At 29.8% G+C, this 227,983-nt stretch overlaps 20 protein-coding genes and 2 long non-coding RNA genes across 38 annotated transcripts; 11 read left to right on the forward strand and 11 right to left on the reverse strand.

Moving 5' to 3' along the window:
- Window positions 1-1,299: 1,299 nt before the first annotated feature.
- On the reverse strand, window positions 1,300-2,023 carry LOC130677530 (uncharacterized). The gene is made up of 3 exons (XM_057484320.1): window positions 1,860-2,023; window positions 1,494-1,792; window positions 1,300-1,418 (listed from the first exon to the last, which is right to left on the reverse strand). The coding sequence occupies exons 1-3, from the start codon at window positions 1,864-1,866 to the stop codon at window positions 1,305-1,307; spliced, it is 420 nt and encodes a 139-aa protein (XP_057340303.1). The 5' UTR covers window positions 1,867-2,023; the 3' UTR covers window positions 1,300-1,304.
- Window positions 2,024-2,305: 282 nt separating this feature from the next.
- On the forward strand, window positions 2,306-10,993 carry LOC130677524 (shootin-1). 2 transcript variants are annotated; one of them, XM_057484310.1, is made up of 8 exons: window positions 2,306-2,463; window positions 4,728-5,216; window positions 5,284-5,397; window positions 5,511-5,605; window positions 5,692-5,851; window positions 9,223-10,056; window positions 10,667-10,725; window positions 10,823-10,993. In XM_057484310.1, exons 2-8 carry the CDS (start codon window positions 4,730-4,732, stop codon window positions 10,988-10,990), a joined length of 1,917 nt encoding a protein of 638 aa, XP_057340293.1. In that variant the 5' UTR covers window positions 2,306-2,463; window positions 4,728-4,729; the 3' UTR covers window positions 10,991-10,993. The 2 variants fall into 2 exon arrangements, with proteins under 2 accessions (XP_057340293.1, XP_057340292.1); XM_057484309.1 differs by lacking the exon at window positions 2,306-2,463 and adding an exon at window positions 2,512-2,689.
- LOC130677529 (protein BCCIP homolog) lies at window positions 10,782-14,211 on the reverse strand. 2 transcript variants are annotated; one of them, XM_057484319.1, is made up of 3 exons: window positions 14,057-14,211; window positions 13,675-13,935; window positions 10,782-11,675 (listed from the first exon to the last, which is right to left on the reverse strand). In XM_057484319.1, the coding sequence occupies exons 1-3, from the start codon at window positions 14,168-14,170 to the stop codon at window positions 11,145-11,147; spliced, it is 906 nt and encodes a 301-aa protein (XP_057340302.1). In that variant the 5' UTR covers window positions 14,171-14,211; the 3' UTR covers window positions 10,782-11,144. The 2 variants fall into 2 exon arrangements, with proteins under 2 accessions (XP_057340302.1, XP_057340301.1); XM_057484318.1 differs by having other exon boundaries at window positions 13,657-13,935.
- A 979-nt stretch (window positions 14,212-15,190) lies between these two features.
- Window positions 15,191-107,480, forward strand: LOC130677165 (protein Skeletor, isoforms B/C). 3 transcript variants are annotated; one of them, XM_057483809.1, is made up of 10 exons: window positions 15,191-15,577; window positions 20,922-21,283; window positions 86,130-86,361; window positions 86,762-86,873; window positions 97,167-97,405; window positions 97,513-97,693; window positions 99,772-99,792; window positions 99,873-100,260; window positions 102,852-103,600; window positions 104,651-107,480. In XM_057483809.1, the coding sequence occupies exons 2-10, from the start codon at window positions 21,232-21,234 to the stop codon at window positions 104,795-104,797; spliced, it is 2,121 nt and encodes a 706-aa protein (XP_057339792.1). In that variant the 5' UTR covers window positions 15,191-15,577; window positions 20,922-21,231; the 3' UTR covers window positions 104,798-107,480. The 3 variants fall into 3 exon arrangements, with proteins under 3 accessions (XP_057339792.1, XP_057339791.1, XP_057339793.1); XM_057483808.1 differs by lacking the exon at window positions 15,191-15,577 and adding an exon at window positions 20,545-20,660; XM_057483810.1 differs by lacking the exons at window positions 15,191-15,577; window positions 99,772-99,792 and having other exon boundaries at window positions 20,682-21,283.
- Window positions 24,220-26,885, reverse strand: LOC130677170 (uncharacterized). Its single transcript, XM_057483818.1, has 3 exons — window positions 26,714-26,885; window positions 26,284-26,640; window positions 24,220-24,720 (listed from the first exon to the last, which is right to left on the reverse strand). Exons 1-3 carry the CDS (start codon window positions 26,845-26,847, stop codon window positions 24,399-24,401), a joined length of 813 nt encoding a protein of 270 aa, XP_057339801.1. The 5' UTR covers window positions 26,848-26,885; the 3' UTR covers window positions 24,220-24,398.
- On the forward strand, window positions 33,979-36,370 carry LOC130677171 (uncharacterized). The gene is made up of 6 exons (XM_057483819.1): window positions 33,979-34,132; window positions 34,207-34,581; window positions 34,736-34,911; window positions 35,018-35,214; window positions 35,288-35,644; window positions 35,723-36,370. The coding sequence occupies exons 4-6, from the start codon at window positions 35,207-35,209 to the stop codon at window positions 36,042-36,044; spliced, it is 687 nt and encodes a 228-aa protein (XP_057339802.1). The 5' UTR covers window positions 33,979-34,132; window positions 34,207-34,581; window positions 34,736-34,911; window positions 35,018-35,206; the 3' UTR covers window positions 36,045-36,370.
- LOC130677172 (uncharacterized) lies at window positions 40,733-41,508 on the forward strand. Its single transcript, XM_057483820.1, has 2 exons — window positions 40,733-40,862; window positions 40,954-41,508. The coding sequence occupies exons 1-2, from the start codon at window positions 40,789-40,791 to the stop codon at window positions 41,276-41,278; spliced, it is 399 nt and encodes a 132-aa protein (XP_057339803.1). The 5' UTR covers window positions 40,733-40,788; the 3' UTR covers window positions 41,279-41,508.
- LOC130677167 (uncharacterized) lies at window positions 45,859-51,226 on the forward strand. Of its 4 annotated transcripts, none has more exons than XM_057483812.1 (8): window positions 45,859-46,144; window positions 47,566-48,218; window positions 48,984-49,128; window positions 49,211-49,360; window positions 49,518-49,693; window positions 49,998-50,194; window positions 50,267-50,623; window positions 50,717-51,226. In XM_057483812.1, the coding sequence occupies exons 2-8, from the start codon at window positions 47,610-47,612 to the stop codon at window positions 51,039-51,041; spliced, it is 1,959 nt and encodes a 652-aa protein (XP_057339795.1). In that variant the 5' UTR covers window positions 45,859-46,144; window positions 47,566-47,609; the 3' UTR covers window positions 51,042-51,226. The 4 variants fall into 4 exon arrangements, with proteins under 4 accessions (XP_057339795.1, XP_057339797.1, XP_057339796.1 ...); XM_057483814.1 differs by having other exon boundaries at window positions 47,595-48,218; XM_057483813.1 differs by having other exon boundaries at window positions 45,859-46,140.
- LOC130677166 (uncharacterized) lies at window positions 53,012-56,750 on the forward strand. The gene is made up of 8 exons (XM_057483811.1): window positions 53,012-53,242; window positions 53,316-53,974; window positions 54,133-54,277; window positions 54,356-54,505; window positions 54,658-54,833; window positions 55,447-55,643; window positions 55,719-56,075; window positions 56,180-56,750. The coding sequence occupies exons 2-8, from the start codon at window positions 53,366-53,368 to the stop codon at window positions 56,505-56,507; spliced, it is 1,962 nt and encodes a 653-aa protein (XP_057339794.1). The 5' UTR covers window positions 53,012-53,242; window positions 53,316-53,365; the 3' UTR covers window positions 56,508-56,750.
- On the forward strand, window positions 58,421-64,067 carry LOC130677169 (uncharacterized). Its single transcript, XM_057483816.1, has 7 exons — window positions 58,421-59,483; window positions 60,632-60,776; window positions 60,858-61,007; window positions 61,159-61,334; window positions 61,442-61,638; window positions 61,713-62,069; window positions 62,169-64,067. The coding sequence occupies exons 1-7, from the start codon at window positions 58,890-58,892 to the stop codon at window positions 62,488-62,490; spliced, it is 1,941 nt and encodes a 646-aa protein (XP_057339799.1). The 5' UTR covers window positions 58,421-58,889; the 3' UTR covers window positions 62,491-64,067.
- LOC130677173 (uncharacterized) lies at window positions 80,862-82,326 on the forward strand. The gene is made up of 3 exons (XR_008991548.1): window positions 80,862-80,953; window positions 81,859-81,991; window positions 82,083-82,326. It is a non-coding gene; the product is annotated as an uncharacterized LOC130677173 (long non-coding RNA).
- An 8,000-nt stretch (window positions 107,481-115,480) lies between the features above and the next one.
- Window positions 115,481-119,801, reverse strand: LOC130677331 (nuclear pore complex protein Nup107). The gene is made up of 4 exons (XM_057484048.1): window positions 119,595-119,801; window positions 117,661-119,474; window positions 117,257-117,577; window positions 115,481-115,959 (listed from the first exon to the last, which is right to left on the reverse strand). The coding sequence occupies exons 1-4, from the start codon at window positions 119,635-119,637 to the stop codon at window positions 115,621-115,623; spliced, it is 2,517 nt and encodes an 838-aa protein (XP_057340031.1). The 5' UTR covers window positions 119,638-119,801; the 3' UTR covers window positions 115,481-115,620.
- Window positions 119,802-123,088: 3,287 nt separating this feature from the next.
- Window positions 123,089-126,553, forward strand: LOC130677161 (uncharacterized). Of its 2 annotated transcripts, none has more exons than XM_057483803.1 (9): window positions 123,089-123,287; window positions 123,367-123,462; window positions 123,548-123,665; window positions 123,732-123,935; window positions 124,808-124,954; window positions 125,317-125,425; window positions 125,504-125,662; window positions 125,734-125,943; window positions 126,079-126,245. In XM_057483803.1, exons 1-9 carry the CDS (start codon window positions 123,190-123,192, stop codon window positions 126,111-126,113), a joined length of 1,176 nt encoding a protein of 391 aa, XP_057339786.1. In that variant the 5' UTR covers window positions 123,089-123,189; the 3' UTR covers window positions 126,114-126,245. The 2 variants fall into 2 exon arrangements, with proteins under 2 accessions (XP_057339786.1, XP_057339785.1); XM_057483802.1 differs by having other exon boundaries at window positions 123,093-123,287; window positions 125,734-125,984; window positions 126,079-126,553.
- Window positions 126,554-127,631: 1,078 nt separating this feature from the next.
- LOC130677235 (SET and MYND domain-containing protein 4-like) lies at window positions 127,632-132,690 on the reverse strand. Of its 2 annotated transcripts, none has more exons than XM_057483914.1 (5): window positions 132,289-132,461; window positions 129,513-130,520; window positions 129,173-129,441; window positions 128,783-129,085; window positions 127,632-128,710 (listed from the first exon to the last, which is right to left on the reverse strand). In XM_057483914.1, the coding sequence occupies exons 1-5, from the start codon at window positions 132,338-132,340 to the stop codon at window positions 128,447-128,449; spliced, it is 1,896 nt and encodes a 631-aa protein (XP_057339897.1). In that variant the 5' UTR covers window positions 132,341-132,461; the 3' UTR covers window positions 127,632-128,446. The 2 variants fall into 2 exon arrangements, with proteins under 2 accessions (XP_057339897.1, XP_057339898.1); XM_057483915.1 differs by lacking the exon at window positions 132,289-132,461 and adding an exon at window positions 132,538-132,690 and having other exon boundaries at window positions 127,639-128,710.
- Window positions 132,691-132,811: 121 nt separating this feature from the next.
- Window positions 132,812-140,075, forward strand: LOC130677238 (TIP41-like protein). Its single transcript, XM_057483917.1, has 6 exons — window positions 132,812-132,952; window positions 133,116-133,293; window positions 134,672-134,851; window positions 134,935-135,157; window positions 136,175-136,333; window positions 136,399-140,075. Exons 2-6 carry the CDS (start codon window positions 133,118-133,120, stop codon window positions 136,594-136,596), a joined length of 936 nt encoding a protein of 311 aa, XP_057339900.1. The 5' UTR covers window positions 132,812-132,952; window positions 133,116-133,117; the 3' UTR covers window positions 136,597-140,075.
- LOC130677237 (DALR anticodon-binding domain-containing protein 3) lies at window positions 138,170-140,442 on the reverse strand. The gene is made up of 4 exons (XM_057483916.1): window positions 140,182-140,442; window positions 139,384-140,121; window positions 138,383-138,556; window positions 138,170-138,308 (listed from the first exon to the last, which is right to left on the reverse strand). The coding sequence occupies exons 1-4, from the start codon at window positions 140,440-140,442 to the stop codon at window positions 138,189-138,191; spliced, it is 1,293 nt and encodes a 430-aa protein (XP_057339899.1). The 3' UTR covers window positions 138,170-138,188.
- Window positions 140,400-142,220, forward strand: LOC130677239 (uncharacterized). The gene is made up of 2 exons (XM_057483919.1): window positions 140,400-140,877; window positions 140,995-142,220. The coding sequence occupies exons 1-2, from the start codon at window positions 140,698-140,700 to the stop codon at window positions 141,220-141,222; spliced, it is 408 nt and encodes a 135-aa protein (XP_057339902.1). The 5' UTR covers window positions 140,400-140,697; the 3' UTR covers window positions 141,223-142,220.
- A 225-nt stretch (window positions 142,221-142,445) lies between these two features.
- Window positions 142,446-144,017, reverse strand: LOC130677495 (uncharacterized). The gene is made up of 3 exons (XR_008991623.1): window positions 143,474-144,017; window positions 142,854-143,040; window positions 142,446-142,760 (listed from the first exon to the last, which is right to left on the reverse strand). It is a non-coding gene; the product is annotated as an uncharacterized LOC130677495 (long non-coding RNA).
- A 7,086-nt stretch (window positions 144,018-151,103) lies between these two features.
- Window positions 151,104-155,628, reverse strand: LOC130677154 (FHF complex subunit HOOK interacting protein 2A-like). Its single transcript, XM_057483794.1, has 5 exons — window positions 155,327-155,628; window positions 154,188-155,249; window positions 153,666-154,116; window positions 151,430-152,291; window positions 151,104-151,360 (listed from the first exon to the last, which is right to left on the reverse strand). The coding sequence occupies exons 1-5, from the start codon at window positions 155,369-155,371 to the stop codon at window positions 151,261-151,263; spliced, it is 2,520 nt and encodes an 839-aa protein (XP_057339777.1). The 5' UTR covers window positions 155,372-155,628; the 3' UTR covers window positions 151,104-151,260.
- A 1,269-nt stretch (window positions 155,629-156,897) lies between these two features.
- On the reverse strand, window positions 156,898-162,112 carry LOC130677155 (signal recognition particle subunit SRP54). The gene is made up of 8 exons (XM_057483795.1): window positions 161,867-162,112; window positions 161,397-161,573; window positions 160,303-160,532; window positions 159,843-159,993; window positions 158,873-159,021; window positions 158,524-158,785; window positions 158,069-158,444; window positions 156,898-157,346 (listed from the first exon to the last, which is right to left on the reverse strand). The coding sequence occupies exons 1-8, from the start codon at window positions 161,942-161,944 to the stop codon at window positions 157,249-157,251; spliced, it is 1,521 nt and encodes a 506-aa protein (XP_057339778.1). The 5' UTR covers window positions 161,945-162,112; the 3' UTR covers window positions 156,898-157,248.
- Window positions 162,113-170,691: 8,579 nt separating this feature from the next.
- LOC130677562 (neurogenic protein mastermind-like) lies at window positions 170,692-213,613 on the reverse strand. 7 transcript variants are annotated; one of them, XM_057484362.1, is made up of 9 exons: window positions 213,352-213,613; window positions 212,139-212,247; window positions 211,487-212,059; window positions 184,581-186,224; window positions 175,076-175,450; window positions 174,314-174,491; window positions 172,304-172,636; window positions 171,838-172,095; window positions 170,692-171,735 (listed from the first exon to the last, which is right to left on the reverse strand). In XM_057484362.1, exons 3-9 carry the CDS (start codon window positions 211,991-211,993, stop codon window positions 171,479-171,481), a joined length of 3,552 nt encoding a protein of 1,183 aa, XP_057340345.1. In that variant the 5' UTR covers window positions 211,994-212,059; window positions 212,139-212,247; window positions 213,352-213,613; the 3' UTR covers window positions 170,692-171,478. The 7 variants fall into 7 exon arrangements, with proteins under 7 accessions (XP_057340345.1, XP_057340341.1, XP_057340343.1 ...); XM_057484358.1 differs by having other exon boundaries at window positions 184,581-186,227; window positions 213,352-213,612; XM_057484360.1 differs by having other exon boundaries at window positions 184,581-186,227; window positions 213,294-213,612.
- Window positions 213,614-214,119: 506 nt separating this feature from the next.
- LOC130677561 (attractin-like protein 1) lies at window positions 214,120-226,990 on the reverse strand. 2 transcript variants are annotated; one of them, XM_057484357.1, is made up of 7 exons: window positions 226,671-226,990; window positions 225,047-225,394; window positions 224,762-224,943; window positions 221,550-223,742; window positions 220,318-220,699; window positions 219,897-220,110; window positions 214,120-218,428 (listed from the first exon to the last, which is right to left on the reverse strand). In XM_057484357.1, the coding sequence occupies exons 1-7, from the start codon at window positions 226,979-226,981 to the stop codon at window positions 218,183-218,185; spliced, it is 3,876 nt and encodes a 1,291-aa protein (XP_057340340.1). In that variant the 5' UTR covers window positions 226,982-226,990; the 3' UTR covers window positions 214,120-218,182. The 2 variants fall into 2 exon arrangements, with proteins under 2 accessions (XP_057340340.1, XP_057340339.1); XM_057484356.1 differs by having other exon boundaries at window positions 219,897-220,131.
- Between the last annotated feature and the right edge of the window lie 993 nt (window positions 226,991-227,983).

Genomic DNA, 227,983 nt, shown 5'->3' on the forward strand with positions numbered 1-227,983 from the left:
TTTTTTAATTTATAATTTTGAAAAAATTATAAAAATTATTAGACGTCAACTAACTTCAGTATGATGACAAATAGTAGTTCAAGTAGCACAATTGGCTTTGTGACATCTATAAGATTGCAGTTTTTTGACCTACCGATAAGGCAGTAAAATGTTGATAAAACGATCAGAAATTTGTCACCGAAAAAATAACTGCTTAAAAGACTTGACATAAGTGATGACAAAAGGTAAATTACAAATAATGGTCAAATAAATCATCTAATAGAATTTTTATTGAAATGACTTTTTTAAGATAGAAAAAGAAGACAAATTTTCTATGATTCCTAGGACCAGCATCTGTACGTCTTATTTATATAAACAAACTTGGCTTTGAGATAAAAAAAAAAATAGTCTTGTCCTTTTAAAAGACATATTTATGACATCTTAAAGTTGTTTCTGTGTTTCTTAGGAGTATAAAAAAGAAAAAACCGATAAATTCTTACAAAAATTTTAAAATCAAAATTAAAAAGAAATTGGCATCAAGAATTCGTCATTTTTTTATATATTTTTATATCATATAATTTATAAGATATTTTTTAACACAATTTATTAAAATATTTTTCGTCTAATTATTGGAACTCTGAGAGAAAAAAGTGTGTATTTATTATTTCCAAGTAAAAATTCTTACTTTAAGTACTAGTTTACTTAAATAGTGCCAAGAAAATATATTCCTTATCGTAGTAATAATGCAGTGTCTGTAAAATTTAATGCGTAGATTGAAGCAATTGTTTTAAAAATAAGAATTATCGTACTTCGATGTGTTAAATTTTTTCTTGTTTTCAGTATTATTAGTCAAGTAAACATGTTTACTTAAATTTAATTTTTTCTTCTCTCAGCAAAGTAATCCATTTGTTGATCGAGTTACTCTACACGGAAAAATAAGCTTAAAAAATGACTGTGTAATAATGATAAAAAACCCAGAAATTTACTTAATTTAATTTATTGTGTATTTGTCTGTAATGATTTAAAATTTCCATTAATTTTATGTCAATATTATTTAATGGAATAAATGTTGTAATACCATTAAATTAATTATAAAAATGTCTTACATATATAACAAATCATTACATCGATCATTGCATCGAGACATCGGAAGTAAAATTAAAAAAATTTTTGTCTTATAATCCTACAAAAATTTAATTTATTATTAAAAAAAATATAATTTATTTTTTTATATAAAAATATTTTGCTGATAAAATCTTTACAATTTTTATCGATTGTAAATAAATAGAATTATTTTTGGCAGCTAAAGAAAATTTAAAAAAAAATCAATCACTAAAATCAGAATCACTAAAATCACTGGAGTCGCTGTAATAATTATCAACTTTTTTTTCTACTTTCTTTTTAGGCGGCGGTGGTTTCAAACGACGTCCTGGTCTTTTCTATCCAATAAATAAAAAACAATTTAACTAATTAATTAATCAATTAAAAAAAATATAAAATATAAATAGAATTACTTTGTAATATCTTTCCCAAAATGAAGATAAGTCAGTTTTATAATTATAAGCCTTCTGTCTAAAAGTACCAATACAATAAGTATCAGTTTCAGAGCGCGATAAAATTCCCAACGTGACAGCATGATCTAATTTATCTTTAAGTTCCTTTTTAAGTAAACTTGGGTTTTTTTCAATAGGGTACCGAGTTTTCAAATATTCGCCAATCATTCTTGCACTGACACCTGCTCGTTTCATCATCAATTCCTCGACCGCGCGCCTCACCATTTCTACAGTGATACCAGTAGACCTTACAACTTTTCCTTGATAAAATAATTAATTATTATTCCTTATCACCAAATCAATTATTTCATTTGTATTTAAATTTACCTCTCATTTTTGAATATCTTAATAATTTTCAAACAAAATTTTTTTTTTTGCTAGACATTTTTAAACAACTGACAATCATACAAACATGTTTATATATATCGCATATAAATATATAATAAAATGATGAGTCAGCAGTGTAAAGACGGTATTTAAACCACAAAAAGTGGGGATTAATATCATATAAGTCAATAACGCATTCAACAAAAATGTAGAATGTAGTAATCCATAGTTAGTGTTAGTACACTGATAGAGTTTAATGCATACTGTATATCACAACAAGTCTTTATCTATTACAATTAATGGATTATCAAAGCAGTTTATAAACAAATTTAAAAAATTAAATTTAAACTGATCAAGTTCGCGGCAATTAAATTCGATTCAATTTAATTTAAATTAAACGAAAATTCAAATATAACTTTTAAATTTAAATTTAAAAAATAATATCTGGGCCTTAAGGAATGTGCTAAGCCCAGAAAGTGGACCCCACGCACGTTTGGTCCAGCCAAGCCCGCGCACGTGGGAGAGGCCGCGACAAATCGCCTTCTGCTCTATTCTCTTTACTTGGTTCTGAGATCTCTAAGAGTTGAGTTATCTCCAGTCTTCAGTTAAGTGTATACCCAACTCTGTATTTTTTACTCTAGTATGTGTTAAGTCAGCATCAATGCTACAAACTAAACATACTACTTAAACCCGTGCCCACCACAGTCACGCCGGCGCCGGTTTATTATATATTAATCCCTCATACTCGGATTTTCTTCATAACTTTTTATACTCTCGCGACGACAAGTACTCAGCTTCTTGTGAAAGTATCCATGATATTTAAAAAAAATGTAAGAACTTGCATTTTATTATTTATTGTCTATTACTCCATTAAATTTTACATATATGTAGATTTGTTTTTGTTTAAAAATTAAGTATAGACTTTAAGTTTTTGAAACAAAGAAAATAAATTTAAAAATTACATATAAAGTTGGTGATTAAGAAGTGACTCAAGACTTGTGTGTGCGCAATTAAATAGTGGATTTTATTTTTATTATTTTTATTATTGATAGTGATGTATACACAAGTGTGTACAAACACTTTCATTTTATATCGATGTATTAAATAATACATGAGAATTATAATGTATTTTTATTTAATGCGAAGCTGATTCATTTTAATTTATTCGCGCAATGTCAAACCAGGAAGGCAACTCATTTAAATATATAGATATTTTATTTAGATGAAATTAGATGACGTATTTTTTAAGTATAATCTTATCATTTATTTAAGATTTTATATGTTTATTTTATAATTTATGCAAAGCATGACTTTGAAGAAGAAAGACCTTGATATTTAGTAATGAAATTTTGTATTTTTTTATAACGAGATTGGGAATTGATATAAATACAGAAGGCAAATTAATCGTGATGAAAAATCGTTAAGCAATCAGGGAAAGTCGTTGAGGTCATACATTCACTTGCAAACGCAATTTACTTATACGTGGTGTATTAGTATGTGATGTCTATTACAGAAAGTTAAACATGTAAAGTTGTTTTAGACACAGATGGTAAATAAAACATTAACCATAAGTTTTGTCTCAAGCATCGGGAGGCACGAAATTCATTATTTTTAGATTTAAAGATTCAATGAACCAAGACCTAGGGATTCCCTTTGCTTATGATATTTTAGGTCCTATTTTTATAAATACTTTTTTAGTTTTAGTTTTATTGGAAATCTTGAAGTGCAAGATTAGATAATTTGAGGTTTACTATGGTCGTAAGAGGAAATTTAATTTCCTACAACTTTGGTGATCATTAGAAATTACGTTGACACGATACTTTTTAAGTTACAGTTATTTGAACTATTTGGTAATTGCCTTAATGATATGTAATGGATTTAACTTTAAGTGACTATTTTTTCATCTATTAACTTTAAGATATTTTTTAAAGACTGAAATTTTAGAGAGATTTCCGTTCCAATGATCTTAATAAGTACATAATTTTTTCTTATCTATTGAAATGTTAATTAAAAATTCAATTATTTTATTTTTACTTGATCATTTAAAATTCTACGTCAATATTTTATCGTGGGTGTAAAATAAATATATTTTATACACAAAAAAAAGGATTTCTTGGCACAAGAAAAATTTCGCATCATGAAATGAAAACAAAATTTTTCTTAGGACGAGAGAAAATTTTTAGGCATAAAAAAATTTTTTTCGCACCAAGAAAATTTATGATTCTAAAGTTAACAGACAATGAACAATTTTCAAATATTTTTTTCAACAATTTAATTTAAAAAAAAAACAAAAATAAAAATATGCAGATGTAGAAAATTAAAAAAACTATAGGTGCAATTTTTTAAAATGTTTTGTTTTTTTAAATTCATCATTTTTTGAAAAATCCAAAAATTTTTAGACGTCGGCTAACTTCAGTATCATGAAAAATTTTATTTTCAATTCATAATGCAAAAAGTTCTTAGGACCAGTAAAAATTTTTTTGGTGTGAGTAAAAATTTTTGCGTCAAGAAATCCTTTTTTTTGTGTATAAATTTTGAAAAAAAAATTTGATTTATTACAAAAAGGGTTGAATTATAATTACCATTAAATAAATACTATTAAAAATAATTTATTTTAAATATTTTAAATGTCTATCTTTCAAACGATAAATTTCGCGGTATTTTTTAATGAGACCAAAATTGTAGGAAAGAAAAATTCCTTTGAAATGACTTACAATAACATTTACTTTACTCTAATAATTACTAAGATATTAATCAAAAAAATTTCTTCCAAGAAATCTAATTTTAATTCATGTTATGTATGGAGTGAGTAAGTAGATTATCAATATTAATAATAATAATAATAATAATAAAATTTAATATGTCTAGAAATGATGCATAGGACAGAATTAACATGTAATCTATCATCGCCGGAGATAGGTCGAGTAAAAACACCAGCGATGACTAATTCCCACATTCCGGTCCCAAAACCGTTCGGCGTTCCCAATAAATCAACACTCCACTCGTCAACAAAGCGTGGAAATTTAAATACTGCGGACAACAAAGCCCCGCAGAGTCCAACGCTCCAGAGAATGACCTCGGTTGCCGCTCAAAGGGCCTCTTTCGAACGGTTGGACGCCTCAGCAGCCTCAGCATCACCAAAAATTAATCGATTTCATGATCTGAACTCTCCACTAAGCAATTTTCAAACTAAAGACAACGGACAGCAGTTTCCAATTAAAAAAATTGTCAGCAATTCGCGTTACAATGGCAGCAGTAATAATAATAACAATAATTTGAACCTTGAAGTCAATTGGAAGTTGAAGTACGAGGAGTCTGAAAGGAAACGTAAAGTTTTGTTACAAAAATCTGAGACAGGTAAACTTATATTTAAGTTTAAGTAATTAGTTCAAATAATTAACTATTTGTTTAATTAATTTTTTAGTTAGTCGAGAACACGGCGACCTAGAGAAAAAACACCGACAATTATTACGTGAAAATAGTGCACTGCAGTCACAAAATCGTGATAAGGATGAACAATTACAGAAACTCCGTACCGGTATGACTCTGACTAATTGTCTAATTGTCTAGTTTTTTTATAAATACGTAGCCCTGGATAAAATTAATATGATTTATTTATGATATTAAATGATATTGTAATAATACTTTCAGTGTCAGAGGCTGTATGTAAAGAATACGAACAACTTAAACGTCAATATGACGTTGAGACAGGTGCAATGCACAAAGCAATGCAACAGGCATCGCAAGTAGGCTTTCAATATCATTATTCATTAGTATTTAAGCCAGCAATTGTCACGGATATATACGAATATATTTTTATCTGTATTTGTAGTGGTACAAACAAAACCGTCAATTGAAAAGAAGGTCACAAGTACTTGTTCAGAGGATCCTTGACTCACGCCCTGATGCACTGGCAGATGACTCATATCTTTCTGATGAGGTTGACGCTAACGATGCGGATGATGCTGAAGAACTGCGTCAAACTATTACAGGTCAATATTCATTTAAATTATTTAGAATACCGTTTTTATGTTACAAAAGAATTTAAATATGATATTTATGCACAAGTGAGGCTCCACCTATTTAAAATAAATAACTATCCAGTATTATACATATCGCTATCAGATAAATTCCATCAGCAAGTATGTAACGGCGGATTGATGGCACTTTTTGCATTATTAGATAACAAATCGCGTTGCGTATGAAGCAAACATCATTTTACCTTTGAATTTATGCGTTTTGTTCATATTTTTATATAGATTTTCTCTAATTATTATTCTATTTCAAAGATTTAAATTGTCAACGCGCAATGTGACATAGAACGTTAATTCGGAATTAATTGATTTTCAAGTCAACCATCAAAACATTTGTCATGAGTGTAAAGTGCGATAAATGTCATGAAAGGTGACAGTTTCGTCCTGAGTACGCCAACGGGCTCATCAGTAAGCTGATGTTGACGTGTTTTGTCTTAGACTACTTCTTTACTAGTACGACCGGAGCCAAAACACTGTAGTGAACTTCAATGTCTTAGCCCGGTAGTAACTGAAGGCGGATAGTAATCTATCCCTATGCATCTGCTTACATACTTCGGAGTTATATTATTCTATAGTAATCAAATAACTGAAGTATGTCAATTTCACCTGTTCAAAGTTTGAAATTTATTTTAGCAAACTTTAGAAAGGTCTTTCACACGCCACCACCCATCTTATGACAATAAATAATTATATTATGTTAATTTTAAATTAATTATTATGTAAAATTGACAATACGACAATTTATCAACTCTATTTTTGAATCGATAAGAATGCAAAGTTTGAGCCACTAGTTGTAGTTTTGATTCTATCGCCATGATTTTCTTTAACCTGCCGTAAAAATGAACGGATTGAATGAATTTATTTATATATATTATGATTAATAAAATTTTAAAAATGTGTGGAGCCATAAAACTGCATAATTATCATCACTTACAATAATTCTGTAATTTAAATACTGAAATTGAATACTTATTTATAACATTTTACAGATTTGAATAAAAGTTTTAAATACTTAACAATTTTTGGTTAAGTCAGGTATTTAAATAATTCATAACTCAGTAGTAGCATTTAAATCTCTAAATTTTCGATACTATGGAATAATTTCGTCTCTTGTTTATGCTTATAGTTCATAGATCGAATTTTATAATAATTAAGTAATATAAAATATGAAGTTTATGAAGTTAACGCAGTTGTCTTCAAAGTTTAGAAACCAAAGTTCTGAATGTTCTTTAGCTTCTCAAGTGTTCAAGGTGGTGCTAAGTAATGTTTAATTCAAGTTAACAATTTATTTTGTTACTAAAGTCAACTTAAATCCAACACAGTTACCAAACATTTACCTTGGACGCTTAGTGTTAGGTTGATTGCTTCCCCACCTTAATAATTTTGCACCAATGAAAACTGTTAGGGGTCACACAAACCAATTCCGGAGGAACAAAAAAAAGTTTTGACTTTTGTTAAATATAATTTAACAATTGGTTCGATGATAGCAAATTGTTGACTTAAATTCAACAAAAAAAAAATCACGCGACCTTGACAAGTCCGTTATAAAGCACAACCTCTCCGCTTCGCGTTCGAGGCGTGCAAAATAAAACTGGAAAACGGTTGACCCTGCGGGTAGCCCCAAAGCTTTTCGCTGTTTTCGAGCTCAAACTCATTATTATTATTATCAACATTTTTAAATTCTTCGCGCTTGACACTACCTTTAACTACCTAAGTAGCACACTTGCCTTTTTGACATCTATGAGACATCAGTTTTTAGGCTGTTTTTTGACATACCGATAAGGCACCAATATGTTGACAAAACAATCAGAAATTTATGTCACCGGAAAAATATCTACTTAAAAGACTTGACACAAGTGACGACAAAAAGTAAATTATAAATAGATGTAAAATAAGTCATCTAAACGACTTTTTAATTGACATAAGACAGGAAAAACGTTTCAAATTTTCTCTGTCTCCGGAACCAACATTTGCATGTCTTATTTATATCAAAAAAGGTGACTTTGAGACAAAAAAAAGTTTGTATTGTCCTTTTAAAAGACATCTTAAAGTCGTCTGTGTGTTACTTGAAAACATTAATATTTTCGAGCTCTTTGAACTCGAAACAAGTTACGTTTTATATTAAATTTTGAAAATTTAAGAATTGAAAATAATTAATGAACAAGCGTTTTTGAAATTTTTATTTACGGATATGCTCAATAAAATAAATTTATTCAGGCAGAAATCAATGTAAGTGATTAAAATAAGGATTTAAATGAGTTTTGACTCAGATCGGAGCTTTAATATATAGAATATTTGAGAAAAATCTTAAAAACGGTGTTTTTTTTGTTGATAATATTATTTAAACTAAAGAACGAATTGCATTAAACTATGTGGAGATCAAGAGAGACCATAAAGACGAAGAATTGGTATTATTTTGAACACATTTTATTCATCACATGATGACTTATCCGAGAAACATGACATAAAATGTTAATTTTTAAATTTTCGTTGTCGGTATCTTTTTAACTAATCACTGGGCATCATTCTGAAAATAGTGAGAATAGCTTCTTCGGACCTCAAAACGTCGACATCTGATGAAATCTCAATGTCCAAAAATCGTGGTGAAAACAATAACTTCCCGAATTTTTTAAAAATCTTCTATTTTCTTAGCGGGAAGTCAAAAAACAATTTTTTTTGTACCACTTGGAAATTGATAATTTTCTTGTTTAAAATCAAAGGTCTAATTCAATTTTATAACAACAAATTTTTTATTCTTTTCAATAGAACCTGAATAAGTGTCATTTTGAAATTTAGTGTCATTGTAAGAGTCAGAACTTTGGCGCAGGGCTTAGAAAAAATATTTCTTTTATTGAAGAGTATTAATAAATAATACTAATTAAAGAAGAGATGGTAATTAAATAGCTAAAGTATGAATTAGTTTAGATTTTAGGTTCATTTTGGAATATATTTAGTGCCTATGATAACTTTACTTGTAATTTTAAAAAATTAAAAACTTTTAGAAGTCGAAATTTGTAGAACTATTTTAACCCTGTGTGTGTACACGGTATATGCACTGGATCTTTTAGGGAACAGTCAAGTTTTCAAAGTTTCTAGGCTTCAAAAAATTCTGGATTACTTTTTAAAGTGTCTAATACATGGCCCAAAAGTTGCCAAAGTCAACAGTTTAAAATTGTCGTTAACAAAAATAAAAGAATGATCGAAAAAGCGAAATTTCTTAAAAAATTGACTGTTCCTCCAAAGACCCAATATTTACACACAGAGTTAAATTTCAAGTCTTATTAAATGTTTATATTTTAATTTAAATGAAATAAAATTAACTGATTTAGAATTGAGTGCCGAAGTTGCGAGACTGCAAACTGAATTAAATGCAGCAAGACTCCAAGAATTTGAAGCACAGGAACAAGCGGCGCTGACGAATGCTCGTTTGGAGGATGAAAAAGAAATAAGTGATAAAAACAATGAAGTAATCAAACAGTTGACGATTCACAAAGAGAATATGGAACGCGTATCGCGTATGGTTGCTGAAGAAGTCCAAGCTCTGAAGGCGCAATGCGACCGGGAGAGAGAGAGCGCAAAACTGATGAAAATTGAAGCCGATAGAATACAAAAAGAACGTAATGTTCTGGCGCACCAAAGTGCTCTGCTGATGGCAGAAGTAGGCGACGATCCGAACGGACGATTGCTGACGGTCCTTCAAGAAGTTGAGTCACTTAAGCGGCTACTGGAGGAAGAGAAACAAGAGCACTTGGAGCAGATACAGCTACTGCAGGATAAACTTGATGAAAAGGAATCAAATGTCGAGTTTGAAATTGTTGAAGAGAAGCTTAAATTAGCTGAAGTTGAGCTCAATATGATGCAGGAACGAGCAGAACGGGCTGAAAAAGACGTTTTGAAGCTTCAAGAGATTGTTAGAAAGTTAGAAGACAAGATTAATCAATTAGAAACAATGAGTCTATCGCCACCACCACCACCACCAATGCCGGCTCCGTTACCTCCTCCACCGCCACCACTTCCAAGTACGTCACGTACTTCAACTGTCGTTAAATTGCTAACAAAAGAACGTCTTCAAGAAGAACAGAATAGACATTCAGCTATTGTTGACATGGAAAATATGCTCGGTATTTCTAAGAAATCTGTTACGGCTGTACCTCAACAACCTGGTAACTATTTACGTATATTTTAATCCATTCATTTCAATTGAACTATTCTCTACCCTTGAAAGAGTTTTAAAACTTAACATTTCTATTACTTGAGTTCAAATTATCGTATCGATCTGAAAAAAATTATTTTCGACCTTCAATTTTCTATTTTAAGAAACTTTTAGTAATTTCGATTTCAAAAATTTTTGTAAACTCTTACAAATTTAAAAATGGAGCTAAGAAAATTTATTTCGACTCCAGATAGAGAATTAAAAATTAAATAAATTTATTAAACAATCAATTATAATTTTTTTATCTACACAGAAAAAAATAATTTCTTGATGCAAAAAATTTTGTTGTATCATCGATTGAAAACAAAAATTTTCATAGGACGAGAAAAAATTTCTTGAGCCAAAAAATTCTTATTTTCTGTGTAAAAATGAGTAAAAAACATAATTCTTTAAATAGATTGATATTAAAAATTATAAAAAGTATGGACTCAAAGCTTTGAGAATAGATTTTATACATCAGTATCTGATAATTCAAATCCGAGTTTAATTATTTTAAAAATATTAATTTGCAATCATCACTTATACTTAATAATTAATAATGATAATAAATAAAATTACAGCTATTGACGACATAATAAATCAAATAAAAGGTGGGAGGTTTACTTTGAAGCAAACAGACGTAAGACAATTGTTTTTTTTTATAAAGCATGTAAAAATCGTTTTATATTTATTCACGATTAATTATAAAAATGATTTATTTGTTTTTACATGTGTAGAAACAACGAGAAGAAGAGAGAAAGCGTAAGCGAGAGATGGAAAGCGCTCCGGCAGCAGTCTCTGAGATGTTGAACATCCTCGGTACAATGAGACGACGAGCTAAGCCAGTAAGACAGTCGATTAACTCTTCCGAGCTGGCCAGCTCCCATGACAAAGGCGCACAATAATTATAAACTCAAAAAAATATAATAAATAACATAATTACACCAGCGTTGCACTTATAAATATGTACATTGAAAGTATAAATGAACAAAATATTTCATATATGTTATATAAATATATAAAAGAAGCTGATGTGTAAGCGATTATTTGTAACCGAATTTAATGAGCAATAAATTTTTTAATTTTTTCAATAATTCCCGGTAATTTTGACGCCTCAAATATCATGACGCGCCTGTAAGGGATCAACTCGTCGTCGTCTTCACTCCATGCACCAGATAACCCGGTATCTGTCTCTTTAGCTACGGAAAACTCAAATTTACACATTGATTCCTCGTCAAATACCTCTTCCTCTTGGTTACTCCACAATTCCTCTGGGTCTTCAGTATTTTTTTTCTTGCCCTTACTCTTGCCAGCTGTCTTTGGCTTTGACAACTTTGAAATAATCACGTAGTACTGGAAATCGTACGCCATTTTTTTAGCATTCGCGCGCTTCATGTCCGACATGAGATTCTCCAGAAGTGGCACCGATATATCTGCTGGAATATTAACAAATCTTTCGTTTATTATCAACCCCAGTGCGGATGAGTCATTTTCTAGAATGTTGGTTATCATTCCGTTGACTGAATCCGTTGCGTATTCACTTGACAGTTCTTTCAGTAAACTACGCAGTTGTTGGATGCATTCTTCACTCTGAAATTTATAATTCTAATTAAGAACATATGTTTTTTTTTGCGGTAAGTTTAATATGGTGACCACAGATTTCTGAAACTGAAATTCCCTGACTTTTCCAGGTATTCCAATAAAATAATTAAAAAATTCCCTGACCATACGTAGTAATATTAAATCATTGAAAGTATTCATTTAATTCAAAATAAAATGCTATAAGTCAGTTCAATAAATAATTAATCATTGTCGTTAAATGAAACTTTATTTTATTATTTGTCAATGATCATAGGTTTTTTTTATTTATTAAATGCAAAGTGCGATCGTCAAAAGAGCCAAATTCCTCGAATCAAAGTGAAAAATCATTAAATTTCTAAACTTGCCTTATACTTGTGTCTAAATTTCAAATCTCTTACTGAATGCACAAAATAAAAGCATCAAAGCCCTCTCCTACTTTGCAGTAGGGAAATATGTAACCCTTCTATATGCAAATAAAGAAATTTATTATTATTATTATTTATTAAATGAATAATTTTTTATTTTTCATTTTAAATCTGTTTTTACATAACTTACTCTGTAATGAAATATGAATAAATTTTTCATTTTCACTAGAATAAATTTCATAAATAAGAATGTTTTATAGAATATTAATAAAATATTAATCAAGTACGCGAATAACAAATATAGAGAAACTTATTAGTTCAATACTTATGTGTACTTTTAATGTTTTTGGTTTTTTAACTTCTCAGTATGTATGTTAATAGTTTGAAGATCCTGACGATTGGTTTCTACTAAGACTTTTTTTTTTTCTAACAGCCTTTTTAATTCTAACTGCTTCATTTTTTCGCTATTAGAATCAATTTCTACTAACTTTTTTTGACGGTATTACAATCGCATTCGCGCCACGCCACTTTTTCAACAGTTTTGACAGAAAAAAAAATGTATCGGATTTTTTCGTTCAAAACAGAAGTGAAGTACGTCAGTATTACCTTGTTTAGCCGGGATGTCATGGTGCTAAGTATAACAAGTCATTTCCATGATCCCAGCATGGAAACTTAAAGTTCCAGTGTCTCTACAGCCAGTCGGAACAAGCTAATTTCAAGCCGATGCTGCAAACAACTGCTAGCGAATTCGTAATTCACAAATACTTTCATACAGCGGGCAGAAACATGCGTGTTTCTTCCCTTGGTAAGAAACACAATTGTTTCTGCCCGGTGTTAATGATATTTAATCTTCATTTGCAGCCTTATTATTCTCATTTGTTTGCTTGTCACTTCAGTTTACTCATTTCGTTTTTCAAATGACAGTTTTAAGTAACCAAATAAAATTAATAAAAAATGAGTGAAAATAATATTTTAGTCTTATTTACTATTTAATAAGTTATTTATTTACTATTTAATAAAGGCTGCTGACACTGAATCTTTAAGTTCCGATGCATGTAATCATGAAAAATATGGTGTGTGACTCAGGATGAAACACAATTTCAGACTACGGGTGATGACAGCTAACTTCACCCTTCTGACGTCTGATATCGTCTTGTTTCATCCCTTGTCACACAATATACTATTATTATATCTAAAATAAGAATTTGGAATCAATTGCCTGATTATTGTACTGCAAAGCCTACTTTTGTGGAATTTCGTACCTCCTGTTATGAATATTTCCAAAGCTTGAACCAATGTTATATGGAATGATTATTATTAGAATTTACAATTGTATGATGATTGAGTGTTATATTATAATATATTAATTAATATTGTAATTGCTTCCCTATTGTATACTTTACTATTCTTATGTTATATTGTATTAAGGGATGGCCGCAAAAAGCTTCGACTTCATGGCCAATTAAATAATAAATAATCATAATAATAAAAAAACAAAAGAAAGTAAAAATTTTTCCAGCTTTGTAATGAAATTCCCCGATTTTTCCAGTATATTTATAATTCCCTGACATTTCCAGATTTTCCATAAATGTGGCCACCATGTTTAATTTAAAATAATTATTTACAGTATCTGATGAGCTTACTTGTCCATGAGAGATATTAATGACACTGGTGACACCAAAAACGTCACCAACGTCACTAGTATCATTATCGTCATCATCGTCATCGTCGTCGGCTTCCTGTTTCACTACAGAACCAACATAATTATGCGAAATAATGTAATCAGCAAGAGCACCGACATTTACATGAGCTTTTAAAAATAATTGTTGTAACAAAATTTTAATTCCATGGTAATCTGAGTCGTCTGGTGTCCGACCAACAAAGTCTACCATTATCTGATTGCCCTGAAATTTATTTAAATAATTAATTAGTAATTTTTTAACTTGACCGCATGTTCAATGTTAGGTTAGAAAATTGCTGACGTATTGTTAAAATAAAATATAAATAAGTAAATAATAAAAATACCTTCTCGTCATTATTATCAACATTTTCTTCATCACTACTCACGTCACTGCTTGTAACATCGTCATTTTCTTTAGATTTATTCTCAATATCACGTTTTTTAGCCGACGCAGCCATTTTCACGTTTCTCTTGAAATTTAAAAAAAAAAACTTTCAAGTTCGCGAAGTTTTAATTCTGCGCACGCGCGGCCGATATGCGCGCGCTGAATTTGAAATTAAACCGACAGATGGAGATAAAAAAAATTCTCATTCCTCTTCACTCGGGAAAATTGTGGGGGTGTAATGGATAAAAAAAAATATAAAAACAAAATACAACAAAAAAAAACCGCGAGCTTCCGGTAAAACCGGAAAACGGCTCGTACGCGCGAGTGATTCATTTGTGCTTCTGTAGTATGAAATCACCCGTGCGTTATTATCACCTTCAATATATATTTTTATCAATTATCAATAATCATTTATCAATTACCAATAATCAATAATCGATAATTAATTACTAATTGATAATTAAAAATGATTGATTATTGATAAAAATAAAAATAAATCAAATAATAATAACAATAAATCAATAAATCAGTTCAAAATCAATTATCATTATCGGTACAATATGTAGTAAAATATGCATACAACAATCAATTTTCATGTCATGCGCATTATTATCAATTCAATTGATTCTTTACTACGCAGTCGTTAACTTACGTATTCATATCGCGGAATTTATATAAAAACTTGTTAAAGAAAATGTCTCAGACGAGCTGAGATTTTAAATTTCCCCAAAAAAAATTAAATTATTCAATCTATAATAACAACAATAAGAAAAGTAATAATGAATAATGATAATAAATATGTACTTTAAAAAAAAAAAAAAAAGTTATCCAAGAAACGGAAGAAAAAGTAAAATTCGATTAAATTTTACGCGCATGGTCCAGAAGAGAAGGAAACGATATTTTATAAAATTTCGTCGTCTGTCAGGTGGCACCACTACGAGTGGGGGAGTACGTGATCCCCACTGTTTATACACCTACTTGCAAGCTCCTTTGTATAATATACTCAGTACTATTACTATCCACCTACACCAGCTACGTCTCTACGACCTACACCAGCTACATCTCCACCACCTACACCTACACCCCCAGTTCTAGATACGCTACGACTACGACCTACACAACCACCACTACACCCACAAATTTCATCTCTTCCCGCTTTACTTGTTCTCTCACGTTTATCCAGCTGCGTCGTCGTTGACTAAAAAGCATTTTGTACGCGCGAGGAGATAAAGACCGAGTAGAGTAGAGACGAAAGACCGCGAGGACTTTGTTCCCGGTGTATTTTATTTTTATTTTTTACAAATAAATTTATTATTACATAATTCAGTACAACAACAACAACAACAACAATAATAATATTTAAAAATAATAATAAATAAATAATTTAAATAAAAAGAAAACCAACAATACAAGAATGGTGGGAATAGATAGGAATTAAAAATAAAAGCTAAGGGATTATGTGAGGGAGAAATAATAAATCGTGAGTGAAAGGGGAAATAGATGTCCTGGTGTTTAGATGTTACAGTTAAATTATTTGAATAATTATAAATTTTATTTAATGAATGTTTATTTTAATTGTTAATTACGTTGATGCATGAATTCGTTGTGTTGACGTGCATCAGCGTAGCTTTTGTTGGCTGCTAATCGTACGCATTTTAATTATTTTATTTAAAAGTTATTTTAATTGGCATTTAGACAATGAAAAATGTGGGTCAACCTGTCGCATCGATCGTTATTTCATTTTTATTACTATTTTTTTTATCATTATCATTGTCATTGTTGTTACTGTTACTGTTATTGATATAAAAATTATTATTGTTATTGTTACTGTTACTATGATTAAAAATTCAAAAACTATTATTGATAATTAATTAATAAAAAATACTTCAAGGTCCTCTAACGCAATAGTAGAGAACCCAGCAGGTACTGCACGAGTTCTAGTTTGCTACGCATCGTCCCGATCGATTGAGCACTCAGACGTTTGTCGGCTCCTTATTTTATTGCTCGTCTTAATTCCTACCTCATTACTTGTTAATTAAGTTATCGATCAATCAATTGCTCGATAAATTATTAATTAATAAATTAAATAATAATTTGTAAGATTAAAGTTAGTGAGTAGTTACATTTTATATATGTATTGATAAGAGGTAATGAGTAACGAGTAGTTATCAGGTTCAAATTGATAAGAGACAAATATATGTATATATATATTTTTTATAGCCTAGTTTATGTGTAGAATAGATAAAGTAGAGTGTGTCAAAATAGCTCTTGCTCTTTCTGGCTTACTAAACTCTCGTATGCCACAATGAAATTAAGCCATCTGGCAACACGGTAGGGGCGTGCGCGAAACCGGCTTTCCACCGGGGGCGCAACTGGTTGATTTATCGGTGCTTTTCCCCATCCTGAAAACTATATTGTGCTTTTGCTATAACTGTATTGTATAAAGAGTAGAGCAAAGGGATGAGAAGATATTGAATTAGATTATGTTAACGTTAGAGTTTCAGTTAAACTTTAATTTATACACACAAATAAGCCGGACCACCCAATAAATTTACCGTTACTTTTTTATTTATACATATATCTCACCCTTTTAACTCCTCCCCCATCATAATCTACATTACTTTGTATATTAATAGTGAATAAAAAAAAAGGATATTTATTTTATATGATTGCGTGAGCATTTTTGCCGTAATTGCTGCGATTATCTGATTATTTAATAGCCAGATAATTATTTTAATAATATTGTACATTTAGACTGAGAGAAAAAAAAACTTTAGAATCATTGTATATTTCTACTACGAGAAATTATGCTATTAAAAATTTTTAATCTAATATATTTTTGGCGGAACAATTTGAAGATTTTATTGAAAGTCATTTTCTTAATCGAAGAAACCCCACACCGAAAAAAAGAATTTCTTGGTGCAAAAAATTTTTTAGACGAAAAAAAAATTCTTGAGCCAAGAAAAATTTGTCTTCAATTCATAATGCAAAATATTTCTTGCGCCAAGTAATTCTTTTTTCTGTGCACAGTAAAAAAAAATTACCAAATATTAACACAGAACAGTGTGTTTGAATAAAATTATACACAAATTTTTTTGTTGATTTAACATTTTCATTTGTGTTATTTTTATACTTATAGTAATTTATGTATATATGTAAGCTTATCAAATGATTACGGTAAATTTAACACATTCTTTGTATTCCTTTAATCAATTAACACGCGTTCTATGGGAAAGTTACATTTTAAAAGTTTTAACATTTCTTTGGACATTAACACTGAGTAAATGTCACTTTTGTTTCAATTAAAATTGTTTTGTGTTGAAATGAACTGATCTAACGACACAAAAGCAGTATGTTAAATTAACACACAGAGATATTAAATATTTAACACAGACTTTCTACACAAATACGAAAAATTTTTTACTGTGCAAAGTTTATTTCAAAATATTTTAATCTTCTTTTTTTTGCAATAGTCTAGATAAATTTTGATTTTCTTCTGTCAAGAAAATGATTCTTCGCGCGAAATATGAAATTAATAATGCAATAATTTATATCGATTTATTACTCGAAAAAATAGTGATTTTACAAAAGCTATTTTTTTTTCTCAGTGTAATTTAATAATTTTTATTTTTCTTTATAAATGATAAATATTTTTAAAAATAGTAAATTAATATTTTTTTTTTAGAATTCAAGTTGCCTTTGGAAAGAAAAATATTGAACTTTTTTTTTATCGATAAGTAACACGCGTGTATTTATCTGAACGATCCGCGTACTTTAGAGGGATAAAGTGATGTAGGATATATATATATAGAGAGTAAAGGATAAAGGATAGAGGATAGAGGATGATTTTACTATATGTGATGACGAGCAACGCGTATCGTACGATCATAAGCCGCGTATTCACTTTATATCTATATATATACATATATATGTTATAACTCTCCCTTCTATTACTCTTTACTGATATATAGATAGATAGATAGATAGATATATATTCGCAGTTGAGTGTCGTCTTTTTCCCCTCGGCTCAAACCGATCATCGGCGGATATTAAACTTTTGGGACAAAGCCACTGGCCCTACTGCTCTCTATTTTTTTTTTTTTTAACGTTTTTATTCATTTGTAATGGACATTCGTGGCGACACGTGACTTGTCGGCATTAATTTTATACTAGAGTGATGAGTAATGTACTGGTAATTTTTTTTTTAAAGCTAGTACATGAAAAAAATTACTTTTTTTTTTAATGTAAAATAAATTTAAATATTTACAAAATGTAGGAAAAGTTTAATTTAAATTAAGTAAATGACGAAGTATTCAAATAAAATAGCTTTGATGTAGAAGTTAATTATTATATTGAAATAAAATATTTAAAATATTTTGCAAGGCTAAGAGTAAAAGTACAGAGGGTTGAGTCGAATCACTTGTGAGGAATTTAAGACTGGAATGGGGTAACAAAGTGTCTTGCTTCCGGAATAAAGACAGGTTAGGTGTCGGCAAAGGGGATGGGGGATGGAAATAAAGAGAAAGAAGCTCATTAAGTATTCAGAGCCGTGATCTCGTCTGGCAACGCACGATCAGCTTTTTCCGTATTACCTTCTCTGCTTTATGTGTTTCAAGAAAAATAAAAAATGTTAAATATAAATTCGATATCACGTTCTATTGTGTACGTACCTCTTCAGTTACTTTGTACGCACGAGTTGTCATAACGCTCGGACTGTTATATATTTTTTATTGTATTGCAATTCTATATTTTTTATTAATATTTACATTAATTATTTATTTTTTACATAATTTATTAATGCAAACTTTTTCAGTATTAAATTTAAGCTTAAAAAATATTTAGCACTAAAGTATAAATTTTTTAAAAATAAAATCTCAAATTTTCAGGCGCCTGAATATTTGTTTTTTAAAATATTTACATTAATTATTATTATTATTTTTTTTTTTTACATAATTCATTAATGCGCTGTAAAAAATTGGGAATGAATTCGGAGTGATTATGGATTTTATTTAAATCAGAATTCACACGGAAAAAAATTTACTGTTGCTGCAACAGGAGGCAGTCATGTTGCAGCAATAGGAACAAATCCTGTTGCAACAACAGGATTTTCCTGCAGCTGCAACAGGAAATAGCCATGTTAATACTGTTGTTGCGACTTAATAGTAAAATACAGTTACACAGTAAAAAATTTTGTGTCATTGCGTCAAAAAACTTAGTGTTAAAAATTTTTGTGTCAAATATTTAACACTTTTTTGTGTTGATTTAACAGAATAAATGTTAAATTTAACACAAAAATTTGTAACACTAAGTTTTTTGACGCAATGACACCAATTTTTTTACTGTGTAACTATATTTTACTATTATTCGCAACGGTATTAACATGGCTGTCTCCTGTTGCAGCTGCAGGAAAATCCTACAACAGGAGCTTTTCCTGTTGCTGCAACATGAATGCCTCCTGTTGCAGCAACAGTAAATTTTTTTCCGTGCGCTCCATCGCTCGGAGTTTTAGTATTTAAATGAACTCTTTTTAGGAGTGGATTTCACTCCAATTCGGAGTTTTAGTATTAAAATGATCTCCCCTTCGGAGTAAATTTCACTCCGAAGGGATAAAATATACAAACAGTCATCCGCTCCGCATTCACTCCGGATTTACTCCGGGTTCACTCCGCTTATTTTTTACAGTGTGCAAGCTAATTCAGTGTTAAATTTACACTGCAAAAAATTGGGAGTGAATTCCGAGTGATTACGAATTTCTTTTAAAACCAAAGTCATTCTTTCACTTGGAGTTCCGGAGTTTAAAAAACATTCATTCCGCATACGGAGTAAATAGGGAGTTTGTTTTTTCAGCGGAGTGATTTCGGAGTGATCTGGATTTTATTTAAATTCGCATTCACTCCGATTCGAAGTTTTAGTATTAAAATAAACTCCCCTTCGGATTAAATTTTACTCCGTGAGGATAAGATAAATAGACAGTCATACGCTCCGCATTCACTCCGCAAATTTATTACAGTGTAGCTTAAAAAATATAATTTTTTAAAAAATAAAATTTCAACAAATTTTTCAGAAGCCAGAATATATTTTTTAAAAATATTACAGCATTAAGCTTAAAAATGTCCCATTGATTCATTTTAACATAAAAAAGGAGTAAAAAAAATAATTTAAGTCGGAATTAGAACAAGATTTAACGACAAAAATAGTAACTCGTAAAAAAGTAGTAAAAGGGGTAACGTAAATGTTTGACGCGCAAGCTCAAAGCTCTCATCCTCAATACCTTTGCAAGTATTTATATCTATATACACATATGTATATATCTATTTAACAAATATAGTAAAAGCTCGTCTATGTACCTGTGCATACCTTGAACCCCTGGGTCTGTCGTGGTACTCCTCCTACCAGTAGGTGGAGCTTTCCACGCAGAAGTACACGGTACCAAGTGGCCAATAGATATTACGTCGACGGATATTTTACCCCGTAGTCAGTCCTTGAGTCGGTAACGCGCGCGACGCACCCGCGTGCGTTCCGCGACTAAAAACCCCCCTGTTCTGTGCCCTCCAATGATTTCGGTACGTTGTCAAAAATTTTGTGTCCGTGTTTTTATTTATGAATTTTTGATTTGAATGTAAAATTATTCTTTCATTTTATAAGTTAATGTCTTATTTGTTTATTTGAATCTCCTACTCCCGCATGATCCTTTCACTTGGCCCAAAAGGTGTCGCAAAGGCCAGAGCAGTCGTAGTCCATCTCCGAGCGACGTCGGAATTAAAAATAAGTGACGTTAAATTTATTTATTATTTATTATATAAATAAATAATTTTGTTTTTTAGATCAACATTGAGTGTCAATGGTGTCTTCGCGGTGGTCTACGTGTGTTGCGTCACGTTAAAACAAAGTTAAATAATAATTCAATATATTCAAATATAAATATAAATAATAAAAATAAAGAGATCAAAAGAGAGAGGACGGGGATGTCCTCGCGCGTACGTTAATGCGTGTGTCTGTGGTTCACTGGTGCCTGTGTAATCCAACATACATATACATAACAACGAGATTTAATAAGAGTGTACAGTGCCCGTGAGTGGTTTCCAGAGTTTAAATAATAAGACATCGAGGCTTGGATTCAAACCTACCGAGACAATGGAAATCTTTTGGCTCTGCTCCGTTTTTCTTATTCTTGGGACTAATTTCGGTGAGTAATTATTTTTCATATATATTATTTATACTGTTATTATTCTAGCTTTTGATAAAATAAAATTTTTTTTACTTTATTTTTTATTTCGTTGTCATAATCAATACTCGTGATTTATTATTTCAATGGTTAGAAACTTTTTTTTCCTAAACGATAATCACCCGCGGCAGTAAAGAGTGAAATCGTGTGTGCTTCCCTAAACTTTCACTCGATGTAATAGTCTTCTGCAAACATATCACGACTTTAGATCACCGATTGCTCATTAGAGTAATGTAAATATTGTCACTGGATATGAAAGTTTATATATCTAGGGTACCGTTTAATTTAAAAAAAAAAAAATATAGATATTGACTGAACAAGTCAAAGTATTTTTTAATAAATATAAGTTTCATTAGAAATTTTTAATTATGAAATGAAAATATATTTTCTTTATTGATTATAAAAGTTGATAAATTTAGTGTCTCAGTACATTAGTCGTAATATCTTTCATTACTTGTAAAGAAATGAATAAAAAGAGGGGCACAGTAGAAGAGCCATGGCCTACTTTTAGTAAAGTTACTCTCACTCCCGCGTATTTTTTTTAAACAATAAAATTGCACTCTGGGTCATATAATCCATTTGAAACAATAAAAAAAAATAAAATAAAATGAAATGAAAGATGAAGCTTATGAGTGAAGAAAATAAAAATAATTGAAATAGAGCTGACAAGAATCTAAAACCGATATTCGAGTCATTTTGCCGGCTGTTGAAAGATTACGGGTTGGACATAACAGGGAATAAACTGCTGGGATGCGCTTCGTTTTGGAGCCATTACGTCGATGAGTGTACATGTATATTGTAATTTAGTGGTAGTGGTAAGAAAGAATGGAAGTGAAGAGGACGCGGGCTGAAGTGGGCCCGCAAGTGCGAAACCGAGCGGCCCATAGAGATGGAATAGAAATGAAGATGACGGGGGAGAAGATGAGAGCTTGAATGCCGAGCTTGCGAAAAGGGTGGTTGTTGATGCGTACCGTTGTGGCTGGCTGCTTCACCAAATGCATTAAGACTCACCCCCTTGGCCACATCACGGCCCAACCCCAGCCCCAGCCGTAGTTATATTTTCTCTTGTATTCTACTTGTGTGTCTTTCAATCTCGAGAGATCAATGCAATGAGTTTTAAAAAGGATGGAAAATATAATCCATCGATATGTCTCTCGTTTTTACTCTTCATTGGAATTCACTTCCACTCTTAGTGCCAATCACTGAGGATTGTCATGATGAAATATCTTTTTTTTTTTTTGTCAAATCACTTGAGGTGAAATACTCGAAGATTGTGATTTTTTCTGAGGTAAGGAATATTTTTATTTGAAATTATTTATGTTTTATACACTGCATATATATGTAAATATTTAAGTATATATAAATGAAACAAATAGTTTGTGATGGTTATTGATTATTTTTTTAAGATTTATTTAATGTAAGATAAAAAGTACTTTTTATTTTTATGGATATGAGAGACCGGGGCACAATGGGGTACCCTAAACATTCGGTGAAAAGAAAACTTTTTGTTTTATGAAACATTTTGATTTTTTAAATGTTCCATTCATGCTGAAATACATTAGAAAATTTTTGTTAAATATTGAGAAACTGGGGTACAATTTTTTAGCGGATTATCAATATATTTTGTAGTAACTTTTAATTGATTTCATGAATTGCTTACTTGTCTATAAGTGATAAAAAAAAAAAAAAAAAAAAAACCATAAAAACGTTCGACCCTGCGGAAAACCCCAAAACTTTCCGCTGTTTTCGAGCTTCTTGAGATTTCAAATTTCCGTTAGTTTAAAGTTACCGCGAGATGAGAACATTTTCCCTTTCGTCCCGTCTTATTTTTTGGATTTGTATTATCATCTCAGTTAGGTATCAACTTAACGTCAGCAATCAACGATGTCGAACAAATAATCAAGAACATCGATCACATGATCGCTGATTCGAATTTGAAAACTTTCTTATTTGATGTTAGCTAACAGTTATATTCAAACGAGTTTTAATCTATGGCTATAAAAAGAAATAATAATTTATATGATTGAAATAAGTCATCAAAATAAAGTTTTTGTTATTTCTTACCTAGCCGAACTGGCAATGGAGTCAAGAATTTGTTATCATGAATTCGGTTTCGAAAAACCTCGATTTATGTGCTCAACATTTTATAATGGTAGGATAAATTAATTGTTTTTTGACCAATAAAATATAAGAGCGTGGATGAAATGTAGCCTCAAGCCCGGGTTTTTTTTTCTTTGTTCTAAGTTATGTAATGCAAACGACACAAAGAGACATTAACACAAAGCTAATTTTCGATCATTAGGCTAAATGTATTAGGTGATTTTGATTAGATTGTTCAATTTTATAATAGTTTAGAATGTTTGAATTGATGTATGTATAATTGATCTGGGCCTGTAGGCAACAGTTTGAAGAAAACGTATGATAGAATAATAGTAATAATAATCATGATTACGAAACATTAAAATAAAAGCTGTGGGTTTTTTTGTTATTAAAAGTGATTCTCACGATACTATAAAAATTAAGCTAAAATTAACAAACATACTAATATTTTCAACATAAAATGCTACAATTTAAATATAAATAAATTCACTGTTAAAAAGCGGTGTTTAAATTATAATACTGGTATCAGGTAAAATGAACTTACACTAGCATGCCGGTGTTTTTTTACAGTTGAGCTATGTCGAAATTAATATATCAGACAAGGAAGGACAGGCATTAAAAAAACATAACGACTTTTTTTTTATATATATTGAAAGCATGCTTTTATTATTAACGCATCATTTTAACATAACCATGTAAAAATAGCTATTGTCTATTTTGTGGTAATGTGTACATACAGTAATTTTTTTAGTAAGAATTACACAAACAGTTCGATACCGTAAAAACATCAAAACAGCATTTTAATTTTCACCGTGCGTTCAATATCAGAGATATTAAAAATGTATGTTATTGAATTTTTTAATTCTCAATGTTCTTGGTAAAAACTAATATGTACTATAAGTTACCACAGTACCCAAAATTGTGTAAGTTTTGCTGTAAAATCATCTGCGTGTAGACAATACTGAATATGCAATGTTTAAGCTGGAGATGCGGTAGTCAATTTATAGACATAGTATTCGCTAATGAAATGCATAAATTTTGGAGAGATATGTTTGAAAGCCAAAAACCCGCCATAGCCAGGTTGACTCTTGTAAAATAATCCAAGTCTGCCTAGTGGTACTGGTGGTGATAAATTGACCGGTTGCATATCCAAAAATGGCATTACTGCGTTACCTGTATACTTATCTGACCATTTAGATGTAATTAAATCGATGTAATGATATCCCGATTGACTCATTTCATAAGTTTGTATATTTAGATCCTGAGGCGCAGGGAGTTGATATACATTTATATTCACTCTGTGAAAAAATTAATCAAATTGAAACACTAATTAAAAAAAGAAACAAATTTGACTATATTTACTAGGGTGCTTCAAAAAAAAACTTTATTTTTAACTTCCCGCTAAGAAAATTGTAAATTTTCAAAAATTCGGGAAGTTATTGGTTTCGGTCCGATTTACGAAAATCGAATTTCTATCAGATGTCGACGTTTTGAGGTCCTAGGAAGCTATTCTGACTAATTTCAAGATGATGTCCGAGTGTATGTATGTATGTATGTACGTACGTATGTAAATACCTGTATCTTTTGAACGGATGAACCGATTTTGAACTTTAAGGTGCCATTCGACGCGGATTGTCAATATCTTGAAGCCGAGAGGAAATTGAGCTTGGTCGGTAGGGCTCGTTCAGAGATATTCCAAAAATAAAGTTTTTTCAAAAATGTTTTTTTTGGATAACTTTTAATGTGCTCGAAGGATTAATTCCAAAATGGACTGGGCTCTAGAGCTTTATAAGCCGCGTCGAATGCCACCTCAACCATCAAAATCGGTTCATTCGTTCAAGAGAAACCGTTGTCGAAAGAATTAAAAAAAAAAATTTTTTTTATTTTTCCTGAAATATCTCAAAAACGACTCGATAAATCGGATCCAAAATTTTATCAGCTTTAGAACTTGACAAAACGCATCGATTGCCGCCTCAACCATCAAAATCGGTTAATTCGTTCGCGAGATATCGTGGGAGAAAGAAATGCTAAAAAATGGTTTTTTATAAAACAATGGCATACAAAAGTATTTGCGAGCTCGTAGAGCTCGAAAATGTATTCACAATAGTGTTTTCGAGCTCAACGAGCTCGAAAACAGCGGGAAGTTTTGGGGCTGGCCCGCAGGGTCAACTGACAGACCGATTTTTTTTTTTTGCTCTTACCCCCTAAAACGTTAGTGGTTGCCAAGAAAAAAATCCTCCCAAAAGATGGGCTCTCTAGCTCAATTCTAAGAGGTCGCTATTTTAATTTTAATTTCCCATCTGATTAACATGTAAAAATTCATTTTTCCATTCAAAGTGTAATTACTCATAAGCTGCTCGATATTTTTCAAATTTATACATAGACCTTTAAAGCTGAGTCCTCAAGCTTTCCAAAATCCTATGACAAGTCATAATTATCCCCAATTGAAGCTAGCAAAAAAAAATCGAAAATTAACAATTTCATTTTGAAATACAAAATCGATACTTTTCAGATAGCTTCAATTGATATTTGAATAATGGTAATTATGACTTGTCGTAGGGTTTTGGAAAGCTTGAGGACTCAGCTTTAAAGGTCTATGTATAAATTTGAAAAATATTGAGCAGCGTACGAGTAATTACACTTTGAATGAAAAAATAAATTTTTACATGTTAATCAGATGGGAAATTAAAATTAAAATAGCGACCTCTTAGAGTTGAACTAGAGAGCTCATCTTTTGGGAGGATTTTTTTCTCGGCAACCACTAACGTTTTAGGGGGTAAGAGCGAAAAAAAAAAATTAATGTTTTTTTTTGAAGCACCCTAATATTTACCATGCCTTCAGAATATGCTGTTGTACTTTACCTTGTATATCCGGTACTTTGAGGATAACGCAAAGTAGTTTGGCCACTGATAATTCGATTATTAGAATCATACATTTGGGTTCCCTGTATCGCCAACACCAAATGATTATCAGTAAATCTCTCTAACTTAACACCCGTCACAAATTCTCCATCAGGCAATAAAATATCATCCAGATTAAATGATCTCAATGTTGCAGAAAGCACAACGTGGTTTGGATGATTTCCTCTTGTGTAACGTCTATCATCAGTATTCCATCTAACAGTATTAGGATAAATTTTACCGTTATAAAACGTCCCACATTGAACTTCAATGCTAATTATACCATCTTGAACATGGAATCGAGTATCTGTTACAACTCTGATAACGAAAAACAGTTTGTAATAAAAAAAGAAACTAATTAATTTCTTATTTACAAAAACCAGTATCTTACTCATTAATTGCAGTGTTGCATGTTTGCAATAATAAACTAACTTTACGAACACTTAAGATGGGATCAGAATTATCATCACAATAACAATGATTTTGTAACACTGGGTAGGAACCTAACGAGCAGTGTCTCCCCATAATTCGGGTTGCAAAGTCTGTGAATTCTGAATATGCACAGGTTGCACTTCTGATAAATACCTGCAATTTGTAGTTTTCGCGTAATAATGTGATGAAGATAATAACTACATTTCTATAGAAATAAAAAATTAAAATCTGTGAGATGTTCGCATCAGAAACTTACATCTGGACAATATTTGGTGGCAATAAGTTGTGGGACAGCCCAATCTGAATATTGCGCATAATCTGCACATTCATATTCGACTCCTCTCGAATCAGGATTTGAGCGTACGAAATCGTACGAAGCGCTGCTAGAAGTCCTCACTGATGCATAGTTTTTGATACGAATATAATTTTCTCCTTATAGTAAATGTTAAAGGAAGTATAATATAATTATTTAAAAAAACTTGAAATGCGTCAAAAAATTAGGAATCGGTGCAACAAAAGAGCTGCACAAATAGTAATTTTTGCAACGTCCTTTGTTTATTCCAATTTCATATTTAATATATAGAACCTTCTCTCCATAATTGCGGATCACAAGAAATTGTTGATCTGAAATTTATAGTGTTAATTAAGTTCAAATAATATATTGCGGACTCAGTTATTTCAATGACAGCTTGTTTATAAATGTTGAGATACTCGTGTTGCCTATTCTTGTTGAAAGCTACAACGATAATAAGTAATTTTTAAAATCTGTACTAGTCTTGATATTTGTTCGTTTATTAAAAAATAAGTATAATTACTCGGATCAGACGATTTCAGTTTACGATACTCATAAGCCATTATAATCATAGTGTACCCTTGGGTAACAGTTCCCACAATATATTTATAAAAATTGTATAGTTTATCGTAAGCAGAAATATCATTGCAATCACGATGATAATTTTGCTAAAATAATAAAAATATGTACATTTAAACATAATGATTCTTACTGTGGCAAAATGATAAAGCCTTATTACCTGGTTTCTTGAATAAGCGACAGCTATTTCAAAAATATTTTTGCCTGCGTAAAAAGAATTTCTAGTAGCCAACCTAGTGGCCTTTAAAATATCCGTTAGTTTGTCTTTCAAGTCATCGTTATCAATAATTGAAGAAATGTATGCATCAATGGATTCATGACAATAGTATTTTAATTGATAATAAATTCTTAAAAAATCATTTTTATATCTAGTGTCAATAATATTCATTTTGTTATTTATATCTAACATGTAGTTCATGTCTTCTCTCAAAGAGGTTTCCAAAATAACACGGAGGGCATTCACGTGCGCGACAGAAGTTAAATTTCTAACTTGGTCTTTCACTTCATTAATATTTAAACACGAGTTTTAAATATTTTTAAGCTTATTTGGTAGTTTGTTTTAAAAATATTCATCGCTGTCATTATACCAGGAACTAGTCAAATAATATCGTTAATTAAATCGACTACACCTTCCACTAATGGTATTAATTTGACGTTAGCAATCAACGATGCCGAACACATAATCAGGAACATCAAAATATTGCCTCAAGCCTGGGTTTTTTTTTCTTTGTTCTAACTTTTTTAATATGAACGACACAATGACACATCAACACAAAAAAAAAATTTAATGCATTAGATGATAACACTTGAAATACATCGAGTGGGGTTAATTTAATTGGTAAAAAAATACCCTCAGATTTAAAGCGATATTCCATCCACTTTCTTATATTTGATTGGTGAAAAAATGAATTATTTATCCTACCATCACTAAATTTTAGGTATATAAATCGTGGTTAATCGGAGTTGAATTCACTTTAACATATAATCGACTCCGTTGCCAGTTCGGATAGGTAAGAAATAACCAAAACTATATTCTGATAATTTATTTTGACTCTATATAATTATTATTTTTAATCATAACTGTAGATTAAGACTTGTTTGAATATAATTGTTAGCTCACATCAAATAAGATGGTTCCAAAATTTGGATCATCGATCGTTCGATCGATGTTCTTGATTATTTGTTCGGCATCGTTGATTGCTAACGTTAAATCGATAATAATAGTGGGAGATGTAGTCGATTTAATTAACGATATTACCTCACTAGTAACCGGTATGGATGGTCTGATTGAGCTCATAAAAAATGACGACAGCGATGAAATTTTTCAAAAACAAGTAACAAATAAACTCGACGACATTTATAAGACGTGTTCGAAGATTGATGATGTAAAAGACCAAATTAAAAATTTAACTTCTGTCGTGGATGCAAATGCCATCCGTATTATTACGGAAATCGCTTTGAGAGAAGATATGAACTACATGTTAGGAATAAATGAAATATTGAATATAATTGAAACTAGATATAAACATGATTTTTCAAAGATTCGTGAACAAATAAAAAACTATCAGCATGAATCCATCGATACGTACATTTCCTCGATTATTGATAACGATGACTTGAAAGATAAATTAACGAAAATTTCAAAGGCCACTAGATTAGGTACTAGAAATCGCTTTTATGCAGATAAAAATATTTTTGAAATAGCTGTCGCTTATTCGAAAAATGAGGTAATGTGACTTCATCATTTTGCCACAGTAATGAGAATCATTAAGTTTATATGCATATATTTTTATTTTTTTAGAAAAATTATCATCGGGATTGTAATGATATATCTGCTTACGATAAACTATACAATTTTTATAAATATATTGTGGGAACTGTCACCCAAGGCTACACTATGATTATAATGGCTTTTGAGTATCGTAAACTGAAATCGTCTGATCCGAGTAACTATACCTATTTTTTAATTAACAAACAAACATTAAGACTAGTACAGATTAAAAAAACTACTTATTACTATCGTAGCTTTCAACAAGAATAGGCAACACGAGTATCTCAACATTTATAAACAAGCTGTCATTGAAATAACTGAGTCCGCAATATATTATTTGAACTTAATTAACACTATAAATTTCAGATCAACAATTTCTTGTGATCCGCAATCATGGAAAGAAGGTTCTATATATTAGATATGACGAAATCGGAATAAACAAAGGATGTTGCAAAAATCATTTTTGCTGCTCTTTTGTTACACCGATTCCTTATTTTTCTATGCAATTAAAGTTTCTTATTGATAACTCTGTGATATTTTCTTGAATATGTATTAGGAGAAAATTATATTCGTGTCAAAAACTATGCATCAATTAGAACTTTAAGCACCGCTTCATATGATTTCGCACACTCAGATCCTGATCCGAGAGGAATCGAATATGAATGCGCAGATTATGCTCAATATCCAGATTCCGCTATTCCAGAACTTATTGCCACTAAGCATTGTCCAGGTGTAAGTTTCTGATGCGAACATTTTACCGATTTAAATTTATTATTTCTATACAAATGTAGTTATTGTCTTCATCATGTTGTTATGCAAAAACTACAAATTTCAGGTATTTTTGAGAAGAGCAACGTGTGCATATTCAGAATTCACAGATTATGCAACCCGAATTATGGGGAGACAATGCTCGTTAGGTTCTTATCCAATGTTACAGGAACACTGTTTTTGTGATGATAGTTCTGATCCCGTTTTGAGTGTTCGTAAATTAAGTTTGTTACCGCAAACATGCAGAACTGATAAAAGAGAGTAAGATACTGATTTTTTTGTTGTTTGAAAAGCCATTATTTTTTTTCTATCATAAAACTTTTTTTTTTATCAGAGTAGTGACGAATGTGCGATGGCATCTGCATGATGGCATAATTAGCATCGAAATTCAATGTGCGGTGTTTGTTAACGGTATAGCCGATCCTAATACTGCTAGATGGAATACAGATGATAGACGTTACACAAGAGCAAATCATCCAAATTATGTTGTGCTATCTGGAACATTGAAATCATTTAATCTGGATGATATTTTATTGCCTGACGGAGAATTTGTGACGGGAGTTCAGATTGAAAAATTGAACAATAACCATTTATCGTTAGTACTACGGGGAACTAAAATGTATGATTCTAATAACCGAATTATTACTGGAAAAACTAGTTTGCGTTTTCCTCAAAATACCGGAAATTCAAGGTAAAGTACAGCATATCATGATAACATGGCAAATGTTATTAATTTTTTTTTCTTTTTGTAATTGGTACTTTAATTCGTTTAATTTTTTCACAGAGTGAATATAGATTTATATCAACTTACTACACCTCTGGATATAAATAAACAAACTTATGAAATGAGTCAATCGGGAAGTCATTACGTCGATTTAACAATGTCTAAATTTTCAGATAAGTATCAAAACAACGCGGTAATACCGTTTCTCGATATGCAACCGGTCAATTTATCACCACCAGTACCACTAGGTGGACTTGGATTATTTTACAAGAGTCAACCTGGCTATGCCGGATTTTTGACTTTCAAACTTATTTCCCCAAAATTCATCCATTTCATTCCTGAAAACTATGTCGATAAATTAAATGTCGCATCCCTGTCTCATTAATCATTGAGTATTCAGTATTGTCTACACGCAGATGATTTTATAATAAAACTTACACAACTTTGGGTACTGTGGTAACTTATAATACATATATAAGCTTCTACCAAGAGAACATTGAGAATTATAGAATTTGATAACATGTATTTTGAGTGTCATTAGTATTAAACGTACGGTGAAAATTGAAAAGCTGGCTTGTCTTTACGGTACCTAACTGTTTCGGTAATTTTTACTAAACAAATTATTGCGTGTACACGTTACAATAAAATATACAATGGTTATTTTTACATGGTTATGTTAAAATGATGCGTTGATAATAAAAGCATGCTTTCAAAATACAAAAACAAAATCGTTATATTTTTTTAATGCCTGTCCTTTCTTGTCTTATATATTAATTATGATATAGATTACTGTGATAAAACACCGGTACGATAGTATGAGTTCATTTTAATTATCGACGTCATTGAAACACCGCTTTTTAACAGTGTACTTATTTACGTTTAAATTTAAGTGTAACATGCCGAAAATATCAATTTATTTTCTATTTGCAGTGTAATTATTCCAATATAGGTCGTGAAAAGACAATTTTTATTGTACTAGAAAAATCATTTTTAATAATAAAAAAACGCACAGTTTTTATCTTAATACTTCTCAATCATGATTATTATTACTTTCGTGTCGTATGTCTTCTTTAAACTGAGGCCTACAGCAGTTTATTGCAATAAAGACAATTACAATCATCAGATTTAACTTTTAATAATTTTTGTTTCTCATACCGACGCCAAAAGTTCAATTTGTCTCTTCCGCTGAAGCGGGAAAAAAGTGGCGTTTTGTTCTCTAGGGATTCAAAAGTGCGCGTGCGCAATTATATCTGCGTCGACTCTTGTACATGTATATATATATATATATATATATATATATATATATATATATATATATATATATATATATATATATAATCACACTAAATTGTCTGTAACGAGCCAAGTGACAGAATCCATGCAATATCTTAAATAACCAATTATTTTGATTAAAAAACTCGAATTAATTAATAAAAAATTGGAACAACATATGAGTTCTTCAGAAAGTTCTCCGCTCTGTAGCAAATGGTGGACATAATGATTCTCATTACTAAGGCTAAATGATAAAGTCATATTACCTCATTTTTCGAATAAGCGACAGCTATTTCAAAAATATTTTTATCTGCATAAAAACGATTTCTAGTAGCCAAACTAGTGGCCTTTTCTGTTTAGAAAATCTTATAGAATCCAATAGATTCTTATAAATTCCCATAGAAATGGCATAAGAATGAATGAGTTCTATGAAAACTGCTATAGTTAAGTATAGGGCCTTATCTATGCAGCTATAAGAATCTATGGGATTTTTTAAACAGGGTTTTAAACATCCGGCAGTTTATCTTTCAAGTCATCGTTTTCAATCATCGAGGAAATATATGCATCGATGGATTCATGACGATAGTTTTTTAATTGATGATAAATTCTTGTTAAATCGTTTCTCTATTTAGTCTCAATTATATTTAATTTGTTATTTATATCTAATATGTAGATCTAGCTTCTCTCAAAGAGGTTTACGAAATAACATATTGCATTGGCATCCACGACAGAAGTTCAATTTCTAATTTGGTCTTTTACTTCATCTATCTTCAAACACGCGTTATAAATATTGTCGAGTTTGTTTGTTACTTTGGTTTAAAATTCATGATCGCTGATGTCATTTTTTATGAGCTCAGTCCGACCGTCCAAATTACCAGTAACTAATTCGTGATATCGTAATTAGTTTGACTACACTTCCCACTAATAATATTAGTTTAACGTTAGATAAAGCTTTCTGTGTTCTATCTTTCTTGATATGAACGAAATAAAGGCACATTAACACAAAGCAAAATTCAATGCATTAGATGATAACACTTGAGATATATCAAGTAGATTTTATTGGATGGATAAAAAATACCCCCGAGCTTGAAGAAATTTATCTTCCACGTTCTTATTTTTTACTGGTCAAAAAACAATCAATTCATCGCACCATCACTAAATTTTGGGTATATAAATCGAGGCTAATTTCACTTGAATTCACTGTAACAATTAATCGACTCCGTTGCCAGTTTGGATATTAGGTAAGAAATAACAATAATTTTGTTTTGATGACTTATTTCAACTATATGTACAATTTTTATTCCTTATTATAACTATAGATTAAGAATTGTTTGAATATAATTGTTGGCTAACATCGAATAAGATGGTTTCAAAATTAGGATCATCGATCATTCGATCGATGTTCTTGATTATGTGTTCGGTATCGTTGATTGCTAACGTAAAATCGGCGCCTAACCCAGTGACAGACTTGAGAAAAGTAGTTAATATAATTAACGATATTACTTCACTATTTACCGGTATGGATGGTATTATTAAGCTAGCAAAGAATGACGATAGCGATAAAGAGTTTCAAAAGAAAGTAGAAAATGAACTCGACAATATTTATAAAGCGTGTTCAAAGATAGATAACGTAAAAGAAGAAATCAGAAATTTAACTTCTGTCATAGACGCAAATGCCATCCATCTTATTAAGGAACTCTCTTTGAGAGAAGATATGAACTACATGTTAGAGATAAATAACAAATTGAATATAATTGGAACTAGATATGAAAACGATTTTAAGAAAATTTATCCTCACATCAAAAACTATACTCATGAAGAAATCGATGCATATATTGCCTCGATTATTGATAACGACAACTTAAAGGATAAACTAACGGAAATTTTGAAAGCAACTAAGTTGCCTGATGGTCATGATCCTTATCCAGGAAAAAATGTTTTTGAAATAGCTGTCGCTTATTCGAAAAATGAGGTAATATGACTTCGGCATTTTGTCACGTCAATGTGAATCATTATGTTTATATGTCTATATTTTTATTATTTTAGAAAAATCATCATCGTGAATGTGATAGTATTTCCGCTTACGATAGACTATTTAATTTTTATCAATATGTAATAACCACCGTCACTCAAGGGTACACTATGATTATAATGTCTTATGAGTATCGTAAACTTAAATCGTCTGATCCGAGTAATTATACTTATTTTTTTAATTAACAAACAAATATCAACACTAGTACAGATTTTAAAAATTACTAATTATCGTTGTAGCTTTCAACAAGAATAGGCAATACGAGTATCTTAACATTTATAAACAATCCATCATTAAAATAACTGAGTCAGTTCAGTATTATTTGAACTCGAATAACAACATAAACTTCAAATCGACAATTTCTTGTGATCCGAAATCATGGGGAGAAGGTTCTATATATTAAATATGAAATTGGAATAAACAAAAGACGTTGCAAAAATTATTATTTCTGCAGCTCTTTCGTTACACCGATTCCTAATTTTTCTACGCAATTAAAGTTCTTGTTACTAATTCTGTTATATTTATTCTAACATTTACTATTAGGAGAAAATTATATTCGTATCAAAAACTACGTATCACTTAAATCTTTAACAACCATTCATGAAGGATTTTTTGACTTAAAACCTGATACGAGAGGAATAGGATATGAATGTGAAGATTTTGCGGAATATGCAGATTGGAGTTTTGAAAATCTTATTGTGACTAAACATTGTCCAATTGTAAGTTTCCGATGTGAACATTTCACAGATTTGTATTATATTCATTATTTCTAATGGATTTAGTCATCAGTCGATACATCAATGCGTGGATAATTATAATTTTCAGGCATTCACTTGGACCGGCCCTGATTTATCATATTCAGAATCCCCAGATTTTACAAACCGAGCTTCTGGGAGACGATGTCATGTAGGTTCTCTGTCATTATTAGACGATAGTTGTTATCGTGATCATAATTCAGATCGCATCCTGAGTGTTCGCAAATTAAGTTTATTATGGCAAACGTGCAATTATCGAATGAATGAGTGAGATACTGATTTTTTTTGTTAGAAAAGTAATTAGTTTTGTTTTCTACTATACATTGTTTTTCGTTGGCAGAGTTGCAATCGCTTTTCGATGGCATGTTCAAGATACTATAATTAGCATTGAAATTCAATGTGGAACGATCATTAACGGTACAGTTGATATAAATACTCTTAGATGGAATGAAGATAATAGAGTTTACACAAAAGATAATCATCCAGAATATGTTGTGCTTTCTGGAACATTGAGATCATTCAATATGGATGATATTTTATTGCCTGATGGAGAATTTGTGACGGGAGTTAAGTTTGAAAAATTGACTGATAATCATTTGTCTTTGGTGCTACAGGGAACTAGAATGTATGATTCTGATAATCGAATTATCAATTCCTACAGTACTTCGCGGTTTCCAGAAAATACCGGAAATCCAAGGTAAAAAATAGCATATTATAATGGCATGGCAAATGTAATTGATTTTTTCTTTTTTTAATTTGAACAATTTCTTCACAGAGTGAATATAGATTTAAATCAACTCCCTTCACCTCTGGAAATGAATACACAAACTTATGAAATGAGTCAATCGGGACGTCATTACGTCGATATAGCAATATCTAAATGGTCAAATAAGTATACGGGGAACGCGGAATTACCATTTTTGGATATGCGACCGGTCACTGTATCACCACCAGTACCACTAGGTGGACTTGGATTATTTTACAAGAGTCGACCTGGCTATGGCGGGTTATTGGCTTTCAAACATATTTCCCCAAGATATGTGCATTTCATTCCTGTAAACTATGTCGAAAAATTGACTATCACACCCCCAGCTTAATCATTGAGTATTCAATATTGTCTACACGCAGATGATTTTCCAGTAAAAGTTACACAATGTTGGGTACTGTGGTAACTTGTAGTACATATATAAGTTTTTACCAAGAGAACATTGAGAATTATGAAATTCGATAACATGAATTTTGAGTGTCATTAGTATTAAACGTACGGTGAAAATTGAAAAGCTGGCTTGTCTTTACGGTACCAAACTGTTTTGTTAATTTTTACTAAACAAATTACTGCGTGTACACGTTACAATAAAATATACAATGGTTATTTTTACATGGTTATGTTAAAATGATGCGTTAATAATAATAATAAATAAAAACATGCTTTCAAAACAAAGTCGTATTTTTTTAATACCTGTCTTTTCTTGTCTAATATATTAGCAATGATATCAATTACTGTGATAAAACACCGGCCGGTAGTTTGAGTTCATTTTACCTTATACCAATATTATAAGTGACGTCTTTGAAACACCGTTTTTCAACAGTGTATACAAAATACTTATTTACGTGTAATTTTAATTGTAACATGTCGAAAATATCAATTTATTTTCTAATTTCAGAGTAATTATTTATATATGGGGCATTCCACGCCGAAATCGACCACTTTTGAACCCGACCCCTTTAATTTGGCTGAAAATTTTTCAATCTTTTTCTACCCCATCAAAAACGTTTCTCATAATTTTTTCAAATTTTTTCACTCAACCGAAAAAAAACTTATAAATTTTTGAGAAAAATGGCTTTTTTCATTTTAAATAGCTATAACTTTTTCAAAATTTGACTGACTGGGACGTTTTTTTTTATAAAATTTTTGTTTTTAAATGTACTTTTTGAAAAAAAATACAAAAAAATTATTGCGACCTATCTTCATTGTTTTTTTGTAGATTTTTAGAAAAAATCAAAAATTTTTCGATGTTTACCATTTTTGATTTTTGATTTTTTTTTTTTTTGTATAAAACTTTGACATTTTCTGCAGATCCTCAAATTTTTTCAGAGTGATGTTTTTTCGATTCCGATTTTTTTTTTCCAATTGAAAAAAAAAATTTTTTATAACTAACCTTATTTCTCATAACACCATGCTTAAAATTTTTGAGATTGCTCAGAAAACTTTCAAATTTGGAAAAAAAAATAAAAACAATAAATTTAAATGGTAATCCTCGAAATAATTTGAATTTTGTTCGAAAAATCAAGTTTAAAAATAGAAGAACCTTCTGAATAATTTTTTTGTATTTTTTTTCTCTGACAACTACGTTCAAAAACGAAGAAAATGAAAGAAAAAAAGTTTTCGTTTGGTCCATTTTTGGACAAATGCTAGCAATTCAAAAAAAAAAATTTTTTTAACCATGAAACAATGAGTGTAGAAGGAATTTTGTTGAATTGCCAGCATCTGTCCAAAAATGGACCAAACGAAAACTTTTATTTTATATTTTCTTCGTTTTTGAACGTAGTTTTCAGAAAAAAAATTATTCAGAAGGTTCTTCTATTTTTACACTTGATTTTTCGAACAAAATTCAAATTATTTCGAGGATTACCATTTAAATTTATTGTTTTCAGTTCTTTTTCCAAATTTGAAAGTTTTCTGAGCAATCTCAAAAATTTTAAGCATGGTGTTATGAGAAATAAGGTTAGTTATAAAAAATTTTTTTTTTCAATTGGAAAAAAAAAATCGGAATCGAAAAAACATCACTCTGAAAAAATTTGAGGATCTGCAGAAAATTTCAAAGTTTTATATAAAAAAAAAAAAATCAAAAATCAAAAATGGTAAACATCGAAAAATTTTTGATTTTTTCTAAAAATCTTCAAAAAAACAATAAAGATAGTTCGCAATAATTTTTTTGTATTTTTTTTCAAAAAGTACATTTAAAAACAAAAATTTTAGAAAAAAAACGTCCCAATCAGTCAAATTTTGAAAAAGTTATAGCTATTTAGAATGAAAAAAGCCATTTTTCTCAAAAATTTATAACTTTTTTTCGGTTGGGTGAAAAAATTTGAAAAAATTATGAGAAACGTTTTTGATGGGGTAGAAAAAGATTGAAAAATTTTCAGACAAATTAAAGGGGTCGGGTTCAAAAGTGGTCGATTTGGCGTGGAATGCCCCATATATATTGTAAAAAGAAAATTTTCATTGTACTGGGAACATCATTTCTAATAATAAAAATACCCACAGCTTTTATATTAATGCTTCTCAATCATGATTATTATTATTATCTTGTTATTGTATTTTTTTTTCAAATTGATGCCTTTAGGCAATTATACATATCATCAGTTCAATAATTTTAAACTATTATAAAATTCATTAATCTAATCAAACTCACATAATACATTTCGAGTACTATCTTAATGATTAGAAGTCAGCTATGTGTTATTAAAGTCTCTTTGTGTCGTTTACATTACAAAACTTTAAACAAAGAAAAAAAGTCACGGGCTTAATGCAATATGTAATCCATGCTTTTATATTTTATTGATAAAAAAAACGATTAACTTATCCTGCCGGTACAAAATTTCGGGTATATAAATCAAGGTTTATCAAATCCGAATTCATTATAACAAATTTTCTACTCCGTTGCCAGTTTGATAGGTAAGAAACAACTATAACTTTATTGTAATAACTTATTTCAACTGTATATAATTCTTATTTTTCATTAAACTATAGATTAAGACTTGTTTGAATATAATTGCTGGCTAACATCAAATAAGATGGTTTCAAAATTCGGATCATCGATCGTTCGATCGATGTTCTTGATTATTTGTTCGATATCATTGATTGCTAACGTTAAATCGATACCTAACCCAGTGACAAAAGTGAGAAGTGTAGTTAATATAATTAACGATATTACCTCACTAGTTACCGGTATGGATGGTATGATTGATCTCATACAACATGACGACAGCGATGAAGTATTTCAAAACAAAGTAACAGATAAACTTGACGATATTTATAATGCGTGTTTGAAGATTGATGAAGTAAAAGAGCAAGTCAGAAATTTGACTTCTGTCGTGGACGTAAGTGCCATCCGTGTAATTGAGGAAATCGCTTTAAGAGAAGATATGAATTACATGTTTGATATAAATCATAAATTGAATATAATTGGGACTAGATATAAAAACGATTTTTTGAGTATTTATCCTCAAATCAAAAACTATCGTCATGAATCCATTGATACTTATATTGCCTCGATCATTGATAACGATGACTTGAAGGATAAACTAACGGAAATTTTGAAAGCAACTAAGTTGGTTGATGGTCATGATCCTTATGCAGGAAAAAACATTTTTGAAATAGCTGTCGCTTATTCGAAAAATGAGGTAATATCACTTTGTCATTTTGCCACAGTAGTAAGAATCATTATGTCTATATGCATATATTTTTATTATTTTAGAAAAATCATCATCGTGAATGTAATGGTATTTCTGCTTACGATAAATTATACAATTTTTATAAATATATAGTAGCAACTGTCACTCAAGGGTACACTATGATTTTAATGGCTTATGAGTATCGCAAACTGAAATCGTCTGATCCGAGTAATTATACCTAATTTTTAATTAACAAACAAATATCAAGACTAGTACGGATTTTAAGAATTACTTATTACCATTGTCGCTTTTTATAAGAATAGGCAACACGAGTATCTCAACATTTATAAACAAGCTGTCATTAAAATAACTGAGTCAGTGCAGTATTATTTGAACTCAAACAACAACATAAACTTCAAATCAACAATCTCTTGTGACCCACAGTCATGGAAAGAAGGTTTTATCAATTAAATATGAAGAAATCGAAGTAAACAACGGACGTTGCAAAAATTAGTATTTTTGCTGTTCTTTCGTTTTACCGATTTCCAATTTTTCTACGCATTTAAAGTTTTTGTAAATAATTCTATTATATTTTCTTTAACATCTACTACTAGGAGAAAATTATATTCGTATCAAAAACTATGTGTCAATTAGATCGTTCTCAACCCCTCATTACGAATTCATACACTCAAAACCTGATAGGAGAGGATTAGAATATGAATGCAAAGATTTTGCGGAATATGCAGATTCTGCTATCCCAGAACTTATTGTGACTAAACATTGTCCAACTGTAAGTTTCCGATGTTGACATTTCATAGATTTATATTTAGTATTTCCAATTTATTTAGAGTTTAGCTATCAATCGATATGTGCAAAATTATAATTTTTAGCCATTCTATCCAAGCACCCATGATTCATCATATTCAGAATTCACAGACTATGCCACCCGAATTATGGAGAGAAAATGTCATTTAGGCTATCAGTCGATAGTCGAAGATCGTTGTGATTCTGATGAAAGTTCGGATCCCGTCTTGAGCGTTCGTAAATTGAGTTTAATATTGCAAACATGCAACATTGATAAAAAAGAGTAAGATACTGATTTCTTTTTGTTTGAAGCGTCATGAGTTTTTTTACTATTATAAATCGATTTCCATTGCCAGAATTGTAACAAATACGCGATTCCATGTTCAAGATGGAATAGTTAGCATCGAAATTCAATGTGCAGTGTTTGTTAACGGTGAAGTTGATACCAGAACTCTTAGATGGAATACAGATGATAGACGTTACACAAGAGCAAGTCATCCAAACCATGTCGTGCTTTCTGCAACACTGAAATCATTTAATCTAGATGATATTTTATTGCCTGACGGAGAATTTGTGACAGGAGTTCAATTTGAAAAATTAAACAATAATCATTTTTCGTTGGTACTACGAGGAACTAAGATGTATGATTCTAAGAATCGAATGATCAATGGCCACACTACTTTGCGGTTCCCAGAAAATACCAGAAATTCAAGGTAAATCATAGCACATTATGGTAGGCAGGGTAAATGTAATTGATTTTCCCTTTGTTTAATTGGTATTCGAATTTGTATAATTTCTTCACAGAGTGAATATAGATGTACATAAATTCATTACACCTCTGGAAATAAGTAAACAAACTTTTGAAATGAGTCAATCGGGAAGTCATTATGTCAGTTTGGCAATATCTAAATGGTCAGAAAATTATACAGGCAACGCGGTCATACCATTTTTGGATATGCAACCAGTCAATGTATCTCCAGCAGTACCTCTAGGAGGACTTGGGTTATTTTACAAAAGTCAACCTGGCTATGGCGGGTTTTTGGCTTTCAAACATATCTCTCCAAAATTTATGCATTTTATTAGCGAAGACTATGCCGATAAATTGACTATCGCATCTACTTCTGCTTAATCATTGAATATTCATTAATGTCTACACGCAGATGATGTTACAGTAAAACTTACACAACTTTGGATACTGTGGTAACTTATAGTACATGTATACATGCATATATGCACAGAAAAAAACGGATTTCTTGGCACAAAAAATTTTCACTCGTCTCAAGAAATCTTGTGCAGTATGAATTGAAAACGAAAATTTTCTTGAGGCGAGAAAACATTTTTTTATGGCAAGAAAAAGTTTTTAGGTGTGTGAAAATTTTTATTTTCATTCCATAAGGCAAAATATTTCTACACACAAAAAAAAATTCTCGACTGAAGGTAAATATTCTTGATTCAAGAAAATTTTTTTGGAGACTTAAATTTTCTTAGATAAAGTAGAAATCTTCTCCAACCAAGACGAATTCTCTTGGCTCAAGAAAATCTTGACTTGGTTCCCGAAAACGTTTGTCTTCAAAAATATTTTCTTGACTCAAGATATCTGTTTTTTCTGTGTAGCGCCAAGAAATCCTTGTTTCTTTGTGTAACTTTACACCATGAACATTAAGAATTATGTAACTCGAAAACATGTATTTTGAGTGTCATGGTATTAACTCATGGTGAAAATTGAAATGCTGTCTTGTCTTTACGGTACCCAATTATTTGGGTAATTTTTACTAAACAAATTAGTGCGTGTACACATTATAATGATGTATACAATAGTTATTTTTACATGGTTATTTTGAAATGATGCGTTAATAAATAAAACCATGCTTTTTCCAAATATAAAAACAAAGTCGTTATGTTTTTTTAATACCTGTACTTTCTTGTCTTATATATTGATTATGATATAAATTACTGCAAGAATTACGGCACGGTAGTATGAGTTCACTTTACCTCGTACCAGTATTATAATTGACATCATGTAAATACCGCTTTTCAACAGTGTAATTTGTTACGTTTAAATTGTAACATGTTATGTCAAAAATATTAATTGATTTGCTAATTTCAGCGTAATTATTTCAAAATTTATAGTAAAAAGAAAATTTTCAGAGTACCTACTTTAAAAATAATTTTTAATAATATTTTTTATTCTTATTTTAGAATTCCTTATCGACGTTCTAATTAGCAAATCGTATAATTTAATATTTTCAGTAGGTGATTCTGTGCAGTTTTCAGATAGTAATAGTAAGAAAAAATATTATTTGAGTAACTTAGACAAAAATATTATATATATACTAGATATGGAATTGATTTCTGGTTGAAAAAAAAATTTTTTTTAATTGCTCTTTTTCGCATAAATGGAGGATTTTCTGAAATGGAGTTAGCCAATTTGCTCATTAGAACGTCGTTATGTTTCATAAATTATAATATTAATGTTGACTGTTTACCGAATTGTAAGTATCCCGATGAAAAAAGATTTTGTCTAACCATATATGATCATGCATAATTGTCTATATATGATCAGATCCAAAAATTGGCCAGGTCTAATTATATATAGTCAGATATGTTTATACATGATCATATATGATTATATAAAATCATGCATGAACGAATATAGTCATTTTTAGAATCTCATTTAGAATATCTGTAAATTATTAATTAAGTAAATTAATTAGGATTTATTGTCTTCATCAATATAAATGTCGGTTAAAATTAAATAATAAAAAAAAAAAAATTATTATCCGTTGACTACTATTTTACTATGAGGTCACCCGTCCAATTAATGTCCCACGCCGATGCTGCTTAACTTTGGTTATCGATGGATTGTAGTCTGATTCTCTAGTCTGTTCTACACTTATAATTAAGAAAAGTTTATGGCATTACTTAACTCAAATAATCAAATTGATACTTTATATTTTTAAATTGCTGCCAAAACCTTTGAACATTTTTTAAGTATTGGGGATTCAAGTTTGATTGATGGTTGACAAAATAAAAATTTAATAACTTTGATATTAAAAAATTGTCATATTATTTAATTTATATATATATATTTATTGGAACTATATACATAATTAAATATTTATAGGTTTCATATCAATAAAGTCTGATCAGATTTAATCATACATAGACATATACAACTACATATAAGTTTATATCAGTCATGTCTGATCAGATCTAATCATGTACAGACTTATATATGATTATATATGGGGTTATAACAGCCAGGTATGATTATATCTAATTATATCTAGACTCATATATGATCCGATCTGATCATATATAGACTTATATATGGTTATAAATGGAATAATAACAGCCAAGTATGATCATATCTAATTATATATTGTTATGTCCGCCGCTTAATTTTAATTATTTATCCGGGATTTCTCCCTTTGTTAGCGATAGTAATTTTGGACAAGCGGGTTGGAGGGTGCGGACAACAATAAAGAATACGAGGAAGAATTTATCTTCCTATAATTTATTATTTATAGTGGATCTTTTCGAATATTAAGAACCCAAACGTCTCCGAAGAGACTGGTGCTCTTGTTTAAGCCAAAAATATTTTAAGAATGATAGAATAATAGTTCGTTCACCTACCTTTCGATGTCAATTCTTCTAGTGCGGCAGCTATTATCCCTCCAGAACTAAACAGCTCACTCGGCCTTCCTGTAGGGTTGGTAGAATGGGTGCTGCTGGGTTGGTAGGATGATATCTTATGTACTACTTTCGAATGAAAATCGAACGGCTTGAGTGATGAACTTGATCTTTTATTAAGTATTTCAAATTACAACGTTTTAACTGAACGTCACTTGTTCACTCTAGTTTTTCACAACTTTTATATAATTTATATTATAAGATTATTTATCTTATCAGATATTTTAAACAGATTTTTATTTATAAATTGCGTCCTTTTTCACACCCAAAAGGGGTTTTTATGCGCAGAAACTCGGCACGAAGTGAGATCACAAATTCACGTGATTTGTGTCACAATTCACTCAAACCGGATAGATCTTCGAGATCTTTCAATTGCAATTAAGAACTATACTCTACACGATAGTTGACTATCAGCCGAGTATCTAACTCAATTGGCAATTTAATTTATTAATAATGACCGTAAATGAATAAATTAATATCCTACACGAAATTAATCAGCTGGATACCTAGATCGACTTACGGTTTAATTGATTCGAATTTTTGTAAATGAATAAATTAATATCCTACACGAACTTAATCAGCCGGATACCTAGATCGATTTACAATTTATTTAGAGTAAATTTGGAAAACCGTAACTGATAAATCAATATCCTACACAAAATTAATCAGTCGGATACCTATATCAGCGACGATTACTTATTTCCACGTCAGAAGATTTCTGCAATAAGATTACGCTATCAACGCCGTTTACGCGGACCAGGAAGTCAAAAATAAACTAAAGGCCCTGAGCCATGGTGCTCAGGCTTTTTATAGACTTTGCTTGGCGATTGATGTGGAATTTTTAATTATCGTCATTGGTGGAAGGTGACGACAGTTTATTGTTTATTCGTTAAACTTATTGCAGTTGTCTTCCCACTATTCTTTGCCGCATAAAAAGGTGAAAAAGCTGACGCTGCGCTTTCGCGCACTTTGCAAAGAGGAGCTCAGAAATAATTATTTTTAATAATTATTAAAATAAAAAAAAATTATTTGGACATAACAATATAGACTCATATATGATCAGACCTGATCATATATAGACTTATATATGGTCATATATGGGGTTATGGCAGCCAGGCATGATCAGATCAAATTATGTATAGGATTATATATACTCAGATCTGATCATATATAGACTTGTATATGATTATATATGGGGTAATAACAGCCAGGTATGATCAGATCTAACTATATATAGACTTATATATAAATAGATCCGATCATATATATATAGACTTATGTCTGATTATACATGGGGTTATAACAGCCAGGTATGATCAGATATAATTATGTATGGGGTCATAAATAATTATATATAATTATATATGACCCCATATATAATCATGCATGATTATATATAACTTCATATGATTATATATAATCATATATGATCTTATATATGAACATATAATGATTAGACAAAATCTTTTTTCATCGGGATGGTATTGTTAAAAATCTGCTGGCCTGATTTGAGTTGAGTTCGAGTTATGAGTTGTAAGTTATAAGTTATAAATTATAAATTTAAGCGTTTTTACTGTATGCATATGTATCAATTTGATTATGATCGAAAGAGGTCAAACTTGGCGATTAAAAAACTAAAATAGATAAATAAATAAATAATAATTAAAATACTAACAGCTGTTATCTTAATGTTTCTCAATCATGATTTTTATTATTGTTTTGTTATCGTGTGTCTTCTCTAACCCTTTCTCGGTTGACCTTGAGCCCCTACTCTTAGTTTTGATCTTACATCTTCGTCTTAAAGTGAGAGAGCGATAGCCTGTTTAGTAGAGAAGGGACAGAAAAAATAGTAGAAGGGGGCGCATGCATGCACTACTACGATTGAATCGTTACTCACATTGCTTTATTAAGAGCTGTGATTGGTTTTATCCCCAAATAGCTCACACCGATACTCTTCGAGACGGATTATCGGGATATGGTTAAACTGATGCCTATTGGCAATTGTAAATTCATCAATTCAATCGATCTAAACTATGATAGAATTCAACAATCTAATCAAATCCACTTAATACATTTCGAGGATCACCTAATGATGAAAAGTCAGCTTTGTGTTATTGAAGTCTCTTTGTGTCGTTTGCATTAAAACACTTTGAACAAAGAATATTTCATCCACTTTCTTATATTTCATTGGTCAAAAAACGATTAATTTATCCTGCGGGTACAAAACTTTGAATACATAAACGAGGTTAATCGAAGCTAAATTCATTATAACGAATTTTCGACTCCGTTGCCAGTTTGGTAGGTAAGAAATAACAATAACTTTATTGCATGCCTTGAGTGCGAAGCGCTGAGGCTATAGGCTCTACACTCGCTTGAAAATGAAAAATTTTCGATTTTGTCATATTAAATTGTTTATAAATTTATAAGTACACTTAAATGATATAAAAAAATATATTGTTATAAAGAAAAATGATTAAAGAACAGATTTTATACATTTTTAAGGCAAATAATTACAATTTTTATATAAAATATCTGTTTTTAGTGACTTGAAGCGTTAAATTCTTTAGGAGTCATGGGCTATTAAATCACTAACTTCCGAAAAATACAATTTACCAATTAAATTTTTTTAACTTCCCGCTACAAAAATTGAAAATTATAAAAAAAAGGGAAGTTATTGGTTTCGGTCCGATTTTCGAAGATCGAGTTTTTATCAGATGTCGACGTTTTGAGATCCTAGGAAGCTATTCGGACTATTTCCGGATAGACATCCGCCCACGTGAGTGTGTGTGTGTGTATGTGTAAACTTTTTTTGTCCAACGATATCTTTGGAACGAATCCACCGATTTGAACGTTCTTGGCAGCAAAGGGAAGGGCTTATCAAGACTTGGAATTGATTAGATTTTGGAGTCGATCGGTCGTTAGTTTACACAAGTTATACGAAAAATAAAAATAAAAAAAAAAATTTGTTATAGGTTTTTTTGCACATAACTTATAAACCACTTGTCCGATTTGCCTTAAAATGTAATCGGTTCTAAGCCTTGGTAAGCTCTTTCGATTGCCACCGAGAACGCTTGAATCGGTTGATTCGTTCCAAAGATATCGTCGGACAAAAATTGTTTTTTTTTTTCAGTGAAATGTGTGCTTTATCGGTGTAATAGTTCTCTTCGAACTCAAAAATTCACAAGTAATAATGTTTTCGAAATCCCCGAGCTCGAAAACAGCGGGAAGTTTTGGGGTTGTCCCACAGAGTCAACCGTTTTTCAGATTTGTTTTAATACCTTCGTATGGTTAATGTGAAGGCCCCTTTCGAAAATAGTAGCTAAATAACTTATAGTTTAATTATAATTAATATTACAAGATAAGCACCACACGTCAATTTCTACTATGATTATTTTTCGATATATAGTATCGATAGATGGCATGGAATATACCTATACTACAGTAACATATTAGCAGCTGGCATTTCTTAGGTAAAATGGCAGGCTATTTGAAAATTTATAATCAAATCTTTTTTTAAATTAACAGTTGATATAAAAAAATATGTTAAAATTCAAAATAATATAAAGATTTTCAATGAAAAAATTGTTGTATATATAATAAATTTTTAATTCACTCGAGTATCATTCACGTAAATGCTCAAGGCATGCACTTTTAGATTTTGCCAACTTTTTTTGATACCTTACTCCAACTATATATAATTATTATTTCTTATTATAACTACAGATTAAAACTTCTTTGAATATAATTGTTAGCTCGCATCAAATAAGATGGTTTCAAAATTTGGATCATCGATCATTCGATCGATGTTCTTGATTATTTGTTGGACATCGTTGATTGCCAACATTGAATCGATACCTAACCCAGTGAAAAAAGTGAGAAGTGCAGTTAATATAATTAACGATATTACCTCACTAGTTACCGGTATGGATGGTCTGATTAATCTCTTTAAAAATGACGACAGTGATGAAGAATTTCAAAACAAAGTAACAGATAAACTCGACGATATTTATAAAGCGTGTTTGAAGATTGATGAAGTAAAAGACCAAATTAGAAATTTAACTTCTGTCGTCGATGCAAATGCCATCCGTATTATTTCGGAAATCGCCTTGAGAGAAGATATGAACTACATTTTTAATATCAATAATAAATTAAATATAATTGGGACTCGATATAAAAACGATTTTTTGAGTATTTATCCTCAAATCAAGAACTATCGTCATAAATCCATCGATACGTATATTTCCTCGATTATTGATAACGACGACTTGAAGGATAAACTAACGGAAATTTTGAAAGCAACTAAGTTGCCCGATGGTTATGACCCTTATGCAGGAAAAAATATTTTTGAAATAGCTGTCGCTTTTTCGAAAAATGAGGTAATAAGGCTTCATCATTTTGCCAAACAGCTAGAAATTTTAGCGAATTTGTGTTAAAAAATTTTTTGTGTTGATTTTCAACACATAAGATCTATTAATTCAACACAAACCGTGTGTGTTATTTTACCTTTACAGACTTTTTATGTTAAATGATTAAAAAATCTTGAATGTTACACATTTCTTGTGTTATTCGAAAGTTAACACAAAATTTGTGTTGTTGAGTTAAACACTCCCGCGCGTTTCTTCATTACTATAACCAAACAAAGCATTTTGTAGCAACATTGTCTGCAAGAAAACTTGAATTATAATTGATTTGCAATTTAATATAATCATAAATAACTTTGATATTTTTATGATCAGGTTTAAGAATTTTTGTATTCTCATTTTACGGGAGGATAATTCATAGCTCGTTTTTTTGAAAAATCACAGAAAATCGAAATAATTATTTGCTAAATTGACATGAGTTGTCCTACGGTTAGATCAGTCTACTTGAGTTGATTAAGTTATGTGCTTATATTTATGAGTTCATTTCAACATGCAAAGTCTGTTAAATTGACACAAATTTTTTGTCAGATTTTATGAGTTCAATTATTTGACATAAAATTTGTATTAAAGATCGACACAAATGCCATGGGTTGAATTAAGACAAAAATTTGTGTAGACCGTTGGCAACACACGATTCGTGTTAAATTTAACACAAAATTTCTAGCTGTGCGCAGTAATGAGAATCATTATATTTGTATGTCCATGTTTTTATTATTTTAGAAAAATAATCATCGTGAATGTAATGGTATTTCTGCTTACGATAAACTATACAATTTTTATAAATATATTGTGGGGACTGTCACCCAAGGGTACACTATGATTATAATGGCTTACGAGTATCGTAAACTGAAATCGTCTGATCCGGGTAATTATTCCTATTTTTTTTTCATTAACAAACAAATATCGAAACTAGTACAGATTTAAAAAATTACTTATAATTTTTGTAGCTTTCAATAGGAATAGGCAACTCGAGTATCTCAATATTTATAAACGAACCGTCATTCAAATAACTAAGTCAGTACAGTTTTATTTGAACTCGAATAACAACGTAAACTTCAAATCGACAATTTCTTGTGATCCGCAATCATGGAAAGAAGGTTTTATATATTAAATATAAAGAAATCGGAATAAACAAAAAACGTTGCAAAAATTATTATTTCTGCATCTCTTCTGTTGCACCGATTCCTAATTTTTCTGCGCAATGAAAGTTTTTGTTAGTACTTCTGTTATATTTCCTTTAATATCTATTACTAGGAGAAAATTATATTCGTGTCAAAAACTATGTATCAGTAAGGTCTTACACCACCCCTTATCCCGGATTCACTAACGCAGAACCTGATAGGAGAGGAATAGAATATGAATGTGACGATGCTGCGGAATATGCAGATTCAGCTATCCCAGAACTTATTCTGACTAAACATTGTTTAACTGTAAGTTTCTGATGTGAGCATTTTGCAGATTTATATTTACTACTCCCAATGGATTTACCCTGGCGAATCCGACTTGCGGTATTTTACGGTAAAAGTACGGTATTTTTTCTGTCTGTTTTGAGTCAGAAAACGGTACTTTACCTCAAAATTGTGGCAAGCCTGCGGTATTTAACCGTACAGTGAAGTATAGCATTGTTAAAATTGTAAAAATGAAAAAAAACTAACGGTGCTTACTACCATGATTCGGATCCGCCAGGGTAGTCATCAGTCAATACGTCAATTCGTGTAAAATAATGATTTTTAGCCATTCTTTTCAAACGCCCGAGAGTCATCATATTCAGAATCCCCGGACTTTCCAACCCGAATTATGGAGAGAAAATGTGCGATGGGTTATCAGTCAATGGTAGAGGAGCGTTGCCATGCTGATAAAAATTCGGATCCAACCCTGAGTATTCGTAAATTGAGTTTATTATTGCAAACGTGCAAAACTGATATAAACGAGTAAGATACTGATTTATTTTTTTTGGAAAGTCATTAGTTTTATTTCTATTATAAATCGATTTTCGTTGCCAGAGTTGTGACAAATGCGCGATTCCATGCTCAAGATGGTATAATTAGCATTGAAGTTCAATGTGGAACGTTTGTCAATGGTAAAGTTGATCCTGATACTCTAAGATGGAATACAGATGATCGAAGTTACACAAGAGGAAATCATCCAAACCACGTTGTGCTTTCTGCAACATTGAAATCATTAAATCTGGACGACATTGAATTACCTGACGGAGAATTCGTGACGGGAATGAAATTCGAAAAATTGAATGATAACCGTTTGTCGTTGGTACTTCAGGGAACCGAAATGTATGATTCCAATAATCAAATTATCAGTGGTCAAACTAGTTTGCGTTTTCCACAATATACCGGAAATTCGAGGTGAAGTACAGCATATCATTATGGTGGCATAGTAAATGTGATTGATTTTTTCTCTTTTTAATTGGTATTCTAATTTGTTTAATTACTTCTCAGAGCGAATATAGATATAAATCAACTCACTACACCTCTGGAAATAAATACACAAACTTATGAAATGAGTCAATCGGGAACTCATTATGTCAATTTCGCAATAACTAAATGGTCAGATAAGTATACAGCTAACGCGGTAATACCATTTTTGGATATGCAACCGGTCAACTTCTTACCAGCGCTACCACTAGGCGGACTTGGATTATTTTACAAGAGTCAACCTGGCTATGGCGGGTTTTTGGCTTTCAAACATATTTCCCCAAAGTATGTGCATTTTATTAGCGAAGACTTTGCCGATCAGTTGACTATCACATCCCCAGGTGCTTAGTCATTGAGTATTAAGCACATGGTGAATTTTAAAATGTTGCTTGTCTTTACACCACAAAACTGTTTGAATAATTTTCACTGATAAAATTACTGTGTTGACATATCGTAATGAAGTATACAATGTCTATTTTTTCATAACTACGTTAAAATAATACGCTTATAATAAAAGCATGCTTTCAAGATATAAAAACCAATTCGTTTTATTTTTTTAACGCCTTTCCCTTATTATTAAGTCAATTCATGTTTTATAATAATCATATAATACAATTTTGAGTTATTTGAATAAAAGTTTTCGAATTAGGGGAGGGTGGGGCAGAGCGGCCCCCCTAAGCCAATTATTATTTTTTGTGGCTTTCAACCATAAGATCACTTTACTTTTGTCCTATTTCGAACAAATTTATGGACATTTTGCCAAAATTCTGAAAAATTTTTTTTTTTTTTTGTGGGGCAGAGCGGCCCCCCTTCAAAAAGTGATAAAAAAAATTTTTTTTTTCGTTTTTTTTTTTTTTAAATTGTTTTCATCATTAAGAATGTATTTCTTTCTCTTGACAACTATTTTTGGTTTTATATTACTCGAAAAAAATTTTTTAAAGCGTAAAAAATCGTTCACTCTCGATTACCTTAATTACTAATTGTTATTTAATAAAAAAAAAAATATATTCTATAATTTTACTTTATTTCAAAAATTTATCAACTAAAAAAAAAAAATTAATTTTTATAAATTTTTAGTGACCAAATTTGCCTCTTACATAGAGAAACGGCCGAAAAATATGAAAAAATAATTTTTTCGGAAGTTCCGGCTGGTCCATTTTGCCCCAGGTGTTATGCGTAGGGGTAAAAACGCGCAAACATATCGGATTTATAGTAATTAGTCGAAAAAAAAAAAATTTTTTTTTTGGTCAAAATTTCAGGGGGGCCGCTCTGCCCCATGGGGGCCGCTCTGCCCCACCCTCCCCTATTTATAAATTTTCGATTTATTCAAAGATTTCCGAATTAGTCGTAAAGTTTCGAATAGTTCGAAAACTTACGAATCATTCGAAAAGTTTTGAATTTTTTGAAAACTTACGAATCATTCGGAAAGTTCGGAATTATTCGAAAAATTACAAATAATTCAAATATTTACAAAGAATTAAAAAATTTACGAATAATTCGAATTTTTCGATTCGAGTCGTTACGAATAATTCGTAAGTTCAAACTATTCGCACACCCCGAATTGAAATCAATGTAAATTAGTCAATTGCTTCATGGGATATCGTGAATGTGGGATTTTGAAAATATGATTGTGTGCATTTATCATTGGAGAACTTGCAGTCTTCAACAAAGTAGACTAAAAATCATCTTTTTGCTTTCTTGAGTACATTAATTTTCGGTTTTTAATTACTAAAATATTTAAAAGATATTTGGATTCTCTTCTTTCGTTGAACTCCTCAAAAAATATGATTGTAAATGTTACAGAATTAAAAAAAAACTGAACTTCAGGTCATCGTATCGATCGACACGGAAATGATTTAAAAACTGGTCAATATCTCAATGAGATGCCATCAATAAAAAATTGTAATAAATGATTAATTTTTTCGTTAACTTTGTTGGTTAACGTCTAATAGTTTCTGTAGTACAAAGAAAAAGTTAATCTCAATATGTAATTATAATACTGAGATCGATGCGCGAAAAAATGGTTACATTACTTGAGCGTAACTCAGATTTTAAGCAAATAATTGAAGTGTAGCGGGCAGCATCAATCATTCTCAAAATTATTTTTAGTTGTTTTTTCAAGTATCATATCAAGGTCGAACCTTGGTAAAATGATGTTTTTTTTTCTTTTGTTCGTTTTCTTCACCAACATTCGTATGACTACTAATTAAATAATAATTAACTACCTTTGTTAACTTATCTAGTCGATAATCATTAAGAGCTATTAATTTAATTAACAGCATATGAAGTTCCACAGTTAATAAAAAAAATAATGATTATGATTTCATTTACGTATTATCATTTTTTTGTCGTTAGTATCAAAAACAAAGTTCAAAACAAAATTCCCCAGCTCGGGGGGGAATTGTTAAATTTTTTTGACGTTTTTGCGTTTTATTGGTCGGGAAAGAAACTTTTCACGGTCATTTTGAAGTATATCGACTATATAAATTCTAAATTTTCTGAAATGAATGTATTGTGAAATATAGTTGACTTGGTTTTCAATCTCTATAGGTAAGAAAAATTAACAAATTTTTTAAAATAATTTATATCCACAATACATTTATTATTTAAATGGTAATTATAGATTCAAAATTTTTTACGCATTATTTGACGCACAAGCTAATATCCGTTAAGATGGGTTCAAAATTTAGATCATCGATCGTTCGATCGATGTTTCTGATTGGTTGCTTGTCATTATTATTTGCTAACGTTAAATCGGTACCGAGTCCAATAAAGCAAATAAGAAGTTTAGTAAGTGTAATTAACGATATTACCACACTATTTACCGGTATGGATGGTCTTATTAAGTTGATACAAAATGACGATAGCAATGAAAAATTTCAAAAAAAAGTAACGAATCAGCTTGACGACATTTATAAAGCGTGTTTGACAATCGATGACGTTAAAAAGGAAGTTCAAAGTGTGAACTATGCTGTAAGCTCAAATGCCGCCCAAGTTATTTCGGAAACGAATTTGAAACTTGATATGGGATACACGACAACAATTGAAGGCAAATTGAAAGAAATTGGAAGGCTATATGAAAATGATTTTAATGATATTTATCAAGCAATGGGAGCCTCCAGCAATGAAACGATCGATGAAATTGTTGCCGATATGCTTAAAAACGACTTGAAACGTTTTCTAAAACAGATTTTGGACGCTACTAAGTTATCTGAAGCAGCGGATCGTGCCTATGCAAAAGATAATATTTTTGCAAATGCTGTCGCTTATTCTAAAAATGAGGTAATACGACTGCACTGTAAAAAATTTGCGGAGTAAATTCGGAGTGAAATAAAATCCGTAATTACTCCGAATTCACTCCAGATTTTTTACAGTGTGCATCATTTACTTAGAGTAATAAAGATCATTATGTTTATATGGATATTTGTTTGTTACTTTAGAGAGATCATCACCGAGATTGTAATGTTATTTCGGCATACGATAAACTATACAATTATTATAAATATGTAATAACGACTGTCACCCAAGGCTATACTATGATCATAATGGCTTATCAGTATCGTAAACTACACTCGAATGATCCAAGTAATTATGACTATTTTAATCGAAAAATTTAATCGATATTACTATAGATTAAAATAAACTAATTAAATTTATTTCTAGGCTACAATACAAACAAACAACTTATCTATTTTAATTTGTATAAAGAAGCTATAATTAAAATAACTGAATCTGTACAGTATTATCTGGAGTTAAATAACAACGCAATTTTCAAATCGTCATTTTCTTGTGATCCTCAATCATGGAAAGAAGGTTATATATATTTCATAAAAAGAAATCGTACTAAACAAATTTTGCTGCATAGATAAATATTGTGCTGCCTCTTTGTTGTACCGATTTGTAATTTTTTAATGAAATCGATGTACTTTTTACTAACTCTGTTATATTTTTTGAACATCTATTAGGAGAAAATTATATTCGTATAAAAAATTATGTATCAGTTAGAACACTTGCCACTCCTCATTACGGTTTCATGCACAGCGAACCTGATAGGAGAGGAATAGAATACGAATGTCCAGGTTTTGCGGAATATGGAGATTGGGCGATCCCAGAACTTATTGCGACTCAATATTGTACAAGTGTAAGTTTTTGATGAGTGCACGGAAAACAAAATATTGTTCTGAGAAGTATACTGTATAGTTACAGTAACAATACAAAAAAGTTATCTACTAGATTGTTACTGCAACGATCTACTGTATCGTTCTGACAACAATACGGTTGATAGCTCTGAGACCTATACTGTATCGTTCTGAGCCCTATCTGACGTGACGTGCGTTGCAGATGATATGAGACGTTTAAAAATCTTTATCATTAATAAATAAATAATAAATTAATAATTTTGATTAAATAAAATAATTTATTTATTAAACGTCTGCTAGGAACAATTATACCCGATACACAAAATAGACGCGAAAATGGATGCTCAAATAGGTTAGGTGGTGCCGTGTGAGGTGGCGACTAGGGAAAGTCGTATAGGGCTCACAGCTATCTAATAGATAGTTACAGGAACGATACGGTATTGTTATCATAAGTATACATATTGTTGTGGTAACGATCTACGAGTTGCTATAATTTAGATCGTTTGCGGAGCAATATTTTTTTCTCCGTGTGCAATTCACAGGTTTACATTGATTACTTTCAATGGGAGTAGCTATCACTTATTATATCAATTCGTGTAAAATTAAAAATTTCAGCCATTCACCCCATCCTCCAAGTTTTCTGCATATTCCGAATTCACAGACTATGCGACCCGTGTTATGGAGAGAAAATGTGCGTTAGGTGCTTACACTCCATTACAACGGCGTTGTTATTCTGATGAAAATTCAGATCCTATCCTGAGTGTTCGTAAATTGAGTTTATTATTGCAAACATGCAACATTGCAATTAATGAGTAAGATATTGATTTTTTTTTTTGTTTGAAAAGTCATTGGTTTTTTTTCTATTATAAATTGATTTTCGTTGCCAGAGTTGTGACAAATGCGCGATTCCATGTTCAAGATGGAATAGTTAGCATCGAAATTCAATGTGGGGTGTTTATTAACGGTAAAGTTGATACCAGCACTCTTAGATGGAATACAGATGATAGACGTTACACAAGAGCCAATCATCCAAACTATGTTGTGCTTTCTGCATTATTGAGATCATTCAATTTGGACGATATTGAATTACCTGACGGAGAATTCGTGACGGGAATGAAATTCGAAAAATTGAATGATAACAATTTGTCGTTGGTTCTTCAGGGAACTGAAATGTATGATTCCAATAATCAAATTATCAGTGGTCAAACTAGTTTGCATTCTCCACAAAATACCGGAATTTTAAGGTACAGTAAAGCTCATTCTGAGCCCATGATAAATATAATTCAATTTCTTTTTTTTTTTTTGGAATCGGTGTTTTAATTTTTTTTTAATTTCTTCTCTACTGAAGAGAGAAAATAGATTTATTCCTACTCACTACACCTTTGGAAATAAAAAATCAAACTTGGGAAATGAGTCAATCGGGAAGAACTTACATCGAATTGACAGAATCCAGAGAGTCATATAAATATCAAAGTATTGCAATAGTTCCATTTTTGGACATGCAACCGGCTAGCTTATTGCATGCAGCACCACTAGGCGGACTTGGATTATTTTACAAGGGTCAACCTGGCTATGCCGGATTTTTGGCTTTCAAACTTATTTCTCCAAAATATGTGCATTTTATTAGCAGAAATTATGCTGATAATCTGGCTATTACATCTTCAAATATTTATTAGTTGAGCACTAAGTTCTGTAAGCACTCAGATAATTTTACAATAAAAATTATACAAAAGTTTGACTTTGCAACGACATCCAGCGCACATTTAATTTTTACCATACCCATTGTGAAATATAGCATTTAATAGCAAATATATTTAGTACTACTGGTTTAATACACGAGATGAGAATTGAGATACTCAAGTTGTCGTCGAAACACCAAATTTTTTGATAAGTTTTTTTAAAAAATCTTCTGTATGCAATTAATAAATATATTATGTTATAATTGTTCCAAAATAATGCATATAAATAATAAAAGTATGTTATCAAAATAGAAAAAAATTGTCACATTTCTTTCATTCCTTTTATGTATTAAATGGATTCATTTGCTACGAAAAAACGACACTGATTAACAAGGCCCAGAATTTGGGGCTTATAATGTATTTTCCACGAAATTTTCTCGAGAATTCATTGAAATTGTTGAAACCCCATTTTCGATTTTCTGTAGCGTTATTGGCGTTAAGAAATCGATGATCAAAGACAGTCACGAGTTGACTCTTTACTTAAAGTTGTTATCTCAAGAACAAATCACCGGATACACAATCCGTTGAAAAAGTTAAATTGGAGCTAAACAAAGTATTTGGAAATTTCTGGCACATGACCTATTCGAATAATAACCAAAGAAAAAAACTAAAATTTGTTATTGAGTAACTAATTGAAGTTTCGACGTTCATCGAGTTATCATGCTATTTTTATATACTTGGTTACTTTGAAATTATAACATGTCAAGACCAGGGTAAAACTTTGTCATTTAATAGTGGTCAAAAATCGAGTTTTTATCACCATTTTTAAATTGCGCGTATAAAAGTCAGGGCTTATCAAAATAAAATTCATTGTGAAAAATTTTTTTTTCTGTTGTCGATTCCACAGGTAAACAAAATTCTGATATTTAATTTCGACGAGATATTTATTACAGTTACTACTGTAGATCAATAATTTCAGAAATATAAATATTAAACAAAAATAGTTAAGATGAATTGAAGATTAGGATCATCGATCGTTCGATCGATGTTTTTGATTATTTGTTCGGCATCATTGATTAATAAAGTCACTTACTATTGACAAATTTCCTCAGTAATCAAAATCAATCTATATAGGAAATCAGTTGTTCAAGCAACCTTCTATTTATTTATCAAATTTTAATATCTAGATATCGTCAATGTATGATTAACGAAAAAAAAAAAAAATTATAAGTTTTGTACATTTGTCAGTGAATGTACTTGGAAAATTTTGCATGCCATAAGCTCATAAAAATAATAGTCTTCAAATCGATTAGAAGAACTTAACATTAAAATGAAAATAACTAGAAAACAATGCGGAATTCGTATAAACTTCATTAGAAATAATTTATCGGGAATAAAATTGTCTACAAAAAAGGTCCTATGACATTTTTTGATAAGTCTGATATTTTTGCAAATATTCTATTCTGGGCCTTCTACTAGTGCTGCCCCTAGCGGAAGTTTATACCGCTCATTTTTTTTCTGTCGAGTGCTGACATCCCAATGGCGTGACAGTAGAAAAAAAAAAAAGTAAATAAATTATTACTGAAAGAAAAAATATTCCGAGAAATTGAATATTAGCTTTTTAATTTTCTAAATATCTATTATTATTTTTTTTTTTCCAAATTTAATTGTTGAAAAAAAAATTCGAAAATTGTTACTTCTTTTGGAATTTTAAAACCATAAATAAATTTGTTAATCAAAATATTATCCGAGCGTTTGCGGTTTGCGCTTCAGGAGTTTTTGAATATTTTTAAATTGTACTTATTGATCTTTATATTGTAATGTGTCATGACAAAAATATTTGTTCATTTGTAAATCCCAGTATACTTTTTTTCACTTATTTCATAAAAATTAAATCTTCATAGCGCTGTGAAAATCATTTCTAATATTAGAACAAGCGGCCATACTTTATCTATACACTTCCCATTTGTTGTTATCGTTATTTTTTTTTTTCTCCGAACTGATAGCTATATTGACTAAATCTAGTCAACACACACTTTCTATATTTCGTAACTGCGTATCATCGTATAATGGGGATTTGGTTTTGTGTTGATGTTTTTCTGTATAGTTCTCGTTGAGAAAAAATAAAAAGAAAAAAAAAGTCTGGAGCTTGAGGCACTATTACGAAATTTCTTTCGCACTCTTCTACTTTATTGGTTGAAAAAAGATAAATTTATATCACTATTATTAAATTTTGGGTACAAAAGTCGGGGTTATTTAAAATTGAATTCATTCTAACAAATACTCAACTCCGTTACCAGTTGGCATAGGATTATTATTTCAATTTCAATTATAGATTAAAACCATTTTAAATAAAATTACCATCTAGCATCAGTTAAAATGGATTCAAAATTTGGATCATCGATCATTCGATCGATATACCTAATTATTTGTTCGACATTATTGATTGCTAACGTTAAATCGGTATCAAATCCAGTGACACAAGTGAAAGGTGTTGATATAATTAATGAATTTACCACACTAGTAAACGGTATGCAAGATCTTATTGATTTAATAAAAAATGACGATAGCGATGAAGTATTTAAAAAAAAAGTGACAGATAAACTGGACGATATCTACAATGTGAGTTTGAAAATAGAAAAAGTGGAGTACAAAGTTACAAATAGGACTCGGTTTGTAATGAATGCAAACCCTACTCCTCCGATGGAATTTTCTTTGTTGAAGGATATGAGATACTTGTCAAAAATCGATAACAAATTGAGTGAAATTGAGTTTTTCTATGAACCTCTTTTGGATGATTATGATTACATAAAAAATGATCCTCATGGATCTATCGAAGAATATACTACCTCAATCACTAATACCGACGACATCAAAAAGAGACTAGCGGATATTGTAGCAGTTACTAAGTTGACTTCTACGGTTGCTACAAAAAATATTTTCGAAATAAATCTTGCCTATTTGAAAAACAAGGTAATATGCCTGCATCATTTTACTACTGTAATGAGAGTCATTACGGATATAATAGACTACTGATTCAAAAAATCAGCTATTTTTTTTCTCGGAACCCCCTATTAACTCGTTGCAGGTAAGTGAAATAAGTTTCCTCTTAAAAGATGAGCTCTTAATATCAATATTTAGAGCTCGCTCATCGCAATTCTCTATTCCCCATTTAAATAACGTTAGAAAAAAATTTTAAGTTTGCAATTTTATTATTAAAAATTAAACGCTCTACAACAAACGTCTCTTTTTATTTTGTGATAAATTCATCTGTTCAAAAGTAATTGGAGTCGAAGTTAAATTTGTAGTATATTTCGAGATCTTTAGGTTTCACTATATTTAACAAATTGGTGTATTGCCGTAAGATAGACGGTGTGGCTAAATAAGATATAGATCAAATTGAACGGAATATAGTATAGTACCGGATAGCTCAACTGGTAGAACACTCGGCGCGATACCGACATGGTCTGGGTTCGATTCCCAGTTCGGGATATCTATATTTTTCTCAATTTATCAATAAATTGTCTTATTGAGAAGGTTAATTGTAAGTTTAGGTTTGACTATATTTAAAAATTAGATATATAATCAAAGGAAACCTTACTCAAAAAAAACCTTAGTTACTTTTCTGGTGAAACGATCAGATTTATCACAAAATGTCATAGAATCTTAGTTATCAGAGATAATTTGCAAGAAATAAAATTGTCTACAAAAAAAGTCCTATGACATTTTTTGATAAGTCTGATATTTTCGCTGGGAAAGAAAAAAGATCTCAAAATTTACTATGAATTTGACTTCAGTCTTCAATAACTTCTGAACAGATGAACTTATCAAAAAATGATAAGAGGATTTGTTGTAGAGCGTTAATTCCCTGCACAGTTAAATCCTGAGCATATCTGCACAATGAGCCATCGCCGGGGCATAAAATTCCAAACTCGAAATTTTTTTTCCCATGATATTTAAATAGAAAATTGCGATGAGCGACTTCTAAATATCAATATTAAGAGCTCACATTTTAGCAGGCATTTTATTTCACCTCCCTGCAACTATAAAAACAGGGGGTTTCAAAAAAAAATATTCGATTTTTTTTAATTAGTCCACTATATATATTTTTATTGTTTTAGAAAAATTATCATTATGATTGTAATGATATTTCTGCTTACGATAGACTATACAATTTTTATAAATATGTAGCAGAAACAGTCACCAAAGGTTACACAACGATTATAATGTCTTATCAGTATCGTAAGCTACACTCGGGTGATCCAAGTAATTATGCTCATATATTAATCGAAAAATAATTATCAATACAGCTATAAATTGATATAAAAAAATTAATTCTATTCATAGACTTCCATAGAAATAAACAAATTTTATATCTCAACTCGTGTAAGGAAGCTATAATTGAAATGACTAAATCGGGACAGCATTATTTGAATTTAATTAACGACATAAATTTCAAATCATCGATTTCTTGTGATCCCCAATCCTGGAAAGAAGGTTATATATATTTCATAATAAAAAATCGGAATCAACAAAGTGTGCTGGAAATAATTTAACTGCCTCTTTGTTGTACCGATTCGTAATTTTTAATTGTAATCGATGTTCTTGATAATAATTCTGTTATATTTTTTTGAACATCTACTATTAGGAGAGAATTATATTCGTATCAAAAATTATGTATCGGTTAGAACGTTTACCACTCCTCATTATGGTTTCATAAACTCAGAACCTGATAGTAGAGGAATAGAATACGAGTGTCCAAATTTTGCAGAATATGCAGATTCCGCTGTTCAAGAACTCATCGCGACTAAACATTGTACAAGTGTAAGTTTTTGATGTGAGCATATATATTGCACATACTTACATTAATTACTTCTAATAGGTTAAGTCTTCACTCAATTCGTCAATGTGTGTAAAATTATAAATTTCAGCCTTTCTTTCCAAGCACCCAATATTCATCATTTTCAGAATTCACAGACTATGCAACACGAATTATGGAAAGAAAATGTGCGTTAGGTTTTGACCCGATATTAAATGATCATTGTTTTTATGATCGCAACTCGGATCCTGTCCTGAGTGTTCGTAAATTGAGTTTATTATTGCAAACGTGCAAAACTGATGTAAAAGAGTATGATACTGATTTTTGTTTTGTTTGATGAGTCATTAGTTTTTTTCTGTTTATAAATTGTTTTTCATTGCCAGAGTCGTGACAAATGTGCGATTCCATGTTCAAGAAGGTATAATTAATATTGAAGTTCAATGTGGAACGTTTGTCAATGGTAAAGTTGATCCTGATACTCTAAGATGGAATACAGATGATAGACGTTACACAAGAGAAAATCATCCAAGCTATGTTGTGCTTTCTGCGTTATTGAAATCATTCAATCTGGACGATATTGAATTACCTGACGGAGAATTCGTGACGGGAATGAAATTCGAAAAATTGAATGATACCCGTTTGTCGTTGGTTCTTCAGGGAACTGAAATGTATGATTCCAATAATCAAATTATCAGTGGTCAAACTAGCTTGCATTCTCCACAAAATACCGAAAATTCGAGGTACAGTAAAGCTCATTCCGAGCCCATGATAAATATAATTCAGGTTTTTTTTCTTCTGGAATCGTTATTTAAATTTTTTTAATTTCTTCTCTACTGAAGAGAGAAAATAGATTTATTCCTACTCACAACACCTTTGGAAATAAAAAATCAAACTTACGAAATGAGTCAATCGGGAAGACATTACATCGAATTGACAGAATCCAGAGAATCATATACATATCAAAGTATTGCGATAGTGCCATTTTTGGACATGCAACCGGTTAGATTATGGCGTTCAGCACCACTAGGCGGACTTGGATTATTTTACAAGAGTCAACCTGGTTATGCCGGATTTTTGGCTTTCAAACTCATTTCCCCAAAGTATATGCACTTTATCAGTGAAAATTATGCTGAAAAATTGGCTTACACATCACCGGCTTAATTATAAAATATTAAGATTTTTTCACATGTAGTTGATTTTAATTAAAACTATAACATAATATACATACGTTTATAGGTTACACTATGTTAAATTGACAACTTTTTTTTCGAACATTTAAAATTTTTTTATTAACTTTAGGGTGTGTTGAAAAAAGTCTTAATGTAATTTTTTAGCTCCTTATCTATCTCTTTTCACTCTCAAGTTATCGATTTTCAAAAAATATCGAATGATAAATTCGATAGCATGTATATTAGGGTGTACCAGAAGAATCGGCTATTTTTTTAACTCGCTACAGGGTAAAATTGGTTGTTAGACCCCTCTGGAATACTCTTACTGAAAATGAGCTCTTAATTTGAATAATAAGGTCCTCCGCATTACAGTTTTTGATTTTTTCATCAGTCTATTAGAAAAAAATTCATACTTCACTTATTAATTGATCGTACAGCAAAACATTGTACACCTTTTTGAGGGAAATTGAACGTTTTATAAAAAATGTCTATCGATTGACCTTGCGGGCCAGCTCTGAAACTCCCCGCTAATTTCGAGCTCCTTGAGCTCAAGGAGCTCGAAAACATTGTTGTGAATACATTTACGAGCTCTTAGAGCATTTTATTACGAATTTTTCCGGAATTGATGAATAATTGACTCTAAGCGATAATTTATGAACAATTTTTTTTTTCAATATAGCCAAACATACGTCTGAAAAAGAAACTTGAAATATAGTTTGAAGTATTTCTCTGTTGGTAAATAATTGAAGTGTAGCGGACAAGGTCAATCGTTCTCAAAATTTATTTTTAATTGTTTTTTTAAGTATTATATCAAAGTTAAACCTTGGTATAATAATGTTTTTTTTGTTTTGTTCGTTTTCTTCACCAACGTTCGTATAACTACTAATTAAATAATAATAAACTATCTTTGTTAATTTATCTAATCTATATATGGGGCATTCCATGCCAAATCACCGAGGTTTCGGCCCGACCCCCTTCGATTTCGCTGAAAATTTTTTATCATTTTCTACCCTACCAAAGACATTTTCCTGAATTTTTTCAGATTTTTTTACCCAACCCAAAAAAAGTTACGAATTTTTGAAAAAAAACGCTCTTTTTTTTTCAAATTGCTGTAACTTTGACACAAATTGACATTTTGGCACTTTTTTTTTTTTGAAAAATTTTGTTTTTAATTGTAGTTTTCAGAAAAAAATACAAAAAATTTTTCGGAAGTCACGATATATAAAATATTTCAGTTTTTTCAATAAAACCGTAATTTTTTCGAAGTCGGAAACCTTCGATTCTCAATTTTTTTGTCTCAAAAAAAACTTCAACCAAGACAGTATTGGACCCCGCCATTCCCATTTTGTGCCGACTTTCCTTTACATTTTTTTTTTTCGATTGAAAGTAAAAAAATTTCTAAATTTGGCTTATTTTTTATGACTTTGCGCTGAAGTTTCTTTGGATTGTTTTTAAAAGCTCAGAAGTTGAATAAAATTGGACAATAACAACCGTAAAGTGTATTAGGGGCAAGAATTGATTTTTTCGGAAGAAAATTCCCAATTTTGAAATACAGTGAAACCTAAACCTACAATTAACCTTCTCACTAAGACAATTTATAGATAAACTCAGAAAAATATCGATAGCCCGAACTGAGAATCGAACCTAGACCATGTCGGTATCGCGCCGAGTGCTCTACCAGTTGAGATATCCGGTACTATACTATATTCCGTTCAATTTGATCTAAAATTGTCTATAAGGCTATCGATATTTTTCTGAGTTTATCTATAAATTGTCTTAGTGAGAAGGTTAATTGTAGGTTTAGGTTTCACTGTATTTCAAAATTGGGAATTTTCTTCCGAAAAAATCAATTCTTGCCCCTAATACACTTTACGGTTGTTATTGTCCAATTTTATTCAACTTCTGAGCTTTTAAAAACAATCCAAAGAAACTTCAGCGCAAAGTCATAAAAAATAAGCCAAATTTAGAAATTTTTTTACTTTCAATCGAAAAAAAAAAATGTAAAGGAAAGTCGGCACAAAATGGGAATGGCGGGGTCCAATACTGTCTTGGTTGAAGTTTTTTTTGAGACAAAAAAATTGAGAATCGAAGGTTTCCGACTTCGAAAAAATTACGGTTTTATTGAAAAAACTGAAATATTTTATATATCGTGACTTCCGAAAAATTTTTTGTATTTTTTTCTGAAAACTACAATTAAAAACAAAATTTTTCAAAAAAAAAAAGTGCCAAAATGTCAATTTGTGTCAAAGTTACAGCAATTTGAAAAAAAAAGAGCGTTTTTTTTCAAAAATTCGTAACTTTTTTTGGGTTGGGTAAAAAAATCTGAAAAAATTCAGGAAAATGTCTTTGGTAGGGTAGAAAATGATAAAAAATTTTCAGCGAAATCGAAGGGGGTCGGGCCGAAACCTCGGTGATTTGGCATGGAATGCCCCATATATTAAAAGCTATTAATTCAATTAATAGCATGTAAAGTTCCACAATTAAGTATAAAAGTAACGATTATGATTGTATATACGTATTATCATTTCGACAATACGTTTATTATTTGAATGGTAAGAAAGAATATTTTTACAATAACTGTCGTTAATTCTAAAAATGAGGTAATACGACTATACTGTAAACAATTTGCGGAGCGAATTCGGAGTGGGGGGGGGTGTCGGGCTTAAGGGGGGGTTTTTTGCAGCTCGCGATAATTTTCTCAATTTATCTATAAATTGTTTTATTGAGAAGGTTATTTGCATGTTTATGTTTCCACTATATTTAAATGGTGTATTTTTTACTGTTGTTAATACATTATTGAACTTTTCAAGCTCGAAAATAGTAATTTCGCACTTTCCATTGCAAAAATTCAAGTAATAAACAATAACAAAAAAAAATAATGAAGTAAATAGATATCCTTTTTACTGTAAAACATTACAATAAAGCATACAATTGTTATTTTTATATAATTATGTTAAAATGATGCGTTAATAATAAAAGCATGCTTCCGAAATATAAAAACAAAGTCGTTAAATTTTTTTAACCCCTTTCCCTTATTATTAAGTCTATTCATTTGCTCCAACAAAGTGATATTGATAAATTTCCTCAGTAATCAAAATCAATCTATATAGGAAACCAGTTGTTCAAGCAATCTTCTATTTATTTTATCAAATTTTAATATCTAGATATCGTCAATGTATGATTAACGAATAAAAAAAAAAATTATGAGTTTTGTGCATTTTTCAGGGAATGTACTTGGAAAGTTTTGCATGCCAAGCTTATAAAAATAATAGTCTTCAAATCCATTATAAGAACAACATTAAAATGAAAATGACTAGAAAACGATGCGGAATTTGAATAAACTTTGTTGGAAATAATTTGTAGAGAATAAAATTGTCTACAAAAAAGGACCTACGACATTTTTTGATAAGTCTGATATTTATGCCGAACAAGCGGCCATATTTTATCTATACACTTCCTATTTGTTGTTATTATCATTATTTTTATTTTTTCTCCAAACTGATAGCTATATTAACTAAATATAGTCGACACACATTTATATATTTCGTAACTGCGTATCATCGTATAATGGGGATTTGGTTTCGTGTTGTTTTTCTGTATACTTCTCGCTGAGAAAAAATGATAAGAAAAAAAAAGTCTGGGGCTTGAGGCACTATGACGAAATTTCGTTCGCGCTCTTCTACTTTATTGGTTGAAAAACGATAAATTTATGTCAATATTATTAGATTTTGGGTACATAAATCGGAGTTAGTCAAAATTGAACTCATTCTAACAAATACTCGACTCCGTTGCCAGTTGGGCTAGGTAAGAAATCTTGGTAACTTTATTTTGATAATTCATTTCAACTGCATATATTTATTATTTCTATGCCAATTATAGAGTAAAACCTTTTTGAATAAAATTGATATCTAGTATCAGTTAAAATGGATTCAACATTTGGATCATCGATCATTCGATCGATATTACTAATTATTTGTTGGACATTGTTGATTGCTAGCGTTAAATCGGTATCAAATCCAGTTACACAAGTGAAAGATGTTGATATAATTAATGAATGTGCCACACTAGTAAACGGTATGCAAGATCTCATTGATTTAATAAAAAATGACGATAGCGATGAAGTATTTAAAAAAAAAGTGACAGATAAACTCGACGATATCTACAACGCGAGTTTGAAAATAGAAGAAGTGGAGGACGAAATTTTATATAATGTACTACGTTTTATAAATATGGACTACGTGTTTGGAATTGGTGAGAAATTACGTATGATAGAGTCTTTATATAAACTATTTTTGGTTGGTTATGATTACATAAAAAATGATCCTCATGGATCACTCAAAGGATCTATGCTCTCAATCACTGAGACCGGCAACATCGAAAATAAACTAGCGGGTATTGTAGCAGCTACTGACTTGTCTCATATTGCCATTGTTAAAATAAATATTTTCGAAATGACTCTTGCCTATTTGAAAAACAAGGTAATATGCCTGCATCATTTTACTACTGTAATGAGAATCATTACGGATATATTAGACTACTGATTCAAAAAATCAGCAATTTTTTTTTCGGAACTCATCCCTATTAAATAGTTTCAGGTAAGTGAAATAAGTCGCCTGTAAAAAGATGAGCTCTTAATATCAATATTAAGAGGTTGCTCATCGCCATTTTCTATTTCCCATTTAAATAACATGGGAAAAAAAAATTTGAAGTTTGGAATTTTACACTTCGGTGATAGCTCATTATACAGATATGCTCAGGACATAACTTCGTAGGGGAAAAAATTAAACGCTCTACAGCAAAAGTTTTTTTTTATTTTGTGATAAATTCATCTGTTCAAAAGTAATTGGAGCTTGAAGTCAAATTTATAGTAAATTTTGAGATCTTTTTACTTCTCCGGCGAAACTATCAGACATCACAAAATGTCACAGGATCTTCTTTATCAGAGATACTTGGCAAGAAATAAAATTGTTTACAAAAAAAGTCCTTTGACATTTTTTGATGAGTCTGATATTTTCGCCAGAAAAGTAAAAAGATCTCGAAATTTACTCTAACTTGACTTCAAGCTCCAATTACTTCTGAATAGATGAATTTACCAAAAAATGGTAAGAGAATTTGTTGTAAAGCGTTAATTCCCTACACAGTCAAATCCTGAGCATATCTGTACAATGAGCCATCGCCGAGGCATAAAATTCCAAACTTAAAATTTTTTTTCCCATGATATTTAAATGGGAAATAGAAAATTGCGATGAGCGACTTCTAAATTTCAATATTCTGAGCTCATCTTTTAACAAGCACCTTATTTCACTTCCCTGCAACTGTATCACAGCAGGGGGGGGGGGGGGGGGTTCTAAACAGAAATAGTCGATTTTTTTTAAATTAGTGTACTATAGATATTTTTATTGTTTTAGAAAAATTATCATTGTGATAGTAATGATCTTTCTGCTTACGATAGATTATACATTTTTTATAAATATGTAGCAAGAACAGTCACCAAAGGTTTCACTATAATTATATTGTCTTATCAGTATCGTAAACTACACGAGGGTTATCCAGGTAATTATGCTGATATTTTAATCGAAATAGTATATTACACTACAAGGGCAGAAAGTTTAGCTTCCTGCACTGCGCGCCATGATGCCCGAGGCGAAGCCGACCAAGGCGCGCAGTTCAGGGCTCTCAAATTTCTGTCCATGTAGTGTATACTATTTTTCTTTATACCCGGACGAAAGTACGTTGACAAATCCAAGATGTATTGAGTATATAACTACGTTTTAGCTTGTATTGATGCCTGCCCCGACATTTGTGGCTCGAGCGAAGCGAGTGTTGTTGGTTGGGAGGCAGGCATTAAATTTATCTATGTAGAAAATAGATTATGATTACACATTTTTTAAAGAAATACTTTCTAATTTTTAAAAAATTTTTAAATTTATCAAAAATAATTTTTTAGTTATTAAAAGAGATGCAAAAGATTCCCCGGACAAATGCGTTCCATTGTTGTTCAGCATAGTAACCATTCCTGTGCTGGACAGGAACTGTTGCTTTCAGTCACATGTCTGAGTGCTGATTAAAACATAAAATCCCGCTAAACAGTAGTCAGACATGTGGCTGAAAGCAACAGCTCCTGTCCAGCACAGGAATGGTTACTATGCTGAACGACAATCGAACGCATTTGTCCGGGGAATCTTTTGCATCTCTACACAGGACCTATACCTATTTTATATAGTAACACATCGACTGCCGAAAGGAACCTGTATTATCTGGAAAGCGAATGGTGACTGTGAACATGATAACCAGTCATGTTTTCGATAAAATGTGTAACATAGTAATGGTTGCTATGTTGGGTCGTACTCAGTCGTATGTAAAGACGACCCATTCCTATTATAACGAGAACTAGCAATGTGCTATGATTAATTTTTATATACTTTACGATCATTCTTGTGCAGCACAGTAACCATTCCTATCTGTTTTTTTCCGTGTAACAGTGTGCATGAAAAACTCTTCCGTCTCGCTATAACTTTCTTCCCGCCCACTGTTATAGATGGCGCGCAAGTAATTCTAGCACGGCACAAATTTTAGACTTTCTGCCGCGAAATTGATGCCGGAGATACGTACTTTCGACCGAGGTATAAAGAAAATAATTGTCAATACTGCTATAAATTGAAATAAAATATTAATTCTATTCATAGACTTTCATAGAAATAATCAAATTAAATATCTCAACTCGTATAAGAAAGCTATAATTGAAATGACGAAGTCGGTACAGCTTTATTTGAATTTAATTAACGACATAAATTTCAAATCATCGATTTCTTGTGATCCCCAATCCTGGAAAGAAGGTTATATATATTTCATAATAAAAAATCGAAATCAACAAAGTGTGCTGGAAAATATCTTACTGCCTCTTTGTTGTACCGATCTGTAATTTTTTAATGTAATCTATGTTCTTCATCATAATTCTGTTATATTTTTTTGAACATCTACTATTAGGAGTGAATTATATTCGTATCAAAAATTATGTATCGGTTAGAACGTTTACCACTCCTCATTATGGTTTCATAAACTCAGAACCTGATAGGAGAGGAATAGAATACGAGTGTCCAAATTTTGCAGAATATGCAGATTCCGCTGTTCAAGAACTCATCGCGACTAAACATTGTACAAGTGTAAGTATTTGATGTGAGCATATATATTTAACATATTTACATTAATTACTTCTAATGAGTTAAGTCATCACTCAATTCGTCAATGCGTATAAAATTATAAATTTCAGCCTTTCTTTCCAAACACCCAATATTCATCATATTCAGAATTCACAGACCATGCAACCCGGATTATGGAGAGAAAATGTGCTTTAGGTTCTTCTTCAGAGTTAGACATGCGTTGTAATTCTGATGAAAGTTCAGATCCTGTCCTAAGTGTTCGTAAATTGAGTTTATTATTGCAAACATGCAGCAGTAAAAGAAACGAGTAATATACTGATTTTTTTTTTTGTTTGAAAAGTCATTAGTTTTTTTTCTATTATAAATTGATTTTCGTTGCCAGAGTTGTGACAAATGCACGATTCCATGCTCAAGATGGTATAATTAGCATCGAAATTCGATGTGGGGTGTTTGTTGACGGTAAAGTTGATCCCAGAACTCTTTATTGGAATACAAAAGATAGAGGTTACACAAGAGAAAATCATCCGAACTATGTTGTGCTTTCTGCGTTATTGAAATCATTCAATCTGGACGATATTGAATTACCTGACGGAGAATTCGTGACGGGAATGAAATTCGAAAAATTGAATGATAACAATTTGTCGTTGGTTCTTCAGGGAACTGAAATGTATGATTCCAATAATCAAATTATCAGTGGTCAAACTAGTTTGCGTTCTCCACAAAATACCGGAATTTTGAGGTACAGTAAAGCTCATTCTGAGCCCATGATAAATATAATTCAAGTTTTTTTTCTTCTGGAATCGTTATTTAAATTTTGTTAATTTCTTCTCTACTGAAGAGAGAAAATAGATTTATTCCTACTCACAACACCTTTGGAAATGAAAAATCAAACTTACGAAATGAGTCAATCGGGAAGACATTACATCGAATTGACAGAATCCAGAGAATCATATACATATCAAAGTATTGCGATAGTGCCATTTTTGGACATGCAACCGGTTAGATTATGGCGTTCAGCACCACTAGGCGGACTTGGATTATTTTACAAGAGTCAACCTGGTTATGCCGGATTTTTGGCTTTCAAACTCATTTCCCCAAAGTATATGCATTTTATCAGTGAAAATTATGCTGAAAAATTGGCTTACACATCACCGGCTTAATTATAAAATATTAAGATTTTTTTACATGTAGTTGATTTTAATTAAAACTATAACATAGATACATACGTTTATAGGTTACACTATGTTAAATTGACAACTTTTTTTTCGAACATTTAAAATTTTTTTATTAACTTAGGGTGTGTTGAAAAAAGTCTTAATGTAATTTTTTAGCTTCTTATCTATCTCTTTTCACTCTCAAGTTATCGATTTTCAAAACATATCGAATGATAAATTCGATCGCATGTATATTAGGGTGTACCAAAAAAATCGGCTACTTTTTTTACTCGCTACACGGTGCAATTTCCCACAAAAAAGTATGCAATGTTTTGCTGTACGATCAATCAATGAGTAAGATATGAATTCTTTTCTAATGGACCGAGAAAAAAATCAAAAACTGTATTTCGGAGTCCCTTCCTATTGAAATTGAGAGGTTATTTTTGGTGAGAGTTTTGTAGAGGTGCCTAGCAACCAATTTTTGCGTTTAGCAAGTAAAAAAAAATAGTCGATTTTTTTGGCACACCCTAATGTATATTGAGTATCATTAGTAATAAGCATGTAATGAAAATTGAAATGCTGATGAAATGCCGTTATGGTATCAAACTTTCTTAGTTATTTTTATTAAATAAGCTTCAAAGCGTAGTTTTTAAAGTTAAGTGTACAATGTTTACTTATACATGATCATGTTAAAATTATGTATCATTAAAATATTATGCTTTCAAAATATAAAAACAAATTTGTTTAATTTTTTTAACGCCTTTTTCTTAGTAGAGGAGGAGGGGGCATAGTGGATCCTCAAAATTTCCTATACGTCAATAAATTCGGACGGATAATAAGCTTATCAAAAGTTCTTATGTGCTAAAATAGACCATCAAACTGTTTATTAAATGTAATTTATTAAGAAAGTTGGAGATAATTAAATTACGTTTTAAAGTTATATCGCAGCAGACTATTGAAATGATTTTTTATATTATTAAAATACAATTGTTTTATAGTAATTTGCAATTATCACACGTGTAAAGAATAAAAAATTTTAAATCCGAAATTCTTTGGAGGACCCACTTTGCCCCTAATTTTCGATTTTTCAATTTTAATGGACGCAGCATTATGAAGTGAAAATAAATATCAAGGGTCTAAAAAGAAGTAAACGCGTAAATAAATTAATGATAATGTAATTATTTTCCTTAAAGGACCCACTTTGCCCCCCTCTCCCCTATTAAGTCAATTAATTTTTTCTAACACAATGATATTGATTAATTTCGTTGCCCATGAATAGTGGTCTACATATAAAATCAATTATTCAAGTAAATTTTGATTTATCAAAGATATTTAACAAAAAGATTCAGGAAATAAAAAAATGCACACTTCAAATATTCAATTTATACAATGAATGTAAATTATTAGAATTTATAAATTAAAATTAGGGGTGCATATGTGCAAATCATGTTCGAACCAAAGCTAATAATTCGAGGAAATTGAATTATTCGAAACTTTTTGAATTATTCGTCAATTTTCTAACTATCCGAAAGTTTTTGAATTCTTTGAAACTTTTAAAATTACTCGATTCTAATCGAGAAATTTTGATCAGATTTATTTAATTTATTTAATATTACAATAGATTACAATTTTGAGTCATCTGAAAGAACATTTTCGAATTATTTGTAAATTTAAGAATTATTTGACTGCAAGTTCGATTCGTTACGAATAATTCGTAAGATAAAACTATTCGCACACCCCTAATTGAAATCAATCTAAATTAGTCAATTCATTCACGGGATATGGTGAATGTGGGATATTGAAAATACGATTCTGTGCACTTATTATTAAAGAACTTGTAGTCCAACAAAGTAGACTAGAAATCATCTTCTTGCTTCCTTGAGTTCATTCATTTTAGGTTTTCTATAACTATTTATAAGTTTTTATAACTACATATAGTTACTAAAATATTTAAACGATAGTTGGATGGTTTTCTTTTGTTGAACTCCTCGAAACTATGATTGTAAATGTTACAGAATTAAATAAAAACTGAACTTCAGGTCATCGTATCGATCGACACTAAAATTATTTAAAAACTGGTCGATATCTCAATGAGATGCCATCGATAAAAAATTGTAATAAATGATTAATTTTTTATTTAATTTTGCTGGTTAACGTCTAATGGTTTCTGTATTACAAAGAAAAAGTTAATCTGAATAATTATAATAGTGAGATCGATGCTCCAAAAGAAGTTTATATTACTTGAGCATAACTGAGATTTTAAGTAAATAATTGAAATGTAGCGGGCAGGGTCAATCGTTCTCAAAATTTATTTTTAGTTGTTTTTTAAAGTATTATATCAAGGTCGAACCTTGGTATAATGATGTTTTTTTTTCTTTTATTCGTTTTCTTCACCAACATTCGTAAGAATACTAATTAAATTAACTACCTTTATTAATTTATCTAATCTATATGTATTAAAAGCTATTCATTTTATTAGTAGCATATAAAGTTCCACAATCAATTAAAAAAATAATGAATATGATCGTATTTACGTATTATCATTTTTATGATGTTTTTATCTAATAAAATTTAAAACAAAAATCCCAGGCTCGGGGCGAAATTGTTAAATTTTTTTGACGTTTTTACGTTTTATTGGTCGGGAAAAAAACTTTTCACGGTCATTTTTAAGTTTATCGACTATATAAATTCTGAATTTTCTGAAATGAATGTATTGTGAAATATAGTTGACTTAGTTTTCAATCTCTATAGGTAAGAAAAATTAACAAATTTTTTAAAATAATTTCTATCCACAATACATTCATTATTGAAATGGTAATTATAGATTCAAAATTTTTTACGCATTATTTGACGCACAAGCTAATATCTGTTAAGATGGGTTTAAAATTTAGATCATCGATCATTCGATCGATGTTTCTGATTGGTTGCTTGTCATTATTATTTGCTAACGTTAAATCGGTACCGAGTCCAATAAAGCAAACAAGAAGTTTAGTAAATGTAATTAACGATATTACTACACTATTTACCGGTATGGATGGTCTTATTAAATTGATACAAAATGACGATAGCAATGAAGTATTTCAAAAAAAAGTAACGAATCAGCTTGACGACATTTATAAAGCGTGTTTGACAATCGATGACGTTAAAAATCAAGTTCATAGTATGAACTATGTTATAAACGCAAGTGCCAGGCAAGTGATTATGGAAACGAATGTAAGATCTGATGTGCAGCACCTGTTACAAATTGATAGCAATTTGAATTCAATTGGGAGTCTATATAAAAAAGATTTCAATAATATTTATCAAGCAACGAAAAACTCCGGTAGTGAAGCAATCAACCATTATGTTATCAACATGCTTGAAAACAACCACGTGCATACTTTACTAGGACACGTTATCGAAGCTAATGAAGTGGCTGCTGGAGTGAATAATTCTGTCCTTGTAATAGAGAATATGTTTGCAGATGCTGTCTCTTATTTTAGAAATGAGGTAATACGACTGCACTGTGAAAAATTTGCGCAGTGAACGCGGATTAAATTCAGAGTTATTCGGAATGAAATAAAATCCGTATTTACTCCGAATTCACTCCAGATTTTTTACAGTGTGCATCATTTATTTAGAGTAATGAAGATCATTTTGTTTATATGGACATTTTTTTGTTACTTTAGCAAAATCATCACCGATATTGTAATGATATTCCGGCTTACGATAAAATATACGATTATTATAAATATGTAATAACGACTGTCACCCAAGGCTACACTTTGATAATTATGGCTCATCAGTATCGTATACTACACTCGACTGAAATAAGTAATTATGACTATTTTAATCGAAAAATAATGATCAATATTACTATAGATTAAAATAAACTAATTATATTTATTTGTAGACTACTATAAAAGTCAACAACTTTACTATATCGATTTGTATAAAAACGCTATAATTAAAATAACTCAATCTATACAGCATATTCTGAACATAAATAGCGACGCAAATTTCAAATCGTCGATTTCTTGTGATCCTAAATCATGGAAAGAAGGTTATATATATTTCATAAAAGGGAATCGGAATGAACAAAGTTTGCTGCATAGATGAATATTGTGCTGCCTCTTTGTTGTACCGATTTGTAATTTTTTAATTAAATTGATGTACTTTTTACTAATTCTGTTATATTTTTTGAACATCTATTAGGAGAAAATTATATTCGTGTAAAAAACTATGTATCGGTTAGAACGCCTAGCCTTCCTTATAACGGTTTCATGCAGATCAAACCTGATAAGAGAGGAATAGAATACGAATGTTCAGGTTTTGCGGAATATGGAGATTGGGCTATTCCAGAACTCATTGCGACTAAATATTGTACAAGTGTAAGTTTTTGATGTGAGTAATTCACAGGTTTATATTTATTACTTTTAATGGAAGTAGCTATCACTTATTATATCAATTCGTGTAAAATTAAAAATTTCAGCCATTCACCCCATCCTCCAATTTTTCTGCATATTCCGAATTCACAGACCATGCAACCCGGATTATGGAGAGAAGATGTGCTTTAGGTTCTTCTTCAGAGTTAGACATGCGTTGTACTTCTGATGAAAGTTCAGATCCTGTCCTAAGTGTTCGTAAATTGAGTTTATTGATGCAAACATGCAGCAGTAAAAGAAACGAGTAAGATACGGATTTTTTTTTTTTGTTTGAAAAGTCATTAGTTTTTTTCCTATTATAAATTGATTTTCGTTGCCAGAGTTGTGACAAATGCGCGATTCCATGCTCAAGATGGTATAATTAGCATCGAAATTCGATGTGGGGTGTTTGTTGACGGTAAAGTTGATCCCAGATCTCTTTATTGGAATACAAAAGATAGATTTTACACACGAGAAAATCACCCAAACTATGTTGTGCTTTCTGCAACATTGAGATCATTCAATCTGGACGATATTGAATTACCTGACGGAGAATTCGTGACGGGAATGAAATTCGAAAAATTGAATGATAACAATTTGTCGTTGGTTCTTCAGGGAACTGAAATGTATGATTCCAATAATCAAATTATCAGTGGTCAAACTAGTTTGCATTATCCACAAATTAGCGAAAAGTCGAGGTACAGTAAAGCTCATTCCGAGCCCATGATAAATATAATTCAAGTTTTTTTTTTTCTGGTATCGTTGTTTTAATTTTTTTTTTCAATTTCTTCTCTACTGAAGAGACAAAATAGATTTATACCTACTCACTCCACCTTGGGAAATAAAAAATCAAGCTTTTGAACTGAGTCAATCGGGAAAACATTACATCGAATTGACAGAATCCAAAGAGTCAGATAAATATGGAAGTATAGCAATAGTTCCATTTTTTGACATGCAATCGGTTAGGTTATTGCATGCAGCACCACTGGGCGGACTTGGATTATTTTACAAGGGTCAACCTGGCTATGCCGGATTTTTGGCTTTCAAACTTATTTCCCCAAAATTTGTGCATTTTATTAGCAGAAACTATGCTGATAATCTGAATATTTCATCTTTAAGTATTTATTAGTTGAGCACTAAGTTCTGTAAACACACTGATAATTTTACGATCAACATTACACAGAAAGTTTGACATTGCGATGACATCCCGTGCATATATAAATTTTTACCACACCCATTGTGAGATATAGCATATATATTTAGTACCATTGGTTCAATGGTAGTGAGAATCGAGATGCTCAAGATGTCGTCACAACATCAAATTTTTTGATAGGTTTTTTTAAAAAATTTTCTGTGTGCAATTAATAAGAATGTGTTAATTCTTTCAAAATAATGTATATAAATAATAAAAGTATGCTATCAAAATACAAAAAATTGTCAAATTTCTTTAATACCTTTTTTGTATTAAGTGAATTTATTTGCTATGAAAAAACGACACTGATTAACAAAGCCTAGAAGTCGGGGCTCATAATATATTTGCCACGAAATTTACTCGAAAATTAATTGAAATTTTCAAAAAACCCTTTTCGATTTGCTGTAGCGTTATTAGCGCATGCGAAATCGATAATCAAAGACAGTAACGAGTTGGCTCTTTACTTAAAGTTGTTATTTCAAGAACAAATTTCCGCACGGAGAGAATTTAATAATACTATCTACAATACAAAATTTTTAATTTTAACTATCTAAAATGCCCAGAGAGGAAAGTACGACGGGCCCAGGCTTGGCCCAAGCATGTAGAACCTTGGGTCAAGCTTGTAAGCCAGCCTTGGTAGAAGTCTGGAATGATAATACAGGGCCAGTCCTGGTTGCTAGACTTGGCCCGTGCTTTGTTGCCAGTTCTGGCCCATCCATCGAAGAAACGAATAAATTTAATTTAAAAAAAATTTTATAATTATTATCCTCGTAGAGTTCATGACCATTAACGTTTAAACTATGTAAGGGAGGTAAATGATGTGAAAAAAACTCGGTGAAAATTCTGCTGGACTTTGCGCGCGAACTGCCGTCCTTCTGATTGCTGGGTCTGAATGGTAGCTACTGTATGAACCTACTAATGTTGAACTGATACATTTTTATGATCTACTTATTAAACCACAGATATAGCTAAACATGGGTAATCCTTCCTTGGCTCAAGTCTGGGTTGCCATTGGATGGCCAAGACAGGGGAATCATTGTAACGGCCAAGGCTAGGTTACCCATTCCTGGCTCAAGCCTGGGTTGCCATTGAATGGCCAAGGTTAGGTTACCCAGTCTTGGCCCAAGCCCGGGTAATCATTGTAACGGCCAGGACTGAGTACCTAATCTTGAGCCAAGCTTGGGCCAATATAGATGAGCCAAAGCTAGGTTCCTCAGTGCTGGGCCAAGTAGGGCCCCGTCATTCAACTCTGGTAGCTCCTGCATGAGTGGTAGTAAAATTTTTCAGTGCACGGAGTAAATTTTATGGTAAAAGTTACCATCAAGTTATAATACAATTTTTAAACTGAATTGTGCGTGGGTATGTGTGCGCATGTGTGGGGGCATATGCGTGTGTGCGCGCCCGTGTGTGTGTGTGTGTGTGTGTGTGTGTGTGTGTGTGTGTGTGTGTGTGTGTGTGTGTGTGTGTGAAATTAATCACTTCCACAGTTAAACAAATTACACATAGACAAGTGTCAGACTATAACGCTGATACTAAAATCTTTATTAGCTTAGATGGTAATCATTATTTAGGCTGATAACTATTACCATCAAGTTATTAAAAATTACGATGTTGAAAATAGTAATAACTACACCGGCACACAAAAAAAAAAAAGTTCTCTGTACTTTTGACGGGACCAATATATTCCCATGTATTTTGACCCGCTGAATCCGAATCCGAGGTCCGTTTAACCCCTACACCCTCAGATTTTTAGAAAACTTTAAAAAACCTCAAAAATACACAAAAATCGACCGTTTTTTAAATTTATAAATTTTTTTAACCCTAACTAAGCATCGTTTTTAAGTATTTCGGTCCTCCACATACTAACCTGAAGTTTATTTAAAACATTAGCCATTTAAAGTCTGAGTAAATTCCAAAAAACCCCAAAAAATTGCAAAAAAGCAAAGAAATCCTTAGTATTGTGATGAAAAAAATTTTATAGGGCTAAATAAATAATTATTTTCATGTATGTTTATCTGTCACATATAATTCTCGAACATCCATGGCTCAGACATCTCTAAAATTTTAAATAAATGGCAAAAATTCCCAAAAAATCGAAAAAAATAAAATTTGGTATAACAAAAATCAATTTTTAAATCGAAATAAATAAAAGAAATCATATTGTTCGATCTGTGATATATATATAAAAAATATTTTGGCCTAAAATATAAAAAAATTTTAATATGCTTCAAAAAATCTTTATCTAAACGTTATTTCAATATTAATTCGTTCTCCTCTTATATCTAACCCTTTTGTCCTCAAATGTCCTACATAAAGGGTTTCTCTTTCGTTTCCTCATTTCTTCAGGTAGATCTCTCTGTAGTGTCCAACAATGATCTGCCATCATATTGACATCCCACGTACCTTGATAACGTTTTTCCATTACACTGATGTCCTGATGGAATCTTTCACCTTGCTCTTCACTATAGTCACCGAGATTTTCAGGAAAGTGTGAAAGGTGAGAATGTAAATAGTGCAATTTGGAATTCATTAAGCAACCCAAAGTATCATAGTTGTATATCAACTCTTCAACTAAAGGTAAGTGGGATGTCAATATGATGGCAGATCACTGTTGGACACTACAGAGAGATCTACCTGAAGAAATGAGGAAACGGAAGAGAAACCCTTTATGTAGGACATTTGAGGACAAAAGGGTTAGATATAAGAGGAGAACGAATTAATATTGAAATAACGTTTAGATAAAGATTTTTTGAAGCATATTAAAATTTTTTTATATTTTAGGCCAAAATATTTTTTATATATATATCACAGATCGAACAATATGATTTCTTTTATTTATTTCGATTTAAAAATTGATTTTTGTTATACCAAATTTTATTTTTTTCGATTTTTTGGGAATTTTTGCCATTTATTTAAAATTTTAGAGATGTCTGAGCCATGGATGTTCGAGAATTATATGTGACAGATAAACATACATGAAAATAATTATTTATTTAGCCCTATAAAATTTTTTTCATCACAATACTAAGGATTTCTTTGCTTTTTTGCAATTTTTTGGGGTTTTTTGGAATTTACTCAGACTTTAAATGGCCAATGTTTTAAATAAACTTCAGGTTAGTATGTGGAGGACCGAAATACATAAAAACGATGCTTAGTTAGGGTTAAAAAAATTTATAAATTTAAAAAACGGTCGATTTTTGTGTATTTTTGAGGTTTTTTAAAGTTTTCTAAAAATCTGAGGGTGTAGGGGTTAAACGGACCTCGGATTCGGATTCAGCGGGTCAAAATACATGGGAATATATCGGTCCCGTCAAAAGTACAGAGAACTTTTTTTTTTTTGTGTGCCGGTGCTATTTAAGATAATAATAGTTATAATTTCTGGTTATCATAAATAATTATAAATTTTACCATATTGTTGGTAGACACTACAATTCAGATTGTTTATTTAATAATTCAAATGATATTTTCTATCATAAAATTTAATTTAAAAATTGTACTATAACTCGATGATAACTTTTACCATAAAATTCTCTCCGTGCGGATACACAATCCGTTAAAAAAGTTGAATTGGAGCTAAACAAAGTATTCGGAAATATCTGACACATGACCTATTCGAATGATAACCGAAGAGAAAAACAAAAATTTTTTATTGAGTGATTAATCAAAGTTTCGACAATGATTAAGTTATCATACTATTTTTATATACTTGGTTACATTGAAATTATAACATGTCAATACCAGGATAAAACTTTCTCATACAATAGTGCTCAAAAAACAAGTTTTTATCACCGTTTTCAAATTGCGGGTATAAAAGTCAGGGCTTATCAAAATAAAATTCATTATTAACTATTAATGAATGATTTTTTAACATGAGATGATTTAATAAATATTTATTAATAGTTAATAAATCATATATTAAAAACAATTTATTAACTATTAATAAATATTTATTAACTGTTCATAAATGTACTTTTATTCCAAAGAAATATTTATTAAATGTTATCAAATATTTATTGGTATTTAATAAATGAAAATATTGCATCCAAACAAATGAATTTATTAATATTTAATAAATTCTTCTATCAGTGTCTGCATAATTATACATTGTATCTACTTCATAAAATATATGAATTTAATTTTAGGTTATTGACCCTTCTCGTTATATTACATGTAAAAATAGAAATTATTCAGAGTTTAATGAAAATGATAATAGAAATTTGAGTAGAGTTAACTCTGTTACAAATTTGTAGACAAGGTTACGCTCCAACTTTGGACAGATATTGTGACTGCGATTATAATTCTGATCCTCTTTTGAGTGTTCGTAAATTGAGTTTATTACCTCTAATGTGTGACAGCAGAAAACCCGAGTAATATAAAGCTATATCATTATTATCATTTTTTGTCAGTACTGTTTAATTATATTTTTTTTTTTATTTTGTTCGTTATCAGAGTTGTGACGGGTGTGTGATTCCATGTACAAGATGGTATAATCCATATTGAAATTCAATGCGGCATTTTGGTCAACGGTCAAGTTGACCCTAATATCGTAAGATGGAATATTTATGACAGAAAATATACCAGAAAAAATCATCCAAACTACTCTCTTAAAATGAACCAGTGAAATTCCACTGATTCAACCAGTGAAGTTCACTGGTTTAACCAGTGACTAAAAGTTCACTGGTTGAACCAGTGAATTTCACTGGTTGAATCAGTGAACGTCGCGCTCACTGGTTTCAACCGGTGAACTAAAAATATGTAAGCGCGCGGGTACAGCAGCATTCTGTACATGAGTATATTTAAGTGTTTTATTATGTCAATAAATAAGTAATATTTATTGATTATCTTCATGTAATATTTTAACTAACTTTTATATAACAATAATAATTATATGACACAATTTTTACAGAGTTTAAAAATAAATAACTTTGGAGTAATTTCAATAGCTTGGAGCTAACCTCAAAAATGAATGACATAATTTTAAAATTGAACAATATAAAAAGCCCATTGAAAATAGAAACAAATTCAATTTTTATAAATCCTAATAGATTTTATTTATTTTATTACAAAATAATTTTTAATTAAACATAATTGTTATTAAGACTCTTTTTGTTTGACTTCACTTTGTTTATAAATAAACGTTTATAATAAAATAAAATTAATCTAACCTATTGTGTTTATATTTATGTAGTACACCGGCGTTTCACTGGTTTAACCAGTGAGCCAAGCGATCATCTTAGTCCACTGGTTGAATCAGTGAATTTCACTGGTTAAACCAGTGAACGCTCGGTTCACTGGTTGAACCAGTGGATTTCACTGGAGAATCAGTGGATTTCACTGGAAAATCAGTGAAATTTCACTGGTTCATTTTAAGAGAGTATATTGTACTCAACTCAGAATTAAGAGAATTTAATATCGATGATATTGTAGTAAAAGACGGAAGTTTTGTTACAGGAGTTAAATTTGATAGACTCGGTGATAATCATATATCGTTAGTGGTATATGAATCAGACATGTACGATAGTGATAATAAAATATCAATCCAATCTCGAGCTCGATTTATTTATCCCGAAAATACCCAGCCGAGGTGAGGAATAACTAATTTGTGTGATGACATAAATACTAAAATATTTTTTTATAATTGTTAACTATATTTTTAAACTATTTATTTACTTTAGGGAATTTATAAATTTACGTGATCATATCATCAGGCGTTGAGGTCACAGACGTATGGCAACAATGCAATTATACCGTTTTTGGATTCACAACCGCTTATTACATCGCCGCCAGTACCTCTTGGTAGGCTTGGAATATTCTATAAGAGTCAACCAGGTTACGGAGGATTTTTTGGCATTTAAACTGATTTCGTCAAAATACATGCATTTCATCAGTGAAAATTATGCCGAAAAATTGACTATCACATCACCAGTCGCTTGATTTTCGCGCATTTATTTTTGCATACTGTAGTTATTGTAATTATTAATTCAAAATAATAAAAGTGTATTTTGAAGATATAAAAACTACTCTAGTCTCTTTCGTAATACCTTTATTTACATAAATATTTACTAAGTTTTGTATATTACACACCTCAAACGCTAAGCGATCGGGTGTGCTCTATTTTCCCTTTCTCAAGAATATGCGATGTACTCATCTTAAATAACTTTCACCAGGTTAATAACTCGCCTGAATGCTATGAAAAGTGCACTAAGTTCAAGAAGACACTCTAATAAACGAACCTGATACTGTTTTTAAGTTCTATAATCCTATGTCACATTTTAAGAAAAAGCGACCAATAATAATTGTTTTTTCTTAGACATCAGTTAGTTTCTGTACTTGCGTTTTTTGTATTTATGCACAACTCGTAACATAAGTCCGTGGAATTTTAACATGGTGTAATCTACTTCTTACACCATTCCGTGTTACTCGTTATAATTTTAATTAATGAGCAACAAATGATCATTAAACATTTTTAATTACTTAAACAATAAGTATACGAATTTTATTTAGATATTAAATACCACCTAGATTTAACACGATTTGGTGTAATTTTCACACCGACCCCAAAAATTTTTTACAGCGTAAATTTTAATTGAATTAAATAAAAAATTTTTTTTTTCTAATTATAACACCTTTAACTCATATTTTTTCAAATGAGCATTTAAAGTGTACCCTTGATATTACAACATCTATGATATATTTTTGTAAACATAACAAATAATATGTAAAAATAGAGTTTTTTAAAAATATTTATAAAAATTTTCGAGTCAAACTCGAATAGAAAAAACATTTCCCAGGTCTGTTTCATGTGTTTATGCTTTCACTAGAAAACTTTAAACCATAAAATAAAAACACTATACCGCCTTCTAGAAACTAAAACCCCGCCTTTGTTCACTAACTTTTTTTCCCTAAATGAATTTTGTTTACTCAGCATCCAGCTAAATAGTTTCATTTTATTACATCAATTCAAAACCGACAATGAAATAAATTATTTAATTACGCAGCTCACGGCTTCTGAATAAGTTGAAACTAAGACCAGGGGTGAATGCAGAATCAGGCAAAAAAAAAAACAAGTTAAATAACAAAATATGAAACGAAGAACGCTAATAAGATTACGTATTGTTAAACGAGTATTTTTTAAAGCAAAATAAAAATGTCAAGTTGAGAGGGATGTTAGAAGCTTTTTCTACGGATTACAAGTCTCTCAAATCTTGTAATCCGATCTATAAGAGTTTTGCTTTGTATTATATACTCGAGGATAGAATTCCAAGGCATAAGGTATATATATTTATATACATATATATAACAAGTACTATGAGTGTATAACCGGATATGATGTCCAACGACTCGGAAGTTGTTCTTAAGAAACACAAGTCTTAAATCCAACCTTTTATTTTCTATCTGTTCTTTTATATCTTGTCCGAAAATAAACGCCAGTTAAATAATTAAAATTGTATTTAAAAAGAAATTTAATTATTTAAGCGAAATGCTAAAGATTTAAATTTAAGTGCAAAAAATAAAAGCTGCTTAAAAGTTTGTCATGGGCACTTTGAGAAAATCGATAAGCTCGATCTGGCCTCTAGTCGTCGCTGGCCATATCTTGATTAAAATCAACGTGCCACCCTTACTCTTATTTTTCCTTCAGCTTTCTTTTTATCTCACTCATCCGAGTCTTTTTACTGTACATAAAATAAAAGAGATACCAAAGAGACCTTCACAAATGAATTCGGTTAGTCTCGTTAATGTCCAAAAGTCTTGACTCGAAAATTTTACTCACCCTCTAGTCGAATAGAATGGAATAGAAAAAAAAAAAAAAAGAAAAGTCTTTACTTGGTTTAATCAGTATTTCATGGAGTCTTTGAGCTTTGATTAAACGCTAAAAATATTGAGGCATTTGCGTGGGGTTATTAACGATCCATTAGCACCTAAAAATGTCATTAGTCAATATAAATTATAAAATGGACGGGACAAAAGAGTATAGTAGGTTTCGCCTCTCAAATTTCTCCCCTATTACAAACTGCTACGTGAATATAATACAGCCCTCGGGGATTGTATGTGGCGCGTGTCCATTTTTATTATCATCATCCCTTTTTACATTTTCATTTTACGCCCTTTATCCACATACATCTATACATAAACATCACGGAAACTTATATAAAAATTTTTTTCAACGGAGGAAGTCATCGCATTTTTTTCTACTGATCATTTCAAATATTTATTATTGGACAAATTTTTTATTTTTAATTTTAACAATAAATAATTTATGAGAAAGTCGATCTATTTTTTTCACACATGAAATTCTTTGTTTAAAATATTCAAATAATTTTAGCAATAAATTATTTTGAATTAGGGAAAGTTGAACAAATACTTTTTCATCTTTAGAGATGAAAAGATGCCTCATTTCTGCTCACTGCATTAAATAATGACGTCATTTCACCTCGTCAGGATCGAATTTGATTTTTTTATCCCGTACTCTATCCAATCAATTTGACAATTGATGAGCTTACAATGATATACGACTGTAAGCTTCAATTAATAAATTCTATTATTAATTTATGATGAAATTGTCGAGATTCAAAATTTATTGATTACATTGACGTATGATAATTTTATGACAATTCAGTCGTTATTTTATGACACAAGTAACCGTTTTTAGTTTCTCACATTTTGTCGTTAAATTATTATAGAAATTTTTGAGAGTAAGAGCGTCGAAAAAAATAATTTCGAAAACAAATTTTTTACAGAAATTAATCCCGGCTATTTCAAGTAGTTTTTCAAGATGGTGATTTCATACAATACACTGTGGAAAATCGGGAGTGAATTTGGAGTGATTATGGATTTTATTTAAATCCGAATTCACTTCGAGTCGGAGTTTCAATATCAAAATAAACTCCCCTTCCGAGTGAATTTTACTCCAAAGGGATTAAATGAACACACAGTCATCCGCTCCGCATTTACTTCGAATTTACACCGGATTGAATTCGCGCACTGTAAAAAAATTTGTGAAGTGAACGCGGATTAAATTCGGAGTAAACGCAGAGTGGATGACTGTGTATTTATTTAACCCCCTCAGAATGAAATTCACTCATAAGGGAAGTTTATTTTTAATGTTGAAACTCCGAATCGAAGTGAATGCAGATTTAGATAAAATCCAGACCACTCCAAAATCACTCCGCTAAAAAAAAACCTCCCCCTTTACTCCGTATGCAGCGTAATTTTTTCTCACTCCATAACTCCGAGTGAATTCGGATTTAAATATAATTCGTAATCACTCCCAATTTTTCGCAGTGTATTTTTAAAACAGGATTTTTCTCTAATTATTAAATTAAACGTATTCCAAAAAGGAAAATGTACAAAAAGTAAAAAGTGAAAGAGAGAAATGAAATGTCTTGTACACACATGTTACTCTCTTAGTGGTATTACATCTCATCTGAATGTTTTGTCTAAAGGTAGCGATGCATCGACTATAAAACATAATGGATGGATGAGGGTTGTAATGGTTATGACATGGTAGGATTTGCATTCATGTCAGTCTAGTCTCAAGATGAATATACTGGTTTATTGTTCGTAAAAACATGACTAAATATGCTAATATTCTTTTTTCTTTTTTTTTTTCAAGAACTGTTAATTAATTCTCATGCTCGGAAGTAATTACAAAAAAAAAAAAAAATAAAAAACAAATAAATAAATTTGAGTACTAATATTACCAAAAATAAATGATGTTTCAGGTTCATGTGCGAGGAAGAAAGGACACAATTATTATGGAGTAGAGATAGGAAAATTAAAATCATATGCGCACAGTATAAAAGGGATGGTATATGTAATTGATGAGTCAACGATATTCATAAAGGGGTTTTCGTATGATGGAACGGCACCTGATGTATTTTTCTGGGTCGGAAATACGACGGCACCCAGTCCAATGGGTGAAATTGTTCCTTATCCAGAAGATTACACTGGCAGGTATGTAAATACTTTTGAATTATTACTTATTATTATTATAAAAATTTGAACAAATATTAATTTAAATAATTGGAAAAATTATTGCGTTGATATTTATAAAGTAAATCGATTTCCATCTCTAGCTACTGAACTCATCTCTATTTCCCGTTCCTTTAGTAAACATTCTCGAGACCTTTGAGCTACTCGACAATTTTCATTTTGTGGAAAATAACCGTTTGCTTTTCTCGAGCCGACTCTATTCTTTTTCATCTTAATCTTTCGTAGAAATAAATAAAAATAAAGTGAAAGTATTATTAGTATTAGCGGTAGCGAGAGAAGGAAGAAAAGAAACGAGGGAGAAAATACTGAACAAAGAAAGATAAAAACTATTCAATTTAATTCTGTTGGCTCACGGTTGCAGGGAACCACAGGTACTGAAGGCCTATCACAACGCAAATGTCATTCTGAGGCTGCCGCAAGGAAAGAAAATACGTGACATCAAGTGGCTCAGTGTTTGGTGTCGAAGATTTACCGTAAGTTTCATTTTTTAAATTAAATTTTCTCCTAAACATTATTTTTTATTGTTCCAAGTATTGCATTTTTTATAAATTTTATTTATTAAAATTTATTGATTGCAAAAAAAATTTATACGACGATGTATGGTCAACCATAAAAGTTATCATATATGATCATATACAAAAATTAATTATATAATTTAACATAAAAATTCATCATAAATGGCGAAATATCAAATATGTTTATATATTTTCATACATAAAACTTTTTTATGAAACCATATACAAAAGATAGTCCTAGCAGATCCGAATTACGGTATGCAGCAGAATTGCCGTAATTTACGGTAAACTACGGCAAAATACGGTATTCTACCGTAAATTTACGGCATTTTACCGTAATTTGCGGTAATTCTACCGGATACCGTAAATTACAGTAATGACCGTAATTTACCGTAATTCGGATCTGCTAGGGAGTCATATATGATCATCTAGACACTTCAATACAGCGTCACATACAAAAATTAATGATCTTATCTGACATAAAAATGCTTCATAAATGACGATATATCGATGACAGGACTAAATATCTAAGACAAAATATCCATGAAAAAATATTGATTAAAGATTTTATTTCTATTACACATACATAATATATTTAAAAAGAGGGCACATTACGCAGTGTGTAGTCGGAATTGCAACCCTGAAAAATTCATTGCATCATAAATTGAAAATAAAAAAATTTCTTGCATCGAGAAATTATTTTCTAGTCCTAAGAAAATTTTTGTCTTCAATTCATGATGCAAAATTTTTCGTGAGTCAAGAAATTTTTTCTGTGTAACACACCGTGAAATGTGTTTCAAGTGACTACCAAAAACTATAGTTTTACTTATGGCCTTAAACGTGGAACACACTTAATGTGTATTAAAATAATACACTTGTAACACACTTGATTTTAAAGTGTTGACGCTGAATATTAATACGATTAATGACTTACTCGTCATATTTTTGCCGTGGATATTTTGTCGGATATTTAGTCATGTAACCGAAATATCGAATTTCTTTATATATTTTCATATAATAAATCTTTTTATAAAACTATATAAAAATAATAGTCATATATGATCTTTAATACAAAGTCACATACAAAAATTTTCTATATATTAACATAGAAATTGCTCACATTTAGTTCATATGTAAAAAAATTACCTTACAAACGATCGTATACACGGAAAAATATAAATCATATATGTTCACATAAAAAATTGTCAGATAAATTCGTACATAAAAAATGACTGAAAAAGTACTTCTCAATGGTCATATAAAGTATTAATCATATATATTCATCAGGGTGATTCAAAAAACAAACAAATTTTTTTTTTTTCTTCCAAACAGGTTCAAAAGTTTCGTTTAGATAAAAAAAGACGCCTGTGAAAATTAGACCTCTTAATATTAATATTAACATTGTCCGCATTGCACTTTTCTATTTCCCATAAGAATAACATGGGAAAAATTTTTTTTATGTCTTCTGATTTTTATAAGTAGCTAACGATGCGTCATAGGAATAATTGGCAGGCATATTTTTGTAGGGAATTGAATGCTCTACAAAAAAAGATTCTTATCATTTTTTGCGGAATCTATTTGTTCAAAAGTTATTTGAGGCTGAAGTCGAATTCATATTAAATTTTGAGTTATTCTTACTTTTCCGGCGAAACTATCAGACCTATTACAAAATATCATGGGACCTTTTTTGTAGACAATTTTATTCCCTAGAAGTTATACCAAATAAAGTTTTTCAAATTCCGCATTGTTTTCTAGTTATTGCACGCCTCGGAAGCGAAGCGGAGAGGTTGTGCTGTATAACCGACCTGTCAAGGTCACACGATTTCCACTCATTAAAGTGCATATATTTTTTTTCTATTACTCTTACACATTATGAAAAACACATCAATATAAAGCTGAAACACTAATGAATAATCCTGATACTTTTTTTAATTTGTCTAATATGTATTAATATAACAAAAAGTTCATTAAAAAAAATTTATCGTGGACGTCCATTAGTCTGTGGTTCAAAAAAACGGCGTGGTACGGATATCTCGAGAACGACTTGACGAAACTACTTAATTTTTTTTTCAAAATTTTTAGAAATAAGCAAAGAAGGTTCCTTTCGAAAATCACTACTGTAGGCCTTCTCATTTTTTTAAAAATAAATCATTACGGTTAAAACCGGCAATCTTACATGTAAACAAACACACACTGCCGCCATTTTTCATTAGGAATGTTCTCCTTATTTATTTTTTTTTTACTTTTATTACCGTATATTTACCATGGAAATTTCTATGGGAAAAGAGCGGGATATTCAATTTTATTCGAAATTTAACTTTTAAAAAAAAACATAACATGAGCGTTCGAGGCGTGCACTTTTGGATTTTCCAAATTTTTTTATTTTAATGTCAAGCTCCTAAATTCGATCAGAAGACTATTTTTTTTATGAGCATGACATTAAAATGAAAATAACTAGAAAACAATGCGGAATTCGAAAAAACTTTATTTGATATAACTTCTAGGGAATAAAATTGTCTGGAAAAGTAAGAATAACTCAAAATTTAATATGAATTCGACTTCAGCCTCAAATAACTTTTGAACAAATAGATTCCGCAAAAAATGATAAGAATCTTTTTTTGTAGAGCATTCAATTCCCTACAAAAATATGCCTGCCAATTATTCCTATGACGCATCGTTAGCTACTTATAAAAATCAGAAGACATAAAAAAAATTTTTCCCATGTTATTCTTATGGGAAATAGAAAAGTGCAATGCGGACAATGTTAATATTAATATTAAGAGGTCTAATTTTCACAGGCGTCTTTTTTTATCTAAACGAAACTTTTGAACCTGTTTGGAAGAAAAAAAAAATTTGTTTGTTTTTTGAATCACCCTAATATTCATACACCAGAATTATTGATACCTTGATATTATCAGATAAATGAACTCACCATATAGTATCTTATAAAAGTCCCTATTCATAATTAGATACTAAAGTTGATCATATATCTATTATGTCACTATAAGCATTTTCAGTTAAAGCTATGGGTCAAAAATTACTCTTTCAAATTCTGCTAAATTGACAAATATAAACATTAATCACATATATTCACATAAAAAATCTTCAGATAAATTCATATATAAAAAATGACTTCAAAAAAGTACTTCTCAATGGTGATATATATGTTCAGATATAAGAATTATTGATACCTTGACATCATCAGATATATGTTCAGATATAATTATCAATTGTATGATTGGTCATATGTCCTCGTGTATACATCATATATTGTCCTATGTAACCAGATAGTTTATGATACATTTTATCAAATATAATTATATTTTAGAAAAATTTATTTGTGGCCGTAGACAATATATCTGATATTATATGGCAGAAAAACATTTTTAACTACAAATTATCCCCAAAAAAATAAATAAATATGCTGGTGATTATTTTAAAAATAAAGACATATTAAATGCAGTATCTATGAAGTTATGGGCGTTTTATCCGGATTAAAACTCACTAATTCACCCTTCTGACGACACGCGATCGAGATAACTAGATTTTTGAAGAAGCCAAAGGGAGTCTCAGCGTGAGGTAGGGAAGGTTGGACAGCATTCATGGTCAATGGTGCGTGTCAGATGGATACGGAAGCCGTGAAGGCAGACGACCAAAAGCCGGGGACTCACATTTATACTTACTACTATACTCACATTCACACATAAATTTAATACTACCAAGCAAAAGCTATGAATTTAACGAATAAAAGATGAAGAAGCTGAGCTTTTTTTTTTTTTTAACAAAAATCGAACAAGTAGTATAATGTGCTAGTCTCCAAGGACTTGGTGATGTTCTTCTTTCCGTGACTGAGGCTTCTCTCAATCGGACACGCTTTATCGCCTTAGAATCGGGCTATTGCTTAAGTAATAGAGAAGCTCTATCAAATATATATACATATATATTAGAAAAGAAAGAAAAATAAAAAAAAAAAGAAGACAAACGAATGAAATATAGATATACGATATATGATAGATGAGGATAGAATGGAAGGTAAAAAATCTCACCGAGGGTGGATCAAGAGCTATGAGCTATATAGACTCTGGCTGTAGGCTATGGGGTAGCTTTGCTTGGATATCGAGTAGACAAGAGCTGTCTGTCAATCGGTATCCCTCGATGATGGGGTAGATGGTTGAGTGTATTGTTGTATAAGCCAGATATCTTGTAGGCAGTATGAAATCACCGGTAGCAGTTTCATATTGAGTGAAATGTCGAAAAATAAAAAATCTCTATCGTGATATTTTTATATCAATAGATTAATCGGACGGGCATACGATTCAATAGAAATCGCACGATGGCCTTGGAGCTCCCAATGAAATTCTCTAAGCCGCGACCATTTACTGACATTTCCTTTAATGTATTTAGTTTCTACGGTTGCTTGAATGTTAATTAACGAAATCAGGACACTGAATTAATTAAATTTTCCTTTATTATTTAAATCAAAATTTGTCGCAATCAGAATGTTGAAATCAATTATACGCTGATTAAAAATAAGTATCCTTTGAACCCGATAAACTGAAGTTTTAAATAAATAAAAACGGAAAATTGATTGATAAAAAATTTATGTAAACATGAAAAAATTATGAGTAATCTCGCAATTAAACTAATGATTTAAAATAACTAAGGAATTTTTATTTAAAGTCTATATTGTATTTAAATAATGTAATTTAACAATTAAAATAACTGACTAAATTTAGCTGATCGATAGTAATTGTGTGTAAAGAAGTCGCAATTAAATAAATGTATAGTTCTAAGAAAAATGTAAAATAAATCCGGTGGATAAATTTATAAATTCAAATTATATGGAAATAATTACGATGTACAATAGTACAAAGCTGGTGTCTTTATAAACTCGGTGCCGGAACAACCCTTAAAGTTTCCCCTTGATCAATGATGACGCGTTAATTAAGCAACGTCTGAGTCGAGAACGCCCCGGAGACTGTTGGTGGCACCGAGTGGACCAGGAAGCAACGCCCCATCTACTCTTCTTCCTTTGTATTGTATACAGCATACAATATATATGTAATAATATTATATATATAGTCTCGTGTCGTTGAAACATCGTCTCCGTCTCGCATCGGGATCCAAGTAACATCCATTTATAGATATTAATAGCTGGAGGCATGTCTCCAAGGTTCCACTGTGTTACCAATAAACGAGATACCACGGAAATGAGAGCAAATGCCTCCAGCGATTTATTTACACATTAAACGTTTACCTAGATACATATATATTTATTTATTGAATAAGTTAGTTTTATATTTTTAAACCAAAAACAGTGACAAGGATGCCAAGGATTTTTTTTTTTATGAATATAGTATTTTAGTTTGAGAGCATATGTGCTGGAAAATTCTCTAAGTAGTGGACTCAAGTAGCCTTTTTCCTATGTCAGATGAATCCAACTGTAGATTTTGCAACGATCGGCGAATAATGTCGGATCATGGAATGAAAAAAGGTGAAGAGGAATGAATATATACGTAGTTGCTATCCCTTTCTATTATGTCTCTGCATTTTATAAAACATTATACTGTTCACGATAAGTTGTAGTAGTAAATGGTTAAATGCGCAAGCGCTCATCCGCGTATTCACGCAGACATGGAGCGAAAACCGGTCGATGCTGGCCGGGCGCGCAGCAACCAGAAAGGGATCAATCTGTCCGGCCGATTTTACTATCGTGCATGTTCTTATAACATTTATATTGATGGATATTTTGCTCTAAATGTTTTGATTTAATCCCAGATTTGTAATTTAGTATTTTTCTTTTTAACAGTTTGTATAAATATTTTTACGGACAATAAATCCGAAGTTTGGAAAAAACTTTGAGCATCATTTGGTTGAAGTATAAGATTCTTAATGATTCACTTTTTTTATAGAAAAATATTTAAAATTTTGTTTTTCTCAAAAGTTATTACTTCCGGGCTGGATCTACTTTTGGCAATAAAAAATATTTTTCGAAGTTTTTTTGAATTTTTTTTTTTCAATCACGTCTACTTCTTTTTAGATAAATGAAAAAAAAATTGCATGTTTGTAAACTTCAATTTTAAGTGAGAAAACCTTAAAAATATAGATACATATTTTTGACATTTGTCGGAATATTTTTACGATCCATTAATACGTATTTCGAAGAAAATTTTAAATATCAAAGCTTCAAAGTATGAAAATATTGAAATTCTTTTTTTTTGTAAAAGAATATCTGAAATTGTTTTTTTACGTTATCACTTCCAGACTAGATCTATTTTTAATCGTGAAAAATATTTTTATACATTTTTTCGAAAATTTTTGTCTGAATCGTGTCTACACTGTAAAAAAACTGGAGTGAATTCAAAGTGATTATGGATTTCATTTCAATCCAAATTCACTCCGTCAGAGTCCCGGAGTTTAAAAAAAAATCAATCTATGGAGGAAAAAATCAATCCGGAGTAAATGGGGAGTTTGTTTTTTCAGCTGAGTGATTTCGGAGTGATCTTGATTTTATATCAATCAGCATTCACTCCGATTCGGAGTTTTAATATTAAAATTAACTCCAATTCAGAGTGAATTTCACTCCGAGGGGATCAAATAAATAAACAGTCATCCGCTCCGCATTTACTCTGGATTTACTCCACGTCCACTCCGCCAATTTTTTACAATATATCTGTAGATTGATAAAAAAAACTATTATACGCTTGTAAAGTTTTAAGAAAGAAAAAAATCTTGAAAATATAAACACAAATTTTCAAACTGTAAAATACTTAATTCATTTTTTTCTAATATTTCTAGGGTAGCCGAACAAAACGTTACGTCTATATAAAAATAACTAAAAATTTTACAGTTAAAGTTTTGTCCAAATATTTATTTTTAAAATAATTTATTCAATTGTCTTTAATAAATTATATCTTCTATTAGTTCAGAGTTATAAAGATATAATTCACGAGAACAGTTTTGCGCTAGAATAGTATAACATATGGCAGAAAAAAAAATAAAAATATTGAAAAATTAAACAAAAATATAAAATCCTACATGATTTGAAGCTTTTCATATTTTTAATTTAAATCCTCTACACGTTTATAAATTCGAAAACAAATATCACAAAGACGAATGACCTACAACCTTTATATAATATTGCACTTTTAACGCTAACACCCACGGCATTTATAACGCGATTCAATAAAACACTCGACTGACTGCGCGGTATTCACATATGATGCCTTCAAAAAAGCTGAACTAAAAGAAAAAAAATATGAAAAAATAAATATAAATATAGCTGCTGCTGAGAAAAATATTATCCTAATTACAGTAATGGTATTTGAGGAAACAATTCTCTAGACAGTCGCCTACGAGTGACCTTTGACCATTAGAGCATTTGCATCATAACGATCATCGCCCACTTGGCTCTTGAAATTCAAACTGTAACTCGAACTCGAGCTTTTAGAGAATTGACTTGAATTCCTACGCCTATATATATACATTGGTATATATATATTGGTATACATAAGGTCAGTTCAGATAAAAGCAAAGATAATTAGACAAAGCGCCGAGTATTTGTAGGTGTTATCGATAAAAGCTTAACAATAATGATAATAATCGTCCTCGTGAAAAATAAAAAATTGCCCGACCTCGAATTGCTTTGAAAAAAAAAATAAAATAAAATAATGGATTCAACTTTTATTTGAATTGAAATAGTAAAAATATGATTGATATGAAAATGCAATTTTATAAAATGAGTTGAGTGTAAAAAAAATTTAACTCGAGATGTTTATGGTTATTTTCATAAATTCACAATAGCGAAAAAACACTGATGTGAATATAGATGGAAATGTGGATGTAGATGGAAATATGGATGTGCATGTGCATGTGCACATTGATGTTCGCTGTATCTCGAATAATGTATTATAGTATATAGTAAATGAAAAAGAGAAAAAAGATGGCGGCAAACAAGAGTTAGTAGAGCTTGCAAGGGCATAAGAAAAATAAAAAAAAAGAGCTAAAGTAGAGCAAAGTTAACGTTGCGCTAGTCTGACCACGAACCTCAGCTGCCATCATTTCTTCTTTGCTACCCCTTCTAGCTTTTAAAATATATAGATGTATACATATGTATATATATCTAAATATATATAGATATAATGTTATCCTTTAGTAGCCAAACCAGCAAAAGTTATAATTTTTGTGCCCTCGTGAAAAGGAGTTGCTTGGAAAACTGCGCGCGCAGAGAGAGCTTGCGAATCTATCGTCGTATTCGACCCGGGAGCTGGTTCCATTGGTCGAGAGCTTGCGAAAGTTCTCCCAGGTAGCGTGTGCTTTGGTGACGCCCACTTTATGCCGATAAGATAACCATTGCACGGAATAAATTTTGTCAGTGTGTTCTGACACTTGTGTGTTTGATATACAAAGCTTCGGCTTCCAATGTACATCTTATAATACTTTTTATACTATTATACTTTTATACTTTTATGTAGATATATATCAAGGATTCAAGAATCTGATAAATCTTGAATGTTATAACTTGAAAGATATTTGAGTTTTCGAGAAAGATGTTGGCTGAGCTGATTTTATGGTTACGAATTTATTTACAGTGAACACATTCGGTGGTCAGATTTTTTTATGTACGATTATAGCCCCCTCGAGACCGCCCGTAGCTTCGGAAATTGAGACTACTTGGCGCCTCGTTAAGCGACACGAAAAAGCTCACCCTCGATCATATGTCCAGCATAATTTATTGCAAATGCTTCTATTTGTCTTCATGCATGATGCAGGATTCACAAAACACAAGAATATTATCTGGGATTACTATTTTTCCTTATTATTTTATAATCCATAAAAATTTATTTTCTTTTTCTGAAATATTATTGTGAGGAAACCCGGGATAAAAAGCGACCATAAAATTTTTTTTGTCTCAACAATTTGAGACAAAAAACATTTTTTTAAAATAATGACCCATTTTACCTCAGTCATTTTTCTAGTTCTTCATAAAATAATTTAGATAACAAACACTTAGAAAAAAAAAAAAAAATTTCTGAAAATTGCGAATCGGCCGCACTATTCGGGCTGATCAAGTTGCCCCGTTGTTTCTACTAAAAATTAAAAAAAAAAATAAAAATTTGTTTTTTCCTTAAAAATGGAGTCTCATCTTGCCCCAGTATTTCATTTTACCCCAGGTTTCCCTATAGTAAAATTAAATATTATTCAAAAAATTCAAAAAAAAACTAAAAGAATTTTTGTTTCATCAAGAACGATATTTTCTACTTAATCAGACCTTTCTGCAAAACGACTCATGTCTGATCAAAAATTCCTTTTTCTACTCGACTTGATTTTTATCTCGTCGCATTTACATTAAGTAGTAATGGTTATTATGGTCTGACGCGCAACATACGCTGTAATTTCAATGAAATTAATTATAATCTAACAGAATATACAATTTTCTCAAACTGCGTTTGTTGATAAAAAATTTCACATAAAATAATTAAGTAGAGGAAGTTATTTTTTATCAGACGCGTATTGAAAAAAAAAAAAAATAGTTAACTTGGATTAAAAATTTCAAACTGCTAATAAATAAATGAATATACGGTAACGTAGGACGAGATGGTAAGGAGAAATTTAAAATAATCGCCCTTTATTTTTCCAACATAAGCGGTTTATCTTAACCGGTACAGCTTTTAGCTGGTCGTGATATAACAACATTGGAGAAAATAATTTTATATAAATGCTCTTAACGCAAACGAAACGATCCATACAGGTCCTTATATCCCCATCAGTATCCATATATATACTGATTTCCCAACTCCGAAACTCAGGGACTCTAGCTCGTGCTCTTGCTTCAGCTGTGGCGTCGACTCCCCTCAATGATAATAGTCACAGGGGCGTCAACGAGTGACGCAAAGTGCCTGCGGAGATAGATCATGACATGAGGGTGAGATGAAGATGGAAAGCACTGAGGGTGATGAGTTCCGGTAATGGGCCGCCCCTGTAATACTGAGATCTCAAAATCCCAGCTTACGAGATAAACGATCTAACTATCAGGGTCCCGAGTTACTCCAGACATTATATCTCAGTCTAACGTAAAATCAACTAAATTTCTTCATTTTTCCCTTTAGTCTATCGCCGAGTCTCTCTTACCCCTATTTTTCTACCTTATATTTAAACTACTTGCAGTTTTTACACCCAAGAGAAAAATCTCCGCGACAAATGATCGATTAGTTTAAAGCATTACTATAAAACATAATAATTTAATTACAGGTGGACTTTGGAGACATACAAATTCCCCAAAATATTGACATACCGCGACCTCGAGTGCTGCCAGAGTTTTCTCGTTTGGCTCACGGACTCCGCAGTGGCAACATAAGTATCCTAGATAGCAAAACCATATACATACCCAACCTACATTACGACGGTGCTGGACCCGATGCCTACTTCTGGGTTGGAACTGGGCCAGAGCCCAACACAATGGGCTTCAAAGTTCCCAATGAAGTTGGAGGGTAAAATATACACAGATATATATATAAATGCATAATTAATATTAAGTCAACAAGCTCAATAATAGTTTATAGAACGAGGAACTAATTTCACTTGTCTTTACAAACAGAGTGACAAAGCTTAGAGGCTACCAAGGAGAGGATATTGAAATTGTTCTACCGGGAAATTTAACTGTCTTTGATATCGATTGGCTCTCTGTTTGGTGTGTACAGTACAAGCATAATTTCGGGCATGTGTTAATACCAAAAGATCTTGATGTACCGCCTGCACTTGGACAAACAAAGATTACGGTAAATTTTATTTTATCATATTATTAAATGTTTAATTATTTAAAAAATAAGGACATTTTTGTGACAGCCTTTATTTATATACTGTAAAAAATTGGGAGTGAATTCAGAGTGATTACGGATTTTCACAAAATCCAAATTCACTCCGTCACCTAATGTCCCGGAGTAAAAAAAAATTACTATGCATACGGAGTAAGTAAGGAGTTTGTTTTTTCAGCGGAGTGACGTGGATTTTATTTCAATCCGCATTCACTCCGAACCGGAATTTCAATACTAAATTAAACTTCCCTTCATAGTGAATTTCACTCCGAGGGAATTAAATAAATAAACAGTCAGCCGCTCCGCATTCACTCCGGATTTACTCCGCGTTCACTCCACTAATCTTTTACAGTGTATGATAAAACCAAAAAAAACTGATTGATAATTTGAATTTCTGCCTTTTCCAAAATTTCTATACGATAATTAGTTTGATACCATAAGTTTTATGAGTAATTTAAAATTTTAATTTCGCGCTAAAAGTTGCTCATATGTTTGATGTTTATGTGTTGATTTTTTTTTTAACCCTTCGTAGGTAGCGTGTCTTTTCCGAACTAAGTCGGTCGCATGGTGAGCGCTCCGCCGCCGTGTTAAAACGTACGCGCTGTTGCCAAATGTAAACTAATAGTATTTCCTTGTGAGACAAAAATATTTTTTCAATGTTTTATTATTAGATATAATTTTATTTCTATATTTTATCATAAATTAAATTGAATAATAAAATTTTTTTTCTGTTATTTTTATTTTTATCAGACGTGACATTATTAAATTTCACATAATTAAATTTAACATCTAGGACCAGTTTATAAAATTATAATTAAATTCAATCTTTGATTAAAATTTATCACATGTAATAATTAATTCTTATTAATTAAAATTATTATTATTTTTATATAAATAATATTTAATACGAGTGTAATTATTATATTATTTTAAACAAATCACATAAGTTATAATATAAACAGTAAAAACTAACCTCAACCATTACTATATTTTTGTACCTCACATGCGGTAAAACAAACTGAAATAGTGGCGGTAACGACATTTGGCAACAGCGCAGTTAGAAAATCTTCCGGAGGCTCACTCGCACCGGGCGGCATAGCGCTGCCCGGTTCTGAAAATTATTTTGTATATATTTTTATGCTGATAAATAACGTCACAATTTTCAGAAAGGTTAAAAGGATGCACTTAATTTTTTTCAAAATTATCAATGAACTCAATTTCGAGAAAAAAAAAATGCAAAAAAAGCGGCGCCGCGCTCATTATGCGACCTACGAAGGGTTAATCGTATTGAAAAGTTATTGACACGAGAATTTTTGCATATGTTGAAATTAAATAGTAAATTCGTTTTTAAAAATTTTACATAACAATCCTTTGGTAAACTTCATAAATTTTATCAAATTTTTTGGTCTTTTATCGTTGGTGAGATATTTTAAGAAAAAAAAAAATAAAAGCACAAGAGATCAGACGATAATAATAAAAAAATTAAAAACGGGTCTTTAATTTTTTTAAGTATTCCATGGTTATAAAATTCTCAAATTTATGAAATTTTAAATAAATTTAGTATAATATAGTGATACTCATATAGAGGTTGCAAATTCCTACACAGAAAAAAGAATTTCTTGGCACAAAAAAAATTTTTTTTTACTCTGAGAAAATTTATTCTCACTCTAAGAAATTTTTTTCTTTTGAATTCATAATATGAAAAACTTCTTGAGGCAAATACAAATTTTTTTCCGACAAGTCAAAATTTCTTGCAACTAGAAATACATTTTTTTGTGTAGTTCAAATATATAAACCTGAAGTTAGTAGACAATTAACAATTTTTGGATTTTTTTTTGTTAAAGAATCAATTACATAAAAAAAAAAAAAAAAAAAATGCATATATAGAAAACTTAAAACACTACGTGCAATTTTTTTAAATATTTTTTTTTATAATTTATCGTTTTGAAAAAAATCCAAAAATTATTAGACGTCGGCTAACTTCAATATCACTTAAAGATTATTATTTTTGATAATTAAAAAATTATTTTTAACTGGAATAGCCGCCGTGGTGGTATAATCCAGTAAGTAAAAACAATCTGATGTATGAACCAGACGTAAATTACAAAAAAATTAAAAAATAAAATTCTGTTAAATAATTTAGACAAGCAGCAGTCCACCAATATCAGCACCAATGCCACCGACAACTTTAGGTGAATTGAGCAATTGCAAGGAAATGTTAGAGGGCAGAGTTCAAGTCCAGTGGGAGTTAATGGGCGAGGATGTTCAGATCCGTGTATCAGGACGTATAAATGAGAATCAGTATGTCGCGTTTGGATTGTCGGGACGTGAAGGCAAAGCACAAATGACCGGCGGCGATGTCGTGGTCGTTGGCTACGACAAAAGAAAAAAAAAGTTTATTGCTGAGGATTACTACATGTCGGATCTTGCTCAATGCGATGGAAGAAGAGGCGTTTGTCCAGATGAACGTATCGGCGGTAAAAACGACGCCGTTCTCGTTTACGGCGAACGTAAAAATGACGTAACTACAGGTTTGTTTTTGTTTATTTATTTTTATAATTTTAGTGTAATGCTGACAAGAGAAATTTTAAAATATTTTTTTCTGGGTATTATTTAACTTTAAACCGGTTGATGGGCATGTAGAATCCTTTGATAATAAAAATGATCTAGTGTGCAAACATGTTATAAATAGTTGTTTTGATGTAGCCAAGGTTAGACTAGAAATCTAGAGTAATAGAGACGCGATGAATAGACTTTACAAATAAAATGCCCTGTCCTTTGACGGTGAACTGTAAGTAAACATATATGTGACATCAAACAAAATATATCATACATATATAGTTTTACTCTATATAAAATTTTGACATTTTAAATTTTAAATCTCAGTAACATGAAACTGGACAAGTGCGTGGGAATTAAAGGACTTTTTTGTGCTCGGCCAGTCAAAGTAATTAATTAAGCAACGTTTGATAAAAAAAATTAATTTTTTAATAGTCCTTTTTAAAGCTATATTTTATAAATTTTTTTTTTTTTTTTTTGCTTGGTATAACTTTTTGTGCATTAAAATATTTGATACTGAATTTAAACGTCTTATAATTTTTTTAAAAACGATGAATTGCAAAAAAACTATATTTAAAAACGTTGCATCTATAGTTTTTTTAAGTTTCTATATGTGCATATTTTTAGTTTTTTTTTTTTTAAATTGATTTGTTGAAAAAAAAATCCGAAAATTGTTAATTGTCTACTAACTTCAGGATCGTTAAAACATTCAATGTTTAGGCTTTAAAAATTCATATAGAATCCATTGACAATAATAATGAATATTTTTATTTAAAATTTTTATTATATTATGTAATAGAGCTCAGCAAAATCGACTGTACATCTGGAAATAAATAAATACACTGGTCATAAAAATTAAGGGATATAAAAAAAATTCCAAATTTTTTAGACTTTTTGAGGGCGGCAAATTGAAGGGCATAAAATTTCCTAAAAGAGTCATAAGGTCAGATTATGAAAAAAAATTTATTGAAGCCCAGACTTTTTTGAAGACGAGCAAAAATTTGACAATTTTTTTTTTGCGTCCATTTTCTTAGAATTACTCCGAAACCGTGCATGATTAAAAAATTTTAAGTCCAGATCTGAAAACTAGAAACTTGAGGCTACAATTTGCTTTTTTTTTTTTACTCTACGACCATTTTTGACCGAGTTACAGCATGTTGAAAATCACTCGAAAATTTGGAATTTTTTTATATCCCTTAATTTTTGTGACCAGTGTAATAGTAATGTTTAAATTTTTTTCTGCTGACATTTGATAATTTTTTTTTTTAATTTTTTATTTAGATTTTTGTTCCATTAATTGTGAAACAATTTATAAGTTCAAATTGTTTTTTATATTTTTGGTTTGAATTTAAAATAAAAAAAACTTGCAATCGATTAGTTTGAAATAAATTACAAGTTAAGATTTTAAAATATTAATCGATAATTTTATACTGGACTATATACATATAGGATAGCGGTATCGTTTTTATGATACTGAAATTAACCAAGGTCTAATCATTTTTTGATTTTTTTCAACATGATCAATTATAAAAAAAATCATTTCACAAATTGCACCTATAACTTTTTTAATTTTTCACATGTATATATTTTTATTTTTTTTAATTGATTTGTGGAAAAAAGAATTCGAAAATTGTTAATTGAGGGCCAATTTTGGAAATAACTGGACCCCCAGTTGAAAATAATTTGTACAATGCGCAATGACATGATTAATTTTATGAATGTATTCACAAAGATACTTTTATCCCATTATTAAAATAAAGTATTAAATGTCCAAAAATGGAGCCGCGGCCACAAATCCCATTTTAATATTTATGTTAATATTCTCTCAACTACAGTCTAAAATTTTCGCTTAATACTGATGCACACCTCAAGTGCGACGCGTAAGAAAATAAAAAACTTTAAACTGATTAGTGATTTCTGACCGTTTTGCTCACATTAAATTGTATCTACACCTCATTTCATACATTTGAATATTATAATAATAAGCACACAAGCAAGTCGAGTGGTACTTTAAGTCAATTAATCATAATGATCACATCGAAAAGTTATTTTTTCATACCTTAATGTCACATTTTCTATATGTACGTATGTACATTAGCAAGATAACTCACGAAAGACCTCGCGAATTGATTTAACTTTCGTTTTTGTAGAGTTTCAGAATTTAGTAGAATTTAATTTTTTTGAATACTAATTAATACTCTAGTCCATTTTATTTACTCTCAATAAATGTGTACCTGAAGATCGGAACGTTTTTCGCGCAACGAAAATGAAAAAAATTCACGTAATTCCACTGCCTGAGGTAACATGAGGAATAATTGGGAGTGCCTGCAATTTTCGGTTGACATACAAGCACCTGTGCGAAACATTTTGGAAATCTAGATCCAGTAGATTTTTTACTTTTCATTTCGTTTTTTTATTTCCGTTCCGCGAAAAACGTTCGGATCTTCAGGTACATCAATAAATAAGTACGTAAATTCCGTGTAAGTTTAAGAAAATAGATTTAATATTAATACTTTTTTTACCAACTTAAATAAAATGAAATAAATAAATAATAAAATTACAGTGGCCTACATGAGACCATTGAGAACAAATGAGCCAGAAAAAGATCGTATGATACCAGAAAGCGGTGAAACGAGTGTAATAGCAGCAATAGGAACACTGAACGACCGTGGGGAAGCAAATGCCCATTGGGCTGGTGATAAAACTGACGAAGACATTCGAATTGACTTTTCATCTAAGAATGTACAAGAGTGTATAAATTCACTGTACGATATCCCTAAAGAACCGAAAGCTGAGTTGGATCCGTGGCCGGTGGAAACGATAATTGATGAGAGCAATTTGACTGCGCGTATTGGTCCCACTGGTGGAAATAGAGGATACTCGATAATAACCGGTCAACCTTCTTGGGGAATCGCTTGGTATATAAATGACATGCTGATACCTGAGATAACAGTGGAACGTGAACAAACATACACTTTCATCGTCGAGGGTGGCAGTGATTCGACAAATCCCGCGCGTTATCATCCGCTATATATTACTGCCAGTCCTGAAGGTGGCTTTGGACAAAAGACTGAGCAACAACAAAAGGAAGAAAAAGTTTTTGCTGGTGTTGGCTGGAACGATGAGGGCTATCCTTATCCTACGGCAGCGGGACGCTATTGTGAGTGGGCACATCAGACTGTTGATATGAGTGAAAATTCATTAACCTTCGCCAGCTTCTTTGACACTCTGAGACTTGATTGTGATCAGGGAGAACCTGCTAAACTTGTTTGGACTGTTACACCTGATACACCTGATCTTGTTTATTACCAGGTATGATTTGTTTGTAATTTATTATTACACTGTAAAAAATTAGGAGTGGATTTGGAGTGATTACGGATTTTATTTCAATCCGAATTCACTTCAGCACTCAGAGTTCCGGAGTTTAAAAAAAAATCAATCTGCATCCAGAGTAAAAAGGGAGTTTGTTTTTTCAGCTGAGTGATTTCGGAGTGATCTGGATTTTATATCAATCAGTATTCACTCCGGTTTGGAGTTTTGATATTAAAACTAACTCCAATTCAGAGTGAATTTTACTCCGAGGGGATTAAATAGATAAACAGTCATCCGCTCCGCATTCACTCTGGATTTACTCCGCGTTCATTCCGCTAAATTTTTACAGTGTATTCTCAAAATGAACTTATATTAATACGATTATTAAATATCTTTCAAAATTCCTATTCAAACAAGTACCACTAAGCCATATTTTTAATTTTAAAAAATTGTTTTTTTTTTTTAAATTTGAAATTCAAAAATATTTTTTTTTTGTAAAATAAATAACTGCAATGAATAGCTTGTAAAATTTCCTTTAAAATGAGTACTCACACTCTATTCTTTAAAAATTAAAAAAAAATTAAATTTTACAATTGTTATATATCCTAGAAATTGGCATATATGTGACGTTTATCAAAATATATCATGTTGGTACTCATTTGAAAGGAAATTTTACAAGCTATCTTCCGCGATTGTCAGTGAAAAATAAAAATTGCGATAAATTTATTTTTCATCCGAAAAAAAAAAATTCGAATAAATTGTTCATTCAGAAAAAAAATTTTTTCTGTAAAACTAATTGTTACTGGTTAGCTTTTAAAAATCTCTGAATTACTGGCGACAAGTTGAACTGGAGATAAAAAAAATTAATTAAATTTTTCAATTGCAATAATTTTTATATTTTTATAGTCATGAAATTACATGCATTACATACATGCTTGGAAATATGTCACGTTGGTACTCGTTTCACATAAAATTTCATGAGCATCACAACTATTAATTTACTCAGAAAAAAAAGTTTAATTATAATTATAAAATATTTATTTTTTCTAGTGTTATACTCACAAAAATCTAGGTTGGAAAATTCACGTTAAAGATCCAGGATATAAATCTCAATTGAAAGGCACATCAGACAGTTTAATGCCAGCCTCACTCATTACACTCCTTATAATCACTGGCATTCATACACTTCTCAGATGAATCGTCTCAATTTAAAATCCACTCGCGTTATTAAAATTAACAAAACGACCGCCAAATTTCAATAAAAAAAAAAAAAAGTAATAATAAAATAAAAAGACGTACAATTAAAACTGATTAAAAAATAAATAAAAATAAAGCTATAATAAAATAAATGACAAAAAGAAAGAGCAATTACCGGTGAAATTAAAACTATGAAAGATAAAAAAAAACACAAGGTTGTAAGAAAGTATTTAGCTATTAAGGAATTTAATCTTACGCAAGAGATTAGCAGATATTTTTAAGACCTATCAGATTCAATATTTCATATATTACTAATAATTAATAATTAATAATAATAATAAATAAATAAAACAAAACATATGTATACATTTAAATAGGAATGAACGTCCGTTTAAAAATATATAGGAAGGTTAAGTAATCGATTTAATAATAAATTAATAAATGACAATAATTTAATATCGAGATCATGACAATAATTATAAATTGATCGGAGTTATTAAAAAAAATTAAATTACAATACGACGAAATCGTGACAATAAAACAAATATTTACAAAAATATAAAAACCTTCCTATGAAAACGTAAAATACGGGCAATTTAAAAATAAATAAAAATTTATAGAAAGTATTAGGATAATTATACATCTTTTAACGCGTGTATGTATACATAAATTTCATACTTGTATTTAAAATAAAAATTTATTTGAAACGAGCCATTTTCTTAGGCTCGATAGGGTCGGAGGGTTGTAACCGGTGTAAATTTTGCACAAAGTATTAGGAAAAAAAAAAGTAAAGTAATATTAATAACTATTAAAATAATAAACGATTTTAAAAACAATTATTTTGTAAATCAGTATAGTATCTATTAATAATTAATTGATAAATTAATAAATGAACAATAAAATGCTGTCTGTTTGACAATAATGAAATGTATGATAATAATTAATACTTAAATTTTACGGATACGTATCATGTAAGAGTGAAAGAATTGTATGTTAAGTGTAATGTAAACTCTGACAATACTAACAAGCTATTAATGTTAATCATTCATTTTTATGTTCATTGGAAGTAAAAGATTAAGAAATTGAGTGAAGATTTTACGGTTGATTTTTTTTTATTATACTTCGATTTCAGAGTAAATTTAAAAATTAAATATTTTATTTTAATTTTGAGTATGAAGTATAATAATTAAAAGTATAAAGAAAATCGGGGCAGAAAACTTAAAAAAATTTGTTAAGTTTTATAAAAATTTTCCGTTTGAACTTTCAAGTTATAGATTATTATTCAATTTTACTATGAGGCATTAAAGAATTTAGTTACTAGAGTTAAAATAAAAAAAAAAGCTTCAATATTACGCGTGACTAGTGAGCCGAAAACAAAATAACCGTAAATGTAATTCGGATATTAATTATCAGTGACAGTTTATAGACTATAATATTGTTAGTTTTAAAATAGTTATACACATATGTTGCTTTTAAAACCCGAATAAATACGGTTTTATAATTTTCTATTGCGTATATTTAATAACGATACATTTTGCCTGAAAAATTGGAAAAATGTTTTTTTTTTTTATTCCGGTCATTTTGACACTCGGTTATTTTTGTTGCGGTTATTTTATCCTCGGGTCAAATGATACAGGACCTAATATGAGTAAAATACTAAATTCTTGTGAAAAAATGATAGCATCGGTTCGTGTTAGAGCAGGTGACGCTAACCTAAATTTTTACTGTACTGTAAAATTACACCTAACAGTCAGGGTTGCCAATTGAATTTTTTTTTTTTTTTTTTTTTTTTTTGGATAGAAGCGATCAAAATGTAGAACATTTTGCAAAATAAGATCCGGGAAGCTTCAAATTTTAAGTAATGTAATAAAATGAGCGACTTTATAGTACGTTATTTTTTTTTGTTCTACTCAAGGAAACTCTAAATTTTTATAATGATTATTATTAGCTTATATTCTTATCAGAAATAACGCAAATATAGTTTATAATAAAATTAAGTAATTAAATCTTATGCTCAATGAAATCATAAAAATTTTTTCGTTATTTAGCGTTCAAAAGCCAAATGTTAAAAAAAACAACAGAAAAAAAAGTCTGACCGAACTATTTCAGAAATTCCAAAAATTAGGGCATGTTCAGGGAAACCCGAAGAATGGCAACCAAACCTACACAGAAAAAAAATTGTTTGGCTCATAAAAATTTTTCTTGAGCCAAGAAACTTCTGAAGACATGGAATTTTTTTACTTCCCTCAAGAAAATCTCGAGGGAAGTAAAAAAAATTCCTTGGATTTTAAATCTTGAACAAAGAAAAAATATTTTTGACTCAATAAATCTTCAAAATCGATTCAACAGTTGAGTATTTTAGTTAAATAATTTAAATTTCTTGATTTAATAAATGTTATTCCTTACTGTAATATATTTATTATTTTAACCAAAAAATATAAATGTTCAGTACAAGAAAGTAACAATGTTCAATAAAGTAATACGATGTTTTGAATCAATAAAAAGTGATAACTTGAACTAAAATACAAATCTTGAGCCAAGAGTACTGCGGGCTTCGGCGTGCAATATATTTTACAAGAAGTATTTGAAAAATTTTGGATAGCTCTAGTTTCAGTATCGATCGCTACATAAATTTTATGAAAAAAGTTAAACCGTACCCTCGTGAAAGTTAAAGATTTTTATTCTATTATTAAAAAATTTTTAAAACTTGAAAAATTTAAATTTGCAATTCATTTCAGAAATTATTATCCATTAAAGTTTTTTTTTTTTGTCAAACATTTCTCATAAAAATTCACTTTTAAAATTTGAAATAAATTTATTGGTAATATTTTAAGTTCAAGTAAATTAAAATTTTATTTTTGAGTTCAAAGGTATAATTTTTTTTCTGATCATTTTGTTGCCTGGTTATTAAAAATTTATCCAAATAATTAAGTTTCAAATTTTTGGTTTAAACCAAAAAAAAAATATTTTGCTACACTTTTTGTTAGGGTTTTAAGATATAGATATTTGTTAAAAATTGTAAATGTTTAGTAAATTAATTAATGAAATATTTTTAAATTACTGCCCCGATTTTTCTTAATTACCGTATTGATAAAAAGTTAAGTCAAAAAAACTAATCAAGCGTGGACCTTTTATTGACCGGAGTGAAAGTATAAAACGTGCCTTGGGTGCAGGTATATGTCACTTATTCTACTATACATATATTTAATTAATATATAACTCGGATTTTATTAGATAATCCCACTTGGACAAATATATAAACATGACACTCGTTTGTAAAAAAAAAGATTATTCGGGATAGACTAAAACGCTCCGTTGTTTCCGATCCGTCGGAATTTTATGAAAGTAGTAGATTTTAATTGAAATTCTTGAATTGTTGCAATGAAAATATATATATATGTATAAATTATTGCATGATAAGGTGCTGCAGAAGGAGCGTTTTTGTCGATATGATCAAATAACCAAGAAATCAACTCTAATACATAATCAAATAAATGTTTAATGGTAATTGATAATTATAAGATTGGTGAGAATGATAATAAATTATCCCAAAATCTTTTTTTATTGTAATTGTGTCCATCCATTTAACCAAGTGGGGTGTGCTCGGAAAATTCATTTAAAAAGATAGTGAAGGTATGGAAAAAGTGAATAGAAGTAATTGATTATTAATAATTAATAATTATAAGTTATTATAAATGAATGTTTTTGGCTTGAGACTAAAATCCAAATCATGTGAGTAACCTAGATAATAATTAATACTTAAGATTAGGAGCGCGTAGTATAAAGAGGCAAGGAATTTACTTAATAATTTTTATTTAAAATTTTTATAGTTATTCATATAAATCCGTATTTTTGTATGGATTTTTTTTTAATCCTTTTACTGATGATCTACTAATTTTAATCGTAATTATAAATGAAAACGTTGGTGCCCAAAAAAATTAGAGTCAAATTTACCCGACCGAATTTGTTGAGAATAAATTTACACCGAAAATAATTTTTTTTCATTTAAATTAATTAAATGATAAATTTGACCGGAAATTTTCCGTAGAAGTTTTTGAAAAATATATAGAAAATATTTTGTTTGGAAAAAATTATTTGAACATTTATTTTTTTATTAAGTAATTTTAGCAGTGCAATATAATTATCGTTTAAATTCATTATGAATTACCGTTAATCAAAAGTTATTTAGAAGAAAATTTTTGTTTTGAAAAATTTTTTCTTAGCAATAGTTGAAATAATGTGCATTTTGTATTTTACTGACAGTATTTTTGTGTAGAATTTTTTTTTTGTATTACTGATAAACTGCTTATTTATGATCCTGAAGTTAGGAGACAATTAAAAATTTTCGGATTTTTTTTTCAACAATTTAATTAAAAGAATTAGAAATAAAAACTTTGATCCCTAAAATTACAGTCAAATTTACTGAAACAAAATTTTTTGACGAGAAGCTTTTAAAAAACAAATTTGAATTTTTAAAGAAATTTTTTTTTATTAAATTTACAGAAAATACTTTTTTCAAAAATTTTATTTAAATGAATCAATTCTAGCAATAAAATTGAATTATTATTTAAATTTCATAGTTAATTTCACTGTTCAAAAATCCTTAAAAAAAAAAAAAAAATTTATTTTCAAAACTGGTTTTGAGTAATTGTAAAATAACGTACATTTTATTCTTTAAATACAGTATTTTTGTATTCATTTTTTTTTTTTTTTTGTTACTAATATTTAATTAAATTTAATGGCAATTAGAGTAAATGTACTAGAAATTTAATGGGTTGCAAAAAAACCGTTAACTTTCTTTTTATTTTTTATTCCTAAGTTTAAATTACTTTTTTTCGCAGCTAAATTATTCGCGGTGTCAGTTATTTTAATTTAATTTTTTCAATGTAAAATCTTTATTATCTTATACAGAAATTAAATTTGAAAATTTATTAACTCAAGTTGAACTATGAAATATTTCATTACAAATATTTTTAAATATGAAATATGTTTAATAATAAATATTCCGTAGACTAATAAAAATGAGCTTTGAGATTTTTAAAAAACGACAATAATTTTAGTCTATATTTGATATTATTATAAATATTTAAATACAAAATAAAAATTATTAATTGAATTCTTGCCTAAAAAAAAAATCTTATCAGCGACAATAAATGACGTAATTAAATTATCAATTAAATGAAATGTCTGAAAATGAAAATGACAATACTCGGTAATTTTTGACAATAAAATAAACGAGATAATTAAGACAATATTTTAAAAAATGATATTAAATCAATGGGTAATGATGAAAGTAATGAGTGTTGGTTCGTCTTAATTAATAAAATTTTCAAGGACACACTAAATAAATAAATAAGTAAAAAAAAAAAAATAAATAAATAAAATAACAAAAAAAGTAAAATAATTAGAACGTAAGCGGATAAAAATCTCCTACTTCTGTGAACTTGACAATAAAATTAAAAGTAAAGTATCAAGTACCCGGACTATCAGTCGATAAAATGCTGCTCCTTGAGCGAAAATATCTATAACGCAATTAATTGGAATTAAAAGTTTAATAAAAGTTGTAATTTAAGTTTGGAGCAGCTCGGCAGTGTCCAGACTTGCTATAGCTTTTTAGGAGAGAAATTAATTTTAATAAATATATAAATAGACAATAAGCGTCTTTTGCTATACATATATTATTAATGTGTAAAAAGTAATAACAATAACAATAATAATAATGATAATAAATAATTAATTAAATGATCATAAGACCTCACCGTGATGTGTGTTAATGAGAAGACAAATAATTTCATTACTTAACATTTAAAATATAAATAAAAGAATAAAAAAATAGTAATAATAAGCTTACGAAGCATTAAACGCACAGAATAACTAAAATCCTATTTAATTATTTTAAGAGTTAAAATGGTTTTAAATCGATAAATTGTTTTTAAAACGAATAGTTGCTTCTCTTGATAACACAGTACGGTGATAAGAGCAATTTTATTGCTCTGTAATTTAAAATGGAAGTTAATTATTATTGCGTTTACAGCAAAAAGGATCAAAAGAAATTCACTATGAAAAAGAGAGAAAGGTGTATTAATTGTAGCTAATTAAATGTTTCGATTTAATATATATTATTATTGAGATATAATGAATCAGATTTCAATTATATTTAATTTTATGTTGTATAAAAAATGAGAAAATAAAATTGTCGTTTTAAAAATAAAAGAGGAAAAAATTTGATGGAAAACATTTTTGACAGGACAAGTAGAGAAGAAATATTTAAATAATTGTTTGGATTTTGTATGAAATAACATTTTGCTCTTTTGCAGGACTGTTTATAACAATAATGATGATGATATTATAGTAGTCAATAATGAATAAAATAATAATCTGTCTATTTAATAGGGCCACGCCTACATCAAACAATACAATAATACAACTGAATCCATGCAAAATAATAAATTTCCTGTTTTCAAAATAATATTTATGTAAAATAATGAAATAATGCGATTACAAATAAGTCAAATAATATAGTTCTCTACTTCAAAAGAAATAATTACATGAAGAAGTTGAATAATGCTATCGAAAAACGGGTAAAAATAAGAATTCGCTTATGTATTTTTTTTTTTTTAACATAAATATCTACATTATACGATAAAATAATACACTGGTCACAGAAATTAAGGGATAGAAAAAAAATCCGAAATTTTTAGGTGATTTTCAACATGCTGTAACACGGTGAAAAATGGTCGTATAAAAAATCTAAAAAAAGCAAATTGTAGCCTCAAGTTTCTAGTTTTCAGATCTAGACCTCAAAATTTTTTATCATGTACGGTTCCGGAGTAATCATGAGAAAACCAACGAAAAAAAAATTTTCAAAATTTTTGCTGGTCTTTCAATACCTCTATGGGCGACAATAAATTTTTTTGAATAATCCGACTGTCTGACTTTTCTCGGAAATTTTATGCCCTTTAATTTGGTGGCCTTAAAAAGTCTCTACGACGGTTTGGCGCCGAGTTATCATTGATCAAAGCAAAAAAGTCCATTTTGGCTTTGATAATCAATAACTCCGGATGTATTGGTCGTACAGAGAATGGAAGCAGGGTTTTGAAAACTGGAAAACATTCTCTATAAGGCAAAATTAGTGGCATTTGATAGAAAAATTTTTTTTTTAGCGATAATGTTTGGTAAAAAACAGGTCAAAATTCACAAATTTAAGGATATTCGGAAATCTTGCTATAACTTTGGATATAAAGGATGAACAAAGGATATCTTCGACTTTTTTTCAACCTCAAAGTGTCCTAAAAAAACCCTGAAAATTTCAAATCGCTGCGATTTTTCTTTCTTAGTGCCCCGAAGCTTTAAATTTATCGATTTTGTCAAAAATCACCATAATTGGTAGTTTCTCGGTTTTTGTTCATTTTTTCGATTTGAAAATGGTTTTTTTACCGATAATCTTCATTTCTTTGATCAAAAAGATCGATTATCGAAAAAAATTGAAAAAAAAAAATTTTTTTTTTTTCAAAAATTTTTTTTTTTCAAAATTTTTTTTTTTGTTGTATCTGCAATGATTTATCATTGTCAAAAAAAATTCCTAAAATTTTTTTTACCGCCGGCATTAGAGTTACCCAAAGGGTATGTTTGTTAAGTTGACATTTGAAGCAGATGCAGTTACAGCGGTAAAAAAAATTTTAGGAATTTTTTTTGACAATGATAAATCATTGCAGATACAACAAAAAAAAAAATTTTGAAAAAAAAAAAATTTTTGAAAAAAAAAATTTTGAAAAAAAAAAAAATTTTTTTCAAAATTTTTTTTTTTTCAATTTTTTTCGATAATCGATCTTTTTGATCGAAGAAATGAAGATTATCGGTAAAAAAAACCATTTTCAAATCGAAAAAATGAACAAAAACCGAGAAACTACCAATTATGGTGATTTTTGACAAAATCGATAAATTTAAAGCTTCGGGGCACTAAGAAAGAAAAATCGCAGCGATTTGAAATTTTCAGGGTTTTTTTAGGACACTTTGAGGTTGAAAAAAAGTCGAAGATATCCTTTGTTCATCCTTTATATCCAAAGTTATAGCAAGATTTCCGAATATCCTTAAATTTGTGAATTTTGACCTGTTTTTTACCAAACATTATCGCTAAAAAAAAAATTTTTCTATCAAATGCCACTAATTTTGCCTTATAGAGAATGTTTTCCAGTTTTCAAAACCCTGCTTCCATTCTCTGTACGACCAATACATCCGGAGTTATTGATTATCAAAGCCAAAATGGACTTTTTTGCTTTGATCAATGATAACTCGGCGCCAAACCGTCGTAGAGACTTTTTAAGGCCACCAAATTAAAGGGCATAAAATTTCCGAGAAAAGTCAGACAGTCGGATTATTCAAAAAAATTTATTGTCGCCCATAGAGGTATTGAAAGACCAGCAAAAATTTTGAAAATTTTTTTTTCGTTGGTTTTCTCATGATTACTCCGGAACCGTACATGATAAAAAATTTTGAGGTCCAGATCTGAAAACTAGAAACTTGAGGCTACAATTTGCTTTTTTTAGATTTTTTATACGACCATTTTTCACCGTGTTACAGCATGTTGAAAATCACCTAAAAATTTCGGATTTTTTTTCTATCCCTTAATTTCTGTGACCAGTGTAGAATCAAATCCATGCAAAAGAAGATTTTGTTTTTTTTTTAGAAGAAATATTTATACAAAATAATTTAAATGCATCCGAAAACGAGTAAAATAATAATTGGCCTTTTTTGAGAAAAAATTCTAGTTATGACAATATAATAATGCAATAAAATTCATCAAAAATAATATTTTGCTTAATTTTAGAACAAATATTTACAGAAAATATTCAAATAATGAAATCAAATAATGAAAATAGCGATTTGCCTTTTTGATAAAAATATCAGCATCAAACGATGAAATAATAGAATCAAACCCACACAAAATAGTAATTTTTTCTTTTTTTTTTTTCAGAATAAATATTGATAATATAGTGCAATCAAATTAATAAGAATTAACATTTTTCCTTTTTTTAGATTCAAAATTCATACAAAGTCATAAAATAATTTATCACAGAGACATAAATTAATACTTTGCATTTTCTTACATTAAAAGTCTATACAAATTAAAGCAATGCAGACAAATTAAAGAAATAATATATTTTGCCCGTTTTTAGAAAAATTATGGATCTGAATGAAAGGTAAGAGACCCAGTACACGATCAATTATGCATTTGTATATCTCTATTTACTAAATTTTACTAAATATAGATATATAAATACATTGAGTGATCGGACACTAGGTCTTTTACTTTATGTAGAATCTTAAATTACCTTTTTCACACACATTTTCAATAATATTTTATCTTCTGTTCATCAACACTGTAAAAAATTGGGAGTGAATTCAGAGTGATTACGGATTTTATTTAAATTTGAATTCACTCCGTCATTCGGAGTTCCAGAGTTTAAAAAAAATCACTCCGCATACGGAGTAAATAAGGAGTTTGTTTTTCTCACTGAGGGATTTCGGAGTGATGCGAATTTTATTTAAATCCGTATTTACTCCAATTCTGAGTTTTTATATCAAAATAAACTTCTCTTCGGAGTAAATTTCACTAAATAAATAAACAGTCACCCTCACATCCACTCCGCATCTACTCCGGATTTAATCCGCGTTTACTCCGCAAATTTTTAACACTAAAGTCACGAGTAAAATTTTTTCCGTAAAATTTTTTCCGTAAAATTTTTTCCTGTACCATCAGAAAATAAATTTAATATCATTATCAGAACTATAATTAATAAAAACTAATAACAAATTATCATATCAAATAAATATCAAACTAGATCTAATACTAAATCATATCAATCTGATGGAATTTTAATAAATCCAATAAAATCTTATGGCATCATATCAAACGCAATTTACGTATCATCAAATAAATCAAACCCGTCTAATTTTATTATTACCATTAAATACAAAAAAAATTCTTCAATTTAAAATTAACTTAAATATTTATAATAATTACATCTGATTCATTTATCTCATAATGAAAAAAAAATGAAAGATTTTTGTCAATAATATACATTAAATATATAAGTATATAAATATATTATATATGATAACGTAGAAAAAGTATGTAATAGATTCTAGATAAAATATTTCATTTGTATTACGTTGACTTTTTTTTTATTTTTTAATTTTCTATCAGTGCTGCCTTTTGCAATTATAAACGAGGCACGCTAATTATATCCCGTATTACAATTATTACTGTATCACTCATCAAAAAATATATATATACATAAATATATATATGAAAAAAAAAGTAAATAAAAAAAAATAAAAATTCGAACGAATTGTTTCGTCCATGACCCAGCCATCGTAGTTTAGATCACAAGTTTTAAAAAAATTATCAGATTTAAAGTCAACCAAAAGAATAAGAAAAAAAATAAAAAAAAAAATTCTTGTCACGATGAGCTTTAGTCAATGTGTTTATTGATGAAATATAAATAATTAATGATTAATGATTAATGACTAATAACTAACTCGTTGTATTGGCCACCTTAATTGTTGCTATTATTACAATTTATTATCATAAACATATTTACTATTAATTAACAATGTATCAAATTTTATATTCACTTCGTGTGGTTGACAATAATAATAATAAATCGTTTTATAAACTCATTGACGATTAAAAAATTACGTATCAAATTTATTTTAGTCTTAACTCTTATAACTTAATTTAATAATTAATACTTATTTAAATAATATATAGATTTAATTAATTATTGTAATTACAATTATATTTTAATTATTATCAATGGTTATTTTGAATAACCCCATGCGTCTTTTTTTTTATCCATAAGTACAAGAGATGACTCACATATTTTTCTGTAGACCTCGCGCATTCGTTCTTTTGGAAATACTTTGTAGAGTTGATAACGCTCCAATGCAAGAGTCTCACCGAGTTCAATACACTCTGCATGCTCGTTCATTTCGGACATAACATTTATCAGAAGTAACGTTATTTTGGGTATACACAGACTCCGCAGTTTGGCGAGCTGGTGCTTGCGGAGGTGGTCTGGCGGCATTGTCTTTGTTCTGTCTACTAGCCAGCCTCCGTCGGGGAACAGAAGGACGTTGAAGAGAAGCTGCTTTACTGCCTAATTAATTTTTATTAATCATTAATCATTAGTTGAAAAAATTACTGTAATCTTATTTAAAATTGTTCAATTTATTACTAATTATGGCGTCTAGTTTTCAAAACCGGGCATCTTAAAAAATATTAAAAAGTTGTTTTACTCTCTTTTTGGGGTACTGTCATGTCCCTGCAGGATTGAACTTAAAACGCTGCTTAATTTTCGAAAATTAATTTTAAAATTTACGGTGTTCTTAGAACCGGATGAATCCAACGAACAGTAAGTTTTAAATTCGGTAAAAATTTATGTTTGATTGAAATCCATAAAAATTAAATTTTATTCATTTCTTTATTTTGAATTATTTTAAAAATATTTTTTGTTATACTGAAATATATTTTTGAATTTAGCGATAATTTAAAAATAAACTTGTTAAAATTATTAGTAAAAAAATTTTGATAAAAATTTCTAACAAAAAACTTGAACTATTCAGCCTGAATATTATTGATTTTGAAAGTTTTCATCAAATTTTAAAAGTAATCAAAAATGTATAAATAAATATTTGGTAAAGAAATAAAATAATTATTTTTAAATTGGAAGTTTTTTTTTTTGTCAGAAAATTAAATTAGAATCAAAATTAACATTTTTTCAGTCTACAGTTACCATTTAGGCGGGTTCAAAATTCTGTTTAAAGTCTAAACCAGCCAAGAAAATAATTTATATATTTAATTTTAACTCAGTAATTTATGTACCTGAAGATCGGAAGGTTTTTCGCACAATAAAAATGAAAAAAATTCATGTAATTCGACTGCTTAAGGTGACTTAAGGGATAATTGGGGGAGGCTTCAATTTTCGGCTGACATACCAGCACCTATGCAAAACATTTCGGAAATCTAGACGTACCTGAAGATCGGAACATTTTTCACGCACCAGAAAAAAAAAAAATTGGAAAGTAAAAAATCTAGTGGATGACTAAATTTCTGAAATGTTTCGCATATAGATGCTGGTATGTCAGCCGAAAATCTTAGGCTACCCCCAACCTCAGGAACTATCCCTTAAGCAGTCGAATTACATAAATTTTTTTCATTTTCATTGCGCGAGAAACGTTCCGATCTTCAGATATATAAATCTAGATCCAGTGGATTTTTCACTTTTCATTTTGTTTTTTTCACTTGCAAATAAATCTCTTGCTTAGTAATTTTAATTCTACAACTCGACTTTATTGCTGGTTTATCAAGTATTAGCTTTCAGCGATTTCCCAAAAGTTAAAAAATTATTTTCGCTCAGTTTTAAAGCTAGACGCCTGAATTATCATGCAACTTACTTTAGTATGACGTTGCATTGTAGCTTTCCAGCTCTCCAACTCAGCCTGGTACTGCGCTTTTTTATGATCATAAGCAACTTTTTCAGTAAAAGTCGCGTAAGTTGGCAGCGGATCCAGCGGAATCGGCTTTCCTTGATGGAAGTGTCTGAACCATTCTTGAAAACCTTCTTGAGCATCTAGATAAGCCTTATAACAAAGATATTCACGAATAGAAGCCGAGGATTTGTGGTCACTGATCTCTTCAGTCATAGTTTGATCAACAAATGTGTTATCAATTGATGGCTGTTCCATCATTATCATTCCAATAGTATCCGCTGGAATCTAGAAAATTAAATAAAATAATCAACATCAATAAACAAATCTATTAAACTACCTGAGAATTTTATCAATAATTATTAAATTACCTTATCAAAAGCTTTTCTAGCAGCATCTATTTTCTCGCATGTCAAAAAATATCTTATAAGAGCATTGGCTTGCCAAAGAGCTTCTCCTCTTTGATTTGGATAGAAAGTCATCCATTCCAGAGCATCTATTTTCTCCAAATCATCATCAGTAATCTTAGTAACCAACTGGGAGTCCAACTTGTCAACATCACCAACATTTTTATTACGAATGTTCTCAACAACCATTTTAGTTATCGCTTCAACATTCAAATTCGCGTCTTCAGCTGCAGACAGACAACGCTTTCTCATCTCCGTGTCCCGAATACGTTCAAGGTACAGAGCATAATAATTGACTTGTTCTTCCTGGGGTAAAGCTGCAGTGTAAAATGCAACTAGTGTAGGTTCCCCGATTTCAATCAGCAATTTAACGTAAGCCAGCAGAACTTTATCACCGACTTTGTCATTACTAATTTTTCCAATCTGTCTCAAGAAAAGAACCAGATGAGCGAGGAAACGTAAGAATTGAGGCCTGCAGTCTTCACTGTCAATCCACTCTTCGATAATTTCCATCAGCTGGGGCACTTGGTCTAGGATCAAATACTTCTGGATCAAATGATCCGCGGAATTCGACTGCTTGAGTATCGATAAATCCTTCGAGGCGTGAAGATCATTGAAGATTTCTTCTAAAGACAATTTAGACTTCCAGTAATCATCGGGCATGGAGACGTAGTTTTTAGCAACAACGCCGCGCAACTCGGACTCGACTTCAATGTCCATTAGAACTTTAACATGAGACCAGAGCGCGTCTTCCCAATTACGTGATACTGCAAGCAACTGGTTGATGTTCCCACAGAGACTTGCGTAGATGGCACGATAAAATGGGCCGATTCTGGTATCCTGAGACATGTACCAAGCGTTCAGCTTCCAGAGACTGCGATTCGGGTTACCCTCGATGGGAAGTTTCGTGTCGACGAGCGGATTCTTGTAGTTGGGATCATGATGCGGCTGCCAGCCGAGCAAGCAAGCGGCTCTCCAAGGCTGTCCGCAATGAATCGCGAGTTCCTGAGAACGCTGAAGTCTTCCGCAACGGACTTCTAAAAACATTCGCTTCTCTAGACGCGCGTCATCCTCTTTGTCGAGATCGTGCAGCGGTTTTCCTTCTCTGACAGGCGCATCTGGATCTAGAGAAGTAACCAGAGGTCTGCTGGACCCGAAAGTTATTCCGGATTGACGGTTTTGTAGCTGGTGAAGTGTATTTTCCCAGGCGACGGTTTTGTCAGTAAAGTGTTCGATTTTAGGCAAGAACTCCAGCTCATCGCACGCGTTTTTTTCCAACCAATCAATTATCAATTGATACTCACGAACTTGGCTCTCGCTGCTCATCAGATTCGCTATCACGTCTGCTTCAGAGACATAACTGTTCCCGTTAGTGTCGGTTTCCATCTGAGTATGCGAGGTAGCCAACCGGTTTTGATAGAGACAGAACAAAAGTCTCCATGTGTTTCTTTCGTTGGTTAAATTTATTTCCTCTTCACACAGTTCCGTGTTTTCGACTTTAGACTGCATGTCTCGCATCACTTCCAAAGCGTTTGTGCAGTTCTGTATAAAGTCGGAAATGGTGTCAAACACTTGGGGTTCGGTGGAATGCGACTGGACTATTTCTAAAAATTCTTGGTAAAGATTTGACGCAACTTTCTTCCATGGCCTCTCGGATTTTAGTATCAAACCAGTCGATGCGCTGTCTTCCATCAACTCAAACAAGGACCAGTTGCTCTTATCTGCGTATACTGAAGCATCTGATTCCTCTAGATTACTTCGCAACCTTGAACGATCCACTAAAAAAATATATTTATTTAAAATTTATCAATACTACGGACTTTAGTTTATTAATTTAATATATGAAATCATGCAATAAATATTAAAATTCAAAAAACTCAATGTTGAGGTTAGATTACCTGAATAATTCATCATTGAATAATCCGACGTCTGTGGATGCATTTTTTAGCCCAATTAAATTAAACTGTATTAGTGTTTGATAAAAAATATTTATTTTATTTTGTGTGTACCGTAATTTATGCAAAAAAAAATTATAACACCAGTGATTAGTTTGTAGCCGGCCACATTATTTACGCCATATTATTATGATACTTTTTGTGTGGATCTTTTACGCGGGATGTTTTAAAGTTTTACCATCAGAGTGTAACAACGGATACATTTAGGGTGGATTCCGAAATGCGCTGCGAGTAGCTGACTGTAGGGCGCATTTTGAAATCCACCCTTATAAATTATTATTTTTACTTGGGCGGTAAATTTAAATATTTAAAAAGTAAATTTCAAGAAACAGGAGCGAAATTAAAAAGTGTACGTCAAAATAAAATGGTGGCAGAATATGATAGATACTGTTTCAGAAATGAATTGTTTATTTGAGAAACCCCATAAGTCAAGAAAACAAAATTTTTCAGGAAACACAAAAAACATTTTTTGGAAAAACTTGACATTAAAATAATAAACAAATAATTGAATACAATGGTGTTAGCGTCTCTGAAAAAGATTCCAACAAGAAAAATTTAATTTTTTATCTGAAACTACTTAAAAAAATTATTTAAAGTTGATTGACTTATGGGGTTTCTCAACCAAACGGAAAAAAAAGAGTTATAAAATCTTTGCTTTTTTAAATTTTCCCACTCAAATCATTTATTACACTGATAAAATGAAGTATTAAATATGTATTTGAACTCTGAAACTCAGAAATTACAAAAAATTATAATTAATTTAAACATTTTAATTAGTCATACAACAGTCAACAATAAAACAACATTTGAAATTAATTTCCCAAAAAAGCGCGAATTTAAAATAAAAAAAAAAAAATTATTTCTGTAGAGCTAAAACTGCATATGTTTATTTGAGTCATTGACTTATGGAGTTTCTCAACTAAATGAAATTGCTGTCACCCCGTTAATTTTTTTTAAACGCTGATTCGATGCATATTTTGATTGATTTCCATGGAGGGACATCCGAAGAACCCAAAAATGCAAAAAACCCAATTTCGTAAAAAACATGACTTATGAGGTTTCTCAAATAAACGATTCAAATATATTCGTCAAAATCGTTAGCGAAAATTGGGATACTCCTCATCCTACTGAACCGTCATTCTATCTAGCAAATTATTTCGTAAAAAGTTTAAGATATTGTTTAAGACGTTATGGTAATCTAATACACGGGCCAAGTCTGGCACGATTTGTCGAAATCGCACTAGAATCATTCGATTCCACGTTAAAACCTCAGCAAGAACCCTTTTTCTATTTGAACTTTTCATTTTCTTGGCTTCTGTCAACAATTCGCCATTGCCGAGATCTAAAATTGGAAACTTAAAATTTTTTTCTCATGTTATTTAAATGGCAAATCTAAAATCACAAAGAGGCACCTCTTAACATGAATATTGAGAGCTCAAACTTTACCAGAATTTTTTAACTTCCCGCTAAAAAAAGTATAAATTTTCAAAAATTCGGGAAGCTATTGTTTTCACCCCGATTTTCGAAAATCGAGTTTTCATCAGATGTCAACATTTTGAGATCCAAGGAAGCTATTCTGACTATTGTCAGAATGATGTCCAAGTGACTGTATGTATGTGTGAGCTCTAGGAACTCGAAAACGGCCGAAAGTTTTGGGGCTGGCCGACAGAGCCAACCGATAGACCGATTTTTTTAATAACATTTATTTTAAGTACCGATTGAATTACAAAATGTTCGTTTGGTTATGGAAAATATTTAGAGAGAAAAATTTTTTTTTTATTACAACAAAAAAAACTTATTAATAAATTCTTGTGAGAATAGGTATGAATGGTGAAAGAGAAAATTCCTGATGATAGATAGCAACAGCGGAAGTAGTTCGGTGCTCGCCACGAGATGGCGCTTATTTACTTGCCGTGTCCCTGGTAAGATATATATTTCAGAATTTTTATATACCGTACTTGAGACTATGATAACGTGCAATTGTCTATTAACTAATAATTACGCCGTATAACAGTAAGGCAAATACATAAATAAAATATACGAATAAACTCTCTCTATATATATATATATATATATATATATATATATATATATATATATATATATATATATCGATTATAATAATTTAAATACGTAAATAAAAAAAAAAAATATTTTTATTTTTTGTTCTTGATTGGCCGTTGGCACCCCATGTAATTGACGGCGAAGGTAATCGCTCAGTCTGAACTCAGTGAATTTAGTTTCGCTAGAGTACTTTCTTCCATTCCAGAATTTCATTTTGGCAATATGTTTGATGCTTCAGTATGTTCTTCGGAGCCAGACATTGACAACTGAGACTCGGATTCAGTCCGACTCGCTGAAATATTTTCAATAGAACTTTTTGAAAATTTTTAATTTCACTTAGGATTCAAAATTATCTACAGATATAAAAAAATTGTTTAAATTCCATTATAACTTAAGACTTCATTACTTAGATAGTTAGTTACCTAACAAGATTTACTTTACAGATGGTTGAGTTTCTCTTCGACGGGGGTTATAATATGAGTCATTATGCCGAATCGCACGAATATTCGCCGCTAATTTTATTGTGGTCCGAATCGACGTGATGTGAATTGTCTCTTATTTGAAAAACTCAACTTAGATACTTTTAAAGAGTTTGTAATTCATACTATTCGTTTTTTTCGTGATGGTAACTATATTTTTGTTCAATTATCACATTTTACTATTGAAGTGTGAGTGTCATATCAATTTAAATTTTTTATTTCGATTTGTACTTCGTTTAGTGTAATATATAAGCTATTGAATGTATATATTTTGTTATTGAGCAGTTCTTCTTGGAAATTTTCTTGCATTTCTTGCGTTGGCTACTTTTTCGTTCGGATCTCTCTTAAGGACCCTGACATTTAAGAAATAAAAAAGCGCGGGAAATTTTTTTAATTTATTTGAATTTTAAAATTTTAAAAATGTATTTTTCTATGGAATAAATTTATCTTCTTATTTAAAATCACTTATTTTTATTTTTATAGAATGTAATTAGTGCGTATTAATAATAATAATAATAATAATAATTATAATAATTGTAATTAAAAAATTTTAAAAACTCAATTATTGAACTGCCGTTTATTTATTTTTAAAAATACAAAATTTTTATAAATAATTAATTAATTAAAAGTTACGATTATTCAGATCTAAAAATTTCATATATATATACATCTCTATATACTGTTGCGGCGTTGCCAAACTTATTTATTATTCTTTTTCATTTTTTTTAAATCTCAAAGCATGTCTTTGATTGGTCAATTTAGATTTTAAATAACTCAAAAACTATTGAGAATTTTGAAAAATAGCTAAGGAACTTTATGCTTAGAATCGTCTCCTCTATTCAAATTTTCCCGCTGTGAAGGTAATTCTGAATCACCCTGTATATATATGTATCCAATAATGATCACTCATAACCTAAAAATATATGACGTATAAAAAAAAAGTATAAACACCTGTTTATATTTCTATCTGCCAAAAAATTTAAAAAAATGTAAAAATGTTTGAACATAATAACAATTTAAAAATATTTATTGTTTTATTGATATGTAAGACAGTTAATTGTTTCATTGATCCAACATTAGAAACTAAAAAAAAGTAAGAACTTTATTTACTTCACACCTCATGTCAATAAATTTAAATCATTAATCAATCAATTAATTAATTATAATTACAGCCGGGATCATTATATAGACCCGCATTCTATATATTACAACAAATATACCCACCAATTGGAAGTAAGCAGTCATTTAAAACAACCAACTGATGTAATGTAGGTTTTGTTTACCAACAGTTTGATTTTTTAATTTAAATAAAACACTCATTCGTTTTGTTTTCACATATTTTATATATCTTAGAGCAACAGAGCAATCATCCAATGCGTGTAATGTCAACATAAATCGCAAAAATGATATTCCAGATGAATTATTCTCTCGTAGATTCGTTAATTTGTTACTCGAGGCAACATCTTTCGAAGTAATTTTATTTGAATTAAATAATTACTACAATTAATTAATTAATTAATTGTTTAATTATTTTCAGAAAAATGGCAATTTGTTGACATCAAGTCTAACAGTCGAATTAACGACGACAGATTTAATAAAATTAAAAAATTTTGCCATCGGGAAATCTACGATACGTGAAATAGATTCAATTATTGGTCATATTTTTATAAAACCAGAGAAAATTCATGCGCAAGATACTTATTCATTTATTAAAGAATTTATATATTTTTTAATAATACACGTAAGTATTTTATGTGATCCTGAAGTTAGCATGAGTGTGAATGTAGCAGACATATTAGACAAATTTTAAATTATTAATAAATAGAGTAAATAATTAATCAAATTAAATTTTTTAAGAATGCGCATTCAAAAAATTTTCAAATTAATAACTGCATTTTTTATAAATATTATTTTTTTAATTATTTACTCTATTTATTAATAATTTTAAATTTGTCTGATGTTTTCTACTTTCACACACGATCTTGAAGTAAGCAGACAATTAAAAATTATTTGATCTTTTTTTAAACAATTAAATTTGAAGAAAAAAAAAAACCAAAAATATGCACATGTAGAAAATTTAAAAACCTATAAATGCAATTTTTCAAAATATTTTTTTTTTAAATTTATTGTTTTGAAAAAAAAAAATTATTAGGCGGCTAATTTCAGAATCCTGTAGAGTTAGCGGACTGAAAATTTTTGAACCTTTGAAATAATAAAATGAAATGTTTATAAAATATAAACAAAAAAATACATATTCAGACAATTCAAAAACCCCTACATGCATTTTTTAAAATTTTATTTTTTTAGATGTAATTAAAGAATTATCTTATGTCTGCTATATTTACACTCATTCCTGGAGTTAGTAAACAATTGACAATTTTTAGATTTTTTTCAAACAAATTAATTAATAAAAAAAAATTTACATGTAGAAAATTTAAAAAACTATTGGTGAAATTTTTTTAAGTATTTGTTTTTTTTTTGTAATTTGTCTGTTTCAAAAAAATCTATAAGTTATTAGACGTCTGCTTACTTCAGTATCATGCATTTTGCTATTAATTAATTACTGCAATCTAATAATTAAATATTACAATTTATATATTTATTTTCTTACAGAAAGAAATAACGTTAATAACAATAGTTGTCCTGTGGATTTCATGGATAATATTGACAACAAAATGGAATATGTTAAAAATAACTCTTATTATTTTATTGACAGTATTCGCAGTGAGTTTTATTATCACGTGGTTACAATTATTACGTGTAAGTAATTAATTATTAAACTTTCTCTTCAACAATTTGCTGTTTAGTTTTTTCCATCAGTTGAACGTCAAGTTCTCCTGTTTTAAGTGTTGACTGTAATTTGATGACAACATAAGTTACAAGTTGACAGAAATCTACAGCGTAATAAAAATGCATTAAATCAAAAAATTGCGGGAAAAAAAGCGCCGGGCAAAATTTAAATTAAATCTGACAGAAAGTTGTGAGAAAAAAAGCTGACTAGTTGAAGTTATCAACTATTTACATTATTAACTTTTAGCAGTCAACTTGACGTCTTCAGTTGTAGATTTCCGTCAATTCTTAGGATATTTTTTATATACTCAAATAATATTTAAATTTATTAGGAAGCTGAGATAAAGCTGACAGTGAAGCAGGTACAGTTTGCGCAGGTTCCAATTCAATGTAATCCACATAGAATGTCATGGTGGGATAAATTATGGACAGCATGGAATTGTAAGTAGAACAATTAATTATTATTATTACTATTATTAATTGTAATTATTTATGTAAATTATATATTTATTATTACAGCTGTAGATGAATGTCAAAAGTATTACGAAGCGATGATGGAAAATCCATTCCTTCAAGTGACTCCAGCACAGGCGCTGTCTAAAATGATAGCGACATGTGTGGTAACACCTGTCGGGTTAATTGGTCATGCTGTCGGAGATTTTGTCAATAATGCGACGAGTAAATTTTATATTTAATTTGTTTAATGAAAAAAAAAATAAATTAAATTAAATAATTTTTTTTTGTTTCAGAAAATCTTTGGTTCCCAATTCGAATGGTCGTCGCACCATTATTAATAATTGGAATAATATTAATTACTGGAATAGTATTGGTTGTACTCGGAGGTGGATCTTTGAACCTTTGGGGCTTTGGGCCTTTTTCTGTTTTTTCATTACGCGGACGTACAGAGTCAAGTAATAGTAATTTACCGAGTACTGATTCACGGAATGTAAAATTACCGAGTACGGAAAGACAAGCTATTCAACCCATATATAATTTCAACGTACTTACATTAATTATTAATTATTTTACTCACGTCATTTAAAATAAATAATAATAATTAACAGATGATTGATTAATTAATCATATATTTTCAGTTACACGGAGGTCAAATCCACCAAATCGCCATTAAAAATACAAGCGAGGAAAACTTAACATCAGTTGATTTCAAAGCTGATAAATCTGTTTCGCTTGAAAGAAGTATACAGGCATTAAAAAATAATGGGCATGATGTTGAAATTAATTTAATAAAACCGAGTACTTCAGAGAATTCAAATATTGAAGTTGAAGAAAGTAAACTAGCATTAGAATTAAATAAAGTGTGTGAGTCCATTGATTCCAGTCCTACGGAATTTAAACATGAAGAGAATAATTTTAAATTAAATTCTGATGAAAATAGAGAATGCACTTGTAAAAAAAAATCTGATAAACCAATATCAGAATCTGGTGATAATTAAAGTTAATTTAAAAATTTTTTTTAAGTTATAAAAATTTTATACTTAGATAAATAAAGACTGATGATTGTTAATAATTTTATACTAAAATGAATACTACTGTAATTTTTGCTAATAAATTAATTTTTTGTTAATTTAATTAAAAATTAGTGATCATTTATTCTCTCCGGGAAAGCGTATGCATTATTAATTAATAAAAATAATTGAGACAAAGAATAGTAGAAATTATTAAAAAAATTTTTCTTTAATTATATATGAAATATCTATGAAAAATATTAAAAACTGTGTTTTTTCTATTTTTTGTTGATAATATGGTTATTTTTTTAACTTTTCAACGTCGATATCTTTTGAAATAATTAACCGATTTTGACGTCGATAATTAATTAATAAAATATGGTCAAGTAATTTTGAATGTCACAAAGTTGTTAGTTCAGTAAAATCATTCTCCGTTTTTTTTTGTTTTTTTTTTTTCAATTTGCTTTCCATACAGTAATTTCATTTAATATGTTTATGTACAAAAAATACAGTTAAAAAATATTTTTTACTAACATACTTTACACATTGTAAGTAAATAACTCATAAATTTATTTATAATAATTGCCTTTATTGAATCATTAGTAAAAATTTATTTATTATAATAATTTTGGAAATATACAAGTGTGAGTATTTTAATAATTAACAATAATTTGATAAAAAAAATACTTATTTAGTTATTTATTTTGTAAAAATTAGTCTACTCAGGTACTTGTAGAGCCAGTTAGGTGTGAAAAATAAATATCTCATTTAAGAATTAAATACTGAGCGTTGTAACAAACGATAATACTTTTTGTAAATCAAAGGATTGTAATTAGTAACATAATAATGGTAACGATAATGAAAAATAATAATAAAATGATGCAGATTAGTAACCTTCGGCTAAATGGTAATTATTAATTAATAAATGTAAAGAAATCCTTTTTTTTGTAGCTATCGTTATATATATAAGTTATCGTTTTGCTGAATCGATTACTTGAATAAATATACAAAATTCCAAGTTTATTATATGTTAGCTAGTATAGATAGAAATGATTTTACAAAAAAAAATATTTTCTTAAATCTATAATAACAAAATTATTAATTAAATACTGTAAATTTAGAATGCAATTACATATTCAAGTAATTATTAATATTGTTTTGCTTTAAGCAGTTTCATGAATTTTTAACAATAGATGATAAAATATCTTTATACCGAAAACTGTTTAAAACATTTTAACCGGTGAGTAAGTAGAGTAACTAAAGTAATAATAAATTACTTGAAAAGAAAAAAAAAACTTTTAAACGTTTAACAAAATAACAAAAAAAAATATGTGGGGGCCGTTCAGAAAATATGTCACACAATATTTTACCTTTTAACACCCCCACCCCTCTTCGTTACGCTGTCACATTTTCTGTGACCCTCCTATCACTATTATGAAAATATATGCATAGAAATATTGATATATTCAAAAATATGAAACTAATGACTTTCTATTGTTATAAAAAAAAATTTTCAAAATTGTTTAATGAGCAGCGAACGTCGCGTTTCCTTAGAACCCCTATCCCTATTGTCAAAGTAAGCGATACCCCCTCCAGCCCCATACATGCGAACGTATTTTACGAACGGCCCCATAGTAAAAATATCTAAAAAATACTTATTCAAATAAGTAGGAGATCTCCAGTGAGTATTAATTCATTTTTTACCATACCCACACCGAAAGTTTAAATTCCTGCCTTGTTTAGAGGGAAGAAAGTCTGAGCAAAAAATTAGCGCATGCGCCATTCTTCACACAAACAGAGGCAAAAATTTAAACTGTCAGGTGTAGGTCTGGTGAAAAATAGCATACATACCTTGGAGGAAGGTAGGACGTCCCAATCCGCGTGTTTGCCTTCGGCTCGGGTAGGCAATTATACACGAGGGTTGAAATGTCCTAATTTCCTCCTTAGGTGTGTAATATACTGTTGCTTGTATAAAGCCTTCGACATTGTTTGTGTTTCAAATAATATGGAAAAAAGTGTGACAAAGAGAATCATACATAGTGCAAATAAAGTCTTTCCAATCAATCAACTCTTGGCACGGATAATTAGCGTATTGACTAAAAGTATTAATAGCCTTGTTTAAATGAGTTATTCTCTCACGAAGAGAATCGTATCCATCTTGCGTACTTGTAAAACTACTAGGAGAAGAGTTTAAATAAGTTTCAAGTCGTTCTTTATAACCTGTCAACCGTTGTTTGACATCAGCAGGCAGCGGTTGGTCCTGGACAAAATTTATAATCAATAACCATTAGCAGATTGCGTGAAAAAATTTACATTAAATGATAAGGATTACCAAAACTGATGGATATTTATAATCCGGACCCCAATCATTGACACAAGCGACACATTTACAATCAATGTTATTTATCTTCATCAATTTTTCTTTTCTTTCTGCGGTTTTCATTTTCAAATAAGAATAATGAGTAATACATATTTTATCATTTGGTTTAATTAGATTGAGAGCAAAAAGTACACATGTATTTTCGGCGTAAAATACGTAGACATTTGGGTCACAACTTTGAGTAAAATAATTGATCATAGGAAAAAGTTGTTCACAATAATCGATCACTTTACTCTCATAATCAAGAGTCGATGTCTGAAATAAAAATTATAAAATTCTTATTATAAAACAATCAACTTTGAAGATTGAATCGGTCATTAATAATAACAATAAATCACTTACAACAACGGAATGCGCCCTAATAATACAAATGTGTCGTAAAATTAATCCCCCAATAAAAAGAGCCAATTGATTTCCCATTAGTTCATTAAAATCATCTATTTTTTTTCCAAAGACTTCAGTAATCGCTGCTAGATATAACAATATTTTGGCGGATTTTAATGAGTAGTCTGACAATTCTTCAGCAGTAAATTTCCATTCTGTCAAAGTGTAAACACTGCAGTATTTTGAACAATCGAATACATCACCGGTAAAACGTTTATTAAATGAATCTAAAAATAACGTTGGTCAATTAGTTGGTAACGGAAAAAACAAAATTTGAGTTTCAATAATTTATTTTTACCATCCATCGAATCTAGTTGTTCGATTTTTTTTCTTAGCCCATTAATTGTTCCCGCTTCCTTCAAAGCTTTAACTGTCAATCTTAGACTCAGTAACAAATTCGACTGATGGATATTCTCTTCTATCATTGTACTAATAACAAGACACTCAATATCATGGTACTCTTTCCATGATTTGTCTCTACAGTTTTCATTGCAATATATGGCATGTATACATCGCAGACAGGGTATGCCAGATAAAATACGTTTGAAACAATGTAAGCAATGGGTCTTAAAATTACGATGGACAAGTACTGACGCGTAAGATTTGTGAACTAACAGACCTTCGCCAGATTTAATATCTCTAGTAGCTTCTACATAGAATTCATTTTCACTAGATTGCTTCAGTGAAATAGCATCCGATGCTCCAAGTATTTTAGAATTTCCGGTCGAAATATTTGGCAGCATAATTCTAAAGTCAATTTGTCGATTATTGTTAGAATTTCTGAATGACTTGGCTCTAAATTTTGGACTCTGAAGATTTATCAAGGCCGCGTTTATTCTCTCTTCATTATGGGCATCCATTTTGCCCATCCATCTGTAAGCTTCGTCCATAGCTTGTTGTACTTCCGGTCGGATTTTATTGTCAAGCGCCAGTAAATTTTTAGCACGACCGAGATACAAATTAGCTTTCAATTTATCTGGGTAGCCGATTTCCAAAGCTCTTTTGATATCTACCAGAGACTCGTTATAGCGGGCATACTCGTACAAGATGGCCGAACGATTAGCGTACATTGTGGCCAGTTCTTCTGAATCGGGTTTTGCAATACCAACTCCCATCGTATACAGTCCAATGATCTCTTTATTGGATATTTTTGAGGATTTTTTCTTGATATGAGTCAATAATTCTCCAGCAAGATTTTTGTCTACTAAATTTATTTCTATTTCCGGCTTTTCATACTTCTCCGACAATTCTTTTAGCTTGTTCTTTATTAAACTTTCATAACTACCACACTTTGAGTCCACCATAACTAATTTTTAAAAATATAGATTACTTTATATACCAGTTATAATTTTCATTTTTTAATTATCCGTAAAAAAAAATTTCTAAAAAGACTTTTAACGGCGTGTTCGGTTGCTTGCTCCAGGCTGTTTGGAGCAACCCAAAAAATTTTCGAAAATGAATGAGATTTTCCGAAATCTTTATATTTATGTAATTTAAACAGTTGCCGCTAAAATAATAAAGGGATCGACATATTTATCCAAGTCATAAATTGCTTAATTAAACAGAATATTTTTTTAGTAGATTAATTTTTAAAAATAATAATAGGGGGTGGGGCAAAACAGGCTATTTAAGGAAATACTTTCAGGGACTCAAATATGCGTTAATTCTTTTTTTTTAATGATATTCAAAGTAAATAGAAAAAATTTTGCGGGCAAAATGGGTACCTCCTAAAAAAGGTGAAAAAAAATTTCGGGATATTAAATAAATTTGACTAAATTAAATTTTCTTGTAATAAGTAATTTAGATAAAGAAAAATTACATTTCACATAGGGTAGAGGTACCATTTTTGGTCACTTTAGGGCCAGTTTTGGACACGTGAAAAATTTTAATAAATTAATTCGTAAAAGACACAACAAGATAATTAATTTTTCAAATGTATTTTGAAATACTTTTGTCCCACTATTAAAACGGAAATTTTATGTTACTCTTTTTCATTAATTAAAATAAAGTATTAAATGTCCAAAAATGGAGCAGTGGCCACAAATGGTACCCATATAACAATCTTATAGCAATCTTGCCCAAGTCCGGTCACCATTAGACTAGTAGTCTAGATCTTTATATAACTATGGATCCTGCTGCAGTCACTGGTACAAAGTTTTAAATTGCAAGTCTTGGATAAGACTTAAGAAAAAACTTTGCGTTATGTTGTACATAAAGAATAGTGCAAGAATATTTAAGATATCTTGCTCAAGGTACATTGGTACAGTGACTTGAGCTAATCTTGCACCAGAAATTACTTGCATATACTAACGCATATCTTGCGGCAGATCTGCTCCAGAAGTGTCATATTGCAGTATCTGCCTCTGTCACTTTATCCCTTCAATTGGCATACGATACAGGATCCTGGGATAAAGTGACAGAGATAGAAGTTGGGTACATAGATAGTGTGATATGACACTTCTGGAACAGATTTGCCGCAAGATATGCGTTAGTGTCTGCAAGTAATTTCTGTTGCAAGACTCGCTCAAGATACGCGTAAGTAACTTTAATAACACATCTTGAGCAGGACATCTTGAATGTTCTTTTGTACAATATCATGTGCAAGTCCTACAACAATCTTGTCTTAGAATCTTGTAATTATTTCTTGTGACAGATTGATAGGTATATAAAGACGTAGACACCTAGGGGTCTTCCCCAAGATACTCTCATAAAAATAGTACAATACTACTACAAGATTATCTTGTGTACGTCATCTTGGGCAAGTCCATGTAGTATCTATCAAAAGATTCTTGTAATCAGTGTCTTCACCTGCAACTTGTTATGGAAAACGTTACATGGGTACCTCTACCCTAATTATTGAATGCAAAGAAAGTAAAAAAAATTTTTAATAGTTTTTATCATAAAACAAAAGTCATTAACATTAATCTTATTTGACGATAAATTTTCAGAGCAACATAATTTTTAATTTTTCAATTGACAATCGACTTCTTTCGTCATTATAATCGGCTCTGCCTCTGCTCCGAGCAGCACTAAGACCAAGCAACCAAACATGCCATTAAATTTAGAAGTTTTACCTGACAAACGCTTTTGAAATATTTTTATAGATTCTTTTTTTTTACAACACATTAATAATGATTTAATAATTAATTTTTTAAATTAATCTCAGACAACCTTTCACCCAAAATTTATTTTCATCCTCAGTAAAATAAATAAAAATCCCCTTGACATCAGATTTACTTTATTAAACATCTTAATAATCTTGAATATATTACATTATACTAATTAATAAATATACATCCTTAAAAATTTTTTTTTAAACTTACTTAAATTATAAATAACTCTAGCCTCTTTAAAATCAAATTTACAACTTCTTTTCCACTCGAAAAAATTACATCAGTACTTTTTCAAGTTTGCGCTAATCCACAATTTGTTGTCAATGGACACCGGTTCTTTGTCTCAGTCTTTTTATGTATCAAGAAATTTTTCCGACCTTTCAATGCTCACATGTATGAATTTATTACGTCATTCTGTTTACTATTCAAACTGATAACGTAAAATTAACCAGCAGCACACCGGTGGTAAAAATTCGCATCAATAAATTGTGTGATTCTGATCTTCACCAAAACACAAAACACAATTCCCAGGATTTTTATTCTGATGAATGTCACCATTGAAAATTTCTAATTTATTAGAATATTTGCAATTAATTTTTTAAAACGATTTTTGTCTACCTTATCAGTAAGTCATAAATTATATATTTTTATAATTTGTTAGTAACTATTTTAGCTTGTAACTAAACTTTATTTCGCTGAAGGAAACCGCTACTTTTAAAGGTTATATTTTTATGAAACAAATATGATTATTATTTATATAAAATTTTTTTTTTTTTTTAAATCACTAGGTATGACAACGATAAAAGTTCATGGGGGTATTGATATCTTACGCTTGCCAGTTAACCAGGAGGAACATATATTCCCTCCTTGGCAGATAAAATACACTCAATCACATATATTGCATTCCAAGTGTTCTAAACATGAAGAATCTTGTCCTCCTGACGTTGATCCCTGTCAGTTTTGCGAGTAAGTTAAAAACAATTAATTTTAAAAAGTAAATTTTATTATAATAATTAATTCGTAGGAAATAGGAGTAGGAAAATGAATCAATTAATTTAAATAAATTGAACGTTCCGTCATTTATTTATGACTTCCTTATTATGGCAATAAAATTAATATGTAAGGTTTATCTTCATAATTTCTGTGTGTTAGACAATTGAATTATAAAAATTAGATGTACAATCTAATCTAACTTATGTCTTAATTACAACAATTGTCATTTTTTCATTGTAAAACTATTATTGGTTTTAATTTTTAGTTGCTGAGGAAGTCATAAATAAATTACGAAACGTTCAATTTATTTAAATTAATTAATATATTCTAGTCCTATTTCCTACGAACTAATTCCTGGCAGATCCGAATTACGGTAATTACTGTAATTTACGGTATTCGGAAGAATGGTATTTTACGGTATACACCGAAAAAAATGTTGGCTTGAAACCTACTAATTTTTATTATGCTATCGACCAAACTTGAAACAGGAAGTGAAGCATCCGAAAAATTATGCTGTATCACAATACTTATTATGCGCGAGAAACTTATCGATTAGCTCTAATAATAATTACTTTCATACATATAATAATTGTGATGCGGCATAATAATTTTTTATAAGAGCATAATAACTTTTTGGATGTTTCACTTCCTGTTTAAAGTTTGGTCGACAGCATAATAAAAATTGGTAGGTTTTGAGCCAACATTTTTCTCCCTGTACAGACTTTTGCCGCAAAAACGGTAAATTATCGCAAAATTGCGGCAAGCCTGCGGTATTTTACCGTAAAGTGAAGTATTGCACTGTAAAACTGTAAAAAATAAAAAAAGCATACGGTGCTTACAGTAAGAATTCCGCAAATTCCGGTGAGTTGCCGTATGTTACCGCAATTACACTAAAAAATTTGCGAGTGAACGCGAATTAAATTCGGAGTGAATGCGGAGTGGATGACTTTTTATTTATTTAATTCCCTCGGAGTGAAATTTACTCAGGGGAAGTTTATTTTAATATTAAAACTCCTAATCGGAGTGAATACTGATTTAAACAAAGTCCAGTTTACTCCAAAATCACTGCGCTGGAAAAATAAACACCCCCTTCACTCCGTCTGCAGAGTGATTTTTTTTTAAACTCCGGAACTCCGAGTGACGGACTGAATTCGGATTTACATAAAATCCGTAATCACTCAGAATTCACTCCCGATTTTTTACAGCGTAGCCTAAAATACCGTAAATTGCCGTAAGGTGCGGCAAATTTACCGTAATTCGGATCCACCAGGGATCATTATTATAAAGTATGGATACGAAAATTTAAACAGTAGATTTTATTTTATTAATTGCGTGTTATTGTTTACAATAGATACAACAATGCACTGGAGATGCCTCACATGCCAGACATGGTGTTTCCCAACAATATTTTAACTTTGAAGCATGAAAGAAAAGCAGAGTTTAATTTCAATGCTCTCGATGCATTAAAACGCGTGGCCAATGGCAAAATTAATTTGAAATTGGCTTGTGCTGAAGCTTGGCAAGAATCGAGGTATTTTTATTATTATTACCACTTGACACTTGATAAATATAAGTTATAATATTAATACGGATTTTTTTGTAAATGTTAAATAGGTCAGATTGCAAAGAATATCTCCAAGAAAAAGTAAAACCATTCGATTGGACTTTTACTACTGATTACATGGGCACAAGTTCTGGTTTCCAAGTTACAGAAACTGATGAACGGATTGATATGGAAAAGCTCAAGAGAAAAGATAAAATTTTATTTTACCATGATCTCACTCTCTTTGAAGACGAGCTACATGATAACGGAATAGCTTCTTTGTCAGTTAAAATCGTAAGCAACTTTTTTTCATTAAATTTAATTATTTAAATTAATAGAAATTAAGTTACCACTTATTTGAAAATTCAGAAAAATCCAGGAATTTTAACTTTATATTTTAAAAATTTTATTAATCATAATATCTATAAATTAATTTACTCAATCCGTTTATTTTTACGGAGGGTTAAAAGAAAATCATGACGATAGAATCAAAACTACAACTAGTGGCTCAAACTTTGTATTCTTATCGATTCAAAAATAGAGTTGATAAATTGTTGTATTGTCAATTTTACATAATAATTAATTTAAAATTAACATGATATAATTATTTATTGTCGTAAGATGGACGGTGGCGTGTGAGAGACCTTTCTAAAGTTTGCTAAAATAAATTTCAAACTTTGAACAATTGAAATTGACATACTTCAGTTATTCGATCACTATAGAATAATATAACTCCGAAGTATGTAAGCAGATGCACAGGGATAGATTACTATCCGCCTTCAGTTATTACCGGGCTAAGACATTGAAGTTCACTACAGTGTTTTGGCTCCGGTCGTACTAGTAAAGAGGTAGTCTAAGACAGATCACGTCAACATCAGCTTACTGATGAGCCCGTTGGCGTACTCAGGACGAAACTGTCACCTTTCATGACATTTATCGCACTTTACACTCATGACAAATGTTTTGATGGTTGACTTGAGAATCAATTCAATCCGAATTAACGTTCTATGTCACATTGCGCGTTGACAATTTAAATCTTTGAAACAGAATAATAATTAGAGAAAATCTGGATAAAAATATGAACGAAACGCATAAATTCAGAGGTAAAATGATGGTTACTTCATACGCAATGCGATTTGTTATCTAATAATGCAAAAAGTACCATCAATCCGCCGCTACATACTTGCTGATGAAATTTATCTGATAGTGATTTGTATAATACTGGATAGTTGTTTATTTAAAATAAGTAGAGCCTCACGTCTGCATAAATACCTTGAAATATTTCATTTGATATTAAATATTTTTTTATAGCGAGTAATGCCAGGAAGTTTATTTATTTTACTCCGATATTTTCTAAGAATTGACAACGTAATGTTGAGGATCAACGACACTAGAATATATCATGAGTTTCATAAAGATTATTTGCTACGGGAATTTACTACCAGAGAATCTCAAGTACAAGATTTGAAGGTAATTATTTTTTGTAAAGGATAATTATGATTGTGATTGATTATTAATTTTAAAAATTATTTTAGGTTCCACATGCATTGTTCGTCGACCCAAGTCAAATAGCTCCTTTTTTACCTCTCATAAATAGTTTGTATCATAAACTTTTACTTCCACCTAAAGCTGATACAGTGACCCCTAAATCAAGTTTATCTAAATCATTAAATGTATCCAATGAATCAGAATCCAAAAATTCAGAGGCATCAGTAAGCAATTCTGTCACATAAATAAAGTATTCAAAATTTTAACTTATATTTAAAAACAAATTAATTTCATTAAAAAAGAAAAAATTATCTTTAAGAGCTTTGTACAGAATTAAATCTCTGGATCGTAATAAAAAAAAAAATTCCTGTAAGTGAACTAGTAATAAATAAAAATACTTTTTTTTTCTAAAAAAATTTTATTAAATTATAAAAATATACTTAAGGCCATTCTCAGACAGTGCCCCACACTTTTTAAAAATTTTCAATGACAACTGTCATAAGCGTATCAAAATTTTATCAATTAATTAAAAAAAATTAAAACATTAATTGAAAGGACAAATTCGCTGAGATATGGATTTAAGAAAAAAAAAGCTTACAGTTGACATCAATCGGGAGTTAAAAAAAATTTCAGTAAAATCTTCATGTCAATTTAATAATTTAAATTTTCAAATTTTGTAGGCTAAAATTTATTCGACAAATTTCGTTTAACTCCTCATTGATTATAACTTTTTTGGAATTCCGTAAATCTAGTTACGAATATTTTTTGAGTCATAATAACTAATTATTTGGCGTTATTTGTGTGGATTTCGTTTTGATGATTGAGACTAGATTAATCTTAAGATGAAGCTTTATAAATAATCTGTTAAATAAATGTGAATAATCGCCTAATGTTAATTACACTAATGTATACTATATGAATTAATGTATGAATTTCGGATGACCGCAAGGAGTTACAACTTCATAGCCAATAAACAATAATTAATAATAACTGAGTTATTTTTTTTTAATTTTATATCTCGGCGAAATAGCAACTACGTTGTCCCTTTTTCAATTAAGATTTTAATTTTTTTTTAATTAATTAAGAGCATTCTCAAACAGTGTGCCCAACTTTTAGAAAATGTCCAATGACCTTGAATTGTCATAGTATGAAAATTTGATTAAGTTAAAAAAAACTGAAGCATTAACAGGGGTTATCAGATATTTTCGGCTGGGTTTTTTTCGAAAACAAAATCTCCAAATACAAAACACAGACCGCACTTTGATGTATTACTGTCTAATCTAGCGATGTGGGCTTTAATTGTTTCATAATATTCGTTTGTTTAAGAGAAAAACGGCCAAAATTTCCATTTACTGTACAAGTGCAACAAAGATAGTACCGTTTGTGGACTTGAGTGTAACAGAGAGAAAAGTGCAAACCCCTGTTAATTGAAAAAAGGACAACGTATTTGCAATTGCCGAGACATAGAATAAAAAAAAATGACTTACAGTTGATATCAATTAGGAGTTACGCAAAATTTGTTGAATCAACTTTAGCCTGAAATTTATTTTCCAAATTTCGTTTAACTCCTAATTGATAACTGAGTAATTTTTTTTTAAATCTATATCTCGGCGAAATCGTAACTGCGTTGCCCTTTTTTCCATCAATGCTTTAACTTTTTTTTAATTAATTATCAAAATTTGAATACGGTCATTACAATTGGAAGTGATTAAATATTTTTAAAAAGTAGGTGGCAATGTCTGAGAATTGTCTTAATAAAATTTAAATACGGTTATGGCAGTTGAAAGTCATTGCATATTTTTAAAAAGTCGGGAACACTGTCTGAGAATGCCCTTAATTACATCCGAGATATCGAAGTTACGTTTAAAATATCGAGAGCGTTGTTAAAAATAATCTGGAGTGCCTTCAATAAATATATACGTCTCATCATTTCTTTTAGCAGTTGCGAGCGTCCGTCCTGCAATTAAATGTTTATTTAAACAATATAAATTAATATAAACTATTATATATTTAATTATATTATATAATTACCGTTAAAATTCTGTATCTCCGGTAGTAGTTGCTGAATTTTTGGCTTATATTTAATAAGAATGAACAAAGAATCTGCGGATGGATTTTACAATGTCCATTAGCTTCAATTTCAACAATTCTCGTTAGTATGAATGGATAATCGTAAATATAATTATAAATAAGATTCCATTCTTCCTGGAAATTTAATTCATTTATTATTTATATACTGACTACTTATTGAAAAGGAAAGGTATCAGTTACTTATCATTTTATTACTAATTGATTAAATTAATTACTATTTTTTTTTCAATGCAAGTTTAAATAAAAAGGAATAGTGGAATTGAATTCGTGATAAAATTTCTTTTTATTTAAGTACCCACATCAATATATTTTAATAAAGTTATTTTTAACGATCAACTCGCGGTTAATTCGCGGATAGTTAACAAATAACTTACACATATTGTTGTGGGTATTTATTTTGAAGGAATAATCAATTGATAATAAAATGATATTTAACTTATTATCCTTCCATAAAAAATTAATTTTTTGTAATTATGTAGTTTTTTATTTTGTTTAAGATCTTGATAATTTTTCTTTTCCATGGAATAAATAATATTTTATATATCGACGTTCTAATTAGCAAATTGTCTAACTTAATATTTTTTAGTACGTGATTCTGTGCAATTTTCAGATACTAATAGTCAGAAAAAATATTATTTGAGTAGCGTAGACAGAAATATACATATACTAGATATGGAATTGATTTTTAGATGAAAAAAAAAATTTTCCATTACTTTTTTTCACATAAATGGAGGATTTTCTGAAATGGAGTTAGACAATTTTGTAATTGGAACTTCAAATTTTTTTTTATAAATCGAGATGTTGACAAGCTCTAGTTTTTTTTTATTAATTTGCTGACGCTCAGAGAAAATTTCAATAAAAAAGTCTTTTAAAAATTGTTTTGTAAATCAAAATATTAAAAAAATACATAATTACTGTAATTATAAATAAATATATAAAACCTCTGAATTTAATAAATGTAAATCCACTTTATCAATATCCCATAGCTCTGGATATTTCCCTGAGTTTACTTCATGCTGAAATTTATCCAGTATTTTAGTGATCCTCGCTAAATTATACAAAACGAAAGTGCCCCCACGATTACAAGTACCAGCTTTATCAGCATCAGAATCAACTTTTATAAAACAAGGATGACTTGGTTTAACACTCATGAATTCAAAAGTTATTACAGCTTCAGCAATAACTTTCAACTGTTGATCTCCAATGTCATCAACGGGTCTCGAATCATTGGCTTCTTTGATAAGCTGAACTTTTTGTTCCAAATACTCGGAATAACTCAGCTCAGTTTCTTTGGCATTAGTACGAGGGTTCTTGACAACTCCACAAAGACATCTATCAAACCCATCTCCAATATCTCCTTGGGATTTCGTTGTCAAAAATAACTTACGCTCTGCATTGTCATCAATTTCAAATCCCAGAGTTTTCAAAACATTCCCGCAAATGTTTTTCAAAAGATTCAAACGCGTTGTCGTCAAGCTTGACTCGAAATCTTCATTTATCTCCAAATAAATTTTACCACCGTCACTTCTCTTTCCATACAATCCCTTCAATTTAATAGCATCTCTTATTACATTATTTATCAAACACTTTTTATTTAACGTAACAAAAACTTCACCATTACCCAGCGTTAAATTATCTATTGCAACTCTCCATTTTTTATCTCCAATGTACTTCAATGCCTAAAAATTTTAAGGTTAATTTATTATAAATAAATTTATGTTTTTAATAAAATAATTTACCTCAGTAAACTGGTCTAATAAATCAGAAATATTTATTCCTCGTTTCTTTAGATAATAATCCAATATATTTTTACTTTTATTTAATACTTTATCGTCGTTATCAATCAATGATTTCCATATCGATATATTTAAATTAATAATAATATCTCTGTTTTTTAATTTACCTGATTCAATTATTTTAATAGCTTTTGTTTTAATACTCGTGTTTTTATTGTTCATCAATTCTTCCATTAAATATTCCGCAATATGTTTTTCATTCATTTTTAAAATCAAATTTTTATACACGTGATGGACTTCAACATGGCCGACTTGTTTACCCCAAGTAGCACACTCTTTTTCTTCCGAGCGTAGCCGAGCCACGGCGCTGAAGTTGCCCAAAATCGCCGCGATTAATTTAAATGATAATAACCAAACAAAATTTTTTGTATTAATTTAATCAATGAAGATGTTTTATTAGTATATTTTAAAAATTTATTTAAAACGTTGGCACCCCCGACAATTTGGAATCGCTGGTCGATGCTGAGAACCATGATTAGTATTAATCATAGCATCGAGATTAAAAATTACAATAGATTAAAGACACTAATTAAGAATAATGCTAAAGGTCATCGTCAGAAGAAGGCCAAAGTATTCTCATGGAATGACATTAAGAAGTTCATCGATAAGGCACCGGATGATGGTTATTTAATTGAAAAAGTAAGTAACAATTATTATATACAAATATTTGTTCCTGAAATTGTCATTTATGTACATATTTATTTATTTATAATAAGATAGGTTTATTTACATATATTTATAAAAACTTTATTCCAGGTTGTTGCAATTTTCGACATTGCTGGAGCAATGAGAGGTGGAGAATTTCCTGACTTACGAGTACAAGACATCGAAGATACTGGCAGTCAGCTGATTGTTACCATCCTGAAGACAAAAACAGACTATCCTCGCACTTTTGTAATTGGCCCGGAATACCGCAGTAAAATTTTGCAGTATAAAGCTCTACGACCTAAGGACTCAAATACGGATAGTTTTTTGACATATTGATAAAGCACCAAAATGTTGACAAAGCAATCAGTAAAATAAGTCATCTACATAAACAATTTTTTAATTGAAATGACTTTTTTAAGACGAAAAAAATAAGTCAAATTTCCTATGACTCCTAAGACCGACATCTGTATGTCTTATTTACATAAAAAAAAAACTTGATTTTGAAACAAAAAAATTTGTCTTGTCTTTTGAAAAAACATTTTTGTGACAATACATTTTTATAGCAATCTTAAGGGGTAACGGTAACCGATTTTCAATTCAATTTAATTTACGGACAAACACTAGAACCCTAAAATAGAGAGTCTTTAGCGTTTTTTAAATCCTTAACAGAGGGCTAGAAATTTCGAATTTTCAAAAATTATAATTTGTCTCCGAGAAAAATTGTTTTAAAATTCTCATTTACTTAACGAGTGCAACAAAGATAGTCCCGTTTATTTTTCTGAGTCTGAGAAAGAGGTCCGGTAGCGTATCCCCTTAAGATTACCAAGTAATTATCCAAGCCTGGTTACCAGTACACTAGATGTCTACGTCACATAACTATCCCGCTCGACATGAATGTCGGAAAGTCAACTCATTGATATCATAAATTTATCTAAATAAATTATGTTATCTTTCTGATATCAAAGAAATATCATTCAGACATTCATGCCGAGCGTTAAGGATCTTGCTGCAGACACCCGTACAAACTTTTAAATTGCAAGTCCTATATATACAAGATTTTAACAAATAAAAAGAGCGTAGAGGTGATTGAAAGTGAGTGCGGTACCCGAAAAAAATCGAGCAACAATAGAGCACCCTCAGCGCTTTCGCGCTTGAGGTGTGCAAAATCCTTGTGTTATGTTGTACTTCGAGAATTGTGCAAGAACATTTGATTGAAAATATCTAGCTCAAGATGAACTGGTGCGGCCACTTAAGCGAGTCTTGCATCAGGAATTACTTGCAGGCACTAACGCATATCTTGCACCAGATCTACTCAAGAAGAATCATATTACATACTATCAATTTCATTTCTATCTCTGTTATTTTACCCCCTCCATTGGCATACGATACAGGATCCTGGGGTAAAGTGACAGAGATAGAAGTGAGATATATAGCTAATGTAATATAAGACTTCTTAAGCAGATCTGGCGCAAGATATGCGTTAGTGTCTGCAAGTAATTTCTGATGCAAACTCATAATCACAGGCGTAAATCATTTTATTATTATTATATCAAGATATTTATAATTTTATTAGCCAGTCTATAATACATTAAATTGACCACAATCATGTATTTTCATACGTTATAAGCTTTCTTTTCGGAGATATTTGGTAACTCATGTTGTTTTTTAGATTGTAATCATTACTAGTAGAATTTTTCTTACTTAGATGTATCCATGTTGCCCATGCGGATAGTGATATTAAATTAAAGTAATAAAGTACTGACGTGAGAACTTGAATTTTATTATCACAACCCATAACTATAGGTGTTCCGAAAAATGAGTCCACCCTGTTCATTAGAAGAAATAGCACACCGACCATTGTTAGTTGAGTAACGCTGGAACAAAAAGTTATTAAAAAAAAAAAAATATATGTATATATATATGACTTGAAATGCATTTATCGTTAAGAAAATTTGTAAAAAACTTACCCAAATGCATAAAAAATTATAGATGGATATTTCGAGTCTTTTTTTAACGTAAATAGAGCATATGGGACAATCTTTGTAAAAACGAGTATGAAAATACTCATCGTAACCCCATAATGCAAACAACCTCCAGAGTGAAACATACTGAGTATCAAGTGAACTGCCATAATTTGCAATATCGAACCATACACTTTAAGAAAACAAAAAAAAAAAGTACTCGTACACACATTGCTTTATCTGGATAACTTCATGAGTTGTAATGTCCTGATTTTAACAGTTAAAACGACTTTAGGATAAATAATTTTTGTTATATCAAATGTTTCTTTGCAGTAATTCTGTGAATAAAATTTTTTCAATTTTCTTTTTTTTTACACTTATTGATTCGTAGGCAGTAAAAATTAAGTTGCTTAGAGTTTTTGTTAAATGTAAGTCAATAGTTGGTTATTTGATATCTATAATTATTGACTTGAATGTAACAAATAGTAGATTATTATTTTTTGGCATAGAATCAAAGCAAATAATTTGATAATTTACATCTGTTTTTGGCTACGATAAATTTATGAAAATATTTATCGATAAGTTTTTCTTGCATAAACTCGAGATGAATATTGTTATTAACTTACCGGTGAGGAGAGAAACTTTGAGATAGCTCGAACGATGCCATTGTTTTTTATCAGTGATTTCCATTTTGAATTTATCTGAGATATTTTCTACGCGTTGTTCAGCCTTAGAAAACCAAGCTACCCATTTCATAGTTGATTTGAGTAATATATACCAAAAGACTGTTTTTGAAAATTCCTAATGTTTTTTATTATATGCAGAGTACAGTAGTATGCCCTTTCGGTGATCTGACTGAAACTAATGTTGTACTGATATAACACGTTATTCATTTATCCACAGGGCACAGATAGGGGGATTGGATATCGATTCTTCCAGTTACAGGATGAATGGACTTCGACTAGTATAACCCAAGAGCTCTTTTCTAAGTTAGGGGCTATGGTATTTGAGGAGGAAAATAGTTTGGATCAATACCCGAGTTATAAAACAATTTTAGTTTTTGGTGAAGGGCATCACCACGAAATTTGAAAAATAAAGCCCAACAGATGTACGGAGAAATTATTCTTGAAATACTATTATGGTGTCATGGCAATTCTCGACCACGGCGGCTACCTGTCGAAGTTGAAACCCTAGCAGATCCGAATTACGGTAAATTAAGGTAATTCACCGTAATTTGGATCTGCTAAGGAACAAACACATGCAAAAATTACTATGGCCATAGTAAAATCAACAACAGTTATATCACAAATTCGTGTAATCATTAGAAATTTTACTATGGTCATAGTAATTTCTGCATGTGTTTATTTCCATATTCAACTGGCCAACATAGTCCGGCAATACTATGGCACCATCGCGTTTCGAAGGAATAATTTCTTGGTGTGGTTTACAACTAATATCATATAGAAATAATAAACAAAATCATTTTCTTTTCACGTAACCACAGGCTTAAATCATTGTATTATTATTACATCAAGATATTTATAATTTTATTAGCCAGTCGATAATACATTAAAGTGACCACAATTATGTATTTTCATACGTTATACACACAAAAAAAAAAAATTCTCGACTGAAGGTAAATACTCTTGATTCAAGAAAATTTTTTTGGAGGCCTAAATTTTCTCAGATAAAGTAGAAATCTTCTCCAACCAAGACGAATTCTCTTGGCTCAAGAAAATCTTGACTTGGTTCCCGAAAATGTTTGTCTTCAAAAATATTTTCTTGACTCAAGATATCTGTTTTTTCTGTGTAAGCTTTCTTTTCGGAGATATTTCGTAACTGATTTTATTTTTTGGATTGTAATCATTCCTAGTAAGATTTCTGATACTTTCATCTATCCACGTTGCCCATGCGGATAGTGATATTAAATTAAAGTATTAAAGTACTAACACGAGAACTTGAATTTTATTATCACAATCCATGACTATAGCTGATCCGGAAAATAAGTCCAGTCTGTTCATTAGAAGAAATAGCACACCGACCATTGTTAGTTGAGTAACGCTGGAACAAAAAGTGATTAAATATATATATATTTTCGAGCTCCTTGAGCTCGAAGACATTGTCGTAAATTTTGTGCCATTGTTTTCGAAAAAACGTTGTTTTCGGCTTCGCCTCGGCCAACAATTACATATGCTCTGAGACTTTTCTTATTTTACTGGCCTAGGTATGTAATATACGATTTACCATTTCTTTCTCTAACGATATCTCTCGAACAAATTAATCGATTGAGATGGTTAAGGCGATGATCGACGCGTTTTATTGTTCTAGAGCTGATTAGATTTTGAAGTCGATCGTCCAACTCGTTTCTGAGAAATCAATAAAAATCTGAAAAAATAAATTTTTTTTTTCGTAATTCGCTAATATTGTCGAGTCTACTTGATCAAATGATCTGGAATTTTCACCATCCAGTCAGAATAGCTTCCTAGGACCTGAAACATCGATATCTGATGAAAACTCGATTTTCGAAAATCAAGGTGAAAAACATTAACTTCCCGAATTTTTTCGAAATCATCGATTTTTTTAGCGGGAAGTTAAAAAGTATAAGTTCCATAAAAGATTGGGAGGAGATGTATGGCTGTTATTGAGAAATTTCGACCGAATATATTTAGTCTTTATTACTTTCTGTATACGAAATAATCTTATTGATAAATCATCCTGCGGAGTTTCTAAAACTTAATAGATTTAATTATTAAACTTATCAATAATTAAATCTACAAAGTTATTTTATTTATAGTAGCAGTTATGAGTTATTGGATTGATATAAATTGTTATGAATAATTCGACTACAGTCCAATATTATTTTATCTACATATTTATGTATATTTTTCAAAAATATTAATTTAACTTGGCCAAATTAATATATCAATTGTTACTATAACATTTTTAATTGAGTTAATTGATATCATTGCTGAATATTTTTCCAAAGATTTGACACATGGGTTTAATGGATATAAAATTAATGAGAATTATTATTTCGGTAGAAAAAATTTATTCGTTCATCAGGATTATTATTGATTTTAAGTTAAAATATTACATTCAAAGTTTAATTATTTTTTATTATCGTGTTAATGTTTCAAATATATTTGAAAGACTATAGTCTTAACGAATATTACTGTCTTGAAATTAATAATGAGAAATTTTGTAATATAAATCGTTAAATATTTATTAATGAGTTGTTGCTCAAATGTAGTTAATTTTTTTACTCATAATCTTTGTTTTTATTTTTAACTATTATTTGTAAAAATTCTTGAAACTGAATTTATTTTGTTAGAAGATGTAGATTAATATTTAATGTTATTTAATAATATGTTAAAATAAATTCCTCTAAGAAAGGAGGTAGCTTTAACAAATAGGAAATTTCTTGCTAATGTTTAATAAATATAAATTAATTGCCACAAATATTCAAAGGTCAAAATTTAATAATCCTTATGGAGTTCAACATCTTCAAATATATGAGTGAATTTATTTTAATTAATGTTCAAAATTTGTGATCTATTGTCAAAAGATTCATAATTGTAATTATAAGTGTTTAGTTAACTAAATTCATGTAATTTACTTGATTCAGAAAATTATTTAAAATTTTTCAATCACTCCAGTATTTGTATAATATATATTAAAAGAATTGCATTTCGATTAAGTTATTTGACAATGAAAAAAAAACTTTTTTTTTTTTTATTAATATTACTTCATTTTAATTTATTAATTTTTTTTTTTTTTTGACTATCATTATTAATAATAATCATTTTCTATCACTCGTGGCTAGATTGGCTATGATATATAAAATTACAGCTGGCGGAACAGCGTAAAGTAGTAGTATCCCAAGTGCAGCTAAGACTCCACCCAAAACTGCCAAGCACTCTGCAAAAAACTCAGGCATTTTAAAAATTTTAGATAAAAAAACTGCACAGTAGAATAATATAGAAAATATTGAACGATACGGAAGTTTTATTGCACCGTGACTCCGATTGTTTGAAAATTCAATAAATAGTTTTTGATGCCAGCAGCGTGCTTGAGAAGTTTGTATACTTTTTGGCCATCTAGCGGATGTTTTCGTACCAAGCCGATACATCAAAGTTAAATTTATTTCAAATACAAGAGTTTGAGTTGAAACCGTTTCTAGGTATTATCACTCTGCTGTATTAAACAAGAATTCAAAATTAGAAAATTACCAATTCATCATCCCAATAAACAAAATTTCTTGACAAGTCAGATAATTGTGACAAATTACAGTCTGAAATTTTTTTGTCGTAGGCTAACAGCTCGGAAATTTCTTGCTCATGTTTAGTAAGTGTAAATTAATTGCCTCAAATATTCAAAGGTCAAAATTTAATACCCATTTTGAAGTTCAACATCTTTAAATATATGAGTGAATTTATTTTACTTAAAGTTCAAAATTTTGGATCTATTGTCAAAAGATTCATAATTGTAATTATTAGTATTTAGTTAACTAAATTCATGTAATTTATTTGATTCAGAAAATTATTTAAAACTTTTCAATCACTCCTGTATTTGTATAATATATATTAAAAGAACTACATTTTAATTCAATTATTTTATAATATAAAAAAAAACGTTTTTTTTTAAGTATATAATGCATTTTTAGTGATAATCTTCAACATACACACAATATACAATACATGTCACTATTATAAGAAATACAAAAATAAAGACAATCTCGAAGAAAGTCAGAATCGAAATATAGCCGCCCATTTTAAATTACAATTTAAAATATTGTCAAGTATCGTTAGGGTAATAGAGGATTTGGAAGTACTGTTAAAAATTTTTGATCGAATTCATTTAATTTTTATTTTTTTCTAAACAAGTATAAAAATTTTTTTCTATTGTATGCTATCTGGTGGTGACTACAAATCAAAAATTAATCTATCAATTTAATTTTAATATTAAATGACAAAGTCTTGATTTCTATCAACATATAAAGTTTGTTTAGAAAATGAGTAATTTTATTTAAATTTAAGAGTTACTTTTCGATCAATCGAAATAAGTTTACGAGTTTTACTATAATTTCAAGTAGAGTAAAATTATTTATACTTATTTTATTTTTATTTTCAAATAACTCTAATATTGATGCATTAGAAAACTGAACTTCAATTAAAATATTTTATAATGAATAATTCTTTCAATAAAATTTTTTTTTTTTTTTTCATTTATGTACTAAGTTCTGGTCTCGAGCTTAATTTAAACTCAGTACTATTACTTGTTAGTAACATTTGTATCATTTCATCAAGTCGTTCATTGCAGCGGCGATTTTTCAAATGTATATTCGTACGCGTAGTATGCACAGAAAAAGACTAAAGTCACAAAGACTAAAGTAATGAAAATTTGAACGAAAAGCATAGAAGATCTAGGATCACACCTTTCCATTTTGGCTCAGTGTAAAATAATTTTAAGTAATATAACGCAACTGCAGACGATGGCGGTGTACGGAAAATTACTTTTCTATTTAATTTATTTATTTTATATTACTTGGTACGTATGAAAAATGATATAATCCGTGAGCCATCTAGCGGTGACTACAGAACTAAAATAAAACCATCAATTTAATTTTAATATTAAACTTCAGTCTTGATTTCTATCAACAGTTAATGTTAGTTAAGAATATGAGTAATTTTATTTCATTGTGAGAAATAATTTTTGATCAATAGAAATAAGTTTACAAGTTTTACTATAATTTTTAGTGGAGAAAACTTATTTATTTTTAAGTTATTTCTATTTTCAAATAATTTTAATATTGATGCAGCGGAAAACTGAATTTCAATTTGATTTTTATATTTAATATTGTTTTAGTTTTTAGTTTTACTTTTTATTTCAAATATTTAGTACTGAGTTCTGGCTCCAAGCTTTATATGAACCCAGCACTAAATACTACTCGTCAGTAACATTCAAATCATTTTATTTAGTCGGTCATATTTGCGACTATTTCATAAATGCGTTTCATATGCATATGTGTGTACACAAAATATGAATCGAAAAACATTAAAGTCAAAAAGACTAAAGTAAAGATAATTAGAAAGTATATCATAAAAGACATTCTATCGCACTTTCCCATTTTGAGTCAGTGTAAAACAATGTCTAAAAACCGAAGACGATCTCAGGGTATAGAAAATTACTTTTCTAGTCAATTTATTTATTTTATATTACTTACTGTGTATGAGAAATGTTATACCTCGTGAGCCATCTAGTGGCGACATTGGAACTAAGTAAATTCTATGAGTATTGAAATAAAGTATAAGTATCGAAAAACTTAAACTAGCAATTGATTAAAAATTGACAAGAATTAAAATTTCTTAAATCTCCATAAATTATTGAAATGTTATAAATCATAATACATATAATTATCATAACATTTTAAAAGCAAAAATTAAAACATGAGTTATTAAATGATTTTAACCAATTTGTATCTTAAAATTTCTTTATTGTAAATTAACAAGTCAAAAATTTCCTATTCATTTTCAGTCCGTGAAAATTAAACTCCACTCAAATATTTACATAAAACATCCCTGATTTATAAAAATGATTTGGAATGATTCAAAAACATTTGAAATGATTTAAAATAATTTGAATCGACTAATATATAGATATACATACAGATATACACTTAACACGGAGCAAATCATTTTTCTTAATCAGAGATAAAAAAGAAGAAATCCCTGATTAAAAAAGTGAATTGAAAAGTATTGAAAACGATGAGAAATGAATCCTTTCGAATACTTTCTATACCCCAAGGTATTCATTTTGACATAAAATGAATACTTTTCAATCCCAAAATAATAAAAGAATTTCAGAACTTCCGAGGAATTGAAAAAGATTCAAATGAATTGATATTTTTAATCTTTCTGAATCCTTCTCAATACCTAAATAATCCGACATTTCGGGTCATGAGTGGGATTGAAAAAGATTGAAATGAATTGAAATTTTTGAATCTTTCCGAATCCTTCTCAATACCTAAATAATTTCACATTTCGGGTCATGTGTGGGATTGAAAAAGATTGAAATGAATTGAAATTTTTGAATCTTTCCGAATCCTTCTCAATACCTAAATAATCTGATATTTCGATCAAGTGTGGGATTGAAAAAGATTGAAATGAATTGAAATTTTTGAATCTTTCTGAATCCTTCTCAATACCTAAATAATTTCACATTTCGGGTCATGAGTGGGATTGAAAAAGATTCAAATGAATTGAAATTTTTGAATCTTTCCGAATCCTTCTCAATACCTAAATAATCCGATTTTTCGATCAAGTGTGGGATTGAAAAAGATTGAAATGAATTGAAATTTTTAAATCTTTCCGAATCCTTCTCAATACCTAAATAATTCCATATTGGAAGGTATTGAAATGATGAAAGATTGAATTCTTTTCAATACTTTCGAATTCCACTTTGGAATTGGAAAGTATTCAAACGATCGAAATTTCAATTCCATTCAATACTTTCCAAAACCGCCGAGGGATTGAAAAGAATTGAGATAATTTTCAATACTTTTCAATTCACTTTTTTAATCAGGGATAAGTAAAGCCAAAAAAAAAATATCGTAATAAAAATAAACGCACAAGCGGTAACGCGATATATGATCTTTATAACGATGCCACTCTTAATTCTCCCATTTCCATTGATTATACATCTTTTGATTCTGAAATTTTTTAATGCTCACCAAGTAAATCAATTGAATCCACGGAACCAAAAAGTTTATAGTTACGTAGAGTAGTCCCGGCGAAAAAGCCGTCCTAAAATGAATAGTGGGGGTATAAGAAATACGTGCTAACTAATAGTAGTAGGAGGACGAATTTTTCGCCGAAACTACTATATCATTTCTGAATCGCCAAGTCAAGTATACAAAACAAAAGTATTCTTCCGTAAAGTATAGACTAAAGGAGCCGAAAAAAGTTTCGCTGCTGGGACTTGGTGGGATGAATTTCAAGAATTATCTAAAATAATAAAAAATTTGATATCTTCGCATTTCCGGAATATAAATAAAAATAAATATCACCGTAATTTCACTCGCGAAGATAAAATATTTGCAGTAGCGCCACTTATAAGTTTCTCGCGAATGCATTTTGTTTGCCGTGCGAAGAAACTTTGCGACAATTCTTGAGGACCGTGCCATTAGAACTTGGTGTGACGTCTTAATCTCATAACAATGAATAAATAACAATTTTATTTATTACAATTTTATTTGTTGACTAGTATAAAGTATTAAATATTTCTAAGCATTTAGTTGTGCATTAATTAATTGTATAATTATTTTAAAATATTATTTATACGTATATATATATATATATATTAATTAGTAAATAATAATTATAATAACAAGGTACACAATTATGGACACTTAACATTACATGGAATGTTGATATTTAACATAAGCTATTGCTGCTAATTCTTTACAAAATTCTTCAGTTATTACAATACTTTCATACAAAATATTTTCTTTTATTCTGCAACAAAATAAATAATTAATAATTATTTTTAATTAATTAATAATTTAATTTAAAAAATATACTTACGAATCCTGTGAAGTTTCTTGTAATAATTTTTTTCTAGTTTCTCTTAAATCATCTTTATACTTTGGCAATTTGCTTACTTCGCTGACTAATTGTTTAACTATTTTCTGTAGACAATTAAACAAACTTTTGGTGCCTGGAATAAGAGGCACCAAAGGATTGAGTAGAAACTCATGTAAGTACGGATGCGGTAACAAAGCAAGTTTTGAAATTACTACAGTTAACTGTAAGTTTATTTCATATTTTTGATTCGGAATGTTTGATACTTTATCAAGCAGCATGGCAATAAAAGGGCCCATGTAAAACCTAGAAGAGCAATGATCTGCTTCGGGTCGTGAGTCATAACTGCCAGAGTCGTCAACAGAAATTGCTTCTAGTGGCCAAGCGAATAGAGCGCACTCATTTTTAACTCGCTGGTACTGTTTTTCCCAGTCGGCCATATAACGCGCGTAATCATCTTCACCTGGATCACTCTGCAGTTGTCTTGGTACCAGAGATAAAAAGCAATTGAGTATCCGGTGAATGTTACTGGGCGCCAAAGTTCGGCTGTGGGTTTGTTCTTGAGAGAAATCTAGCGAGCCTTTTTTTTCACGCTCTCGTTCGTCTTCCTCGTCGCTCCAGGATGCTATTGCACTGTCTGCTGCTGATGTGTCATAATAACCGCGTGATGTTAAATATGAAAGAACCATGCAATGAAACACGTGTTCATTTCGTGTTTCTAGTATCGCTTCAAATAGTTTCAATGTTTCTAAAGTTAGATCATCGCTATCTGAATAACAATTTTCTATCAGACGTTCTATTATTGATGTCTCGCATACATCAGCAACTGGAGCTCTTTGAATACCTACCAACCAATAGCCGAGCTCTGAAATAAATTAATCAAATAGTCAAAACAATAAATAAATAAAAGAATGCAGTCGACTACCCGTCATAAGCATCTTCCTCTCAATCGGCAGGTACTGAGTCCAAATAGTTTTTCTCACTTAATCACTCTATTGAGTTTTGTACCAGAGAACCCGTTATAAGCCTCCGTTAAAATTGTCAAAATTATAAACTAAGAATAGGAAAAAATATCCTAACTAATGATGAAAATTTACGATATATGTTTCACGAATAATAATTTAATCATTATTAAGTAAAATATAATTTATTGTTCATAATTATGATCAAGAATTAAATATAAAGCTTCTGTTACAATTGAAAAATTTTATTGAGCATCAAGTTCATCAATAAAATTATTATTTTTGTTATTATTGTAATCAATACCGTTATCGTTATAATTTTTTGCATTATAATTATTATTTTTGTAAAAATATAAGTATTTATTTTAGCGCTATAAGCACTAGAAAAATTGGGATACTGACGTATGTAACAAAACATAAATATGATGTTTAAGGTAGTAGTCTGGTAACTCGCGCCGTTTTTCATGCTTTTTTTTAGAAGGAAGAAACAAAAAGTTTTGCATTTTTAGTATGTTTTTATTTACATCTTAAAGTAACAAAAAAAATTTTTTTGTGGAAATTAAATAATTTATTATTATTATTGTCGCTTGAAGTTGACGCCTCAAAAAAAAGCGCGTGGGTGGCTCGGTGATATTGACTCTTGAGGACATCCAAAATTACAAATTTTTGATTAGTCTTAATCTATAGACATGCCATTCTCACAGGTAGTCGAATTATGAAATTTTAGTGAAAAATAACAAAATGACGGACTTTGAAAAAAAAAATTCATCTATTTTCGCATAAAAAGGGTTGTAAATTGGAAAATTAGGGGTCAAAAAAATTAATCTGAGTTCTGACGAGAACTACAAGTGAGTAGAATAACTAGTTTAAGTTTCAGACCAATAGGTTAAATAGAAAAAAAATTATCACCCGGGCCGACCGTAAAAACGTTGTTTCGAGATAAAGACTTTTTAAATTCAGTAATCTTTGGCGCGCAACTATGGGGCGCTTTCGAAAACTCGTAACTCCGCTCTTATTTCGAATTTCAGTTTGAAATTTTCACAGTATATGCTTAATATTGTACTTTCGAATGAAGCAAAAAAAAATTTTCGATTTTTTCAATTCGAGTTACCTGACTACTATCTAAAAATTATATAAAATAAAACAGGCTTATAACGAATAGTCGAGAACAAAACTCAACGCACGGTAGTGGGAAGATTGAAATTCCCAGAAAAATTTCCCCTACGTCCCCTAGACCAGGCTTATAACGGGTAATCGACTGTAATAAAAATAATTACCAGCATTTAATATGGATCCAGTTATTTTTCTAAGCGTTTCAGTGACCAACGCAGTAATCAAAACGACATGATGATCAGCTAGTGCTGGAGTTAATACTTTTTCAAAAAATAATAATCTAATAGCTTTGGCAAGAGCGGCAGCTACATCAGGATGAGCTTCTTTGATTAACTGGTCACAGTAATCCAGTGACATAAAGTAAGCAGCGACTTGTCTGCATCCAGGAAACTTTTTTTCCTTTGTCCAGAGCGGAGAATCCAGACCCCACGTGAAATCAATCTCGTCTATCTCTGCAGGGTCCACGTGTGCTGGTATACAGTTGAATAAATTCTCTAGTCTAGCTGTAAGTACTCTCGGCAAATCACTTTGTGCCATCGTACGCGCAAATGCTGGCTCCTCTAGTGTCGCTAAAACCATTATTCCTTCACAGGCTCTCACTCTTACTGTATTGTCCTGTATAATAAATTAAAGTAATGAGCATTAAGACAAATAATTACTGGATAATTTAAAAATATCGAACCTACAGCACTATTCAAGTACGATATTAAGGCATCTAAAAGTAAGTTTGAGCTCTCAAGGTCAGGAGAAATGGATAAACTCTGTCTTTTATCATCACCCTCATTAATATCATGGACTAGTTCATTACCACGGTAATCATCTATCCTCAATTCTTCAAGATCCTGTAGTTTAGCATCAATATCAAATACTGAAGAAGAAACACGATCGGATTCTTTATCACAATTTTCATAGTCGCAGTTGTCTACAATTGTCTCCAACGCGGCGTCATTATTTTTTTCAACTGGACTAGAACAACGCGACGAGTTTTCAGTATCACGTGAAGACGTTGACTCATTGGAACGACCAGAAATTTTTCTACGAATTTTATCACAGTGTTTAGCAGACTTTTTAAACCTCTCGGTACAGATCGATCGTCTCTGGTGATAATCACAAGCAAACAAATTTGGATTCACCAGAGTTATCGCTTGGGTATTTAGCGGTTTGAATAACGGATTCGTATTAGATCTCTGCCTACTAGGAATGTAAGTTACTGACTGAATGTCAAGCCGCTCAGAACCCTTGACTGCGGACTGCTCGAGACGGACGCTGCTGCAGTCGTTGACGATATTTGTCAAGTGCGGGTATCTGCATATGAGGAAGCAGAGTGTCAAGAGAAATTTAATTTCTTCAGCTTCGATCGGCGATGGGATGCTGCCACTGCAGAGACTTATCAGCCGCAATACTGGCCCGTATACTGCGGCTTGGTGCAGCAGAGGGAACTTTGTTCGGGCGAGAAGTTTTTTAAAAAATATCAAGCAGACTAGTCGCATTCCTGGTGGTGTCTCTGCAGTGGCCAGCGTTGCCAGCCAGTCCAGCAGTTTGTGTTGAAGTAAATACTCTAGACATAACCCGGGATTGTCGCTTTCTTTCTCTTCATTCAGTAAAATTTCCAGCAGGTGGTTCAAATGCTGGGGAATTCCTGTGTTTTCAATAGAGACTTTGCAGTTGGTTTTATGACTAGAATAAAACTTCATCAACTGCTTCCAGTGGTAAATAAAATCCTGAATTGGTGTTGCTGGTGGGGCTATCTATAATTCAAGGACAGTTAGATAACTGACGACTGTTTATTATAATTATAAGAATATAATTATTGCAAATAACTTACGACGTCGATGGTATTTTTCAAGGCTACTTGGAACCCGCTGATCATTTTTATTTTTAATTATCGGTGCTGACACTGGTACCTGTCACCTTAACTTTTAGATGATGGAAAATTTTTATCAAGTGATTTTAGAACTTGGATTTATTTTTTACATAACTGTAGTTTAGTATATATTATTTGAAACACCTGAATATTTTTAAATTATTATTGTCACGACGTAATCATTACAAATACAATGATAACACGTATGCTCGATTTACATATAGCGCGCAGCACCTCAATATTTTTTTTTTTGTTATTGTGAAATGTGAACTGATACTGACGACTAGGGAGCGCCACTGTATTGACAATTGATTTTTTTTTCAATTGTTTAAATTGTAATGGAAAAAAGAGGAAGGGGTAAATTGGGCCCCATGAAATTTGTAAATTTAAATTACCAGAAGTAAAATGGACTTTGAAATTTTATTTTGAAAACTGTACAAAGGAGCGGTACGGAAATTGGGGCAATATGAGTCATTCAAAATTTCTGACGGAAATTAAAAAATTTTTAGCGCTAAAAGTTTTTATTTAAATTAAAATTTTTCTTAAACAAATTTATCAGTTTGGTTAAATTATTTTGTATAAAAATGCTTTCGAGGGCTTTCTCAGACAGAGCCCCCACTTTTTAAAAATATTCAATGACCTTGAACTGTCAACAGTATTAAAATTTTATTAATTGATTTCAAAAAAATTAAGAGTTTGAATGTAGCAGACATGAAACAATTTATAAATTTTGAATAAATGAATTAAAGTAATGAAATTTAAAAAAACGAGCGTACTGATTCTTCATTTATCTAGATACGCATTTTAGAATTTTTACTCTACTTATATTTTATTTATTTATTCAAAAATTTTAAAAATTGCCACTTGTCAGTTACGTTCACACATAAATTGAAAAAAGGACATTGCAGTTACAATTTCGCCGAGATTTGGATTTTTTTTAATTACTCGCAGTTATCAATCAGGAGTTGAACGAAATTTGGTAAATTTTAGCCTACAAAATTTGTTATTCTAAATTATGAAGATTTTACTGAAATTTATTTTCCAAATTTCATCCAACTTCTAATTGATATCAACTATAAATGATTGTTTTATAAATCTAGGTCTCGGCAAAATTGTATTTGTGTTGTCCTTTTTTAAATTAATGCTTTCATTTTTTTTTAAATTAATTAACAAAATTTGAATGCGGTCATTATAATTGAGTCAATGAATATTTTTAAAAAAATGAGGGGTACTGTCAGAATGACCTCAAGCAAAAAAAATGATTAAAGTAAGAGGCACAATTATTGACACAATTTAATTTTATTATTTAAAAAAATTCAATTTTAATTATTTTTTTTTTTGAATTATACTTTTTAATCAGGAATACAAAAAATGACGTAATTTATTTTGAAAATCTCCCTGTTCTTCAGTCTCATAATCAGGCAAGAATTCGATGACCTGAGGCTTGAATTGAATGAAAGTTTACGTAAAAATTTAAGAAAAAAATTACTAATAATAATTACTTAAAAAAATATTATCAAAACTTTTGTAACTTAATTATTATTCATTATATTAATATAATTTATTTACAAAATCCAATATACATTGGTAAATATATCGTATTGTAACAATCTTACTTAAATAATCATTTATTACCGCGTGATTGACCCAGGACAATTGAATTATCGCCTAAAATGTATAATCATGCACAAAATACTCGATTTAGATAATAAAAATATGAAATATCGAAGGTGTTTGATGGATATAACCGTTTTGTACAAAATCGATTGATTTATCGGGAAGAATTTAATGTCCTGTTGATTTTATTTATTTAACGTGGCTAATTGAAAGCATATTAAATATATTAGATGGCAGTCTGTTTATTTATTTGTTGGAATGATTATTCAAGGTCTGCCCCCAAGTCCGCCCATGAGGTTGCCTAGGCCTCCGGCTGCACCTTGTTGAAGTTGTTTCATCATATTTTGAAGACCAGACATTCCACCTAAAAAATAATTAATTATTCATTCAATTTTATTCCAACAAAATAATGGAGCCAGTATTTGAGTACTGGGTCTCTCATCTCATCGATAGTTTTAATTAATAATCTAACAAAAGAAAAGTCATCCGGCCTTACTAAGAATGGAAAGATAGATTTCTTATTTAAATACAATTCAGAAATTGTTAGAGGACTAAGCTGCAAAAATGAACCCATTCAATTTTTTGTGAAATTTTCGAGATCATCAAAGTGTTAGAAAAGATCTTTGAAAAAACAAGAAAACAGTGAAAATTAAAGTTAATCGTACGAACTTTAAGATACATTTTACAGGATTAAGTTATCACTTTCGGTTCGAATGTTATCTAAAGATAAAGCCAGAAAATTCATTTGTATGAAAATAAAAAAAAATCTCAAACACCCACAATTCCCAAACTAATCGACCGATTGGGCTCATCTTCGAACTTGATCAAAGTAATTGTCTAATAAATAAGTGTATAAAATTTCATGAAGATGCGTTAAGAATTGCGGTTGCTATCTTGATTACAAGGCGCGTTACATCGCATATATACATACATACATGCATAAACTTGTGAGTGGATGGTATTTTTTGACTCTACTTAGTAAAATAAAACATATGGTGACTAAATTCTTTGATAATTCCATCATGAGACCCATTGCAATAGTCCGATTTCTAAAGAAATCTGCCTATAAATTTATTTTAAGCTTACCCATTTGGTGAAGAACACGTGGATCCATCATTTTAGCCATTTGCTGATTCAATTTAGCCATTTGAGTTTGATTGACATTCTTTGACATATCTCCACCCTTGAATAAACCTTTGATACCACCCATTCTCTTTACCACAGCTGCAAACTTCGTGTACTGAGTGATCAAATCTTTAACTTCCTTTTCAGTGACTCCAGAACCATGAGCTAGCCTCGTTATTCTACCCGGTTGTTTACTAAATAATTTAGCCCCGTCTCTGTTATCCAACTCAGCATCATTCATACTGTCCATTATTGTCATAAGCCGTTTTAATCTCGCCATTGAATCTTGCTCCGTTCCTTTGGACATGAAATCTTGACTGAAGCCCGGAATCATACCCTAAAAAAAATAATGAAATACTTTATCCACCGTAAATTATTATAACATCCAATATCAATCAATTAATTTTATAATCTACCAGAATTTGTGAGAAAGGCCCCATCTTCATAATATTTTGGAATTGTTCATACATATCACGTAGAGTAAACTGCCCATGTTTTATTTTTTCTAACAGTTCTTCATTATCATCAAGATTCAGTTCATTAACTTTATCAATAAGTCCTTCAATATCACCCATTCCCAATAATTTACTGATAAAAGGCTTTGTTTTGAACGGCTCTAAATCATCAATGTGTTCTCCAGTACCAATAAAAATACATGGACTCTGAGTTGCTGCAACACTATAATTTTATTTTCATTAATAAACATTAAACTAATTATTTAAAGTCAACATACTTTAAATTATTAATAAATATTAGTAAACTTACGCAGACAAAGCTCCACCACCCTTGGCATGACCATCTAACTTAGTAATAATAATTGACCCAACATTGACACGATCTTTGAAAGCTTTAGCTTGTGATTCACAAGCTTGACCTATCGTTGCATCCATCACGAATATTATATTATCAGGTTGCTGTAAAATTAAATTTACATTTTTACAAAGAGAACAAGAAATAGTTTTCATGATACCAGCATCGAAACTTGAAGTTTCAGTGTCTCTACAGCCAGTCGAAACAAGATAATTTCAGTCCAATGCCGTGAATTAATATTAGCGAATGCGTGAATTGTAAATGCCTTCAGTCACTGGGCAGAAACAAACTTATTTTGTCTCTTGGGAACAAACAAATAAAGTTTCTGCCCACTGACTAAAGGCTTTTACAATTTAATCACTGATACTTGTCATTTGTTCAATAATAAATTCAGACCATTAATTTTATTTACGTAAATGACAGTTCTGATTTGTAATCAAGTTTTATAAAAATGAGTATGAATAATAAATAGTATTTATAGTTTCTGCTTAATTATAAATCGCAAATGACAATTTACTTGTACGCCAATAGTTGATGACACTATTGGTCTTAAATTAACTTGTTTCTGACTGGCTGCTGACACTGAAACTTTAAGTTCCAATGCAGGTAATCATAAAAAATATTGTATTTAACTCAGGATGCAACACAATTCCAGACTTCGGGTGATGTCAGCCAACTTCACTCTCGTCTGAAATGGTTTTGTTTCATACCTTGTCACACAATATACTATTATTAAGGTAAGAGACCCAGTACCCGACCTGGGAACTACTACCCGATTAGTCATATATTTGTATATCTAAATTTACTAAATTTTACTAGATATAGATATACAAATATATGGAGTGATCAGGTATTTGTTTCCTGATCAGTTACTAGGTCTTTTACCTGACTAATAAAATATATAAACTGAATTTTGAATACTTACCACGGCATTTGACACTTGCAACATTTCTTCAAACAATGACTCTTCTTGTTTATGTCTACCACTGGTATCGACAATTATTATTTCATAGCCTTCTTTTTTAAACATCTCAACACCATCTTGAGCTATTACTACTGGATCAACTTCCGTGTAACTAAAAATATAAATTCATTTTAATTTATCAATTAATTAACTGAAAAATAAAATAAAACTTGGAACCAATAGTAGGGCGAATGCTTCAACCGATCATTTAAGTTATTGTATGAAGAAACTTTGAGAAGGTGTATAAGTATCAATAAAAAAATTTTTAAACGTTTTTGTGTCATGAATTTATAAACAAATTAAATTTTAGAGAGCAAGTGGTTGAATTACTGATTTTTGGTAAAAAGTTTAAAAGCATCCGCTCTAATAAAATATTGTCTTTTACAAAATCTAAATAAAATAATAAATAATAATCCAATACCTTCCATAAAATGGTATTCTAGCTTTCGTAGCATTTTGTTTTATCTGATCGTAAGCACCAGCACGAAATGTATCAGCACAAACCAAACAAGCCTTCCAATTTTTTTTTAAATAATGGTAAGCTAACTTGGTACATGTTGTTGTTTTACCAGAACCTTGCAAACCAACGAACATTATTACATTTGGACGACCTTTTACTGGCTGGTATGCTTTCACACCAGGATCAATCAACTACAAAACATAAATTTATTTAAATAAATGACATTACCATCAGCAATCTATTCTGCCGTGCTCAGGAAAAGTGCAGTAATTTCATTTACTGCTTTTCTATTTAACTAATAAAATTAACACATGACTTTGAATTTAGCAGACAATTAGCAGTTTTTTAAGTTTTTGAATAAATAAATAGAATGTTAGTAGAATTAAAGTTTAAAAAGTACGATACTGAATTAGCCGCAGAGTTACAAACGACAAATTATAAAAAAAATAATTTCAAAAATTCCACCTATAGCTTTTTCAATTTTCTACATGTGTATATTTTTAGTTAAGTTTTCTTTTTTATTAATGTTGAAAATATGAAGCTGGTGGAAATGATTTTAAGTCAGCGGACCGCAATTTTTTGATTTCGTGGCAATACAGCTTTGCGTTCGATGCGCAAAAAAATAAAAAAATTGTTAATTGTTTACTAACTTCCGGATCATTAAAAATGCGTTTTTAGACAATTGAAAAATCTGTACTCGCATTTTTTTAATTAATTAATTTATGTATTTAAAATTTATAAATTGTCTCATCTGCCTCATTTGATCATAATTAACGTTTGTAAAATAGAAAGGCAGTAAGTGAACTTACCATGAGTTTGAATGTAGCAGACATCAGACAAATTTGAAATTATTAATAGAGTAAATAATTAATAAAATTAAATTTAAATAAATGCGCATTTAAAAAATTTTGAAATTAATAAGTGCATTTTTTAAATTATTTACTCTATTTATTTATAAGTTTAAATTTGTCTGATGTCTGCTACATTCACATTCATAACTTCCTGCCCTTTTTCTAAGCATGGCAGTATTACATTAAATAAAATATAGTATGTACTTTAACAAGTTCTTTAAATACTGCACTCTGGATCATCCTCCGTTTATTAAGTCCTCCTGCCATATCATCAAAATCAATGACTGATCGTACATTTTCTCGTAATTTTTTAACTAAACGAATGTTTACATCAGCTTCTAATAATGCTGCACATATTTCTTTCAGCATAGAATTCAAAACCTGTAATTAAATATTTTCATAAATTATTTTTCATCATAAAAAATCTGATGTCATTTGCAAACTCATGCGTTTGATATCATTAATTTTTTTTTCCTGTAGTGATAAATAAAAATATTGAAGGTTAAGTATCAAAGTTTCATTTCAAAATTAAATTAATTTGTAGTATCAATTGATTAAATAAATCAATGAAAAAATATGATGATTTTGAATGAGTTTAATATGTCAATTGTAAGTAAATAAAATATGAATTAAATGATAGTTCCATCTGTTTACAATAATGTCATAAGCATTACCTCCTCATTGATGACAGTTGCATTGCTGAGCGACCGTAATGCGGACGTAATTTTACGTCCTAGGTCGGCTAACACCATTTTTTACACTTATTTATTAAAAATTTTTAAATTATTAAATATTATAAAAAGCCTCTAACAAATCTAACCAATAATTTTATGACGTTGAACAACTATGATTAAATATGAAATATATGAAAGTGTATACTCAAAAAAGTGATCACTTGTAGTTTCTCGTGAGCCAACTCGACATGACGATACTTCCGGTATTGCTTGGTATCAATGAATTTTACTTTACCAACATTAATTCGAATATTTTTAATTTCCCGCTAAGAAAATAGAAAATTTTCAAAAAAATAGAAGTTATGGGTTTCGGTCCGATTTTCAAAAATCGAATTTCTAAGAAGTCTTGACGTTTTGAGGTTCTACGAAACTTTTGACTAATTTCAAAAGGATGTCCGAATGAATGTATGTGTGGATGTCCGTACGTATGTATGTAAATATTCTGTAACTTTTGAACGAATGAACTGATTCGGCTTTTTGAGGTCGCGTTTGAAGCGAATCATTAATTCCGACAACTTTTGAAAAATTGAGCATGATCGGTACGGTACGTTTGGAGATATTTCAAAAATAAAATTTTTTCAAAGCTGTTTTTTTTTTTTATAATTTACAATGTTCTCGATGGATTAATTCAAAACCTAATCAGCTTTAAAACTTTATAAGCCGCATCGAATGCCACCTCAACCATCAAAATCGCTTCTTTTGTTCAAGCGAAACCGTTGTCGGAAAGAATTGCAAAAAAGTAATTTTTTCTGAAAAAATTAAATTTTCGAACTAATTGAGGACGGGTTTTTTAACGTTAATGATTAAAAAACTGCGTCGATTGTCACCTTGAACATCAAAATCGATTCATTACTTTAAAAGATATTGGTGATATAAATTTAAGAAAACAACGATTTACTTCATTGTTTTTTTTGTTATTGTTTATTACTTAAATTTTCGCAATGGAATGTGCGACACTACTATTGTTGAGCTTGAAGAGCTCAAAAGTGTATTGACAATCATGTTTTTGAGCTCCTCGAGCCAAAAACAAAATAAATACGAAAAGAATAAAAACAGATTCTTTTTGTTTTATTTTTTACTCTTTTTTATTTAAAAATTACTCGAAATTTGGTGTTTTTACCCCATAATTAAACATTATCTAGAAACGGATTGTTCATCCAGCCCCAGTTTTACTCACAATTTACGAATAAAATTTATTAGATAATTTTTCCCGTGTACTTTGAGCTTTATTTTACAATTAAATTCTAGTAAAATCTTCATGTCAAAATTATCATTAGTAATTTAAAATTATTTAGACTAAAATTCATTTAAAAAATTTGGTTAAACAACAAAGTTAAAGTAATTACAAGAATTTTTTTTGAATCTATATCCTAGCGAAATTTTAACTACAGTAGCCTTTTTTTAATGAGTGCTTTAATTTTTTTGATTAATTAATTACTAAAATTTTAATAGTTTTATAACTGTTGATGAAAGTCATTGCATTGAAAATATTTCAAAACTGGGGCAGGGGGAGAGACATTGCTTGGGTATGCCCTTAAACCCTTACATGTTACCAGGTGTCATTTTGTCCTCAGACCTTCAATCAATTTTTTTGAAATTTTCCTTAGGAAATAAGACTAATTACGCTTATTAGTAATTAAGACCAACTTATTTGCTCAAAAAATTCGCTGCTAGCGATTTTTTTCTTTAGCAGCTAGCGATTTTTAATCGTTAGCTGCAAGCATTTATTTCGCTAGCGGCTAGCGATTTTTTCTTTAGCAGCTAGCGATTTTTAATCGTTAGCTGCAAGCGATTATTTCGCTAGCTGCTAGCGATTTTTTCTTTAGCAGCTAGCGATTAAAAATCGCTTGCTGGAAGCGATTTTTTCTTTAGCAGCTAGCGATTAAAAATCGCTTGCTAGAAGCGATTTTTTCGCTAGCCGGAAGCGATTTTTTCGTTAGCAGGTAGCGATTAAAAATCGCTAGCCGGAAGCGATTTTTTCTTTGGCAGGGAGCGATTAAAAATACTGTTTTTGTCATTGAAATAAATATATGAATATATATATTCATACATATATATAAATATATATTTATATATATATATATATATATATATATATATATATATATATATATATATTTATATGTATATATATTTATATATATTTATTTATATATATTTATATGTATATATATATATATATATATAAATATATAAATCTATATATATATATATATATATAAAAATATATAAATCTATATATATATATTTATATATATGTATAAATATATATGAATATGTATATTTATAAATTTATTTCAATGATAAAAACAGTATTTTTAATCGCTCCCTGCCAAAGAAAAAATCGCTTCCGGCTAGCGAAAAAACCGCTTCCAGCAAGCGATTATTAATCGCTACCTGCTAAAGAAAAAATCGCTACCTGCTAGCGAATAAATCGCTTCCAGCAAGCGATTTTTAATCGCTAGCTGCTAAAGAAAAAATCGCTTCCAGCTAACGATTAAAAATCGCTAGCTGCTAAAGACAAAATCGCTAGCCGCTAGCGAAATAATCGCTTGCAGCTAACGATTGAAAATCGCTAGCTGCTAAAGAAAAAAATCGCTAGCAGCTAGCGATTATTTTTTTCAGTGCAGAACCAAAATATATCAAAGTAGTCAATCTTTGGTGTAAAATCCTGATCTTTTAAATATTGAAAATTTAAAAAATGCCGCGTATTTGAGTAGAAAAAAATGTCTTTTTGTATTTCTTTTTTTTAATGAAAATCAAAAAAATTCCATAAGATCAAATTTGAGGTTTCTTTGCAAAGGTAAGAAATATGTTCTAGAATTTATTCAAAGAAAATTTTTGAAAACTTTCCAAGTATTGGGCATTTTTCCACGCTGAGGTCAAAATGTCACCGTATGACAGATACGTAATTTTACAGGCGTCTTATGTCACAGGTTAAATAAAAAAATAAATAAAACATATATTGCATATAAATTCGTTTATTGTGGTAATGATTATTTGTATAATATATTTGAAACAATATTTACTCTACAACATTGCATAAAAATATACAAAGACATGAAAAAATGTCCCGACTCTCATCATACAATAAAACACATTCGTGTAATAATTTATACTATTGATAAATTGTTGTCAAATATCGTAACTGAATAGTTACTCTCATTAGTTGCTCAGTTTATTATTTTTATTAATAATTAATTTTAATTAATACTCTTAAAATTTATTTATTATAATTATTTACTTTTTCAATTATCAATCAATTAATATTATTATTATTAACTTATTGATATAATTACTACTGCTACGCAGCATTCGTGTCATGTAACGATGCAAATCGTGTATTAATCATCTACTTAGATTAATCCGATATCAACTTAATTAATCATTCAATCAATCAATTATTAATTCATTAATTACACAACTTAATTATTTTGTCTTTGTAAGTAAAACTCAAAATATATTTTTTTAAAAATGATATATAATTTATAAGCCTTAAACTTAAACTAAAAATCCTGAATTTAAAAATAATAATAATTAAAAATAAAAAAAATGATTTTTTGGAATGCGCTGTACTTGAATTATCAATTATCTATTTAATTAATTTAATTAGAAATGTTATTGAGAAAAAAAACAGTAAAATATTATAGGCACGTCTGAAATATCGTGATTAATTTATCTAGACTATCTAGATATTTTAAATAATTATTTATCAAAGAATTATATAAATTACTATTGAAAAAAAAAAAAAAGTTTCGCATATGATCTTGACATTAGCGCGTATTTTTTATTTATATAAATTCAGTGTCAAATATAGTTTTTTATAAATGAGATCAGCCAAATGACAATTAATACAATTTTAAAAATAGTTATTATAATTAATAATGATAATAATAATATTAAAAATAATTATATAAAGTTAACGACAAAAAAAACAGTAATTGTTTACGGAATATAGCCGCACAATTTTTTTTTCTTTTTTAATTTTAGTTATATACACTTATGGTATATTTTTATTTTTAAATCCCATAGTTTCTGTGTAAAAAAAAAAAAGTTGTTGAAAAATGTGACTATTGTTAATTTCAAAACGTGATACAGTAATGAATTTTTTTAAAACGATTTTGAAACTTGAAAATAAAAAAAAGCAATTGACTTAATTTTATGAATAAGCACAGAAAAAAATAATTTCTTGGAGTAAGAAATATTTCTCATTATGAAATGAAAACAAAATTTTTTTTAGGATTAGATGCAAGGAATTTATTCTCGTCCCAAAAAAATTTTAGGTTTCAATTCATAATGCAACAAATTTATAGAAGGAAGTAAAAATTTTCTTAGGGCGAGTAAAAACTTTTTGCTTTGAAATATTTTTTTCTGTGAACGTTTATAGATTCTCTAGTAAACTTTTTTTGACTCTTCATTAAAAGTTATAAAATTTTATCATTTTTTTTCAGTGAAAATTACGATCAGAAAGAAGATACTGAAGTTAGCTGACGTCTTATAATTGTTGGATTTTTTCAAAAACGATAAAATATATCAAACAAATTTTAAAAAAATTTCATCTGTAGTTTTTTCAATTTTCTACATGTGTATATTTTTTTTTTAATTGATTGATTAAAAAAAAATGGAAAACGTTTAATCGTCTACTAACTTCAGGATCATCAGAAAAAGCTCTTGGATTTGTTTTTCTTTTAATTGTACTGACAATAATTAATTTTTTCTTGAATTTTAAAGTTTTAAAAACGTTCAAAAAAATTCGTCGTTGTGTCACATGTTAGAATTTAGAATAGTCATATTTATAAACTATTCTTCAACAATTTTTTTCTTCACAGGTTCAATAACATAAATATTTACAGACAATTATTATTTTTAAAACTTATTAAATATTTTTTTTATTTTCATTTATTTTATCAGAGCAATACTAATTCATGCAACAATAATTTTAAAACCATGATACGTTGGATTTGTGTTGATTTTAATAATCGATTGTTGATAATTTTTTAAAAAATGCTAATTACATACAAGTATAGAAATTCACAAATAAAAATTATTAAGTATTACATGAGGTGGAAAAAAAAAAACAAATTAATCTACCTTTAAATCTATATCACAATGAATAAAAATAATAATTAATTAATTAATTTTCCATTGTTAAAATAGAAAATAAAAGTAGCTGTTTTTTTTTTTTTATCAATGGCATGTACTGATATTTACAAAATAAATGGCATAGCAAATTGTTAAAAAATTATTCACTCAAATACTGATAAACAATCTAAAGTTTTCATCTATTTCATAAAATTGTTACAACTATAATTAACTTTTTTAATTAAAAAATATTAAAAATTTCGAGTGACCGCTTCAGAAAATTCATAATATTTACATCAACTTTTTTTTACTTATTTGATGGAAGATTTTCAAAAATGAACAGTAAGAAATAAAATTTAATTAGATTTTTAATTAATATTTTATTCTCTTATATTTTTCTTTCGAGTAAAAAATTCATTGGTATTTTTTTTTTATTTTTATGTAAAACTTGTGCCTGACCATGATATTGATCCTATTCCCTTTCCCTAGTCTACGTAACAGACTGCTTGTATAATACGAGTTTGCGTCAAAGCTTTGCTGCATTTTCAGAATTTTTTTTTTCTAAGTCTCATCTAAAACTATTCAAATAAAAATTATAAATTTTTTTAAATTTTCCAATAAATCCTTGGCAACTAACGATTATAATTTAAATAAACTTTTATTTTTATTATCAAATCCTTTATTGATAAAAATAATTAACATTTAAAAAAAAATGATGATTTAAATTCAAATTCAAATATTTTTTTTATAATTTCATCTCACTCATTAGATATGTATTTATAAAGGATACACAATAAATATAATTATAAGCATTAAATAAATCATAAATAAACTCCTGACAATGCAGTAAAACTTTAATCTCTTAATGTGCGAAATAACTTTCATTTATTATTTGAGTTGTTGATTATTGGAAATTTATTATTAAATAATTATCGATTGTTCTTTTAACACTGTGGTATATGTGATAATTATTGAAACACTTTTTTTTTATTTGTAATATAATTCAAACTAAAACTTAATAAATTATTTTTTGTATATTTGATTTAGTGTTCGTTAAAATTGGTCCCTATATCTAAGATATTTCTGGTTTATTTTTTTTAGAAAATTTTTATCTTAAATTTAATGAGGAAAAAAATTTTTAATTCTATATGATAAATAAAATGTATGACTTTTGATTTGATTTTTTTTTTTCATGTCTCAATAATTATCTTTGTTTTTACTCCGAAAAAGTGGTCCCGATTGTTATAAATATTTTGATAAAATTAATCGAGTCGTTATTCGTGATTAAAAATAATCAACTGCTTTGATTTTACTTTAATTACTTTAAATAAATAAATTAATAATTATTATTTCTGTTAATTATTTTAACGGCCTCGTTTAATTTTATTCGGATTAGATACTTGAGTAAAGTGCCTCGATTTAGATAATTGACGTGAAACAATTAAATTTATATATATATACATATGTTTGAATGTATATATAAACAATTATAGATAACAATTAATTATTAAATCGAATTATGCGGTCTATTAAATTTAATTTTTAAATTAAACAAAAACCTATTGGAGTTTTTGTCATAATTTAAAATATATATGGAATGTATTTTTTATAAGGAAGTTATATAATTGGAGAGATATTTAACTTTTCAATATATTAAAGCTGAATAAAAATAACCAACCTATGTAAAAAAAAAAATCATTTTAAAAAGATTTCAAAAAAGTCCGACTTGTAGAACTTTTAAACTTGGAACAGATTAGAACTTTTCGAGTGGAAATTTTTCGGAGCTTTTGTAATTTTGACAGAAAAAAAAAAAAACGTTATTAAAGAAATTTTTCAAAACGTGTCTTTATGACCGTGAAGTTAGAAGACAATTAAAAATTTTCGGATTTTTTTCAATACATCAATTACAAAAAAAAAATACAACTAAAAATCTGCACATGTAGAAAATTAAAAAAACTATTAGTGCAATTTTTCAAAATATTTTTTTTAATAATTTACGATTTTGAAAAAATATTCAAAAATCTTTAGGTGTCGGCTAACCAGTCTCATGTATTTTTACTACATTTTACCCCCATTTCAAAAAAAGTTTTCTATCAGAAACCAATGGCCTCATAAGAATAAAAAAATTCCAAATTTGAATTTTTTAAACTTTTTCATAACCAGGGTAAAAAGTAGTAAAGATATATTTCCAAAAAAAATATTTCAAAAACGTTTTTTTGTTTACTTCATTCAAAAAAAGTTTTGTCTTAAGTTCAAAAGTTCGAGGTGTCGAACTTTTTTGGAATCTTTTTGCAATTAATTTTTTTTTACGCGGGAACGAAAATATTTAAAAGTAACCATTTAAAGAAATAATAAACCAACGTACCATGGAATATATGAGTAATGATAATTTAAATGAATTTAACAATAACCCACTGTCTATTTTGAAGGCAACTTATTTACTTAACAGAGACTATGTATCGTACACTAATTATGTATTTATATTTATATTTATTACTTAATTATTTATTTTATTCGTTTAGATTTTATTTATTTTTTTTTTGGAGCTGCATAAAGGAAGAATACAGTTTAGTTGGTTATGCCGAGAGCGGAAGCTGCCCGTACGTCAATATAGTTATTCTGCGTATTGTATTTTATTATACAACGCGATATCGCAATGAGAGCATCAATAAATATGCCTGGAATTGCTAAATGGGCTTTATCACCGTGACATATATGTATTTATATATCTATATGTATATATATATATATATATTTATATTCAACTCTTTGCAAACCTTTCACATAGACTATGTATAAATGTACATAGAGGAGAGTAACGAAAAATGGGCTTTCTAAAAAGAAACAAAAAAAAAATCGTTATTTAAATAAAAAGTTCGGCGATTTATAAATTGTTATTCTTTAATATTACATTGAAAATTTTTTTTTATACATAATACAAAAAGATATTTAAATACTACAATAATATAATACTTTATTTCTTATTTTAATTAAACTCGTGATTTAAAATTTTAAATGTCAAAATAATAATTATTCATTTTATCAAAGTAATAAATATTTTACTTATTTTAATTATTTCAGTAAATGATATTATTATAATTATAAATAATTCAATTACTTTATTTATATAAAATTTTTATTTATTTAATAATATATATAATATCTATTACTTATTCACAAGTTCAATGAATTTATTTAAATTTAACTGTTAAAAAAATAATTTTAAAAAAAAAGTTATCATTTTTTTTTACAGTTTACTTGAGTTATTAAATTTATAAATACTTAAAATTATTTTATTCATTTATTAAAAATTTTTAGAAAGCCCATTTTACACAACCGTCCGCTAAATACACTAACATCTTAAAAACATCATTACTATGTACATGAAAACTTTATTTAAACGGTACACCGAGCCATCACACGATTACATACTGAAGATTTGCGTAATAAAAAGCTCAGCTATCTGAAATATATATATTTATATGTAATAATAATTAATAATAATAATAATATCTATATAAATGTCACAGAAGGATATTGATTTGTCTATTGATTTTATTATCTATTTGGAATTAAATGATAGATCCTTCAATTAATGACAATAACTAATAATTAAAATTTATTTATTTGAAAATTTTCTATCCAGTTTATTTAATTGACATAATTTAAATTTAAAATAAACGTTTTTAAATTTCAGTTGATTTGTAATCATTACTTTAGCATTTGACAGTTCATTATTAAATACTCAAGATTTTTTTATTGTGTATTGGTCTACTTTTAGACAGAAATTTTATCTATTGATAATATTAATTCAACCTTGTCATACATATATAATATGTTTGTAATTGTAATGATTACAATTATTATTTCCGTACAATCCTATTCCGGAGTTAACACACGATAAAGTGCAATGATACTGAAGTCAGCCGACGTCTAATAATTTTTGAATTTTTTTAAAAACGATAAATTATAAAAAAAAAATATTTGAAAAAATTGCACCTGTAGTTTATTAAATTTTCTACATGTGTATATTTTTTTTTTTTTTTTTTTTTGTAATTGATTTATTGAAAAAAAAATAAAATTCAAAAATTGTTAATTGTCTGCAGACTTCAGGACCATAACCGAAGTAAGAAAATGTATCGAAAAATTTTAAATTAAAAAAAAAAATAATAATTGCATTGACAGAGTGCTCGTCGAAGGTACACTTGGGTCGTCGACAAGAGCACTCAGATGCCAGATAGAGAGTGAGAGATTGAGAGTAAGTTAATTCAGAGAGAGAAAGCAGTCAACAAATAATGATCAAACGTTGATCGGATTGCTTTTACTCTCTTCTTAGCTCTCTTCATATGTTAATTGCTATAAAATAATAACTGTTTTTATAGCAATAATAATAATAATTAAATTGACTAAAACGTGATTGCCTATTTGTCTTCTATGTACATCAACAGCTGATTGTTAACAACAAATAAATTAAATTAAATCGAGATTAAAGTTCCCCGATGAGTCCAACGAATTAAGTAGTTCTTGAGGGTTAAAAGTCGACGCATCACTAGCAGGAAGAGTTTCAAAAAATTCAAGACTAAAATCAGCGGCTGTCGCAACTGACGAATCGTTTGTCGTTGAAGCTTGCTGTTGGTTGAGCTGCTGCTGCTGCTGTTGTGGTGGTGGCAATGATCTGACTCCCGGACTACCAGACCCGTACTGCTGATGAGGATGCAGCGGAGATCCTGATTTTAAAATTAAAAAAAAAAAAAAAAACATTTATTACTTAAATAACTGAATAATCAACAGTTAAAATTTGATAGATCGGTAATTAGATAGATTCTCACCAGTTCCAGTGTTTGAAACAGAATTAACGGATGCTGATTGTGACATTTGCATCTGCATTGACATTTGACTATTTCCCTGTTGCATTGCCAGTGTCTGCTGCTGATGCTGTTGAGACAATAACTGTTGCATCTGTGAATTATTGTTCATCGCACCACCACTCATTCCACTACTTTGTGACCGTATCAGCTGCTGATGTTGCATTTGAGTGGCATTCATTTGCATACCACCACCAGTACCAGCACCCATACCAAACCCACCTTTAATCAAATTTATATTTTATAATTCCTATCGATTATACCAATACCGTATCTGTATATAGCATATACTTTTACAGACACAGAACAGATATATATCATAAAATATTATAATATACTATATATTAATGCTTAATTATACTTCGCGCAGATATATAATAATGTATTAAATTAAATTAAATGACTTGACAATGATAACTATCATAATTACCTTGATGGGGTTGTTGACTAAATTGCGGACGCATCTGCGCTTGAAAGCCCTGTTGTTGGTGCATGAGAAGATGTCGCCATTCTTGTTGTGTGCCACGGCCACCGATATTATTACCTAGACCTTCTGGTGGACCGACGCTAACATTTGGCGGTCGCTGATTATTCGTCCTTGGATATCCTAATCTCTGGTGCATCTGATGCATATTATTAATGGGCATACCCCCGCCTACATTACTCATATACATGTTGCCGCCTGCATGTAACGCTTGCTGCTGCTGTTGCTGCTGCTGTTGTTGCTGCTGTTGTTGGGCTAATGGTGGCCTCATCATTGGTCCTATCGATCAATTATTTAATAATTAATAATTTCATTTTTTCTTAGGTGGATTTTTATAAAATCTAACTATTGTGTTTGTTCTTATGGTAGATTTTTCAAGGAATTTCGCCATAACCTGCCATAATTGGTCAAGTAGGTTCCGAACAAAAACCAAATCGTTAAAAAATTTACATATGTGTGTATTAGGGAGGTAACTAATTTTGTTTCTTTAGTTCCCGTGAAAATATCGTTCAAGATGATGAAAAAAATTCTCGTAGAGTTTGAGCTCTTAATATTAATAATAAGAGTCACCTCTTCGTGATTTTTGATTTCCCATTTGAATAAAATGGGAAAAAAAATTATCAAGTTTGGAATTTTAAACCTCGGCAATGGCTCATTGTATAAATAAGTTCAGGATCTAATTTCGTAGAAAATTAAACGCTCTACAAAAAAAGTCTCTTATTATTGTTTGATAAATCCATCTATTGAAAAGTTATTAGAGCTTGAAATCAAATTTATAGTAAATTTCGAGATCTTTGTACTTTTCCAGCGAAATTATCAGAGTTATCAGAAAATGTCATAGGACCTTTTTGGTAGACAATTTCATTTCCTACAAAGTATCTCTGATAAAGTTTTTCAAAATTCCGCATTGTTTGCTAGTTATTTCCATTTTAATGTCAAGCTCTAAAAAAAAAAATAGTGTTCTGATCGATTTCAAGGGCTTGACATTAAAATGGAAATAACAAGAAAACAATGCGGAGTTTTAAAAAACTTTATCAAAGATAATTTGTAAGGAATAACATTAGCTACAAAAAAGATCCTATGATATTTTATAAGTCTGATAGCTTCGCTGGAAAAGTAAAAAGATCTCGAAATTTACTATAAATTTGACTTCAAACGCCAATAACTTTTGAACAGATGAATTTATCAAAAAATAAGAGACTTTTTTTGTAGAGCGTTTAATTTTCTACAAAATTACATCCTGAACTTATCTGTACAATGAGCCATTGTCGAGGTGTAAAATTCCAAACTTAAAATTTTTTTTCCTTTGTTATTGAATGGGAAATAGAAAATCGCGATGAGCGACCTCTATATATTAATATTAAGAGCTCATCTTAATAGGCATCTTATTTCAATTCCCTGCAACTATTTAATAGAGGGTTTTTGAAAAAAAAGTCGATTTTTTTGAATCGCTTTAGTATATATGCAATAGAACCAGTCTTGTCATCACGGTACTGCCTACAATTCTTATCGGATCTTAATCAAATTTTCTACACTCAGTCTACAGTCAATAATCTTGATCAAGTTCAAAGATGGGCTAAATCGATTGATTACTTTAGAAGTTATCGTTGTTTCAAATTTTACCGATTTTTCAAAAAAATCATTTTTTCAATATTAAAGTTCATACAACTAAAGTTTAAAGGCAATTTCTCAAAAAAGTTTCTTTAACAAGCTCTAATTTTTGTTTTTAAACCAGAAGTTTTATTATTTTTTCCAATAATTTGATAGCTTTGAAAATTTGAACAAAATCAATAAATTTACTAAGTATGGTTTTAATGACAGACATTTTACTGCTTTTATGAGAACTCAAAATTTTTAGAACTTTAGAAAAATCTACCCTCCATTCTGGCTGCCAATGTCATTTTTTTTTGGCTTACAGTAAAATATAATTATCGATTAAATAAATAGTATAATTACCCGAAGGTGGCATAGGTTGCTGTGCAACTCTTCTTATTGACCCTTGATTAGGAAACCTCGCTTGTTGACCCATACCAATACCAGCATGCATCATTTGCGCTTGTGCTGTTTTATACTCAGGTGGTGGTGGTCGTACGCCACCCATTCCACCTGCCAAATGCTGCTGATGTTGCATTACCTATTAACACAAAACGATAAATAATCCTCAATATTTATTATTAATGTCATATCCTACGATAATTTGACGATAGTGTCGTATTTTAAATGAAATATTTATAATTTTAAAAAAGTGTTACACTGATATCAGGGTATCGTTAACTGCCGGATGCTTACGCGCCTCAATTTAAACGTTAACGTGTAATAATAAAATAACAAAATAAATAAATAAGAATAGAAATATAAATAAAAAAAAAAGTTTCCATTCATTGTCCCGCAACCACTTGCCTCTTCGTGCATGAATCCGTGCTCTTTCTCAAGTTGGTCTGTATACATGTGTCTCTTTTTAGTAACTTGAATTGAACAAAAGTTGCCAAGACCGAACAACACAGAAGAAGAAAGAGAATGAGACTAAAAAAGTATATACCTGTTGCGCACACACTTTCCACTTTAATCTGTATATGTGTACACCAACTTTATTTATTTATTTATTATTGTTATTATTAATATTATTATTATAGATATAGATGTTTATATTTCAAGTATTACTTTACTATATAAATATTTACTAAATAAATAAAACAATATTAGGTAATAAATATTAACCTGTTGGGCGCGCAGCATCTGCTGTTGTTGCTGTTGCTGTTGCTGTTGTTGTTGAACAAGCTTGGCATGTTGATGTGGATCAACTTGGTTTGTCGGTACTTGTTGTGAATGATTTCTAGGCGGTGGTGCACCCGGTCCAGGTTGTCCCGGTACACCACCCGCCGCAGCAGCCGCGGCAGCGGCAGCAGCAGCTCGTTGCCTCAGGCTCTGCTGAGTAAAATTGATTGTCTGGGATTGCGATACCGAGCAGTATGTATCTTGTTGTCCTGATGATGTTTGATTTTGCGTTTGATTAAAGTACATGCCCTGTTGTGCTGCCACCGAGACACCGGGTTTCAAGTCACCGGATAATTGCATATGTTGGCCTGCTGACACCTAGAAATATTTTATAAAAATTTTAAAAATCATCCATTTAATTTAATAATCATATTGTTTTATAAAATTATTATTAGATTAGATTAAATAAATAATTATTAATCAGTAATTCACAGTATCTTAAAAACTATCGCAGTGAGTCACTCGACAGTTCAAGGCTTCGCCTAAAAATAACTCCGTTTTCTTGAGTCAATAAGTTAAATTAATTTTAGTTATTCAAGAACTCAAATTTTAAATAATTTAATTTTTTTTAAATCATTTAATTAAAGTTTTGTATTTATTTTATTGTAATCGTGATTATTAATACACTGAGAAAAAAAATAACTTTTGTAAAACCAATATTTTTTGAGTAATAAATTAATATAAAATATCTCATTATTAAATTCATATTTCGCGCGAAGAATCATTTTTTTCTGAAGAAAATCGAAATTTCCCGCGTAAAAAAAAAAAAATTTTTTTCACAATGAATTTGGATCTGAATTTCATGACAAAGCTCAGATCGTGACACAAAAATGACTTTCATCATAAATTTACTTCTTTTCAAACTTTTCGTCTGGTAAAATCCGTATCAATTTTAAAATTAATTTTTCATGATACCAGCATCGAAACTTAGCGTTTCAGTGTCTCTACAGCCAGTCGAAACAAGATAATTTCAAGCCGATGCTGCAAACAACTGCCCTGCGAATTCGTAATTCAAAAATACCTTCATACAGCGGGCAGAAACATGCGCGTTTCTTCCCTTGGGAAGAAACACAATTGTTTCTGCGCGGTGTTAGTGATATTTAATGTTCATTTGCAGCCTTATCATTCTCATTTGTTTGCTTGTCATTTCAGTTTACTCATTTCGTTTTTTAAGTGACAGTTTTATTAACCAAATAAAATTACTAAAAAATGAGTGAAAATAATATTTTTGTCTTATTTACTATTTAATAAGTGACTGTAAATCGCAGATTTTTCATTTTCTAACAGTTCTCCTTATTATCGGCTTAAAATTAACGTTCGTACTGGCTACTGACACTGACTCTTTAAGTTTCGATGCAGGAAATCATGAAAAATATGGTGTGTGACTCAGGATGAAACACAATTTCAGACTACGGGTGATGACAACCAACTTCACCCTAGTCTGAAATCGTCTTGTTTCATCCCTTGTCACACAATATACTATATTACGTCTTTGAATTGGACTTGGGATGACTTGGATAGAAACTTGACTGAATTAAACCTTTTGTAAAATTTATCGATTCAGAAATTACCAATAAATTTATACTATCCAGTACTTGATTTACGTAAATCAGTTTCGATTGGAAAATTAATTTAGTGAATGAACTTCTATTCGAATCGGACAAAAATTTGACAGTCATAATTTTGTCGTGATTAAAGTTATGGATACAAATTCATGATGAAACTCATATTTGTGTCACAATCTGAGTTTTGAGATGAAATTTAGATATAAATTAATTGTGAACAAAAATTTTTTTATCCGGGTTATTTACACTACTGCAAAAAAAATGAAAATATTTTGAAATAAACTTGTGTTTTTTTGATTAAAAAAATTATTTTAAAAATCTTCAAATTTTTAAGATAAGAAAGTAGCAGATATTAAAAAAATAAATTCATTTTGAAGAAAGAAATAAAATATTCATAGAAAAAATCTTAAAAAATCTTCATGTGAATATTCTAAAATTTTTTTTTTTTATTTACAAGTAAGTTCTTTATAAAAATAACAAACTTGTCTGATGCCAGCTACTGTCAGTATAATAAATTTTTGCACCAAAAATATATTAGATTTAAAATTTTGAATATGATAATTTCTTGTGGTAAAGAAATACAATAATTCGAAAAGTTTTTTTTCTCTCAGTGTATGATCAAGACGTAAAAAAATTTTAATAGTTTTTAAATAAATCTACATTACACACGAGGATCTACGGACGCTGACCTCAACATAAACCCTCTTACTGTACCTCAACTTAAACAGCTTGAGAGAGAGAACAAGTGTACAAAGATTTAGCTAAGATCAAAATCATGTACACACTTGTACGCTCTTGACAACTTATTAAAGAGGGGAATAAATTTAACAGCAAGAAAAACATATATTTTGTTTTTTTTATCAGTAGCTTATATACGCAGCGCGGTATGGACCGACTAGAGTAAAATAGATCTAGACATCGGGAAAATACTTAAGTAGGATGCTGTAATATCAGCATAAAACTAAATCGTTGGGAGAAAATATATGTAATGGGAGTGTGTATTGGATATGTATATTGTATTGAGTATTGAGTGAATAGTGTGGGGTGGTTAAGTGTGTGTTAGAGAAGGCAAAGAGTGGCTGCTGGCTGTGGCTGTGGCTGGCCGATATCGATTTCCGATAGCGGGCATTTAGTGCTCTGTATATATTCTGTCTGCTTCCATACGTGTCTGATACGCGAGCGTATATACATGTACTATCCGTGATCAACGGTAGGGCATTTGAAATTGCATCCAAGCGCCATGTACAAGGTGTCGCAAAGATCGTGCGAAAGATTATTTTTCCGAGTTCACTTTACTGATATGTTTCTATGCATATATATATGCGACTGAATATATAACTTTACGTGGTAATTTTTCATTTTTAATTTTATTTCTGTATGTAAAAGTTGACTTTTAAATAGTCAAGCTTTTTTAAAATGTGTAATGATGAAAATTAACACGAGCAGTAGATAAGGACCCGTATGAAAATAACATATATGGTCAAAGTATATGATAAATATCAGAAAATATATGTGACCAGTTTAACTATATTTTCTGATATATTTTTTTTATAGTAAAAAATATAATATTCATCATATACGAGTCCGTATATGTTTAGCATATATAGAATATATATTTCTTTTATATGCGAAAAATATATGGAAAAACATGTATATGGTAAAAAATAAATTTTTATTAGTATGACTAACTCCAATTGAATTAGATCTAAATTTTGATATACTCGTTAAATTGCAGTTAAAATTTTCAAAATCGGCTAATTCGATGGGAATATATATACCCATATACATATGCATACACCAAATAAAATATTTCGTTTCATATATAAATTTCATATTTTTTGAATATAAAAAAAAATGTATAAGTTACAGATATGGAATACATATATTTACTACTGTATATAATTTTATATTAAATTTGCGAAAATCTCTATACGATTTTTTATAATATACAATATAATATATCATATGTTTTTTTGTTGCAAACATATATGATTTTATATATTTTAACCATATATTAATTTTTCATACGGGGAAATTGAATAATCAAGTACGATTAATAAGAAAAAAATATCTAAATATATATGAATGATAAAAAATTGGCTGGTTTTCTGGTCTATTTGGTCTGGATCTGTTAGTCGGTCAAGAGTATTTGTCCAAGGGAACAAAAATGTTGGCAATAAGAAGTACAGAGACTACATTCAGTTGTTCAAAGAGTATAATAAGTAAAAAAAATAGTGTGTATATATATATATATATATTTAAGAATGTTATCGGTACAACAGTAATGTCAGAGTGGTATCTGGATTCTCGGATCGTTGAGGAGAGGAATAAGTCGACACCGCCCAGGCCGCACCTCTCTCACTGTACTCTCCAGCAGCTAGCAGCAACCAAGCAGCCTCTAGAAGAGCCGCAGCGATTATGAATGCCGGATCATCGACCCGAGGCTCTTGCTCCCTGCACACGAGAACCGTGTACAAACTTGCCCTAGTTTCAAAAGATGCTTTAGTCTATCCGTCACTATTTCATCCCATTTTTTTTTACTCGCAAATATACAACATGTCCTTCTCTATCGCGAAATATCTGGTACCAATGAAGATTTTCAAAAAAATTCTATATAAAATCTCAATTATAAATAAACAAAAAAAGTTATCCGAGTAAAAATAGATTGAGTCTGGAATACAGCGCAACTCCAGAGAGACCGGATCCAATTAGTAAAAGCACACCCCATAGTAAGCGAGCTGTGCTCCCGATCGATCGTCTAAACATCCCGTCCGAGGTCACTCTATATATATATATATATATATATATATATATATATATATATATATATATATATATATATATATATCATGTATATCTATGTATGTGCATTTACTTGTTTAACTATGTACAGAAAATTAAAAATTCAAAAGCGAATATTCCGAGATCCAACCAACGCAACCCGTTACAGAGCTTAGGGGTTTAACACTTGATATAGCCCGCAAAGTTATGTTTAACTATCGTCATCTGCTCTACTACTATTATTAATTTATCAATATAAATATAGATGTATGTACATATATTAAAGCAGTAGCGGAATTTAAATGCATAATATACGCACGTACGTTAATATAAGAGACTGATGGATAATTCGAGGAAGGTTGATATGTATAAACCTAACTAGATTAACATATGGACTTACGTCACACTTAACGGGAAAATTGTACCATCAAAAATATATATCTACATCCGTTACCACGCCCTATAAATAATTCTATATTGTGTTATAACTCTGTAACAATAATATGTATGTATGTATGTATAGATATATATGAATAAAACGTGACACAACATATTTATGAGTACAACTTTCACCCTTTGTATATAATGAAAAGAAGACTGTTCTCAAAGTTATAAAATGATATTTTATTTGGAATGTTTATATTTTTTAAAGTGGACGAGTCCTTGAAATGGAATAAATAAAATCTTTATCAGATAATAAAGGTTACGTTAATAAAGTGTTTTAAATAGTAGTGTTAATAAAGTATTTTGTAATGGTACTGTTCAAAATTTAATCGACTCTCAAAAATAATTGATATGGGAATTCAATAAAAGTCATTAACTTTTTAGATCAATATTGATTTGTTCAGATAATTTGAAAAATTAAAGCATAATCTTTAATAAAAATACAATTTGAATTTCAAATTTATGTAAAAAAATTTTGTTAAATAGTTCTTTGGAACAACTATAATTAATTTTTTCAAAAATCTGCTTCCAAGGATAATTATAACTGCGCTTTCCTTTTTAAAACGAATGGTTCATTTTTTTAGATTAATTAATTAATTGACTTTTAATAATTATGACAATTGAAAGTAATCGACACATTTAAAAAATGGGGGTGGGGGGGGGGCAATGCCTGAGAATGCAGTGTTAAAAATTTTGTTCGATTTTCACGGATAATTGTCATGGAAATTCAATTTTATTTGTTAATTTTTTATAGCAATATTGATTTGTTTAGATGATTTTAAAAATTAAAGCATAATCTTTAATAAAAATGCAATTTGATTTTCAAATTTATTTTAGAAATTTCGACAATAGTGTATTCAAAACAACTATAATTCATTTTTTCAAAATATACATCCTAGAAAAACTATAATTGCATTTTACTTTTCAAACGAATGCTTCATTTTTTTTAAATTAATTAATTAATTGAATTTTGATACAGTTACGACAGTTGAAAGTAATCAACATATTTAAAAAATGTGAGTGGGGAGCAATGTCTGAGAATGCAGTGTTAAAATTTTGTTCGTTTTTCAAAGATAATTTTCATGGAAATTAAATTAAATTTATTAATTTTACATGGAAATCGATTTGTTCATATACTCAAAAAAATTACCGACTAATCTTTAATGAAAATACAATATGACTCTTTAAAAATGTATATTATGTGATTAATCAAAATTGTGAATTGGATTTAAATTCAAAAAATTTTTAAAATACAGTACTAACTTTTTTTAAAAAACCTTCATTAGTTTTTGATAATTGTGAGTTTATTAAGACTTGCTATGATATTTCTCGTATTCAAAAACTAATTATAAATTCAAATTATGATTTTTTAAATAACTATCAGCTTTAAAATAAATATTATTTAAAATTAACCGACTAATGGACTAAAAAAGTTATTTAAATGAAGTAAAATAAAATAAATTGTGATTTCAATTTTTATGACATTTATGACTTGAAAATTGACAGTAATATAAAAATAAAGTATGTAAATAAATTAATTTAAGGTAGAAGTATCATTCGTAGCCACAGCTCTATTTTTGGGCATCCATTACTTTATTTTAATTAATGAAAAAGTAAAATAAAATTTCCATTGTAACAACGTAATAAAAGTATCTTTGTCTTCATTTTAAAAATTAAATATATCACTGCGTCTTTTACAAAGTATTCTATTTAAATTTTTCAAGTTCCCAATACTCGCCCTAAAGTCGTCAAAAATGGTACCTCTGCCCTACACAGAAAAAAGTCTAGAAAATATTTTGGAAGGCAAACGTTTTTGGGAACCGTAAAGATTTTTTTGAGCCAAGAGAATTTGGTTGGTCAGAAGAGATTTCTACTTTACCCGCAAGAATTGAAGCTTTCAAAAAAAATTTCTTGAATCAAGATTATTTACTTTCAGTCGGCAATTTTTTTGCAATTTGATAATAACTTGCAGTAATTTGTTTTAAATATAAAGATAAATTTAAAACAGTGTAATATAATGTATAAATAAAGTGAAAATGTTAATTTATTTAAATATATCTCTTTCATTTAAATCAGTGCGATGAATTTAAGCCGCTCAAAGGGCATGATGATATCACTAGTGTAGTGTAGTGTACTGTACTGTAGTACAATCCAATTTATTTACAGGCTAACCGATATCAAATAAAGTGTATTAACTGTATCATGACATTTATCTTCAATATAAATCATTCAATTGACACTTGTTGAAAAAATATTTGTTGTATTAATTACACGTTTTATTTTTTGCTATCGTATTGTATATTTTATACCATTTCCGGTAACCTGAAAAGAATTTATCTTATCGTTTAAAACGCGAGTCATAGACTAAGAATGACTTATTTTCTTATTTTAAAAATACAAATCCAAAAATATAACGATAAGAAATAAAGTTGATATTTCTTTGATAATTGACTATTATCAAATTTAATTTTATAACATAGACGAATTATTTAAATTTAAATTTGAAATCTAAATTTTTATATTTTACAATCATCGATCTATCGATAAAAATTGTTTATATTTTTTAATACAGACAATTCTTTTAATACAGATATCTTTAGTAATAAGTAAATAATACCTGCGCGAAACAATTGCGCGAGAATAGAAACGAACCGAGTGACGCGCACTGATGTCATGGTCGAGCTAAAATTAGCAAGTCGTAGCCCCGTCGCAAACCACGACTTGTCGCACGATTCACCAATGTAAGACAAATAATTGTATGACAGTAATGAATTTTTAAAAACAATATTTTTAATAATTATTATTTTTACTTTTATGAATTGAGAAATTTTTTTTAAGCCAAATACAATTGACAAATAATTAAGTGAAGGTACTTGATGATGAAAATTATACTAATAATAATAATAATGATAATAATGTTTACAACAATTTAAACCATAGTTGACGCAATGTAGGTTACAAAAAGTGAGGCATATGAGTATTGATTTCAGCACCGTACACTCTAGACACGATTATTATTGTGCATGGAATGTGTTTTTCTGTTATGTTGTTCAGTTATACGTGTTCAACTACTGTATACTTGTAACGCACTTAAAACTCTTTACTTCAACCAGAGAATATTTACATCAATGAAAAAATATTTATTATAAAATAAAAATTCATGATACTGAAGTTTGCCGACATCTAATAATTTTTTGAATTTTATCAGAACGATAAATTATAAAAATAAAACGTATTTTAAAAAATTGCACTGATAGTTTTTTTAATTTTCTATACGTACATTTGTTTAATTTATTTTTTTGTAATTGATTTGTTTAAAATAAATAATCAAAAAATTTTTAATTGTCTGTTAACTTTAGGATCATAAAAATTCACGGTTAGTTTAAGTTTATAAATAAAATTTTTTAAGATTAATTATAAATTTTTTGTATTATCAATTGAATTTTCTTGGCGCGAGAAAAATTTTGAATTTTGAAATGAAAAGAAAAAATTTCTTGGCTCAATAAATTTTTTTTGTATAAGAAAAAAATTTAAATATTCATTTAATAATTAAAATAAATTTTAATAAAATATTTAAACAAAATGTAAAATATTTCAGGGTAAAAAAAAAAATCAGATATATTTTTAAAGGAAAAATAATTTTGTTAATTTGAATATGTAATAAAAAAAATGTTATGTCTGAAGATACTGATATTTATCGATCAGTATAATATATTATGTTTTACCCTCAATAGTTTAACCGGAAATCGGCCTACAAATATCTCCATTAAAACCGGTACATATGTAAATAATCTGAATACAAAAGAACACCTTGGGCTTGTTCTATCGTTAAATTATACTTAAGTTAGTTAAGCATACTAAAGCAAAACATAAAATTATCATCGCGACGACACAACACGCGTGTTTGTATACTATATATTTTTCCCCTCGATCATTCTTTGGTATAAAAAAAAAAGTTTGAATGTTTCCGCAATTAACGCTCGCTGTTTTACATAAAGGTGACCAAGGGTTACTTGAATCGAGTGACAAGATTCTTGGTATATAAATTTATAAGGAGTTTTATAAAATGTTAAATCATCAATTTAATTGTTTACGAAGATATGACGATAAGCCTGGAAACAAAACGAAATTAGCATATATGTATATGATAAAAAATAGGGATTTAAGTTTAAGCCAAAAATGAGTTAATTAACAATGATATTAAGTGTAACAGATTAAAACTATTATCAAGTTTAAGGAGTATGGGAATGTGTTTATTGCGGTGGTTATTAAATGGAGCAGACATAGCACAGCGTGAGCTGCGCATATCGAGACGCGCCGTCAAGGTATCAATGCAATAGTAAGCTTTAGAATGTCAGTATAGAACCGGGGGAAGGTGGGATGATGATGTATTTAAGTAGGGGAAACAACTTGTTGCGCTTGGTGGCGCACTAGCAGTGCCGGTACTCTACACTAGCTGATGTTACTGTACACCGGGGTTATGTACCATACCATCACTACCAACACCCTCGCTCCATACCAACAGCGACGACGACAACGACAGTGATGATAACTACGTCGACTCCGCTATGCCTCTAGTCATTCAATGTCAACAAAAATACCTGCGTCATTCCACGCAACAGATATTAAATTCAAATATGTATGTTATTAAATCTTACCTGTATATTATGTCCAGGATTGGATATATGCAGTTGCTGTGCTTGGTTTATTTGCAGGGTTGCTGATCCCGAACCGGAAGGAGGTCGTGGAGGAGTTGAATTCGTGAAAGGACCCGGCCCGGAGCCAGCTTGATTAGGGCCGGGTCCGGGTGCTCCACGAGATGGCAAAGGATAGCCAGGACTTCCGTGATTAGGCATTGAACCTGGACTACCGTATGGAGAATATTGTTGCTTGTAACTTGTCGGTCCAAGCATATTAGGTTTACCGCTCATCGACTGTGATCTCTTCATATCACTCAGTCCGGCGAACGGAGTCTGCGTACCGAACATATCATTAGTCGGTTGTGATTGGAAGCCCGGATTACTGGTGCTCTTGTGGTAAGAAGCTGTTACGGAATTTGGAGCGTTTTGATTTTGATTACCGGTGGTACCATTGCTACCAGGACTACCGAGATAATCGTTATTGCCACCAAATTGTGGAAATTCAGTGTAAGGAGATCTTGAGGCAGGACCACGGGCCGAATTGCCGGTTGGATTAAATGGTCCGAGACCCATTTGCTGACTTTTGTGCTGATGTTGCTCGGCCATTTGTTTCAACGTCTGAGCAGCTGGACTCATTTCTGATTTGAAATCTAAACCTGAGTAAGGCAAGCGAGCAGGTGAATATTGTTGGGATGATGAACCAAGTCCGGGACTTGAGTTTGAACCAATCGCACCATTTGGTCCACTATTTCCACCATTAATATGCTGATGAACGGCATCTTTATCATCTTCTATTTTAATTTGCCCATTATTCATTGGACCGGAATTACCAACAGATCCACCGGGAGCTCCTGGAACTCCACTGTTTCCATGATTAACACCCGATGTCAGAGAATCTATTCCCTTGTCATCAAAGTCAAACTCATCCATCAACGCCGGGTAATCTGTTATTTCAGATATGAGATCTTTAAAGGTATCAGACGTCAGCATTTCGTCACCAGTTTCGTCGATAAAATCAGAAAATCCAGGAAAACCGGCGCCATTTGCTGCAGCGTCTTTAACAACAGCCGCGGCACACTGTTCGAGATCAACAAAATCATTGTCCGGTTCCTGTTTACACTCAACTAAATTACCAATATCAACACATCCGATCCCGCCACTTTGATTATTTGATGTAGTCCTAGAAGATACAACATTGGAAGAATTATTGTCTAAACCAGATTTCGGGGACGATGATGCATTCACTAAATCACTTTTCACAGATGTGTTTGTCAATGCTTTGACCGTAACATTTGTCGATATCTGTTGGGCTTGGGAATTAGCAGCGGAAGTTGTAAATTCCAACTGCTGAACAATCTCAACAGAAAACTTGGTAAGACCTTCATTGGTATTGTTACCGGTACAAGTTGAACCTGTACTACCACCGCCAGGATTATTAGGACCCTGAGGTCCCGTTGAATTTGTCCCGTTGCCAGCCGGATGCTGACCCATACCATGATGAGCTCCTCCAGCTCCACTCGACGATTGGGTTTGCTGATGCTGGTGCTGCTGAGGACCTTGTTGAGTACATTGTACTTTTACCGGCGGCTCACCGAAATTACTGTCCACGTTATTCGCACCAGTTGACTCCAAGTCCTCGGCCGTCCTCTTTAATATTTTCTGCTGCTAAAACAAATAATTTTTATTTATTTATTTTATTTTTTTAATGAAATTATTTATTTATACTTTTGAAATAATATATTTTCTGCCCTCCGGCCGGAAAGTGGCAACTTTCGGGCCGCTGCCCTGAACGAAGTTGCAACTTTCCGGCTTCGTCGAGCAGAAAAATAGTATACGCACCTTGGCCAGTAAAAAAGAAAGCCTCAGACCACATGTTTGTCAACCTCGGCTTCGCCTCGGCCAACAATTACATGTGCTCTGAGACTTTTCTTATTTTACTGGCCTAGGTATGTAATATACTATTTTTTTTTATTTTGAAAGCTATTATGTATAAGTGCCATGTAAATGTGATACAATGTTATATCTAGTGTCAGCACTTTCTACTCATCAACAAGATTGTTGAAATATCCACTTGATTACTTTTATGTTTAATTATTACGGATGGATATTTACATACATTTTTCATTGGCCTTCTCAATTGCCACAGACTCATTAATACAATAACAAGAAAAAAAATATATTATGCAATGACTTGACATATTTGTTTGATAGTAACTATTGCGTATGTAAGACCAGTTTTTAAAAAATGATATTTTTTTAATTACAAATTACAAATTTTATATTTTTAATTTACACTGAGAAAAAAATTACTTTTATAAAAACAAGATTTTCTTAAGAAGGAAATCAATGAAAATTATTACATTAATAATTTAATGTCAAAGTTGAGGAATAATTTTTTTGACAGAAAATTGAAATTTGTTTACACTATTCCAACAAAATAATTCGAGTTGATTTCAGATTTCTTCAAACAAGAAAACTATTTTTAATATAATCTTGAAATTTTTGCACTAAAAATATGAGATTAAAAATTTCTAATAATAATATTTTTTTATAAAAAGATAATAAAATATTTCAAAATGTTTTTTTTTGTCAGTGCGCTTATTAAATACACAAAAAAAAATTATTTTTTGGCGCAAAAAATTTTTAGTCGCCTTAAGAAAATTTTTTGCATTAGGAATTTAAATCAAAAAGTTTCTTGGGGTGAGAGAAAATTTTTTGTAAGTGAAAAATTTCCTTGTTTCAAGAAATCCTTTTTTTTAAGTGTACAAAATTATTTAATTTATCAATAAATAAAAAATATACACAGAGAAAAAAAAAAATTTTTTTGATTTTTTCTTGAAATAAGAATATATAAATTTCATACAATTAATATTTGTTTTATTTAAGTTTAATAATTTTTAGACCTACGAAAAACAATGATACTGAAGTTAGTTGACGTCTAGTGATTTTTTGATTTTTTTTCAAAACGATAAATTATAAAAAAAAAACATTTGGAAAAATTGCACTTATAGTTTTTTTCAATTTTTTAGAAGTGCATATTTTTAGTTTTTTTCTTTGCTTGTAATCAATTTATTGAAAAAATAATCGAAGATTATTAATTGTCTGTTAACTTCCGGATCATAAAAAAAAGGATTTCGTGGCGCAAAAAAATTTTTACTTGTTCTAAGAATTTTTTCGCATTATGAATTGAAAAAAAAAATTTTATTGAGTTAAGAAAAAAATTCTTGTGAGGACAAAAAATTTCTTGCATCAAGAATTTTTCTAGTCTTAAGAAAATTTTTGTTTTCATTTCATAATGCAAAAGTGTTTCTTGTGTCAAAAAATCCCTTTTTTTTGAGTACCTGAAGATGTGATGATGAAATTTACTATTCATTTTCTTCTCTCAAGAAATCCAACTAGTGCAAAATATACAATGAATTAAAGAAAGAATTTTTTAAAAATTATTGAATCAAAAAAATTTTTTCCAAGTAACATCAATTTTTCTTCCGTATAAAATTTATTAACACAACTTTTTCAACGTCATAAATTATAAAATAAAAAAATGTCAAAAGTAAAAAAAATAAGATAAGAGATAAATTTTTCGGATGTAAATAATAATATTGGATAAATTATAAATGTTACTGCAGTAAAACTTTAAAAAATATTATAAATATTTCAAAAGCTCTGGCAGTACTCCAGTAAGGTGTCGGACTATTGAACAAACAATCAGAGATATACGTTGGATTGTTTGCAATGTAGTCTTCGAAACGAAAGCTCATCAAGTAATTTTGATTATTACCCTATCACGTCAATCAATAATTAAATAAATAAAGTTTTAACGTCGGTATCCATGGTAATTTTAAAAGTTTTATCAACTTATCCGTAATTTACTCTCTTTTTTTTCCATAAATGTTTATGTTTATATCACCGTAGCATGAAAAATAAATTGAACGTTTAAATGGTTGTGGGTATTGATGAAGGGTTAAGAGTGTGAGACCAGGGCTTGACTTCCATGACACCGTAGTACCGCCAAGATATCGATTGCTATGCGCGCTTAACCAGGATTCTCTTTTGCTTTTTGTTGTGTTATAAGCCCTCAAGTCCGTACTCGTTCAACGTTAAGACATTATTACAATCTATTGACACAAACAATCCTCTTATTTATAAGAACTTGAATATTTAAAAAAAAAATATCATAAGTTTCTATTACTATTTAATTTTATTCCTGATCGTTAAATTCAGTATACAAAAATATCTAAATATTTTTTAAAAATTTATTATAATAAAATATTTAAAATAAAATAACATAAAGGCGCGAAATAATTTGACTATTGAACATGTTTTAAAGCTCAAGACCCTGAGGATGAGAATAATGGAGCGCGCATGCGTTTTATAAACCGCGAGAGCTTTTAAGAACTAAGAATCGTCGCGATAACGTTGATCCGTTTTTTATAACGGAAATAAAAATAATATAAATATTTTAAAAATTGACGTAATACAAGATTTATAACACTTCATATATATTAATAAATAAATAATTAAAATAACAATAACGTTTTTTTTCTTTCATATTTTTTATCTTTGACAAACAAGTCTGGCAATAATGACATGACTCTTGATCGGTGTTTATGTTATTTTGAATGTCTCGACAGAGGTCTGAACCGTGAAATAAATAATATGCTGGATATAGAAATGGAATTAATAAAGAAGACTGAGAGAGTTTAAACAGAGTATGAAATACTGAGAGAGATAAATATAATGGTGTATTATATAGATAGGAGTATGCAAGTAAAGCAACGAGCCTCTTTCGGATTCAACGAGCACGTACACTTACCGCCAGCACACTTAGTAGTTGGCGCGCGCGCCAACCCACATATATATATATACATTTATATATATGTATATATACATTTATATATATATGTATATATATAGAGAGAGAGTCAACCCTCTGGCCTTCCTATCGATCCACACCGCGAGGTATTACACACCCTCCTCAGCTCTTGCCACCTCTACGGTAAAATCCTCACGAATAGAAGGAAGGTGAGTCGCGACATATCGGGTTCTCGTGGGCTTTTTAAATCTTTCTTCCTCTGCTTTCCATTTGTTAAGACGCACTCTATGAATTTAACTACTCCATACTATATAATTTCAATTACATACAATGTAAAAAATTTCGGTGTAAAAATGGACCTGGAGAACTTTACACGGCGGTGTAGTGTGAAATAACGGTGTAAAATTCTCACGGTGTAAATTTTTCATCCGTGTAATTTTAACATGGTGTAATCTACTTTTTTTCCACCATTCCGTGTTACTCGTAATTTTGATTAATGAGCAACAAACGATCATTGAATATTTTTAATTACATTAATTTTATTTAGATATTAAAAAGTATTTTGAACATTTAAATATTTTTATGATTAATTTTCTTAAAGCAACAACAACATTTACACGTTTGGCGGTGTAAAAATTTTAAATTCACCCGCCTAAATTTAACACCGAATTTGGGGTAATTTTTACACCGAGACATTTACACTACACCGGGTCCAAAAAATTTTTTACAGTATATATGTATAAATATGTAGACTGTAAAAAATTGAGAGTAAATTCGGAGTAATTACGAATTTTAATTCAATTCGAATTCACTCTGTCACTTGGAGTTCTGGAGTTTAAAAAAAAATCATTCCGTATACGGAGTAAATTCAAAGTTTGTTTTTTCAGCGGAGTGATTTGGATTTCATTTGAATGCCCATTCACTCCGATTCGGAGTTTTAAATTTAAAATAAACTTTTTTTTAGGAATGAATTCCACTCCGGCTCGTAATTTCAATATCGAAATGAACTCCCCTTCGGAGTAAGTTTCACTCCGGATTTACTCCGCTAACTTTTTATATTGTAGGCAGTAATTTTTAGTTTTAGCGTCTTATTGGTAATATTTAAATAATTTTGTTATTTATGGAATTTAATGGAAAGATTCATCAAGGCTTATTTACATGATATTGACTGAAATATATATATGTATGTAGGTATAAATATATGTGTGTATGTTTATTTAATGTATGTATGAATATCATTATTTGGAACGTTCTCCACTTGAGCGATTCTCGTCACGAAGCTAAATATATCCAAGGTGGGAGATATATACAATCATATCATCAAAAGACGCAAGCTCAAAGGATTAAAAATTTATGTATACAATATACACTAACGATGCTGTCACACATACAATTAATTATTTTTTTAAATAATTATCAATTACAAATATTTTTAAATTTATAAAAAATTTTAATCGTCAATTACAGGAAAAATTTCATTGAAGTGAAATATTTAAGCCGAGTTTATTAATAAAAATAAATTCCGGTGTAAAAATAAACGTTTTATGGTTTTAATTTATAATATTAACTTTATAAATTTATATGCATATATATCGACATACCATCATTCCAACTGGATGAATCGACGCAGTAGCCACGCAAATTGTTTGAATACTAAATTGAATATATATTTTTTTTATTCAAAATAACTTTGTATCCATAACATATTTATCAAACAATTTCACAGTAAAAAAAATCAACAGTTCGCAGTATTTGATATCAAATAACTGATCGTAATTAAAAGCAATCGTCCGTTAAAAACAGAATAGTAGTTGAGTGAGAATTAATAACTAAGTTAAAAATAAAATACACAATACATATGTATATATATATATAATATATTTATATATATTTAAAGAAGAGACACACAGGAGGACGCATCGAGCGCGGGGTGAACCCGTGCGCCCGCGAGTCCGTCACGCACTCTCCCGCGCGACTCTTGACCTCTTTGGCTTTTTTTTTAGCACTCAGGCTGTACGATGATGGGTGATAGCGATAACACAGAGCTTCAACATGTTTGATAGTGCCTTGTGCGGACATCAAGTGATGCCTGTCGACTACAAGCCCACTCACATTTACACCAACACTGCAGTGACACCGACATTTCCATTAAATTTAAATACAAGTAGTCCAAATAATTTTCGATACTTTTTAATTTCCTCATCGTTCAATTCAAAAAATTAACCGCCAAAACTCCGTACCATTTGACTCCAAAAAATTATGTCACTTGTCTTCACATTTTGTACCCACAGTAAAACAACAAAATAATTTACATATTGCGCGAAAAATATTTAACAAGTAAGATAATTATCAGATACAAATATGAATATATATATAGACAACTTGTCAATTTTCCTCTCGTAAATCCTCAACAGGTGGTTCAAGCACTCTTCCTCCCTCGATACTGACTCGCGCACTTGTACGTCAGCTTTACAATCATCGTACACTTATTTTATTCATCCATACATACATCAATACATATATATATATAAATACATATATGTATATGTATACTCTTCAAAGTCAATTATTGTATCAACAACAAACCAATAAATCCCATCTCATTACACTTAACGCTTGTTTAAAATAAAAAACTTTTAATAGCATTTTCACATTACTATTTATCCTTTTTTATTATTGTTGTGATTATTATTATTAAACCATAAAACAATACTCTGTACTTAACTATTGAAACAATTGTTCAAAAGTCATAAAATAAAACTGGCTGTCATACATTATTTATATAGCTCTCGTTGATATCTTGGTATCGATACTTAAAATCCAATTCTAACGTGTGTATTTTTATTTATGTAAAAATAAATAATAATTGATAATTAAAAAAACAAATCAGCTGATAAGAGCAAATAAAAGTTATCAGTACGGTATTTAAAAGTGATAATTTTCGAGTAAGTAAATAAAATATGAAAGACAGAAGAGAAAATCGAGCTCTTGATGCAGCAGTCCAAGCTCACGAGCGATTGACTCCTGCGCGTCCCAACTCGCGGTTCTGTGCCACGCGTGAGGGAAAGAACGTGGGAGGAGGAGGCGACTACTTCCCATGGGGTAGGGAGACACCAATGAAGGAGGAAAGGAGCCGCCGAGGGAGAGGAGGATGGCGCGTGCCGTTACACGTTAACAGGTGGAGTGCGCGTGCCCAGGAATCTCCACTCTCTTCTCTTGCTCTTATACTTGTTCTCTTTTTCCCCTTTTACAGAATCACTCTCTTTCTCTTACTTCCTCATTATCAACAATATACACACACATATATTTATATATTGATGTATATCCTCGTTATATATCAACGTCTTCTCTCAACACCTCGTCAACTGACTCGATGTCGATATCACCAGCTAACCACTTTGCGACAACTCTTCACAGCTTACCCTCAACCGTCACTCTTTACTTTATCATTTAGTCACTTTAGCTGCCGGTAAATACCTCGATCGTGTCATTGTTGTCATCATCATCATCTTTGTTTTTATTTATGTTGTCAAACTTTTTTTATTTTTTATTTACAATCAACTTATCAACTTGTTATTACATATTTGTACGGATAATACAAACTAATTAATGTAATTTAAAAGTTTTTTTGTTAAATGTTTAAAATAAAATAATAATTATCAATTTAAAATGTACACTTGAACCAACCAAAGCCAAATGATAATCGTCATTGCATTGCATTCAGAATAATGTTTACGCTACAGTTAGTTATTCTCGTCTTACGATAAGAGTTGCTAATGGAAGACACGATAAGAAACTCTCAATTCATCGAATAATCTTATTGGTTTTATTGTTATTTAAACACACAATCGAATGTCCTCGAGCACAATATAACAACAATAACCATATAATTAATTTAAATACAAACAATAATTATATAAACAATGAAATTAAGTAATAACTTTAATTAAAATTTATTTTAAAACAATAAGTTTGAGTTATTTATACATCAATGACTGGGCAAAGTCGTTTATAATGGCCGTAATAATTTGAATATCTATTGATATATTTATTTAAAAATAAATATATATGTATTTTTTTCTCAAAGCAGTGTCGTACATTGGAGTTTGATGTAAGATACGAGTAGCAGCAAGTTAACGTTATCAACTGTCACGCGATGCATAGCACGTGCCTCGTGGATAAACCGCGACACAAGCAATACTACCCTATCGTTAATGTTCTTGACGCCTCAAAGAGTCGCCAGCCACTGAATACACGATTTTGTCGTTTCTCTTACATACAACGAGAATAACTCGCGTCGACTCGTACAGTCTCGGGTTGTCTCGAGTTGCCTCGTGTGTTTCACAAACATATAAAACAAAAACCATATATATAATACCACTACTGTCCTGATCGCGAGTCATTTTACTTCTCTTCTTTATCAACTTATTCTACTGATCATTCTCTTTCACTCAGTCTCGATGTCTCTCCCTCTCTTTATATTTTTTTTTACATTCGTATATTCGCATACACACTCTACTTAGGTATGTAATGTCCTTTTTCTCGGCATGCGCTATGCTCATTTTATATACGTTTTTTTTTATCATGATTTCCCTTGAATTTTATACTGAAACCCACGCAATCTACGCTGATAACTTTTATGTATAAACGACTACTGACTGCTAACTTAATATTTTATTTATCAATCTATATATCAGTTTAATTAATTAAATGAGTTTATTCAAAGTTTAATAAGTCAGTAATAAACTTATTACATACCTATAACTATATGTTCATTAATCTATATATACATATACATAAATACATATTTAGATTAGGATTGTTGTTTAGTGGTTTAGGAGTTTATCAAGATATGATACGGGGGACATGTACTGACAACACGGGGAGCATCATGTCACGTCGCGCGCACTTGAACCTCCTTCTCTCCTTCACCCATCGCCGCTCTACACTACGGTATTCTATACCTCTATATATATACATATATAATAATACAACTCTTACTCCTGGTTCGGCTCTGTTCTATTCTGCTTCTACTTCTACTCCTACTACAACTCCTACTCATCCACACACACTCATAGTTGCGTCATCAGGATTTCACGCTACGCCCGGATTCGTTGGACGGACGAGCAACCCGCTAGCGACGCATCTGTAACGCCTGCTTATATACTATACCTAACCGCGACGTCGCCAGTGTCACTCAACCACACCTCAATTATATACCTTATACTTTAACTCATCATCATTACCTTCATAAATTTATATACACATATATATATCCTTATTAATCAAAACTTTAATATACATACCGAGTTTATGAGCTTGTATTAAATAATTTCCGACAAAATCTCATATTATACTGAAAACTTAATTATTTATTTCAAATAAAAACCAACTCCGTCTGACCGGATTCAAACTCGTACTACTGAACTCGCGTTTTTTTTTTCTACGAACATATACTTGATATTGGATGTAAAGTAATTTGTTAATTTAAATTTAATGATCTATATAAATAGTGAAGATTAAAAATTGGAGTAAAAAATTTTTTTCAGACAGAAAATTTGACTTTTTTTTTTTTTTTTTTTCCAATGAGGGAGTGAAGAATGAAATGTTGATGTAAGATTTAAAGTGTACAGATTTAAAGTTGGCGGCATGTTACAAAGTTAACCATCAACGAATGCCACCTACGCCACTGACAATTGTCTCTCGTGCAAGTTGCGCGCGACGAGGACGTTGCACTGTAAAACTCTCCTTCACCTCCCCCTCCTCCTTATTCTCATTCTCCTCCTCCACCGGCACCTCCTCCATCTCTATGGAAAGAGAAGTAGCAGCGAAATTATGGTCAACACACATTCCAACGGAGATATAGAATTTTGAATAAGAGAAATCGCCGTATGCATCAGCCCGGATGCATCACTACACCATACAATGTATGTATTTATATATATTAACATATTTATATGCATACGTTTAATTACATGTTCTACAAATCTCAATTAATTGTCATTCATTTATTAATTAATTAACCTAATTATCCTGGATCACTAAGCGCAATAATATTTTCCTTTTATCCCTAATAAATTACAATTACATTGTAATTAATTACTGGATATTAATACATAATTTTAATAAATTTATTGTATTAATATTGACATTGACACCTTGTGTGTAATTAATAAAATATATATATTTAATAATAATAATGTATATATTATATATATATTATTTGAATATTAACATGAGTGCAGTACTTGTTACTTGTTTATTTGCCTAGTGAACTCGATTTACTTGTTTGTGTTCTACTTTTCCCATCATTCATCTACGTTTCAATTTCAATTATATATAAAAATTAACTGTCTATTAATAAATATTTATTTATAAACAAATCATATAAATAAATAAATAGTTATATTTTTAGTGGAGATAAGAGTGACCTAAATATAAAACTATTAAAATTTATTTATATCTTTTGTGTATTTATTTTTTTTTTTTTTTTAAATATAAATAGAAACTAATTAGTAATCGTGTTTACGCAGGTAATAGACTAAAAAATTTCGATGTAAAAATGGACCGGGAGAACTTTACACGGCGGTGTAGTGTGAAATTACGGTGTAAAATTCTCACGGTGTAAATTTTCCATCCGTGTAATTTTAACATGGTGTAATCTACTTTTTTTTCCACCATTCCCTGCTACTCGTAATTTTGATTAATGAGCAACAAACGATCATTGAATATTTTTAATTACATTAATTTTATTTAGATATTAAATAGTATTTTGAACATTTAAATATTTTTATGATTAATTTTTTTAACGCAAAATTATCTTGAATTACATCTACACGTTTGGCAGTGTAAAAATTTTAAATTCACCCGCCTAAATTTAACACCGAATTTGGGGTAATTTTCACACCAAAATGTTTACACTGTACCGGGTCCAATAAATTTTTTACAGTGTATTAAGTTCGGGGTAAAATTTGAATTATAATAGATGAGTTGAGGATCACTGAGGTGTATTGCATTCCCCTTGTGCAGTCAGTGGCGTAGACCTGTTTACTCTCTTGATGCAACAGAAATGCTAAGATCAGCATAAGGCAGCATACCAGATTAAACATATATACATATATATACATTCATATCATATCCATATCTAAACTTGTAATTCTGACAATGAGACGACATATTATTTATTTAGCCCGTGACTGGGAATTTATTTAAAAAGTATTTTAATTAAATTAATTAAGATGATAATCAAGGTGTCTAAAGACGTCTGGAAATAAAAGGGGTTGATAAAAATGAGATTTAATAAATAACCGTGTAGTTTACTATTTGCGAAGTTGATGATGAATAAATAAATAAAAAAAAAAACAAATAGTATGATATGATATGCTTTTAGTTGAGATGCTCTACTTCACTTGTTCATAGCCGATGACAGTAGGTGGATGTGGATGGTGGGCGATGGTGGATACCTAATCGTGCTTTCACACCGTTCACCGTGGAAGCTCCACCACCATCATCCCCCACTGCGAACGTTATCCTGACCAACCGGCTGTTTACTGTTTGGCCTCCCGGGATATCGATCCCAGTGGCGTAAGAAGCACACACACTCATATCTATTCCACAGTATACATGTACATTCATACAGTCACGATACTCTGATAGTGTGATTGTCCTGTGATTGTGAATATGACGGTGAGAGAACTGAAAAGTAAAGACAACGTGTGTTGAGGCACATAGTGCGTCACTGACTTTGCGTCGATGCTCTTACCCCCAATTCTCTCTTTACTCACCGCCAGTAAATAAACCCTCGCTCTACCGCAAATCCCATTGATTACCTCTATGCATTATTTTATCCGTATCATCGATTTATAAACTTTGTAATTATAATAAATTTATTAGATATTTAATTATTTTTTCCATGTGTCATAAATATATAAATACAATTCACTTTTATATTCAATGCATCAAAGTAATTAATATTTAACATTAAAATTTAATTTTGTTATGTAATTAATTTATTTGTCTTTTGTAAAAATAAAAAAGAAGTTTAAAACTTTCTCTTTTTTGCAGCAACTCATATTTATGTATTCATGGATTACTAGTCTGAAATATACAATCAATTCAGGAGAGTATATTAGTAAAAGTATAATAAATATATACCTTTATTATTTTTTTTAAAATAATTGGTTATTTTCTATGGAAATATATATTTAATCTATAATCAATATTTATGAAGAATTGCACAGATTTTAGTTGCTATGTTGATATATGTATGCTGGTAATAATATGTTGGTGTATGCGCCATCGCTGCTGTTGCTGCTGCTGGTGCCGCCGCCGCGGCGAAAGAATTTCTGACAGCGATCAACTGCGCAACGGTAAGAGCCACGTATGCTCCCTATACACATTCTTGATTATTGTCTGTATAAGGTCTATTATACACATATGTATAGATGTATGAAATACATATTATATATATTTGTATGTATGTATGTACGAATAAATGTGTGGTGTAGAAATATGCGGTATACATGACTCGTTTCGAGTATCGAGCCACGCGAGTCCTTTTTTATCTTTTACGGTCTCTCCTTTTTATTCCAGCCGCCCTCCTACAACTCATTACTTGCCGACTCCCTCACCTCTTTGCGTCTGCATAGTCCATCAAGACCGTAACTTTATCCTAACACACTCTACTCTTTTTTAGAGTACAGAGTCAGTGTAATGTAAGCGCTTGCGCACTTTATATATTTAAATACTTGGGCCAATCAAAAACTTTTACCCTTTGTTATGATTCATTTTCAACTGTTTTGAATTTTTTATCATCAACTTCTTGATTAAATTTTTGATATTTCAAAGAATTTTATTTATATTGATTCCATATTTACAAACCATTGGAAATAAAATCTGCATAAATTACTCATTAGTCTGATTTAAATAATGAATAATTAAAATTTTTTAGATGAAAAAATTTAACAATTTAATTGTTTGTAAATATTGTTGATATTTAAAATGTAACAACTTGTCTAGATTAAAGGCTTAAAAGTTTATAAGATAAAATTTCAACTTTTACATTAGTGAGATTTAAAATATAAAAAAAAGTTAAGTAAAGTATAGAGAATAGTAAGCGCGTGCGCGCAATACAAGAGGAGAATAAAGGTGGGTGGTGGTTGCAACTCGTCGAGAGAAGGTCGATTCGTCGTTGCCTATTACATGACACCGTTACGCAAGGGGCTCTCTCAATAACCTACACCAGACTAGCAAGAGTAAGTGAGATACATCCATACATGTATTACACACGTAAAAGCTTACTCATACAATTAAATTGCCCCATTAAATTACGCAATAATAAACCAATCAGTATTAAGGAATCATAATAATTGGTGAGTATTTTAAATGTTAATAGTTACTAACATATATCGATATAATTTAATAGATATATTGATACTGTTTGTATTTAAAAAACTTTGCCAAGTTAATTCATTTAAATATTTTCATCCAATGGGAACCTGTAGTCTGTTAACTGTAAGAACAGACAGAAGCTAATTTATATAAGAGAAAGGAGGGCGGTATAGTAACGATGAGCAATCACTCTAAACTCAGATAAAGAATGTTAAAGATGTATATATACATATATATATGTTTCAAGTAGAAGCACGAGTAGTCACTTGTTGCGATCCTGTTAGTTCACCTCTTCTCGATCATTGCCCACTGAAAATATTTTCCTCTTTGCATTCTACATGCATTTTTATACTAATTATTCATTAAATATTTATTAATTATTAATGAAATTCTTTCACTCTCTTCATAATGGCAATTACGCAACTAAACTGATATTCTCAAATTATACATGTATTTTTTTTTTTGGTAATCAAAACAAATTATACGAATGGCCTAATTTAATTATCAAGTAATAAATATAAAGTTATCATATGTTCTAGTGTTAAAATAAAAAAATAAAAGTTACTTTGATGAAAATTTTGAATGTTTCTAAGGTGTGAGTAATTATCGAATATTTTTATTAATTTTACTGCTGTTGTATGAACAATAATTTTTTCCACGTCATGTACGTGCAGGAATAAGGCCGAATATGTAATAATTGACTATATATGTACATATATATGCATGTATATTTATTAAGTACTAATGATTTCAGTAATAATGATAATAAATAGTAAATTAAAATTCATATTAATGAAAATATTTTTATTAATTTTACTGCTATTGGATGAAATTTTTTTTTTTAGTGTCATGTAAATGCGAGACGTAAAGCCGAATAAATTGTAGTCATTGACTATATATGTACCTACACAGAAAAAAATCTCAACTTAAGGTAAATATTCGTGATTAAAGAAAATTTTTTTGAAAACCTAAATTTTCTCGGATAAAGTAGAAATTTTCTGACCAATACAAATTCGCTTAACTCAAGAAAGTCTTGACTTGATTCTCGAAAACGTTTGTCTTCTAAAATATTTTCTTGATTCAAGATAATTTTTTTTTCTGTGTACTACATAAATATATATGAGGTAGAGATAATGTTTTTTGCCACTTTAATGCCAGTTTCGGATATTTGAAAAATTAAATTAAAATAATTTTTAAAAGACGCAATGACGTTTCATTTTCAAAATATGAAGAAAGATATTTTTATCACTGTTAAAATGGAAATTTTATTTTATGTTTTTCATTAATTAAAATAAAATACAAATGTCCAAAAATGGAGCAGTGGCCACGATTGGTATTTCTACTCTACATGTATATTAATTAAGTATTAACGGTCTTACGGTAAAAAATCGGGAGTGAATTTTGAGTAATTACGGATTTCATTTCAATTTGAATTCACTCCGTTACTTGAAGTTCCGGAGATTTAAAAAAACTCACTCCGAATACGGAGTAAATTGAAAGTTTGTTTTTCCAACGGAGTGATTTCGGATGTGGATTTTATTTAAATCCTATCACTCCGATTTGAATTTTAGTATTAATATTAATTCAAAATTTTTGACAATTAATGTTTAATAATTATGAATGTGAATGTAGCAAACATCAGAAAAATTTTTAAATAATTAATAAATAGAGTAAATAGTTGAGAAAATTAAATTAAAAAAATTTTTTAATTATTAAGTGCATTTTTTATAAATATTGTTTTTTGAATTATTTTCTCTATTTATTTATAATCTTAAATTTGTCTACCGTCTGCTACATTCACACTCATAAATAATTAAGGTAATTCATGATTTATTAATTATCTATGTGATTTGAATTAGTATAATTTAATCTCACAATTACTTTTTACTATTTAAGTTAATGATATATTCTCAAAATGTACATTAATTTTATTTTATTTTTTCTTTCTAGTACTTGATAAGGTCGGAAAACCGACGAAACGTTGTACAAAAATTAACAACAAACATTAAATAATAACAAGGAAATATTTTTATCCAATTAAACTGTGATTTGTTTATTTAATTAATATTAATATTAAAACAAACTCCCTGTCGGAGTGAATTTTACTCCAAGGGGTTTAAATAAATAGTCATCTGCTCCGCATTTACTCCGGATTCACTCCGTAAATTTTCTAGTGTAGTGATACTGATAAAAATAAAATAAAATTGATAATGATAAAAATTTAAAATATTTCTAGTATGACTAATTACAAAACATTTTAATTACTTTTACTGCTGTCATGAAAAATAATTTTTTTCACGTCATGTAAACGCAAGACCTAAGGCCGAACATATCGTAATAATTGACTATACATGTACCTTCTACATATATATATATATATATATATACATTAATGAAGTATTAATGGTCTGAGTGATAATGATAATAATAAAATAAAATGATGATTACAGTGATAGTGTATAGGCGCGGTAGTGTCATCTCTCGGCAATCTCTTGAGTGACCTTCCCCCGTGTCAGAATCTTCCGCTAACCGTATTGTCGGCTGAGAGAGAGTATGCGATCATTGAGCTGGGATAAAAAGAGAGATTAAACTCTGTCCCTTGTATACAAATACAAATACTGCACTAAGTATAGGAGTAAAGTAAAGTAGATATACTTTCAAAGAAAGAAACAAGGAAAGAAAAAGGAGAATCGACTAACCTCACCTAACCCGAGTTAAAATCCCCACCGTGAGATCATTGGCTTCCCTTCCCTTATTCGCGGCACGCAGCGTTTTCTCCTCTACCTCTACCTCTATCTCCGACTCTACCGATCTCTATAATGATATAATAGGGTATACTCCAGTGTAATGAGTAATATACATATTGCTACTAATATTACTACTTACACTATAAAAAGCAATTGCTAAACTGTCCTTCTTTACTTGTGATCACAATAATCCCAACAGTGGACAAGAAGTGTATTTTTAAATAATAAAATAAAAAATTAATGCAAGAAGATCAAACCGAGAAAGGGAAATGAAAGGGATGTTGGTGGGGTCTTAGACTTGTTGAGATACTGCTACACAACGTTGCCTTGCTTTCTGCCGTTTTGTTCACGGTCACACCCGCAGTGACGCTCAATTTCCCTTTTTTTATTTTTTATATACTAAATTAAACAATACTAATTATTAGCTCATTCATCTTAATTAACTCAATGGTAAAAATAAAAAACTCTAGGAACTTTTGCCGAGTCATTGGCCTCGGAATTAAATCTACCCACTGTTTGATTTTTAAAATTAAAAAATTTATTTAAATAAAATAAGTAAGTGTGTAAAAAAAAAAAGAAAACAACGCGTGTTTATCCGCGAGTTGAGATCCACTGGTACCAAAACGACTCCACCTAGGATAGGGTGAACGGGTCGGAGGCCGTTGGTTCCTCAACTCATAGAGTTGCTTTCATCTTATTATCATTTACACAAACTCGTACCGATACCCACCTTACCTCACACTCTCTAACTCACTTGTTTACTTACTTACTTATACCCCTTATTCACTCATTCGCTCTCTCAGTACACCGTAGTGCACTCACGCATGCGCGATTATATGCTACGGTACTGTCAAATATGTAGTGGGAGTAAAACAGGTTGACTTGTACACGAGACATCGCGTTGACTGTTGACTCACGCTCACTACCAACTTTCTGGATCCATTCTCTAGTGCCTAAATAAGACTTTGCTTTTATTTAGTTTTTTTTAAACATGCCCAAGTACCAGCCCACTTTAACAGACTGAGAACTTCCATTCAAATTAACCGAATCACCCGAAAAAATTTTATTTAATTAACAAATTTTAAAAAACAATCATCCAAGGATCTATCACATCCTGTATGAAAAAACAATATATGGTTAAAATATATAAAATCATATATGTTTGCAACAAAAAATATATGATATATTATAAAAAATCGTATAGAGATTTTGGCCGATTTAATATAAAATTATATACAGTAGTAAATATATGAAACTTATATGTTTTTTATATTGAGCTATAAATACATCTGCATTTACCTTATAATATATTGTATCGATATATTTTTTTTTATATTCAAAAAATATAAAATTTTTATATGAAATGAAATATTTGGTAGCATATAATTTATATTATATATGGCACCATATATTTTATTTGGTGTATGTATATGTATATGGGTATATATATTCGCATCGAATTAACCGATTTTGAAAATTTTACCTGCAATTCAAAGAGTGTATCAAAATTTAGATCTAATTCGTAGTTGGTCATACTAATAAAAAATTTTTTTTTACTATACATTTATATATATGATAAAAATATATATTTTATATATGCTCAACACATGCGGACTCATATATGATGAATATTATATTTTTGAATATAAAAAAAAAATCTATCAGAAAATATAGTTAAATTGCACAAATATATTTTCAGATATTTATCATATATTTTGACCGTATATGTTATTTTCATACGGAATGTACCTTGAAAATAATGAAATTTATTAAAAATATTAATTAAATTATTTCTTAGATTATAATTTAATTATTTTCATGCCTATCAATTCAAATATCAAAGAAAAAAAATGTATACATAATTAAATTAAGTGAAAAAAAAACTGACGAGTTAATATTATAAGTTAGCATAGATTAATCGCACGTGCAAATGAAACTGACAGTCACCAAGCAACGAGTATACTATAGCTAAATTTAGTTGTTAATATTGATGTTTTGTAAATGACGATGCACAATAAAAATAATTTAAAGTTACTAGTCATGAAACTTAGCATTTCTTATATGTATATCACTGTATTTAGTGTTGTATCCTACTTCTATATGTATGTATTACATATATATATATATGATGTTTTATTTAATATTATAATGCAATGTAAGTTGTTTATTTACTGGTACGCTTGAGAACCTCTGTAGCCTATGAGGGGATACTATGGCGCCGTGGGTTGAGACCACTTACACTCTTACTCATTACATTACACATACAATATATATATATAAATATAAATATAGGTGTATGGATGTATGGTGTATCTATTACAGTAAGCGTTAAAGCCACTAGTGTAGTATAGGGTGTGTGTACTCTCATCATATAGATCGCCGAGTGGAGCAGAGTGGAGGCTTGTCATACGTATGTATACACACCAAACACCTTCACGGTATCCATCGTTCCAGTCACGCACATCTGTTTCGTATTTCTTAACTTACGCATCCCTATACACCATCAATCTGTCGTTTTTTTCCTCCAACGTTTAATCAATAAAATAATCGACTCTATTTTTTATAATGAAAGAAAAATTTTTTTTTTAAATTTATATTACACTGAGAAAAAATTAACTTTTAGAAATATTGTATAGGGTAAGTACCTAATATTGACCGAGCTCCAATTAATGACTGGGCGCATAAATACTCTTAAAAATTTTTAAATTGTGAAATTTAATTCATAAAACATTTATAACATAACTGCAAATTTTTCATGAATTAAATTCCGCAATTTAAAAATTTTTAAGAGTATTTATGTGCCCAGTCATTAATTGGAGCTTGGTCAATATTTGGTACTGTTACTCTACTCGTCTTACAAGAAGTTATGCTATTGAAAATTATCAATCTAATATACTTTTAATACAAAGTGTGAAGAATTTAAAATCATTTTCTCAATCGAAGAAATCCGAGCTCAGCTCGAGATATGGAGGGTAGAGGTACCTCTACCCTCCATAGCTCGAGATATGCTGATATTTTTTTTTGGAGTACTGTGAGTAAATTTCGATTTTCTTCTATCAAGAAAATTATTGTTCAATTTAAATATGTAATAATTTTTATTGATTTACTGGTTAAGAAAATATTTTTTTTACAAAAGTTAATTTTTTTTAGTGTATGATTTTGTTGATGCAAATGATTTGACGATAAATATTTGAATATGTACAGAAAAAAATGATTTCTTGACACAAAAAATTTTTACTTGCCTTAAGAAATTTTTTTCATTATGAATTGGAAACGAAAATTTTTTAGGAGCGAGAAAAAATTTTCTTTAGCCAAGAAAATTTTTGTTTTTATTTTATAATGAAAAATTTTTCTTGTGTCATGAAATTTTTTTTTCTGTATGGACTTTTGTCAGTTTTTATGGAATAATTGAATTAAAAGTATTTTAGATTGAGATTAAGATAAAGATGAAGGTGGAGGTGGAGATGAAGATGAAGGTGATGATCCTGGAATATTATTGTACAGTCTTAAAAATTTTACTGCAGATTTAAAGCAAATTACTGGAAGTTATTGACAAGTTTAAAGCAGTCAAAAACATAAAATATAAATTAACTTATTTATATACTTTGTTTTTAAATTACTTAAAAATTTTAAGTCATAAATGTCATACAAATTAAAATCTCAATGTATTTTACTTTACTTCATCTAAATAATTTTTTTTTTACAGTCTATAAATCAATTAATTTTGAATGATATTTACTTTAAAGCTGGTAGTTATTTTAAAAGTCATAATTTGGATGTAGAATTTTTTTTTTTCAGGTAGAGATGATTAGTTTGCAAATACGAGAAATATCACAGCAAGATTTTAATAAACTCACGATTATCAAAAACTAATTAAGGTTTTTCAAAAGGAAGTTAATACGGTATTTTTAAAATTTTTTGAATTTAAATCTAATTCGATATCATCATTAATCCCATAGAATATAAATTTTTATTTTTTTGAGTATATGAACAAATCGATTTCCAAGTAAAATCAATAAATTTTATTTAATTTCCATGACAATTATCCTTGAAAAACGAACAAAATTTTTAACACTGCATTCTCAGACATTGCTCCCCACCCACATTTTTTAAATATGTTGATTACTTTCGAGTGTCGTAACTGGATCAAAATTCAATTAATTAATTAATTAATTTTTGAAAATGAAATATTCGTTTGAAAAGGAAAACGCAGTTATAATTTTTCTAGGATATAGATTTTGAAAAAATTAATTATAGTTGTTTTAAATAAACTATTATCGAAATTTTAAAAATCAAATTGTATTATCATTCAAGATTATGCTTTAATTTTTCAAAGAAACTGAACGAATCAATATCGATAAAAAAAATGAACAAATAAAATTGGATTTCCACGACAATTATCTTTGAAAAACAAACAAAATTTTTAACAATGCATTCTTAGACAGTGCTCCCACCTCCCATTTTTTTCATAAGTCGATTAATTCAAACTGTCATAACTGTGTCAAAATTCAATTAATCAATTAATTCAAAAAAATTGAGTATTCGTTTCAAAAGGAAAACGCAGTTATAATTTTTCTAGGATATAGATCTTTAAAAAAATTAATTAGTTATTTTGAATGAACTATTTATTGAAATTTTTAAAATAAATTTGAAATTCACATTGTAATTTAATTAAAGATTATGCTTTAATTTTATAAATTATCTGAGCAAATCAATATTGATGTAAAAAATTAATGACTTTTATCGATTTCCATGGCAATGATTATCGAAAACAAAAATAATTTTCAACAGTGTGGGCGCGACATTCGCGAGATGAACAATAGCCGATAGGTAAATTGAGAACCATTGTGGCGATGTTTGCAAGGCGATTAGTATAGCTGTCGCGCGTATGTACTGTCTGACCCGCGCACATCAGATGTCAGCTGTCGTACACACTTACACACTTATGTAGCACATACACCAGAGTAACGTTTGGTTTTGCGACCGAAAGAATGAGCAAATAACGACCTTGTGCATCGGAATGGCATCGTATCAGTTCTCTCCTACTCTATCTTGCAAACTGTCTTTGTTTCGTGTGTTACTTAAACTTTGCTTTGCTAATTATTGTCGTTACGTACTTCGTGACAATGCTATCTTTATTGTGATTATCCATTTCAATAAACAAATATATTTATTAGTTTCTTTCTTTTCCTCAATGTCTAGTACATATCTATTTTATGCTGACAATAGTGAACCAATTAAATTTTTTATCTTTAATTTATGAATGAAAATTTTACAATTTTAATTTTTTATTTATCAATTACTGTATAATAAATTTATACAAATATTTTAAATTAAAAAATTGTGTTTTATCAATTAAAAAAACATAAATTGCGCTAATTAATTTTACATAATTTAAAAAAATCGCTAATTATTAATCAAGTCAATTAAATTATTTAACTTCAAATGACGTGTAAAAATTTCCAGTAAATAAAAATATAATATAACTTTATATTTATGTATGTAAAAAAAAAAAAAATATTTCAAGGCGACTAGTCAGTCACCATCAGTTTGAGATGAGAGTAAAAACGGACGAATGGATGACAGAATAGAAGTATAAATTGTAAATGTGAGTAATATACCTGTAGTAAGCATAAGGACACAAGTGAGTGTAAATGTATAAGAGAGAAAAATTAAATAACGAAATGCCAAAGAAGTTAGCACGCGCAGGTATAACACAAGGGGTGTGTGTGTGGTAAGGTAGTGAGTTTATAGTCCTGTAGAAATATGTGTATTCAAGTCCTGTTGTATATCTACAGAATTAAAGAAGAAGAAGAAGAAGAAGAAGAAGAAGAAGTAGAAGAAGCAGTATATATACATATATATATACTGGAATAGTACAACAGGCGATGGCAGGAGACTAAGGAGAAGGTGGCGTACCGCCAGCAGCTCCAGTCTCTACGCTGTCATCCTGCAATAACCGTTCGCTCTTTGTCCGTTCAGCTGCCTCCTGTTACCAGTGGTTCCCAATTAAATATTCCCGAGCAATAATTCCTCAACAATTCAATCTGCATACATTATATCCAGTAGTCATACTACAATTGCGTACTGTATTTAACTTCATTTGTAATTCAGCATCGAAAAATTTCCTCATTTACTCCAAATCTAGGCAATTTAATAAAATATTTATCTAGGTTTATTAAATGAATTTTTGATTAATTATTTAAATTTTATTTAAATAAATTGATGACAGGATTTCTTTGATATCATTGTTGAAGAATTACGAGGAGTATCTGGAAATGAAGATGATTATGATGAGCTAATTAGAGGGAGAGAGAGAGAGGGGGGAGAGACTGATTTAAATTTGAATAGTAAAATTTATCTGGTGATGAGGTCAAGAAGATTTGAGATTTGAGATTTGAGAACCTCGAGCGTGCACCCAGCTGAGCATCCACGGGCACAAATAGAGGAAGTGGCAACAGCGCAGCGCTCGACTGACACGCGCATCGACGTCGTGTGTGCGCGGCAATGTGCTCTCACATATGTAACACGGAGCACACTTTTCTACATACGTACATACATAACATGCCTACACATAAATATGTTTATGTATGTACATAATACTTTTCATTTGTATCAACTCAACAGAGTAAACGTTACTGCGCACACGCTGCGTGGTCCACGCGACAGTCTGAGTCTATTGGCCCTTTAATTGCATTATTTACAGGATGACAAACTTATATGTCACCTAATTTATTTTATACGTTGTAATTACTTTTAGCTTTTTTTTTTCTAATTATTTTTATACTGGAAAAATAAACTATTTTTAATACAAATTGAAAAATTATTGAGCGTAAATTTTTTGTTAAACATTTCGTAATAATTAATAAAAAAGAGATACGTAGATCGCATTTTTTTGTACACAGAAAAAAACGGATTTTTTTATACAAAATATTTTTACTCACCCCTAGAAATTTTTTGAATTCGAAATTGAAAACAAAAAATTTCTAAGGGTGAGTAAGAATATTTTGCATCAAAAAATCCTTTTTTTCTGTGTACACTGAGAGAAAAAATACTTTTTAGAAATTTTGTATTTTCTTATGAAAAGTTACGCTATTGGAAATTTTGAATCTAAAATATTTTTAGTCCAAAAATTTCAAGACTTCATTGAAAATTATTTTCTTAATCTAAGAAATCTGAGTTCAACTTGAAATATCCTAATCTTTTTTTTTTTAAATGTGTAAGTAAACTATGACAGTAAAGTTAATGATACTGAGGTTAGCCGACGTCTAATAATTTTTGGATGTTTTTCAAAACGATAAATTATAAAAAAAAATATTTGAAAAAATTGCACTTATAGTTTTTTTAATTTTCTACATGTGCATTTTTTTTTAGATTTTTGTTTTTTTGTAATTAATAATTGAAAACAAATTTTTAAATTTTTAATTGTCTGCTACTTTCAGAATCATTAAAGTTAGCGAACATCTGACAATTTTTAAAATTTTGAAATAATAAATTAACATGTTTATAAAATAAAAATAAAAAAATGCATGCTTAGAAAATTCAAAACTCAGTATATGCATTTTTTAAAATTTTATTATTTAATTTTTTTTTATATGTAATTAAAAAATTTTCGTATGTCTGCTACATTTACACTCATAAGTAAATCATGTTTATTAAGTTACTACTAAAAAAATTATTGTTTCACAAAAGTTATTTTTGTTTTCAATGTAGAATATAATAATTATTTTTTTTTGTTGGCAAATATTAGGTATGTCGAGTGCTACAGAATGCGTCATTCAATCGGAATTCAACGACCCTCTGCCTTTAATCATTATAACTATTATGTTTATTAAAAATATATATATGAGAGCATTCTTTATAAAATTATTATTTTTCACGTTTACTAAAAAAAAATATTTTATAAATTTGAATATAGTCTGTCAGTTCCATAACTCTATTATTGTATTTTACTGAATGAAAAATATTCAAAGTTAAGATATTTGTATTTTTAAAAAATGAACCGCAGGTTTGACCACCCAGAGCGCAACGTAGACCCAAGTGAAATTCAAAAAATTGAAATATTTACACGGTCAGTTACAATATTTAGACAAACTAAAAACCGTAATTTAAAAATAATTACATCAGTCATAATTATTATTATTAAAATAAAATATAATCTTAATCCCAAGTATATTAGTAGGACGTAAGTAATATGTTTATATATAAGTGTAGAGCGTGAGTGACGTTAAGGTTATTAATCATCACGTTGTATATATAAATAAAGTATCAGTGGTATGGGAAATATTGACGACTGGAATAGAAATCATCCAATGAAAAATAAACTCCAGTACCACGTGATATATTTAACACACATGGAGTTTCTCTATTCCTCTCATCCGGTCACATTGTATCGCACAATAAACTTAACTTGTCGTCATATCACTCAAGGTGAATTTTAAAACACCGATACTCTAGCTTTTTATATTTATATTTATTTCAATATATCATTTTATTTTATATATTGGATTTTATAATCTCGATCAATCAACACTCAGACGTACTTTAATATTTGTCTTTCAATATTAATAAAACGAAATATATTCGTTTATATGTATATATTCATACAACTATGTATATATAAATGAGAACATCATGTTCATATTACAGTAATTTTTACTAGTCATAAATTACTAGTGGGCGTTGGGCTAATGGATTGTAATGCGAACAGTCGGGAGAATCTTCATCACGTTAAGTACAAATATTATGGAGCGAAAATATTCAATAGTTAAATTATTATTACTAAAGTTTTAATTAAAATTCTTAATATATCACGACTTCATTTTAATTATAAACTTTATGTTATTAAATTTAAATAAATAAACTTTTTAATGTTGCAATAATAAACTTAATGCATTTGACATGGTGACCACAGATTTTTTGAAACTGAAATTCCCTGACTCTTCCAGGTATTCCAGTCAAATATTTAAAAAATTCCCTGACTACATGTAGTAATATGAAATTATTGAAAATATTTATTTAGTTGAAATTAAAATGGTTAAGTCAGTTCAATAAATAATCAATCATTGTCGTTAAATGAAACTTTATTTTATTATATGTCTATGTTTAGGTTTTTTGTATTTATCAAATGAATAATTTGTTATTTTTTATTTTAAATCTGTTTTTATGTAATTTACTCTATAATAAAATATAAATAAATTTTTCATTTTCACTAGAATAAATTTCATAAATAAAAACGTTTTATAGAATATTAACAAAATATTAATCAAGTACGCGAATAATAATATAGCGAAACTTATTAGTTCAATACTTATGTATACTTTTAATGTTTTTGGTTTTTTAACTTGTCAGTATGTATGTTAATAGCCTGAAGATCCTGACGATTGGTTTCTACTAAGACTTTTTTTTCTAACAGCCTTTTTAATTCTAACTGCTTCATTTTTTCGCTATTAGAATCAATTTCTACTAACTTTTTTTCGACGGTATTACAATCGCCTTCGCGCCGCGCCACTTTTTGAACAGTTTTGACAGAAAAAAAATTTATCGGATTTTTTCAGTCAAAAAAAAAAGAAAGTAAAAATTTTTCCAGCTCTGTGACAAAATTCCCTGACTTTCCCCTGACTTCTCTAGTGTATTTATAATTTCGACCTTTCCAGGCTTTCAAGGTTTTCCAGAAATGTGGCCACCATGATTTCAATAACATTTTTCGAGTAATAAACTAATTTATTTTTTCTTCTAAAAGAGTTAACTGTGTGTTATATTGTTTCGAAAAGAAATGAAAAAAATCTCACGAATTTCCGGCCATAAATATTAAAATAAATCTGTTTAGCTTTCAGAGTATCTTTGGGTATAAAAAAATTTCATCAACAAATTTATCATTTTATAAACAAGCTCTTGTTTTTTTTGGGAGAGTTAAATATTAAATAATAAACAACAATAAATCTAAAAAAAAAGTAAAATAAAATAATAATTACCACATGAATGCTGGATAATCCGACCGTCTCATTGGGCTTCTTGTCAGCTTTTTTAGCTTGACGCTGCTTAGATTTGTTTGATTCAAGAATACGTTGTTTCAAAACCTGCATCTCCTGATTGTGCTGCTCACAGGCACCATTTAAACACTGATGAAATCTAGGAATACATTCAGTCTGATGTTTACGGTAACCGTCCATTCTACGTCTAAGTCTATCAACAGTACTTTGTTTTTTAGGGGTGAGAATCTCACCCATACCAGGAGCCTGACCCATTTGTTGATGTATTAACAATTGCTGTTGACTCGTCAAACTCAATTGACCTGATTGGTTTCCTGCCGCAAGATTAAGTTGCTGATGATGATGATGATCAAGTCCTGGATTTATTGGCGAGTGATTAGTACCACGTCGATTCGCTACACCCGCACAAATGGTTATGTTACCAGGGCCGGTGCCCGTGCCGGGGGGGCCTTGCGAAGGCTGATGGGGCAGGAGCCCCCCGGCCTCCATACAGCCCCCTAAATCCACCGCAGAGTTTCAACCCAGTTCAATTAATAAACACTTTTTAAACAATCACTAGAACAATTTGATTTACTTTCGTTATTACTAATATCAATAATAATATTTTTATAAAACCTTGTTATTAAATTTTCACCTTCACCCCCTTCACCTTCTTCTTCTTCTTCTTCTTCTTCCTCTTCTTCCGCTCGTCTTTTCAGCATCCTCTCACACGCGTACCCGATTAATTTCCTGTCAGCTGACATCTGCAGACATTCATTCATCAGCTACAACCTTTATTACGTCAATTATATTTAACACAATCATAACTTTTTTATCATCATTACCATAACTATTATTATTTATTATACTAATAATCACTTATTCAGACACTTAGCAGTCAATTTTTTTTTTCACTCGACTTTAAATCTTTACATATTTTCTAAATCAGATAAATATTTAAGAGAAATAAATACAGTACTTCTCTCGATAAGAGTTGCCGCGCGACTAACATACAGTGGGGAATGTGACCGGCTTCACGGCCTTTCGCTTTATCGTCTAAAGAAATAACGATACACTATTTAAATCCGATCACTTTACTTATATCTTCACTTATATTATACTCCATCTATTTTTTAAATTTACCTGTCCGACTTATATATCAAATATTTAGTTTTTTATAAATATATATATTTAAACACAGATGTTACTGAACTATTAGCATTAAATAATATGTATTTGGTAAGACAGCGTGATAAATAAAATGAAATACAAACGTTCAATGGATACTGTGAGTTTAAAGACTTACTAAAGTTTTAACAACAGGTAGTTGTCTGGGACAGCGTGTTGACGCGCGCGTCAGCAAAAAAAAAGATGGAGAGAGTTTAATAAATGGCAGCAAGTATTGGTTGGATCAAGATAGAGATGGAGATGCTTCGTGATGCGAGTGTATACAATAATGGAAGGTAGGGATAGGAAACCAAACGGGATCCTCTTGCCTGAGTCTCCAAGAATCCACTCGAGCGTTTTTAATATTTTTAAATTTCAAAATCTCATAAGTACTCCGCAAATATTTTGAATTTTTTTCTCCACTATATTAATTATATTAAAGATTTATATTTATATATATATTTATGTATGTATCAAATATTTTAAATGCTTTGAAAACTCGATTGTTGTGTCCACGTTTTTTATAAACAACAATTACATAACCTCACTTTGAATTATTTCGCGCGGCCACTTTTTGAATTTAAATAATGAAAACTGTAAATTTAAAAGGATAATAAATAAATAAATAAATATGAAAAAACACCTGGTTTAGTTGTGATGATGATAAGAAAGTATTAACGTTTATTAAATTTAAAAATTACCGGATATTATTGTTTGTAGGCACGGGGCCATTCATCAGACACAACTGGAGTGCGCGAGGGTATCTGATTTGGAGGCATATGTTATTCAAACGGTCAATCATAATCGTCAACACAATATAACTACACAAGTACTAGTATTCTAGTATTAAAGTACAGACATACACAACACATAGGAATTAGTAACTGACTTGCGCTCGCTGCTGCTTCCAGCTGCGCCAATAAACTGTCTTTTAGTTTTGCTTTTGCGCGAGCTGTTGGGAATTAAGATTCAGCTGCTGTTTATTGGTATTAGTGTTAACTTGTTAGTATTTGTACTCTAATGCAAGTCTATTGGTACATTTATGTGTATAATGTATACCTTTGAAAGAGAGAAAGTACACTTGTGTAGGAGATTCAAATTCGAAAGTAGCGCCATCTGTTAAATGGCGCGCGGTTTATTTTTAAATTTAAATATTCTGAAAATGATACTAAAAATAACAGATCTGACAATTTATTTTTACAAATTAATTACATATAATTGAAAATATATAACTTCAAATTATGCATAGAAATATTTTTATAAATTAAAACATTTTTTTTGAATGATCCGGAAGTTAGCAGACAATTAGGAACTTTCGGATTTTTTTTTTTTTAAATTAATTCCAAAAAAATAAAAACTAAAAATATGCACATGTAGAAAATTTAAAAAACTACAGGTGCAATTTTTTCAAATATTTTTTTTTTATAATTTATTGTTTAAAAAAAATTCAAAAAATTATTAGACGTCGGCTAACTTTAGTATCATTTTTTTTGACGTACATTTAAAATTTTTTTATTTAAAAATAAAAAAAAATTGTCAGTTGTCTGCTTTCATTATAAAAAATTAATTAAAAATTTTTAGTTTGAAATTTATAAAGAGAGCGGTAATGGTTAATTTTTTAAATTAATTTTTTAATTGTAAAAAAAAAAGAAAACAATGAAAATTTTTTTTTATACTAATTTATATACATATATACCATTTTTTTTTTTAATTAGAACAATCTGCTTTTTTTTAATAATTAATTTTCATTCCAACACCCACACGTTTTAGAAACATTCATGCGATAATTTGTCGGACAAAAATATGGCTGAGTTTAATATAAATGTTATATTTTTTATTAATCGCCGATTGTATAATTATTATTAATAACAAAAAAAAAAATAATAATAATAATAGTTATTATATTTATTAATTATTAATATTATAATTATTTAAAACGTGTAATCTGCCAGTCTTTGAATCATTTGAGCTGCATTCCACATTTGTCATTTGATTACAATTTAATAATTATTATTTTATTTATCAATTTATCTAGATTTTATTTATATATAGAATAGAGGTACCATTTGTGGCCACTGCTCCATTTTTGGACATTTTACACTTTATTTAAATTTACGAAAATGTATAAAATAAAATTTACATTTTAATAGTGGGATAAAAGTATCTCTAAAGAAATTTTGAAAATTAATTATGTTATGGCGTATTTTTAAAATTTTTTATTCAAATTTCTTAGGTGTCCAAAACTGGTTCTTAAGTTGCCAAAAACGGTACCTCTACCCTAATCATTAATCACATTCTTACATTTTCTCAAATTTAAACGCCTCCTTTTGAAAATCATTATTTATAATTATTCTCAATAATAAAATTGTCCGTTTTTTATTTATAATATTAACAGTCCGGTCAAGTTATCCCAAAAAATAGGGGTAGGTTAAAAAAAATTCGCATAGAGCTGAAAATTGGTACGAATGTTCGGAACAATATTTCTATTATAAATGAAATGTAAAAAGTCTCCATCGATTCCACTCTTGAAAAAAAATTATTCAAGATCAAGATTCGCATCACAGTAAAAAACTAATCATCTAAGTGTAAAAAAAAGCGTGTGTTAAAATTCCGAGTGTTGATTTTTTACTACTTTTGTGTGTCAATTTAACACACAGTATTTATCTTGTTTGAACTGTCGTAATCGATTGATTTTTTAACACACAAAAATGTAATTTTATTCGAAAGTAACACTTTTTATATGTTACTGTCAAATTAACACACAAAATATCTTAAAAATAATCTCGACCATCACAAAAGAATTCTTAAAAAGTTTCATACGTTCGTTTTACACACGATATGTGGTAATTTTGATGAATCCGTTGTTACTGTGCAAATATGGGTTTTTTAGCCGAACGGTAAGTTTTATGATAAAAATAGATCAGACAAAAATTGAAGATTATTAATTCTATAATAATTTTCTCCTCAGTTTTCCTTCCAAACGTCACCGTTTCTGAGATATAATGGTTGAAAAAGTCGTATTCCTCATAATATGCAGACGTTTCCACGTCACCTGGGAGGTATTGTAAGCAGGTAATTTTATACGAACCGAGAAAAAAAGATTTTTACTTGAATCCCAGCTCCAGTGATAGATGTACCCAATGTACTTATGCATATTATAAAGAACACAACTTTTTCAACCATAATATCTCAGAAACGGTGACGTTTAGGAGAAAAATTGTAGAGATAATTTTCATAGATAATTGCATAATCTTCAATTTTTGTCTGATCTATTTTTATCATAAAACTTACCGTTTGGCTAAAAAAACGGAAAAAACCGACATTTGCGGCTTTGACCTTGAATAAATTTTTTTGCGTGTGGGGTCGATGGGAATTTTTACATTTTATTTATAATAGTGTTCCGAACATTCGTACGAATTTTCACTTCTATGCAAATCTTTGCACTTTGACTGGACTATAACGCAAATTAATTACTATCATACTCTCGATATTACACTTTATTTATCTTGTTCATCATTATAGACTAGAACTTTGCTTGAATACAAACAAAATAAAAATAAAAACAATAATTGTGTTAATAAAAAATATTTTATAATTATAATAATATATTCAGTATTCATTGAATTAAATTACCATTTTTTTTTATTTAAATATACCGTTAACGATATATTTTTAGCGTAAACAATATAATGACGTCAATGTAGATCAATGGTAATTCAACTCATTAAGTCAAAAACCTTTCAAACGCTTTAAACATACGTGTAATAAAATTATCATTAAAAAAAAAAAAAATACGATATAATTCATTATTATTAATATTGTTAAATATTGGGCAAGAGTAATTAAATTGTATACAGAGAAAATTAATTATTATTACTGAAATAAAATTATATATTTGTAAATTTAATTCCGATTTATATTTAATAAGATTAAATTTTTTTTTTCATTCCAATTGGACGCGATTCGATGTTTTGTGTACTAATTAATTTTACATTATTACTTTATTTAATCTCCATGTAATATATACTTATATTATATCCGGCCTATATTATTTTCTTTAGTAAAAAAAAATCTTAAACAGTAAATATAAAATAAATATATTTATAAAAAAAAGATACGTAAGAAAAAAAATGATTGAACTCCAAAAAAAATATGGCGATTTTGAATACTATGAATAAAAAAAACAAAACTTTTTATCATTAATACACTACGTAACTTGATTAATATGTTTATAATATATATATTATTAATATATACAGAGCGCGTTATAAAAAGTACAAGTAATTTTTAAATGTCTTAATAAAATGCGTCATACTTATTCTAAACATTATTTTTTTCATATATATTTCTATTTATAAGTATTAATAATAATGACAATCATTCATTGATATACATTACGACAACTAAAAAATTCATTAATTATTTATATTTATATAAATTTACGAATTGGACATTAAACATTTAGATATTTAAATTTTCGAGTGTGAATGTAGCAGGCATCAGATAAATTTAAAATTATTAATAAATAGAGTAAATGATTAATAAAAAAAACGCGCAGTTAAAAAATTTTGAAATTAATAAGTGAATTTTTTATGAACATTTTTTTTTTATTATTTATAATTTTAAATTTGTCTGATCTGCTACACTCACTCGTTTAAATTTACTTTCACACGCTCCTTGCATCTGCTCCTATCATTCATACTATATATTTATTTATATTTATATATATATATATATATATTTATTTATAAAAAAGAAAAAAAAACAATAAGATTGGTTGATTACGGGCATTATCTTAAAGTTAAATTGTTTAAATTAAATTTAAAAAATATAATAAAATAAAACCAAGTACATAAATGTTTTATAAAACATTAGATTATTTAACAATTTAATTTTCTACTGTACACTTGGCTTGATCTTTTATTCGTGTTTGTTCATTTTTGATTATCATTAACAATTTAATTTATTAATAACTAAAACACTAGTGTCATTATTAGAGATACTATACAATTTGATCTTTGACACTGGTATAATTTCATTTTTAAAACGATACAAAAACAATAGTAAATGTTTTGCCAATTATAAATATATCTTAATATTTAAGATAAAAAATAATAATTATAAATTTATGTATAAGTTAACATAAAGATGGAAGTGTAGGAAATAATCTACAAACGAAATTTCTTAATTTAATTAAAATTACGTTAATTAAAAATAATAACGGCAGAGAAGACATTAAGGCAGTCGGAGAGTAAAAAATAATAAAAAAAAAAAATTATAATAAAATAAAAATGAATTGTCATCGATTGAACAAGCTCGGAAGCTCTTTAGTCGTAATAATAATATCTATTTGAATAATAAAATAATGAAATAAAAAATATAAAAAATGATAATATTAAAAAGGAGTGTCCGGTTGAATGGTAAATTCAATGAACAATAACAAAAAATATTAAAGATGATCCCTGTGAATGTGAATGCACAGATGGTGAATTAAAAATATTTATGTATTACCTGTGTAATGTGGATTAAATGTTAAATACAAGTTGAATCGGGATGTTGACTGGCAGATTTACGCGTTTTTTTCGGCTCTTTTGTTGATAATTCTTGTGAAGGCCTTCGTGGACTACCCAATGTGACTAGAGCTGATGCTACTGCTAATCCAGCACTTTGGCCTGATGGCGTGTATGCCTCACCACCGGTTGGTAGTCTGACTAGCAATGACAAAACTGCTGCTCTGTTACCATTGCACGGTTCTAAAGCAATCGGACTGGGTGCATCCTAATAATTTTAAATAATATGTATTGTAATTATTATTGACAAATAAATAATATCCTCGGTGATAGTGCAATACTGCGTAACGTCGCTCTGCAATACCGCGTAACTTCAAAAATAATATAAATGAGATTTTATGTTTATAATATGAACTTTAATTAATATTTGGATGTACAAATCGTCCCCTTTCTGGGTAAACCTCGTAACTACTTTTTTTTCATAATTAAAATTATGAGTGAAAAACATTCTTTAGTACTGCTACTGCGTAAAAAGCTTCAAATTTTAATAATGATGACAGAATGTTCGGGAGACTTTTGAATTTTCATATTTCTATTAACGTACGTGTAACAGAATAGAGGTTTTGACCGATTTTTGAAAAAATTATAATTTTGCAGTTACGAGGTTTACAGAAAGGGGACGATATTTTTTATTCAATGAGGGTAAAAGGTAAAAGACCTAGTACTCGATCAGGGAACTAGTACTCGATCACTCCGTGTACTTGTATATTTATATATTAGGTTTTGGTAAAAAAAATAATATTGAAGTCAAGTTATTAAGTTTTAAGTTAATATTGCAAAGTGAGTGATGACATGAACAACAACATTGATAAATCACAATATCAAAAAATTATCTTTCTTAAGGGGTGACGTCAACCGATTTTCAATTCAATTTAATTCACGGACCAAAACTGGAAACCCAAAATAGGTCTTTAGCATTTTTTAAAATCTTAACATAGGGATAAAAATCGCTTCCGAGAAAAATTGTTTTAAAATTCTCATTTACGAGTGCTGCAAAAATAGTCCCGTTTATTTTTCTGTGAGAAAGAGGTCCGTTGGCGTTTCTCCTTAAGGGCATTCTCAGCCAGTGCCCTCCACTTTTGAAAAATATTCAATGACTGAACTGTCATAACAATATGAAAATTTTATTAATTAATTTAAAAAAAATTGAAGCACAAATGAAAAAAAAGGGCAACGCAGTTACAATTTCCCTAATATATAGATTTAAAAAAAAATTACTGACTATTTTTATCAATCGAAAGTTGAACGAAATTTGGTGAATAAATTTTAGTCTAAAAAATTTGACTTCCCAAATTATGAAGATTTTACTGAAATTTATTTTCCAAATTTCGTTTAACTCCTAATTGATATCAACTGTAAATAATTTTTTTTTTAATCTTCTCAGCGAAATTGTAACTGCGCTGCCTTTTTTCAATTAATGCTTTCATTTTTTTCTTAATCAATTATAAAAATTTTAATACGGTGATTACAATTGAAAGTCATTGAATATTTAAAAAAAGTGGGGGCACTGTCTGAGAATGCTCTTGATATTTAGTTTTTTTTATTCCTGTAAAATTACGTCTTTGGTAGTCACGCGGTTTTAACGACTGAAGTTCGCGGTATTGCAGAATGACGTTAAGTGATATCGCATTATCACCGATGATATAATTAATAATAAAATAATTTATTTCACATACTTTTTTTTTCTTTTGACCATTGCATGCATCCAAGTCATTACGTTCGGTATCTGACAGCACATCTCGCCTTTCGATTTCCACAAGAACTTGACTGAAAGCCCGGCTGGCCATCTGCTCCATCTCTACTAGTAACCGTTGACGTCTCCGGTACATGTCGTATTTTTGTTTTATTTTCCATAGAACGGCAGCCACCAACAGCAAAGCAAGGAAGCACCTGTGCGGTGTCATGTAATCTCTAGTTTACAAGTTAGTACTGCCTGAGATTTATTACAATAAAAACTAATGGAAATGATCGAGATGTGATGCGCGTCTTGGATTTAAATATTCATTTAAAATGTTATGGTTATATCTATTTTTAATACTAATAATTAAACTAAGATGCTGATGTATATTAAATACTAATGCCACTGATAATACTTACGTAGAAAATGTGATGAAAAATTGCTGCAAGTTTAGTTTTGAATATTGGGAAAATGATATTTGAATCCATAATGGTGGTTGGAAATCGTAGACATAAACGTAAAATGTTGTCTGTGTATTATTATCTTCATTTCCAAAATTGTAATCAGCCTTACTAAAACGATGTTTGTATGTTGTACAATTGGCACCGAGAAGTAATGGTTTTTCTGGACTATTGCCCTTTTTTATTGTTATATTCATCTTGGCAAGTACCGAACAGGTGATGGAAAACTCAGCATCTACATCAGGTTTTGATGGCGAATTTTTAAAATTTATTGCTCGATAATGTCGGTCTTCTTTTTTACTCAAATTAAATGTAAATTGATAGTCTATGACCAGGTCATCTGCAGTAAAAAATAAAAATTTGTAAATTACTGATGATAATATTACACTAGTTATCATGGTGGCCACATTTCTGGAAAACCTGGAAATGTCAGAATTATAAATATACTGGAAAAATCAGGGAAAGTCAGGGAATTTTGTCACAAAGCTGGAAAAAATTTTACTTTCTTTTTTTTGGACTGAAAAAATCCGATAAATTTTTTTTCTGTCAAAACTGTTAAAAAAGTGGCGCGGCGATTGTAATACCGTCGAAAAAAAATTAGTAGAAATTAATTCCCATAGCGGAAAAATGAAGCAGTTAGAATTAAAAACGCTGTTAGAAAAAAGTCTTAGTAGAAACCAATCGTCAAGATCTTCAAGCTATTAACATACATACTGACAAGTTGAAAAACCAAAAATATTAAAAGTATACTTAAGTATTGAACTAATAAGTTTCACTATATTTATTATTCGCGTACTTGATTAATATTTTACTAATATTCTATAAAATGTTCTTATTTATGAAATTTATTATAGTGAAAATAAATAATTTATTTATATTTTATTATGAAGTAAGTTATATAAAAATAGATTTAAAATAAAAAATAAAAAATGATTCATTTAATAAATAAAAAAAACCTATGATCATTGACAAATAATAAAATAAAGTTTCATTTAACGACAATGATTGATTATTTATTGAACTGACTTAACCATTTTATTTTGAATTAAATAAATATTTCCAACGATTTAATATTACTACATATGGTCAGGGAATTTTTTACTTATTTGACTGAAATACCTGGAAAAGTCAGGGAATTTCAGTTTCAAAAAATCTGTGGTCACCATGGTTATATAAATTAAATAACTTACAAAAGCATGATCCCTTGGTTGGATCTCCATTATAGAGACTAGAAACATCACATCGCTCGCAGTGATCACCAACAATACCTTTAGTTGTACAAAAACATTTACCAGTTTCACTGGTGCATTCAGTGCCTTGGTCGTTACAGGAACAAGGCTGGCAAGTTGCGCCATTGAGCGGACTTCCGTAGTAACCAGTCATACATTTATCACAATGTGCTCCTCGAGTTAAATTCCCACAGGGCTTAATACACTCTGTGGTATTTGGATAGCATGTACTGTGACCATTGCACTGGCAAGTTGGGCACTTGGTAAAGAACCACCGGTCAAACGGACACGTGTCATCAGTATTTGACGTTTTGGGACCACGTGCGCCACCAGCTATGCACTTGCCTTTGCCCGTATTCGATCCATCATCGCACCATCCGCAGCCAGGATCAGACCGGCAACTCAGACACGATGAATAAAAGCTACACCACTCACGTCCTGTCTCGGTAGCTCTGCATCTCGAGTCACTCGTTGTCCATTCTCGACATTGACCGTACGGAAAACTTGCCGGGTAAGCATTTTTATCGACACACTTGTGCTCATTTTGACACCAAATACAATCTGATTCAGTGCAATTTCTACAAGAAGTATACTCAACACAAGGACTTCTACAAGTATCCAACGACAAACGTTGCGCCTGTGCCTGTATTGTTCCATTCATTATATTTATATCACGTATTTTAGTTATTGGTTTACAACGATCTGGACCATTGGACCATGACCAAATACAATTAAGATTATTGGAGCATGCATGACACGTGTGTAACTGCAAACATTCGACCCCAGTATGAGCGTCACACTCCTCTAAAGTCGTTATACCCGCAAGCGGCGGTGCATTTGCAGTACGTCTGCACATTTCGTAAACACAACTTTTTCCACACCATACGCAATTATACGAAGTCTGTACGCATGCTGTGCAATCTGTCAGTAATTTACACAATTCTTTATGTGATGTCATTCCCCGTGGCTGAGTATCATCAATACACTGCATATATCTGCCATCATGAATGTCATCATTCCTTAGTACATCACGTGATACATCGGTTATCTGTAAGCATTCACTTCTCTGTTTATCCCAAATACATTTAGTACCCGTCCTTGAGATAAGACACGAACTCTGTGTCTGAGGCGCCAAGTGTACACAACTTCCGGGTGTATATTTCAACATATCTGACAGCATTTGACCATCAAAACCGCCGTATATGTACATTGATTTTTCAAATACAGTAGCAGTGTGTCCGTATCTCGGTAGATTAGACATTTCTGGTGGCATTGGGAAGTGATGCCATGCGTCGCACGTAACATCATAAGCTATTGTATCAGCAGAATAACATAAAGCTCCGTGTGAGTGTATCGTATCATTGTGAGTATTGCCACCAAATACAAGCATCAATCCTCCATTTATAAAAACACCTGTATGAAAAAAACGTGCGGATGGTGCTGATGTAAGAAGACGCCACACACGATAATTTGGATGATATGAATATATTCGATTGGTCAAACTTTGTGTGCTCTGTGATTCCGAAACATATCCTCCGTAAACATAAATGAGATTTGTAAGGGGATCGTAAGCTGCGCTATGCCCATATCCACCTTTTACAGGAAATCCCATTGTCTCGACTATTTTCCATTCCCGTGTACCAAAGTAATATTCTTGAACAATGTTTAGATAACCGTACTGCGGTGAGTGACCAAATATAACGACCATTTTTTCGCTCTTATCATAACTGTGAATAAGGTTAGCAGTATGACCAGCAACTTTCAATGGCCCGCACATTGTTTTGTTGTTGCAATTATGCCTCACTTTAACATTTTCCCATACCTTTGCGGATACATCAAACGCCCAGAGTTCATTTGTTACAGTTGAGTTTTCAATGACACCACCATACATATAAATTTTATCACCAAATAACACACATGAGTGCGCGTATCTCGGTAATGGACGTATACCTTCAATGTGTGGTGTCTCCCAAACATTACCATTTAAATCATAAACGTATATCATCTTGGATTTATAAAAGCTTTCACCACCGACGACGTACAATGAGTCACGCCAGACCACTGAGCAGTGACTTGCTGAGCCTTCAGGTGAAAAGTCATTGTATGATATTGTTTCCCAGTAACCACGTTCCACTCTTTGGCTACAGTCTGAACCTATTTATTTATTTTTATAACATTTAGTAAATAATTTAGTTAAGGCCATTCTCCGACAGTGCCCACTCCCCACAATTGTAATGACCGTTTTAAAATTTTGATAGTTAATTAAAAAAAAGTTGGGGAATTAATGGAAAAAAGGGCAACACAGTTACAATTTTGCCGAGACAGTTTTAAAAAAAAATTATTTACAGTTGATATCAATTAGAAGTTGAACGAAACTGGAAAATAAATTTCAGTAAAAATCTTCATAAGTTGGGATGTCAAATTTTTTATACTAGAATTTATTTACCAAATTTCGTTCAACTTCTGATTGATGGCAACTGAGTAATTTTTTGAAAAATCTATACCTCGGCAAAATTGTAACTGCGTTATCCTTTTTATCGGACCTCGTTGTAAGACTAGTTCGGGGCTGTAGGGGAAAAATTCTTAGAATAGAGGTTCCCTGACTATTGTGCTCAACAGTGTTTCCACCCAAGCCTCGCTATAAGACTATCGCCGTTTCATTTATGTATTCGGTTAAACTCTGCTCTATTATACAGTAAATCTATTTTATGTATAATTATAAATAACCAGAATTTTGTCCTTTTCTCTTCTTTAATTATATGAAACCACAAAATTGTAGGTATTCTTTATAAAAATAAATTACTTAATCTACAACCTATATGTATGCACATTTTATCTCGATTTTAGTCGTTTTGATCATTAGTCTTATAGCGAGGTCCGACTGTAATAAAACTTTCATACTGTTATGACAGTTCAGTCATTGAATATTTTTAAAAAGTGGGAGGACACTGTCTGAGAATGCCCTAAATATTTAAATAATTTAACATTAAGGTAAGAGACCAAGTACCCGATCAGGGAACTAGCACCTAATCACTCATGTGTTTGTATATTTATATTTACTGAATTTTACTAAATATATCTACACAGATACATGGAGTGATCAGGTACTAGTTCCCTAATCGGATACTAGGTCTTTTACCTCACAACTATTTATATTTATATTTTGTTTTTACCTTTAAATCCTGGCATACAAATACATTGATGTCTTTCCCGGTCACATTCACCTTGATTATGATGCTGAGAACAATTTTTAGGACAAACTGGGGAATCACAGGCCTCGCCAGTCCACGTTGCGTCACAAGTACAAACTCCTTCAATACAAACACCGTGCCCAGAGCAATCTATATACGAATACCTTTATCCAATATAAAAAAATATTAATATTTTACATAACGTAATCTCATAAGTAATAAAAGATCAATAACTGAATAAATTAAATAGAATTGAATTAAATTTACCTGCTAGGACAAGCATTTGTTTTATACGTAATATTAAATCCGCTCATATTATAAGCTACGTCTGAGTAAAAATGTAGGAAGACGCTGCCAGATCGTGCTATTACTTCCGGAACTCGCCGGATGTGGTAGCCATCCTTGTGCATCAATCCGGTAAATACGCCAAGTAGCGGTGCCTCAACGCTATCACCATCATATATGTACAAATGATCCCATCCACATTCTGTTGCAAATTCTTCAATATGCATTCGTATTGATGAATTTTTGCTGCTCTCTATCAACCACGAGCACTTAACATCTGTCGTGTAATTCCCTGCTCCATCATGGATGCTTCCTGATGGTGCTGTCAGTCTAAAAAAATAATTTATATGTATAAATATATATTTTTTAAACGTCTCTCGGCAATCATACACAGGAATAATAACAAAAGTAATATAAAGTGTGAATAATTAATTATCAATATAAATATAACAACAAAAACCACCCAAGTAGCACAGAGGCAACTTTAAGATGTCTTGTAAAAGGATGACAATTTTTTTTTTGTCTCAGTCACCTTTTTTGATGATTCTGAAGTTAACAGACAATCAGCAATTTTTTTATTTTTATTTTCGAAAGTCGATTATAAAAAAAAAAAAAAAAAAAAAAAAAATAAAAATATGCACATGTAAAAAATTTAAAAAACTATAAGTGCAATTATTTTGAATTTTTTTTTTTATGATTTGTCGATTTTAAAAAAATCTAAAAATTATCAGACGTCGGCTAACTTCAGTATCATTCTTTTTTGGCATAAATATGACATGCAAATGTTGGTTCCAGAGACAGAGGAAATTTGTGTTGTTTTTCCTGTCTTATGTCAATTAAAAAGTCATTTAGACGACTTATTTTGCGACTATTTGTAATTTACTTTCTGTCGTCACTTGTGTCAAGTCTTTCAAGTAGATATTTTTTCGCTGACAAATTTCTGATCGTTTTGTCAACACAGTGCCTTGATATGTCAAAAAGTAGCTTAAAAACTGATATCTTCTAGATGTCACAAAGGCAAGTGTGCTACTTGGGCACCAGAATTATCAGTTTAAAATTGCCTTCTAGCTTTCATTATGCAGCTGTCCTGATGCACAAAAAAAATCTACTTCTGTAGTATCTCCATTGATAATTTTTTAAATTCTGTATAGTGGAGAGCGTGTCGATAAACATGATCTTACTAAAGGAATTTCATTAAAAAATAACTTATTAATATTCCCACTTCCTATTTTAAATAAACTTTTTATCACGGACATGACATTAGTATTCTATACGTTTGTCATACATTTTTTTTACTCCTGGTTCAAAGTATGCTGATAAATAATTAGCATTAAATAAAAAACTCATTACTCTCCAGACAATAATTATTGACTTATTAATTTAAAACTTGACAGGTTACCGTTTTATAAATAAAATCTGTAACTAGCGAATTAAAAATCAAGTGTAAATAAATTATCAGAGCTATCAGATGCCAACCTAAATAAATATACAGTTTAACTGTGCTAACGGGTGTGATATTAATGATTGACATAACGGGAAGTTGGATCTGGTTGGATTATAAAAATAAAAATAATAATAATTATTATTATAAATAATTCGGGTTTACCTGATTTTTCCACTGCAGTACTGACATGCGGATCCCTGCCAGCCATCGTGACATACACAGGTACCATTGACACAATTACCGTTGACACAATTGTTTGAATCGCATGTCGATTCTGATGACGATGAGGATGAAGAAGAAGACGATGATGCTGTCGCTGTACTCCATAGCACTGCGACCCACAATAAAACTATCCATAAAAACATACACGGTATACCAGACACCAGTTTACTATTATTATCATATCTTGATATATTTTTTCGACGATATTTAGATTTGTATAGAAATAGAAACATCTGCATGACTTCTGCCATTTTGATAGGCTTCCATGTCCGATGAGACAATGGCCGATGGCGGCGCAAGACACCTCTTGCAATCACACACCTCTACTCACTGTGCTGGTGAAAAAGAGAATGCGGTCTCTAGTATCTGCTCCGGTTGATCCTCTCAATACGACCGCTTTCTCACCACTCACCGACTCTGCACACACGCGCACACCATCAGCTGCACCAGCACCAGCCAGTCCAATGGACACTCCAAAAGTCAACTTACTACACTACTACCACTACTACTACTTACTACTCTATACATATATTTCATTCTTACATATTTGTATAATTACGTGATACCAACAAAATAATATAAAATTTTTCCGACGTATGTTGGTACTTTTTTTAATAATTCAAATTTATTTCATCACACAGATTTAAATTTAATTAAATTCGAAACTTGTTATTAAGATAAATTTAATGGCTCCTTGAATTAATGAAATTTAAATAAATGTAAAATTTTTAAATATCGATAGTTGTAATAATCGATACTAATTTCATGCGTTAGCTATTAAATTCAAACCGCGAACTCTATTATTTATTTAAAATAGGAAACTGGTCACTTCGCGGTCTTTTTAAAAACTAGTCCTTTAAATTATAAGTGTGAATGTAGCAGACATCAGACAAATTCAAAATTATAAATAAATAGAATAAATAATTAATCATTTTAAATTTGTTTAATATTCGCTACATTCACACTCATTAAAAAATTTTTTTTTTAAGATTTAAAAGTTAACAGACAATTAATAGTTTTCAGATTTTTTTCAAAAAATCAATTACAAAAAAAAAAAAAACTAACAATATGCACATGTAAAAAATAAAATTTTAAAAACTGTAAGTGAAATGTTTTTAAATATTTTACTTGTTTTAACAGTTTTTTTTTCTAAATATGAGAGATATTTTTTTTAAGAAAGATGCATTAGTTTTTTGAAGCAATATTACATTTTTTTGTTTGAAGACGATAAATTTTCTTGGAATAAGTACTAT

This window comes from Microplitis mediator, chromosome 11, assembly GCF_029852145.1.
Source record: "Microplitis mediator isolate UGA2020A chromosome 11, iyMicMedi2.1, whole genome shotgun sequence".
Taxonomy (NCBI): Eukaryota; Metazoa; Arthropoda; class Insecta; order Hymenoptera; family Braconidae; genus Microplitis; species Microplitis mediator.

Bases quoted from the DNA above. Each gene is read 5' to 3' on its own strand.
- LOC130677530 (XM_057484320.1), bottom strand. The intron at 1,419-1,493 runs GTAATTCTATTT...TTTATTGGATAG, and splicing joins TTTGGGAAAGATATTACAAA to AAAAGACCAGGACGTCGTTT.
- LOC130677524 (XM_057484310.1), top strand. From the start codon at position 4,730: ATGATGCATAGGACAGAATTAACATGTAATCTATCATCGCCGGAGATA. The intron at 10,057-10,666 runs GTAACTATTTAC...ATAAAATTACAG, and splicing joins GGCTGTACCTCAACAACCTG to CTATTGACGACATAATAAAT. The intron at 10,726-10,822 runs GTAAGACAATTG...TTACATGTGTAG, and splicing joins TTACTTTGAAGCAAACAGAC to AAACAACGAGAAGAAGAGAG.
- LOC130677529 (XM_057484318.1), bottom strand. From the start codon at position 14,170: ATGGCTGCGTCGGCTAAAAAACGTGATATTGAGAATAAATCTAAAGAA. The intron at 13,936-14,056 runs GTATTTTTATTA...AATAAATTTCAG, and splicing joins TTGATAATAATGACGAGAAG to GGCAATCAGATAATGGTAGA. The intron at 11,676-13,656 runs GTAAATAATTAT...TATAAATTTCAG, and splicing joins AAGTAAGCTCATCAGATACT to AGTGAAGAATGCATCCAACA.
- LOC130677165 (XM_057483809.1), top strand. From the start codon at position 21,232: ATGGAAATCTTTTGGCTCTGCTCCGTTTTTCTTATTCTTGGGACTAAT. The intron at 86,874-97,166 runs GTAAGTTTCATT...ATTTAATTACAG, and splicing joins TTTGGTGTCGAAGATTTACC to GTGGACTTTGGAGACATACA. The intron at 99,793-99,872 runs GTAAGTAAAAAC...TAAATAATTTAG, and splicing joins CGCCGTGGTGGTATAATCCA to ACAAGCAGCAGTCCACCAAT.
- LOC130677170 (XM_057483818.1), bottom strand. From the start codon at position 26,847: ATGGGGAGACACTGCTCGTTAGGTTCCTACCCAGTGTTACAAAATCAT. The intron at 26,641-26,713 runs GTAAGATACTGG...TTTCGTTATCAG, and splicing joins TGCAACACTGCAATTAATGA to AGTTGTAACAGATACTCGAT. The intron at 24,721-26,283 runs GTAAAGTACAAC...ATTTTTTCACAG, and splicing joins CAAAGTACCGGATATACAAG to AGTGAATATAAATGTATATC.
- LOC130677171 (XM_057483819.1), top strand. The intron at 35,645-35,722 runs GTAAAAAATAGC...ATTTCTTCACAG, and splicing joins GAAAATACCGGAAATCCAAG to AGTGAATATAGATTTAAATC.
- LOC130677172 (XM_057483820.1), top strand. From the start codon at position 40,789: ATGTATGATTCTAAGAATCGAATGATCAATGGCCACACTACTTTGCGG. The intron at 40,863-40,953 runs GTAAATCATAGC...ATTTCTTCACAG, and splicing joins GAAAATACCAGAAATTCAAG to AGTGAATATAGATGTACATA.
- LOC130677167 (XM_057483812.1), top strand. From the start codon at position 47,610: ATGGTTTCAAAATTTGGATCATCGATCATTCGATCGATGTTCTTGATT. The intron at 49,361-49,517 runs GTTTTATATATT...ATCTATTACTAG, and splicing joins TCCGCAATCATGGAAAGAAG to GAGAAAATTATATTCGTGTC. The intron at 50,195-50,266 runs GTAAGATACTGA...TTTCGTTGCCAG, and splicing joins TGCAAAACTGATATAAACGA to AGTTGTGACAAATGCGCGAT.
- LOC130677166 (XM_057483811.1), top strand. From the start codon at position 53,366: ATGGGTTCAAAATTTAGATCATCGATCGTTCGATCGATGTTTCTGATT. The intron at 53,975-54,132 runs GTAATACGACTG...TTGTTACTTTAG, and splicing joins TCGCTTATTCTAAAAATGAG to AGAGATCATCACCGAGATTG. The intron at 54,506-54,657 runs GTTATATATATT...AACATCTATTAG, and splicing joins TCCTCAATCATGGAAAGAAG to GAGAAAATTATATTCGTATA.
- LOC130677169 (XM_057483816.1), top strand. From the start codon at position 58,890: ATGGATTCAAAATTTGGATCATCGATCATTCGATCGATATACCTAATT. The intron at 60,777-60,857 runs GTAATTATGCTC...TTCTATTCATAG, and splicing joins GCTACACTCGGGTGATCCAA to ACTTCCATAGAAATAAACAA. The intron at 61,335-61,441 runs GTAAGTTTTTGA...TATAAATTTCAG, and splicing joins CGACTAAACATTGTACAAGT to CCTTTCTTTCCAAGCACCCA.
- LOC130677331 (XM_057484048.1), bottom strand. From the start codon at position 119,637: ATGCATCCACAGACGTCGGATTATTCAATGATGAATTATTCAG. The intron at 119,475-119,594 runs GTAATCTAACCT...ATATTTTTTTAG, and splicing joins TTCAATGATGAATTATTCAG to TGGATCGTTCAAGGTTGCGA. The intron at 117,578-117,660 runs GTAATTTAATAA...TTAATTTTCTAG, and splicing joins CTAGAAAAGCTTTTGATAAG to ATTCCAGCGGATACTATTGG.
- LOC130677161 (XM_057483802.1), top strand. From the start codon at position 123,190: ATGTTTGAACATAATAACAATTTAAAAATATTTATTGTTTTATTGATA. The intron at 123,463-123,547 runs GTAGGTTTTGTT...TATATATCTTAG, and splicing joins AAACAACCAACTGATGTAAT to AGCAACAGAGCAATCATCCA. The intron at 124,955-125,316 runs GTAAGTAATTAA...TAAATTTATTAG, and splicing joins CGTGGTTACAATTATTACGT to GAAGCTGAGATAAAGCTGAC.
- LOC130677235 (XM_057483914.1), bottom strand. From the start codon at position 132,340: ATGTGTTGTAAAAAAAAAGAATCTATAAAAATATTTCAAAAGCGTTTG. The intron at 129,086-129,172 runs GTAAGTGATTTA...TTTTTATTTCAG, and splicing joins TTAGGGCGCATTCCGTTGTT to ACATCGACTCTTGATTATGA. The intron at 128,711-128,782 runs GTAATCCTTATC...AATTTTGTCCAG, and splicing joins ATAAATATCCATCAGTTTTG to GACCAACCGCTGCCTGCTGA.
- LOC130677238 (XM_057483917.1), top strand. From the start codon at position 133,118: ATGACAACGATAAAAGTTCATGGGGGTATTGATATCTTACGCTTGCCA. The intron at 133,294-134,671 runs GTAAGTTAAAAA...TGTTTACAATAG, and splicing joins GATCCCTGTCAGTTTTGCGA to ATACAACAATGCACTGGAGA. The intron at 134,852-134,934 runs GTATTTTTATTA...AATGTTAAATAG, and splicing joins GAAGCTTGGCAAGAATCGAG to GTCAGATTGCAAAGAATATC.
- LOC130677237 (XM_057483916.1), bottom strand. From the start codon at position 140,442: ATGAATGAAAAACATATTGCGGAATATTTAATGGAAGAATTGATGAAC. The intron at 138,557-139,383 runs GTTTTATATATT...TTAAATTTCCAG, and splicing joins TACATTTATTAAATTCAGAG to GAAGAATGGAATCTTATTTA. The intron at 138,309-138,382 runs GTAATTATATAA...ATTTAATTGCAG, and splicing joins GGAGATACAGAATTTTAACG to GACGGACGCTCGCAACTGCT.
- LOC130677239 (XM_057483919.1), top strand. From the start codon at position 140,698: ATGCTGAGAACCATGATTAGTATTAATCATAGCATCGAGATTAAAAAT. The intron at 140,878-140,994 runs GTAAGTAACAAT...ACTTTATTCCAG, and splicing joins ATGGTTATTTAATTGAAAAA to GTTGTTGCAATTTTCGACAT.
- LOC130677154 (XM_057483794.1), bottom strand. From the start codon at position 155,371: ATGATCAGCGGGTTCCAAGTAGCCTTGAAAAATACCATCGACGTC. The intron at 155,250-155,326 runs GTAAGTTATTTG...CTTGAATTATAG, and splicing joins TGAAAAATACCATCGACGTC to ATAGCCCCACCAGCAACACC. The intron at 151,361-151,429 runs GTAAGTATATTT...ATTTTGTTGCAG, and splicing joins CAAGAAACTTCACAGGATTC to AATAAAAGAAAATATTTTGT.
- LOC130677155 (XM_057483795.1), bottom strand. From the start codon at position 161,944: ATGGTGTTAGCCGACCTAGGACGTAAAATTACGTCCGCATTACGGTCG. The intron at 161,574-161,866 runs GTAATGCTTATG...ATTTAATTACAG, and splicing joins CAACTGTCATCAATGAGGAG to GTTTTGAATTCTATGCTGAA. The intron at 159,994-160,302 runs GTATTGGATTAT...TTATATTTTTAG, and splicing joins AGAATACCATTTTATGGAAG to TTACACGGAAGTTGATCCAG.
- LOC130677562 (XM_057484358.1), bottom strand. From the start codon at position 211,993: ATGGAGGCCGGGGGGCTCCTGCCCCATCAGCCTTCGCAAGGCCCCCCC. The intron at 172,637-174,313 runs GTAATTATACTA...ATTGATCGATAG, and splicing joins GCAACCTATGCCACCTTCGG to GACCAATGATGAGGCCACCA. The intron at 172,096-172,303 runs GTAATTATGATA...ATTTGATTAAAG, and splicing joins TAGTCAACAACCCCATCAAG to GTGGGTTTGGTATGGGTGCT.
- LOC130677561 (XM_057484356.1), bottom strand. From the start codon at position 226,981: ATGGCAGAAGTCATGCAGATGTTTCTATTTCTATACAAATCTAAATAT. The intron at 225,395-226,670 runs GTAAACCCGAAT...TTATTTTTTTAG, and splicing joins TACTGCAGTGGAAAAATCAG to ACTGACAGCACCATCAGGAA. The intron at 224,944-225,046 runs GTAAATTTAATT...TATTGGATAAAG, and splicing joins ACAAATGCTTGTCCTAGCAG to GTATTCGTATATAGATTGCT.